The 288,358-nt window shown below is 32.8% G+C and overlaps 15 protein-coding genes, 3 long non-coding RNA genes and 2 pseudogenes across 26 annotated transcripts in view; 10 read left to right on the forward strand and 10 right to left on the reverse strand.

The window, feature by feature from the left end:
• Nucleotides 1-13,590: 13,590 nt before the first annotated feature.
• Nucleotides 13,591-27,058, reverse strand: LOC128160148 (ribitol-5-phosphate xylosyltransferase 1-like). The gene is made up of 6 exons (XM_052823422.1): nucleotides 26,910-27,058; nucleotides 24,177-24,344; nucleotides 17,892-17,991; nucleotides 17,177-17,482; nucleotides 16,492-16,662; nucleotides 13,591-16,067 (listed from the first exon to the last, which is right to left on the reverse strand). Exons 1-6 carry the CDS (start codon nucleotides 27,046-27,048, stop codon nucleotides 15,641-15,643), a joined length of 1,311 nt encoding a protein of 436 aa, XP_052679382.1. The 5' UTR covers nucleotides 27,049-27,058; the 3' UTR covers nucleotides 13,591-15,640.
• A 235-nt stretch (nucleotides 27,059-27,293) lies between these two features.
• LOC128160147 (tRNA (guanine(6)-N2)-methyltransferase THUMP3-like) lies at nucleotides 27,294-34,802 on the forward strand. Its single transcript, XM_052823421.1, has 9 exons — nucleotides 27,294-27,488; nucleotides 28,716-28,793; nucleotides 29,657-30,435; nucleotides 30,788-30,857; nucleotides 31,520-31,620; nucleotides 32,150-32,234; nucleotides 32,792-32,805; nucleotides 32,984-33,107; nucleotides 34,549-34,802. Exons 1-9 carry the CDS (start codon nucleotides 27,315-27,317, stop codon nucleotides 34,750-34,752), a joined length of 1,629 nt encoding a protein of 542 aa, XP_052679381.1. The 5' UTR covers nucleotides 27,294-27,314; the 3' UTR covers nucleotides 34,753-34,802.
• Nucleotides 34,803-40,787: 5,985 nt separating this feature from the next.
• LOC128159755 (uncharacterized) lies at nucleotides 40,788-43,287 on the reverse strand. The gene is made up of 3 exons (XR_008240179.1): nucleotides 43,133-43,287; nucleotides 42,851-42,938; nucleotides 40,788-42,687 (listed from the first exon to the last, which is right to left on the reverse strand). It is a non-coding gene; the product is annotated as an uncharacterized LOC128159755 (long non-coding RNA).
• Nucleotides 43,177-61,761, forward strand: LOC128159754 (DNA repair protein complementing XP-C cells-like). Of its 2 annotated transcripts, none has more exons than XM_052822938.1 (22): nucleotides 43,177-43,297; nucleotides 45,741-46,991; nucleotides 47,374-47,458; nucleotides 47,826-47,910; nucleotides 48,158-48,373; nucleotides 49,359-49,421; nucleotides 50,005-50,091; nucleotides 50,641-51,044; nucleotides 51,521-51,657; nucleotides 51,829-51,879; nucleotides 52,768-52,860; nucleotides 53,285-53,431; nucleotides 53,772-53,829; nucleotides 54,667-54,778; nucleotides 54,911-54,955; nucleotides 55,607-55,651; nucleotides 55,982-56,071; nucleotides 56,812-56,893; nucleotides 57,365-57,458; nucleotides 59,263-59,356; nucleotides 60,427-60,522; nucleotides 60,855-61,761. In XM_052822938.1, the coding sequence occupies exons 2-22, from the start codon at nucleotides 45,767-45,769 to the stop codon at nucleotides 60,972-60,974; spliced, it is 3,429 nt and encodes a 1,142-aa protein (XP_052678898.1). In that variant the 5' UTR covers nucleotides 43,177-43,297; nucleotides 45,741-45,766; the 3' UTR covers nucleotides 60,975-61,761. The 2 variants fall into 2 exon arrangements, with proteins under 2 accessions (XP_052678898.1, XP_052678897.1); XM_052822937.1 differs by lacking the exon at nucleotides 43,177-43,297 and adding an exon at nucleotides 45,397-45,484.
• A 2,237-nt stretch (nucleotides 61,762-63,998) lies between these two features.
• On the reverse strand, nucleotides 63,999-70,502 carry LOC128159896 (uncharacterized). Its single transcript, XM_052823114.1, has 9 exons — nucleotides 70,472-70,502; nucleotides 70,105-70,178; nucleotides 69,722-69,799; nucleotides 69,100-69,274; nucleotides 68,784-68,853; nucleotides 68,520-68,652; nucleotides 67,840-67,922; nucleotides 67,369-67,445; nucleotides 63,999-67,007 (listed from the first exon to the last, which is right to left on the reverse strand). Exons 2-9 carry the CDS (start codon nucleotides 70,164-70,166, stop codon nucleotides 65,766-65,768), a joined length of 1,920 nt encoding a protein of 639 aa, XP_052679074.1. The 5' UTR covers nucleotides 70,167-70,178; nucleotides 70,472-70,502; the 3' UTR covers nucleotides 63,999-65,765.
• A 177-nt stretch (nucleotides 70,503-70,679) lies between these two features.
• Nucleotides 70,680-75,432, forward strand: LOC128159897 (uncharacterized). The gene is made up of 5 exons (XR_008240208.1): nucleotides 70,680-70,930; nucleotides 72,164-72,294; nucleotides 73,723-73,841; nucleotides 74,225-74,743; nucleotides 75,418-75,432. It is a non-coding gene; the product is annotated as an uncharacterized LOC128159897 (long non-coding RNA).
• Nucleotides 75,433-77,821: 2,389 nt separating this feature from the next.
• Nucleotides 77,822-84,698, reverse strand: LOC128159665 (sentrin-specific protease 8-like). Its single transcript, XM_052822838.1, has 6 exons — nucleotides 84,532-84,698; nucleotides 83,283-83,371; nucleotides 81,203-81,311; nucleotides 80,470-80,585; nucleotides 80,157-80,210; nucleotides 77,822-79,986 (listed from the first exon to the last, which is right to left on the reverse strand). Exons 1-6 carry the CDS (start codon nucleotides 84,657-84,659, stop codon nucleotides 79,814-79,816), a joined length of 669 nt encoding a protein of 222 aa, XP_052678798.1. The 5' UTR covers nucleotides 84,660-84,698; the 3' UTR covers nucleotides 77,822-79,813.
• A 394-nt stretch (nucleotides 84,699-85,092) lies between these two features.
• On the forward strand, nucleotides 85,093-91,067 carry LOC128159664 (protein FAM185A-like). The gene is made up of 7 exons (XM_052822837.1): nucleotides 85,093-85,709; nucleotides 86,863-86,990; nucleotides 87,395-87,487; nucleotides 88,080-88,260; nucleotides 88,635-88,730; nucleotides 89,905-90,036; nucleotides 90,941-91,067. The coding sequence occupies exons 1-7, from the start codon at nucleotides 85,226-85,228 to the stop codon at nucleotides 91,051-91,053; spliced, it is 1,227 nt and encodes a 408-aa protein (XP_052678797.1). The 5' UTR covers nucleotides 85,093-85,225; the 3' UTR covers nucleotides 91,054-91,067.
• A 9,021-nt stretch (nucleotides 91,068-100,088) lies between these two features.
• Nucleotides 100,089-122,706, forward strand: LOC128159672 (uncharacterized). The gene is made up of 20 exons (XM_052822842.1): nucleotides 100,089-100,989; nucleotides 107,568-107,850; nucleotides 108,070-108,205; nucleotides 108,601-108,766; nucleotides 108,923-109,049; nucleotides 109,222-109,340; nucleotides 110,152-110,373; nucleotides 110,565-110,858; nucleotides 111,121-111,330; nucleotides 111,421-111,697; nucleotides 112,001-112,171; nucleotides 112,261-112,464; nucleotides 113,015-113,597; nucleotides 115,823-115,934; nucleotides 117,178-117,320; nucleotides 118,154-118,271; nucleotides 118,524-118,705; nucleotides 118,926-119,044; nucleotides 119,199-122,453; nucleotides 122,555-122,706. Exons 1-20 carry the CDS (start codon nucleotides 100,828-100,830, stop codon nucleotides 122,704-122,706), a joined length of 7,035 nt encoding a protein of 2,344 aa, XP_052678802.1. The 5' UTR covers nucleotides 100,089-100,827.
• A 1,624-nt stretch (nucleotides 122,707-124,330) lies between these two features.
• LOC128159839 (uncharacterized) lies at nucleotides 124,331-135,868 on the forward strand. Of its 6 annotated transcripts, none has more exons than XM_052823045.1 (6): nucleotides 124,331-124,533; nucleotides 133,360-133,421; nucleotides 133,855-134,082; nucleotides 134,406-134,616; nucleotides 134,831-134,936; nucleotides 135,330-135,868. In XM_052823045.1, the coding sequence occupies exons 2-6, from the start codon at nucleotides 133,391-133,393 to the stop codon at nucleotides 135,639-135,641; spliced, it is 888 nt and encodes a 295-aa protein (XP_052679005.1). In that variant the 5' UTR covers nucleotides 124,331-124,533; nucleotides 133,360-133,390; the 3' UTR covers nucleotides 135,642-135,868. The 6 variants fall into 6 exon arrangements, with proteins under 6 accessions (XP_052679005.1, XP_052679006.1, XP_052679003.1 ...); XM_052823046.1 differs by having other exon boundaries at nucleotides 133,363-133,421; XM_052823043.1 differs by lacking the exon at nucleotides 124,331-124,533 and adding an exon at nucleotides 124,613-124,801 and having other exon boundaries at nucleotides 133,363-133,421.
• Nucleotides 135,869-137,632: 1,764 nt separating this feature from the next.
• LOC128158045 (uncharacterized) lies at nucleotides 137,633-144,149 on the forward strand. Its single transcript, XM_052820720.1, has 2 exons — nucleotides 137,633-137,715; nucleotides 140,772-144,149. The coding sequence occupies exon 2, from the start codon at nucleotides 140,791-140,793 to the stop codon at nucleotides 143,293-143,295; it is 2,505 nt and encodes an 834-aa protein (XP_052676680.1). The 5' UTR covers nucleotides 137,633-137,715; nucleotides 140,772-140,790; the 3' UTR covers nucleotides 143,296-144,149.
• A 6,936-nt stretch (nucleotides 144,150-151,085) lies between these two features.
• Nucleotides 151,086-157,341, forward strand: LOC128161808 (uncharacterized). Of its 3 annotated transcripts, XM_052825216.1 has the most exons (3): nucleotides 152,035-152,103; nucleotides 152,705-152,768; nucleotides 153,244-157,341. In XM_052825216.1, the coding sequence occupies exon 3, from the start codon at nucleotides 153,249-153,251 to the stop codon at nucleotides 155,886-155,888; it is 2,640 nt and encodes an 879-aa protein (XP_052681176.1). In that variant the 5' UTR covers nucleotides 152,035-152,103; nucleotides 152,705-152,768; nucleotides 153,244-153,248; the 3' UTR covers nucleotides 155,889-157,341. The 3 variants fall into 3 exon arrangements, with proteins under 3 accessions (XP_052681177.1, XP_052681175.1, XP_052681176.1); XM_052825217.1 differs by lacking the exons at nucleotides 152,035-152,103; nucleotides 152,705-152,768 and adding an exon at nucleotides 151,086-151,140; XM_052825215.1 differs by lacking the exon at nucleotides 152,705-152,768 and having other exon boundaries at nucleotides 152,033-152,103.
• A 15,352-nt stretch (nucleotides 157,342-172,693) lies between these two features.
• LOC128157725 (cytochrome P450 2B2-like) lies at nucleotides 172,694-179,668 on the reverse strand (annotated as a pseudogene).
• Nucleotides 179,669-182,212: 2,544 nt separating this feature from the next.
• Nucleotides 182,213-188,810, reverse strand: LOC128157955 (cytochrome P450 2J2-like). The gene is made up of 6 exons (XM_052820630.1): nucleotides 188,700-188,810; nucleotides 187,796-187,895; nucleotides 187,444-187,610; nucleotides 185,519-186,043; nucleotides 183,723-184,163; nucleotides 182,213-183,124 (listed from the first exon to the last, which is right to left on the reverse strand). Exons 2-6 carry the CDS (start codon nucleotides 187,891-187,893, stop codon nucleotides 182,943-182,945), a joined length of 1,413 nt encoding a protein of 470 aa, XP_052676590.1. The 5' UTR covers nucleotides 187,894-187,895; nucleotides 188,700-188,810; the 3' UTR covers nucleotides 182,213-182,942.
• Nucleotides 188,811-203,745: 14,935 nt separating this feature from the next.
• LOC128160511 (uncharacterized) lies at nucleotides 203,746-206,586 on the reverse strand. The gene is made up of 2 exons (XR_008240296.1): nucleotides 206,373-206,586; nucleotides 203,746-205,416 (listed from the first exon to the last, which is right to left on the reverse strand). It is a non-coding gene; the product is annotated as an uncharacterized LOC128160511 (long non-coding RNA).
• Nucleotides 206,587-213,635: 7,049 nt separating this feature from the next.
• On the reverse strand, nucleotides 213,636-224,284 carry LOC128159753 (deleted in malignant brain tumors 1 protein-like; annotated as a pseudogene).
• Nucleotides 224,285-230,062: 5,778 nt separating this feature from the next.
• LOC128160096 (cytochrome P450 2B10-like) lies at nucleotides 230,063-243,828 on the reverse strand. The gene is made up of 6 exons (XM_052823362.1): nucleotides 243,697-243,828; nucleotides 233,042-233,141; nucleotides 232,777-232,943; nucleotides 232,124-232,648; nucleotides 230,893-231,333; nucleotides 230,063-230,793 (listed from the first exon to the last, which is right to left on the reverse strand). Exons 2-6 carry the CDS (start codon nucleotides 233,137-233,139, stop codon nucleotides 230,612-230,614), a joined length of 1,413 nt encoding a protein of 470 aa, XP_052679322.1. The 5' UTR covers nucleotides 233,140-233,141; nucleotides 243,697-243,828; the 3' UTR covers nucleotides 230,063-230,611.
• LOC128160097 (interferon-induced protein 44-like) lies at nucleotides 232,606-277,950 on the forward strand. Its single transcript, XM_052823363.1, has 8 exons — nucleotides 232,606-232,666; nucleotides 263,429-263,567; nucleotides 271,791-271,862; nucleotides 272,010-272,090; nucleotides 273,162-273,356; nucleotides 273,509-273,655; nucleotides 276,898-277,069; nucleotides 277,423-277,950. The coding sequence occupies exons 2-8, from the start codon at nucleotides 263,526-263,528 to the stop codon at nucleotides 277,728-277,730; spliced, it is 1,017 nt and encodes a 338-aa protein (XP_052679323.1). The 5' UTR covers nucleotides 232,606-232,666; nucleotides 263,429-263,525; the 3' UTR covers nucleotides 277,731-277,950.
• LOC128160098 (collagen alpha-2(VIII) chain-like) lies at nucleotides 251,643-253,544 on the reverse strand. Its single transcript, XM_052823365.1, has 3 exons — nucleotides 253,509-253,544; nucleotides 252,432-252,647; nucleotides 251,643-252,100 (listed from the first exon to the last, which is right to left on the reverse strand). The coding sequence occupies exons 2-3, from the start codon at nucleotides 252,613-252,615 to the stop codon at nucleotides 251,694-251,696; spliced, it is 591 nt and encodes a 196-aa protein (XP_052679325.1). The 5' UTR covers nucleotides 252,616-252,647; nucleotides 253,509-253,544; the 3' UTR covers nucleotides 251,643-251,693.
• Nucleotides 277,951-286,198: 8,248 nt separating the features above from the next.
• LOC128161782 (uncharacterized) overlaps nucleotides 286,199-288,358 on the forward strand; it is a 5,035-nt gene continuing 2,875 nt past the window's right edge. The window contains exons 1-3 of the mRNA XM_052825173.1: nucleotides 286,199-286,596; nucleotides 286,977-287,282; nucleotides 287,377-288,358. The exon at nucleotides 287,377-288,358 is cut by the window's right edge and continues 2,875 nt beyond it. Coding sequence (XP_052681133.1) covers nucleotides 286,985-287,282; nucleotides 287,377-288,358 — 1,280 coding nt within the window. The 5' untranslated portion in view covers nucleotides 286,199-286,596; nucleotides 286,977-286,984. The remainder of the gene's footprint in view (nucleotides 286,597-286,976; nucleotides 287,283-287,376) is intronic.

A 288,358-nucleotide genomic window follows, 5' to 3' on the forward strand; every position in this document is an offset into this window, starting at 1 on the left:
ATTATATTTTTAAAAATCCTTGTCTGGAGTATATCTTCTCTCCCTTTGCTCCATTTAGCCTCATACTTTACCCACATGATGCCTTTGTTCAAAATATATGCAATGACCTCGGATGATATTTGTAGATGAAGAGGCAAGGTCATATCAGATCACACAAAAATCCATATTTTAAGAGCATAGATATACTCTCCTTTTAGCCCCTATTTGGCTAATATTTTACCTTTACAGAGTTTATTGGTTAATGGCGTGCAGTGACCTTGAACCAAGTCTGTCAATGTGAAGGTCATAGCAGATCTTTTTAAAATTAGTTTTAAATAGTAGATTATTTTCCAAATATGCTTAATCTTGGTCAGATTGAACAAAAATGCATGTATGTTAGGGGGAATGAAATTGAATTAAAAGTTCTATGCCAGCTGGAAAAATTTCAAGTTATAGGTCAAGGTCAAAGCAGAATTCTCTGAAATAACATAAGCGGGGCCCTTTGAAATGTTCACCATTTCAATGTTGTCTGGTTCATAGTAATTTTACATAGAAAATATTCACAGAAGTACACAGTAAAGTAAACTTAACATCGATAAGTTTCTGACAGTTAATGACGCAACGAGCACACAGTACGAAAGGTCAACCTTTTGAAAAGCAGTGAAGAGGAAAAGTTGCTCAGAATTATGTTTTAAACAAAATTGATTTTTTACATAAATTTTAATTTTGCATTCTGGGTTAAGAAAAAAGATGTTACTTCAAGGTAAAGTAAACTTGTACCTAAAATGAAGTCAAATTTGTTAAGTCGTACTTAAACACATTGGTTTTTTTGTTAAGTCAAAAACATTCGGATCATGTTAAGTTGTAGCAAGAATCATTCGATTTTTTTTTATCTTTTTGTACTTAGGTTTCTTTGTTACTAGATTAAGAACTCTGCTTCTTAGACGTACTTCTAGCGTTGCTTTCGACATTAGCGGAAAACCCACTCGTTGCTTTGCAACGAGCTTTGCTCTAGTTCTTATTTTTCTTTTCTTTTTTTTCTTCCTAGACGCGAACTTTGTGGCTTCATATCGTGCTCATTTCTGAACGGTTTTTGCTCAAATTTTCAGGGCTAATGGACTTTACAAAACACTATCTTCATCAATTCATAAAAGTTAGAATTCCCTTTCCGTTAACGAGTTATTCCCCTTTTAAATTTTTTGAGGGCCTTTGGTTTCCAGACAAAGGCTCCGAGACTATGATAGCAGGGAATGGGAATCCATCGAATTTGAATAACAAAGACATTGAAGTTGTATACATCGGTTTTTGTTTTTGGATTACGTTCCTTATTTAGGAAAAGGTAGGGGGTCAAAAAACAGGATTCCAAAAAGTGCAAAAATTTAGACATATTTTCCTTTATATCTTTTTAACGAAAAATATTTTATTAAGACATGTAGAATAAAAGTTGTGCAGAATATCAAGGGCTTTCATTTGACACCAATAAAAAAGGGCTGGCCCCTTAAATTAAGGACCAATAGCCCCTAAAAGTGTTTGCTTAATAACTCAAAAACGGTTAGGATTTTGATATGGATGTCGCTGGAAAAGTTGTTTGTTGGGATCTCATAAAGGTCGTAACAATATTATTTTGTAAATGATTTGTGTAGTATGAGTGTTAAAAGCTTTACATGTTGACATGTACCTGTTTTCATTTGACAAGTAAACGAAAGTCTTTGTGCGTACAACTGGCATAAAGTTGCCGCAGAAAGTATGCTGGTTTATACAGGAGGCATTAATTTATAAGAATTTTTGTTGTTGTTGGAGTACATGCTTTTTTTTAGGAGTTTAAGTCATTGTTGTTAAGTTCTTATGGTGCACAATCATTAAAAACGGCAATTGGAAAACAAAACATTCTTTTTCTTTTCTATTTAACCACAAAAAATGGAATTAAAAAACTCTATGCATTACATTTTATTTATTAACTCCATGCATTTAAAATCTACCTTGAATCAGAGCTGTGTGTGTGTGTGTGTACCATTACGTACGCTCTCCCTCGCCCGCGGCCGAGAAAATCGGTCACCATGCTCGCGGCTGTAGCGGTCAGCGGTTATCTAATACACGAGAGCTGTGTCTCTCATATACATGTATGAGTTTATTTAGCCGCGAACTCGATAATTGGTTTCGTTTTGATTACACATAATTTTTTATGGATTAAACGATTGGGTGTCAATTAAGAAATCGTTCAGTATATTAATAAAAGCAATGTCATTCTCAATCTAAAGCAATAACAGACACAGATCAATTGTGGGTTTTAAGTTTAAAATAAATAACTTCTATTTGATAGAGTATAGTCATTATACTGCAAACTTTTCAAATCTTCCTGGGTTCTGAACTGTGCCTGTCTGTGCGTTGTACATGTACCTTTACGTAATATATCCTTCGCCAACCGCCGATTTTTTTCTTCCTAGACGCGAACTTTGTGGCTTCATATCGTGCTCATTTCTGAACGGTTTTTGCTCAAATTTTCAGGGCTAATGGACTTTACAAAACACTATCTTCATCAATTCATAAAAGTTAGAATTCCCTTTCCGTTAACGAGTTATTCCCCTTTTAAATTTTTTGAGGGCCTTTGGTTTCCAGACAAAGGCTCCGAGACTATGATAGCAGGGAATGGGAATCCATCGAATTTGAATAACAAAGACATTGAAGTTGTATACATCGGTTTTTGTTTTTGGATTACGTTCCTTATTTAGGAAAAGGTAGGGGGTCAAAAAACAGGATTCCAAAAAGTGCAAAAATTTAGACATATTTTCCTTTATATCTTTTTAACGAAAAATATTTTATTAAGACATGTAGAATAAAAGTTGTGCAGAATATCAAGGGCTTTCATTTGACACCAATAAAAAAGGGCTGGCCCCTTAAATTAAGGACCAATAGCCCCTAAAAGTGTTTGCTTAATAACTCAAAAACGGTTAGGATTTTGATATGGATGTCGCTGGAAAAGTTGTTTGTTGGGATCTCATAAAGGTCGTAACAATATTATTTTGTAAATGATTTGTGTAGTATGAGTGTTAAAAGCTTTACATGTTGACATGTACCTGTTTTCATTTGACAAGTAAACGAAAGTCTTTGTGCGTACAACTGGCATAAAGTTGCCGCAGAAAGTATGCTGGTTTATACAGGAGGCATTAATTTATAAGAATTTTTGTTGTTGTTGGAGTACATGCTTTTTTTTAGGAGTTTAAGTCATTGTTGTTAAGTTCTTATGGTGCACAATCATTAAAAACGGCAATTGGAAAACAAAACATTCTTTTTCTTTTCTATTTAACCACAAAAAATGGAATTAAAAAACTCTATGCATTACATTTTATTTATTAACTCCATGCATTTAAAATCTACCTTGAATCAGAGCTGTGTGTGTGTGTGTGTACCATTACGTACGCTCTCCCTCGCCCGCGGCCGAGAAAATCGGTCACCATGCTCGCGGCTGTAGCGGTCAGCGGTTATCTAATACACGAGAGCTGTGTCTCTCATATACATGTATGAGTTTATTTAGCCGCGAACTCGATAATTGGTTTCGTTTTGATTACACATAATTTTTTATGGATTAAACGATTGGGTGTCAATTAAGAAATCGTTCAGTATATTAATAAAAGCAATGTCATTCTCAATCTAAAGCAATAACAGACACAGATCAATTGTGGGTTTTAAGTTTAAAATAAATAACTTCTATTTGATAGAGTATAGTCATTATACTGCAAACTTTTCAAATCTTCCTGGGTTCTGAACTGTGCCTGTCTGTGCGTTGTACATGTACCTTTACGTAATATATCCTTCGCCAACCGCCGATGAGATCAGCCACGGCTGCACTACCTAGCGGTAATTAAGCAGGTATTTAATACACAAGATTCTCACACCGCGACGCACACTTACATGCATATGAACGTGTTTGAGTTAATATAGCCGTAAAAACAGGAACTGTTTTAATTTAATCCTATAAAAGTTTGTCCATCTCGTATTTATTCAATTGAACATTTGAGTGTAAATGAATATTAATGAGCGATATTACTCCAAATCGTAAACATCGTACATGTAAGACATAAATTAATGGTTAGTTTGTTTATGTAAAATATTTTAGAAACTGCACAAATAATGTTTTAAATCAACCCCCCCCCCCCATGCCACACACACACACACAAAAAGTAAACCTTTAAATGATGATCATCCCTCGCACATGGCTGAGGAGAACCGGCGCGAGTGGACAAGTAATCGGTTCGTGTTCTTTTACATGTACCTTATCGCGCGTTCATGTTTCATATTTTGCACGGACACAACTATATTTTATTATGTTTTCAACTATTATATTCGTTTAAGATGAAAAGATAAATTCATTAAACTTGTACAGTTGATTAAGCATTGATTTATAGATAGCATACAAGGTAGTTTAAAAATCAAATTATAATCAAATTTCCATGTAACATGTTTGAAGTAGGTGCTAGCACGATAAAAAATGTCCTGAATTGAGGCATTCGATGATTTAAAAAAAAAAATTCTCATGAATTTTAAACAACTTTAGATTAGATTCTATCGGTCACATATTAATCACTTCTGTAGTTTTTCTACATGGTCGTTCGTTTCTTTGTAGAAGCGAACTCATTGCTGCCCCCTCCCGCCCCGCTGACAGGAGCTCGCGCTTGACTTTTTTAATTGTCAAAACGATATCAAGATCTATCGAAAATCATTTTTGGTGGCTTCTTCTCATGTGTAACATTTTGTTTCACTTTCCCACCCATTTGTTTATTCGGTCAGTCTGTGTAAATTCAATCGCCACATGCGACCGAGAATCTTGTGTCGCCTCAGCGCACACAGCTCGGAACATATATAGCCCCAGGTCATCAATTGTTATATAATTGAGTAACTGTTGGAATGGTGCTTTTACATAAAATAATAAATAATAAAATCATCCAGAAAAAAAGTTACCGTAACTCAATAGTGAATACCAAAAATAAAATCCGTATGATTGTAACTGAAATCGGTTTTTCAGTATTCGGCGGGATTTGATTTTTCTGCTAACATTAGTATTTTTATTGGTTTCAGAGATTACGATGTAAAAACACAAACAGTAAATACACCTGATATTATTTACATTGATAATGTTGAAAAATATTTAAAATTAAATTAGTCACATTCGTAAGATAAAAATGTTCTACGAACAACCGATTATTTTTTTCCTATGTCGTATCATTCACGCGTAAATAAGTATGTTCTGTACATATATATACATGAACCCAGAAAAAATTCAAATGATTACACAAAAAAGAAAGTTGTAATTAGTATTTCGGAATTTTTTTCTGATAGTAATTTCACATTGCATTGAAAAGAACAAGTAATAAAAATGATTAAAGTTTTTGACTCAATATTCGTATATATTACCGGCGCTTCGTACATGTGTAACGGCGTAGTGTATAGATTATTATAATCTGTTCGAATTAAGTACCATGCGTATAGATTCCCATAATAATTACTAGTAATTGCATGACTGTGTATATTGTAGGCAAATCCCTGTGTGTTAATTACTTCTAAGACTCTTTGTTTTCCATTAACAGTGGTTTAAATAAATTTCAGATAATTAATAAAATTTTTGTCATTTGAATTGTATGCTTCATCAAATACTGATTCCGATTACCTTGAAGTCATTTTCCATTGGCTATTGACAAAATAAAGAGACGCTTGACCATCCAATGAAAACAAATACACAGAGGTTGATTGACAGGTTCAGCCAGGTGCAGGAGACACCCGATGTCCGAGGTTATGTGTGCTGCTTGTACAAAGTCGAATGGTCTCAGTAAGAGTTATCGATGTAAATAAATAAAAAAATATATATGCTTATCAAAACATGATCGTTTAAGTTACAGCGAAGTACACTGAAGCGTTTAATAGGGGTTTACTCCAGAAAAGTTTCTACCTAATGGTTTCACTGACCTTTGTCCAATCAGATCGTAGCTGGGCGGAGTTAAGACATTGCCGCTCGTGACTTGAATGAGAGAAAGAAAAGAGAGAGAGAGAGTTGAGTAAATTATAAGTGGTGCCGATAAAGGAATAATCATTAGTTATAAACTTGCAAACAAATTAATTAAGGTCTGTATATAAAAATTACATGTATATCCTATATTGTATAACTTTAAAGCTTTTTAAAGAACGATTGTGAAAATTTCTTTGGCCGCGCGCCGTCGACAACATGCACATGAATAAGAATGACGTAGCTTATATTCAACTAAATTTCCTAGCATGGAGTCCGAGAATACGGACATTAAATATTTTAAAATGCGAACGAATAATCACTTATGAACATGATGAATTTAGATGTAGTGTAAAGGAAAGGCAACGAAGGCGGATGCTTAGTGGAAAAGTAAAACGTCTAAGGTAAAGAATGTTTCACACTGAGTAACCATGAAGAAAGTTTTAATACAAAGTAAATTTACAACCTATGTTTAATTCCAGGAAGATTCGGCAAACTTTGATTTAATTATTAACGGTTACACTTGTAATAAAAACAGTTTATTAAATATTCGTACAGTCTTCGATGTTTGAAATTACCTTATCCTATTACTGATCTATATATAGACATCGTTGTTCCCTGGTTAAAGAATTTCAAAACACTTCAAAGTTTCATAAATTTATAAGATATACTATGTCCCGAGTTTTTTCTTCCACCACTTTTTGCTTGATATTTCAATAATAGTAAATACCTTAACTTTGTGCTCAAACTACGTTCATCCACTTATATGAAAAATGTCCAGATTATATGTGTTGAAACGCCCCCTCTACCGCTTCAGGCTTCAATACACATCCCAATATTGAAAGTCTACGGGGATTTTGCATTGCATCAGCCATTAATAAGCCCGGATGATAACGTTTAAAAATTGCGCGAGGTATTCCGAGTACTTCCGAATGGAGAAAAGATGTAAACATTCCCCATTATAAATCTCCGTAAGAAAATTGTTTTCGTTCCTGTGAAATTTTATGAGTGAAAATTGTTCAATGAAGATATATCTTGGATATATTCCCTTTCATCAATTGAAAGTGAATTGAAGTGTCAGTGAGTTCCGAATGAAATCTGATGAATGTTTCACGCGGTTCTCGCACGCTTTGCCCGAAACGATTTACACGCTTTGCCCGAAACGCTAAACGGTTTACACGAAACGCTTCACAATCACACGAAACGCTAAACGGTTTACACGAAACGTTTCTTGCACGTAAGTCGCACGTTTTTTGGTGTAGTAGTACGTTGCAGGGTCTGTAAATTTTGTCATCACGCAAAAATTCTAAACTTGCACATAATTTTCAAAAATTTAGAAATTTTTTAATAAAGAAGTTATCTTAGAGAAAAGGTTACGTGTTTTGTAGGCGGGTTCGGTTTTTAAATCAAAGTACTGATGTACTGACGAGAGTTGATTTTATCGAATATTATTTATTTTAAAATCAACGATATGCTAGTTTGCTTGGCAAGTAGTTTATAATCTGCATTTGAATTATGCACATTTTTATGATATGAATTCTCTGACTTTTCCGACTAGAATTTCGAGAAAACCTCTAATGAATCATGTTGTGTAATATAGACTGATTCTCTACTTGCCGGAGATGTAAGGAGACAGTCGATGGTTGAACGAGACTATATATTGAACTCTGGCGTAGGAATACACACGACTAAAAAAAACTTCAAATTGGTCGTACCATTTAAAATCTGACTATTTCCAAGGTATTTATAAAAAAGTGTCCTTTAAAAAAATGCTTCATTATTTTCAAGAACTAAGTCTTGTCAGCAGCGATGATTTGTGCTATGGTGCAAACACAGTTTCAGTTTCGGTATGCTAGAGTAACTGCATAGGAGAGTTGATTAAAATGAACTCCCCAAAAACACAATTCCTCACATGAATCATGAGTACATGTAACAATGCTTGCTACCCTCTGAAAATTTAACTCGCCATTAAACATCTCATTTTTTAAAGAATGTTTGAAACGATTACATAAACTGTGTTCGACAGATAGTTTTCCTAAAACATTTTCTTTCTTTCTTTTTCAAAACACGTTTTATATACAGGCTTTTAATCACAACACATTTTTATAACAAAAGCAGAACTGAAAGTTTAGTCATTATAAATTATTGACACCGTATCACATACATTTTCAACTCGCAGCAACAACGGAAGACCTACTCGTGGCTTTGCCACGAGCTCTGCTCTAGTTTTTCCCTCTTATTCCTTAATACAAAAATCAATCATTTAAAAAATCCCACCGGCTCAAACGAGTTCAAATACAGCATACCTATAGAATGACACTAGTCCAACAACATATCCAAACTACAGGAAAATCAATCGAGAGGGGACTGAGATATGTGGTAGCTCAAGGAACCAGGCAAGCCCAGGTTTATCTGAATCGGGACCGGGATTCCATGCCATATGCACATCTCACAGGGGCTTGGTTGTTGGATAGTGAAGATCTTAATTATTTGTTCCCGAAGAAAAAAATTGATTAAGATTGGTAATCTTAGATGGATTTCTGTGTATTACATTAAATAAATACACTGAAAACCCCCGTTTCAGTCATGTTAAAAAAGTGTATTCAATGTACATTAAAAAAGTACTTTTTTAAATAAATCCATCTAAGATTACCAATCTTAATCAATTTTTTTCTTCGGGAACAAATAATTAAGAACTTCACTATCCAACAACTAAGCCCATGTGGAACATCTAAGTTCAAAGGCGCTGTATTTGTAAAGTTGTCGGTAAACATTACAGAAACAAAGTATTCCTTTTAAAGAAATGATCGGCATGTGATAAACTGTCAGTATTATGAAATAAGGTAATGTTGTGCCGAAACTACAGCATGCATCAAATAGCATAATTTATAATGTTTTGTTGTTTTCCGAATACACATGTAGCTAAACTTTACTTTTATAGAAGGCGAGGCTAGAGTACTTCCCGATTAAAATTATTTAAGTATGATTGAATGTGACTGTATATAATAGATGATTGAATAATTATGTCACTGTATAAAAGTTTAAATCTCAAGAAAGATGCATCAAAATATGAAATTGATTTACACATTTATAGTATAGCTGTCACTGCATAACGTAGTTATATGTAACAAAGAAGAGTGAAGCGTAATGTGTGCACAAATAATAGAATTCGCCGAATGCATGATACTATACATGCAATCTTCATTAATATAGATCATAATTATTTTAGAAGTATGAACCCTTTAAATTCTGAGATTAAAAGTAAACAATACATATATATACGTAATACAACGTACAAATTTAGTGGTTAAAAGCAGGGGGCTAGAGTCGGTGAAATCTGTGATAATTTCAAGGCTTTCACGTTTTCGTTGGAAACACATGCAAATGGTCCACGTATTGCAGTTCTTTTTTAAAGGACAGCAACTTGTAGTCAAATACAAGCTTATCTTTTAAAATGATTGGTGAGCTAGCGCTGCAGCCATCATCAAACACAAAAGGAGATTTCTAAAACATTGGTTTAAATTTTTGAATCGACTAATTAACAATAGGAAGGCATTGTACTGGTGTACTTGAATTGTGCTGGAGTGGGTTCTCAATTTAGAATTGTGAATCTACAATTATGGGCTTTACATCGGCAATGGCATAGCTCATTGACTGTGCCTTAATCATTGTGTATCTACTGTTATTTCACTTTCGAGGTGAAACTCTTCCAAGAATCATCGGTACTGTTTTGAAGCAATCGTACCTTCTCGGCCCTTTCCGGCAAGCTCGGAAAACATATCCGAGGTTGTTTTCCGAACTTGGAAGTAATTTATAATAAGATAAAGCTAGCTATTTATCATAATTATTAAAATAACTTTGCATTATATGACCCGATACTGTTACTTTTTGACATTTACAATAAAAACAAAAACGAAATTCAAATGGTACATTTTATCCACAGTAGTATAGTAGTCCCAGAATCCCCTACTATGGAGTCGAGCATGCGTATTCCAGTGAAAAAGACGCTTGAGAGCGCTACCAATAAAATCTAGAGTTCTACAAATAAATATGACAATAGAATATATGGTTTTTTCTGATGTTGCAACAATTAACATGCTTAGTAGCGATTCCCCTAAGGATTAATTTTCGATCAGTGCCTGACCTAGTAATAGCATCAATAGTGAAACAGAGTTTACTATTTTATGCAGAATGTGTTCTTTGAAAATGGCTCGATATACTAAGTTTTTATACACAACAAACACATTCTTTAAAAAAAGCATGGTATTGCACACCAGAAGCATCAAACGTGGCCATGATTTTATAAAGCAACCTAATGCTTATATTTTTAACCACGTGTGGAGTGGTTGAACACGAACGATATCTCTGTTCTAAATATCATCGTTTAGTTTTAATAACCGCTAGATGATGAAATTAGACATATATCTCCATAGATTTTCAAGTTTTAACATAAATCAAAGTAGGATATGATATGAAAACCGACCAGTACTTACGTATTTTGAGAATATAATCAGAACACTTAATACTTCCGCTCGACAGGAACTAAACAAATCCCGGGGAAGTCTCGTGAACTTTCATTCGAGCACATCTGGATTCATTAAATTCTTAGCAACGATAAAGAAAACATTCCGAACACACTCGCAGGGGTGTAGTGTAAACAATAGAGTTCACACTTTGCTTGATCGCCATTGCCACCGCCGCTCCAATGAACACAGATCGCCATTAAAAAAAATTATTCTTATCTTAACTTTTTTTTTAATTGGCAAAATTATTGGGGTGAAGGCCGCCGCCCTTGCCGCCCCTATTCCGACGCCCTAGACTAAAGAAAAAATCATTAGGGGAAGCGTTTTACACTTAACGAGGCTGGGGGGTGGCTGCCATATTAAAGCGTTTTTATCTTTACACAAAAAAGATTTTCACTGTAAAGTTCTATAACTCTTACACTGTACTGAAATTTTCTTTTGAAAAAATGGTTATGATTGTATTGAAGCATTATTTAAAGAGTCAGTTGATGGTAACCAAGTGATACAAGATGCCAAAAAAACCTTTTAGTTGTTTTTCAGCACCTTTTTAACTTTTCAAAGGGAGGTAACTTGTAAAACTTCAAATATTTGGTTCATATACATAAACTGTATTTTCTTTCTTTCCTTTTTTTTTTAATTTCACCATCAAATTTTTTTTTTAAAGCTCAATCTTTATTAAACATGTATTGATTATTATGTTAAAATTTTAAAATAATCTTGTGGCTACTTTTTTTTTCTTTGCGTATTTGCATTTGTGTGAAAAATATATTTTTGGTAAAATTGTGAAATTTTTCTTTATAACAAATAATGCTAAACTTTTGTTATCCTGTTAATTTTTTCTGATGTTATTGGTATGTTTTTTGCTTTTATTTATATTCCATATATTTTTCATAATTCTTTTTTTTTACATAATGTGCAATTTTTTTCAGATGCAATCAATGATAAAATTAAAGATGATTGTGATGTGGTCTTTCACATCAAAATGTTAATTAAGATTATATTAAACATTTCTGCAAATTTGGTGAATTTAGGATAAATTTGTTTTTGACCCTCCAGCCTCCTTAATTTATTTTTAGACTATCGTGAATCCATGACGCCAGGATATTTGATTAAAAGCATGAATTTCTAAAGCTACAATTTCATTCTTTCTCTGCGAGATCGTTCTCAAAATATTTGTGATGCAAGAGTTGAGTATAATGTTTGTGGCATTCAATTGATGCCGGCTTTAATCAGTTTTGCCCATCCTATGAATATTGGTAACCTATTGGTATTATATAGTTCAAAGTATATGGCTATTTCATGTTCAGAAATTCATTTAAAAAACAGCTTTACCCCCAACTCATAAGAATTCTTAAAAGACAAAAAACATTATTTTTTTCTCTTTTTATTTCTTTTCAGATAAACAAAACTAACAAAAAATAAACCTTTCGCGTTTTTATTTCAAATCACAACCTAAAATTATCTACATGCAGCTGTAAATAAAGGCCAGAATAAAAATTAAAGTGAGTTTCCAATTCCTACTTGAAAATAAAATATGGGATCATGAAGATTGGGAGAACATTATATCATTTAAATATTAATTATTTTTTAAAATGGCCAGTCAGATGGTCCCTCAGAAAACATCCCAAAGATACTTAATTTCAGATCAGATGGTAAGAGTATTTCCTTGATTTACACGGAAAAGACAAAGATGAGAGTGAACACAATATGATTCTTTAAGGGAAACAGTTGATAAAAATAGTTTGACAGAAATTATATTTCAGGATTTGTAGAGAAACTAAGAAACAAAACTGCTTGTCTATTTAGGCCTAGTTGATCAATAGCATCATAGAAGAGAACATATTTTAACTAAAAATAAAATAAACTATTCATTCATTCACATATGTATACTTCTATGAAGTGTATATAAATATAAATTTTTTGTGTTTGATAGATATGCTAAATACAGGAAATCTATCATGAGAATAAACATAAATTGGTCCACACAAAAATCAAGTAGACTGAATCAAAATTATTAGAAAGTTTTCTAAATTTGTTTATGCATGATTGATTTGTTAAACACAAATGATAACCAGTAACAGTCACCATTTTCTATGAGACATTTCATATCACATACATACAACTGTAAATTTATCTTGTATCCCCCCCCCAAAAAAAAAAAAAAAATCTTGCTGAACTTTACAACCTTACCTGGTCCTTTCTCTTAAAATGAAGGCAGTGATTTGATATGATATAAAATGTTCAAACAGTACTTAGCCAACATTACAACAATTTCACAATGATTTGGTAGAGCATGATTCTGTATAGATCATAATTACTATTTCACAATATTTAATGGAAAAAAAAGGCTCTCATTTTATTTAACACACAGAACTTGTTTCAAACTGTCAGTGTGATACAAAACTCAGAGTAATACCAGTGCAGCACAGTAGTTAAACTTCCTAGAAGTCAAAATGTATAACATGAAGTAAAATATAAGGAAAAAAAACATTGAACACATCCCATTTCACATTGTACAACTTTTAAACCAAAAGTATATAAATAATCACCGTAAAATCATACTTCTTCAGCTAGCTTTTCAAAATACTTATCAGAAATAAAGCATATGACAAATTGGAACAAAAATTCACAATCTGTTGTACCACTATCAATATATCATGTAAACCCACAACCAAACTCAGTAACCACCACTAAAACTCCCTAAAAAAATATGTACCATTGCTGAAACTACACGTATGAAATCTATCATCTATGAAAAGCATTCAAAAATAAAGAGAAACTGCAAAGGGTTGAACATGCAGATGTTAAATGTCTTGATGAGAAAATTTTCTAACTTTTTAATTCAACAAATGACAAGTAGAAATGAGAGATATAAGCACTTAACTCTAGAATTTGAAAAAGGAAAGTTGTTTCTCCACACTTAACATGGAGATGTTTTGGCAAAGGAATCTCATTATCTTTCGCCAAGCTGTATTCCCATTACCCGGCAATATCTGTTCCTACATGAGGCCCTGCATATACAAGTACTTGGATATCAAGCTATCTAATAGTATCAGAGGTGCAATAAAATACAGTACTAGTAAACTTCCTAAAACCCTAGCTCTATAAAAGAGAACTAACTAAACTCTATACCAAGCTCTGTATCAGCTAAAGTACTAAACCAAACCAAATGCACATTCCTAAATATATGTTGCCAAATTGAAGGCAAAATTAAGTTGTGTGCAACATGGGAAAGGAATGAAATTTGTTGTTCTGCATGCTAATATGCATCACATGTAATTATGTCTCAACAAGAGGATGTCTACATTTAATAAGTTTGTGCCCCTTGCATTTACCTGCAACCAATTAAAAATATGCACACATCACATTTACTTACATGCCAAATTAATGAATTAAAGCTATGAACGATTCAACAAGGTTAAACTTTTTTCTTTGTCAGCTGCCTTTGAATCATAAGATCACTACTTGACTTCACAATCTCACACATATACATGTAACAACAAAAGACTTGATCATTAAATATAGTGGAATAACCATTGAGTTGGAACATTAGTATAGTGTATGGCCAACAAAAACTCAATCACAGTTGTGTGTAAAATGTACAGTCAAACTTTGTTGTCTTGACAATGATATCTCGATTACAGTGGATATGTCGAAGTGATTTTCAAGTCCAAACCACTTATTTTTTCAAGTATTTTACCCTCGATATCTTGAATACTCTGATATCTATAAGATATTAAACAGTCCCATCTAGTTCGAGACAACAAAGTTTGATTGTATATGTACAATCAGTGTTTACTAGACTCACTAATTATAACATTATGAATATGTCTTTTTGAGACAATTGTAGAAAAATAAAATATATATACATGTACCTCTAAAAACATGGAACTGTCAAACAATTCAACTCAACTCCTGGTCAAGTTTTCAATAACAATATTTCTCAGTATCTCAAAGTTAAACGTTCCCCATCGCTCAATTATTTTTGTTGGCTTTCTTAATAATTAACTTTCAAGTTCAAATCTAAATTGAAATTTAATCTGTTAAGATGCATACAATTCCACCATGTGATTTACAGGAAAAAAACTGGGTAGAATGCATTCAACTGCCAAAAAATTTATTTAACAGCAAAAACTATTAAAGATTCCACAGTTTCCCAGGTTATTTCAAATGCTGTGTAATTAATCAATTTTACTGCCATACGACACTCAAGAAAATTTGCCAAAAGAAATCAAAACAAAACTCCTTTCTGTCATACTACACAAAACATCTTAAAATAACGATTTATAAAATTATCATTTTTCTTTGGCCAAACTTGACCATAATAGTTCAACCCAGTAAGGGTTATTTCTCTTACCCAAAATACAATGTACCTTAATTCACGTATATTTTAGAAATGTAAACTTAACTGTCTATATTAAACTTATACCAGATCGATAACAAACTGAGATCTAACAAAACTTGTCCAAGTCAGGTTAAACCTTGTTCACTACAGTTTAATATTGATTTCAATATAACACATGCTCTGAAGTTTCAAGAGCAACACTTGAAGTGAAATTCACTGCTACAACACAGATAAATGAATAGGTAATAAACATGTATGATGTCTATCATTTAATCACAAAAAGAAATGATATCTTATCTGCTCAGCTCAAAATTGACAGCATTCACTGTTTAAACTTTGTAAAATTAATCACTGTTAATGATTATACTGAATACCATATTGCACACATTGCCAGACTGCCAGTTAACAAATTGAAGAAAATTCATAATATTTATTTAAAGATATTTTGTTATCTTTTTAAAATATATTGTATGGTGCCTGGTTAGCATTAAAAATTCTGCTGTTATCCAAGTGTGAAAACAAATTGAATCTTATGGTGTACAAAAATATGTTATATACGGGACAAACACTTTTACAAATGAAGACTGTTACTACATTTTTCTACATTTAAAAAGTCAAATACAAGAGAGCAATTTTTAACTGAAGTAAGCTAACCTTTTGGACACAATGGTCATAAATATAGTTAAGTACAACCATGTACTAGTACAAGTACTAGCATCAATGATATCTAACAAATATATGGTTCTTATAAAGGACCAAGTAAAAATGGTTCAAAAATATTTTTAAAAAATAAGAAGATCAGACAAACGGATGAACACCAAAAAACTTCTCCTGAATCACAGACACAAAGCGTTTCCTCATTTTGGCTTTAAAATTCTCGTACCACAACAGCACATCTTTCCTGCGTTTGGACTTCTGCTCCAAGGTCATTTTGGCCTCTTTATCAAGAATGGTGGGTAGTTCCTTTTGCCAGTCCTTGATAAATATCACAGGGGCTTTCTCTGATTTCAGTAGTCTATGTGGGGCACTTACGGAGAATCCTGATGAATTCCCACAATTCCCTGGCGTGAGGACGTCCTCTATCACTGGGATGGAGCCGTAAGATAAGGCTTCGTAAATGCGGTAACATTCGGGATTCATCCCCACGGGATTAAGTGTGAGATCACTGTGAGCTAATACTTTAAGGTAGTTGTCTCTTGAGTGCTCCGACTCCTCTGGTAACCATCTGAATGGGTAGAAAAGTAGAAGCTAAGTGAAAAGACAATTATTGTAACAGTCCAATGTTAAAATGATGCTGAAATTACTAAATTAGTAAAAACAAAAGAGTAGAAGAAATCTGTTTTGTGTACTCATATCATTGGTATATTATCAATAACAAAGAAATAAAGACATGTATACATTAAAGTTACAAAGCCTATACAATGTTAATGTATATAAATTATAAAGAACAGGCCAAGACCAGTATCGAAAAATAACAATTTGAAATTTGGCAGGCTGATGTTGAAAAATGTACCCTAAATATAACTTTACTTGTAACTGTTAGAATCATGGTAGAATTAAGATTTTTCATCTTTTTTTCATGCATAAAATATGTTTTATTTGTAAATAAAACTATTCAAAAGTAACACACATTCAAAAGCTAAACTTACTCGTGACGAACTTTGACGTAGCATCTATCCTTCATCTCCGGAGTTGACAACAAATCAAGGAGCGCCTGTCTGGAGGAGTTGACATATATTGTACCCATGTAGTTACACATGTGCTTTCTCTGAATTGACGTAGGAATAAAGGCACTTTTCACTTTGGGGAAATTTCTATACCTACAGAACAGGAATAATGAGATAAGGTTAAACTGTGGTTCTGAATACATGTATAAATCAATGGTAATTCCAGATTAATCAGTTATGTCATTGAATACGATAATATTCAATACCTGGTCTTAGCATTACAATCAAAGAAAGTTAAATGAGATACATGTATTCCCATAAGCTTTTCATTTTGGTTTAATCTGACAACCAAGTTAATGAGAATACCGGCACTCTTAAAGAAGTCATTTCTGCAGGGTACTATTTTTTCATAAATTTAAAATTTTGTGGTTTCATCTCATTGGAAAAAAAACTCAATCACAAAAATACTGTTCATAAGGCATAAATTCAAAATTGCAAAAGATAAATGTACCAATTTTTGTAACATAACATAAAAGTATGCATCCTCATGAAAACCAGTTTCTTACACCATACTCAAACATTTGGCATTCGGAATGGATGCAAATGTTAGACCTGTGAGAATGATAGAAAAAAGTCTAAACAATGACAAAAAACCCTCAAATCTTACGTTGCAACACCCAGTGGCCACTGATAAAAGATATTGTTGTCTACATCAGGGCTGTCGTACACAACAAACACGAATTTTACGCTGCCATTATTGACAGCCAAATACGACTTGATCCATTCGTTGTCACACTGTTCGTTGCCCAGCAGAAGCACGGCGACATTCTTGAGCTGCGGGAAGCCAGCAAGGGCATCCAGCCAGGCTTTGGCAGTGTCGATCTTTGTAAAGTCACGGACATTCAGAGACAGAACAAGGTTCTGGGTGTCTTTTGGCACTTTAGAGGGAGTTACACCAGGTCCTGTTCTGTATCTACGGAGAGAGAAAACATCCTTAACAGTTAATATCAAGTCAAAAGTCTTAAATTTTTAATATCAGGACAAAAAACTGAATACATTAATGATATCAAGTGTCAGAACTGTTACATTGTAACTGTTACACTGTTAATTTAAGATGAAAAATCTTACAATATGATATCCAGCAAAAAATCTTACTCTGCTAACATAAGGACATTGGCCAAAAAAAAATTTGTACCGATAAATTTTCAAAGTTCAATGCGATAATAATGAATTAACATGAATAATTATTATATTATAGCAAATACATGTACAACACACAAAAATATAGATAGTAACTCAGGTGACCTAAATTTAATAAGTTTGATATTAACTGGGAAGATAACTTGTACACACTTTGCTTGAGATATTCTTAAACAACTTACCTAAACTCTATATTTTGGAATCTTTTCGTCCCATAACTCCATACACCTCCCATGCGTGGTCCTAGATCTGCATCGAAGATATGTTGCCACAGATACAGGCCTACAAGTAAGACAAGTTATAATTGGTAAAATATGTGGGCAATTGCGCAAAAGTAGCTGCTGAATACAAGCGATCACTTTGCTGGAAGGTAAATGTAATTGGCAAACTTTGACATAATTAGCATCATTTAATATTTCACCTCATAAACTTGAATTGTTTCTTAAGGAGTTTATAATTTGAATCACATCAAATTATAATGATTCGCATAAAACATTATCTGCAGGTGTCAGCTCCCTAAATTATATATGGTGTATTATGTATTTTACTACATGTATTTCCAAATTTTTCCAACCTCAAATACCAGCTCAAATTCATTAAAACAAAATTAAGCATGTTGAAGTACTGGACTAAGTAATGAAAAAACTATAAAGTGCTTCAATCTCTGGCAAAATATTTATTGCACAAATTCTCATAAGATTGCCTCTTTCCATGTAATAGGAAATAACATATGCAATACACTGATATTACTGAGTATAATTCATGTAATAAAGATCTTTTTAAAGCAGTTTATACCCATCAATTTCCTTGAACAAAAGAACCTTTATGACGTATCATCAATGCTTTATGTTCATGCATACCTCACATAATATTGTTACTACTAAATTAGAGAGCAAACCAGTTAAAAATTCTCATTAACAACAGGTTTTTATCAAAACTGTACTTTTATTCCCAACCTGTTCAAAGAGATACACTATTAGACCATGTAATAAATCAGGCAGCCTTTGTGCTAGATTAGAGACTGCAGTTATCTAAAGGAAACACCCTGAATGTTGCAACACGAAACCAAAGTGCTCTCCACTGCATAGATTCGTATAACTGAGGGAAAAAAACCCAGCTCCCAATTAAAACAAACACCTCCCCCCAAAAAAAATAAAAGAAAAAAATGAAGAGATTGCACAGAATAAAAGCTAAACATCTTAATCACCAGGGATGGAAATGAAAAGTTATTGTCCAAGTAACAGCAGTTACATGTATCGTCATTGTGAAGTCAATTTATATTCGACATCATTTTAGTCTGAAAATATGATAAAGTTCAAGTGTCTATTTTACTGCAAGAAAGCTGTATGTAATTTTTCTAGGTATACTATTTTTAATCTGAAGTCTTTCTAAATTACTAAAATACACTATAGTGAATATCAAATAGGGAATATATTGTGTTAACAATCTCCGATCCTCAGCAATGTTCAATAACTCTAAGTTACCCAGTATTTTTTTTATCTGTACCATAAATCTGCCTTTTATATACAAAAATTAAATTATCTTGAAGTGTTAATAATTTACTGAGCCATTCAATGAACTGCTTGGCTTAGTGGTTCCACAGAGATCCAATACCAAGGGGTAAAGGGTTTCGAACAATCGTTGCACCAGTACAACCTTTTTTTCTATTAATTTGATCTCAACTTGTATCTTTATTTATTAAGTTATATTCATCATGGCCAAAATTGCAATAACTTTGTTAAATGCATGGATACCATTAAAAAATTCTTTTTAATTTATTTCATTTATAACGACTAGTTTGAAGGATGAATAACATTTTCAGGATAAAAAAAAAATACTTTGGGGCTGAGGATTGGAAAACCTTAGAGCAATTAATACTGCATTTTTGGTTTTTATACACTTTCAGCATTATTGAGAGCAAGAATGCAGATTTTATTATGTTTTTTGGGAAGACACACTGTTGATCTAATGTTGAGTTCAGTTTATGCTGTAGTGTGAAGGCACAATGAATCTCAAAAAACTGCCCCTTCTGACAGATCTACAGTGCAGCATATGTACTACAGTAATTTACAGAAAGCTCAATCAACCTTTTCCTTGGTTCTCTGATAAATTTTCAGTGGGAGTCTGATGAAACCAATATTGACCCAGCGGGTGCCTAAAAAAATAATGGCCTCAGTGACAGGTGCCCTCTCATTAGGGCCAATATGGCAGATCTCTCCATCATACAGAAAAGTCCATATCTCTGACAAAAATCTGAGAATTTACTCCCAAAGAAAATAATCATCTCACTTCTGGATAAATAAATAACAATATCCATGTCAGCACTTCATCAGTGGTCAATGGAGCATCCACACTGATTTAACAGAAAAGAGACGCAAGAATCGGTGTCATACCGAGTTCTTCCAATATTGTTTTGGATTGGGTAATGAAAAAACATAGTTTAATGTCTGTCTGTCCATATATTATCTCATTACAGGCGTTAGATGAGAAATTTCTAATTTGATGTGCTGATTTATGGGCAATACCCATGCACCCTTGTTCGTAGAGCTTTTATGTTTGTACTTTAGCAGTTTCAGCAAATCTTGTTGAACATTCATTACATAACTACTGGTATTTGAAATACCAGCAGCAAACAACTATTAAGTACTGCAAATTATGAGAAAATTAATATGTATGGGAATAAAACTTTTAACATACAAAGTAAATCTTATAAGAATTATCTGTCATCTTATGAGTCTTCAGTCAAAACTGTTACATAGCACGTAGAGTATAAATACATATAATTCTAAATTCTGCACATAATTGAAAACCATGATTATTATGTAAACTACAGCTTCCATGCATGAAATTAGATTCATTGTGATTCTAAAAAATTAAAAATCTTGAAATGATAAATTGTTACTTAAGATTCCTTATTTTTCTTTCTTTTCTGAAAAAAAAAGATGATCTACCACTTTCCTTAAAAGTCTAAAATATTTTTTCCAAAACAGAGCATTTGAACAGTGTTTAAAAGCTTTGGACCATATACTTGTCTAATCTTTTGCCTTTTTGGCAAAAGCAAATAATCGCCACATCTTTTTTTTAACAGCTCATCCATATTTCAGCAGGCCCCACTGATCCAAGCCTTTGATTGCATTAGGGATCCATTATATCTTTACAGACTCTTTCTACCTCCTCATTTTAGAGAGTCTTACATCTACCATCACACTTCTAAATCAAATTTAGCCACTTCATCATGGAAAAAGATGGAAAATCTATCAACCATTACTGGCACCTAATTCCGAGTGTCTTAAACTCGTCAACATGCTAATTTGCACACATATCAAAAGCAGTACCATGCCTCTATCTTTCGCCTTGATTAATTTCGGCAAGAAAAAAAGGTCCTAATTGGTCCAATAAAAAAACTATACTGGGATGCCAATTTGCTTTCCCCGAAACAACTGAACAATATTTTCTTTGTATCCTATTTCTTAACTTCTCTTTATTGCCTGAGAAGATAAAAAACTTTCTGTCTTTAACATTAATAAGAGACAGATACGTTAGGATTTGGTTTATTTGTATAACTTTCTCTGAAATTGTGAATGTAGTATATATTCAGTTGGGCAGAAAATGAACCAAAAAATACCAAGTAGTTACTTGATGTATTATATATATGATACTGTTAACTGATGAAGTGAGTTCTATTTGTGGTTACAATTTGCAAAATAAAACTAGCATAGAAACATATTACCAGTAATCATTGAAAGCCCATGCATAATTCATTGCAACAGAATTTTCTTTAATAATAACGGAATTAGGACTAATAGTGGAATAATTGCCCACAATTGCACGCTAATCCCTAAATCAAATAAAATGCATAAGGAATTACAGACACCAATCACGGATTCATTATCATTCCCAAATACGTCAAAACAAAATGATTGACCAATTGTAATGGTGAACTGCTGTGACAACCCAGTATAGAGAGGGTACATCTTACAGACGGAATTAGGAATTACGGAATTATGTCTCGGAATTACGTCTCTCGACAGACAGACCAATCATCGGGGACATTTGTGTGGCGGACAAATTTGAGACTGCTAAATTGCACGGGCCCAATAATTGCACATCTTAATGGATACAAGATTATCTTATCTGAATTGAACAGAATTACCGCCATGGTGTGGTCGGTCATACTACAGGCATTGAACCTGTGTACCCAATGAACACGTTAATTCATGGGCCATCATGCTTGTCAGACGACAGATTATTCATCTATTAGTGAGCACATGCAAAACATTTGGCTTTAGATAAGTAAGCTCACTGATAGTTCTATGATACAGAGCAAAACATTTTAATTTTTTATGGTGAGAGATGTTGATACATTGTATTGTGTCCACTGATCTTATGAATAAAATTTGTAAGTGATGAAGATGTCAAGTTTACTGTTCTAATCTCCCGTTATAAGAGTAGTATTCTGAATCAATACAATGTTCGTACATGTATATATGCATATCCAGTTAGACAGGATTACAAGAACACCCATATCATTGACAATTCACAAGCTAGTACATGTCAACTAAAGCTAAGCAAACAATATATTGGAGCATTATTACTAAGCAAATTTAAGGTACATAGCGACTAGCTGATTTTTGAGGTGCTTTTTCTTTTAACATTTTCAGTAGAAAATACGGTACTCTCTTGACTTAAAAGTATAAATTTATCTAATATAAATGCCATTTCCAAGAGAACAATCTGATAGTGCTAGTTAATAAAACAGTCTCTGGATAATTGTTGTAATTGCAAGATCAAATCCCCAAAGTGGATTGCAGCTAGCTATGCCCTTCAATATTTTACCGACAATTGAAAAAATAAAAACCGGGTGACAACACATCTGATTGACAAACAACACAACACAATGATTTTTCTTGAACATCTAGGAGCCTCATTTTCAGAAAGTAGGTTGAAAGGTCACTCCTACTCAAGCCTTTTGTATTCCTATGAGAAATCTTCTATCTTCCTTATACAAATTTCTTTCTCAAGTCAGAAGTGTTGACGTCTGTATCCAAAGAGAATTCTTGGTGTAGTTTTTATGGGTTTTTTTCTTTCATCACTTGTTATTACCCTGTAGCCTTGGTCAAATTAGGATCGGTAATCTATAGCACACAAAGTAACTTGTCTGAGAAAAGTTGGCCGTAATTAATGGACCAGTTGTAATAATTCCTAAGGTGCCAATGTTAAGGAGAAAGCCAAGTGATTGGATGGAAATTGAACAAAGCCTTGATGTCAAATGGAACATAGCAGCAAAAAAGCCAAGACATTTTTATTACAAAAAAGGTGTGAAGCAATGATAAAAAAAGGCCAGCCATCCTTGTGGAAATCAACAAGTTTGACCAAACTCTGCCAAAATAAAACTTTATCAGCCATATATAAATCATGACCCCGTTTTGTCAGATTCACACTTATTCATCCACATCAATGAATCACCTAATGGTATATTCTTCTTTAGATAAGAAACCTGAAGAGTTGGATGGCCCAGTTACTGTAGTAACCACTTGACACCTTCCATTACTAAAAAAGCAAATTGAAATGAAGCATTCATCTAACAAAAGGACTGCACCAGACTCTATAATCTGGGGGTGCCTGAGGTGATGTTAGCAATTTAAATTGACTATAAATGTATCCGATCCCAAAGAATCTATGCATATGCACATTTTTCCACCTGAAAGGCACTTGAAATTTAAAATGTAAGATGATATTTATCATCCATTGAAAAAAAATCATCCTCAAATTCAAAGCGTTTGAATTTGTAGTTTAAAATATCATGACTGTCCTGTAGATCTTGCAACAATAAAAAGGGGGGTGGGGGTGGGTCATCAATTAAGATCTTTGACAACTGCATATTTCCGCAGAATGAAACAAATAGAGGGGATAATAAGACAGTCAATAGGATGAATATGTATACAGATTTTGGTCTTGTGTGAGCGTGCTGCGATCAATGGACTGGTTCCTCTCATCACTGGTACCAGTCCATTATATTCTGTCAGAGGAAGATAAACATGTTTGTCTGACCCAGGAGATAAAATCTGACAAGGCGAAAAGATCCCTTATAAACCTATAAATCACGGGAACAGGGAATATGCTAATTTCAATAATGTACTTTATTCATCAAAGCTGGCAAGAGAGTAGAAATTTTATGTACATTTACGAAATTACTTATATGTACGTGTATCACAAATATTAAATGCAAATGTTATAATAATTTATGGATCTATGTGCAAATATAATAGATGTATTGCATGTACAATTACAAACAAAGGCAAGTTTTATTTGCTGACATATCTTTTTAATACGATTAATGCATACTATAGATGCCATGCAGTTTGCTGAAAGTGGCATCATCATACTTGGCATCAATACAATTATAATGCATGCTCCCTACAGAAAACAATTATAATGCATGCTCCCTACAGAAAAAAATAACTCACTTATGGCAGCTTTCCCCCATATTTCCACGACAAACTCCGGTTTGGTATGGTTTCCCATGGCAACCAGGCCCTGATCATCCTCCAGATTCCAGAGAATTCTGGGATACTGATGCCGATACTGGAGTTGTTCCCCTTGTCTGCCTGGGTTCCCAGTATCATCTGAAACTTCTGAAAACCAACAGATATTACACACAATTAAAATACAGCAAGTTCTTCTACAACTTATTTTTTCAATATATATGCTGTCAAGTTACCTCTGTATTGTCAATATTTGTTGATTGTCAATTGTTTGAAAGTTTGTACAGATGAAACTTCGGCACTTGTTTCTGTGTATATTAAACAAAGACTTTGTTTTCATTATTTGTTGGGGGATTTGTATTCATTAGTATGGAGTAATTACCAAAATATATGAAAATAGAGCCCCCACAATTATTCAATTGGGTGATTTCCTAGTATAATTCTTCACTCATTCCTTTTCACTGTCATGTTTAAAATTTTCAGAACTAAATGTCCTTGAGGAAATTAGACACATCTGGTTTATTCATTGAAGAATTGCATTGCCACACAACAAAAAAAAATGTGTACTAACATAAGGATTAATGGAGTATATGACTATTGACAGAGAATAAACTTTAGGCAAAAATTCAATTAAAATCAATATATATTTTATACCGTATATGCTTTTAATAATTAAAAGAAATTCCTGCTGTGTGTTTGAACGGAGCAACCTTTAATAAATAATTACTTGCACGGGCAGATCAAAATACCAAAAAGATTTTTTTTTTTAACTAAGTCTGTCCTGGTCCTCAAAAGCCTGGTTCTACCATTAATTCATGTACATACCAGTCAAGTTTACAAAGTATACAACCCAAAATTCTTTTTATCTTGTCCGTCTCTCGTTGACAACCTCGGTAACCAAACATCGTATAGATTTGCTAACAGGCATTTGACAAGGCAGATCCGTTAAATTTTATTGCCATTAAAATGTTTTACTATAAACCACACTAATCAATGCCATCAACTCAGACCATACAAACTCCATGCAAACTTAATTGAGATTTACACCTGCATTTTACAATTGGGTAAATCTTTTGCTTTAACCATGATAAATATAATTTACTTGCCATTGACAAAACCCAAAGTCAACAAAATGTTTATCAAATAATAAAGAATATGTAACAATTTACAATGACGTCGACATTGTACAGACTAGGAAATAGAAATCCTGTTATGGCAAAGAATAGGAAATATGTTTCTACAAAAATGTTATGGTGACGCATACCGCAATTATCACCAGCAGTGCACCTTACGTAACTTTTAAATAAAAAATGTCAAAACATCAGTGTGTAATTTCAGACAATGCAGCTGTACCAAGCAGTGTTATCAGGGGCTGCAATTTAGCTTTTTATTCTGTAAGACTAATATTACATTAGCTTTACAATACTTTTATATTGTATACAATTCCCAAATGAATTATATTGATGACAAAATTACTTTATAGTACCAATAAATGCAATACCAAAACAAATGACAGGTCATAACATAAATATACCTGGTTTTTCAGGAGTATTAATAATATTTTTTATAATACATGTACATACTTGTCAGGGGAAAAATATATTCGTATAAAAAAAATAAAACTACCATAGTACGTATATTGGATTGTCCGATGCCTCCCCTCATCTTAAAATTTCAATTTTATGCAGGGTACCCATTTCACTACTCACTAGATTTTTATTTCTTTTTTTTTTTTCATTCATGTCTTTCCCAGTAATGGGTATTGGGTACGGGAATTTCTAAAAAGGAAAAAAGAGAAGCTATATTGGTTAATTTCTTCTCTTTTTAAATTTTTTTACAGAATTCTTGAATTTAAATTTATAAAAAATTAACTGATATATTACTGAGTTTATCAATAATTGTAGATTCCTAATTCCTTGATCATGATCATAAATTTGCAATTATACTGGGTAGTTTAAGCTGGGATCAATGATCAATTATGAAATAAAAAAGTTTCTCTTTTTATTAATTCTACATCAGTTAATTACTCATTAATGCTATACTTAAAAAAGATTTTTGTAAATTCAAAGCACCGGCCATATACTAACATGGAATTTATATAATTAATCTACAGATAACTGTATATAATAAATAAAATTCTGAGGGAACCGTATTTAGAAATAAGACCCAGAGATTTTAGACTTAATTTAGTCACTTCACAATGACTTTCATAATCTTGCAGTGGCCAGTTTAAATACTGGCAAACCGACCTTAGTGGACAAAGGTTTGGTGACATAATGGGATTGAGCTGGGGGTATATACAGATCAGCTTTATCTTATTGATTCTTACACCCAAGGCATCTAGCCAAGGTGAAGTCTAAAATGAACAATGCATTGAATATTGACCAAAGGGTGATCTGATATCTAACCCATGAATTACTTAATTTTTCACTTGTAACCTACACCCTCTGCATTCCTCAGTATGAATTATATCTTTTGAAAGTACAAAATCAGTACAAAAGCGGATAAGATAAATTAATTACCCATGTATTAAAAAATGATGTTTTCTTCAATTGAGATGTTGAACTATTGCTTAAATGCGTCCTTTTAATAAATGTCTCGTTATCTTTTTGTTACGTAAGTGATAAGAAATCATTGATGGTCAACCCCCCCCCCCCCCCCTCCCCACTTTAATTTTTGAGACGAATCAATGTGATTTTTATGAATGAAAAGTACCTGTCAGTGCTTGGATCCGTTGATTTTCATATGTCGCAAGAGCCCTGCGTCTTTGAATCAACAGAAAGCCAGTGTAACAAGAGATCACGAAGTAAGACACCAAAATCAGGAAAGCGACCCTCCGACAATTCACTCTCATGTCTCGCGATCGCGGAATGTATTGAGGTTTCAGTGCGTCACTTCTCCGCAGACGATTCCAAACTTTACCAAATTCATCCTCAAAGCTTTGTAAACAAGTGATCTTAAGTTTTTTGCCCCGATCGGAGTTATTTATATATATACCTGAGAGCCATTGATCGTTTCTCGATCTCGCACCGTGTCTCTGCGACTGTCTACATAGCGGGATTCCCCCGGAAGTGAAAGGTGAACCAAAACATAGTCATGTGATCGCGTGCGTGTTTCAAAATGTCTGCGCCCATAGAAAACATGCAGGAGAATGAGTTTTGTGAAATAGAAGCAACAGTTGCGTCAGGGTTTGAAAATGTGGTGAAAGAAGATGCCGAAGAAAAATTTAATGTACCAGTTGATGCTAAACGTGGCCGAATTGCATTCAAGGTTCCGATGAAAGATGTCAAAAAGGTTATTAATTATTATAAAACTTTCATTGATGTTTATTATGATATTATTGTTTTAGCCGATTGAAGTAATATTTGACACTAATGCAAAGTTTTTATCGGCTCCCAAACCATGCTTTTACACAATAAAACAAAATTTACGCCGAACTTGCCTATCACCACGCATACACTTGGGCTTATGGGACACACCGCAGCTAAGCACTTGTGTCTGTGATAAAGTTTGCTCATGGTATAATAATAACACAGAGTATCTATAAAATTAACTTCCATGGAGCATCCCTTCTGTGAATTGCAATTATTTTGTTTTGATATGTTTTACGGTGTGACCGTTGGGTCATGCATGCTCAGAAGGAATTTAAATTATGATTGTGAAGTTTGTACATATGTATTATGTTTAGTAGGAGCGTCACCATAATAAATATATAATAAATGAAAGTGAAACAAAACCCGTTTGTTACATACATATCTCTTATCATTGATAAATGCAATCCGTGGACTTGTCCCAACCTAAAACTTTAGCTTTGTCTCATAAACTTTTACCACCGCTATCAATCATTTATTCCAATTGTCACATCCTAGGCTGATATACTTAAACAATCTACCACTAAGCTAAATGTAAAACAGACATATTAATATATTTTAATAAATACAAAGCCATTTGAGGGTTTTTTTAATTGCAAATTAATACAATCATGTTTTATCATTTCTTTACTTTTCAATAAATGATTTAACAGTAAACAATAAATTTCGCATCTGTGTTATTTCTCATTTTGGTCCTTGTTGTTATCTGTGTTTTAATTATTTTCCTCTGTAACATCAATTTTGTTTTTAAATTTTTTGTATGCTATATATGGGTTGTAGACATGTGCCCTCCCCCTTTTTTAGTGTGTGATATCCAATATTATTTATAGGTTTGACCATATATGCAACTAACAAATAGATATTTTAACAGCAATCTAATCAAAATTAGATCTTTGATCCGCTCCTAATAGATCGCTACACAAAGTGATCTATTAGGAGCGGATCAAAGATCTAATTTTAATTAGATTGGATTTTAATTAGATTGCATGTGTGAGGCACTGTTACTCTATGGCATGTCATCCCAATTTTCTCATAGAGCCACAGTTCTGAGGCTAACTTGATATAGATATAGATGACCATGAACGATGATTTAATGAAGGGAGTGAAGAAATGAAGAGATTTAATAAAATGTTACTGCTCTGTTCTGCAGGTACTGGACCTCGGAGGAATTGATAACTGCTTTGTTGTAATGTCCAGATTTTCAAACGTCAACTTTCCAGAAGATGAGGTAACGTGATTAAAATAATCAAGAGCATACTGAATATATATACTTTTTTTTAAAAAGATTCCTATTCATATCCATTATCCACTGACAAATCCTAAAATTGTTAGCGGAATATTGTATGGACATTGGTTCAAATAACTCAAATAACTCTCTCTATACTTCAACATTCTCTCTCTCTCTCTCTCTCTCTCTCTCTCTCTCTCTCTCTCTCTCTCTCTCTCTCTCTGATTGACCATTAAAGGGGCATGGTCACAATTTTTTTCTTCAAATTTTACTTTTCCAATTTTAATACTTACAATGCCTAAAAATTTTACCGTCATTTGTCAAGTTATAAGCAAAATACATGTACAAAGCTCACATTATTTGTTATGTAAACAAAGGCTCCTGTCATGTTTTTTGTTTACATGTACTAGGTTACTGTAAATAAAAATACCTTACCTAGAAAAAAAAATCAGTGCAAATTCTAAAACTGCTAAATTACCAGTACATTAATAATAAACTTGCAGATAGGGTAATCAATGCAATGTGAGCTCTGTGTCTCTCTTATAACTGCAAATGGTAGTAAATCTTTGGATGACCATTAGACTGTAATACCTTATCAATAATAAAAAAATATTAAAACTATATAAGAATGGAAAAGTAAATTTTGAAGAAAAAAAATGTGATTATGCCCCTTTAAAGACAACCAAGAATTACCAGTTAAATCTGTGTAAAGGAGTATAAAAAGTAAATTTTAAGGGTTATTGATTACAAATATCTTTGATTGAAAAGTAAAGGACTCCAAACCAGGTTTCTTTATTTCTTTGGAAAACTTTTCAGAGGCTTCTTATCCTAGTAAGGTTTTTAACCTTTAATTTGTTTTACAGCTGGAATGTATGGCACTTCTTCGAAAAATAGTGTATAATGTGAACTGGAAGAATGGCCTTGATGCATGGAGTAAAATCTTTTCGTTTCATCATCCCATTGCCAGCTGTCCAGAAACTGTGCCTGTGGATTTAGGTGCTCCAACTCTGTCATCTAGATTTCATCAGCCTAAGAACCCCTCTGAAGAAAAGAAACCTAAGTTATCCAAATCGGAGAGAAGAAAGCTTCGAAAACAACAAGCTAGAGAAAAATTTGCAGCACAAAATGTTCAAAAGGCAAAGGAAGGGGAGAAAATGGAAAAGGCTGAAGATCTCGAAACTGTGTCTACTACAGAGACCGGACAACACGATGATGAAAACTCGAATGAGAATACAAATAACTCTCAGAATGTGTCAGAAAAAGCTGTGTCAGATAGTACATGTACTGTTGAAAAGAGTGCTCAGAAAGAAACATTGGAAAAGGAGCAAGCACCTGCTCCTAAGAAACCAAAGACAACGGATCAGGACCCCACAAAGCCGGCGTTCAGAGTGACCTGTAACCGTAATGGCCAGGGACATCCATTCGATTCCATGGGGGCGGCCTCTAATTTTGGGGGCGCTGTGTACAATTATTTCCACTGGAACGTGTCTATGAAGCAGTTTGACATTGAGGTGATTTTGAACATTGAGGGTAATGAAGTGTCCGTGTGCCTGGCTTTAACACGCGAGAGTCTGCATCGCCGGTACATCACTGCATTCGGACCAACTGCCCTCAGGGCCACTCATGCATACAACATGTTAAGGTAAGTAGTAAGTATGTATTAGCAGTACTCTGCATTTAATTCAACAATTAAATAAATTACCAATGCCTGAGTCGAACCAATCTTCAGTTACCTTACCTACTGAATACTGCATGATACCATACAGGTACCTGTATTTATCAGAACAGTATTTCATAACTTCTCCATTAAATATTTGTTTCCAGGAAATGTGAATTTTTTTAATATTTGAATCAAACTTAACAATTAATAAACAAATTCAAGAATTATATACTTATATAAACTTATCAAAATAATCACTGTGACATTAATTTAATTGAAACTTTTCCATGTGGCTGGCTACAGAAATCTGAATGTGTTGATGATTTTTTTTTAGGCTTTGTAAACTTCAACCAGGTGAGATCATATGTGACCCAATGTGTGGGGGAGGAAGTATACCTTTACAGGTATGTCAGGATGTCAGGTGTCGCACATGTTGCTTATTACCTTGGTCAGACCTCCTCTTAATCTGTTAATGTTAATCTGATATAGTACATTTCTCGATGTTCATATTTAACTACAGTAATTATTTATTTATCCTTCCCTCTTGTCCTTAGTCTTTAGCAAAAGAGCATTAAAGTCGTTGTAGTCAATTGTTTGCAATTAAAAACACTTCTTTCCATGCATGTTTTATTTAATACACAGTGCATGCATTTAGATGTTTACATATTAAGTCTTCTTTTAGTGTGCATGAAATATTGATTAATTAAAGAAAATTTCAAAACGCAACAGGATTTAAGATAAGCTCTATTAATAAAAACAAACCAATGTCTCTTCCTTATACATGAAATTTGAATACTGTAAAAGCAGGAATATTCGTTGAGGATTTTATTTTTGTTATTTTCGTTGCCAGTATAAATCAATGAAATTAAATCCATGACAAATTTTCAACCCAAGTATTAATAAATACATAGCTGATACGTGATACATTTTCAAGAATACAGTATGACGAAATTAAATGCCAATGAAATTGTATTTGGTTTAAAAACAACAAAATTTTAACCCAACGAAAGTATGTGTTTCTACAGTAGATAGCATTATGATGTTTTTTTTCTTTTGGTTTTTTTAGTCAGCAGTGTCCTGGAACAAGTGTGTCTCCATTTGTGGTGATATAATAAACAACGCCTTGAAAAGAACCAAAGAAAACATCAACTATGTGGCTCAGTCACAGTAAGAAATAAGTCGACCAAATCGTAGTCTTATCAAATCCAAAATGAGTCAAGTTTTCTACTTCTGTTATTAAGATATATACTTTGATGGAAATGGTAATGAATGTATGCATACATTTGAGCTTTTGAAACAACATTTTAAGTTGCTAATATGATGAAATTGTTTACTTATATGACTGAAAAAGATGATGGATTAGTATGTAATAGCAACAGTTGTTTTGTGCTGTTTATATATGTATATTTACATTTTCCAGTGTCTTTGCCTGTGATAACACTACCTATTGATTTTGTACTATATAACCCATAACTTCAAATTGGGGCGCCAGCAGTGTTTCCTTATTTATATTTAAATATTAAATCGTACAATGGCTTAAAATTATATAAGTAATAAGGAATCATTCTTTGAATATTATGAGGTGATAATTTCGCTCGGCATGATCAAATCTATCATAGATTTGATGCGCAATGCATTTTAAAAATTAGAATACAGCCCTGTTTAGACTGTACCATATTTATTAATCCATTTCCAGACCTATTTCACTAGACGTGGTCAGATGGGACGTAACAAATTTACCTCTGAGAACGGAGAGCATGGATGTCTGCATCACGGATCTGGTGAGATGAATTATTCAATACAACTCCAGCATGGGACAATTTTTAAAACACTTTAATTACTGTAATTAATTAGACAGAGTCTTAGAGATATCCATATTAAATACTAGAACTGTCCAACCAACAATAGGGGAAGGGAATATATGCATGTATGCTCTTAGTACAAACATTTCTTCTTTATTGGTACATCATGGATAAAATTCAAATAGTTGAGGTTGTCTGGATACAATATGACATAAACTGATGACAATACTAACGCAAAAGAGACTGGGATTAAATTGAATACTGTAATTGCATCACATTTGGCTAGCATTCTTTGCAGGAAGCTGCCTCTGATTAATTAAGTACACAGCTATATGCATGCTCTCCATATTTGTATAAAAATAGGCACTAATAGAAATCCATGCTTGTCGAAAATCTTTTTCCGCAAATATCGAACAAACTAAATACAATTCATTAACAGTAGGTTTTTCATAAAGATATTTGAATACATAAAGTGTTCCAGGTTTTTTCCTTGTTTTTATGTTTTTAATATCTAAAACTTTTTTTTTTAATTATAGCCCTTTGGTATACGGTAAGAAATTTCATATTTCTGTAATACATATTAAATAACGGTTAGCTCATTCCATGAACTTTGAAAGATAAAGCACAATTAATAATTAATTTTAAAATTCATAATTATTCATGAATATTTTAACATACCAAGGCTGCATTGTACACAAAATAATGGGTAAATTTCTGATTTTGTTTAGAGTTGGATCCAAAATGAACAACTGGAAGCTATACCCTGGAGCCTTAATGGAAATGGCCAGGGTCACTCGAGTAGAAAAAGGTCGAGCATGCTTACTGACCCAGGACAAGAAATGCATCAACAAGGTCGGCTTTGTTGTAATTTCATAAGTATTTTAAACACTCAATTTTCGCAAAAAAACTTAAAAGTTATATTAAAGTCTATTTTTTATTGCTATCAAATGAAGAATATCTTTTCTTACAAAATGAATACATTTATTCATGTTTTCATCAGAAATGCATGATTTTTGTTAATATTCATTCAGAAGATTACTTTATCATAGGAATTACTGTAACTTTATCGTTAACTTAATGCAGAAAGGAACTCGATAACTGCAGAATTTATATTCATATAAACTGGATTGGACTGTTTATTCTTTATAATCCAATTTGAAAGTGGTTTATGAAAAAGATTGTTAACTGTTCCAACCCAGTTTATATAAGTATATTCTTTAGTGATTCAATTCATTCCTTTTAATTCAATTCTATTTTATTTAGTGTAGAACAGATTAATTGTAATGGTCCTCACAAATAACAATAAATTGTACAAAATTACATGTACATGTAACATCATCACCATATACAACCCCTAATGCGGGGAGTCGCCAAAAAGTATGGGGAGTCACCTCCAATATATGGCGGAGTTGATTTTCTCCGCTTCTGAGACGAGAAAATTGATGTATAAATTTAATACATATGTATAATAACGACTGTGAAACCTGTATTACTTTTATACAACATATTATAGGCTCATGTGGTTGATCTTATATCTGGACAGAACAGTGCACTACAATATTTACTGTTAAGTGGGCTTCTGCTGCCATTAGAGGTTTATACAAGAGCAGTTTATTTAGAAATGGGCAAATGATATAAATAAGTCATCAAAGAGTCAAATATATAAAGTTTATAAACAAAACTTTGGATTTGAATACTTAAGCATTCTTACAAAAAAAATTTGGAAACCATTAATTACAATACATTCAGAACATCAAATCACTGTTTACCAATTGAAACTGGTAGATGGTATGGAATTCCTGTAAATGACAGAAATTGTACACTCTGTAATACTTGTATTTCACTTTATTCTAGAGTCTAAAATCCCTTTCAACTTTACAAAAACAATTTCTACCTACCAGGTACTGTCACAAAGCAAGTACAATAAAATTTCACCGTATGAAAATGGGCTGCCGACATGTACCGTATTATGCAAATGATGGGTCGGTCAAGGTCACTGACAGCATAAAAATAATTTGAATGCTGTATTAATTGTTTTCATCTTCGCTAGCCAAGTGTCCGATTCGTTTTTCTCATCTCAGGGAGATGAGAAACACGAATCGGACACTTGGCTTGCGAAGATGAGAAAAACGAATCGGACACTTGGCTAGAAAAACGAATCGGACACTTGGCTAGCGAAGATGAGAAAAACGAATCGGACACTTGGCTAGCGAAGATGTATTGTTTTAAAAATACCAGGTATGCAAAGAATGCATGGTTAAGACTCAAATTGTACTTTTATTTTCTCTTTCAGGCCTTATCAGTGACAGCCAAGTATTGGAAGTGTCGAAACATGGTGGGTTTGAATATGGGTGGACTGGCAGCTTGTGTTTACGTACTCCATAGAACTGTGGAAAAGTATAATGCTGAGGATGCTGCACAAATGCTGAGCACAGCATTGGAACATGCCAAGCAGAAAGAAGGGGGATCACCCACCAAAACAGACACTAATCAATAGAATCTCTAAAACTAAAGGCTGTACATGTATATAACATATTTTGTACTGGGTCTGCAGACCAGTCTAATTAAAATTAATGTTTTATCTTTTCTTTTTTTTCTTTTTTTTGGTGGTGGTGGTGGTGGTGGGGGTTACGTTTCAATTCTTCTATCAAAATAACATTTTTGGCCAAACTTATGAGAAATAAAAGGTTATAGTTGAGGGAATTTCCTTCAAATTGTTTCTTAACATGATTACAGCCTTCCTTCACTTCCATTTATTTGGTTCACTCAAGTCTTGCTTTCCTTTGTTGATCGTCATCGTGGGTTATCCATCATGCATTACTATTTAACATTTTCAGCCTCTTAGAAAATGTTGTTCCGTTTCAATTCTCGAAACTCGCATATTAATGACCATAAATCTATAACTGTGTAATCATTTAAATTCGTAAGGGCCAATTTCCATGGATTGTGTGTTTTTGCTTATTCGTGGGGATGTAATTTCATGGATGCATCTATTTTCTGTTTCAGTAAGAAAAGAAATTCTTTCATAATTTGTTTTCGTCAAAGATGTAAATTCGTGGGTGAGGGCAACCCACGAATACCACGAAAATTGGGCCACTGCGAATTCTAATGATTCCACAGTAATTGTGAGCAATATTTCAGTAAATGCTTTAGAACGGACTTGCGTTCTTTTTTTGGGGGTTATGACGTAGTTACATCAATATGAGTGACACTAGTGGGTGACGGAGAACTCCAACTTTTTAGCTCACCTGAGCCAAAGGCTCAAGTGAGCTTTTCTGATCACAATTTGTCCGTTGTCTGTCGTCGTTAACTTTTCACATTTTCATCATCTTCTCAAGAACCACTGGGCAGATTTCAACCACATTTGGCATTAAGCACCACTAGGTGAATGGGATTCAAGTTTGTTCAAATGAAGGGCCACGCCCTCTTTAAAGGGGAGATAATTGAGAATTATTGAAAATTTGTTGGCATTTTTCAAAAATCTTCTTCTCAAAAACTATTTGGCCTGAAAAGCTAAAACTTGTGTGGAGGCATCCTCAGGTAGTGTAGATTCAAGTTTGTTCAAATCATGGTCCCCGGGGGTAGGGAGGGGCCACAAGAAGGGGATCAAGTTATACATAGGAATATATAGAGAAAATCTATAAAAATCTTCTTCTCAAAAACTATTAGGCCAGAACAGATCAAATTAAAATGGAAGCATCCTCAGGTAGTGTAGATTCAAGTTTGTTCAAATCATAGTCCCTGGGGGTAGGACGGGGCCACAATTGGGGGATGAATTTTTAAATAGGAATATATAGAGAAAATCTTAAAAAATCTTCTTCTCAAAAACTATTAGGCCAGAAAAGCTCAATTTAAATTGGAAGCATCCTCAGTTAGTGTAGATTCAAGTTTGTTCAAATCATGGTCCCCGGGGGTAGGGTGGGGCCACAAATGGGGGATCAAGTTTTACATAGGAATATATAGAGAAAATCTTCTTCTCAAAAACTATTTGACCAAGAAAGCTCAAATTGGCGGGTAACCATCCTCAGATAATGTAGATTCAAGTTTGTTCAAATCAAGGTCCCCGGGGGTAGGGAGGGGCCACAAGAAGGGGATCAAGTTTTACATAGGAATATATAGAGAAAATCTATAAAAATCTTCTTCTCAAAAACTGTTAGGCCAGAAAAGATCAAATTAAAATGGAAGCATCCTCAGGTAGTGTAGTTTCAAGTTTGTTCAAATCATAGTTCCTGGGGGTAGGGTGGGGCCACAATGGGGGGATCAAGTTTTACATAGGAATATATATTAACAATCTTCTTCTCAAAAACTATTAGGCCAGGAAAGCTCAAATTTGATTGGAAGCATCCTTAGGTAGTGTAGATTCAAGTTTGTTCAAATTATGGTCCCTGGGGGTAGGGTGGGGCCACAAATGGGGGATCAAGTTTTACATAGGAATATATAGAGAAAATCTTTAAAAATCTTCTTCTCAAAAACTATTTGACCAAGAAAGCTCAAATTGGCGGGTATCCATCCTCAGATAATGTAGATTCAAGTTTGTTCAAATCATGGTCCCTGGGGGTAGGGCGGGGCCACAATGGGGGATACATTTTTATATAGAGAGAAAATCTTAAAAAATCTTCTTCTCAAAAACTATTAGGCCAGAAAAGCTCAATTTAAATTGGAAGCATCCTCAGGTAGTTTAGATTCAAATTTGTTCAAATCATAGTCCCCCGGGGTAGGGTGGGGCCACAATGGGGGATCAAGTTTTACATAGGAATATATAGAGATAATCTTCTTCTCAAAAACTATTAGGCCATGCAGGAATGCTCAAATTTGAGTGGAAGCATCCACAGGTAGTGTAGATTCAAATTTATTCAAATCATGGTCCCTGGGGGTAAGGTGCAGCCACAATTTGGGGATCAAGTTTTACATAGGAATATATAGAGAAAATCTTTAAAAATCTTCTTCTCAAAAACTATTTGACCAAGAAAGCTCAAATTGGCGGGTAACCATCCTCAGATAATGTACCGGTAGATTCAAGTTTGTTCAAATCATGGTCCCTGGGGGTAGGGCGGGGCCACAATGGGGGATACATTTTTATACATAGAGAAAATCTCTAAAAAATCAGGAAAGACCAAATCTGAGTGGAAGCATTTCCAAATCGTATAGATTCAAGTTAATTAAAATAATAGTCCAGTGGTATCGTGAGGCCACAGTGGGGGAGGAATTTTTACATAGGAATATATAGAGAAAATCTTTAAAAATCTTCTTTTTAAAGACCATTTGGCCAGAAAAGCTTTAACTTGTGTAGAGACATCCTCGGGTAGTGTAAATTTAAAATCACAGTCCCTAGTGGTAAGGCTCGGCCGTGATGGCACTTTGAATTTTTACATAGGAATATATAGAGAAAATCTTTAAAAATATTTTGGAAAGTTTTTCAGTCCAAAACTCAGTACTTAGTGTGAAAGCACAGGTTATGCAGATATAAGTTTGATGAAACCATGATACCCTAGAGAAAAGTGGGGCAACAAAATGGGGGGGGGGGGGTAAATAGGAATAGAGAAAAATCATCTTACAGGTACAACAACAAAAGGGGCTTGGTATTTACCAAAAGAAAGAGGTGGATAAAAATTGGCAGATTTTCAATTTTTTTAGCAAGATCTACTGTACTTAGTTGTCAAGATATTTTGATACTGTAATGCTAATTTGATCAGAATTAAGGCAATTGTTGTTCAGGTGAGCTATGTGGCCCCTGGGCCTCTTGTTATTATTGCGTGCATCCTGAAACTACTTCTAACAAGTAATAGCTTTCCAAAAAGCGTACCCGGCTTAAAAAAAATATTCAATGAAAGCAATCATGTATCAATTATATTAGGCTATCTTATTAGAAATGAAATTTAATTTTCGCTGCGGATCTTAAATTCATAAACGGAACTTGCAGATTTTTAAGAAGATATTTCAGTCTTTTATTCGATCTAGTGCTTGTGCATTTATATTACTTGAAATTAAATTATTTCATTTATTCAAATTATTTTAGGAACGTACAAACATGTATTTATAAAATTGCTTGTAAGCTTGAATGGGGAAGATAAAACAGTCAAGATGGGTGAATAAGGCGGGTAAAATGCCCATACACGATCGGACAGGCTACTGAAAAATTAAAGTAACAATAAATCTGATGGTTTTTTTTTATAAAATCATTTAAAACAATATAAATTTAACGAATCATTGATTTTTAACCTATAGGTACATGTATGTTCAATACTTGGAATATGTTGACTCAAACAGGCGTGTACGTATCAAAACCTGCAAATACTGTCATTTTTTAAAACTTGCAATTCAAACCATCATCTCATGGTGGAGACTGGCAGATGGAACAATATTTCTCTATACCAAAGAGTGTATAAAGTTACTGTGTAATTCAGGTGAAATTGCTGGCGAATTTCATTATATTCTTGAATGTAAAGATCGAGTTATTGTTGATTAGACGTATACCTTGAGGATAAATACTGTTCAGCGCCAAATACTGTAGTAAAGTAATTATATATGTATATACCGGTATAATTATGACTTGTACTAATGGCACAACTCTGAAAAAAATATGTTATTTTATTATTAAATTATACTGTATGATAAAATAATGTGTCCTCCACAGCTGTACTTTTTCCCTTTCCTCATTGTATATTGCGGGGGTCAAAATATTGCATGACGCCGGGATCCGCTATCACTACTCAAAGGATCCAATTGAAAACATCGTCATTAGTTTGACTGGTATGAGTACTAGTGTAATAAAAATTATGATAATTTTGTACCTGATTTAATAATGTAATTCATTTTTGAGTGACAAAAGCCTACTTTTGAAAATTTACGTTAAGCTGTTCCGACCCGTATAACGTACCTGGATACATAGATGTGATTGAGAGGTGATTTCTCTCAGTGGTTATTAAAATGAACACCTTTTTCTAATTGTTCATAATATATGTTCAAAATTTCTGGCAGGTTTTATTTATCATCTTTGAAAGTGTTCACATATTTACCCGGTAACCGAGTCAGGCACGTAGCATCATTATTTTTTATTTTTAAAGAAGAGAGAGCAGATCTACCTCGATCAACATCTCGAGGCGGCTGGTATTGTAAAATTTATCTGTTGATAAAGAGGAAGAGACAGATATCTAAAAATATAATATTTCAAAAATGTAAATATAAGAAAACAGTCTTTCCAAAAACAATGGGGTGGGGGGGGGGGGGGGGTCTTATTAAGATGGTGGGAGAGTGGAAGGGAGAGAAACAATAGTAATTCAAAATAATCCCATTCCTACTTTCTGAAAATTTTATCTATATATTGATCTAACTTCATTCCCAATATTTTTTGCACTGTATAAAAAAGTGAAGAGACTATAGTTCTTTACAAATAAATTAACTACATGATTACATGTATAAGAAAACAGTCTATTTCCCATCTTCGCCAGACAAGGTCTTCTGATCAGCACCGCTTCTTACAAACGTGAGGAGCGGTGCAGATCAGAATACCTTAGCAAAGCGAAGATGTCTCTTTCCCTAAAAAGTGGAATACAGGGGCATTATTCAATCTTATATTTTCAAAGCTCTGGCAGATTTGATTAATTAACCTTAATAGTCTTGCATTTTTCTCACCCTGACCTTCCATATGACCTTGACCTTAGTACAAATAGTTTAGATTCTTTGCCATTTAGGTCATCATTTTTTTCATCAAACATAAAAGTGATATATGGGTGGAAGAAATTAAATTGTGTCATAATTTTCTTGACCTTTCCTATGACCTTGATATTGCTATTCCATGTTTTGCATCTAGGACAGCTTCCAAGACACAGTCGAAAACAATTTTTTTTGAAAGCAATTTTTTCTTTGTTTATATAATGAACATATCCTAATGACCCAGTGTGTACATGTATTCCTTATTTTGACTTACTTTATTGTCTCCATTTAAGATAAGGTTTGCTGCTTGCATTTTAGTTTTATTTATAGGAATTGTACCAAAGTTACATACCATTTTTTTCACTATACTAAAGTCTTTTCAAATTCAAATGGGATGGGGGGAGGGGGGGGGGGGGGGCATGTGGGTTGTTTCCATAGAATTCTGATATTGACCATTCATATGACCTTGATATCACTACAATTCCATATATAAATTTTCCAGGGGGGTGGGGGAGGTCTATACTCCCTTATAATATCCGCATATGCTTGGTTACTTTCATATGAATGATCAAACAGACCCTGAGATAGATTGGTTCCTTTTAAATGGGACTGTTGCTGGATTTTGATATCGAGATGGAATTATTGAACTAGAATGGCATAGATTGCAATATGACTAGTTTATTGACAAAAGCAGACAAACAAAATATACACAACTGTAAAAGAAAGTTATACGACACAGAATCTGTATGACAAGAGTAAATTCTACATTTGCAATCAAGCAATATGGCTATCATGGCCGTATATTGAAAATTAGCACCAGACATGATGGAAAACATAAACATGATATGGATCGATCCATATTGTATATACAAGTACATACAAAAGAACTTGATTTAAAACCATAATTTTGATTAAAAAATAATGTTTTTGTCATAATTAGGCTATATACACACAATGCTATATGTATAATTCTGGCTGTATATTGTACATAGCCTGTAAAATGCCCAAGATTGTAAGTAATATCTGTGCATAACAATCAGGAACATGTAAAATTAGACATATTTAGTAATTTCTTTCATGAAATTTTCATAAATATATATATTTGTAAAGGAAGTAATATTGCTACAAGAATCTAATTTCAACGTTAAACGTCAAACCAATATTAAATCAAGTATAATATTAACAATGTTATCTAAAGAATGCTCTCAAAGATGGGAAAAATGAAATTAAACAATTCAGCACATCAAACAACAACTAACTTTATAAATAAAAGTTAACAGAAAATGCATCTAACTATTGGATATAACATTTAAGGGGGGTGGGGGGGTGGGGGGTGGGGGTGGGGGGCCCGGGGCAACGAATTAACCATCAGATCTGCATTTAACTTTGACATATGATAATAATGCCCATAATCTAATATATAGGAAAGAAAGAATGCATGTATCTTTGTACAGAGCTCTTCTTCTCAAGGAGATTAGAGTCTAAAAATGGCCATGGCCATAATAGCCTTCTTAAGAGTATGACTTTCTTTTTACTTCGGTGTTTATAATTATTGCCAAATACAAATTTAATTTATACATTTAATTTCTATATCACAATATTGGATAGTAATACAATTTTCCTTTGTGCTTTTGAAATAGACCTTATGTGTAAACAACAGAGTGGGGGGGGGGGGGTGTGAAGCATGCAGGGTAGCACAATTTTACAAACAAATCTTTTGTAAAATAAATAACCAAATATAGACATGCAAATCAATAAAAAAAATTCTGCAAATTCGAATATCAACTTCAGTCTAAGGCCTAAAAAAAAAGTTGTGTGTTTCGGGTAACCCGACCTAACGTACAAAAATGGCCCGATCCTACCATTTTTAGATGCCTGATTTTATCCGACTGTGAATTTTATCTTATTTCCAATAAAAAATACATTTTTAAATATGAAACAAACAAACATTCTTAGGATTCAGGCAAAAAAAATAGATTAAATAAAAAAAAATCCCCACCTACCTAACCTAATTTTTTCATCAGTGTTACCCTAAACACACTATTTTTTTTTTTAGGCCTAAATATTGCGAAACTGGTATGTCTGTTACAGACCATTGAGTTTAAAAGGTTGCAAATTAGAACATCCCTTCAAAAACTTGTTTTATAAATAAACTGACAAATGTAAAATTCTGAATGCTGTAAGGGTATTTAATACATTGTTATGGCCAGAGAAAACTAATATTTATTTGCTCTACTTTTGATGCTAACCTACTTTTAAGTGACCAAAAAAACCCACTTTAAAATGAATAGTATTGTGTTATATGTACATTTCCATTTAACAGAAACTTGAAATATGATCAAACATTAAAATGAACTTTTGAACTCCAGGTTACATTAGAACTCAATTCAAACATATATTGTGCTTGAACAAGCAGATCTTTAAAAAATACAATAATAGTTGGATCAAAATAATTTTTTAACATTAATAAAACAATTGAAAAGAATTCATGATCAATCTTAAACCAGTCTAGAATTGTTTTTGTTTGACCTCTAAGGAAAAATTATATAATTAAAATAAAGATTTGCTTTGAATTTAAAAATATCTCAGTTTGATTTTTTTTTCAGGAAAAAGTAAAATACATGTTGATGACTTTTCTTTGGCACAAACTGTTGAAGTGGAAATCTGTAGGACTCCATATGTAAAAGTTGTACTGAGTTGTAAATCACTATCTCATCCAGACTTGTAGATGAAAGGTTTATGACTGAGATTCGGCATCATCCACAATTACGGATGCTATCTGATGACAATAAATTATGCATGAAATTGGGATTGTTCAAATAATATACTGCTGAGAGGAGAATCTATTAACGAGTTTGAACAGAAAGAGAGAGCCAGACAGAGAAAGAGAGGGGGTGAGGGGGCAGTTATACAATCATATCCTGTAGCGTAGATTTACTTACAATATTGTACATTTCCCCGACTTTTTACACCGACAACGTTCATCCGTAGGGACATCCTCCAAAACCAATTCTATGTGACGGCCACATCCTTAAAATATATTGTGCAATTTCTTTAAGTTAACATGGCCACTCCTTAACCAGATGAAAACAATATAGATTTGTGCCAAAATCACAGTTATAAGAATAAAGAATGGCTTGTTGACACTTAACATGCTTAACACGTGTGATAGACGGAAATGGTCCTACTTCGATATCATAAGCCTAATAGTATGGACACCTTACCTGTCCAAGTAAAACGCTGGCACTTTTTACATTTGACTTTGTAGCACATGTCATAGCAGAGCACCTTCCTCAGTTATAATGGCTGATCGTTGTTGACGTGAAATTAAAGAATCAACAGGTGAGAGAGTACCTAACTGGATCATTGATGTCGCCAATATATACCAGGTAAATTTCACCGGGTATACTACACACTGCTTTAATTTGGAACTTTCTCGATGTTTTTCACTCCCATTTATACTCAACAGCGTTGACATGAGGCGTGACTTCTTCAAAAACATTCTATTCACTGATTCCGTTAAACTTATCAAATGAAAGCTTCTATTATAAGCAAATAAATTATTTTTTTTATAAAATCTTTTAAAATGCAAAATCAATCATATAATTGTGAACAAGACTTGTGGTAAATTAACTATAGCAAAAAACCGTTACTCCAAGGAGCTTGGTATACATATGGTATTACTAACTATATAAAGGATGACAAACTTTGGTCTCGGGAAAATTAACATTATATCTTCATATTTTTTTAACCGGAAAATGTAAAAATTAAAGTCGTCAGTTTTTATAGGATAGTTTCTAAATTTTCATCATGCTATCATATTTATGCATAACTTTCTATTTATTGTGTTCGCACGTTTTGAAGCTTCTTAATATTGTAACACGTACCGGTCCATTTAATGGCGACATTCATACCATGCAATCTAGAGAGGGAAAATCCAATGTGGGTTGTTCGTATAGGTCGCATATCATTAATTTTAAGAATGAATCGCGGACACACTATGCATTATAATTATATATCAAAGTAAACTTAAATCAACTTAAAACAGGTTCAATTCTGGGTAACAGTCAATGCGACTAATGACGCCGTATATTTGTAAATGTGTTTCAACTTTTTAAAGCCTTTTTGAATAAATGTTTATTCATGTCTGAAATATCGCTTAATTTAATGATAGTTTTGACCACGCTCTGATTGAAATTATCACCCCATAATATTCAAAGAATGAATCCTTATTACTTATATGTATATTATTTCCAATTTGTACACTTTAAATCAACATTTTTTTTTAAACCGCTATTTTTATATATAGCAGATGCTAAATGTATAACTACGCGGCGCAGCCAATACCGTTTCTCGGTTATGCTATATAGACACGCCTATTTTGTGTCACTCATGTTTTTATGATGTTATTGAGTTTTAGGGTTCAAAATTCATTCGTAATGTTATCACAGACAAAGACAGTTGAAAATATAAATATTTAGATATTAAATCGTACGATGGCTCAAATTACATAAATATAAATAATAAGGAACCATTCTTTGAATATTATGAAGTGATAATTCGGTAGGGGCGTGATCAAATATATCATAAAGCCCTTCGGCCTTTATTGGATTTGATCTCGCCCCGGCCAAAATTATCACCTCAAAATACTCAAATCCAGCAGAGCAACTATGCTCAGAACACTGAAAAAGCATTGTTGGTGGGGTCGATCCACCACAGTCTGTTCCCTAGAGTTAACGTTACTAGATGAGTCTGCGATTTCCTATAAATGATTGGTGGGGGTGATTAGTTTAAAGGGTGTTTGAATTTCTTCATTTTATTACTCAATAATTCCACTTTAGTTTTTAATAAATTTTAGAGTTTTTTGTGTATTCTGGATTTATTTTCTGGTGACTTTTCAACAACTGAGAAAGATGCGATACATTACGCCATTGGCTGGTAAAATAACCGAACCCAGGCATTGTTGACGATTCGAGCAGCGTCACCAAATAAATGTCTTTCCCAAAAGACCATATACACACAAAAAAGCATCTTCCTAAAATGTTAGCTATAATATAAAATTATTGTGCCAATTTTAGAGTCTCTGGTCCTTTTGGAAAGACATTATTAATGATTATATAAATGGCGCGTTTATTAACCGCTTTTCAAAAGAATGTTAAGGGGGCTGGGGGGTGGCTGCCATTTTAGACAATATTGATCTCCTTTAAAAGAAGAGCTCCATATAAAGATAATAGAAAATGATAAAATTTTATATTAAAATATATGAAATTTTTCTTTATCAAGTAGTAGTTGATAGCTTCAGAAAAATCGCCTATAAAATTTTCAAATAAATCTGATGGTTTTATATTATATCATCTATTTTTGGAAAGTCGCTAAATCATCTTCCTAAGTCAAGTCCAGTGTTTTTGATCGCTCCGCTTCTCATTGTGAGAAGTGGAGCGAATCAGAAACACTGGGTGTCGCTAAATGTGTATTATGTCCGAAACAACAAATGTACGAGTTATCCAACAAGTCAGAGGTTGCATAACTTAAAATAAATAAACAAACGCACGTGGATATGTTTTCCTGGTTTTAAGGCAAGTGTTTTTGTATTAGGATATTGCAGCATTAAAATTATTAATTTTTTACATAAAATGTGCTAGTAAGGTAAATAAAGTGCAATTACATAAAAGGGTGGATCGTTAGATGGTACAGGGCTGTTATACAAGAACTCGCGCCTCCGTGCTGCGCTATCTGTATAGCCCATTAATACGGCAAACAGACGGCGAACACATGCATTTTCCTCATATATTTATATTTTCAGAGTTAACGTATTTGTTTACATTCTTCTAGTTATTGGAAATATATTTACAAGAGTTATGCCACCCCGAAAAGGTAGTAAACAGAAAACTGAGAAACGAACGAAAAGTACTCAAGGTAACGCCATCAACAATGAAAATGACATTAAACAGGTCAAATTATCTAAGGATCGAGCAGCAGATTATGGCGTAAATAGCGAAAGGAGGAATGATTCACAAACTGTACAGAAGCCAGCAAAGAGAAAAAGAGGTGATGACAAGAAGGGTAATCCAGTTCCGAAGGGAGAAACAGAATTGTCTAGGGATAATAAAGGTAATATTAATGTGTCAAAAACACCTGGAGGTGAAACTTCAGAGCACAATGAGGAAACTAACAAAAAGGGGAGGAAGCGGATCACACAATCTTCTGGAAAAAGTAAGGATGAACCGAAAGCAAAAAAAGGGAGAAGAAAGCAAGCTGAAACTGTTGAAATTCAGAGATCTGCAAAGAGGACAAGAACAAAGAGAACATTAGACAAAGTTGCTGATGAGAGTACAATTAAAAGCAAGATCAAGAAAGAAGAACAAACAGAGACTACTGGTAATGTAAAAACTGAAGCTGTCCCAGAGAACGACACGAAGAATTTGTCAGTGAGTGCAAAGAACAACACGAAAAATTTGTCAGTTACGATTAACAATGACAATGATGTTGATGATGTGGGTGTGATGTCATCAACTGATGATGATGATGTTGATGATGTTGGTGTGATGTCATCAACTGATGATGCTGATGATTTTGAACCAGTAACGAAAAAGTTAAAGGTCCCATTACAAACAAATAGAGTTGAAAGAAGATCAGCAAAAGACCAAAAAAGCATTGTAAAAGAGTCTCTGCCAATCATTCAAAATGTCACTGAGAAGACCAAGAAAAAGCCTGTTGGCAAAGCACAAAAAAAATCAAAAGACAATGTGAATTTGGGTACCAAAATTAAAAATACTCGTCAAAGTAAAACTTCCTCATCAAAAAAAGAGAAAACGAATAAACACTCCCATGATTCTGCCACTGAATCTCAAACTCCTGTCATCACTAAAACTTGCCCAACCAAGAGTGTTCATTCAGAAAAAGCCACTAACTGCCATGGAAGTGCACAGAAAATTGACCAATCAGATGTAATGTCTGTTCTTCTTCACATGGAGGGGGGAAGTGACATGGCTGGTCCATCTGTGCCGTGTTCAAGGGATTCAGGGAGTGAGGAGGGTAGTGTGGAGGACAGCGAGGAAGACTCAGACTGGGAAGAGGTCAAAGGTTAGTTGTAATGTCAACGATTTTTAAAATTTTTACTTTGCTTAGTGGAGCTTAGTCTAACAATTGTTATACACAGTGGTTAAATGTAATGCACATGTAGTTACATTGTTGATAAAAACCCTATATTTTTTTTGCGCTAAATTTCTTACCCAGAGGATTCTGACAATGCATTGTATACAGATTTCATTATGCAGATTACATTTATGTTCCACTTATCAATGCATTGTGTACAGATTTCATTATAATGTTACATTTATGTCACACTTATCAATGCATTGTATACAGATTTCATTATAATGTTCCATTTATGTGACACTTATCAATGCATTGTATACAGATTTCATTATATTGTTACATTTACCGGTATGTCACACTTTTCTAGATCTTGGAGGCAGCCCTCAGAAATCCCAAATTCCAAAAGACCCGGTGGAAGTAATTCTGGAGGCTCCAAACTTCCTCAAGAAAAGGTGAATACATTATATATATGCTATCATGGTTAAAAATCAAAGAACCAAAAGGCACTGACATTCACATAGTTGTGAACTTTCAGTGAAATACTGTTATGACACCTTCATGTAGTCATTTCATTCAGTATTTCATATAAAGTACAACGATGGGGTTTTGGAAGCTAGGGGATATAGATTTGGCCTTTTTAATTTTTTAGGTTTTATGAAGATAAACCAAAATAAAAAAGTATAGAGTATTTAATTTTCATAATTGTTCATATACCTTTTTGATGCATACACACATACAATTTTTTGACATTTCTTATAAATAATTGGATGCATGCATGATCATGAGAGATTACAACATGTATTATTTCTTCTGTTGTAGAAAAAAGAAAGGGTTTGACTGGAAGGCGTACGTTCAGAGACAAATTAATCGATTCAACAAAGAGCTGACAGAAGATATTCATAAGGTGGGTGTACTTATTTATAGGCAGAGTATTAGCGTTTTTCAACAAGGAGCTCACAGATGATATCTTCGTAGTTATCGCTCTTATCCATTGCGCTATGCAATTTGGTAACAATTTTGGGAAAGAACGAAATTACACGATTATACTTGATTTTATTGTTTATTTGATAGGAGATAAGTCACAATATGGAGATGTCTTATACCACCTTAAATGACATTTCCTCTTAAAATGATAGTCTTTTTTTCTGTAGGTACATCTGATGTGTTTGTTAATGAGGGGTCGATACCTGAACCAGGTGTGTAACAATCCAGTCCTGAGGGGTGTTGCGTTGTCTCTTGTGCCCTCTGAAATGTCCAAGGTCACAGTCAAAAAGTTTGATGTCTCAGCCCACACCCGCTTAATGAACTGGTTCAGGGAGGCAGTCAGTATTGATCTCCAACTAGCAGAAGATGCCCAGTCCAACCTGGTAAGTTTTATTATGCTTATCATGTCAGCAATGTTGTTTGACAATTTACATAACACTAAGCTGTAGGTCTGTAGATCCCGGTCTGAAAAAATTCAGATGGACGGCTTGAGAGCTACAGTGCCTCCCAAAGTAAAAATCTGCAATTTATGGTGCACAAAAAAAGAATGCCTGTAGCTAAGTAAGGGGTAATTAGCTTGAATCAAAGTTCTATGCCTCCTGGAAAATGTATAAGTCATAGGTTAAATAAGGTCAAAGTAAATTCCTTTGTAATGATTTTCATCCTATTTTTCACTATTTAATAAATACCGGTAAGCGGGGCCCTTTGAGATGGTCACCATCTCAATGTTGTCTATAGTTTATCTTTTCTGACTTACAATTTAAGGTATTTTGAATTTATAAAAATCATTGTTGTCATATTGTTATCAATAAGCAGATAACAGTATTCCATGTCTGTTGAAATAATATATATGTATTGGTCTTATGAGTTGCATGGCTTGTTTTATTCAAATGTATCTTGTAAGTTGAACTTATATTTCATTATTTGACAAACCAAAATTGATTTCTTTTTTTCATGAAGAAAATATAAATCAACCATAAACAGTGACAGTGTAATTAATCTTGCATAGATAGTTAAATGTGCCTGACAGTCGAGAAATTACATGTACATTCACATACTCTCAAACCCACCTGATGCAACATACTGTAGATTCCTTATTTTACATGAGTACTTAATTCCACGGTTCAACCTTTTTGCATAAAATCGCGAATGCCAAGTTTTTATCATAGTTTCATTTAGTTTTTTTTTCTGTCCAAAAAATAAAAGAAAGGTTTTAAAATGTACAAGATGTGCCTATCACGATTTTACGCGGATAATAATTCCTCGCATTTAATGAGGTATCTACTGTACAGTACTTCTAGCCATAATAAGTACAACTAATGTTACTATATCAGTATAATATGTTGATTTCTTTTTGTATCAAATTAGGTCCAAAGTCTTATAAAAGGAATGGAGACAAGAAAAGTTGCCAGCCCACTGGAATATGTTCTGGTAACTCTATTATCAGTCTATATTTATTGAATTAGAATTTTCGATTTTAATTTGTTTCTTGAATTTTTTAATAAAGATCAGTGATATATCTGATATACCATTGATCTGGATGTCTTTCCCATTTAAAGTGATGCCAGGTATATACTGGTACATGTAAAGTTTTCTGACATTGGTGTTTATTTTATCTGGATGTTTCATAATATAGAGCTATAATTATAAGGTGTCTGCATGGGTCTCCGAGAATCCACTCAGAACTATATACATGTATTCTAAACGTTAAGCTAGCACGATGCTTTATGCCTTCATACATGATTTGCACTGCACCATTGAGCAGTAATCCCGTCTCATATCTACGATCAAAATAAAGGCATGCCTGTTGCATCATATTTTAAAATTTTGCTGAGAAATTACTGACAAATTTTATTTTTAGCCTACTTGTTGCTGTCGTTGAAAAATCCAGGGTCAGTGTTGCTTCCCTTACCTTAGATACATGTATGAGAAGTGAGACCAGCCCTAGGTTTCAGACGATGACTTGTTGCAACATGACTAGTATATATTTGTACCTTGTTGTTATATTTGACAGGTATACCTCATCATGTTACGGTGCCTAGGTGTGAGGGCTAGACTGGTGACCTCATTGCAGCCCCTCCCCCTTAAAAACACCAAAAAAGTGAGTTAAAATAAAAAATTGATACATGTTTTTATATCAATTTTTTTTTTAATTGGCATTACAATACATGTACTGTATATTCCTTTTGTTACGCAAGTATGTAATTCCATGATCTTGCTGGTTTGTATCGAATTGAGAGACTAATAAACCGCAAACTTGGAACTTTTTTCTCTATTTCTTATGGTTCTCAACTCACAGAAAATAATTGCGAGATTTTAAAATCCGCAAAGGGTGCTTCTCGCGATTTTACGCAGATATAAATTCCTCGCATTTTATTAGGAATCTACAGTAGTGTTCATAATAATAAGACATAATTATGTTATTGTTCGATGTGATATGTTGATAAATTCTGTCTTAGAGATATTTTTTTCCAATTCTTGAGTACCGGTATATTGTTACACTTTCTTTATCATGTTTTATAACATGTTTAATAGTAAAACTTTTTAATTTGTTCATTGTTGAACAAATAACCAACATCTGTGTTCAGATTCAGTTGACTTCACAACATTTCTTACTTATGCAGTATGTCCTGATACATGTATCTGATAGGTAGAAAATACAAAGAAAATTAACATCAAAGGCAACCCTGCCACAATCAAGAAGCCCATCAAATCAAAGTCAGATTCAAAAGCTGAAGGAAAGTTGGACACAAAATCAAAGAAAAAAGGAACTGCAGGCAAGAAAACAGAGAAACAGAGAAAGAAACAAAAGGCAAGCAAACCAGATAGTGTGTCACATGCCTCAAGTACTCTCAAAACCAAAAACAAAAATCTCAGGAAGCGTGGCTCCAAAGTGAGGCCAGACAGTTACCATGACAAGAGTGATGTTGATGACTCAGATGAGGACTTTGAGCCAGAAAATGTTAGTGAGAGCGAACCAGAGGTTGATGATAGCAGAAAAAGAAAGAAAAAATCTTTAAGCAACTCTGTCAAGTCAAGCCAATCACCTGGCAGGTAAGCATGGCCAATCACCTGGCAGGTAAGCATGGCTGCTTTATATCAATCTCTTTTGTATGACATTATCCTTTTTCCCAAAGCGCACTTGCAAATTGCAATAACTTGTAAATATATTTGAATCGTGTATATAAAGTAAAGTTTGCAATGCTCATGTTGCCAATAATTCCATGATTTCGATCGAAATGCATGTATCCAGTAAAGGTCGTCTTTTTCAAGTTTCTATTTAGAGACAATTCAAAAGGTGGAAAATGGAGTATTAAAGTGATTTTTTTTTTCGAATTTGATTTGTTAAAGACTTATCATAGGTATTCTGTTATCACATGATGAATGATATTATAAAATGCAAAATGTAAACCCTCTGACAGGCAATCTTAACTGATTTTCTCAAATGTGTTGAGCAAGTACTGTATCATGATATCTGCAAAATAATGAAAAACGAATGCCCAAATTTTTTCTACTTTCATAACAATCAGATCTGATGAGGATTCTGATTTTATGGAGGAGATGGTACAATTCAGGAGCCCAGTCAGAAAACCTCAGTCGGGGGAGAAAAAGAACAGGAAAGTCTTATCATCTGACTCAGAGAGTGAATCCACTGCATCGAATCATGGTACCATATCAAAATGATGTGTATTTAATGCATACTCTGGCTGCCATTCATTATGTATGGTACATTGTATTGTCAAGTAAGGGGGGAGTGGGGGTATGTGAGCTTGCTCATTTTTTCTTTATTCTTTTTTTTTGTGGAATTATGCTATGAAATGTATATCATTTGTTATAGGTTGTGATGAATGGGTGGAAGTTTTTATTGAAGCAGAAAAATCTTGGATTTGTAAGTACATGTACATGCACATATAGTTTATGTTTCTGTACTATTAATATTACCTACCCATACTATCACCGTGCTTTTAAATGCATTTGACCTTGTAATACAATTAACGATATAGAAACATTGTGATCAAGTGGTCTTGAATTGTTTAAGAGATTGGAATGCCAACAAAGCACTTGTATGGTAAACCAACTATGATTCGCAACATCTTTCTTTCAAGATTTACCTGAGATGAACTGGTAAGCAGTTACTAATTTTCGTGACCAAGCCTTATCCATCCCTACTTTTTTATTGTAACTGTATGGCAAATACTGGTCTGCAGCAAGAAAAATTCGGTTCAATGAGGCTCTTGCGAATATCGCAAAAAATTTCATGCATGGGAATAAAAGTTGGTTTACAGTGAAGTTTTAACAAGAAATCAGGACATATTTAATACTGTAAATGTATTACATTAAGCATTTGCAATAATACATGGAAATTGATTTTTCAACAATTTGCATGGATTTGAATCATGTACATGTATGTATACCTATTCTTATACGTACATGTATGTATGCCTATTCTTATACGTACATGTATGTATACCTATTCTTATACATACATGTATGTATACCTATTCTTATACATACATGTATGTATACCTATCTTATACATACATGAATGTATACCTATTCTTATACATACATGCATGACATTTCGTTATGCACCTGATATAGTGAAAGCCAGCTAATCTTCAGCAAAAACGCTAAATATAATACACAGCCTATTATTGAAATTTGTTTACAGTATGGTAAATTATATTTGTAACTCGGAGAAGAGCACTTCAAAATCAAATAAATGATAACCTATCAATCCTTATATCAGAGATTTGACGTGTGTCTTTGTTTCCAGGCATTGACTGCATACGAGGACACGTCAATCGACCTTATCGTATAGAGAGTGCAGCCACTCAGCCTGTTCATTATGTGGTGGCCTACAATGAAGGTATGGGACAACAGAATCCTTATTTACTGCAATCTGTTATAAACATGTCCCATTCATTGTGATTTATTAAAAAAAACATCACACAGTTATTGCAATTTGTCCAATGCATTAATTCCACATTTACATGAAATAACTACCGGTACATGTATATTCCTGACTATTGTACCAGTATTCTGTTAATCTGTGGTGATTTTAAGAAACTTGCTTTTGAGCAAGATAAATTTATCTTACTCTTTTAACTTATTTGCTATATATTATTACGGTACTCAATACCCTTGTAATAGCAACTGTTAAAGGCTTTCGGCATTTTGTGTAGGGTTAAGCTTACTGACAAGTGGTAATAGAGAATATTGTCTGCGAAGTCCATTCTCTTGTGTTGACTGGTGATTGTTATGCTTCGTTATTTTATACATTAATGTTACAGAGGGTGAATGGAAAGATGTGACAGCGAGATATGCCTCTAAGTGGATGACAGAGACCAGAAAGCTACGGGTGGATCCAGAGTGGTGGAGCGAGACCCTTGGTGTGTTCAGGTGTGAGGAGGACAGCACGGAGGATGAGGAGATCAAAGGTCTGGATTGATTGACTGATTGAATGACTGACTGACGGATGGATGGATGGACAGATTGACAGATGGATTGATTTGATTGATTAATGGGCTTCATTATTGTGAAAACTGATAAAATATTTTTGTTGTGTAACTTGTTTAACAAACTTCAAAACCACATGAAATGAATAACAGAAGTCATTTGTTACATGATATAAATCTTGACTCTTTCATAAAATAAAGGGTAACTAGTGAAAATCTTAGTTATCCCCCTGTAGCTGCAAACCAAACCTTTAACATTTCCTTGTTTTCTATTCATGGATAAGTAGTGTATTGATTACAATTCTAATGGTTTGATTGACAGCTAACCTGATGAAGCGCCCTCTACCCACCAGTGTTTCAGCATACAAGAGTCACCCATTGTGAGTTCTGTACCTCAATTCTGTAACAGAAAACTTCATACGGTAGTATAAAGTTTATGTAACTAGCATTTTCTTTAATGCTAATTGTTAAATATAGCATAAACAATACTGTAACACTTCTTTAACAGAAAACTGCATTTTTGAAGTACTTCAGTATAAACAGGTGGTAATTAAAGGATTTGTAAAAAATTAAATCAAACACTTATACATTACATGCATGCATAGTTAAACCTGTTGACATTATCTTAGGGAGACACAATTTCTGAGTTAATTAAAAAACAGTAGAAAATAATTTTACAGAAAAAGTTACCAAAATTTGATTTTATTATATTGAAAGAAAACTTGAGTAGTGTTGTATGAATTGATTGCAACATTTAATTTTTAATTAGCACTTTTAACTCCATAACCATGATATGACATGCTTTGCCATGCAGTCCTACATATAATTGTCTTTCACTTTTCTGTGGGCCAGCTCATTTATATTATCATAGCTTCGTAAATATTCATGACCTCTAATCCACCAGTGAAATCTTCATTAATTTGCAAAATAAAGTGAATCTTTTAGGTTTTGGAGGTACTGTAGGTGTATGGTGAAGATCATTATATAACATCATTACTTTAGTAACAAAATATATTTGTACTAGTAATTTGTGTTAAACTGTTTATGTGATTGGTAAGAATCCTAAACGAGTTTAAACTGTAAAAGGGTTTGAATTCTTCATGGAACTATAGTCCACAATCTATGAGCAAATACAAGAATGATAGCTAAGTGTGTCTGATAAAGCATATTCCCATATAATGCAGAATTAAACCAAATCACACATCTTTTTTTAACAGATATGCACTTAGGAGACATTTATTGAAGTATGAAGCCATTTACCCAGAAACGGCAGCACCTCTCGGTTACATAAGGGGAGAACCAGTCTATGCCAGAGAATGTGTGCACGAGGTATGATATAACGCTATTGATTTATGCAGTATTCAGTTTCTTTTCTTTATCTTGCATGAATCTACTTAAAGGAGAGTCTGTCCTCTGTTTAAATGAGATCAAACTGTACACCTGTAAATTTTGTCTCTGCAGTTACATTCACGTGAAAACTGGTTGAAAGAAGGAAGAGCTGTTAGGGTAAGACTTTGAATATGAAGTGCTCTTGTTAATATGTCAAGTAATTTCTTTCTTAGTAAATTTATATCAGACATAATTGCAAGAGGGATGTTTAAACAAACTATTATTTGAGGAGACTTTTTATTCATGATATACCAGTGATTTAACTGGTTCAAATAACAGCAAATAATTCTCACAACAGAGCCTATATATTAGATAAACTTACACTTAATTATAATGGTTCATGGCAAGTAGTACAGTAAAACACGGTTATAGTGAACATGTTTATAATGAATTGATGCTTCAAGCAAAGTGATTTTCATTCCCTTTGACTTTATTACATGTTGTAAACTTGACTGATGTAAAGAATTACGCTTATACCAAAGCAAAATAGCTCGTCCCTGGCACTTAGTTATAAGCTCGTTTTACTGTATTTGTGAGTAGGACTCAAGAGATTCCATAATGTATCAGATTAATTAATAGTTAATGTATCTCATAATCTTCTCCCATTGTTGCATCAGCTTGCTGTTCCCTCATTGTTATTTCAACTTTCTATTTCATTGCGCATTCACCATTCCCCATTTTAAATTCTCTTGCTATATTGGCTGATAGTAATTTATTTTTCCCTCTCTTTATTAACTGTCATGTCAGGATTTCTTTTAAAATTTTCAGATTGGGGAAGAAGCCTATAAAATGGTGAAATCAAGAGCAAAATGGGTATGTCATCTTGTTTTTCTTAATATTCTTTTGAATTTGCTTTTAAGAATTTATACACACCGGTACATATTGTATGCAAGGAATATTTGCCCATGTTTAATTTTTGCCCCATTTATCCTCATTGTCAGAGTACTAATTTTAAAAGGACAAATTTAAAATGATTGTGTTTTAAATTTCTAAACACAGGACATTTTTATAATGGGGTAGTGTTTCACAAGTTTTATTTTTAAAACATTACCCAAGGTGAAAATCACCCATTGTGCAGTGCCTACATTTTCCATTTATTGGTTAATTGATATTTGTAATGTCAGCATATTGATTTTTCCCCAGAATAAGCCTAAAGTGGATCCCGAGGCATTGGATCTGGAACTGTTTGGATTGTGGCAGACAGAAGAGTATATTCCTCCACCTGCTGTAGATGTAAGTTAAGATGTCTTAACCTGTTCTTTTACCTAAGTAAGTAACTTACCTTGTCACCAAGATTCAGTGGAATTAAGTAATATGAAATATTATGCATGTATAATTATGTAAGAAAGTTATTTTGATGACATTGGTCTATACATAAACATTTAGTGTTGGGAATTTAGTGTGAAACCTATGAAGCTTTTATGAGCACATGTAATGGGATGAAACCTTAATGTGAATTTGTAGGTAGAACATTTCAGAGGATAGCAGTTTTATACCTGATGAAAAGAATGTTATTTGGCTTTAAAGACTCGGAATACAAAATTAATGGCACAAATTATCCTAAAATGACAGAAGTGTTTTTAAATGTCGTAAACTGTAGATTCCTTATTTCACATGAGTACTTAATTCCGTGATTCAACCTTTTTGCATTAATTAATTAGAATATATCGCTAATGCAGAATTTTTATCATCGTTTTTTTAATTCACATCTGTCGGAAAAATAAAAGCTAGAATTTAAATTTTGCAAGATATGCTTCTATCAATTTTACACTGATATTAATTCCTTGCGTTTAATTAGGAATCTACAGTACCGGTAATTGATTAAAAGCACATTTGTAATAGACAACAATATTTCTAAAAAAACCTTATTCGACCTGAAAGTTGAATCATGTATTCTTTAAGAAGTAAAAGGTGCACCAATTTCAATGTGTAGAATTTTGCTAACCTTTCTATGAAACTCTCACATTTTGTAGGGAAAGGTTCCCAGAAATGCCTATGGCAATATTGAACTCTTCAAGTCCTCTATGTTACCAGCTGGCACTGTGTATCTCAAAGGTAAACTTTTTCATATCACATGCCAAATACCACCTAATGATTGTAAGGAATTTTATTAACTGTGTTGCTTAATATCATAGCAATGTATACTGATGCTTAGTAATCATATATAAGAATTCTTCATTTGCCAGAAGAAATTTGATCAAAACTTTTTTTTCTATTAATAAATTAATGTAGCATATTCTTTCACTGCATGATGGCCCATTTATCAATGTGCTTCAGTATTGCATGCAATTAATGAAAAATAGATTTAACAGATTAACAGTACCTCATTGATATAATGTTCAAACAAGTGTGTTCATAAATGATGTTCATTTGAAACTTTCTGATTTTGATAGCTTGCTTTCAAGTGATGAAGTATGATTTAATTTTGGGCATGGAATATTAACATAAATTCAGTAGTTTTAGACATTTTACATGAATACATTATACATTCATTTGTGTTATATAAAATGTTGTGACACTTAACAGTTCCGGGCTTGAATAAGGTGGCCAAGAAGTTGAACATGGACTGTGTGCCGGCCATGGTGGGCTGGGATTCCCACTGTGGATTCTCCCATCCAGTGTGAGTACAATTCAATGTTATCCTTTTGGAGTGATCAGAATTCGTGGTGGCTTAATTTTCGTGTTATTCGTAGGTAGCCCTTCCCCACAAATTTACATCCTCGGCGAAAACAAATTTTAATAAAGTTAGTTTTCATACTAAAACTGAAAACTGCTACATCCACAAAATTACATCCCCACAAATAAGCAGAACTCCCTACACAAAAATTGGCCCCCACGAATTTCAATGATTCCACATTATACATATTTATCCGGTTATGAAATCAATTGACACAAAATAATTCATTAGGAATTTCCCTGTGGGATTGTAAAGACTCTTTTCATTAATATCTGATTTAAAACAGCAATATGACATACTCGTTGCTTTGCAATGAGCTTTGCTCTAGTTTTGGGGGCTACTTTCACTTTCCAAGTTTTTAAATGCGTCTGATCTTAATATATTTTTCAAATCTACATTTTTATGCTTGTTTACTATTAAACTTGTAAGGTCTAAATAAACTATAGACAGTAAGCTGTTGAGTTGTAGCTTTGTGTGAAGAAATTTACAGACCTAACCTTTTCTGAGATGTTCTACATTCTCTCATTCATAAACATGGTAATTACTGTATGATTTATTCACTGTATATTTATAACAATTTCAACAGCCTTAGAGGTTCAACTATAGAGCTGGTTTATAAAAAGTTTAACAACAATGATGACCGTCGGTTGTTGACATTACATTATTTTATACAGTATGGTTTTTCAATCCGAATTTTCTAGAAGAACACAACTACAGCTCGTAGATTGACTCATTGCCACTATATAATTTGTAATAGGTAAATGAAAACGCATTTTTATCTTATAAGTACAAGTTAAAATCCATCCTGCAGATTGATCTTCTGCCTCCGTGACGTAAAATATGACGTGTGTTTATGAACACTAAATTTAAAACTGATTCAGGCTTAAATCCGGATTTGTTAACGAAACACTTCATATGAAAAAATTGCATGGCTAATGTTGATTATATAATTTGTTTATACACGTATTCATTACTACATATGTAAAAATTTAAGCCAACAAACATGTTTAATCAATATAACGCAAATTGAAAACATATGCTGATCATATGTTTTAAACAAACATATGTTCAAAATATGTTAAACATACGTTGAACATATGATTACCACAAATATATGTTCAACATATGTTTTGAGTCTGTAATATGTTTAACGTATTTTTCAATTATATGTTAACAATATATTTCAAATATACCGGTATGTTCAACATACTGTGAAAAATTCATATGTTTAACGTATTTTCAACGTATGTTCAACATATGTTACTCGAAACATATGTTGAACATATGTTGCAATTTTACCTGTGTAATGTTTTATTGCTTTTAGTAATCAAACATTAACCTTTTGAGTTTCAACAAATAATTTTAAGTTGTTGCTGTTGACTACGATATTTTCACAATATTCTAAGGTTTGATAGTTCTTATTACCATTAATCCAGATGTCTGTGTAGATGAAACTTGTTATACTTGTAATTTATGCCACATTGAGATTCCCTTCTTTACAGATAGTCTTTCTGTTTACAGAAGACTTCCTGTAGATTACTTAATTCCGCTATTAAACCGTTTTGCATGAAATCACAAATGCCAAATTTTTATATAGTTTTACTTACTTTACATATGTCTGAAAATAAAAGCTAGATTTTTAAAATTCGCAAGATGAGCTTCTTGTGATTTAACGCGGATATTAATTCCATGCATTTAATATTTCAGTCTAGGAATTTACAGTAATAGCTGTGTTCTGTGTTTGTAGGTTGGAGGGGTTCGTGGTGTGTGAGGAACATAAAGACATTCTCCTGGCCGCCTGGGACGAGGAACAAGAAATCCAGAAACAGAAGGAGGCAGAGGTAACCTTATAATCAGTTCACGTAATGTTGTACAGAGAGGGAGGTAACCTTATAATCAGTTCACATAATGTTGTACAGAGAGGGAGGTAACCTTGTAATCAGTTCATGTAATGTTGTACAGAGAGGGAGGTAACCTTGTAATCAGTTCACATAATGTTGTACAGAGAGGGAGGTTACCTTGTAATCAGTTCACGTAATGTACAGAGAAGGAGGTAACCTTATAATCAGTTCACGTAATGTTGTACAGAGAGGGAGGTAACCTTATAATCAGTTCATGTATACCGGTAGTTGTACAGAGGCAGAGGTAACCTTAAAATCTTTAAGTTCATATATTGTTGTACAGAGTCATAATTACCTTTGCTAGTCAAAGGACATTATTTGGAAAGATGCTGCCAAAAACATCAAAAGCGTGGATGTATTTTATAGGAACAGCAGATTCAAAATCAAATATGTTAAATCATCTAAATTAAAAAAGTAATTCGGAAACAAGCAATTTACTGGACACTCAAAAACAACTAGCAATTACTGACTACATGTATGTTGATTCTTCTTGGTCACAACATGTATCAGGGGGGCTGGGAAAAGAAAACATAATGAGAGCCATGGTAAAAATTGTAATGACAACTAGATATATTAATATACCTGGTATATATTTTTATGAAAACTGAACTGAAAAATTATCCAAGTAACCAAATACTCACTGACAGTCGGAAAAGTAAGCAAGTAACCAATTACTAAAAGCTTTTCTTTTCCAGCAGGGGTGATTATCATTAACTCAAATGTTGTATATGCACTAGCTGGCAATTGTGTCTCATGAGAATTTAGCTTGGAAATAAGAAGTAATTAAATGCCTTGGTACTAATATTTAAGTTGGAAAAAAATTCCATGAAATTCATGAGTCAAAGTAGGCTTTTGTTGTGTTTATTGCAATGTAGCATGTCTTAAAGAATTTGTAAAAATCTATTTTGTGATCTTTCAGAATAACTTCAATTTAGATGTAGAATACATGTAATTTATTTACCTTCAGTTGTTTGATGTACTTCTTTATATTTGTTTATTTAAATGAACAGAAAAAAGAGAAGAGAGCAGTAGGAAACTGGAAACTGTTGATTAAGGGCCTGCTGATCAAAGAAAGAATTAAGAAGAGATTTAACCTGATGGAAAAGGTACTTTCACAGTCAGTTATATATTCAAGTCAATGAATCTCCCAATTGATATTCTTACCCTAAAATTCTAGGTGGCATTCATATGATCTGACAACAGTCCTGGTGTAGAATGATCATTTAAAAATTGCACAGCAAACAAAAATTATTATTTACATAGAGAGTTACTTCCTCTCTTAATTTAAATCACTTTCAGAGGATTTGGCCATTTTTAGACTATAATTATCTTCTTTAGTTGAGGAACCCTTTATAAAGATTTAGGATGTACTGATGAGTGTTTAATGATTATGAAATTTATTGACAACTGATGTAAAGTGTAAACTATTTTATTAAAGGATGAAGAACAAGACACTAAGCAAAAGCCAAAAGGCAAGATTGCAACTGATGCAGAAAAATCCTGGCCACGAAAACATCAGCAGTCCAAGAAGTTGTCACACAGTCAGGAAACCATGTAAAAAGTGTCTGTCAGGAAACCATGTAAAAAGTGTCCATCAGGAAACCATGTAAAAAGTGTCCATCAGGAAACCATGTAAAAAGTGTCTGTCAGGAAACCATGTAAAAAGTGTCTGTCAGGAAACCATGTAAAAAGTGTCCATCAGGAAACCATGTAAAAAGTGTCTGTCAGGAAACCATGTAAAAAGTGTCCATCAGGAAACCATGTAAAAAGTGTCTGTCAGGAAACCATGTACGGTAAAAATTGTCCGTCAGGAAACCATGTAAAAAGTTTCCATTAGGAAACCATGTACGGTAAAAAAGTGTCCGTCAAGAAACCATGCAAAAAGTGTCCGTCAGGAAACCATGTAAAAAGTGTCTGTCAGGAAACCATGTAAAAAATGTCCGTCAGAAAAACTCCCAGAAAAACTTGAGCAGAAAATCCTGGCCACAAAAACATCAGCAGTTGGAGAAGTTGTCGCAGATATAGAGTCAGGAAACCATATGAGAAGTGTCAGTGTCCGTCAGAAAAAACAAACAAACTTAAGCAATAGACTCAGGAATATGTTAAAAACCCTTACCTACAACTACTCAGGATGTTTGTTACACTACATTAAGTAGAAATTGCTAAATCTTCCAATTCATGCTTAAAAGAGCACAGGTAAAAAAATGGATGCATGGCTTCTGTAAATATTGACCATTTTACTCTCCAAGAAATGACAGCTATAGAATCATTGAAGTATGTGTTCATGGTTCCATGATTCTTTGAAAAACTTATGCAGTATGTTACAATAAAATATAATATTTTTATCTCTATGCCTCGAGTTTTTTATCTACTAAAACTGGTTATTAAGATATACTCCAAATAATACTGACATGCAACCAGTTTCGCCAGTACCATTTCTTGCCAGTGCATCGTTACATCAATTTTCTAAAATAATTTTATGTGTTGATAAAATAACATAACAGTGCACTTGTGAGAAATGGTATCTGGCGAGAATTGGCCAGATGCCAGTATAAATTTTGAAACTTCAATTAGGTATTTTGCTGTAATGCCAGGTAATTCCTGTTTGTTGTTCAGTGGTTAGTACGGTTACTTTTATTGTGCTATGTGTTTGCTAGGTAATTCTTCCTTGAATTGCAATTCGTACCAGTAGCTAGCAGAATTATTTTAGCTTGTATTTTAATGGTAAAGAAGAAGGTACAGTTTCTTTCAATATTTGCCCTAAAATTCAAAAGTTGTTTAAATCTTATAAAAATACACATGTACCATCTTGAACATGTATGCTTATAAAGTACCAAGTTATACACTTTTATCTTGTTTCAACAAATAGTTATGACTTAAACATTTTGGCATGTTTCTAAGATTTGGTAAAAAATGATGAAAAATGGCACATTTTCTCACAGTTGTTTGAAGAGGAAAACGTGTTCGCAGCCGTCGCCCACAACGAAATTAATATAATTTACGGTATGTGATATCACATGATAAAGTTATAATGTGAGTTTCATCGTGGGCGACAGCTGGGGACATATTTTTCTGTTCATAAAACCACTAAGGAATTGGTGTTTTCTGCTAAGTTTTATGAAAATTACGGGAAAATGCACTTTTGTGACGTCACAAATAAACTTGTGGAAGTCTAACTGGGTAACTATATATATAAATTCTTAATCTATGGGTATTCTTGTGTAAATAAACGTTGCATTTCAATTTCTTGTGATATCTTTAAAAATCACTCTAAAACAGGGCAAAATATGATTGAAACTGTACCTAGTTCTTTATGCAAGTAAAGCAATATGAGCTGCAATTTTCATGATCATGATTTTTTTTTTACAAAAATGACAAAAAAATTCATAGTTTTTAAATGTCTATTCACCAATTTTTTTTTGGAAAAGGCTGTTAAGAAGCCTTAATTGGAGCAAAATTGAATTATTGTCGTCGTGTAAAAAAATTGATTTGCTATATGTTCCTTAGAAGAGAAATCTTTCCTCTGAAAAAAATAAATGATTTTTTCTAACCTTATTTATCATAAAAGTTAAAATTATATGCAGACTTATCATACTAGCAGTTTTTTGCAGCAAATTAAAATTCTAAAAAATACAGCTCATATTGCTTTTTAAGAGTTTTATAAATTTCAAAAAAAAAGGATTATTTCAAAATTGCATTGTTTTTATAGACTTCAATCTTTTCCAAGTAATTATTTAGGTTAAAGTAGCACGCTGTTGAACCGCAAATCATGAGTTTGAATCTGCCTGGGGTTTTTGTTCACTTTTACTTAATTAAAATTTTGAAAATAAGATTTTTTATCCAAAATTGCAATTGTTTTTGCCTTTTTGAATTATAGACTTCTTATCCACCATGATACCCATCATAATCAAGTAATTTTCTAATGATTTGAGAAACTATTTCAAGGTGTAGTGAGCCACCATAAAGAGAGTAACTTGCACTGCCATAAGCTAAAATCCTCCCACCATATGCACCTTAAACTTCCTTGGGTAAAAACTGTGAAAATGCACATAACCTTTAAAATAACTTTAATATTTTCTCCAGTCTTCAGTGAGTTTATGATGATGATCACATCTTTTTAACATTAATAAGCAATCACAATTCTTTTTTCTAATATATCATTGATTAATATGGTATTCTTGAGATTGGTACATTCCTATATATATATGTTTCCTTATATGAACCTAAAGAATAGTGAAAATGTTCAATTCTGTATGACCTTTTTTATGACATCACAATGATCATAGCAAGCACTTATCGCTTGGATTATTGTAAACTTAAAATCTTGGTAATTTCAACAGTTCTGGACGATTTGCTTTTTTCAAACGTAAATATTAGTAATATACAACAATGTTAAAAAGTTCATCAGGATATGAAGTTGGTTGGTACGTGATCAAATCTACCAAGAAGCGAAGCCCTTTGGGCTTCACAGGATTTGATCACTTGACCAACCAACTTCATATCCCGGTGAACTTTTTAAATTACTGTTTATTTCTTAATTGTATTGGTTGAACTCCCTAAAACCTAATTAAAATGAACACAATTTTTCATCCATCATCTTTTTTCTTTAATTCTGACTTTCCATATCAAATGCATACATGTCATCTATGACTTAATAACTAAGCACTACAAAAGGTATATTCTTCAAACATTTCTATTTCTGAATTATAATGTGTATACATGTGTATATAAAATAATTTTGAAATAAGTGTATACATAATGATTAAGTATACAACATATAAATGCAATAAATTAAAATATATACTATGAGGTATAAAATTATGAACAGATTGCACTTGTGTATAAACAAAATCTGCAAGAACCAGTCAAAAAAGAGGGATAAAACAATAGTCAACAAACTCTTGGCCAATCAAATTCTAATATTTTGTCACATGATTATTTGTTGCTATCCTCAGTTTAAAATGTACATGTATATTATAAATATTGTTAAAATATTTCACATAAAATATTGTTTGAATCACATGTGCATTAAATTTTGTCAAAATTAAGAAGAGAAAATCAAATTCAATTAATACATATAAATACAACATCGACAAAAGATTTGAAATTAGTTAAACCTTAGTAAATTAACTGAGCAAAGAACAAAAAATTTCAAAATCCATATTATATAGACTGGCTATGCACACTAATGTTTAATTTCCATAATTATAATACGTGAGAAAGGATTAATTTTAAAAAAGGTATCATTACTGAGTTGATTGATGAATGATGATCAAGTTTGACCAATAATTAGATGACTAGTCTTGCTGTAATGTCCGATACATAACAATATAGTGAAAGATATGTTGTAAAAAAAAAAAACCCCAAAGAGATCATTACTGTGTTGCATACAATAAATAAATAATCAATTTTTATGAAGAACTAAAATTCACAACAAGTATATATATCTTTAAATATTAAATAATCCAGCAAGCAGCATATACATAAATATCATCTTAATGAACATATCAATTTAAATCTCACCACTGCAAGACAACAGAGCAATGAAGACATGGGTAACAACACAATGGTCAAGTTATACAAATCTTACGATTCTTTGATGATTTTCAACAACACAGCAGGCAGTGTTTTCCACTCAGATCAATATTTCTTTTCTCTTTCTGATACAAAACGATATTTTTTAAAACTATGGGATAGGGCTGGAATTTTATAATGTAGGAACACCATGCCTTATTACCAGAGGCAAATGACTTCAAAAAAGGAGTCAACTATCTGGCATACAGAACCTGTGATGTGACTAAAATACTGCTGATTCAGTAACTTGGATATCTACCGAAAACACAATGAACCAAAACAAGCGCTGATGGACCTGCTTTGAAAAACTTTCAAGCTTCTTTAATATCTAGTGCTCTACATTTACTTAATAGATGAATTTGAATATAAGAGATTATATGTTTTGTGCCATTTTTTAAAATCATTTTACTGCTAAACTTATTTTCATTCTAAAATACTATTATTGTACTACAGCATAGTCTAATTCTAGATGTACATTCATCTGTAAGAAGTGTACCACACAAAATAATCCAGTATTATTGAAATTGGCAGAATTTATATCACCTTACAATTTGTTTATCCTGCCTAAAACTGGAAGCCCAAAAAGAAAAAGCAGTAAAATGTGTTTTGCGCTTGTGACAGTTCATGCTGGCACAATATACTGTTAGTTTTATGCCCAGTTCCAAACTTTTGTATGTGTGTTCAAATTTTTCTGATGATTTCTATGCATTATGTACATTAGACTATTCTTCATCTCAGTACTTTAGAAAAGTCTTCCAAATACTTGTACTAATAATTACTTTGAATATGGACAAGTGGTATCAGTGGCAAAGTCTTTTGGCTCTGATTTAACTATGGGAAGTTGAGGAGGTGGGCTGCCAAGTGAGTGGGCGGGATTACAGCCATGATTGACAGGTGTCACAGACCCATGTGATGTCGGCAAGTCCTGTATGATATCAGGAATGTGAATTGGACTTTGGCTTGGGGGAAGAGGAACTTCATCAGGAATGTTCCCATGATTCATTTGTGAATTCCCACAATGCTTTGTTGTCTGAGACAGTCCATTTCCCTGAGGATAGCTTTGATTGCCATAGAAACTGTTGGGTAGGCCTTGAAGACAGTTGCCGTTAGATGGGAGCGGTGACTGAGATAATGTATAAGAGTTACTTGTACAGATTGGGGGACTGCTTGCATTGAGTCCTTGACTAAGATTCTCCAGCATTTGCAGTGGATTACTTGATTGTGTCTGTGAAGCATTACCCTGAGCTATTGGAGGATTGTACACTGGAATGTTGGAAGACCAGTCATGTGGCTCCTGCTTGACCTGAACCTGCCCTGTACCTGTCCATGACGATGACATTGACATCGCATACTGGCCATTCATTTGAAAGTTCTGAACTCCCTGATTAAAGTTCATTTGAGCTGACATTGCCATGGCTTGTTTATATGCCTGATTGGCTTGAAAGCCCTGTTGTCTGTAAGCTTCTGATTGGTAGTTACCTTGGAAACCTGGGCCCTGTACTTTACCCTGAGGCATAACTCCTGGCTGAGACATTTGCTGAGGCGAGTAGTTGGGTTGGGAGAACTGACCGTTAAACATTTGAGGAGAAGAAATGGGAGGACCTGCAAAGTTATTTTGAGCACAACCTGGCATTTGTCCACCATAGTCCTGAGGGGAGAATGCAGGCTCCTGCTTAATGCTAAGAAAATTTGGGTTGTTTGGGTGATAATTACTTTGACTGTTTGGATGAGGGTAGCTTCCCTGATCTATCTGCTGTGGAGCCATCATGGCACCATGTTGTTCTGCAAACAGTGGAGGACTAGCCTTAGTCTCCTCCTCAACTTTCTCTGGTTTGGGTTCTTTCTTAACAACCTTAAGCTCAACATCCGGGAAGCAAACCTCTGAGTCGTCCAGCTTTTCAAGATCGCCACGGAGGTAGTCCCGTAATTTCTTTAAAGCTGTGTAGAATGGGACTTTATCAATTGCTCGGGGAAGTTGTGAGCATCGGGCGGATGAGGACGGCATCACATACACCAACTAGAATAAAATAGTGACAATTTCTTATTATTCAAAATTATATCATCAATACTCGAGACATTCCACAATGCTGAACTGTAAACCAACTTTTATTCATGTGTGAGAAATTTTCATGAGGTTTGAGAATGTACCGCAGTCTGAATACTTCTTGCTATGAACCAGTTCTCAAATGTCCCTGGTATTTTATTTTTAAGATAATCCTCATCTTGATCTTGACAGTTGCAAAGAATCAGATTATCTCCAGTATATTGCGGAAGAAAATCAACGCCATAAGAGTTGGTTTACAGCATTGCATTATATAACAGTTTGCGACAAATTCTCATTCATATCATTGAAGGTACCGCTTCATAAAACTATTTACCGTTTCTGTTTCTGCAAATGGCTCCGGTTGTTTTCCAAAGGCAAAGTTCTTGTGACCCACAAATACTTCATATATTCCTGCATAAATATCAAAGAGATAACAGCTTTATACCAGTGATCAAAAAGTTAATTGAATACTTTAAATTTGTTTTCAATAGGTTGAGATCATAGTGGTTTTGAATTTATGTCTACTGTCTTTAATCTACAAGATTTGAAGCATCTTTTCACATTTCATTGTTGTTTGAATTTCGCAAAATTAACAAAAACTTGTACATTGTATACAGTGAAATGGAATCCGCAGTAATACAAATGTACATGTATTTTCAAAAAATCTACAATACTTTATTTTAAATTGTGCATTCATTTGAAACAATTTCATTGTTGGTCAGTTCTCACTTATCAATTTTGTAGTTCATGTATACCGGTAGTTAACAGGCATCTTTGGTTTTGATAAATTTAATGGTACACTTACCTTTGCCATTGAACACAGCTATTTTTGGTCTGTATTTCTTTACCTTCTCTGACAATATTGTGGCTCCTTCTTTTATTTCTTTCCTATAAAAATTAAAATCAACTAATTTCATGATTTGGCATTATTACAGACTTAGTACTAGATAAATTCAACATTAAAGACTTAACTGAGTTTACAAGCATTTTAATATGTATTCATATATGCTTATGCAATGAGCCCAGCTTAAGCAATGAGAAGATGTGAATTATCTATTACACTGTATTAATATTTTTTGGGCACAATAAAATTGTTCAGAGAAAAATATTAAACCCAGCTTGTAATACTGTAATACCTTAGATAACTAAGCAGTTCAGAGGAGCTTTTGATAAATACATGTAGATGAAAATTGTATTAAGAGATGAATTTTTCTTGACAATCATGGTATTTTTTCCTTTAAAAATACCATGACAATCAAACATTTGAGTAAAATCTTTTTACATGTAATTTCCAGGTCTCATAACTCTTGTGTTTACAAAATTTAAAAAATTTGTGGATAATTATTTTTCACAGTTGTACTCAAATATCAACAAAATTATTTTTTTCTTCTTTTCTCTGAGTAGCAACTTTTTCATTGTTGTCATGTTTTTTGAAGATTTTGCAAACTTTCAGTGTTTCCAAAGAAACAGTGATTACTGATATACCTTGTGAGATCAGCACTCCCTCGGGTTGTCCTGGCGACAATATTCGTGAAACCGATGCCATATTTGACAAGTTTGTAGTCGTCGTAAGCATTAAGCTGTTCTGGAATCAGTCCAGACAGGAACAAGCATTTCCCTGAAAATCAAGATATAGTACATGTACTGATATACCAATACTGAACTTGTGCATTTAGAAAAATACCTATAATTTCTTGATTATAAAGAGAAGAATTTGCATGTTGGTGTATTAACTGCTTGGAGACTTACAGAAATGGTTCCCTGGTCCAGCATAATGATGTCCTACATAGGCAGCACACAACCCTGGGTTTATACCAACCTACAGAGGCAGAAAGATAACTAAAAACCTCGGAAAACATCTGACACCAAGAACTGCATTTCATTTTAAAGAAGTACCAGTGATAACTAAGTTAATATCCTTATTTACTTTATATTTCATTGATTTCTGATTTTTTAAAAATATATATCAAAGTTCATACAACAAGTATAATATAAGTGTGTAATGTGTATTTCATAGATAAGCAGTAAGAATTCATGTCCCATGAATTTTTTTGGCAGTTCTTACAATAAGTATGTCAAGGTTCTCATGCAAGTGGTCAGGTAGCTCTCTTTTCATGACCTCGTCTTCACTCATTCCGTTGAACCTATCTCGTTTCTTCTTCTTTGTGGGCATGTGGTCTGTTATCTTCTCCTGACCCTCTTCCTTTTTCTTTCTTCCTCTCTTCTTCTTCTGTGGAATGCTGTTTTGGTTATAGAAAACAACTTCATTGAAAAAAGATAAATTATGAAAAATATCAAATGATTTGTGAAAAAATGAATTTATCTTTCCTTTATGACTTTCAGTTAAACTTATACAAAGAGTTTTGCAGTTACATTGCAAAATGTGAAATATATGGTGTAAATTTTAGAGGTGAATATTAAATAGAAAATGCTATTATACAACACTTAAACATGTTATAAATTATATTTCATGTTCATTCAATATCATGAAATGACTCAGATTTTATTTCATATTTTAATCGCAATGTGTAGAAATATACACGATTCAATTACATTGTATATCATTACGCTGAAAACATCCTCAAAAAGAAGAAAATTCGAGAATGCTAATGTCCGCATTAACAGACATTGAATTGACTTATTTTATAAATTTTGGCACATGCTGTGTTATTGTTTATGTTACACACCTCTCTCCTGGCTCTTGCTTTATTAGTCCGCCATCTGGTATAGTGAACCCTGGGGGGTACATCATGGGGCCTCCAGGCCTGCACAAAACACAAACACATGTGTTTACATGGAGGCAACAAACATGTCAACACATCTGGACATCTTGTGTAAAGTCATTGAAATGAGTCTGTCTTATTTGTAATCAGGTGTGAAAACAGGTATATAGTACAGTTATTGGATTATTAGCAGATTTATAGAACAGTCTTGCATGAATTTCTATTCTGGGAAAATGTACAAACACATTTTGCTATATGAACCATATGAACAACATAATAAGGTTCAGCATTTTACATGCATTTGGTTTCAGTTAACAAGACACTAGAAATGAGGTATCCTAACTTACATTTGGACTGTGTTGGGTGGAAATGTTGGTGTTTCCATCATAAAAAGGTCTGCATTGTTCATTGCTGGGTAGCACTATATTATACAAAATATTGATAGCATAAAATTTAATATATAGAGGTTCTAGCGGAAGCAAAATTTAAAAGAGAGAAAGAGAGAGTGAGAGAGAGAGAGAGAGTATCATATAACATTGTAGAGCACCCCCCTTTTTACATGCTAATATATACATGTATGAAAATCAATATCCTTTCGTCTTATTTTTGTTCAGTTTCATAAGATTCGTACATATTTTCATTATTATTGCTAAACAATTGATTTAAAACGTATCAAATTAGAGTATATTTACAAAAAATGAGTGTAAACATTACCTGCAGGTGCTCGACTCGGTGAAGCTTTGTTCTTTCTCTGTTCTCTCTTCTGATTGGTGGAATAGGGTCAAAGGTGAAATATTGACCAATGGGAGGGGAGTTAAGTAATCTAAAAATATTTCGGGACGAGTTGTCTTTTCTTGTTTTCATGTTCAAACATCTAGTTTGATTGGTTGACCTATTTCGCATTCAACAAATCAAATATTTGTTTACAAGTAAAAAGATTAACAAAATGGCAGCGCCCTTGAAGTGATGTTACCTATTGATGTCAGTTACACAACTTTGCAAAAAGCATGAGGAAATATGCCTCGGACACACTTTTTATAAACAAAGTGATTAATAGGTTCAAATATTTAAACAGAAAGTTGGGCAATCATCGATATTCGATTGTTGCATTTATTGCAGGAGGTTGTATCGAATTGTGCATGGTAAAGCTGCAAGCAAACGGTGCAAATTTTTGTAAGTATAAGTTTTTCACTGTTAGGGAACAATTAATGTTATAGGGTACATATTATCTTTTCTCTTATTCACATGCACACACAATGACACAAATTTTCCCCTTTTAAGATATTGTGCATCTCAGGAACATGTTTCTGCATTGAATTGTATCATATACTCTGTCCCAATTTTCTTTCCACCACTTTTTGCTCAGTATCTCAATCATTATAAACACTTTGGTGTCCAAGCTACATCGATCCATTCACTAGAATGAAAAAAAATCCAGATTATCTGTTCTGAAACGCCCCCTCTAACGCTTCAGGTTTCAATACACCACCAAGAAAAAGAAAGTCTACGGGGATTTTGCATTGCAAATTATATCAATGCCCTGGATAATAACTTTGAATTATTGTTTAAGGTGTCCCGAGTACATGTATTACTGAATGGAGAAAAGATGTATATATTTGAATTCCCAATTTGAATCTTTGTGGAGTTTGTATGATACAATGTATTTGTTTTCATTCATGTGAAATTTTCCTGGCATAAACAGATGATGTTTTGGGTCACCTATTTGTCGACTTCAATTAAACTTCATTGATAGGTATGTTTGTTTTAATTGAAAAGCATCAAAAAGTGACAGAAGCAATAACTTTGGACATACTACTGGTACAGCAAGGGACGGTCAAACATGTGTAATCACTGGTGCCAGTTGGTTAAACACCTGACTAGGTTCAATCCTGGTTTGGTCCATCACAATTTCTACCATTCCATTTGATGCCATGACCAAACTTTGGAACTGACAGGTTAACTCTTGCCAGGGGAAAAGATCATGAGATGTTGATATTTGAGGGCGAAGATCAACTTGGGGGGGGGGGGGGGGGCAGGGGATGTGATGTGATGTTCAGACTGCTCAATCACCATTACTGGCATTAGCCAGATACATGTACCGGTAGCTCAATTAGTAGAACTGTGAACATCTGCAAAATGATTCAGATGGCCAGGGTTTGAATCCTCATCTTGTTGGTCAATATTTTACCCATCCCATTTAAACTATTTTGCGTAATTTTGCAATTGGCAGCTAGTCTGTCAAAAATTTTATTATATCATCCAAGAAGTGAAAGAATTGATTGCAGAGGATCTCACCTCTCCAAAGTCCACTTGTACTGGATATTTTGTCTTTCCGTTGAATTTCATTCTGAAGTACCGTACATGTATATTTTTATGTCATTTAGGAACTTTTACCTGTATTTTCAGATAAGTCATTCATAGAGAAACAATCATTGATCGAAGCCGAGAGACGTTTCTTTAAAGAAAGAAATAAGGAAATTGTAGAGAAATTGATGAAAAATACACCAAAAGAAGAACTTGATTCTGTGGAGTTTAAAGTTAGTGTTACTGTTTATATATTTAGTGTACTATTCAAGACTATATGAAAATTTTGTGTCGCTTTGGGCTGACTCTACTGCTACCTGCCCAGACAAAAGCAGAAACTATATAATCATGCTTCATTGCTTATTTCGAAATTATATTTTGTTATCACACCAAAATGGAATTTATTATGGGCCGCCAGAAGGCGGTCCGTTATTTGATATACATTTAGATATTGTAACTGCGTTTCTGCGGGATAGTTGTTTTTTTTATAGAATTAATATAATGCTTATTTTTTAATGAATTTAAAGTAAATTTGCATGTAGAAATATGCTTTATTCCTTTAAAAAATATTACATATTTTTTGTTTTACTTGTAAATGTATAGTAGGTCATAGACTGTCGTGTTAGGTGCGTTTTTATCAAGACTATAATCTATTCGGAAAATTTCGGAGTTTTTCATTCTTTTCAAAACAATGCATCGGGATCGGTATAGGGGACACACTTAAAGACCTGAAATACTGAAGACCTGAATGACATGAAATTTTATATAAATGATATATTTGATTCATGAAATATCAATTATTTACGCAAAAATATGAAAAACCTGAAAATTTGAGCTGACCTTATTTTTAAAATACTTTTGAGAACCTCATGCAATTAATTACGCATGATTATCTTCATAAACTGAAGTGTAGATAAGATTTATAATTCCATATAGAAAAAAAATAATTATCCGGCTTAATTTTTACCCTTAAAATTGTGCAGTTTCTACCGGATGAGCATATGATGTTACACGTACCTTTAAAATAATCCATTTCTATTTTATTTGAAATCATATAACCTAATGCATATAGTTTTAATTCAATACAATGCAACAAAAAATAGAAATGATTTGAAATACATAACCTCTAAGAGAATAATAATGAGTTGAACTTTGTATTAGAATACATACAAATCAATGTGTTCTCCTATACTTCATACTATGGCAATGGTCATACAATTACCGTTAGAAATGCTAACGAACTCGATTCTTAATAATAATAGTAAAATGTTAAACTTAAAACGTGTTGCTGAAAATATATTAAAATTTACCATAAAGATTAGTAAACTAACTCATTATTTTCTTCTCTTTGATGTGTTTTTATGTAAACAATCAATGATGATTCATACAATAAATATTTTCTGCGGCCCATTTGACGCTTGCGTCAGTATATGCTTTCTTGTTTTGTTTTATACTTGTATGTTTTTGTGAAATCTGAAATTTTAAGCAAAGTGGTGTGTTATATAGGGTTGATATTAAATATCAATACTTAATATTAAATAATATAATATGAATCATTCTTGAAGGGACACTAGTACTTACAGTGCATTGGTTTTGGAGTTGTTTATATATTTGATAATACATATATACAGTACACTGACTGTACGCTTTTAATTTTACAGATATGATTCGCTTTTTAAAGGAGTACTTCACCAAACAGACTTTGAAATTTTATTTGCAAATGGGCTTTTGGATGCTAGTGGGAAATCAGTGTGTCCACATGTATTATAAACCTCTTGCAGTAAGTATAGACAGTTAATAGACTACAATTCAAGCAGAAGAGGAGATTTTTTACCCATCATTTCTGCCAATTACTTTTTGTATTGAGTGTATTTCATCTCCAACCAAAATCAGCCAATTAAATGAATCATGTAGTGGCACTGTTCTAATGTTAATAAAATCACCACATCACATATAAAAACCAATCAATAACACAGTTGACATCAAGATATTCTACTGTAAATTATTTATTTTTTATCTATAAATACTAATTAGCATAATGGTGCATTCATTTAACCTCACAGACCTTGTATAAAGATTGTGTATTGTTAAATCTGTTGTGTTTTACCTTGCTTTTGCCACAATATTAATCATTATCAACAACTTTCTTGATTCTTTTCAAAGAATTTTGAAGAAGAAGTTCAGAAACAGCTTAGGATTTTAGAAGAGAGAGCTGAGGAAGAAAAGGATAAATTGAAGGCTGGGAAGACGTGACTGTGAATATGTAATGACTAATAACAGACAGCTATTTCTCTCTTCATCTCATGAGACTTAGTTTGCCAAGATGTTTGTGAATACAGATTTGCATGTGATATTTTGTTAATATTTATAAATTAAAAATATTTTGTCCATATAAAATCCTGATTTTTTGTTCTTGTTCCATAGAAATTTTAAATAATTATGTATGGTTTCCATTCACACTGCTATAGAAGACTTTCTCATTAACAACCATCTTTCTAGAATAAAACAAAATGTCTGTCTGGGGTCTGCTTTTTAAAAATTTGCGTCTGCTCTGGGCCCACTCAGGGTCAGCTCAAAAGTGTGAAGCAGACCCGTCTTTTTTCTTACCGCCATAAGCCCGTTCCTTGTATATATCAAATACACATGTAGAGACATTTGGTCATTTCTCAGTAGTGATTTAAGGTAAGGTTTGCGGTTACAGGGAGATAACTCACAAATTTTCATTGTGACGTAACACCAACTACCCTTTATTTCAGTTATGACGTCAAAATTTATATGACGTCATAATTGATTTCAGTTTTTTTTTTTATTTCGCGGGTTTTTTTTAGTTTCAATGAAAAAATAAGAGGACACAAGCATTTTATCAATTTCCACGAAAACGAAATCCGCATCATGGTTTTTAATAGTGTTTTAGAAACATCAGATTACACATATTCTAAGATACATTTTTCCTGAAATCGGTGGACTTGGAAAGGTTTCAAATAAGATGTTTTCGTTTACATAATAGTTGTCCAAAATTAAGACTTTTGTTGCATTTCATTCTATTTTTAGATAGTTCATCAGAAATTAATAAAAGTGAATCATGATATTAAAAGTAGTATTATTTTCGAACATTTTAAGCATAAATAACCCCCCATAATAGTCACATATAAAATGTACATATTTTCACGAAATTGTTTACATTTCATCAAAATAAAAATTGGAAATCATGAACTTTGACCTTTTGTAGTTATAAAACAGGACGGGCAAAATTCATTTGAATTCCATGAGAGAAAAGACTTTAGTATAGTGAACAAAATGGTATATAACTTTGGTACAACCTCTAAAAAAATGCAAGCCGCAAACCTTACCTTAAGGGTCTGCTTCTGAAATCAGGGTCTGCTATCTATGTCCACTCTGGGTCTGCTTTGGTTCAGCTCTGGGTCCGCCGTAGTAGACCCGAAGCAGACCCTGAATAAACACAGAAAGCAGACCATGTGTTGGGTTGGGATCTGGTTGGTACTGTTTTTATTGGAACAAAAAAAGAATGACATCACAGTAGGGTTCTATAAAATTTTACTTACTTGGAAACAAAATTACAATTATAACTTTGATGTACATGTAGATTTGGTATAATATTTCAGTCAGCACTAAATTGTTGGTTTCCAAGTGGATGTTATCTCTTACACTTTCTGTTAAAATTTGAAGCAAAAATCCAATCAGAACTTTTCCAATGTTTCTGAATGATCTAATGCCAATGTTTACGATGGGAAAGGTTACTTTACATGACTGTTCTATAGATTAAGAAAGAAACTTTTTTCTCTGGATAAGTTTGCTAATGCACTTACAGAGGAAATACATGCATCAAGATTGTTAAGGTCTGGGATATAAACATAAATACTAATCGGTGTTTTTAAGTCAAGATTTACCAGTAACTGAGAAAAAAAATTACATACTTGGAGTTAAACCCTTAGACAGCAAAGGCATCGGAACGATGGGGGGGGGGGGGGCATAGCCACCCCACTTTTTTTGTTAAGTTAGACTTAACCATTTGGCACATAGCAGAATAGAGGGTTCAGCCTCTCGGTGTTAGTATTATGGAATCGCTCTCTTCCACATTATTATTTTGGTCAGTACTATATGAACCATCATAGATCCTTTGAGACACATAAAAATTATGTTTAACATTAGGAGGATACCCATATGCTTCCCCGAGTTCATTCTTTGACACATGTGCCACACTTGAGTATCAGCAACTCTCTTTCGAACACCTCCCTTTCCGCCATCTTGAAAGGATTTAAAACCCCAGAAACCGCACTCGAAGGTGGTTTTAGGTTTCCTGGAAACTTGTTTCAGTTTAAAGCCAATAAATACAAAAACTAAATTTAGTTTTAAACTTGTTCAAAACCATTTTTGCAAATAAATAGAAAGTTTGCAAAACCGAATTAAAACCTAAACTAGTTCTTGATCAATAAATTTGCCCTTTATTTACAGGTATCCAAGCATTTTTCTTATTGAAAACAAACTGACAGAAAATCATGAATTAATATTCATTTATTTGTTGTTGTTCTTTTTTTACATTTGATGTTGTGACTCAACAGGTTTATTTTCTTAGCAAAATCTGAAATGATGAGCATGTACAATCAGTCTGACATCAGAAGTTCCTTCTACATTCTATTATAATAGCATGTATAGCATTGTTGAGCAGATATAAATTATGTGAAGTAAAACATTCAAATAACTCTTGTGATTCTATGTAGATCAAAGGCACCATAGGTTCAGATTGTCAATTAAGACTAAAATCACACAAACCAATATACATTCATCACAAAATAATGAGAGAAAAAAAAGAATTTTTAAAATATCACAGGATAATTGAAATTTTTATTCAAATGATGACAGTTTTTTTTAAAAATTGTCCCCATAACTTCTTACAATTAGTTGAAGGGTACCAAAATAATCTGACATTAATCATTAAAAAATAAAACTCAGTCTGTATCTTGATAGACTATAATATCCATATACAGTTTGCTGAAATATTAGAGTAAACAATGTGAATATCTGACCAGCAGAAACCCCCTTGAAAAATCAAAACGTTATAACCTCACGGTTCAAGAATTAATATCTGGTAACAACTAACATGAATTAATTTTAAATGTCGTAATATCATATCTGAAAAAAAAATGTAACAACTAGCAAACTTCCTTCACATGCACCTAATTTTGAAAGTTAAAATCAAAATAAATGAGTCACAATAAACTTGATGATCTAAGAAAATAAAATTATCATCAATTAATATTTTTTTACATTGTAAATTAGGAGAGGTAACTCTCACAATAATCATATGACTTATTTACCGTTGAAAAATCCTATGCCATTAGCCAAATTCATCATATACATGCTATAACAACCAATCAAAAAAAGATGTCTTGTTGGGGACTTCATTTCAAGGCATGATTGAGAGTTTAAGTGGATTTATAAGAGCTGCCTAATGCACAACAATGATGGAATCTCATATATGGGGAAATCAAAGGAATGGACATTATACATGTTCATGTACATATGTTTCTTGAGCATTGTCAATTCAGTATTCTCTAATAATCAATCAATTTTCATTATGTACAATTTAAAAAGAGGATGAATTTGAGTTGTACAACTTCTATTACCATTTGACATTTCAAATGCAATTATTATTGCACTTCAATTAATTTATCAAAAACCTCTTTCATCATCAGAGTTTTGCATATACACTATAGACAAAAACAAGAAAAAAACTTTATAGTCAGAGTAGTTGACCCCCCCTTCCCCCTCCCCTAAATGGATCTGACACAGTTCATCACAATTTAATTCCTACCATACACGGGTATATGTACTATTTTTCAACTGGAAAGACTGTCACTGAGACAATGCAGATAAGGAGTGTTGTCCGATGATATAACCTATAAATGTCATTGACAATTACATATACGTGCAAATGGCAGGATTCGAATACCAAACCACACAAGTCATTTGATCCATGCTTATTTTGTTAACTATTAAACATGTGATTATGGTACAAACTAATAATGCCCCTGTATTAACCCACATTTATTATTTTATACTGCATATATACCCTACCCCATTACAGCATCAAAGCTGGTCATCGTTATATGGTTAGAGACTAACTGACAAATGGGTGAAAAACAATACTCCTTTAAATATGTGAACGTACTTTCACAGGCTGTGATTTTTGCAATTTAGTTAACAATGATCAAGAGAGGGTTTTCCATGCAGAATACAAGAATTAAAATACAGAATGACAACTTCATAGAAAGTGTTTGTGTGGTTGTTTTTTGTGTAAATCATTTATTTATTAATTATTCATCATAGAATTACATGTATCTACACCAGTACTGCTTTCCTCATCTTATAGTTAGACTGACTTCTTCAACAGGGTACCTGTAGAGAAAACACTGAGTGTATATTGAAAAACTCATGTGAAAGCTAAAAACGCCATGATTAAATGCAGGATGTACAAGAGGCCAAATGCCACATAGTTTAACTGAGAAAAAAAAATGATCACAATTGAATTTTTATATCCCTATCAAAAATTTTTGTTAATTATAAAAACAAGTAGAAAATGAAATCAGATTTTTACAATAACTTTACAGCTTGTTACTTGGTTACTTAGACAGCTAAAAATTTCATTCATTGCTCTCTGCCAAGTTTGGTTGAAATTGGCCTAGTGTTTCTAAAGAAGAAGTAAAATAAGATAAAAGTTTTAAATGGATGGAAAGACAGATGCATCTGTGGACATAGACAAACGGTGATCGGAAAGATACCGGTAATTTGAACTTAACTACTCAGGTGAGACTTAAAAAACCCTCAGCCTTGCCATAACAATCAGCAAGTTCAATTACCATGCATGCAGTAGGACATTTGTTTTCAAGCAGATTACTAGTAAATACATGTATGTGACAAATTCTTAGCAAATACAAGTATTTGTCAGTGGTTTCCCCTTCAAAATAAAAAATTTATGGATATACATGATACAACAGTACTGTAATTCCAATTTAAATAAATATTTAAATTCATTCTAGAATTTTAAGTACTTTTTTTTAACTAATTAGAGCCCAAACTGCATAACCCAAACTGCAGAACATAAACTGCAAACTCAAAATAATTAATTAAGCTATTCTGAGCATGTATTGGGATACACACAAACGACTTCAAAATATTCTATAAATCACAGAATGAAATGAGTTAACAAAGTAAAATGTATAATCTATTTCCTTCTTAGCTTTCTACAAAGTAAGAGTAAGAAAATGAGGTATATCTGCTTTCACTAACCTACACGTTCATTCCTAACTATTGACATGTACAATAATTTCTGTCAATTTTCTGTGAGCAGATTTATGCTTGTAATATAACATAGCTTATGCTTGAATAAGACATTAAATCATTATTTTCATCAACAGACCCTATTGGATGTCATAAGTTTCGATTTAAATCCAACAGTTAAAATAAAAAAATTGATGGAAACTGGGAAAAACATATCAAGAAACAAAAGTCACATGATTTTTTTCTCCAATCAAAACAGCCCTCTCTCACAAAAGTATAACAGTGTCTACTAGAATGTCTGTAGGCCATACAGATAAAAGCAAAATTCAAAATCACTCTGTACATTATAATAATAACGAAGCAACCCTATATAGCAGAGAACTGTTCCAGAAAACAACTCGTTTGGTGAAAACCAGAATCGGTAATTTATAATATCTAATCTGACAAAGGGACTCAACTCCCTGAATAGTCCTTTGCCGTTTGATAAATGAGGTCTTTGATTTTCCGCCGTGCTTCTGTGACTGTTTTCTGTGTCACCATTTCGATGAGGGGGATACTGTACCCCTCACAAAGTTCTTTACATAGATGTTCAGCTGTTGCTATGACAAACACTCCACAGTCGTATGCTACAAAAAAAGAAAGAAAAATATTGAAAAATTTAAAAGCAGTTTTTAACTCAATATTAAAACATGTTTATAATAGGTAACTATCGTGTGACTAACAAATCTTAATAATAACTGTAATTAAGATTAAACTATAGATTCCAAGAGTGAGTGGCATATGTACATGTACTTACAGTTGCTTTGCTGAGGACCTTCCATTTCCAGGAATTTCATACGGCCCATAGGTGCTAAACAAAAAGTTCAAAACGCTTCATTTACCAGTATAGTATGTGTAGATATAGGGTAATTTGAAAGCATACATGTACATTATATCACAATAACTTATTTTTTATTAAAGAGTCGAAGATAGACAAGATATTGTCTCAAGCATGTTCAACAGAGGAAGCGATTGCCAAAATTTGCTACACCAGCAACACAAATTTAAGCGAGCACTCGCAAGCGCTCTCTCTGCTGAACACGCCTCTGGTGTTTGTAGTTTCTAATTACCATTGACAAATGGCTGAAGTTTATAGGCGAGTTTCCTGGCAATCTCCTTGTTATTGTCCCTACTGGAATCATAATGACGAAATTCCTGCCGATTTCTTATGTATACCAAGAGACTCCTAAAATAATAAATCCATACACTGAGCAGGCTCATTGAGAGGAAACATATCAATTAGTTGTACGTTTGGAAAATTATTAATAATGTTTAACATAACCATTAAATATAAAATAAGAGGAGGAGAATTCTAATTGAAATAAAATTTCCTCAAAATTTTTTCACTTTTTACCACACAATTGTTTATCAGCAAATGCTCAGTATGTTTATAAAATAACAATTGCATTGTTGACTGACAGTAAAAGATGAAGCGACGAAAGTTGATTGAGAGTAAATGAAGAAGTGGTGACAGTTGATTGAGTGAATTGTAACAGTTGATTGACAGTGATTGAGTGAATAGTGACAATTGATTGACAGTGATTGAGCAAATAGTGACTGTTGGTTGACAGTAATTGGGAGAATGGTGACAGTTGATTGACAGTGATTGAGTGAATGGTGACAGTTGATTGACAGTGATTGGGGGGGATTTAGTGAATGGTGACAGTTGATTGACAGTGATTGAGTGAATAGTGACAGTTGATTGACAGTGATTTGGTGAATGGTGAAAGTTGATTGACAGTGATTGACTGAATGGTGACAGTTGATTGACTGATTGAGTGAATGATGACAGTTGACACACACCAGTGAGAGCCACCCGTCTGTTCACACTGCTCATTGTCGTTGACCGGGAGGAAGACATACTGCTTGGTGGGGAGATTCAGGGGGTCCAGGAATTCTCCTAGCTGCTCACCTACACAGTAAAGCACAGAGTATCAACATTGTACCCACATACAAAGAATTCAACTCATGCATTGCTAGGATAAAACACCAAGTATCAAATACAGTAAATAATGCTTACAGCAAAGTGCCATAGACAGCCAATTTTGATTAGTTACATTAGCAATAAGTTTACCATAAGTAAGGAATGAAATTGTCTTCATTGTAACAGTGAATTCATTATAACAGATTAATTAACAGTGCTGGCTGTAACCATGTTTTACTGTATTCAAAAATAGACTTTTTCTAAATGCAAAATTATAATGACATGTGAATGAGGAATTTTAAACAATTCATACAACATCCTCTTTAATTAAAACACAGGTACTATGAAAAAAAATGAAATAATTAAAGTAAAATATAATTAAAAGGAAAATCAATATGTGAAACCTGGCAGTACACGTGTTCACATTTTCTGTCTTAAAGACTGTCTTTATTAACAAAATAAAATATGATTTAAAGGAAAATCAATACGTGAAACCTGGCAGTACATGTGTTCACATTTTCCGTCTTGAAGGAAAAATATAGAAGTATATCAAGATACATGTATGGAGATTTTAGATTGTTTCCTACACTGCTCACTTAACATCATTTCAAAGCATATTTTCATTTCTAAATAATTTATTTGCAAAATAATTAGTGATGTTCTCCCAAGGACAAGTTTTGATCTTAAATCATGAAGACATAAGTAGTACATGTAATTTGATTGCTTTTAATACCCTGTATGCTTTTCCTTCATGCTCATTTAAGGGGGCATGTACCCGAGACACATGGTCTCTACCGAGCTGAATGCTGATAAGAATGATTTATATCCGTTTTTTTATCTTTCTCTAACAGAGCTCAAGAAATACCCACTTTCTTAGTTCAATACCTTATACTGACACTGTTTCACATGTAATAAAAGAAACCATAAACAGTTATTTCATTTCTTATAAGTAACATTGGATTTCAAGATATGTAACTTCTATGTTAACTTGTAATTATATATATGTAACATTCTGCATTATCTAGAAAACATAATTAAATGGTCACTTCAACATTTGTTCAAGAAAATTAACTTGCATTAATCCACATACAAATAACAAAAGGTAAAAGCAGCAGTAACCTGGCCAGTGTTTAACCACAGAAAAGAAAATTACTGTGGAATCATTAAAATTCTTGGGGTGCAATTTTTGTGGATTGCTTAAAATTTACATGTTTGTGAGGACGTAATTTCATCTATTTTATTTTACCTATAAAAGGAAATAGACTTTATGACCCTAGTTTATTAATTTGTGGATGATGTTAATTCATGGATGAGAGGTACCCCTGAATTCCACGAAAATTGAACCACAATGAAATCTAATGATTCCACTGTATACTGAATGTATCTCACAATATATGAGTTAACTGTTAAATTTCTAACACATTTTTGGGTATTCTGGCCAAGGAAACCTTATCTTTTCATCACACAAGAGAAGTCAGATTGATTGACTATGATTTCATCCTCTCAGAATATTTCAACACTTTAATATATTGCCAATTGCCAGTGATTCAAAATATGAACTTTTAACTGGTGCTAGCCTGCTAAGGGTATTGAAGAGTAGTAGATTTTTAACATCAGTCTTCTTGACAGGGTCTTACCAAAATAGCAGACACTTCAGTGCACTCAAAAAACCCCTGGATGGAAAGTTCAGTGAAAAATGGAATTATATATACTATACACAGGGAAATATTCGCCCCCATTTTATTTTCATTCGTTTCGCTCTTGTTGTCAGTGAGAAAATTTAAAACTGTGCAAAGTCAGCTATTTCAAATTATCTTTTTTAAACACAATTGTGTCTCGGCGAATTCATTTCAAGACAAGGTGAAAATAACACGGGCGAAAATAACACTGTATACAGTATACTAAATATTACGTAGAAAAAATTACAGTTTATAGATTTTAGATCCATGTTTTACTTACTAGGTAAAATTTTGATGCACTGTGCAACATCAGGGTTGATCAGGCAAAGTTTGTCAGCTGAGTGATTGAACTTTTCTCGTTCAAAATACCTACAACATATACAAAGGAAGAAAATTAAAATGAAACATTTCACAGACTCAGCATCAAAACATATGACACATACTTCACATTTCTAGCAGCTATATGAGGGCTGTTCACACAGCACACTTCCCTTTGTAACAGTACTTCTGATAAGTTGATTAACTGATTCAGCATAGAGCACAATCCACTGAGTATGCAGAGTGCCATAAACTTTAAGATCCTGAAGTAAAATTGAAAGTTCTGATGTAAGGTCTGTTCAAATCAATCAAAAGTAGGGATGTTCAACTAAGTTTAACATTTTACCCAGTTTTCATACAGACCACAATGGCACATCATTACTGAGTTTCAGTGAACTGGTGAAAAGAATTTTTTCTTACTGTTTAATCCCCCCCCAATTACATGTACAAGATAACTAAACCTCTAGCTATCTGTCAGTAACTCAATTAATGCCAATGTAAAGATTTTGATAAAGAAGAAGCTAAATATAAATTTCCAATTATCCATTTTTGTATTTATCCTTGCTGGAGGTTAGCTTTTTTGCTGACACAGTCATTATATAACTGCTGCACTGCTAGACACATGGAATGTAGACAAATAAAGTGCTGAGTGAGCACATGGACAGTTAATTGTCTCAGACTGCACTTAATTAATATAACACATATGTCATGTCACAGGTCAACTACACATCATTGCTTTTGCAGACAGCTGCTGCCTCATGGGCTGCAGGACACAAGCACTAATGTTAAATACCTGATGATGCAATATATCATCAGGTATGGAAAAACTACCACCTGGTCAAAAAGTCTTACAAGTTATTAACCCAAGTGAGATACCAGTATTAACTATAACGAGAAGGTGAAAATAAAATCATCAACGTTGTTCTTCCAAGGACATATAATGATATATCCCTGGTTCAACAAAAAATGAAACCTTTTTTTTGGAACGCACTTTTTAAAAACAACATCGCCAAATGGTCTGGTAAAATAAACATATTTCGCAACTTTATATAAACTTGTCACTAAAATTAAATTTTGTGTTGCCTGACATTTATGTAAAACATGTACCCCTTCATTCATAAATCGTGTCACGCTTGAATGAACGTCCACAAGCGGCAACTGTCTAGGTCACTTGGAAAAGTTGCCAAACGAAATACGCAATAGATACCTACTCAAAGCAGAACCCCAGCAATTTGTCATTCAGCCATCTCTGGTCGTCTAGTAAGCAAACATCAGCCTTATATAGCAGACTGTCGTGAAAATTTAAAACAACATCATTTGCTTCGTCGTCCATGGTCATCTAGCACACTCCATGTTCTGATTATTATTGTGCATCACTTCCGGGTCACCAGAAAAAACTAAGGACTTCCGAAAGGTGACAAATGGCGGGAAAATTTAAAATGAAACCGGCTTAAAAAGTTTTAATTTGAGTGGCTGTTCCTTTCATCAAAGCATCAACTGATCGAAGGGCATCTGGGAACAGGATTGATAAGGAGAAATTGGGGAATTTTTTGTTGTTGTTAGATTATGGGATAAATCATCTGCCCCATTTTGATGCTAACGCGTAACGTAAGTAAGAACATATCTATGTTGTGTCGGAGACAAACTTTCTCATTTAAGAACAGTGACACCTTAAAGTACGTGTTTTGCGTCTTTTGCTTTTCTAAATTAACTTTTGTAAAAACAACTTATACAATAATATTAAGTATATGCATTTATTTATTTTTTTTCAGATAAAAATTAATCGGGATCGACATTCAATCTTACGAAACAGAATCGCATGAAAGTCACAATTGCTGTAAGCTGAAGATTTATCCACATTTACTCTAGTTTGTAGATATCTAACTATATTTTGGAAGTGGAAACATGTCGAAGATATATAACAGAGTTCCGCTAATATCAAAAATTGTTTTGACAAACACTTTGAAGAAGTTTTTGAGGCGGGGAATACAGGCATGTTTCTGCAGCACCACATCTCAGTCATCTGACACAACAGAGGGCGAAACGGTCACTCACCGGTTTTCCATATCTAATACGAATCCAGGGTTCTTAGAAGGAAAGTTTATGGCCACGGAAAAGTTTGGGAAACTTCGTATAGATGTTCCGTTTGATATTTTTATTGAACCTCTGAATCCAGATAAGTACCCCGAAATGAACAAGATGTTTGTGAAGATTCTGTATGACATGCAGCCTGAAGAGACAGTGGATTCATCAGTCCTTGTGGCCCTTAGAGAGTGTTATGACTTTGATATGAACATTCAAGATAAGACGGAATTTACTGCGACAGGAAACTTTAAATCGAAGGTGGAATATCCTGTAAAATGTGTAGTGCAGCTTCCAATGAAGTTTGGTAAGTTCCAGTGTGTATTTATGTAAGAGAATTTTGTTGGTTTTCAAATGTATTACACTAGAAATAAAACTAAAGAATCAATTCAATTAATCTAGCACTTATAAGAGCCTGTAGAAAAACATTACAATCTGTAACAGGATGGGAGAGAAAATGATGGAGCAGACCAATATTCAAAACTGGGCCCCCTGAATTTCTACTCAGGTGCTCTACCAACTATCTGACCCTGGTGACCAAAATAGTTATTCTCTTTTGAGAAGTGGACAGGCATAGCCTACATCCCTATGCCCCTGTACTTCTCAAAAGAGAATACTAAATGGTCTGAAGCTGTCAAATTACTCCCGCTCATGATTTTCACCCTGAAAGATTCAACATCCTAGGTTTTCTCTAGCAAGAATTAACCTATCAGTTCCAGGGTTTTTAACTGCACCAAATGTAACAGGATTAGAGGAATAATGACGGATCACACTGGGATTCGAACCCAGGCCTCTTGAATCTCTAGTCAGGTGCTCTACCAGCTGAACTATCTGGCTCCAGCAATCAATCCCAAATGTAATGGGATGGGAGAAGTAGTGATGGATGAGACCTGGATTCAAACTAGGGACTGAATGGCCTTAATCTCTAGCTAGTCAGGTGCTCTACCAACTGAGCTTTTTGGCAGCACTGCAGTGTTTGAACCGGTCTAAGTCATCATGTCTCTTACCATGGTGAAACAACATATACTATGTATATGCATGTAGTATGGATAATATTGTTTACTGCTTTAAAATAGAGTGTTCTCTTAGGGATTCCCTGACAAGTACTAGGTTATTTACTTAATACCAGTAAATTTTGATAAATTTAATTTTGTGTTGTTGATCATCCTTCATGGATAGCAAACACTACATGTACAACACTGGCATATGAATATGTTCATGTACATGCATGAATTATACCCCCCCCCCTCCCATACACACACATTTAGAAGAGAATTCTTCCTTTGGCACACTCTCCTTTCCCCCTTTTTAATGTCTGTCTACAATACCTTGCATGGTCAGAAATGTAGGAAAAACATGGAAAGATGTTTTATAAAAGTAATTTTTATTTGAATGCATCATTTGCATAGTATACATGTAATTTGAATATAATTGCTGTGAGCATTTTTGATTTTCTGTAGATCTTGATATCACAGCCAGAGGATATAAAACCCACATTCAGAATATGGAAAGTCAGACCATTAATCTTCAAGTGAATTCCACCAGAAAGATGCAGGGGGAGACAACTTGTACTTTGAAGAGCATTAAGGTACAGCATGAAAAACGTTGATTAGCACTCAAATAAGGACAAAATTTTCATGTCAACATATATGTCATTGAGAGATAACCAAGATACATAAAGCGAAATTTGTAGTAGTAGGTACCAATAATGTAATTAATGGCTATTTCTTGTGATCTAATTGATACAAATTTTTGGTACAGACAAAGAGAACAGATACATGTAAAAGAGCTTGCTAGTTCGTGGGTGATTTACTTTAATGCTCTTTTTAATTAAGTAACAGTATTTGGTGTAAACTACCTCATGTGGAAATTTCCATGTTTACATTCCACACTGTATCAATGATTTTTAAAGAATTTGAATAGTGGAATAGATTTTTAATATGCTACAAAGATTTGCATGTGCTGGTACTTAGTGTACATACATTTTTGCAGTGTGGAAGAATTGAGGTGGATGGCAATGATTGTGATGTCACAGTGGAAAAACTTCTACAGGGGAACTCCAGGATTACAGTAACAGGAAATGGGGTATGTACAGACATTGGAAGATTCCTCAACAGCCATGTTATCTTGGTGTTATTCTGATAACAATACTGATGTTAAATTAAATAGGCTTATATTCTCCCTCACTACCTTCGTCCGGATATAAAACAATGAAGTGCTGAATAAATAAAACCAACAAGTACTACATAGGCCCGCAGTGCTGAATATATAAAGCCAACAAGTACTACATAGGCAAGCTGCTTGCTAGCGTTATTTTATTTACACAAAAACCCATATTAACAACCATATGTCAGCCCAAAATCAGTGCATTCCATATCAACTGCCATTTTATCTTACTTAAATCACAACTAGCGAGTGAGCTTAGCGTCCCACACCACTGCATGGTCCTACTATTTATATTACCTGATCACGTGACCCAAAACCTATTTGAGTACATATGAAAACCCATCATGCACAAAATTTTAAAGATTTACAATTAAATTGATACTTTCTTTCCATTTTGCCATATTTTATTTTTCTTCCATAAAATTATAAAGATTTTTCAACAAATTCAATATTCATGGCTTGCTTATTTTTCGACATCTTTGTTTATCATTGATTTCCTGTCTCTCTGTAGAACATTACCACAGATAGGTTACAGGGTGTGGACATTGAGTGTCAGACAGACAAAGGGGACATCTCCTCCACCTCAGTGTATGGCCAAAACAACAGTTTCCATAGCAACACAGGCAACATCAAGCTTAGCAACTGTCATGGGAAAACAGAGGTCAAGGTCAAATTTGGAGATCTTAAAATAGGTAAAACAATGCATGAAAATCTCGACCAGTGTCTCAACCTCTAAGAGCTACATGTATATTTATATCACTGAAGGCAACAAAGTTAATAAAACTTTTACACCATGCAGCTGTTCTTTAAGATATAGAAGTACCGTACTGGGTATTATTGTCATCCATACTTGATATCTGTAGAAATATATAAACTAAATATTCTACATGGTACACAAAGCCTGTATTATTTATCAAAGCTCAAGTTGTGTACAAAATAGTTATTGTAGCTCAACTGTTTATGACATGGTCAAATTCTTGATTAAGCATCTCCTGTTTTTGTAGATAGTATTAGTAGCTCCTATATTTATTGCGTGGTGAATTTCTGAAGTATACTTTTATTGTAGACAGTTTAGAAGGAGACTTGATTGGTTCCCTAGAGGAAGGAAACACAGATTTGTATGTCACTAAGCCAGAGAATGTCTCCATGACTACACAGAAAGGTAACCATGGTAACTAGTGAAACAGAAACTTCTTTGCTGCAGGTGATACAAGTTCAACTTGCATGCATATTTTAACCAGTTACTTTCCAGTTATCTCGGTTGCATTTTGGCACAGAGTAGATTTTCAAAGAAATTTTTCATGCAAAGTGGTGGGTTGCTCTAAACATTGGAAAATAAAATATTTCTTTCTGAAAACATTTTTAAAACATTGTTTACAATAATAATGATAGTACATGTTTTGAATTATTAAATCTTTGACAAATTCTACATGTACTGCATGCATATATTCAGTAAAATACTGGTTCAAAATTTTCAAGTAGCCTGTCATTAAAAGGGATTGAAAAAGACAACTCTGTCTGCTTTCTTTACATGCATCATGTCAGGGTGATATAAATATCAGTGACAATATACTTACACTGGGTCATTAACCCTAGCTGATAAAGCAATACCTTCACTATCACTTACATTAAAGTGAACCAAGTGAACGGTAGCATGATGGATAGCTATTACTGTTTACGATACACTCTTTCTGAATATTTTGTAAAGATTTTAAATTTGTCAAGGGTTTTTTTCTAAAATTCATTTCTTCTTTTAACACTTGGAAAGATGTATATTTCACTACCAGAACATCCATCATCATCACACATTTCAGTGTTGTATAAAAGAAAAAAATGTCACATGTTGGATCATAATTTTTGTGCTGATTTTGACCGATTGGGCTAGGCTAGGGCCTGGTTTGTACAAGGCGGGGCTACTTAACAGATCATAAATCGACGAAAAAAAGAAAGATCAAACATCACCGTGACAAACCATTTTTGTAAAACAACTTTAAAAAAAACCCCAAAAACGGTGATTTGTGAAGTGTAGCATGGAAAGCTTTAAAAGTCTTAAACTTTCATACATGAGACTTAAATTGTAAAGTAAAAATAACTGGACATTTACTCTGTCCTATTGTTAGTTTATTGTTCATTTGCAGTCAGGCTTTTCTAGATAATGATGAAATTATTATCTTCTAGTCCACCATTGATTTGTATGTACATGAAACTCAATATGTACATAAACTTAATCTCCACTAGACCCCCGGTTTTACTTGAATGGCACATCAAAGAGACAAAGAGGTCATAAAAAAGGTCATAGTATTATTTCATTTTAAAACCCCCATATTTTATTACAGGGGACATAAAACTGAAGGTTCAAGGAGACGTCAGTGCTTCTGTTGACCTACAGGGGTCGCATATTGAATATGACAGAACCCTCCCATTCAAGGATCTAAAGTTCACTGAGGATGACCCCACGTCTCTGCAAGGTATGTCCACGTTAACTCTCTGCCTCCCCCCTCCCCCCACGTTGACTCTCTGCCTCCCCCCTCCCCCCGCAATTCCTAACACGGACAATTAAATTTTACACTGATGTATATCTTTAACCTACCTAAAAAATTATTAGTTTTTTGCTTTTTGAAGTTGTTTGTTATTTAAAAACGGGATATTATGGTTCAGATTTTTTTCAAGCATAAATTGTACCTGAGATAAACGGCAGAAGGGTTGCTTTTTTTTCACACACTCCCCCATATTTTGTATTGAATACGAAATATAAAATTTTCATGAAGCTAGCTTCCATAATTGTCAAAGTACCAGACAATGGCAACCTATAATGTTGGGTTAAAGAAATCGATTTAGGATATAAAGTGTCAAAATTCTCACAAGTCGAAAAATTACCATGTCCACAGCCAAGATAGTTGCAGGTCTGTAGCTCCCCGTCTGAAAAAATTGAGATGGACGACCTACGAGCTACAGTGCCTCCCATAGTAAAACACTACAATTTAAGGAGCAAAAATTGCGCTAGAAATGGACAGCTTAATCTTATTTCCGAACACATTCTGTACAAGAATTGGATTGCCAGGTCGTCCATCCGAGTTTTTTTTTAGACCGGGAGCTACAGACATGCAACTACAGTCAATATTGCTGCTCATAAATTTTCACATGAGAATTATGGGAAGAGCTCTTGTATGCTTGTGTTTCAATTTCACTGTGGAAATTGTTAATTTCCTTATTTTCACTGCAATATTTTACATGCTCCCAAAAATGGTTGGGAATGGGCAACTCCATTATAATTAAAAGTGCCCCCCTCTCCAATGCTACGTGAAAGTCTATTCCGTTCAAAATTCAATTGTTCCCATAAGATGTCCTAACTTGCGTGATTTTGACTTTTAGGTACTCTTGGCGAGGTGGCCACCGGCAGAATCTCCGCAAGCACTGCATCAGGAAATATTTCTGTGGAAGCCTTTGATTGGTTGAAATCACTGAACTTAAGCGATAAAGAGTAAACATGAATGAAGTCTGTAGTTTGTGATTTTTTTTAAATAAACAAATAAGAAGTGATATACAGTTCATCTGTAAAGCCTGGGGCATGATGCATTGTTAACTTGCAAATAGACCCAAGTGCATATTGTTACCTAAATCACGTTAAACGTACGTGAGTTCACATGTGTATCACATATGTGTAACATATGTAGCACATTTTGCTTTGTTTAACATGTGTTGAAAAATCACATATTATACACATGAGTTAAACATATGTTTGATCTCAACATATGAGAAACATATATATGTGGCACATTTTGTTGTGTACATGAACTCCATGAAATCGCACAAATATTGTCGTTTTTGCCACCGTTTGTAAAAATAGATTAAGGGTAATGAATTAGATAATGAATAATAATGAATGAATAAGAGGTAAACTGTTTACTATATCACACAAAATATCACATTATCTTATAAGTATTTAATTACGTAAGTTTAAGGTTAACTGTGGGAGTCCAACTGTCATACTGTCATTCAGAAAAACCATCATGTGGGAAGCATGCAAACGGATGAATTCCTAAAAACGCATTCATCGAGTAATTATTGTATAATAATAAAAGAAAGCAACAAACCACTGAAATCTAATTATCTCACATCTTTAATATTAAACAAAGCTAATGTTACGTCACAGAACCTTCGTTATTGAGAATAAATGACTGCATATATAGTGCATTTCCTTCTAATGATAGCGAAAATAGGGGGGAAAGATGGGCCGTGACAGTCACCTGTACATTGCTATATAATGGTCAATAGAGGAACATTTTAATGATACTGTACATTGCCTTTTTCAATTTGTTACGATGCATGAATAAATTCAGTATACTAGTATATGAGAAAATGGCAACTTTTCCCTATAAACTAAATTTAGTATATAAATTGGCATTCTAACTTTCACACGTGTAACAGTTTATTATTCATAATTATATTATCATTATTTACAGAAGAAAATGATTCAAACAAAGTATTTGCAATTGTGACTTACGTGAACCTCACGCAATTTCACGTGAAAAAATCACATGGATTTCATGGTGAATTAGCGTGAAATTCGTGTATATGCTATAGTTTTTTTGCATGAATTTCATGCATATGTGAGGCACATTTGGTTAGATGTAATGTCCGAATGGAAAATGAAAACTTGAAAAATGTTCTGGTTAATTAAAAATTTATTATAATACATGTATAATTAACTACAAATATATATATATATATATATATATATATATATATATATATATATATATATATATATATATATATATATATATATATATATATATATATATATATATATATATATATATATATATATTAAATTTATTATAATACATGTATAATTAACTACAAATATATATATATATATATATATATATATATATATATATATATATATATATATATATATATATATATATATATATATATATATATATATATATATATATATACACACACACAATGTATATATAAATGATACACTATCTCCTTAAAAAAAATAGAACGGTAAGATATGAGCTAAAGTTTAATCATAATAAACATACGAGAATGTGCAGCATGATATTTTTTTTTATTAAAGATGACTTCCGATAAAAGGAAAACGTCATCAGCAAAATCGTTTGAGCTGAAGTAAAAAAGTTAAAGACAAAAACCCCGTCAAGAGCGAAAAGCTTTAGAACGTCAAATTGCTGACTCAAAATTTTCAGCGTTCCATAAATCAAATACAAAAGGTTAATTGTGGTTATGTAATGAAATGCAGTGATAAGTGAGTGATTCATTGGTTATGATAGTCTTTGAACGATTCCAGTTAGTTGTTGTAAATTGTAGCTTAGACCGGGAAGTTTGTACAGGTATAAGGAAGTCAGCAAACAGGTGGTGGAAAATTGTATAATTAATGTAACGTTAACAGAAAATGTGGATCGAAATACAACGTATTAATATTCTAACCACAGCTGATTGCAAAATAAATGAGAGGCAATTTCCTATTAATGTTATTTAAAATTAAACAAAATCCCCGAAAAAAAAATGAATGGATAAACGAAAAACATCGAAGAAGAAAACAATGCTAGAAAAAAAACCCTCAGGGAAACGCACAGTTGCTTGGGGACAGAAATATACATGCATGTAACACCAACCTCGTCTATATTATATATATATATATATATATATATATTTTCTTTTTTACATAAAAAAGCAGATCCGTCTAACTACCCCAAAGTATACACATGTACGCTGAAATCGGTGTTAAGTGTATATATTCATACAATGAATATACCTTCTCTGTTATGCATAGTTATACTTAGTGAGACTGTTCATGTGATACAAACACCCATCGTTGCATGTTTCATTGCAATAGCTGTTGACTTCGTCATCGTTGTGCGCCCGTGATAGTTACAAACATTACATATGTGGGCAATTTTACATTTACAGTTGCAACACCAGCTTTTAACACAATGGACCCGAATCATCATACTTACCGCTTACCGGTTCATTGTTTTCAATTTCTACATTTTATTATGAGGAAGGGTGATAAAATATACAATGATAATCTACATGAATTTAAGCATACTCGAGTGAAATACATGTGTCAGCTATTGTAGTAAAAAATGACAGATTACACAAGAAATGATATATGTAGCAACCGCCAGGTGAAACGCGTATTGAAATATATATGTAATTTATCATACACTCTCATCTGATTGATTTGTTGTGGCTGAATTTTTAAGTTTATATTGTCTTATTGTTTTAATGAATGATTTTATTAACAAGTGATGAAATATATATTTGCATCCATGCAAGCATGCATCATAGTAACTCACTTTAATTTGCGAGAACTTTATTTCAGCAAAACTTGCTGATTAAATGCTCACCAATTTTTTGTTTATAAATTTAAATGTTCTGTTTAACTATTTGCGAAACATCACAATTCCATTCAAAAACAAATACTTGCAAATTGAATGTTAGTACAATATACTAGTTCAGCTCACTAGTATCCACTAATATGTGTACAGTGTACATGTATACATAGATTGTAACACACTGTTAATGGAGTTCTTTGACCTTATACTAATGATACCAATTTGATGTGAGCAAACTTAAACAATTCTCTTTGATTGACTTTAAAAATATATTTTATGGTGGATAACACCCCCTTCCCCCCCCCCCCCAAAAAAAAAGAAAAAAGAAAAAGAAAGTTGTTTGCTGCGAGAAAGCCAATTGGAACACGTATTTTGACTTAAACTCGAGGTGAAAAGTTTAATTGAATTCTAATGAACTAAACAAATTTGATAAACCTTGCTCTTCAAGGCTATACATTTCCTTAATGACAGTTATAAGACAATAAATGTATTGGATAAACCGCAAGCTAACACAATAAAACATTATTGGTGCTGATGCGCCAGGGCGTGACATTGGACGATTCCAATCAAATCATGAGTAATATCGGAATAAGCTGAATTTAAGAAGAATTTCTTGGTGGAGAATTCCATTGTATCAATATCGGTTTTTGTTCCTTGTAAGTCACGATCCATCGCTATAAGATGACGCAGGGTTTTGATAGAATCGTTCAACCTTCCTAACATAATAGCTATTTGTTACCATTATTTGATATCATAGGGCGGAGTGACTTGCTTGCATTGCATCAATGCAACTGAGATCAAAAAAATATTTAAAACGACTTTCGGTTATGTTATTTGATACAAAGCAGGCCCGGATCTATATTCAAGCGGATATCTTTAAAATACCCGAAATATGTAATAGATAGAATTAAGCTAATGAAGACACCTTAAGTATACTATAGGTATACAGTGCAGGTGAAAAATAAGAGCAAGGTACGACATGACTCATATGATATACACGTTAATGAACACTTACAAAAATGAATTATATTGCGTGGGGAAATAGGTCAAAACGTGACATTGTAAAAATATACAATTGTACAGAAACTGTTTGGTGGTATGTTATGATTGCGTTTATCTATAGAGTTTTACAATAAGCTTAAGGATTGACCAGTTAAAATACCTTTCCTATGAATTAATTGTGAATTGTTCATCAACCAATCAATAAATCTCAAAACTAAATAAAAACATGTTTATATCAAATCTCTTGTGGAGATGATAACAGTGTAAAATCTCGTTGATGAAACTGCTATATAAAGAAAACTTTTCTTGAGATTCACGTCCGCATTTCTCATATTTTCTCAATAAAATCCGTATACTGAAAAAATAAAATAAATGTAAGGTGATATAAAAAAGCTGGTCTATGTTCATGTTTTAAAGTACAATAACATTCAACGAGGTCAAAATGCCAGACGAACTTAGATGGTATCTATTTCTGTTGCATGCGAATTTTGCATTACTTCCGGGAAATACTATTCGCTGGAATCGACTTAAGCCGAATATTACGTAGTATTATTAGGAGTACTGTGAGTTAACAGAATTTGATCTGAAATTGTCAGTATTTTTTTTTTGGTTCTGGTGGTGTACAGTTCTTCATTGTGATAATCCGTACTGTATATTCTTATTTTGGGGATGATCGAATTTTCGCTTTATTTTACATATGCATCACATTTAGATCGCAATATACTGTACGCAGATTGGTACTTTTGGAAAAACAAAATATTTAATCAGAAAAAAACCTGACGCAATCATAAAAGCTATACAATAATTCCATTTTTTCACAGTGACTTGAACCCCCCCCCCCCAAAAAAAAACAAAAACAAAAAACAACAAACAACAACAGCAAAATGGACAGCATACATGAATGCAGTACCAATACCATAAAATACGATCCCCAAATATTGCTTATGTTTTTATTCACCTTATTATCTACATCGGCGTCACCGGTTGGCGTCGGGACATTTTGATATTGTGGATCTTTTCGAAGACGTTTTCTGCAACCGCGACTGTTTTGTGGGATCGAGATCTTGACGCCTTACTTATTTATTTTTTTTTAATGGGGGGGGGGGGGGGGAGATAACATTTTTTAAAATCACAGGAAACCTTTACAACGCGCCAAAATTATCAGCTGAACTCACGATTCACACTGTGCTTATGATTTGCATATTAAACAATTAAAATTAAGAATGTTTAAAGCTTAAGGTTGAATTTAATCTCTTAAAAGGCAACGATTACTTCAGTTAAATCTTTTAAAAATGCTTATCAATAATTGTTGGTGAAGATCTGACACAAAATGTTATACATTGAGCTATCGAAAAATATTTTGTCTAGAACTTGAGAAGTAATGAAAAACATCAAAGTTGATAAAGGGAAGCGTTCACTTTCTTATAATGCATGTTTCTGTATTTCAACCCCCAGATCAGCATATAGGTTCCTACATATAAATAAAGATATGCGTAGTTTATGGATAGTTTTTTGTGTATGTGGGTTAACTATCGCATGGATTTGTACAGTATATGTCAAAATATTTCTTGTCAAATATGAAAAATGATCAACCAACACTAGCGTTGGTGGAATAATCAGGTGACATTTTAAACCAGGAACGTTATATATATCAGGGGTTTTATCGTAATTAATATCAAGCTTAATTCAGAAACCAGACACTTTTTATCACATATGAGCTGTAGAGTAAATTGTTTCAAAATCTCGTTTTCCACCTGTGGTTGTAACGTCTTCATATGTATACGTATAACGTTTCACCCATGTTTTGCAAGTAACGTTTTGACAAACTTTGCAGGCCACCAACATATTCAAAATTTATATCGACGATAAAATATAGTTAATGCGCAGATGCCTTTTTTTAAAAAACCTTTTCAAAAACATGTTAGTGTGTATAGTTACTTGAAAATTTATAACCTGGGTAATCTGATAAGATACAAATGTATATATAATATTTTTTGCAAAATTCTGGCTAGAGAATGATTTAGATATATCTATAGCAAATATGATTTTTCTACGCAGATAATTTAAAAAGGATGTGTGTCATTGTTTGGGAAAACATCTTTTGATATAAACCCGATCGTCGAAGCGTGTTAAAATCAGGGGAGTGTGAAGATTATATTGATTCACATCAGATAACCTAATTGCACTGTCCCTTATCTACTAGGTACTTATATAAATAACACCGCCGTACATCGCTATCATTCCTTGTTTTCTGGAGTCAAAATTTATAAGTCAGGAATAACTAAATATATCTATAAATGCACAGCAAGGCCAATTTACCGTGTGTAACGTCATGAAATCACGCGATATTGTTTTCAATTTTTTAGATTTTTAGAATTTTAGATTTTAGATTTAGATTTTTATACCTACTCCAATTAAGCTTTTGGCACCTCAGGGGATTCTTAGATTCCACAATAGGCTATATTTGAACTGAAAGGAATATATACGCATCAGGCTAGTTTACTTCTAATTGCCATTTGCATTCATTTTCATGAAGTACATCATTAAGAGACAACTATGATGTAATTAGTGCATCTATTGGTAACTGACGTTCATGAAGTTCGGCAGTTCATGAGATGATATGAACCAATGCATGGTTGGATGACTAATACTATTGTGTCCTATGTTTGCCCCAGACAGTCCTAGACATCCGGGGGAATTTCGTGAGCCGAGAATTTCATGATCTTACGTAACCATTTCAAAAGTCAGCAAAACAAAATAAAACTAATGAACATACTGTTTTTTGTGGAGTGTTTAACTAAGCACCGTAGCTTCTTTTTAAAGATTTTTAAAATTTCTCATGAAATGCTATGGGGGTGATACTGAACAATATTTTTACTTAACATAAAGATACCTCCATTCTGTACGTGCAAATCTTGTGTTAGTGAATATTTATGTTTTGCTTACATTTAACCTATACAATGGGATATGGAAATCACAAATACGATAAATTTGTTCGATATCACTATATAAGTTACACGCGTTAGTTTCAATATACACAGGTCACGTATACTAGAATTGACACCGATGTTGGGTTGTGAAAAACAGAAAACACACGAACCCCTCCCCGTATCTTATTCTGTAGATTCAAAATTATTTTAATTTTTTTATGCACGATGTTCTAATTTTACAACGCAACAATGGCAGATTTCTTGTATTTCAAATAAACATATACACCATTCAAATTATTTTGTCTACACATGCAGATGAAATAAAAAAGCTTGAATTACTCATAAAGAATTATTTGGCAAGAAAATCAGGTCTATATGTACTTAAGGTAGTTTGTCGATTAGATTGATGATGTTTCAAAATATCACAATGATCGAGAAATAAGTCGGACGATGATGATGAATGACAGCTATTGTCTGAAGTAACTCTGTACTCGCTGCCCCCTGTAATAGAAGATACCATTGATAAATGTTTGAGACCATTTATCATGACTTTCTGTTTATCTTAAATATATTTTGAAAAGAAAAAAAAGATTTGAAGAAAAAATTCAGATGTTTGATTGATTAAAGATGATTTCAAATTTGAATTTAAATAAAATTTTTAATGTGACAGGAATGTTAAATTATCGATGCGTTGGATTTATCTATTTTTAATGACACATTGCACATGCATTTCTGCTTTTGTAAAACGTTATATCAAGGGTGCATATTTATATACAATGTTTTAAATTTCAATAAAAAATTGGATTTTTATACAATGAAAATAAAAAATTAAATGTAAATTTTCAAAGTTCAATCTGAAAAAGGTATTTAATGTTTGATTTTCTTTGTTTTACCTGTAGCTATTCATTGACAGTTTTGCCAACAGTCTTCGGTCTCTATGAAATTTGTTGTGTTTTAGAATGCCTTATATCATTACATATATTTTAACTTTAGGGATTTGAATTATGCTTTTAACCATGAGACAAAGGTAAATGAAAATTGCAATCAATTACATGTATAAGATAAGAATATAAGATAAGTATTTTTCAAGAAAAGTTCTATTGTCTTTTCCCCTTCAAATGTAACAAAGCATGAAATTAACGTATGTGGTATTTGAAACGTGCAATTGATGTGATTTAGAGAATAAACAACAACTAAAAAAAATGAATATTTTCATATTTTTTTCACCAAAACATCTTGCGTCCTTGATCATAGATTACAATGTGAACAGATTTCATGTGATCTCTATACATATGTGTATTAATAACTTCTATGAATGATGCTGAGACATCAACGTTTTAAATTTGTTAGAGCAGCATTTTTTTTTACGAGGAAAGCACGAGTTACTTATGAAGTTTGCTAGAAAAAAAATCAATATGGAAATTGGAAATATTGTTGACATTTTCTGCACTGTTGCGTGGGCTTCAAATATTTCGTGGGATTTATGATTCACCGTTGATACGATATAATTAATAAATTAATAAAACATAAAGAACAAATTGTCAATCTTTGCATTTCGTTGAGGTAATGCGTAAAGATGAATTAAAAGACATTAAGATTAAAATTTTATTACACGTTAGAATTCAGCATTGAAATTTACAGCATATACGTATTATGTAACTATGTAAGTAAACAAAAATATGCCCCTTTAACGTCATTCACAGTCGGCACAAATTATAGCGTGTACATAGCTTTTTGGATACTGGGTGGTCAACAATTCAACCACCAGTACCCCCTTCAATATTTAGATACGACATCTTCAGCTTTTAACTATCATTTAATAAGAAAAAGTCATGTATTTCAGCATTGAAATTAAATGTTTTGTAATATATTTACACAAAGCTATTCTTTTTAAGGAGATTAATATAGTGTAAAAATGGTCATGACCATGGAACCCTCTTAATGCTCGCACGTGGTGGGTCAAATCTAATGAACAATCAAACAATCGAGCAAGCAAGCAAACAAGCAAACCATTTTCAAGCTCAACCTGCCCAGTTACTATAATTATATATTTTATTATCAAAAGCATCACGTAGGTACATGTATTATCATAATTATTAAAAACAGCATGAATTAAAAAATTATTTTTATTTACATCAAAACGTTGAATTTACAACATCAGTATTGGCAATTCATTCTTATTTAGTATTTACATGTAAAAATGGTTTGTTTCCCTAAAAGCGAATTCATTAAAATTCATTAACTCTCTGATACCTACAGTAGCAGTTTAACTTTCTGTTTTCAAAGAAAATCTAATTTTAGCACCAGAAACGAGTTTCTGATTGGAAGAGTTAGCACTCTCTCCGCCCTCCCAAAGAATACTTGATTCGGTGGCATCACGGAAGTGACTTAATTAAACACCTGGATGTTACCTGTATATATATAAAACAAAATTAAACGTATTTAATGTCGTTCTAATTCATGCGTTATCTATCAAACGTTAAACACCGTCACAAGCTTGCAGAATTATACATTCGGGTCATCATTTCACTGTTGTGTCGCCTTGTTTACTTTTTGCATTACTGGAATTTTGTATACACTCGAACTGCGGTGTATTATTAAGACTTTGAAGTCTATGTTTGTGTACACCCTTTAAAAATTAGGTCTACGACTAACAACAAATTTTAAATATTTGGATTTCGAAACAAAGACGTCTTTAGAGTTCACTTTAATCGCCACGCATTTTCTGTGGCAGTGCTTGTAAGGCAATCTGCGCCGAGATCTGCAATCTTACCCGGCCAGTGTTTCCTTTCAGCCTTCCGTGCTTTCGGTCACGGAGTTTTTCACCCACCTTTCATCCGCTTAAACACGAAATGGAAATATAACAAAAAATATTTTAATCGCTTTTTTATCCAAGGACGCCTCTTTGACCAAGGATCCTTCTTTCCCACTACAGACACGAAGGAATATAGTTATGTCGAAAACTGTCTCTTTTCTGTGTTGGTGCCTGCTTGGATGTGTACAGTGCTTTTTGCAGTCCAAAAGGATTCAGATTGATGGGAATGGATATACCGGAGTGACTGTGGTGATATCGAGTCAACTGACCCCCTCTGAAATCCAAATACAGAAACTTAAGGTTAGTGCACTGTAAGCCGAGTAGTATTATGTCTCCCCTTTCAAAGGGGAGACATATTGTTTTTGTCGACTTTCTTATTAAGGTCTTCCGTTTTCCAACGGAAGACCTTATTGTTTTCGTACGGTTTCTTTTTCCCTATTATTATTATTTTTCTTTTTTTTTCTTACAAATTTTGTGCCCGCGATATCTCAAAAGCGGCTCGGCCGATTTTCATGAAACTTTCAGATCTAATAGATATTGATCTAAACTCAATATACATTTTTTTATTTTGATGACGTCATTTCCGTTCTTAAGATAGTGACGTTTTAGCGATTTTCAGAGGGTCGGCTTGTCCAAGGACCTCCTCCTAAACGGTAAAAGATATTGAGTTCAAACTTTCAGGGATTGTAGACAATAGATTGTAGGTGTGCCATTTGGCATTCATATTTGTCATGCTCAAAAGGCGTTCAAGCTCGCCTGGTCCCGAAAATTTAGACTAAAAAAACGTCGTAATTTTTCATGGTTTATTTAGTTTATCTCTTTTCTAAAAAATATTTTGTAAAGACATGTAAAGCAAAAACAGTTTATAATTACAAGACCTTTCATTTGATATCAAGAAAAAAGGGGTGACCCCTAAAATTAGGGGACAAAAGGGCTTTAAAGTCTTTCATCTGTAGCCCTTTACTGAGGGATATTTTGTGAACGGTTATAGAAGCAAATATGTTTATCTTACAGTTATGTATCCAAGCAATGTAATGATTTTGTCATGTGTTACGTAATTAAGGGGTTTTAGGGGCCAAAAGTCCAGAATTTTGATCACCAATATCTCGGAAAGGAAAAATATTTTGAAAAGCAGTATAGAAGAAAAGATACTCAGAATGATGTACTAAATAATATGCAATTTTCAAAATTTCGTTAAACAGCCCCTATAAGGAGTTAAGGGATCAGCCCCTAAAACGTTCTTTCCCATATATCTCAAGAACGGTAACGAATTTCTAAACATTTGTTGAACAAAATGTGTTGAGATTTAAATGACCGTTTATTTGATATCAAGAAAAAGGGGCTGGCCCCTAAAATTAGGGGACCAAAGGGCTCTAAAGTCTTTTATCTGTAGCCCTTTACTGAGGGATATTTTGTGAACGGTTATAGAAGCAAATATGTTTATCTTACAGTTATGTATCCAAAGCAATATAATGATTTTGTCATGTGTTACGTAATTAGGGTTTTTTTAGGGGCCAAAAGTCCAGAATTTTGATCACCAATATCTCAGAAAGGAAAAATATTTTGAAAAGCAGTATAGAAGAAAAGATACGCAGAATGATGTACTAAATAATATGCAATTTTCAAAATTTCGTTAAACAGCCCCTATAAGGAGTTAAGGGATCAGCCCCTAAAACGTTCTTTCCGATATATCTCAAGAACGGTAACGAATTTCTAAACATTTGTTGAACAAAATGTGTTGAGATTTAAATGACCTTTTATTTGATATCAAGAAAAAGGGGCTGGCCCCTAAAATCAGGGGACCAAAGGGCTCTAACGTCCTTTATCTGTAGCCCTTTACTGAGGGATATTTTGTGAACGGTTATAGAAGCAAGTATGTTTATTTTACAGTTATGTATCCAGGCAATGTAATGATTTTATCATATGTTACGTAATTAGGTTTTTTAGGGGCAAAACGTCCAGAGTTTTGATCACCAATATCTCAGAAAGGAAAAATATTTTGAAATGCAGTATAGAAAAAAAGATACTCAGAATGATGTACTAAATAATATGCAATTTTCCAAATTTTTATTAAACAGTCCCTATAAGGAGTTAAGGGATCAGCCCCTAAAACGTTCTTTCTCATATATCTCAAGAACGGTAACAAATTTCTCAACAGCTGTTGAACAAAATCTGTTGAGAATTAAATGACCTTTTACTTGATATCAAGAAAAAAGGGGCTGGCCCCTCAAATTAGGGAACTAAAGGGTTCTTAAATCTTTCATCTGTAGCTCTTTACTGAGGGAAATTTAATGAAAGGCTATAGAAGTAAATATGTTTATCTTACAGTTATGTATCCAAGTAATGTAATGATTTATTCATGTGTTATGTAATAAGGATTTTTTAGGGGTCAAGAGTCCATAAACTATGACAACCTATATCTGAAAAAGGAAAATATTTTGAAATGCAGTATGGAAGAAAAGATGCTCAAAATGATGTACTTTACAAAATGCAACCTTCAAATTTTGGTTCAGCGGCTCCAATAAGGAGATAAGGGACTGGCCCCTAAAACTTTTCTTTTTCTCAGATATCTCAAGAACGGTGACGTATTTCTAAACACTTGTTGAACAAAGCTCTTATCCCTGAAACAAAATAGTATCTAGCCCTGAGAATGTAGACCCTGTTTTTCTATTCTAAATCATGTTAAGCTGTTAAATAGCAAAATCAAGATCGAACATATATTTCAAATTCTAAAATCAGACGGAAGACCTCCTCGTTGCTCGCAACGAGATCGTGTCTAGTTCTTCTTATTCTTATTCTTCTTCTTCTTATTCTTCTTCATCCATATTTGTCCAAGCCGTAACTTAAATACCCTTTGACATTAAGACTTCAAACTTGGAACATAGGTAGATGGTATTGAGAAGGAGTGCACGCCACCAAAAGTTTTGACCTTGACCTATTTTGTTCTTCAAGGTCAAGCATTTCATAAAAAATATTGTCTGGACCATAACACAAGACTCCTTTAACATACAGACTTTAAACTTGTATCATAGATAGATGGTATATAACCTAGTTGAACCTCACCAACATTTTTTACCTTGACCTATTTTTTTTATTTCAAGGTCATATTAGAAAAAACTTCATTGTTCAACTCCTGAATATACTTTGACAAAAGGACTTCAAACTTTAAACAAAGAACAATAATAATACACTTAGGTGTACTATTGAATAATATTTGACCTTGACCTTGTTTTACTGAAGGTCAAATTAAGAAAAAAAAATAAAAAATTGTCTGGGTCATAACTTTAATACCCTTTGACATTTAGACTTCAAACTTAGAACATAGGTAGATGGTATTGAGAAGGATTGCACACCACCATAAGTTTTGACCTTGACCTATTTTGTTCTTCAAGGTCAAGCTTTTCATAAAAAATATTGTTCGGACCATAACACAAGACTCCTTTAACACACAGACTTTAAACTTGTATCATAGATAGATGGTATATAAACTAGTTGAACCTTACCAAAATTGTTGACCTTGACCTTAAAATTTTTATTTCAAGGTCAAATTAGGAAAACCTTCATTGTTCAACTCCTGAATATACTTTGATAGAAGGACTTCAAACTTTGAACAAAGAACAATAATAATACACTTAGGAGTACTATTGAATAATATTTGACCTTGACCTTGTTTTACTCAAGGTCAAATTAAGAAAAAAGAAAAAAATAATAAAATTTTGTCTGGGTCATTACTTTAATACCCTTTGACATTTAGACTTCAAACTTAGAACATAGGTAGATGGTATTGAGAAGGATTGCACACCACCATAAGTTTTGACCTTGACCTATTTTGTTCTTCAAGGTCAAGCTTTTCATAAAAAATATTGTTCGGACCATAACACAAGACTCCTTTAACACACAGACTTTAAACTTGTATCATAGATAGATGGTATATAAACTAGTTGAACCTTACCAAAATTGTTGACCTTGACCTTAAAATTTTTATTTCAAGGTCAAATTAGGAAAACCTTCATTGTTCAACTCCTGAATATACTTTGATAGAAGGACTTCAAACTTTGAACAAAGAACAATAATAATACACTTAGGAGTACTATTGAATAATATTTGACCTTGACCTTGTTTTACTCAAGGTCAAATTAAGAAAAAAGAAAAAAATAATAAAATTTTGTCTGGGTCATTACTTTAATACCCTTTGACATTCAGACTTCAAACTTGGAACATAGGTAGATAGTATTGAGAAGGAGTGCATGCCACCAAAAGTTGACCTATTTTGTTCTTCAAGGTCAAGCTTTTCATAAAAAATATTGTCTGGACCATAACACAAGACTCCTTTAACATACAGACTTTTAATTTGTATCATAGATAGATGGTATATAACCTAGTTGAACCTTACCAAAATTTTTGACCTTGACCTTAAAATTTTTATTTCAAGGTCAAATTAGAAAAAACTTCATTGTTCAACTCCTGAATATACTTTGACAGAAGGACTTCAAACTTTAAACAAAGAACAATAATAATACACTTAGGTGTTTTATTGATTTATATATGACCTTGACCATGTTTTACTCAAGGTCAAATTAAGAAAAGGATGGGTCTGGGTAACATATAGCTGACATTATTCTTTTTCAATTGTTAAAATTGCCCCATATTACAATCCTTGGGGAGAAGGGGAGACATGTGTTTTTTTGTTAAAAAAACAATACCCACTAGTTTTAGTATAAAGTAGCATATCTTTATGAAAAAAAAAGTCAAATTAACCCTTCTAAAATTGAAACGGAGAAAAAACGGTGAAGAGATGTACTCTGTGTACTTCTGTATTTATAGTTTCGAATGATTTACTGCTTCTGAAATCTGTACATTACAACCTTGTATGCAGTAGTCATGATACTAAAATTCAGCAAACTTTACTAAATAAAAGCTATAACTAAAAATTAGGTTTATAATTCATATGTTCCAGCCCCGGTATAGAATGCAAGGACGCCTATAAATCTGATTCAAAACATAATTTCGTGATAACTATCTTGCATTATGTAATTATCTGAGGTTTGCATTCAAGAGTACCAAAATGGTATTTCCATTTGAATACTTCAAAGGGGATAAAGCAAATAACATGTCGAGGGTTTGAGGGAAAATTCTAAAGGAAATACGTTACGGAATCAAAAACGTGTGCACGCTATACACACCTTAAAAGCCAAGTTTCAGTTAATGTTTAAGAATTGTTTAGTTTGTAAAATGCAATTTATATCCGCTTAGGCCCTGCCGTCACCAACTTTCCTTAAGTCAATAGTCAGCTTAAAAGTCTGATTTTTTTTTTACCTCAGATATATGCACTTTTTGTAAATAAATTTGACTTGAAGACTAAGTTGAGTGATTTTAAAGTTTTGGTGACGGCAGGAGGTATGATAGTCTACAAAATTTTCATTTATAGGTTTGATCTGGATAGAAACTTTATGGCGGATTTCACTGCTACCAAGTCGTTGTTTGCTGATATATTCACTACGTTACTAATGTGAAAAAAATGCCTGCAATTTATCGATAAGGCCAACCAAAAATGCTTTAGAATCAATAATAGTAATTAAACTCTAAATCATATCATTTTAAAAGACCATGGAAGTGTTGACATACAAAACTGCCATGCGTGGCCTCATCAAATATTTTCAATTCATGAGTCATTTCATCTAGCTACCACGTTCATATGCACCAATATATTACACCGGAAACTTGGGTTTTTTTTGCAAACAAATACATTACTTGAAAAAGTTTCTTCCAGAAATGCAAAAGAGGTGCCCAAAATGATGAAGTTTAATATAAAGAATGAAATCGGCTTTTAAAAGTATTTTACATTCATCAGATGATTTCGGCTTTGGGAAAGATTGGAAAACTTTAAAAGTAAAAGCATTGAAAAATACACTGTTGCATTAACCGTGGCAATGGGTCTTTTTGTGTTACGGACAAAAAGTCTGAGTTCATGTGAACCAGGGATTTTTGTTCAGATTATGTAGAATTCTTTTCAATTCAATCTACTGCCACAATGTATAATTTATCCACATGTTATCTCCATTAAATGTAGATTAGACTTAAATTGAAATTAAGCATGAATTTCTCGCCCATACTCTTATAAATGGAGATTTCACACTTGAGTTGTTAACACCGTTTACTGTTTGATAATCCTAGCACCTATTTATTTTTTTTAGGAAAAAACCTTTTTTTGATTTACGTCTGATACTTCTCCTATGTGGTAAATTAAAACCTACAATTAGGTAGACATTCGCTGCTCTTAGATTAACAAGCACGTTTGAATAAATATGATAATAGATGTATTTATCAAACTGGTAAATAAGTTTTTTTTTTTTAAAAATCGTAAGTTTAGAAACAAAGCTGTAAAAAAGTATAACAGTCTTAAATTTAGGATGATATTTGTAAAAAACAATGGCTTTGTGAAAATTAAATGCTTCTGTGTTGCTTCAACTAGAATATATTTCTTTATTCGACCTCATAAAAATGACCAGAATATGAAATCGCCGATTGCTCACAAAAACAATCCTTCAGAAACTTTTTTCTTAATAATAAAAGCTATGGAGCAATGTGCATAAATCAGGTATCAAATATACAACATTTCTGGAATTGTGTTACAATTATTTGATGATATATATATATATATATATATATATATATATATATATATATATATATCCAAAGTCTCTTTTTCAATGAATAATAAAAAACTTTTAAAACACTGTACAGTGTTTTAAAAGTTTTTTATTATATATATATATATATATATATATATATATATATATATATATATATATATATATATATATATATATATATATATATATATAAGTCTTTTTTAGATGTTTATTCTTTGTATTCAGGATTTGTTCACTGCAGCCTCAGCCCAGCTTTACAAATCCACGAAATACCACCTCTACTTCAAAGATATAACAATCGTAATACCCAAATCATGGCCCAACAATTTCACCACCGACTTTGTCAGCGGATCCCAGGTCGAAACTGCGCATGTTCTTGTGGAAAAACCAAACCCACTGGTGGACAACAAGCCGTACGTATCAGGCATGACCGGATGCGGACAACCCGGAAAGCACATACATTTAGAACCAATAACGGTACAAGTTCTTCCGGCAGTCGGACTCGCAGGTATATTTTAAGATAGAAACAATATTTGATATTAAAGCCAGTTTAAGTTTTAAATAAAATCCAAGCTGCTTACAACCAGCTTTATCAACTTTTTGATTTCAGCTTAGCTCGACACAAATGGAATTGTAGACATATAAAAACAAATTATTATGCCTTGAAAACTCACGTTTTTCAAAAAAAATAATGTAAAACTTAAAAATGTACTTTTTCATTTGCCAGACAAAATCCTGGTGCACCACTGGGGACACTTCCGGTGGGGCCTGTTTGACGAGCACGGAGACAAAGAATCCCCTGTGATGGCGTCAACCAACAACCCATGGTTCTACTCTTCTGAGGGAACATTCAAACCTAACATGTACGCAACATGTATATTAAGATTACCCATTCACAACTATCCGCAATGCAAAATGGTTTAATATGCTGAATCTTAATTAGATGACAGTCTCTGCATACCAGGGAAATATAACAGCCATTTAAACTAAATATTACAAAAAAGTGAAATGACCTGGAATTTAATAAAAAAGGAATGATGAACAGAATGTTACTGTCCTGGTTCAGGCTATGGCAATTGGTTTTACCTTTCGGGATTTTGCAGGAGCAAGAAGGGTTATCTACAAGTCTTACTGTCATAACTGAAAGTTAACTTCCCCTGTCCCTTTTTGCAGCACGGAATAAAGGGCGATTGCAATAAGTGATTCTCTGATTAGAGCTACAATGTAGTAAATTTAACTCCTCGTCGTTTTTCTGTAGCTGCATGAAAGATATAAAGGGAGACAACCACAAGGATTACTGTCAGAGCTCGCAACAGTGCGTCCTTAACGACAACGGACTGCCGGAGCCCGGATGTAAGTTCTGTGTGGACGAGAGAGGAAACACCGATAAAGGATCTATCATGGGCAAACCAGAGATTTCTAGTGTAGGTAAACAATTCACACGTGTTTACAAATAGAATATTGGACTTTTTCGCTTTGAAACTTTCGTTTTATCGATACATATAGATCAAATTCTAATGTTTAATCAAATTATATAATATTATCATATTTAACAATTGTTTGTTTATTCATTTTTGTAGGTGCTGGAGTTTTGCGATCATGGCGATAGTGATGTACCACATAATATGGAGGCAGAAACTCCGCAGAATAAATTCTGCCGAGGAAAAAGTGCTTGGGAAGTGATGAGACTTCATCCAGATTTCAAAGGTAATTCTTTAAAAATACATATACATTATATATTTCTGATGTTATTTTTCTTGGTTTAAAATTTATGGAAGAAATCATTGCAAAGGTAAATAAAAGCGGATAATTTTAGAAAAACCGAAGATACAATGTAATAATCTTTTTATTTTCACTTTTCCTATTTTGTTGTCCATAGATACAACAACAGGAGCACCTGCACAGAACACTGCACCGACTTTTAAAGTAGTACAACAGCGGCGCGGACAGAACGTTGTCATGGTGCTGGACAAATCCGGAAGTATGAATACATATGACGTAAGCACCGACACCAATTTTAGTCACGAAATGTTAGAAACTTGAGAATTTACAATTTTTTATACCTTTTGATGTCAAAATTCCTTTACATCAAATATTATGTGAACATTTGATTTAGGAGACTAAAAGTACAAACCCAAGACAGACGGTATAATTCCATGAATAAATAGCATAGCCTGTTTTGCTTCTCTCACTTTTCTTCAGTAGCTTCAAATTTCTCCTTTTCTCTATATGATAACAAATTCAGCTTCATAATATTACAGTGTGGCAAATCTATATTTCATAACTTTTATTGCTCTAAACCTATAAGTTTTATTTCTGTAATTTTTGGTCTGCTTAAATCAGTGATAATTGGTAACATCATAAGATAATAAATGCAACGAAATCCTGTGAAAATGTACATGTTAGTCAAATTGTTTTTCTTCGCCGTACTTCAGCATAGCATGGCAGTGAACATTTTTCGGCAGGTTTAAATAAGCAATAGTAGCCGAATGGTTTCTGTATTAAAAAAAATCTCAGATACATGTATTTGATGTAACAACATAAAATAGACTTTTTGCTTAGTGCCTAAACCTGCTTTTCTCTTATTTACATCCAACATCGCTAGCTTCTTAATACTTTTAGAAATGATAAAATCGTAAAACAATAATAACTTTATCTTCAGTAAATTATAGATTTAAACACAGGTTTCTGAACGTTTTCTTCAAAGTCTTCAAAATTGTAACGTAAAATATTGCATGCATATAGACAAACTATTTAAAAAAACCGTGTTGAAATAATGAGTTACATGATATTTCACTTTCTATTTCAGAGAATAGATAAGTTAAAAGACATTTCATCAAACTACATCAGGAATTGGTCCCCAAACGCGACCTCCGTTGCTGTGGTTACCTTCAACGGAACTGCGGATGTTGTTGCTCCGCTGACTGCTGTGACCTCGGAACAAGAGAGACAGAATTTAGTGGCGCTAGTGGACGATATCGTAGCTAGAGGCGCCACTTCGATTGGAGCCGGAATACAGAAAGCGATAGAGGTACTCATTTATACCTCTAAATTCAGGAGTCTAAAGTCTGTTTGGACTATCTTTAATCTTCGTGGTTTACTTGATAGGTATAAAGATAATCGTTTCGATCAAATAGTTGCTTAACTGATTCCACAATGTTAATGTAGTAAATAAATAGATAGCAGACAAAGAAAATTTCACTTTTATTTTTTTATCCAAAGCTTTTAAAGGCAGACAACAACAATATACGCGGTAACGAGATTATTCTGGTCTCTGACGGCGCTAATACGGTGTCCCCCGGACCTGATGACGTCAGAGAGGAAGTGTTAAGAGAAGGCGTCATCATCCGGTCCGTGGCGATCGGAAGTGAGGCGGACAAAAAGATCGATAAACTTGCAAAGGACAGTGGTGGATTTAGCTTCTTTTATTCCGGAATTGACCAATCAACTGCTCTTGCGGATATTTTCCTGGGTATTGCAGCGTCATCGTCGGATAAAGAGGATAAAATATTCCAAGTAAGATACATTGTATATCCATTTTAGAACTTTCTTGCGATAAGAATCTTATCCGACTTTTTTATCTGTTAATTATTCCAATAAATCTCCAGTTTTGATTTGACTTCCAACGTTCTTAAAATGCAGTTTCCTTGATAAGTTGAATGGTGCATGTATATGATATATCATAGTCTAAAAGCTCAAACCATCTGCTGAGTCTAACAAGTATCCGTATTTTTCCTACGAAATGTATAACTATAAAGAATTTCTGATCTTATTTCAGATAGAGAGTAAATCTGTTAATTTAACAAAGGGACAGAATTATAGCACTACACTGACCATAGATTCTACAATAGGAAGAGAAACCACGATTCTCTTAATAGGATCTGGTGTTGATTTCTCAACCTTTACCGTTTCCGGACCAGGAAATAAGCTGTTTACTTCCGGAAAGTGTTCTAAGTCTTGTCGTTTAAAAATTGACGGACTTGCAGAGGTAACTCTCACAAAATTCTAAGCGTTGTGATTATTTTATTACTGTGTTTACAATCAAGCGGTTCGCTTACAATATGAATATTATTTACAGGTAGGAGATTACAATATAGAAATATCAACATCACTGGAAACGGATGTGATTCTGACAATGACGGCACAGTCCTATCCCAGGGATCCCTCTCAGGAAGTTTTCACTGCGACTGCGTGGACTTTAACTGAAGTGTTTGATTTTTCGCCGTCAACCCCAATAGTTATGTTTTCTTCAGTCATGAAAGGAAATTCTCCCGTTCTTGATGCTGACGTTAAAATGATAGTGGAAGATTCTAATGGTCACGAGATAAACGTTGACCTTCGCGATGATGGCCAAGGTATGCTCACATAAGTTGTTTGGTAGCATGATCAAAGCTAAAGTAGTGTTTGACATTCGGTATAAAGACTGTAAATTTGTATAAACTGCCACTGACGAAGTCAATTAATGTTATATGAATGTTGCAGCTTTCTAATGTTAACTGTATTCAAACTGATTAAATTGCGATTTTTAAACCAAAAAATAATTCGTTCAGTTCTCATTTCCAAACTGTTGTGTAAGGAAGGTTAGCTGATCGCTCAACCGTAAAATATAAAAGTCTGTATACGTATTTTTTGTAAATTCATCCTGCATTTTTTTGTAGGCATGGATATCGTACCGGGAGACGGACAATACACGGGGGTGGTTTTGCCCACCCAGATGAAGTCTGACGGGAGACACAGCCTGAAGCTGGTAGTAACTGGGAGGGACGGTCAAACCAAAATACTGATCCCTGAGACCAACAGAAGGAAACGGGCCACACAGGCAAATACTGGTACATATAATTTGTTTTAATGTTTTTTAAAAGAGCTATTTTTAAAATTAAATGAATTTATATTGAATCCCTTTTCAACGTCATTTAAGGACCTCTGACAGTCACAACGGAAAATGTGAGTGGTTTTAAGCGGGTGGCCTCAGGGGGTACATACACGGTACAGAACTACTCGACCGTGACCGGGGACCGAATGGCCCCGGCCAGGATCACCACGCTCAAGCTGATTAACTCGGACGGGAACGTGTTCAACTTGAGCTGGAACGCTGTCGGAGATGATGTCAATGTTGGCACTTGTGAGTTTCATATTTTGTCAAATAATTAGACAAGTTTTAATAAACCTATCTATCCCACATTTAACAAAATATGTATTTATTATCTTAAAACTGTTCGCCTGTTATTAAATCTTTGAATATATTTATTTAGGGGTTATAACGAACGTAATATTTAATAAAAATATAGACGAATTTAGAATTCCTTTATCAAGGAAATCTCGAATGAGCTAATAAATTATAGAAATATTCTTTCGAAAAAGTTAAAGTAAGAGTAGTTTGCAATCAAACTGATGCTAATTTAACTTTGAATAAACACCCCTTACAGAAATACCGGTACCAATCCCCTTAATTCTTTCCAATAAGAAACAGAACAGGGGGCTTATTATCAAGTTCTCTATTAGCCCCCACCCTTTTAAAAAAAAATATCAATCCATATTTTTTACATAAAAAATCCAGTAATTCCAAGATGGAATATGCATGATAGTTAGTTTTTTGTTTAACACATATCAAATAATTTGTGAACAATAAGAAATGCCTGTTACTAATATATCAGCTATTACATAATTTTCAGCTTCATCCTACAAGATCTTACTGTCAAAGAGCTATTCGACTTTACTAAACTCACCTGACACAATTACTCCCCTTACCGGAAACATCCCAACTCCGTCACCGCCAGGGGGCATTGAAGTGTTTTCATTAAGATTATCAGAAGTCGGTGTGAATTATTTTCTTGCCATTCAAACTGTAGATAATGTTGGCAATGTAGCAGAAGTGTCAAACATTGTCTCCCTTTCTGTACTATCAAACAATCAAATGTGGAAGCGGGCGGAAGTGAAGAAAATGACGTCATCACAATCATTTTCTTATGTAGGACTAATTATTTCCGCATGCGCTGCGGCGCTGCTAGTGTTCGGGGTAATTTTATGTGGGATATGTTTCTGCAAGAAAAAGAAAGATTCTGAGAGTAAAGCCAATCAGTTCAGCAATCTTGAAAACAGACTCGCAGGAAGAGCAATTCCAAGGAAGGGTGATTTTAGGCATAACTACTTTTTGCCCATGTATCAATCACCTTATGTGCATTTTCCGCCTCATAAAGGTTACGAGGCATATGGAAGAAACCCTCGTATGTACGGTTATATGGACGAATCACGCATGTACTATATTTCATAGTTCTTGCTCAACTGTACTTCGCCCAAAAATGTTCGCGTTTTCATTTAACTGTTTTCTTTTTCATTAGAAAGCGCATATCTGTGATTTTCATTTATTGAGTAAAAAGAGAAATTAAGTAAAAACAATTACTTAGGCTTTAAGACTTAAAGAGAGGAGTATATATTTAGTATTATCTCACTTTAATATCATTATTTTAATCTTTTCGGGATGTTTTCCTGACAAAAATCTTAGAATTGTTATTTATTCAGACAATTAAAAGAAAGAAAATTAATCATAGATCGTAGAAATCCGTTTGATATTGTCCCATGCGTTAAAAAGACGTTTCCTTTTCACTTTGTTTGAATGATTATTTATTTATTATGTGCAATGAACAATCAGATTCAGAGAACACTATTTTCTAACACTATTCCTTATTGAAATATTTTATTTCAACCATTGTAATATATGTCTTAAAATGCTCAGTATTTTATTAAACAATTGTGAACACATGTAATTGTAAATATATGTACATGTACCATTTTCATAGCAATAATAGATCCCTATTGTAAGTGCTTTTGGTGCATGTTTCATGTAAAGGTGCGCTTTTCTGTAAGTAATTGCATGTGTGAATGTAAAATTTACATTACACTTTTATTTGTTTGTATGATATACATGAATTATCAATCAGTTTTATATTTTTGTTTATAAAAAGAAATTAACATGCTAGTTTAACACGAAATAAAATATAAAAAAGGCAATAATATTTTTGTGTTTCAGTATTGCACAAGTTAATTTTCTTCTTAGTCTTTCAAAAAAAAAATGATACAGGAATTTAGTTATATGTGGTATGAACAATAAGTATGTATAATTGAAATGAATGGGCAGTGGTTAAAATGTGAATAGCTGCCATGACCTTTATTGCGAATATATCTATTTGGGAGAAATCCAGCAATGTTAGCCAAAATGTTCTCATACAACGGTAATGAAATGCTCTTTGATGAAATTTATATAAAACCATTTATGTACCATGTCTACCGAGAAAACATGTGATATATGATACATTTTTAACCAAATCAAAGCGGTTTACGAACGTAATATAATTTGATACAGACATAAGTGTTTCTCCCATTTACTATTTCTATTTTTTGGCTTTTAAAAAAGTTTTTGAAGTGTGTTTTTAAACCCCCCCTCCCCCCCCCCAAAAAAAAAACAACAAACAAAAAAACCACAAAAAAAAATCAACCCAAAAACCAAAACCAAAACAAACCAAATAACAAAAAGCCCACACTCTAATGCATTTCAAATATATACATACATGGTTGTTATGGAACCTTCTAAATTGTTTTGTCCATAAAGATATAAAAGCAAACAAAAAGCAAGTACATAATTTTTTAGAGACAGAATCTTAAATGTTGGCATTATTAGCGAGAATATTCAAAAGATGATAGTAATAGATAACTGAAAGCAAATTGGTCCGCTTGTAAAGTAAATATGTTTTTTAAAGGTGTTTTTATATGGATACTTTTATATCATACATGTAACCCCGCTAAAATTGCTATCCTCTGTATTATATGTGTATATGGAATTAAAATTTACATCTTGTTTAAATTTCGCGATACATAAATTAAAGTATTTAAAATTTTCGGTACAAATCAAAGAAATCATCTGTTAAATCGGTCAATGTGTATTTTGTGTATTACTTGGACATATTTATTTACTCTATCAGTTCTCTGATATTGTCATGCGAGATATTATCACAGTTTGATTTATGAACAATAATCACAGCCATTTTATTTTTATCAAATACATTTTAACAAATATAAGACATGGATAAAATGAAGTCAATTTAAGTATCACGAAAACTTGAAATATTAAAATATTTAAATTGATTTTGTGTATGTAACACACGTACGTGTTTACACGAAAGATCATCATATGATATGATACGCATAACATCTTATCAAGGGAAGCCAACATATCGCACACAGATCATGAAGGTCACTAGGCCAAGGGGAGACAATTCAAAAGGGTATGACCACTTGCCCAATGGTACTGACCTTCCACACAATGTCGCCGTCAGATAAACAGATATCTTTGTTTATCCTGTAATGTGCATTGATAACAGAAAGACGCAGAGATAAACTAACCCACAGATAACTCTGTCCCAAATATTGTACAAGAACCCTCAATCGAGGCCAGGTCAGGGAATTATCAATGAATTTGTTTACAGACTCCGTGTGATACACAGAAGTCGATTCTTCATCCGGGACATCGCAGGGCCTCTTTCCGTCATGGCGGGTCTCTTCCGAAATGTTCTGGTTTTGATAATGTGTTTATCACGGGTAAGTTTAAATAACCGGGCGGTTTCGGATGTTTGCTGAAGAAACTGTTTGGCCTTACTTATGTTTTACCATTAATCGTGCGAAAACGCTCTAATCATTGTATTCTTACTGTATCTTTATCGCACTATCTAAGAGATTGTGTAGAGTAACTTCATGAGTAAGTTTATTAATCGACGTAGCGTAAGATATGATACGCATATTTCATTGATACGTACGCTTACTACGTGTAAATATGTAACCTTTGTATATGTATCATGTTTTACAAACAAGCTTGAAATAAAATGTCGGATAATTATTTTTGTTATCACGTTTTAACAAATTTTGAATCGCATATAAAATAAGAATGTCTTGTTTAAAAAAAATCGCATTATACTAGATCCATGTCAATTCATTCCTTATCTACACGTATTATATTTTCCACCAAATTTTTTATAATATAATTGTATCTTTTCCATAACAAACGCGAATCAAATTACAATTGATTATATTGAGAAAAGTCAACTTTTTTGGTTGTTACTTTTCTTTCACAATCAGTCCTTAAAATGCGAATTTACTTTTGACACCCTTTAACTAAATTAAACGCTTTAGAACACCCTCTCCTCAGTTCCTTAGTTACAACGCATTTTGAAAAATTAAGCACATTAAAAAAAATGTCAAAGTGCGTTAATTTTGGGACCAAGTCAACATACTTCGAATTTTTTTTCAAAGTGCGTTGATATCGTCGATATTGAAAAAATGTGCAGGTTTTGGTCAAAATACTTGATACTTTTATATACAATAAATAATTGTCTTAACCTTTTTTTTTAATAGCTAAATGGGATATATTTTACAAGGGTATACATGGGTTTCTCAGCTATCTTATTAATTAAACAGTTTCTCGATTAAAATTTTTTCTCATGAGGTTAAGAACAACTAGTAGATTTGAATTATCCAGATATGACATAAACTAGATCGCTAAGCAACTGTCCGTCCTTTCTTTCATCATTTTACATTGTGTGTCCAGCAAATTCACTTATTTTAAATGATCTCTTATCTGGTACAAAACGTTGGGCTATACCAGAAACAAAAATGACTTACATGTATATAATGGAGATTTTCAAAGTGCGTGAACCTGGTCCCTCATAAATTTAACTAACTTTAAATTTTTTCCAATGTGCGTTGTCATAGTGCACAAACCAATTGATACATTGTGTTGTAAAGAAATATTTTGCACACTTAATGCGGATCGCCACTATACATTTAGATTGACGGAAAAATCACCGTCCTTTTCCATATTGACGAGGTAGGTAACTCGGGAAACCGGGTAAAGGGAGGCGACTGCTGCCAGGGCTTCACCGGAAGCTGCTCAGAGCTGTGTAAGCCAGTTCTCACTGTCTGCATCCTAAAGTAAGTGCATGAGTTATCTTTCTTTGTTCCTTGTATCAAAAGCTTTTCTTACTTGGTTTTGATTGCAGCTGACTTCGTATGGTATTGTCATATCCGTTGACAGTCAAACATGTGACATTATATAAATAGTGCCTGTTTGGGAGGGTAACAGTTGAAATTGACACCCCGAGAAAACCATTGTCAACCGACGCGAAGCGGAGGTTGACAATGGTTTTCGAGGGGTGTCAATTTCAACTGTTATCCTCCCAAACAGGCACTATTTATTTTGTTATACTGAATGTCTTTTTTAAAAATTTTAAGAAAATTTTACTGCTTTTATATTGGAATAACGTGAATTCTACAGCGAACCGTACGCGCATAATTTTCGTGCATGTAATATTTTTTAATGTTACCCGTTGCCAAGTGCGTTGCTAACGCTGAGGGTAATAGTAAATATTATTAACTGCGTCTTAACCAATCAGATTTCAGTATTTAACATGAAAGTATAACAATCGCTTTTATCTTTTTTTACGCGAGTTCACGATGCAAAAATCATTCTTCATTTTATTTTCAAAATTTATCAAGGAGGCTGGATGGTCAACATATTAAATATTAGATCTGCCTAAAATTTTAAGATATGATTTGTTAAGCCATAAACTATTATTTAGTAAAGAAAAACATATATTTACCTTTTAAATATAAGTATCTTCCTATAATATTATAGAGAGCTCTCCTTCTTAAAGAGATCAATTCAGTCTAAAAATAACCACGACTATCGAGCCCTCTTAATACAACGGTGCATGTAGTGTCATTATTGTTATACATGTATGTATACATGTCATCTTCTTGGACAGAGACAATGCCTGTGAAACGTCAGCTATTACAACGGTGAATCTTAAAACCAATGATCAGAAATTTGGCTCACATATTGGAAATATGTCGAATCCTTTATACCTAGAAATAGACTCTTGGGTATGTACGGCAACTTTGTCTACACATTTTGGATTAAACCATTAGCTTATCTGTTGTACAGTGTATTCTATGTTTAAAACTCGCACATGCACATATACATGTAATCTCATTTCTGAAACTTGAAATCAATGATTATAGGAACCTTCCTATGACTTCATAATTTATGACATTATTTACTTATTGCACGTGTATAAGACTCTGAAACCGGTAAATACCTTGCCCATAAATTACTATCTAACACGTCTTTTTCAGAATAAATACCGGGATAAGTTTCGGATATTTGTCCACGACTTGAGGCCGACTACAGACTCCCCTCTTGTTTTCGAGACTCTGTTTTCGGATTACAATGTTGAGGTTGGAGCTAACGAAGTCAGCGATGGATGGAGAGCCAAGACACTGCAATCCAGTTATATCTCCCACCGTAACGCCTTTAGGTAGAGACCTAATTGTTGAAAAAGCACGATAAACTGATTTTATACACGTGTATCACAATTTTTTTAACTGGAAGGAATAACGTTATTGTATCAGACAAACTGAGTTATTTTTCGTTTTCTAATGAAAATTGTCGGTGGTAGGAAAACACCCCAAGTTATCTCCTTTTTATTTAGATTTTACAAATTATCTTGTTTTTTAAATAAAATGATATTTTGATAGATTACACGTGACATACAAACTTTACTGTTCTCCGGGATTTTATGGGGCTGCTTGTAACATCACGTGTCCAGGAAACCCCAATAAGTGTGTACAAGATGGCAAGACCTACTGCAAAACAGGCAAGTATTGTCACATACACTCTACTGTAAGAAAAGTAAAAATTCTCAGAGAGGGTAGTACTTTTATAGAAGACTCAAGTTAAGTGTCATGTCAAACATATTACTGTTAAAAGGAAAATGTTGTCGCAAACTTGAAATCTTCTTTCAAATCTAGGATGGACAGGAGCAAACTGCGATCAAGACATCGTCGAGTGTAATGATCTCAACTTCTGTCATGGCGGACGTTGCACCAATCAGATAGGTGGTTTCTTTTGCGAGTGTCCACAAAGTCGGTCTGGTATACAGTGTAGAATGGACGAAGACGAATGTTTTTTCGAACCTTGCAATGGCGGCTTGTGTCTCAATACACTTGGTTCCTTTTCTTGTTCGTGCCCGGGCGGCACAACTGGGAAAACTTGTGACACCCTTATGACATCTCAGTGTTCCAACTCCACGTGTCATAATCATGGAGTCTGCAAGACATCGTCCGACGGTAACACCACCACCGTGAATTGTAACTGCGAGTTTGGATACATGGGAGCAGACTGTAGATTTCGAGACTACTGTAGCATTCATGGCTGCGTTAATGGTGGTACGTGTGTGAATACAGCCAATTCGTCCTTCTGTGTCTGTCAGGAAGGATTCTCTGGAAAAGACTGTGAACTACATGACTATTGTTCTAGCTCCCCTTGTAACCACTTGGGAAAGTGTTCAAATATCTACAATGGATTCCAATGCGACTGCACCCCAGGATACGCGGGAGTCACGTGCGATGTCCGAGATTTTTGCCAAAACCAGAAATGTAATGGACATGGGGAATGTTTCAATGGTCAAAATGGTTTCCATTGTGAGTGTGAAGCCGGCTTCATTGGCAAAGAATGTGAGCAGCCCGATTTCTGTTTCAACTTTACATGTCCTATTTCTCAGAAATGTGTCACTGAGAAAAGTGGACACTCCTGCGTCTGTCCAGGTGGGCTAACAGGGGAGAAATGTGACAAGTTAGACCGATGTTACTTTGACCCCTGCCATAGTCACGGTATGTGTACCAACACTGACTCTGGATATACTTGTAACTGTGACGGTGGGTGGAAAATGAATGACTGCAGCAAGAGGGATTATTGCTATGGGGATCCATGCACTCATGGACACTGTACGGATCTCTCCAATACATTTCAATGTTCCTGCGAGGTGGGATGGGTTGGTCAGCAATGTAACAACACTGACTACTGCTTGAGTGATCCGTGTTTTCAAAGTGGTACCTGTATGAATAACATAGATACATTCAGTTGTCTGTGTCCTCTGGGATGGACTGGGAAAAGATGCGAGCTTAAAGATACTTGTCTGAGTACTCCATGTCATAACAATGGCAGTTGTACTGTCGATAAGAAAGGGATAACATGTACTTGTGCATCAGGATGGACCGGTCCAACCTGCAATGAGGTTGACTACTGCTATGGAGACCCTTGTAGGAACAATGGTACCTGTGTGAATGGTCTGACTGGTTATTTTTGCCAGTGTCCATCACGTTTTACTGGATCGAATTGTGAGACTGATGCCTGTTTGAATCAGACATGTAGCGGACAGGGGACTTGCCGAGCTTCCCGAGATGGGTTTGTTTGCGATTGTTTCGACGACTTTGTAGGATTACTCTGTGAAAGCAAGAATCCTTGTAAAGCGTACTCTTGTTTCAACGGAGGGAATTGCACCGTAGTAAAACATGATGATTTGTCTATATCATATAACTATACTGCCGCATGTGTTTGTCCGAACACGTGGAAGGGAAGTAGGTGCGAAAACGATGTTGATGAATGTCATGTAAAATCAACATGTGGGAGACATGGACACTGCTCAAATAGTAAAGGAGATTTCACGTGCTTCTGTGATCCTGGATACGAAGGGAAACACTGTGAAAGCGACATCAACGAATGTGCCTCCATGCCGTGTAAAAATAATGGGACTTGTGAGAATCGGGTCGGGAACTTCCTCTGTCGATGCAGTCAGTACTGGACAGGGACCTACTGTGACCAAGACATAGACGAATGCAAATATCATCCATGTGAAAACCAGGGAACGTGTCAAAATCTTTTAGGAAACTACTCTTGTACCTGCGATAAATTTTGGACGGGAAGACACTGCGAAAAGCACATAGACGCATGTCATGCCCAGCCCTGCAAAAACGGTGCGACGTGCATAGATTTAGACACAACTTTCTATTGCAAATGTGATTCTCGATTTACAGGACGCCATTGTGATGTCGATGTTAACGAATGCCAATCACAACATCCATGTCGGAATGGTGGATCGTGTATAAATACGGAGGGAGGATTCCACTGCAACTGTACGTCATACTGGGAAGGAGAGCAATGTGAAAATGACGTGGATGAGTGTTCCTCCAATGTTTGTCCTAGCGGCACGGCGTGTGTGAATAAACAGCTCGGCTACGAATGTCAAGATTGTTCTCTGTATTCTTGTTATCACCATGGAACATGTATAGATTCCCCCACTTCAGGTCCAAAATGCATCTGTCCTAAAGACTGGACGGGAGATCACTGCGAACAGAGAGATTTCTGTCGCTTTGATCCGTGCGGTCCCTTGCAGCTCTGTAAGAATACAGAACACGCTTATATTTGTGACTACCATCCATGTCTGAGTTCACCGTGCCATAACAATGGAACATGTGTGGAAATCCGAAGTGATATTCGATGTGACTGTCCGAGAGGTTGGATGGGTGAATTGTGTCAGGTGCGAGATTACTGCGCAAGCAGCCCGTGTGACCACAATGGTACCTGTGTAAATCTTGCAGATGGTTTCAAGTGCACCTGTCAGCCTGATTGGCTCGGGCGCACCTGTTCGATCTTTGATTACTGCTATTCTAAACCATGTTTGAACGACGGAGTTTGCGCAAACAGACCTGACACATACCAGTGCTTGTGCCACCAGCAGTGGATGGGAAAAAGCTGTGAATTAAGAAATTATTGTAGTGAAATGCCTTGCGAAAATCGGGGTATTTGTACTAACACGAACTCCACGTACAACTGTCTGTGTTCAAATGAATGGATAAGTCAGAATTGCTCGGTTTATAACTATTGTTTTAACAATCCATGTACGAACGGTGCGACCTGCATCAACATGCAGTCTGACTTCAACTGCACTTGTCCTCTTGGCTATAAAGGGCGACACTGTGAAATCGCCATAGACTATTGTGCTTCGTCGCCATGTCAAAACAACGGAACATGTGTTAATTCACCTTACGGATACTTTTGCACATGCGCAGCGGGTTATGTTGGACACAACTGCGAAAGAGATTTAGATGAATGTAAGATCGACATGTGTCCCGCAAGGTCAACTTGTTTTAACTATGAAGGGGGGTACACGTGCATTTGGACTGCACAAAGGGCAAGAATGAAACGGGGATTGCTCAAAAATAAAGGTAACATTTAATGTTCACTATTTCGATATCACGATGATTGACTTTAAATTGAATAGAACAAAATTTGTTGACGGTTTTGTAAAAATATTTTTTTTCTTTAGATAATGCACTTTTAAAAGTCACAATTCCATCTATAAAGAACAAGGAAAGTTCTGAGAAGTTCATGAGCCTTTTGCAAAATATGTTCGATTTAAAAGTGTGCTCAAGAAAGTCAACAATCATTCCAGTTCTTTATGACGTGAATCACACGTAGGTTCTTTTAGTTTCAGAATTATAATATAATCCATTGTTTAAAAATCATAAAAAAATCATGTTGCTGTATTGTCGTCAGTCATTTAAATGAAATTAAATACATGCTACTCTCATTGAAACCACAAGTTCACTTTGCAATTGCAAACTAGCATATTACTCTCTTTGTTTTTCAGATCTGGGAAGATTGATTTTCTGTTTAAAGCTTTGTGTGAAAATGAAGATGTCAGAAAATTGGATTTTGAAAAGACATTAAGAAGCTATAATTTAATGATCACTTAAAAATTCTAAATAACTTATGAAAAAAGCCTATTTGATGGAGAGAGAGAGAGAGAGAGAGAGAGAGAGAGAGAGAGAGAGAGAGAGAGAATCAGATTGTAATTAAAAGAGAGATAATTCTTAACACTATGTTCACTTTTGTGATATTATCAACATTATCAATGTTGTTTGACTTGGGAACCCAGCGGCGAACCATGTCTTAAAAGATGTTTAAATTACATTGTAGATGACATGTATTTTCATATCGCGTAATCCATTCTGTTCGGGTTACTTTTAGGATTTTCGTTCGGAATACCTCTTATCTTTTCAGCTTCAATCCAAAAGACATTTTTTTGTGTTTGTTGACATTGAATTTGAATTCTCGCTACACATAATAAAATAATTTTTAAAAAAAATTATTAGTAGATTTTTCTTTTTTAACCAAATCCAAAACAATTTTTTTAAAAGACAGACACAGACAATGATTTTATAAAAAGGGAAGAGAATACATGTATGTACCGAAAGCCCGTAAAATAGATGGAAACGGAAAAAATTATACAAAAACAAACTTTTTTTCCAAATTGCGTGGAACTTTGTTTTGAAAGTTTTTCCATGTGATTAAATGCTTGCGAATCTGCGAGTAGTACCGTTATGACTCTATAAAAGTAAAGAAGATTTTGGAATTGGATGTTAAAACATATTCAGATTTCATTGATTAATAACTTAATATTGATCAGTTGATATTTAAAATATGCGATACGTGTGTGTCTTAATTTGTATCACATTTCGTTTCGTCTGCTCTCTAACTATCAGATCTTTGGCTGATATTGAATTTTAATTTCTTTGATATATAGTTTCGTATACATGTAAAAAATTTAACGGAATTTATGTAAAATTGTTCACATTCCTACGTTAGCTGTTATGCATGCACAATTTATCACTTGTTATTTTACAAAGTATTTGTAATTATAAGGATAAAAAGATATTTTGTTTAAATAATGAAAACAAATAAAAAAAATGGAAGTTTCTTCATTTCTGTGAATCATTCCCGAATTCTAATTGTTAATAAAAGATTCGAAAATAACAAGGAGAAGAGTAACACAATTTAAAAAAAATGACAAAAAAATTAACTAATTAATTAATACTCAACCTGCTAATTTATTCTCTATTATGCAATCTTCACACGTTCTTCCTTACTTTTTGAATAATCAAATTACAAAAAATCAGCAATTTATTTCTACTTATGAATAAATTTAGAATAAAACGTAGCGATGTGCACCTCATTTACATGAGATGAAAAAAAAATCCGCGGAAGTTTACAATTACTCATATCTAGTCATGCGGTGAAAGGGAAAAAATATAATAAATGCGTCAGTGTCATCAATAGGAATGGTTTGTTTGGTCTGCAGGAAACTTTGGATCATTTTATTTTATTGTTTATAACTCCAAAGCCGAAAACTTCATGCAAAAGACCCTTGACTGTACCAACACTCGATTGCACCAGAACGACTTAAGGCAGCACACACGCTAGCTAGATAGACGGGACAGCGGACAGTTAATCTACTATAGACAGGTATGTAACAGGTAGATTAGACGGAGGGGAGAGATGGAGAAGGATAAGGGAGAGTTTATATACCTTGGACAGGTAAATCATAGGTAGATGGCAACACAGGTGTTTCGGCGGCCCGTTATCTCCACAGAGTACATTCTATATTGACATCCAGAAGAAGCCATTTTGGTTCCGCTTGAGATGGGAAATTTCGACCTTTTTGTGTTCTGTGTGTATAATTGTAAATGAAGAATGGATCAGTTAATGAACCCTGCCAGTCTAAATTGGCCAGGTAAAACAAAACCTTTTTTCTCAAGTCGAAAAGAACCTTAAAGTTATTTTTTGTCAATTAAATGTTATGGATATAGAAATTTATTATCAATAGAAAAAACGTGTTCATTGAACATAAAAAAAAATCATCCTAAATCGGGATATTTTTATATAAATACACCCCACCGGCCCCTCCTAAAGTTCTTTTCATCAAAGGATACTAAAACTAATAACATTACAACAATAGAGATGTTCTTCCTGTAGTTTTTTTTATCATCGTTAAGTAACACCTCGACAATTTTAGAGTGATGTACGGATGTATCAGAAAAGAGGAAGTTTTTAGAGTTCTGTGCCAAACCGTTCACTATACCCTTGCTTTTAAATAGAACTTTAACTAATTAGCCCTTGAATCACAGGTGTGCATGAAATGATGCAGCGCTTCAACAGATCACTTATCCATTCATCTGACTGTATTAACATTTTAATCCGAATTTGATATAATTGGTCGATGTTTGATTAATTTATGAATGTGTGTAAATCTTTGCAATTCCATTTTATATTCTTGACTGACTTAGTCATTCTGGTGTCTACCAGTGAATAAACTTCATACCAATGAATAGTTTACACCAAGTTCCCACAGAGCGAGTAAATAACTACACAGTTATCACTCTACCATGATACATTGCTCCAAAGAAATTCGCCGTCTTGCATTTGGTCAGGGCATTATTCAAACTGATGGATAGATGTGAATTTAAAGTAACGAAATACAGCTAGTATCGTTTGTGTAATACAAGAACATTGTCAGCTTATTCAGAACACTCCTCAAAAAAGAAATGAGGTACATATCGGATAACAACAGAACGACTAGTAAACAGCAGAGAACAGGCGACTGTATTTAGACTCCATAGACCGTGTAAGGAGAATGATACGACACAAGTCCTTTATATACATAAACCCCCCTGTCATAAAACCTCTATTAAAAACAATGTACAAAACCACAAAGACATAGGCATTCTCCCTGTTTTTGAAAAACGTGGAAAGTGTTAAAAATGAAATAGGCGCACTAAGTATATAATTTCGCCATTAATATACCGCATTTGCAAACATCAGGTATTTTCAATATTATACAATATATATACACGACATCAGTTATATCTTCAGGTTTTGTGAAGGAAATCGATATACATGTATAGGAAAATAGTTAGTATGGAATGATAAGTTGTATATGTGACTATTTGAATCACTTTTAACCAAGAAATCTGAATAAAATTGTGTTTTACGGGTATATTAGTACATGTTTACATTAAATTAATTTTGGTTACCGTGAACATCGCGCTCAATGACTGACCTTTTTAATAATATCATGTATTTAGCTATATGTATATTAAAAAGACACCCCAGGAAAGTGTAAATGCGTTGCCTAGTGGTAACGCTTAGGTGTTTTTGATTTTGCGGTCACTGGGTCGACTCCAGCAAGAAGTTAATGATTTTTTTTAATTCATCTTAAGCATGATAAGAATAGAGAGTTTAATTTTTTTATTATATGTATCTTATCTGCTGGATTTATTTTCAAAAACTTTTGTTTAATTCTGAGTAAAATCACACCCAATAAAAACCGACCTTTTGACTAACACTTATCTCTATTACTTGGTTTCAAAATCATTGTGCGAAGGTATCTGTATCTTTTTTTTTAGTAACATGTACTTTCCGCTCAAACACGGGCGTAGGCGAAATAATGTTAAAAAAATCTTAATCAAAATTCTACTTAGTCTTACTTGAAATGGCACAATCCTGACAAAAATTGTAATATGCTTATCGTAATGAAGTATAATCAAATGATATGAGAGAGAGAGAGAGAGAGAGAGAGAGAGAGAGAGAGAGAGAGAGAGAGAGAGAGAGAGAGAAATATTTTGTGTGATGCACAAGAAAAGAATTGTATATACAGTTATAACCTTTTGGAATATTTCATGTTTTAGTAAGATTATCTCGAGTGTTCTGTTTATGAAAATCGATCCGAACTCCAACTGTAAATCCCCGAATATACACCTCTCAAGTTTCCAGTTTTAGGCAAATTCCGTTTTTGAGAGATTGGATTAACCAAAATACTTTATCACCATCAAAACTAAATTCCTTGTCCTATGTATTTTTATGAAATCGAAAATATTAACGAACTTTAAGTTTCCGTTTGTTTAAGACACCATAATAAAACATGTTTTTCTTTTCGAAAATTGATCTCCCCTAGGGTGATGTCTTACCTATCTTTGGATACATTGACGGTCTATTACGATTAATGAATTATGCAAAGACAAAGAGATAAAGTCATTGGTAAACTATTAAGTAATTTATTGCATTTTTTTTTATTTGTTAAAAAATGTTCTTGTACAACCAGAAATGGCCTGTACTGCAAACCTAATTGTATATACAGAACATAGTGACTGTTTTCTTTAATTAAAAGATGGGGGAATTAGATGGTGCAACTGCCCATTTTGTTTAGTCGTAAAATACAATTTCAAATTTAACATTTTTTCAATTAAATATATTTGATATGTTATAATACAAGTTTACAAAAGGGTAATTTCTAACTATTTTCAGTTTGAAATATCCCCCCCCCCCCCCCAAAAAAAAAAAAAATTAGAAAAAATTAAAAAATCATTAAGTTTTGGTGGTATCGAACCCACAACCTAAAAACCCAACCCAAGTTACCTAATGTCTGGTGCTCTAACCGCTGAGCCATTTCATTCACAACATTGTGCGTTGTTTAAATCCTATATGTGACATTGACCACGAATTTACGTACTTGTATTATTTTTCTAAAACGTTCAATTGTTGGGCTAGAAAATGACATTTTTAAAGTATAGTGGGTCATCTCTCCACATTTTTGTTGATTAAAATCGGTTTAAATTCCATTAAACCACATTTAGACTATGACAAAAATATGGAGCTCAGACCCACTCTATAAGAGAAAACGCATTGAAGTTATAAAAACGACACTATTTGTAGGTTTTGACACGCATAAGCCAGTTTAAATCGAACCATTAGAAGTATTTAAAATATTTAAGGGTTACAAACCGATGTTACGTTAAATATACACTGCATGTTTTTAATTATTTACTTTTTTTTATCAGATCTAATGATATTTTAATTTTGCAGTATCTAATCATTCCTCATATGGGCATTTTACACGCCTTATTCACCCATCTTCAAATTAATGTTTTTTTAATTAAAATGTAATTAGGTGAACAATAAAAACAGTGAATTCTCAGTATAACAGAATATTGATTTCAATGAAAAAAAAAATTGTTTTGATCAATATCCCCTAACAGAAGTATATTTAATTCTTATCCAACAGACATCCCTAGATATAAGTTGCTGTATGTTAAGCGACTTTGAATGGTTTTAATGCGTTGTTTGAAAAATAAGTGTATTTCATATACTGTTATATCTGACATAGTTTATTATAGCAAATAAAATATATACAACATGACTAATAGTAATGATGATTATCAGAAAGGACACTACCAAACGCTTCTTGTGTTGATATTCTGCTACATACTGTGTAACGATGTCGACTTCCAAAGGTGTTTTTGGTTATAACAACCATTAACACTTAAATCTTAAGGTGGTTTGGGACATCTGCCGATATTAATGTAAATTAAAGTACATTATAACAAAATACTTTTACCGGTTTAGAATTTTCTTTTCAAATTATACCATGTTTAAAGGATTAATACGTTTTAATAAAATTTGGAAAGGTTAAAAATTTTAAAATCCTCAGGAGGCTTCGAACTCATGACTCACAGAATCGTAGTGATTCCACTGCGCTGCGCTGATAGTTGACTATTTTGGGAATGGGAAAGAAACTATTGATAAAAGTACACTTGATTTATTTTTTATTTCGATAAATAGTAAGTCACAACATGGAGGTGTCCCATACCACCTTAAGATACCTGATACTCTTAAATGATTTGTTTTAGTCTTAACGATCTTAAAGCAGCACGGACAAATGTTCATGTACATGTAGCTTCTTCATAACCAGCGCCCTAAGGTACAGGGTAGTCTTAAGGAGGCTGTGTGGTGAACAAATTAATCATCAGATCTTCCTAAATTATTTAGATATGATGTCTTTATCTATAAACTATTTAGTATTATATAGTAATGAACAAGTTTAAATGTTTTACTTTTTATTTGAGCATTTTCCTCTGTTCTTATGTAGAGCTCTTCCTCAAAAGGAGATCATTACAGTCTAAAAATGGCCACGACCATCGAGCCTTCTTAAATCTTTTACCATTCTTCTAGAACCCGATCACTTTCACTCGTGTTGTGATTGTGGAAAAAACCACGTGACTGGGTGTTTCTTTCTAAAGGAGCAGGTGTATGTTGATTTTCATTTTCCAGACAATATGTCAGCAGTGATTGGGGTTGTTTTATTTTTGTTCAATCGATGTACTTAACATACTCTATTGGTCTTTTAGAGTATGTCTTCATTTTTGATGATGGTTTAAGTTATATTCTTTCATGCTTGGTATTACCGTAGGTTGATTATTCAGAAAGACAGTGATTTGCAGTTTACAACCCTCCAAAGGCAAGCATTTTTGTTCGGAGATGATTAGCCTTTACTATTGAATCTAAAAGGAAGGAGGACAATTTGTTTTGACTGGTGCCTGGTGACACTGGTGAAACGTTCATGTTATACTGTACAACTAATTATATATTCCTGGTTGATCAGCGTTAATTAATATGTAATGTTAGTGCATGGAATATGTTATCACTGTTATCTTCACATTTAAAACTTGTCTCAAAGTTGTCATTATTGTTAATTTTTAAAACCAAAATAGAATAGAATAGGAACGGAATGGAAAGTATTTAACAAGATATAGAATATTTCTTCCCCTGGATCCGAACTAATTCAATCAACGTAAGATATTCTGCATGGGTTCTACATAGACTTCAACTGACTTTTATTTTGTGAATAAGAATTTGAGTTTTTGGCTCTTTTAGTTATCTGATCCAAAGTAGCTCCAGATTCATGGAATCTGCCGGATGCATAACATATATGTATGGGCTTAATATCCAGTATACTTGGAAATAATTTTCATGTTTAAGTATCAATATGGAAGGGTGAAATGTGTCATAATAAATGACCTTTTTTTTCTTGAAGAGGTGCGTCCCTTTGCTATTAATCTGTAAAAATCAATTTCAAAAAAGTTTTATGGTATATAATTTATTTTCTTTAGTTTTTATATTCCGAATGATTAGCTACATATACATCTTTCCACTAAAGCATTTATTTATATTCTTAGTATTTACTTTTTATTTAAAAAAAATTTGCTTGTCTCAATAGACCTTAACGCAATTCTTATTAATTAATTACTGCATAGTTAATAATTTTTGTGAAAATTTCTCTCGGTAAATCTTTATCTACTCTAAAATCCTTTGATCTAATATCAGAGTATTAAATACTAGTAAAAGATGGATACTCACGGTAAAAAAATTGGGTCCTATTATGGATCTGATACCTTAAGTTTTGTTGTATAAAATTCATTCCTGATTAGAATTGATCCAACCATATGTTCGAAGACATAGACAAGAACTTTATCAAAAAAATCTAATACTTTCTTATTGGTTTTGAATTAGGTTATGTTTGTTTCTTCATTGTTAAAGTGGTCTATCAGACATTTCTTTGTTTTCCCCGTCTAGGTTGCACTCTGCGGGCAAGCAATCGGGTAGTTTATATCCAGAATGAACTTCACGTTCAAATAACTACTCAATATATTGCAATTTTATGATTTTAACGTTGTATATGGTAGTTCTGGTCGTTTTTCGTGCTCAGACAATATGCTTTTGCATGTGGAATTTTCAACACCGCCAACCAGAAGCCGCCATATACAAATCAAACAATAATAATATCTACGTCTGACACAAGTTATTCTAAATATGGAATTATTAACCAAAACAATTTGCAATGTAAGAACTATGCAGACATTACATTATTATGGGGTAATGTATCCGAAATTCCCAGTACATGTAGAAACATGGACATAGACTGAGCTTGTAAATAAGGTAGTTGTTCCCTCTGTATGCAGATGTTTGATTTGAGTGTGGTACTGGTAGTCCTGAAAACTGACCGTTATCTGACGATTTGATTCACCTGACATTACCTGGGTAGCGGTTCGTCTCTAGAGAGGAGGCCATTAGCGCGTGTAGAAGGTCAACACTGAGAGAGATAGATGAGAGTATTTTTCAGAAAGATTCCTCGCAGATCATCACAAGAAACTGCGTGTCGAAAACATTCGTGTATATTGCATGATACGTTTGCAATTTTGATTAAAAACTTGTTTTTGCATGGCAACGCAAGCTCCGAGGTTTGGAGCCACTAGTCGCGAGAGTTGACGTATCAGAGGATAATTCTCTGTTTTGGTGCGTTTTTCTTGACATCTAGATACATGGGGCATTCTTTCCTTATCAGAGAAACAGGCATGTTTTATGGAGTTTTGCATGAAATTCAAAAAACATTTGTGATTAAGCATTAAAGAATTCAAATATTCTGAGACAGAGAGAGAGAGAGAGAGAGAGAAAGAGAGAGAGAGAGTTGTTATTCAGTCCTTCAAAAAAATAGTGTTAATTGGCATATTAGTTAAAACACGTTCTTGTGTCTGAAATTAACGCATATATACCAGATGCGTTCTTGACATTAATTCTTTATTTGGATGAAATAACTTTCAATTTCAGCTTCTCTAAAATGTAAATTTGACCAGTAAATTTCTTACTTTCCCGGCGAATGTTTTTGGATAGCGTTCATATTGCAGTTTAACAATTTTAAATTTTAATCATCTCAATTCTACAAAATACAGCCCCATCTCGTTTATTGCCCATGTATGTTGAAAACCTCTCAAGATTTGTCATGAGGATAGAAAATTTCTTCTGCATGGGTATCAATCAAAATTTTATTCTTTAAGGGGAGGATGGTGAAAATTGATAATTTCTTACATTTCAAGTGCATTAGTAATGAAGATATGATTTCATCAAACACATTAAAGCTTCAGCAACAACTACAAACCCTGTAAACTCTTTTGAATAACTATCTGATTAGTATAGATTCCTTCTTTAGATATCTAGCATTGAGAAATACATTACTCACATTTTAAGATTTTATCAGATTCTATCTTAATTAACCTTACTTCGTCAAAACGAATACATTAACATTCATACTGTTTTGATTGCATGTTATTTAAAAACATTTGTGTGTATTTGTGTTCATCAGACTATATAGAATTTGATCTTCAAGAGAAAGGGCGTTTTGAGAACTCTGTACATTCACGTCAAATCAATGGCGTAGAGGTTTGTTTGTACAAAATATGCATTTTGTAAAACGAAGAGGAATGTTTAAATTTTAAAATGCTTTCAGTGCTATCGTAGATCCAAGAAATTCCAAAGTAGTAGCCTTTTGTTATTTGATGATAAAATAACTGAAAGGCAAACAGGAACACTTCAGTGTATCAAAAGTGCGTTTAGCATGGCGGACTTAATAAGGGTTGAGAGTTTGCATGAAATCTTACAACTTGCATGAAAACTTTCAAGTGAGATGAAAAACCCAATCAGCACAGTTTTGCTTACAAAGTGACGTCATATCCGCCTGGGATTATCGCATACTTTGTCAAAACTCTACGTTTGGCGATGATAAATATGCTTTGTGTTAATCTTATTCTGGTCAACGAATCCCTAAACATATTGCAGATCCAGAAAAATACATGCGATATCTAACGAATAAAATAATTAATCAAGTTTTCGAGAAGGGCACCGAACAACACTTAAATCGTAATGGGAAACGATGTTAAATAAACAGATAAATACGCTGCTAAGTGGGCACATTCTTTCTTCTTCTAGACATTATGATATTCATGGGATTATGAACAAATAACAGAGGTGCTTTTTATCATTGGTGATAAGGTAAATTGACAGGGCACGCACGTTCTGGGTTCAATTTTAACAAAACAAGGTTTACTGACCAGAAGAAGGTCGAAATGTTTATGGATAAAAATCAAGGACAAGGTAAAAAACAATTTTTTTGTTAAACATCGTTGCTCACAAATATTTTATCAAATATACAATTTGATAACATTTGCTTAGCTAATGGCAGGTTATTTGCACCGAAATCTTCAAACGACATCTTGAAATGATGATTTTTAAAATCAGATTCCCTAGTGATTTTGGTTTTAAATTAAAACACTCTCTATGTGGATACTTTCCAAGTCAGGTGCAAGACGTTGCATTTCTTGGTAAACAAGTGCAGCTGTGAAAATATTGCACATCATTTGAACATTTGTTTCATTTTGTCCCATCCGTACAAGGGATTGCGGGTACCGAATGGAAAACAGATAATACTGCATTGCTTCGTATCTGGCCAGTCGTCCCGGAGACCAAATATGCAAGCGTCAAAACTTTTCTTCAGAGGTTTATCTAGAGGGCTTACTGATGAAATTAATATTTTTATGTGTAAACAGATAAGTCTGTAGAGAAATGGTTTTTTGGTACACGCCCTGATTTGGGGTCTTGGTAATGGTATGTTTTTGTTTATCACAGCAGGGTCCTCGAGACGACCACGGACACAGAGATGATGTCTGATCCAGATTTATACATCACAGGTCTGTTGAACGTCTTTATTTCATTTTTTGTACTTTTCTTGGTTGAAAAAATAATTGATCGTTTGTTTTGCTTATAAGCAAGGTAATATCTACCAAAATATTTCCCGTATTATTGCTAAATATTAAGTATGTGTTTGCCAAAAACTTTTTCCATGAGATTTTTATCATATCGACCAGCCAAACTGCTTAGATGTGTAATTTGTACACTGAAAAAGAAAATTTAATAGTTTTCTACAAAATAAGTTACAATTTCAATCTCATTTACACTGAAACTCAAACAAAAACAGCCCGGTTTATAGCTTCTACCTATATAGAAATTCTTTCCAAATATATGCCACACCCTTCAACGAGATTGTACAAATACTGAATACCCCTCCTCCCCGCTTTATTACTTAATTTTACAATTACTTATTGATTTCCCTTACCGATTCAGATTCTTGTGAACCAATCCTATGGAATTGCACGGCACGCACTACCCTGATCGACCCGTGCTCCTGTTACAGATACTACGAGTGTCGTGGCCACGGGAACGGGATCGTTGAGCGCACCTGTCCCTCAGGGACCGCTTATGACCATGAGACAAAAACATGTCCGAATAGAGCATCGGTGGTGCCGTCACAATGCCTCCCCTCCCGGCCCTGGGAACGGTGTAATCTTAATGGTATACAAGTTCTTTATGCTAGATGTTTCATTTTTTAAGGGGAAAAACTGTTTTAAAATTTTAAATGCATTTTGCATGAAAATGATAAAAAAATATTTTGCTTTTAAAATTGAATTTGTATTAAATAATTGTATAAAACCTTCTACTAATTTCAAAGTTGATACACTATTCGTTTTTTCTACAATATGCACAGATTTTTTCTTTTTTAAAATCATCCTCCTTTCTCTATAACTTTCAAAGACTTTTGAACGAAAATGATATACTATGAAGCACCTTTAAGTTCACTGCTAACTGACTTATGTACATCATGGCTCCTCAAACAGTTGAACAAAGTCAGGCCCTCCTACACCGGTGCGAAAACAAGTCATTGTCCACCACAACCACCACCCTTAATCCCGTCACTCAGTCCGGGGAACAGGAAGTGAATGGTAACGAGGCTGGATTTATAATTGGAGCGGTGTTCGGCGGACTTTTTATCATAGTTGTAGCCATTGGAATAACTTTTCTATTTCGTCGTTATCTACAGAAAAACAAGTAAGAAACATGAAATACATGTTTTATACAATTGATATGCGTTTCTGATTATTTCAAAGGTATTATAATTCAGCAGTACTGTGAGACAATTAGCTTGAAGTGAAAAACTTTTGGATATATCCTTGAAGGAATGTAAAATATGAAATAAAAACATGTGGTTAAATAGTGATTATTTGCAATTCTTGATTTTAAGTTCCTATGCAAATATTTACAGAACAAAATTGACAAAAAAGCGATCCGTGCAGAACCCGGAGTACAATTTTCAGCCAGAGCCAGAAATAGACGTGGAGGAGACATACCACGAAATAGATGACAATATGGTACGTGTTCAGTTGACAAATGCATGTGGCAAAACGTTTCATGCCGTATGAAAACATATAGATGTTTATGTCGTCAATTATAAGATGTCGAAAACAGTTTCCTGTCGCAAATTCATAAACATGAATGTCATGATATAAAATGTCAGATGTCGCAAGTTAAAAAAAATAAATGTCGTTATCTCATTATTAGAATTACATCAATGTCATGAATATTCAAATACCAATATTATAAATAAATAACCTTCATTTGAATTACATTAAATCATACAGAAGAAATTAAGAATATCTATCTTTTTTTTGTTTTAAAAATTGAATATTTTTTAACAATTCAAGAGACAATTCTTTTCGGGAGAAAACTAGGTTAGACTTAATTCCTTATTTCTTTTATTGTAGAATGATCCAACATACTGCAGTGATTCAGGAAATTCTAAACCTCCATCTTTACCTATACGTGGTAACGATACAATGGGCGGATCAAAACAGGACATGGGTGTGAATAATAAAACTTCTTTGCATAATAGTGACACAGTGACTTCAAATGGACGGAGTGTTCAAAACGGTACACTAAACATATACGACAATGATAATGGCAGTACGGAGTACACAGAACACCAGCAAGAATCGAACTATATTGCAATATTCCCACAAAACACTAAAAGTGAAAGTACACGAGAGGGAGAAATACACACAGTAACGAGCTTATAAACGGTTGCGAGAGATCACGTGATACTTCCTCTCCAGACATGATACTGCCTTGATTGGAATATAAATTCCATTTTGTATTCGCTTGAAAATCATACTTGATATTTTTTTTCATTGTATTGTTGGTGCATATATGAGAGCTAGTGATCGAGAGATAAGGTGAGAATGGATTGTTTTAATGCAAATTACTGATACGTTTATTGTTTAATTATTAAACAAATTAAAACCTTGTTCTGATTTTGATTCTTTCCTGGAATTTCACACTGCACACACCAACAAAATACGATTTTAAATACGATATTCTCCGTAACCATCACCTTTTCTGGAGCTACATGTAGCTGCCTTGGATTAACAAGCATTTTTTCCATTCGTCATATTTTGTTTTGTAGGTAATAATACATTGAATCATTATTTTTTAAGATATAATTTCGTATACAGCAAGAGTGTGTGCACACAAATTTAGTAACGCAAAAATTCATTTGTTTTCACATACCGTTGCAGTTACATGAAAGTTTTACTACTGTGTTAATATTAAACATGTAACAGCATATATGAACTAATATCAAGTTTTATCTCATACGTATGGTGTATATTACCTGTGTGATAAACCTTCGCTTTATCAAACGAATGATGCTATATCAAATACTTCCGGTCCGAACTATTTTTGACACAGGCTTCAGTGACCTATTTTCGAACATTTGCTAGTACTTTCAACATAACTATATCTACTACCAAAAATTAATATAAAATCTTGATAAGATTTTGTCAAAGTTTTAAATTACAATTATGAAGGAAAACACATAACTGTATAGCATAGGCGTCGGAACCGGGGGGAGGGGGTGCTTAGCCCCCCCCCCCACACCTCTTTTTCTTTATTATACAAATCCGTAACCAATGACCCTTTTCTGTTTGTCAGGAATTATGATAATTTTAGCCCCCCTCCCACTTTCAATTTGCTTCTGACGCCACTGTGTAGTTTATAAAACTGCAAATCACGTCAGCTATCGAGGAGTTCATTCTAAAGAAGCGATGAAAACAGCACGCTTTGGTTATGTTTATATACAAGAACTTACCGAAATAATGTTTCTAAACACTTTTATTCAACCACCAGTAAGCATCCTTATTCAGTATAATCATTAGGCTAGTGTTTGTTTTATAAAACATCAACAACTGTTCCAAGAGAGGGATTAATATAAGCCATATGGCTTGTTTCCCGATCTTACAATTGTAATTATCATCATGTAAATGTATTTGAATCTATAATGAATAAATATTGTTTAAACTAACTGTTCCTCGTTCGAGATCGAGTCCATTCAAACTAACGAGCATTCGCAACTTTGTCTTTGTCAATAAACTGGATTATTCAATTCTTCTGATCAATATTTCCATTTAATCAGGTGATTAAGCTCTAAGAAAAATTATTTAGAGCTAAAGAATTATTTCAAGGTTTATATTCAGTGAAACTTTACATTAAAACACTTAGATTTATCTCCGAAATGACGTACTAAATTGTATTGCGTAAGGTCACAATAACCGCATAACACAGCGTTGCATCATCGTTTTTTATCTTTGAAAAAGAGACTGTCTCAAAAGCTTTATAATATAAATCAAATTGTATGAGATAAATAGAACATCTATAATTGTGTGATGTTATATTTGCTTTATCCAACTCGTTGAAATGGTTATATCGGCAAGCCTCGCGAATATATATACACCATTTCAACTCGTTGGATAAAGCAAATATAAAATCACACAATATAGATATCCTCTATATCGCCGTAAATAAAAGTAACCATCAAGTGAATAACTATTGGTTTATAAAGACAAACTATCTGCTAATAGTGAGAATATCATTGCGTTGTTTTAAATAATCATAGTTCTACAAGGTCTTTATTTCTTATACACTTCACAAAGAAATTATTAAGAATTTTCCATTCATAACAGTTAAGGCGCTCCATACAATCGGGACAGTGATAAATTACATACCTTTATCACTCCTTTATTGATTACATGAAACGAAAGCAGTTGAAAAAGAGGTATAAATTTGAGAACAAGCGTTTAAAAAGATTCTGTAATGGTAGGTCTTATTCTATAATTTTATAAATATTAAGGATTGCATTGATAACTAACCAAAAACACTTTAGAAGTGGCACTTTGGAAGAGGGAGTTCGAGTGCAATGCAATATTTTTTAAAGAGATGTAATAATTTTTATATGAATACTTATCTATTGAAAAATTGCAATGCTTGATATTGAAACATTAATACGTAATGTTAGAACATGTAGCCTTGTTTGTTATACGTTAGCCATTATTTTAAAATGACTGATGTCCTACGGACCCGGTTTAACGATAGAATTCGTCCCATATATTCACTTCGTAGCAAATAAAAAATTATATCGCGCTGTATCTCGCCTAAAATTTCATATGATTGGTCTCAAATACCTACAATGTTGCTCTTTAATAATCCCATTTTACCACATTAAATGTTTTGCAACAAAATCACTCCCATTTAAACATCACCTTTTGAAAATTCGCTGTTTACGGTCGTTATGTTAATGATAAAACCCGAGAAGTTCCGAGTGCGATTTCCGACAAAATGGCAGGCAAATTCAAACGTGCATATTAACAAAATGCCTTGGTACGACTTATTAAATGGATATTTTCTGGAATTAACTATATCTGCATGTTCAAAAAGGTTTGTAAAGTATAAACATGTGTTTTTCCCGTGCATATTTTTTTTAACAAACTTAAAATCAAAGCGAAGCAGATCCGCTTCGCGGCTGCAACATTGCAAGTATATGGGACGAATTCTTACTGTGACCTGAGCGTAGCCTGGTCATGGTAAGATTATTCTTTCTAGTTAGCCATGTATTAGCCGCTTTAGGTTTAATGAAACATTCTAGTTTAATCTATACCAAAATTTACTATTTCGAATGTTTTTGTGTCTCTGTCCCGAGAAAAGACTCTTGTTTAGCACTCGAGGCGATTATAACGTCAAAACTACGTGACATACTATGTAACCAAGGGTAATGCTTGTTACTTTGTATAGGTATGGAACGCACAAAGTGTCTTTACTAATAGTACACCAAATTGCAAAGTTTTTTTTCATAACAGTGTGTAATGGTGTTTAATAATTTGAAATAATCTTGTCATAATGTAAAAGTAGATAACCATCTGATGAATTTACATAATAAAAAGGATAAACGAATTCGTTATAAAGCTCTGTACTATAATAATGTTTCATTATATGTGTTTCTGATTGTTAAGGACAGTCTACAAAACTTGGCTATACCTATTTTAAAAAAAATAAAATTAATAGTAAAATTGATTTGAATGATACCTTTTATATGCTTTATACAGTGTAATTAAAACCACTTTTATAACACGCCTCCTTAACTTTATTATCACAGAAATTAAAACACAAATTAAAACGGGATTAAGTAGATATGAATCTATCATAGGACTTTAAATCATAGAGTCATATGACTAACTTTTAAAATTCAATCCGAATCTCATGATGGAAACTGATGCATGACATTATAGGCAAACAAGCAGTCAGATACAGTGTAACAGTGTTCCTTGAAGGGAATGGCGTTTTGACGTAATGAATGAATGCCTAAATGATTATCATTTATTCAGCAGTAATGGCTGATATAATTTGAATCTCAAAATTGGAACGTTTAAAGCTGCTTGGTCCGATTTTATATAAAATTTTATGCACGCTTTTAAACGATGGCTATGCTTAGTATATGTATAATAATAGACATTGCAGTAGTTTTACCCGTCCAATACATATGGGATAAAATGTGAAAATACGTACAAAATTTGCTAACAAAACAAACGACATTAAAAGGTACCGCGTTATTTCGCCTCATGTTAAATTTCACCCCTGACGACGAGACGGATATGGTTGTATTACGACTTTGACATCGCTTTAAATAAAGGTCGAAATGATCAGACAAATTACAAATAAACATGTGTACGTTTTGTTCGTTAATATTTCCAAAGTCTGCTATCTTTACCATCGATGCATAGCATGCGGGTTGAATAACCCCAATCATTCGGGGGACGAAACCAAGCGGTTTCCTTTTGTAAACATTCCCGTGATGCATTTTGGTTTGTTTTTTCGTTTGCCCAAAGAGAAATTATTTTTATTTACTTTGAATATTTCTAACTTTGAAAGGAGACTGATTCTGCTGGTGTAAATAGGAGAAAGCCCATAACTTTCTAAGATAAATGATTTGTATGGAAAAAATTTTGATAATGTAATTACAAAAAAATCGGACCAAGCAGCTTTAAAAACTGAATGTGTTACCTTGGACGTAAATATGAATCACTTTTTAAAGCAACTTGAAACAATCAAGGGTTGTTTTTTTTTGTAAATACATAAACTATCCCGTTATACATTTTTGACGGCAACTACTGTTCTCCTTTAAATCCATTCATTACTTTCCAAATGAAAGCTGAATACTATGATACTATATAGTAAATAACAACACATTGTGTGGAATTAGCAACGACACGCTACAGCTATTTAATATTTGGCATATTAAATGTACACACACATAATTATGGCATAAAGTTGGATTACATGATTTATTTATTTTAATAAAACAATTCGGAAAATTTAAACTTTTCCGCTGTACGTGTCGTCCTAAACTGGTATTTAACACCTGAGCAATTCTTTATATAGCCTTGCTAATAAACCGGTTCTTAAGAACAGAACAAGGTGACACAAACAGGTATTCGAATGAAAACCTTATATATCCGGATAATTAATTCATTATTATACCAAGTAGAAATTGATTTCTGTCTAATTCGTCCCTCAAACGAAAGAAATCACATTCTTCTCAACAAAATATACCTTCTAAATGTTGCAATGGTTCTGACACCCAACAAAATGCCGTGGTTAAATCAATTTAGTTAAAGCTGTGTTTTTCCGTCTTGTTTTATTTGACATATATTTAAAATCTTGAAAACAAACTATTTTCAAATTTGATTTTTCACTTAAATTCAAAAAAATAAAAAGAATAGAAATTTTGTTTTGAAATTATTTAAAACGCTTTTACAGGCATTTGTTTTGTCTTTGAACTATGCACTTCATTTGTGTCATATTGTACTTTCTTATCACAGACCTGACTTTAGTTAGACAATGGAGCATGAAGAAGAACAACAAATAAAGGACATCAGACAATCGTCTTCCTTTGTGTTAGATGACGTATTTCAAAGTAAAGAAGAAATGAAAGAAAAACTTCAAAAATTTCAAAATGATTTTGACGAAGAATTTGATGATATCGAAGAAAGGATTTTTGTTCAAAATATCATTTCGTATTTTCAATGGCGATTAAACCAAAGAGAAAATGCATTCAAATCTGTAAACATCATTGAAAATCTACAAAAGAAGCCGCATTTAATTACTCATTGCAACAAAATATTATTTTATAGAGAATCTGGAGATCATTATTTGTCCAAAAAACTTTTAAAAGATTTCAAAAATAGTGATTATTTTAAGCAAAATAAAACCAAATTAGAAGCAACTGCAGAAATTGGATATTGCTATTCCCGACTGGGTCCAAAATATCATGACAGAGCTGTTCAGCTACTGAAGGAAGCCATTGCAAATATAACACCTGAGAGAAATATACTATGGAAATATCGCCTTGCAGTAACTTTACGCAGGCAGACTCATATTTTTCAGATGACAACACCTGAAATCTTTAAACCTGATGAAACCAAGGAAGAAGCTGCCAAACTGTTGAATGAAATTTTGAAGTTTAAAAGTTATGATAAAAGTTCCTTAAGGATAAAAGCTAAGGCATGCTGTGATTTGGGCACACTTTTATTTAGACGTGAACATCTGTTCAAAATCATACACATCGACAAAGAAGAAACGGAAAAAATAACTGAATGTTGGTGCTTTGAAGAAGCAATGAGATTGTGCCCCAATCAATACTACGTTCTTCAGCATTATGGCAGGCATCTACGGTATACACAAAATCTAAAAGAATCAAAAAATATGTTAGAAAGAGCAATGCAATTAAAGGAAACAGTTTTTTCAAGACACCATTTAGCACTCACTCTAAAGAAAATTGTTGAAAAAGCGACCCCGAAACCACGTTTTAGGGACATATGTCAGTTTCCTTATTCTATTGTCGATAGAGATAAGCCAAAACACGACTCACGTGGTTTTGATGGACCTGAGTTTGATTCATTTTTCGTGAATGCAGGAAAGAATGCTGAGAATCCAATCCAAGATGAAAGTGATCCATGCAAATCAAGTTTAGCAAGTACCTTTGAAATATCATTGTTTCATAAAAAAAGAGAACATAAAAATCCTTATCATAGTAAGGCAGGTGTCACTACCCAGAGAGGCACCTTTATTTCAACAAAAAAATCACCAAGATATGTTTGTGTTTCTCCGAAGAATCCTATGCTATTAGAAGCTGTGGAACACCTTCGAAGGGCCATTGAAATGTCTAAAGAATTCGAGGGTACTCGATATGACTTAGGTTTAATATACCGGATGCTTGATAGATTGGATGATGCTCTGAAGTGCTTTTCTTTTATCACATCGAGCAATTGTGGAAACCCATCAGATTATCCAATGTACGTTATTAACGCATACGAACAGCAAGCATTCTGCAAACTCGATTTACTTGCTAGAGAAACTGATCCAGAAAAAAAGAATGAACTACGATATGATGCAGAGGAATGTGCTTGGAGGGCTCTAACTATTGTATCAGGGGTGATTGCGGCAATACCCATGTTGAAAAGAACAAACCAATGCTATCCAACACTGAAAGAATTACTGCAAAATGAAGACAATTCTTTGAAAACATTAAACAAGCTTGCGAAAATGAATAAACTGATGCATCACTACGAAGAATCTATAGAATTGTATAAAAAGATAATTAAAAAAGAAAAGCATGAAACATTTGTGAGAGAACTTGCAAAAGCATATATAGAGATGAAAGACTTTAAAAATGCTATATATACTTTGTCACTATTGCTAAGAACACCAGAAGCGAGTATATCCGATAAATCGTTATTTGTTACTACGTGCATTGAAGAAGCCCAACGTCTTTTGATTGAAAATAACGATTTAGAGATGGCAAAAATTAGATTTAGAGACGCATATAGAGCTATTTGTTCTCACCAACATGTATCCACACCAAGCAATAAAGAAGATGAATCTTCACTTGATATTCTCGTTCTGCATAGTTGTGGTGAAGATGACTGTTGGTACCAAAACTTTGTCACATCTACTTTGAAAACATTTGTGCAGTTAAGATTTGCTGAGAACGATGATGACTGCCTAGGATCTCATCGGAGACCTGAATACCTTGAAGACGTAATAGCCAGATCACGGTGTGTATTGATTATTCAACACGAAAGGATAAATTGTGCTGGTAATATAGACAAATTGATAGATGAAACAGTAGATGACGCGTGTGTATATCACAAAGCAAAAATACTTAAAATAAGAAAACAGGAGGTGAAACAACATGCACCAAGGTGTAAAGAAATAGTTTTGACATGTGGTCCCAGTGATATGGTAAAAAATGATAGAAGCGAAATCCTTTTCAAAGGCAAACTGTTTTCTAACATACTGGGCAATTTATCAGAAATGTTTCTGAGAAAATCTGTTGATTTATAAAATGACAATCGATATTAAAATCGCTAGTCGGTCTATTAAATGTTGTTTTGATCGATTATTTAACTGATTAATCGTTTAAAAATCCAAGCAATTGAATTCGTGATATATTGGTGTTAGTTTGTTTCATGTATATTTATAGGTTTGCTAAATAATCTGCCTAACAGTGTTATAAAATACTATACAATATTTGATTATTATATTTCTATTGTCATTATTTTCTTTCACAATAATTTCATAAAGTTATTCAATCCGGTTATATATATAAAGATAGAAAGCCAATGCAGCATGGTGGGCCACCAGTCATCTATACAGTCTATATTGCTTTCATACTAGCTAGTGACCACTTCTGGCATGTGGTCCTGATGGCAAATAATAAACCTGTACAAATTTTCTTTAAAAGTGTCTTAATTTGTTCATAATTATACGATTTATCGGCAATATATTGGTAGGTTTTCAAAGATGATTGCACACATGTATATAGAGTTTCCGTATCAGATTCCGAATTCGTTTATCTACATTTCATTTTGTATTTATAAATTTTCTTTGCAGTATATGAAATAAGTGTATTCATACTATTATTAAAATCTGAATTTTCATAAAATCCAATGACAATAACAATGTTTTTCCAACCAACAGCAAAACCAAAAATAGAGCTTATTTTTTGCCATATGAATGAAGAGTCATCATTACAATCGTATAACAAGGTTTAACATTTTCAATCCCTCCACACATTTCACAAGACATTTTTACATTTGGATTCCATTTACTCACACATTAGGTATTAGTCAAAACATTGTACAGTAATTTATAATCAAATTTAGCAATCTGCTTATCATGCATTTTGTGATTTTCTTGTAGACCATATATCTTAAGAAGTATTAAAGATTTTACCTAGAGCGTTTCTATTAAAGGCTTTGAAAATTTTATTTTAATATAACTAATAAATATAATTGCTTTAAGTTCGCATAGGAAATATATGTATTACCTTTCGAAAGAACATACTTGTTTTTTATATTGATAGGGTGCTTTTTCGCATTAGTACTGTTTTGCGTATTTGCAAAATACCGTCTTGAGAATAAGGTATTCACATAAAATATTGATTTTAAAGAGTTTTATCGTAAAAATATTCTAGTTGTCGCAATGATCCGTTCATGTCATACAAATCTTTTGTGCAAAGTATGCCTGATTTTATCCAGTGTTCAAAGTAAATTGGTTTATTTTTAAAAGTAAAAGAACTGTTTCTCCAGATTGGATTGGCACGGATAGGAATTCATTTGTGGAAGTCTTTGCTGATTTTTTTTAGTCTTTTTGGAACAATTAAAAACACAAATTGCTTCTTTATAGAAGGTGGGAAGATTGTTGAACTCTTTGTAGTCACATAATTATTCTAAGTATGTTTTTAATATATACTCTAGAGTAAGATTTTCTGCATATTTTAAATTTCCAATGAATCACAGTTTTAAAGGCATTTAAGCTGTTGGGGTGATTATAATTTTAATTCGCAAATCTCATAACAAGCTGCTTCACAAACGGGTAGTTTTGGCTTGTCTTCTTAAGTAAACATTCTAGACGCTACAGATGTTACAATTTCTTTGTGCGTGCGCTTCTGTATATCCGGTTTGTTTATAAGGTATAATATTCCTGATCAAAATGCATTTAAAGTCGTTTCTATCTCAGCTGCAAAAGCAAAATCTCATACACTGTCACAAGTAACTGTTCATCTAAAAAAGGCAGAATTTCACTGTATGACATTTATTCGTCAAACTGATGTACATATTAACTTGTCATTTGAAATTTATTTCTACAGCTGCTAAAGCTAAGATATTATGATATTGTTTACACATTTTAAGTAATGTTTATAAGCTATTTCTTTGTAATTTTATTTTCTAAAATCAGTACGAAATTATGATTCTGCTATTACTTTTTTTGTGCATTTCTTGTCCTTTTTCTTATTTGTTACATGTTTCAACCCAGAGTACCAAAATAAAACGAAGTAAGGTTTATCGTCGCAAAATGCTTTCATACAATGAAAAAGTATCAGTGCAAAAAGACAAAGTTTTATTATATTATTGAGTATCAGCAAGAAGTGTTAAAAAAGTCACCGTTTATAGAACAAATATCAGCATTTTAAAACGCACTGAAAAAAAATGCTTTGGGACCTATTCAACATACTTTGACAAAACTGTAGTTTTAATTCAAATTGCGTTAATATTGTCAAACAGGTTTTGGATTAAATACTTGATACTTTTAATCAGTGATACTTGTAGTAATTTTTAAAAGTGTTAAACTTAAAAGGGTATATTAAATAAAGTCTCTCAGCTAAGGACAAGAGCGTACAGAGCCTGACCAATTTCCAGTACCCAGGATTTTGAAATAACATATTAACATATAGAAAATCTTTACATTTGAAAGTGTGCATCAGTAGATGTACATGGATAATATAGAACTGCATTCTCCGACAAATAAATGATAAACATTAATCCATTTACTTGGTACCCATCTCATTTGTCTTTTTTGTTCCTTTCTAATCATTACAACATGATCTAAATATGTGCTGGCGCTATTTTTATCCGACATTGTGTGTACAGAACATGAATTAAATGAATTAAAAATAAAACGCCGTCCATACGACTTGAACACACTCTCCATCGAGAAGAATGGACCACGAGTGAGCATCTGTAACACATTAGAGCACAGGAGAGTAAATTTAGCTCTTTGACAATATTTAATAAAGTAAACGTTTGGCGAAAACCATGAATTTGACCAGTTATGTGTCTAGACTCCATCTTAATAAATCAATAATGAAAATAAATATAAACTTATTCTTAAAATAAAATTACTTGACGAATATAGTCGAGACCCATTCATACCTAAATTTTGCAATTTTAGAACAATGAATGATCCAAGATTTTGGCAGAAAAAGCGGTGCAGCTTAATTTGAAAACATATACCTGTCGTGTTTATAGAATGAAAGCACAATATTGACTTCCATCGTGAAATTTATACTAAAAGCAATGCATACAAATCAAGAATTAATATTCTAACTTTAATTGAAAATAGTTTGTATTCATTGCTACGAGTGTGGGATATACGAGGGTTGATCCAAAAGTAATGTCACAGATGCGATAGAATCGTGGAAAAAACCGCTTAAAGGGACTTGGACACGATTTGAGATAAAACATTTCATTTTTATTTTTTTATGTATAAAATGGTTTACTGGTGCATTTTAAATGATTGATCAAAATATTGAATGTTAAAGTCAAGTTACGAGAGAGATACAGAGGTAAGAATTGGTTGTTATGTAAACAAAGCTCGAGTCTTATAGTTGTTTACAAAAATGAAGAATTAGAGAATTACCATTTCTTAGACAAAATGACATGTAAAAACAATTTAAACTAATTCAGTATCTTCATAAATACTATTATCAACAAAAGAAAGATACATTTGATTGAAACTTACACCAATACAACACATATGTAAAAATGACATTATTTGAACTTTGTTTACAAAACAAAGAATTATGAACTCTGTAACTTGCTTATAACTTGATATTTGACTTTTAATTTTGATATAGCATCAAAACTTCTATATTTATCAGTATAAACATTGAAAATGGAAAAATAAAATTTGAAAATTTTAAGTCAAATCGTGTCCAAGTCCCTTTAAAGTGACAAAAATATCTACCTAATTTAATTCAGACCTGAAAAATTTAATGCATTGTGATTATTATTTCTGAAGATAATATATTTCGTAGAGCATGAAGTAACGATAGTCGCCGCACACTAGCGACGGCATTTCTAGATCTTTGACGTTCTGGTAGAATTTCGTAATTTAGTACTCTATATAAATTCGCCCCGATGGTCTATTTTTGGATCATATTTTTAAAAGAAAGTTTATTATATAACTAATTAATATATAAATAATTAATCTGTTGTAATCGATGAGGTAGTATATTAGATTATTCAATGTGCAATCAGTTTGTCAAGGTCTCTTCAAGAAGTCATGAACGTAGCTTTATGATATTGCCACTGACGTGAGAACCCAGCTTTAATTTTCCTTCAGAGCGTATATCTTCTATCCATCTAATTTATTTATTAACACGACATATGCTTTTATCAGGTATTAGAACCACTTTTAAGGTACCCTGTTCACTCATTCTCAATTTTAGGTTGATAAATCAATTCCAGTACATTTCTAGTAATTTCTATCCATCGAAGCAAGAAATGCATCATATCACTATTTGCATGTCCAGCCCTTATATCCCTTGATATAGAGGCAAAAGGCATTGGGTAGATATCCGAAATGGACAGTAAGGGTCCCAAATTTTTCAAAACAGTTAGAAAAAGTTAATAACATATCTGTTTTAAAATATTGTGTTGTTTGTGTCATTTTCAAATTTTGATGCATGTAATTTATTAATATATATACAAACCGTAAAAAAACCCCGTAAATTCATGACGCCGCGATGTCACGTATATATCATGCTCTAAACATCAATATCTTGTTAAGTGTTCAACAAAATTTCATAAAATTTGTAATTCGAATTTAATTAATAGGGAAAATTTTGATGTATCATTTTATACAATACAGCGCCAATGAGAAGCGCGGTGCATAGTATGACATTACTTTTGGATCAACCCTGTTCTTTACTGAATAGTTTCTCGATTTCAAAGTTTTTAAATAACCTCTCATCTCACACATTAACAAACAATTTGTATTATCCAATATGACATATCTTGCTTTGCTTAGCAGTTGCCTTTCCTCTAGGTCTCTTACATTTTTATATTGCGAAAACGTATACAACAGATTTACTTCTTTAAGATGATCTTTTATAAGTCTATGCTGAAAAGAAATATGGAGATTAAAATATAATATATATCAAATGACTTAAATTTATGTGCTTATGAACAAAAATGATGAAAAAAATATACCTTATTCATGAATATCAAACATAACACCGTTATGATCTTTTAGAATAAAAATGCAAAAACATACCCTTATGCCTACTTTTATTGCTATTATTTAATTTTTCACAAGATGTAAATTGGAATTTCAGAAGGAGGTTTATGTATAAATCCCATACAAATTTAAGATTTTTCAATGTAACAGAATTTGGAAAGAAACCCATCGGTTTATTCATTCTTTAACGTTTTCTCCAATTTGCTGAATATTTTATTTTGGAAGGAAAAACAAGAGGTAGGGGACCTTCCTGCAATCAACTTGAACAATATACATGTCATTAAAGTGTATCTTTGGTTGTTTTGTTTCTGTTCTCATCCACGGAGATACGCATTCATTTGTGTTAAAAAATCATCGAATATCAAATGCCAAAAGTTTTGATTTATACATATTATTTTAAAGTTCGTTAAGTTTCTCGATTATAAATATCTTAATGTACCCTCACAACGCAGTTTGAGATGTTCAAAGTGCATTTAATTGGTCTTAAGAACATTGTTTACTCAGGGTTTAAGTTCTCGAATTCGAACATTTATAAAATTAAATCTGTTCTTAGCACAAAATGTATTGATGAATTAAATGATTATTGACATAAAATTTGGTATCTGTACTATATATTATGTAATGAGGCAACTGGATTTGTTTAGCAAAATTCACATTAAATTAGAACTGAAATTTTTAGATTTTGTTTTTCAATGAAATTATTTAGGTAGTACTGTAATATTTAAAGTTTACATTTTATATTTAAGTCAACATAAGTTTGCAAATTTTCCGTTGGTTTTAACTTGCTTAAATCTAGCCCTAAATGATTGTATTAACCGTTAGGAATAAGAAGACAGACAAATCAGCTTGAAACATTTTTTACTCGTATTTTGGAGCCTGTATTTGCTTATAAATCTACGACTGAATCTTAAATTTCATGTGATCATTAAAGATGCATTCTTGAAGCATTGTAAGTAGTAAAATAGTAAAAGCAAAAAAAAAAAATATATTGACCAAAATCGTGACCATGCCCCTTTAAAACAATAAAGGCGCCATATCTCAAAGTTTTGACCATTGACCTAATACAAATTTTATGACAGCAGAGTAAGACCTGAGTACTTGGTTCAATACAATTATTGTTCAAGCATAATTGTGATATTTTGTCCTAGGGGTTCTATTGTTATGAGAAATTTCATGTAAATTTTAAAATGTGCTTATGGGTTTACATTAATAAATTCAACAATTGTTTTAAAATGAGATTTAGCATGTAAACGAGTTCACTGTGTATGTTAACATTTCTCTCCAAAGTTGTTAAGTTCATGAGTTCTATTATAAAGGATCTCTCTTAGCAATGTGTTTTCCGATCATTTTACTTGATAACTATTTTCTATTATAAATTTTGAATAAATTTTTTTACGAGTAAGATATAAAACCTAACTCTCAATAAAAAAAATGAAAAACGAGGGGTCATTTTTGACGTCGATTAATGACTTCTGATTTAGTTTTTATTTCCATTAATTTCACAAGATTACTATGGCACTAACACACTTTTAGAGAGACCAATATTTGAAACAGAAAACCGGCATTAACAAGTTAATCAGTATGTGTGTACAATAAAAATACCTCTACATTGTTGGAAATGTCTGACTTTGCATCAAAATAAAAATATCCTGTGATATTGATATACTAATGCAGTGACTTAGTTACTGCAATAACAAGGTTTTAGCATAATAACTTTTACTTGAAAATTGTTCGCTTTAAAATAATTAGAAGGGTGCAACAAAGTACTAAACGAAGCCAAAAAATAAACTTTTAAGACATCCAACTCAAACTTTTTTTGTGTCACTTTTTCAGCCATGGTGCATTATATTTGATTATTCATGTGTTGTTGATTCGTTACATGAATCATTTATAAAGAACGCTGACGTGATTCTGGATATGACATACGGTAATGGAGAGTTTAGGAAATTCCATGTATTTTAATGCGGGATATGTTTTTCTACATTGTAAAAAAAGATAAAAATGTCTCATTAATGACAGTGACTGAAAATACCTGATAATGAATAATAATCAAAATTTCTCCTGATCGGTAGGTCTGTAACAATGTTTAACAAAATGCTTTAACTATGGTTGCAGAATTACATTTATGTAAATTCATTTATAATAAAAATTACGCTCTGTAAAGGAGTTTACTGTCGAGCAGCTCCCATCCGCACGCTAAGCTACACGGACTGTTTTGCATAAAACTGATCCCAACTTATCCCACCCTAGTCAAATCGTATTAATGTACGATAAAGAATTGTGTTGGTCGTTTCTGCAAATCTGCAGCAGTTAGCAACACACAGCGACGATCTTTACAAATGTTTTAAAACGTGTTAAAAAGCTCATATACAGTGTACTGCTTACAGGATTTTTGTTTAACACACAGATAAGAAAAAAAAAGATATGAGCGCTTCTTTATATATAAAGGCATCACTCTTTAGTGTGAAAGTTTAAACAGTGAATGAAGTATCAACATATGTAAAAAAAAAAGACAATCAGAAATACGAAAAATTGTCAGCATAACATAACGATGAAGTAACGGCAAATAATGTCAAATTTATCTCTGTAAAATGAGTAAGTTTCAATGAAAACGGTCAGCAAAAAAAATAACACCAAAATATCATCTACTAATTAGAATACCAACACGTTAAATTAGAAATTTACAACATAGCTAGGTAATTAGATCATATATGGACAAACCTTTTGATTTTCTTGAAGAATTACCAGCATTTATGGAAACTCTCCATTGTGGCAGTTGAATTATTCCATAGAATAGCGAAAATGATAATTTATGCGCTACTTTTCTGACGCAGCATCCGAAAAATTGACATAAATTTTGAGAAGGATTTTAAAAGATATATAACGGTAGGTGTATTTTTTATCGCCTTATTGTGTGTTAAATATTAATCTTAGGGGTTTTAACAAATCAGTACTATGCATCAACAACAAGTGATGTAGATCAGCTAATATATCTGCGACGGTGCGCGGCAATGCTACATGTAGTTCAGAACGTTCATGACTATACCTGCACACAGATGTTAAAATATATATCAGAGCAATCCAGTCTTTATATAGTATTTTAAAACGATCTGATACATAACAGAAATCACATATCATGTATTATATCAAGAAAAAGTATGCCAAACTAAATTATATAATATGATGTAATGTACGGAACACCGTAAAAGCGAAACAGTAACATTTACTGTTAAGTTGTACCATTCATGGAAAAAAAAATAATTGTATGCATAAACCAATGATATGGATCTCGTTAAAAATTAACAAATGTACCGAGGTTTCAAGATTGAAATAAATTAAGGACTGCCTTAGATTAACATAATAATGTAGTAATGTGAAACCATGAAGACAGCAATAAAATTTACCGTTGAGGTCTTTACCTCAACGTATCCGGAAAAAAGTATAGATAAAAAGTTTACAGTGTATGTACGCCTCATTTAGGTTAAACACCCGAGTCGAGGCGATAAATTCAATACCGTACCTATGCATGATGAACAAAAGCTATAGAAGTACCTGTTTTTGTATTTAAGATCAGCATTCAAAATAAAGTAATTTGATTTTTTAATAAAATTACCAATGGATAGTTCTATCTAATGTACAATTTAACGGAAAAAAAATTAACATTATATAAAGGCAAACTTTCTTTCCGGGATGAAGCATCAACATATTTTTTAGTGATTTTTTTTTCATGGAAGGCAGTTGAATTGCTCCATACAATCCTAATTATCATAATGAATGTGCTGCGTATCTAACTCTGCATCCGAAGAAGATGTATGATTTTTGAGAAAGGCTTCTATGAGATATATGACGGTAGGTCTAAAGGTTAATAATAAATTTTCTGTTAGTGATTTATCTTTAGATTTACAGATCATTGCTAGACATTAGCAATTAGTGATGTGTATCAGTAAATATATCCACGACTGTTCTTGGCAATTCTAGTACAGTAATGGACAAATATGACCGTGTCTGCACACAAATGTTTAAAGGTTGAAATATCAGAGCTTAAGTTGACTTTTATTAATAATTTGTTAAGTATGATATACATTGAAGAAAGCAAATCTCATGTACATAAATATATCGAAAAAAATAGCAAGAAATTTTATAATCTAATTTAATGTATGGAACACCATAGATGCTAAGAGCTAATATTTACTGGTGTGGTGAATATTAGATAGGCCTAACACAATGTACATATTGGTAATTAATTGTATGGATCGGCATTATTGTTAATAAAAAACAAAATAGTTAAGTAACGCAGATATTGAAAATTTTAATAATACAATAAAGTCGAAAAGTGAAATCAATATACCAGTCAGTTACAGTCAAAAATGTTGTAAATCAGACAATTTAACGAAAAAAAATTAACATTATATAAAGGCAAGGTATTGTCTTAAATGTAATGTTTTTATAGACTAGAATACATACCAGGGGTACATGTACAGTCAGTCGTGGAGTGGTAATATCATGGATTTAAGGTACGTTATATATTCAGGACAGATTCATTCCTACATGTTGTTAATCAGAAACAGGTACAGTCTTGGACTGTCAGACACTGATGAAATCCTTGATTTAATGTATCTGATGTATTCAAGGCAGCTTCAGTCATAAATGTTGATAATCATTCTAAATTACACTTGCAAATGGTATCCCTTATTAACACTTTTTGCACAATCCGCAATTATTCATGCATTACATCAGCCTGGGTCAAGGGGTAAAAACAACGCATCAAAAACGCATTATATGGACATATTGGTTCAGACAGTCCTGTAAGTTAGAAATCTTTTGTATTAAATACAGGTAATGGCTTGTGTGCTGTGAATGAGGCTTATTTTTACTGTACACTAACTATTTCTAACAAAATAGATATTTGCTTTAGAACTATATGAATTGCATTTGTGTCAAATTATAGTTTCTAATTACAAAAATATATTAAGTGACATTCATTTACAGGGAAAATGGAAGAGGAGGAAGAAGTAGACGCGGAGGACATTAGAAGATCGTCCTCCTTTGTGTTAGACGATGTATTTCATCAGAGTAAAGAAGAAATGAGAGAAGAACTTGAAAAGTTTCAAAAGGATGTGGACGAAGAATTTGATGACATCGAAGAAAGAATGTTTGTTCAAAATATCATTTCATACATGCAATGGAGGTTGCAAGAAAGCGAAAATGCATTCAAATCTTTAGATATCGCGGAAAGGCTACAGAAAAAGCCGCATTTAATTACTCATTGCAACAAAATATTATTTTACACCGAATCTGGAAAACATTATCTTTCAAACAAACTATCAAAGGAACTGAAAAATAATGATCACTTTAAGCAAACTAGAACCAAGTCAGAAGCAACAGCAGAGATAGGATATTATTACTCTCGGCTAGGTCCAAAACATCATGACAGGGCAATAAAGCTACTCAAGGAAGCCACTGCAAATATAACCCCTGAAAGAAATATACTTTGGGAATTTCGCCTAGCAGTAACTTTACGCCGCCAAACTCATATGTTTCAGATGACAACACCTGAAATCTTTAATCCTACTGAAAAAAAGAAAGAAGCTGCACGTCTCTTGTATGGAGTTTTAAATTTCCCCACTCATGATTATCGTTATATAAAAGCAAGGACGTGGTGTGAATTAAGCAAACTGTTATCTAAACGTAACAATTTGTTCGAAATCATAGAGACTGACAGGGAAGAAACAGAGAAAATAACTGAATGTTGGTGTTTCAAAGAAGCAATAAAGTTGTGTCCCAATTATTTCTTCGTTCTTCGAGATTATGGAATCTATCTAAGGTACATAATGAATCTTGAAAAATCAAAAGAGATGCTAGAAAAAGCTGTTCAATTAAAGGACACAATTTGTTCGAGGCACCATTTAGCACTCACTCTAAAGAAAATTGTGCAGGAAACTATTCCAAGACCATGTTTCGGGAACAACATTCAATATCCGTATTCTATGGATGATAGAAATCAGTCAAAACGTGACTCATATGAAAATAAGTCAAAACATGATTCATATGATCTTGATGAATGTAATTTGGTTCAAAAGTTTGATTTACTTTCAGTCGATTCAGGCCTGAAGGTTGATAATTCAATAGAAGAGAGAAGGGATCAATTCAAATCAAGTTTAACAATTGTTTTGTATGAAAGAACCAAATCGACAGATTTTGTAAGGACATACAAGAAAGACTGGAAACAAATTGATAATATAGCAAAATCTTCTTCTAAATTTCGACCGCGTAAAACTTCACGAAAGAAAGATCAACCAATGTATCACCAGATAAGAGATCAAAGGAAGCCGCTTTGTCATGATCAGGCAGATGCTTCTGGCCTGAAAGGGACCTTCAATTCTGCGAAAAAATCGCCAAGATATGTGTGTATTTCTCCGGACAACCCTTTGCTAATAGAAGCTGTTGAACACCTTCAAAGAGCTATTGAAATGTCGAAAGAATATGACGGTACTCGATATGACTTAGGTTTAATATACCGGATGCTGGATAGATTGGATGATGCTCTGAAGTGTTTCTCTTCCATCACATCGGGTAATTGTGGAAACCCATCAGAATATCAAATGTACGTTATTAACGCTTATGAACAGCAAGCATGCTGCAAACTAGATTTACTTGCAAGGGAAAGTGATCCAGAAAAAAAGAATGAACTACGATATGATGTAAAGGAATGCGCATGGAAGGCTCTTACCATTGTATCAGGAGTGATTGCGGCAATACCCATGTTGAAAAGATCAAACCAATGTTATCAAACACTTAAAGTATTACTGCAACATGAACAGAATTCTTTTAGAACATTAAAGGAGCTTGCAAAACTACATGGTCTGTTAGATTACGACGAAGAATCGATAAAATACTACAAAGAAATAATTAAGGAAAAAATGGATACAACAACTGTGAGAGAACTTGCTCAAACGTATATAAAGATAAAAGACTTTACAAATGCAATATATACTTTGTCACTATTGCAAAGGACGTCAGAAATGAATATTTCTGATAAATCTTTGTTTGTAGAAACATGCATCAAAGGGGCTGAGCATTCGTTGAACGAAGACGATGATGTAGAGATGGCAAAAATTAGATTTACAGAAGCTTACAAAGCTATTGTTTCTCGCCAAAATGTATCCACACCCAAAAATGAAGAAGATGATACATCACTTGATATTCTTGTTTTAGATAGTTGTGGTATTGATGATTGTTGCTACCAAAACTTTGTCACTTCTTCATTGGAGACATTTGTGCAGTTGAAGTTTGTCGTGAACGCTTTTCCAGGGTGTCTTGTTTTAAAATACCTGGACAAAGCAATGGAGGAATCACACTGTATAATAATTCTTCAACATGAAAGTATGAGTAATGATGATGAGAAAGACAAATTGATAGATCTATCAATAGAAAGCGCGTTCCTGAATCACCAAGCGAAAATTCTCCAAGTCAGGAAAGAAGACGTGAGGCAGTACCTTCCATGTTGTAAAGAAATAGTTCTGACAAGTGATCCTAGTGATATTGTCAATACTGATAGCAGACCATATCTGCTGCTGAAAGGCAACCTGTTTGCACACATTCTGCACAAATTATCAGATATATTTTTGGGATAATCTGTTGATCGATTAACTGGCTGTGTTAAATATTATACAGATATTGATTTGGACTGAGGGTAACAATGAAAAGCTCATTTCGAAAATATCAGTTCGCATCAAACGGCCACTGGTGATATCCCGCTTCCCGTACAAACTGAGTTACAGAGAGTCTATCTGAATTTACTTCATTATATCTCGGAAATCCTTATATCCGTTTTGAAAGCAAACAGTCGCATTGCGCGTCCGTTGTTTACTTGCCTTGACTGATTGCCTTTTATGACATCACCTTTCTTGGAGTCGCAAAGAATTATTTACGTCACCGTTTACGAATCAACAAATCAGAAGCAGTCAATTGAAATAGAGGAAATATTCTCAAGATATTATTTCTAGTCGGTCATATCTAAAGTTTGTTGACCGGTCAATATTGGACAAACTTTTATTATAATTATTGACTATTCGTCTATATAGAGTTATACAGTGAGAAAATACTATTAAAAAAGCAAGATACAGCAATTGAGTGAGAGGAACCTAAAGGTTTAACAATTCATATGTTGCCTGAATCACAGTGAATAACTGTTTTGTCATACCCTTCACTAAATAATATGCCTTAAAAACCTGTGATGCAATCTTCCGATTTCAATCCAATTACATGAAATTGTTTTATTCTGATCGATACTTAATTAAAACTATAACGGACAAATAATCTACTATCTGTATTTCCATTCAGCTAAGCATTTTATAAAGGTCAATTCATGATTATAAACACCCAAATTAATGTAACGTTATATGAAAACATAATCTATAGTACATATTACCTGATTTTCATAAAACGTTTATAGAACGCTGAATGAGATGGTTGATTTCAATGATTTTGTAAACTTTGACTAAAAGCAGTACTTGTTGCTGTCGTCGATATTTGTTGTCGCCGTCGTGAGGTGGTATGTGACACCTTCATGTTGTGACGTATTATTTATCGAAATAAACAATAAAATCAAGTATATTTTGATAAATAGTTTCTTTTTCGTAATTGTCATCTAGCAGGATAGCGCAGTGGGCTAGAAGGATCACTACGGGGCTGTTAGTCATTAGTTCGCATCCCGCTGGGCATTTTCAAATTTTTACCTTTCCAAAATTTTTAAAACGTAGTTTTTTTTAATTATTGTAGAATTTGAAAACTCTAAAACTGTGAAAGTATTTTATTTATAATTCACTCTAATCAACATTAATATCGACAGATGTCCGATATTAGCATATTTTTATTGTTTTGCCAAACTGATTGTCCATACACACGTAATTAAAATTCATATCAAATACAATTGTCATAAATATTTCATGAAAATTCTTTTTATCCTTGAACATCCTACATCTTTATCTTTGTCAAAATATTACATTGTATCGTATATTAGAAAACGAAAATCGATAAGTAACAATGGGTTGTTAATAGCTGTAATAGTGTTTTCTGCTATCAATATTGTTTAAACTCATTTTATATATATATATATATATATATATATATATATATATATATATATATATATATATATATATATATATATATATATATATATATATATATATATATATATATATATATATATTGTTTGACGTTGAAATAATTGTTGTTGCTATTAATATTTTAAACTTATTTTTTAGATACTGTTGTTTTGACATTTATTATATTATTTGTTTTAGTTGCACATTAATAATGTTTGTTTGTTATTGACAAGAATAGTGAATACTTCACTGTGTATCATTGAATAAAGTATTATAAACCGGCTTCTATTTGCAATTTAATTTAGAAGAATTTGTTTGCGGCAACTAAATTTCGCTATCAAGTTTCATCTAATTAAACTCGTGATGTGATCACAACTGGTTAAAAAAAAGTTAGAGTTTAGAACTCTTAACAAAATATTTTGTTATTGATGCTATTATTATAAAATTATTAATAATGCTATTGTGCCAGTTTTAGATTGTTCAAGAACATACTGAAATTTTGAGGTAAATATACACACTGTTTTAATGCAATTTGTTGTATCTATATTTGCATTGTGATTGGGTTGTTTTTATAGTAAAAATATCTTTGTGTGAATAAAAAGTTTTGGTGAAGAGCACAAATTATTCATTGGCTGATCACAACTTAGTATTTTAGTTAGTTATACAAGTTTATCTTTGCAGATTTTTAACAACTGTTACCAACTATTCTCGTAAACAAATCGCCCAAATATACACAAAGGAGCTTATAGGTGCAAATAGAACCAATCTGAATATGCCACGCCTTATATTATTAGTTTGAAAATCATAACCATATCATTCTAAATATAAAAAGTTGTTAGCTATTATCATCAATGATCAATTAGTTATTTAAATAGAAAGATCAAATTAAATTTTACGTTACACAGTTTGATTAATGAACATATACATACATGTAGTCATCTATAACAAGAGGCTAAACAGTGCTTACATTCAATTAAACGGATATGGAATACTATTCAACATTGATTTTAACTTATTTCTATAATTTTATTTTCTATTGTTAATATACAACTACCACTTGATTTGGCATTATTTCATAAACTAAAACCATCCTCTTTCTAAATAATGTACAGCAATAAGCCAATTAAACATGCATAAAGAAAAGTTATCAATCACAAACATTTCATAGTGTTATGCAGTCCGGCTAAAACATACATCGTAGGTTTGGGAATGTGTTTTAATCCTATTATCCCCCAAACGATAGAAGTAGCTTTTCCGTCTAGTTTTGTATTTCGTGGCGCTGAACTAGTGACGTATAGACAGTAAAAGTTCCATTTTTGAGATAGATTCACCCATGGAATTTCGTCGTCCTAAACAAAGTACAAAACAAAACAAAATATATTTATTCAATCATTCATCAATGTTAATCTAAAGCTATTCTTCTGATCATTAGTACATGCATACTATTTTTGGTAATCTTTTTTTTAATTTATTTTTTGTTTATTTTTAAATTCATTTTTTTTAAATAATGGAGTTAAAAAAAAATAAGCACGTTATTGTAACTTTGAACATCTACAAATTACAATAGAAAAGCTTTAATGGTTTTTAGCTGTTATGTTCACCTTTATGGTAGTTTAGTTGTGACCCATTCAAAGTGAGCCAATTTTTCTGTCGTAGTCACGTGTGCCGATGGATGAGGACCTGACACCTGAATCGGTGTTTCGGGCACATTAAGGAGATATTTCAGGGTCTGTCACTCATCATAGGCACAATCCAGGTTTTTGTTTTAATTTTAAATACCGATCGGTATAAGAACTGAGAATAATGTTTTATGTATTATCAAGTAATACAACATGTTCATAAAAGGTTCTGTGAGTCAAAAGCTGTATACTTTTTACGAATTCAAGACAAGTTTTGTCTTAGAGAGATAATATTCTCTAATGTGCGAGCTAGTAGAGTATTTGCTAGTCTTGTTTTGTATCAGGAGTTGACCTGAGCAGCCTTTTTAAAGAACTGCCAGATGCAGGTGGGGCGATACGTCACATCAGCGCGAGGGAGTTAGCACTCTTGGATTATATGTTTGGTATGACGCTCCCTAATTTAAATGCCTAACGCCCCAATTGATTTGACTCTAAGCTGAGTTTAAGAGCTCGTTTAGATTTTTGTGTAGCTTAGTGCAAAAAAAAACACGACGGCATCCAGACATTTCTTAAACTTATTAGAACCCGACACTCTTAATGAAGCATTTGGTCAATTGCTTATATGTCACAACTAGTTAAAAGTGTTTTGTCGGTATTAATAGCATATGTCATTTCAAAATTGTGAAAAGGCCCGCCGCGTCAGGAGTTCACCTTATGCATAAAACAGTTAATTTCTTTGAACTTTATTTCGTTTTAATTTGGATCTAATGATCACCGATATTTTTTTGTTTACTGTATGCAAGCATGAGAAAGGTTGTGAATAATATTTTGCATACTTCGTCATGTTGTATGTTATTCCAGTATTTCATTAGTCGTTTCCTTAACCCTTTTATACATGGGTTAGATTTGGTCACCATCACGTTCGGTACAGCCTTTTTATTAGGGTCTTCCGTTTTCCAACGGAAGACCCTTTTGTTTTTCTTCGGTTTCTTTAGGGTCTTCCGTTTCCAACGGGAAGACCCTCTTGTTTTTCTTCGGTTTCTTTTTATTAGGGTCTTCCGTTTCCAACGGAAGACCCTCTTGTTTTTCTTCGGTTTCTTTTTATTATTATTTTATTTTTTATTTTTTTTCTGACTCCTTCTCGGCTTTATATCTCAAAAAGTTTTCATCCGATTTCAATGAAATTTTCAGAGCTTTTGTAAACTTACCGTGCCTCAAAGATGTTAAAGTTTCAGCATTTACGTCACTTCCGTTCAAATTTGGCGGCCATTTTTTAATTTAAAAAAAGTGATTTTGTCCGGAAGAGATCTCCGTTAACTTTAAAGATATCGCTTTGAATTTTTTACTGATAATAGATGTATCAATTCTATAATGTACTGGGGGGTTTAAAATTTTGTTCATCAATTTTGCTCAAAACCGGAAGCAGTTCCAATTTTTCGAAATTTTCATTTTTTTGAACAAAATAAGACAATACTACAGTCTTATAGAACTTGCCATGGTAAATTCAAATCTGAAATCCGTTTGAAAATCAAACAAAGCATTACAGAGATATCGGGGTTTAAAAATTGATTTTTCCGGAAATTTTGATTCCGCGTCCTTGGTTTAAAAAATAGCGTAATATTCAAAGTAAAATTAATTCGTACCAAAAATAATTGTTAAGTCGTGCTTGAACACATTCGGATTTTTTTTGTCAAGTCGTTCTTGAAATCAGAAAGGTTTTTGTTAATTCATACTTAAAATCATTCGGATTTTGTTAAGTCGTACCAGGAATAATTCGATTTTTTCATCTTTTTGTTTTAGTTACTCTTGTTGTTGATTTAAGAGCTCTGCTTCTTACAGGAACTTCCTGCTTTACTTCCGACATTACCGGAAGACCCACTCGTTGCTTTGCAACGAGCTTTGCTCTAGTTATTATTTTATTTTTTATTTTTTTTCTGACTCCTTCTCGGCTTTATATCTCAGAAAGTTTTCATCCGATTTCAATGAAATTTTCAGAGCTTTTGTAAAATTACCGTGCCTCAAAGATGTTAAAGTTTCAGCATTTACGTCACTTCCGTTCAAATTTGGCGGCCATTTTTAAATTAAAAAAAAGTGATTTTGTCCGGAAGGAATCTCTGTAAACTTTAAAGATATTGCTTTGAAATTTTTACTGATGATAGATGTATCGATTCTATAATGTACTGGGGGGTTAAAAATTTTGTTCATCAATTTTGCTCAAAATCGGAAGCAGTTCGAATTTTTGGAAATTTTCATTTTTTTTAACAAAATTAGACAATACCACAGTCTTATAGAACTTGCCATGGTGAATTCAAATATGAAATCCGTTTGAAAATCGGACGATGCGTTACAGAGATATCGGGGTTTAAAAATTGATTTTTCCGGAAATTTTGATTCCGCGTCCTTGGTTTAAAAAATAGCGTAATGTTCAAAGTGAAATTAATTCGTACCAAAAATAATTGCTAAGTCGTGCTTGAACACATTCGGATTTTTTTTGTCAAGTCGTTCTTGAAATCAGAAAGGTTTTTGTTAATTCGTACTTAAAATCATTCGGATTTTGTTAAGTCGTACCAGGAATAATTCGATTTTTTCATCTTTTTATTTTAGTTACTCTTGTTGTTGGTTTAAGAGCTCTGCTTCTTACAGGAAGTTCCGGCTTTACTTCGGACATTAACGGAAGACCCACTCGTTGCTTTGCAACGAGCTTTGCTCTAGTTTTATTATTATTATACTTTTTCTTTTTTTTCTGACTCCTTTTTTGCTTCATAACTCAAAAAGTTTTCAACCGATTTCAATGAAACTTCCAGAGATTTTAGCACGTTATCGTCCCTCAAAGATGTTAAAGTTTTAAAGACAACGTCACTTCCGTTTTGACGTGACGTCATTTTTAAAATTTTAAAAAAGTCATTTTGTCCGGGACTTTTCTCAAAAGCGCTTTAAGATAGAGGTTTGAAATTTTCAATGGTTATGATTTGGTCAATTTACCTCTGTAATGAAGCTATGTAATAAAAATCTGTCACTTCCGGTCGAAACTGGAGGCGAATCAATTTTTTTGAAAAAATGAATTTTTTGATCCAACAAAAAACGTATACGTATTTTGTAGAGCTTTTTAAGCTGAATCTAATGCTGAAAACCGTTTAAAATTCGGAGGATGCATTACAGAGATATCGGGGTTTAAAAACTGATTTTCCCGGAAATTTTGATGCCACGTTCTTGGTTTCAAAAATAGTGCAAAATTCACACTGAAAGTAACTTCTACTGTAACAATTCGTACTGATCATAAAACTTTCTAAAAAACATAAAATTATATGCATATTGTATAGTTTGCAAAGCTAATTACAAAACTTCCATTCGTTTTAAAATCGGATACTGCATTGCAGAGATATCGGGGTTTAAATATTGATTTTTCCGGAAATGTTGATTCCTCGTTATTGGTTTTAAAAATAGTGCAAAATTTACACTTAAAGTAACTCCTGCTGAAAAGATTTCGTACAGGTCATAAAACCGAACTCTTTTTTTATATAGTTAATCTGAGTGTTTATTGAAACAATTTCGTTAATTCGGTCGATAATTACGTTGTTAGTTTTTATTAGTCTTATTAGTTTTAATCGAAATAATTATCGTACGATTCACCATGTCAACTCGCCATGTTTTGACTGCGATCAACAGCTGATAGCGGTGTGTCAGAAGAATGGCCTGCAAGACGGCGATAGTGGAAATTTCAGCTCAACTAACGTATGACAGATTATAAAGGTATGTTTCAATACAGGATATGTCGTATTGACTTTTTCTTTTCAAACTGTTTGTGCACTTTTCAATCAAATCCGACATTCCTCTGACTCTAACCTCCGCTTTTGACGTGCGTAACAATATAAAAGCGGGCATTTGAGTCGGAGAAATCTCGGGATATTATCTGTCCAATGTATTTTCACGTGTATGTTTTGCACACTACTCTTTTGAATTTCTATTTATATGTATGTCTTATTTTGTATTGAACAACACACCACACACTGTAAAACAGTGCAATTAAAAGGGGTGGGGGTCCAAAGGCACACAAGAGTAGAATGTTGTAATTAGAGTGCATGTTTGCATGATGATAACTTTACCCTAAATATTTGAAAATAGCAGATCTTTACCAAATCACCTCCACTTAATTAATGAATTAAAGAACTCAGACAGGCTTGTGCTTAATTAAATAAATATATTTGACATGGTAAATATTCAGTCTAATTAAAATAAGAACTTTTGTCTGGCTCGCCGTCATATATGATTATCGCCTGTGAAAGAGCATGTAAAACAGAGTGCAAGATGAAAAGAACTTTAAGTTCAGATTTTAGGTTAATGTTCCCTGATATCTATAAAACATTCTTCTCAAGATTTGATTATTTCACAGAACATTGTAAATTCTTTGAGATTAGTTTATCCTTAATATATATTGAATTTTATTGATTCATTTTAGGTAAACTTTACATGCAGAACACATCTACATTGTAAACAATTTTTACAGTAAGACAAATGTATGTAATAATTTTTACTACATGTGCCTCAGATCTCTCTCTCTCTCTCTCTCTCTCTCTCTCTCTCTCTCTCTCTCTCATGCTTTTAATCTTGGCAAAGCCTCACAGAGCAACATCATTTTGTGCATATCTCTATCTAGGAAAAGAAATCAACAATGCTTTAAATTTCAAAATGAGCATGTATTATTGTGCAATCCCTCATTTTTTGATTGTGCAACTAAAATCCAAAGCTTTGTAAAATTGTTTATGGAATGTACATTTGACCTTGAAATAACATCTGCTATAATAATTACTTTCGAAATGATCAAGAAACAACAAATGTTTACCCTTTTATTGTATATATGCGTCAAAAATGTAGGAAAAACATAAATATGAACATTTATCATGGAATTCTCATCCGTCCCCAGGTACCCGGTTGTGTTTGAATTTCATTTTAATTAAGAGCAGACATCACACTGGTAGGTCTTACTATTTTAGCAAAGTTAAAAGGAGACTAGAAACAAGAATAAATAAGATATTCACTAAATATGATTATAAGCTTACTGTTTCATGAAAACAAGAAATCACATGAATGGCGGCATGTCTTTTTGTGAAAAAAAATGTTACATTTCATCCATTTCCCTTAGAGAAAAGAACTGGCTTTTTCCCATTGAAATTCCATTGAACTTTCATTGATTTTCCAGTTTTCATTGAAATACCATTGATTGTGCATTTATTTTTCTTGTGTCTTCATCTGACCAGTTTTATACCTACCAGTTAAATAGCAGTTTTCAGATAACTGCATTTTCAATGGCCTGCAACTCTCAGTGAAACACCAGTTTTCCATTTCACTTAAACTTCAATGTTACTGTTTCCCAGTAAAATACCATTTATTTTCAGGAGCAGTTAAATGGAATTCTTATACACATTTCTAGATTTACATTGTATTTCAAGCTGAGTTGCCAATCTGGGTCACTGGCCTCTACCAAATAAACTGACCACTAAGAATTAAGATTACTGCATAACAGGAAGTTAAGTTGCAAATTTTGAATGTTGAATCTTGGAGCCTAAATGTGATGTTCACTGTAAGGAAAATGTGTTATTGTTGGGCATCCTGCTCTTTTGTGGCATATTATAATATATTTATACAGTGAATTTATTGAACTTTTTCTGGGAATATATATTCTTGATCACTTGAGGTAATATTTTTAATATTAAATTCCTACACTTGTATGATTTGATACAAATTTGTGTAAAGACTAATTTAACATTTACACAGTATCATGTGATTTAAGTGTTGCAAGCAGTTAGTGCATGGATGTATTGAAAAAAAAAGAGTTATGTAATAGCTTCATGTCTACCATTTTACATTGTATTTGGAAGTCAATAAACTAGTAAATAATTTAATTTTGCATGTAAGTATGCATGAGAACATTTAGATAATATTTACCTTTTTATATAAATCACAATTAAGTTGTCCTTATTTATTGCTCAATGACATGATATGAATTTTGTACAGTTACATTATAACAAGCATTATGGGGAGATTTGAATTTTTCTCAGGGTCAGTATTCTGCAAAATGTTCAGGGTTATCTTATGATGCAACTTGATCTTGACCTACTTATCTTCTATAAAGCAATCAAATAATAATCAATAGAAAATCAATGGGTTTTCAATGCATTTGTGTAAACCATCCTTTTTCCATTAATTTAGCATTGAAAGATGACATCATTTAACTGGTGCAAACTAATTTGCATAAGTATTCATTTTCAATGGTGTTTCAATGGACTTTCACTGGGTTTTCACTGTGTTTTAACTGGAAACTGGAAATTCAATGGTTTTTCTTGGTAGACAATATATAATGCCATTTTATGTGACATCTTGGTAACTGGAAAAGCAATGGGGTTTCAATGGTCAGAAATAAACTGCAGATATAATGGAAATTCAATGGCATTCTTTTCTCTAAGGGTTACCAAGAAAAGATCAATTTTCAATATCAGTGATGGTTGTTTTTAAATATGTGTGAGAAATGACTTTAGGGAATTGCCACAAGTTTCATAATATTAGGTTAAAGTGTTCGAACTAATGCTTCTTAGGAAAATCAAAAAATAGGGGGAGGGTATACTTGTAAGGGTATTTCTAAGTGATGTGATGCTTTTGACATTATAATATCATGTGTATGTATGTAGTTTTGAATAAGGTTTCTTATTTAGGGAGGTTGAACAACAGTTGACCTCTATAAGATTAGGTAAAGATGCTTTATTTATGGAGAGCCCTATGAATCTGTGTTAAATAGAGGAAAGTGGAAATGCTGGGTTCACTTAACTGGCCATATTTTTCTTAATCCTCCATGGAATTGGCAAAATGAGGTATACTTTTTCTCAGAATAGCATACGCTTTGTAAGTTTAAGACAAGATGACTTTTCAGAGAATGTTATTGTAAGTTAAAGGTAGCAAGGGACAGTTTCGGATAAAGTACCCGTCAATATTTTTGTAAAATTGAGAGTTGCTGTACTTAAAGGCTTATGAGTGTTGCTAAAATTCATGAAATGATTTTTAATGATTATCATTACTTAGAAGGATGTCTCTTGTTGAAATTGATATTCAATATATAGGCCCCATATGTTAGGTACTAAAATGTGAAACCTGCGGCTATGACTGTTACAGACGGGAGGGTAAATAACACGAAAAAGTAGGTGGATGGGGCATTATAAACTATACACTGGTAAGTTTCTGACATGTGATGGTGCAACATGCACATGGTACGGAAGGTCAACCCTTTGCAGGGAATTGGCTGGGGGAGGTCTAAAAAGCTGAAAAATCATGAAAAATTAGCAAAATATGGAAGGGTCAAAATCTCATAAAAACCAGTATGTAGAAAATTTTACAGGTTTTGACTAGTAATTTTCTTCAGAAATTAGTGATTGGCCTTATAAAGAGTGAATTAAAGGTATTTGTGCTTAATGGGAACTGAGGAAATTCCAGTTACAGGGTTCTGAAAACACACGTCCCCAGGCTACTTATGAAATGTATCAAAAAAACTGTCCTGTGCCATCTAATGTCACGTATCGGGATATGTCATACTAATTACACTGCATGGTCAGTGTATTTTTTTCAGAAATACTATGCATATGTTAATGTAAACTTTATACCGGTACATGTATTAACACAGCTTATTGATTTTTTTGATTTCAGCTATTGGTGGCCACATGGTTTTTACCTGTTGATTCTTTTCAGCTCTTGAGGTTAACCTGCCACCTCTACCCACATGCATATTCCTTAATGTGTTCTACAGACTATTAACCAGTAAAAATTAAATCGGATAGTTCATGAACAGTTACTGTAATGGAACTTTAGGAAAGCATCATGCCTTGTTGTGGTTTGTGTTTGATAAGAAATAATAACAAACAAAATTATGGCTGTTTAAAGTAATTTACAATTGTTAGCTGTGAAAATTTGTTTTTCAATAAAAGTATGCAATTATGTTTCCTTTATTTTGTTTTTAGCTCACCTAAGCCAAAGGCTCAAGTGAGCTTTTCTGATCACAATTTGTCGTTGTTGTAAACTTTTCATATTTTCATCTTCTTCTCAAGAACCACTGGGCAGATTTCAACCAAATTTGGCACTAAGCACCACCACTAGGTGAAGGGGATTCAAGTTTGTTCAAATGAAGGGCCACGCCCTCTTTAAAGGGGAGATAATTGAGAATTATTGAAAATTTGTTTGTATTTTTCAAAAATCCTCTTCTCAAAAACTATTCGGCCTGAAAAGCTTAAACTTGTGTGGAGGCATCCTCAGGTAGTGTAGATTCAAGTTTGTTCAAATCATGGTCCCCGGGGGTAGGGAGGGGCCACAAGAGGGGGATCAAGTTTTACATAGGAATATATAGAGAAAATCTTTGAAAATCTTCTTCTCAGAAACTATTAGGCCAGAAAAGCACAAATTAAAGTGGAAGCATCCTCAGGTAGTGTAGATTCCAGTTTGTTCAAATCATAGTCCCAGGTAGTATGGTGGGGTCACAATAGGGGAATGGATTTTTACATAGAAATATATAGAGAAAATCTTTAAAAATCTTTTTCTCAGAAACTAATCAGCCAGGAAAGCTGAAACTTATGTGGAAGCATCCTCAGGTAGTGTAGATACAAAGTTGTGAAAATCATGACCCCGGGGATATGTTTGGGCCACAATGGGTGGGGGGGGGGGGGGGGGGTTGTCAAAGTTCAACATAGGAACATATAGAGTAAATATTTAAAAATCTTCCTCTCAGAAACTAATCAGCCTGATGATTCTTTATAATTGTTAAGACTTTGGCCCCAGGACAGTTCTTTGGCCTCACAAGAAGGTTCAGAGTTTGATGTAGGTTTATATCTCATATATAAACTATTGTTAAGGATCTTTTTGAGAACTGCAATACTCAATATGCGATATGACTATAAAATCAATATAAAATCATCCTTTTAGAAAAGGAACTAATGATTATAAACATAAGAATATTTAGAGGGGGGGGGGATGGATTTTGTTTATACAGGATCTACATGTATTATTGTACATCCAGGTAGTTTGCATTGTGACTCCATTAAGCTGATTTTATCATACCTATTATTCCTCAGGTGAGCGATGTGGCCCATTTGCGTCTTGTTTTAGTTTTTCATTGTTTTTCAATATTAAAAATAAAACATATGTAACCTACGGTAATTTTCATGATGAGTACAAAACTAAAATCCGTTTTTAAATCGGACGATGCATAACAGATATCGAGGTTTAAAAATTGATTTTTCAGAAATTTTGATTCTGCGTTTTTGGTTTCAAAAATAGCGTGAAGTTCAAACTCGTACCAAAAATAATTCGAATTTTGTTAAGTACTTTGACACCTTCGGAATTATTTTTTTGTTAAGTCGTTCTTAGAATCGTAAAGGTTTTTGTTAATTCGTACATAGTATTATTCGTATTTATTTTTATCGTTTACTTTAAGTTGCTCGTTATTGATTTAAACATTCTGCTTCTTGCAGGAACATCAAGCTTTACTCTTGACATTAACGGAAGACCCACTCGTTGCTTTGCAACGAGCTTTGCTCTAGTTGTTTTTCTTCTTTTGTTTATTCAGAAGATCATTCAGAAAGAGTTTCTTGCTTAATAAGTTCAATTTTTGATTGTTTGTAACCTCTTTTTGAGATAAGTTTTGAAATCTCTGAAAATATTCATTAGTACAGTTTCTAATAAGTTTAAGACATGTCTGGATGTTAGCATGACGTCGTTGTTTTCACTCGTTGCGCACGCGCTTCTGTATATCCGGATTGTGTAAAGATGTACAATATTTTCGATCGAAGTGCAGTTGAAATTGTCTCCATTCCTCCTGTAAAGAACTCGAGCTACGTCATAAGTGACTGTGTATCTTAAAAATGAATGAAAAAATACGCTCTTAAAATCATTTGTGAAAAGTAACTTCAAGTCAAGCTTACGAGAGTTAAAGTGTCTATTCGACATGAATAATTAGTTTCCACAGAAGAGGAGTCAAATATGATACCAGATAATTGGTCGCCAATTAGTTTGTACGATTTTGATTTTTCTATTGTAATTAAAAATAAAAGGTGTATTTTATTTTATAATAAAAAAGTAGAGGAGCCCACAGAATCCCCCTACCCTAATTCGCTATCTTTATTATATTGAAAAAATGCATACTAGTATGTGAATTGTCAAACTATGATACATTACACATTGCTTCAATGTTATTTTCCTCACAAGAATTGTTACCAAAGAAATATTTAATCAACAAAAACAAATTTCTTTCAACCTGAATTGATTTAACAACAATGCATAAATAACTTTTTTCACTATTATCTGTTGGACGTCGACATATATGTACTTTCTCTGAAAAATGTGTAAGAGTGTCCCGTTTCCAAATCATGACACATTTTGAATATATATGTCGAATATATAGTTTATGGCCTATTTAGAATGTGCTTTTTAATCCTTTTTTATGACACATTTTTTTTTTTATTTCTCTGTAAAGGTTACTCTCGCAATTCCAATCCATTTTGATGTCCCGATGACTCTTTCTGTAAAACTTTAAGTACAATTAAATTTACACTTGTATTCAGTCACAAAAGCACTCTCTTATAATATCATTTTTTCATTGTATTAATTATTTTCTCGTCTTTAAAGCATTTGATCACATACATTTATATAATATAAGAAATTCGACTAAAACGTCCTGCATAATCTTAACACTTTTTCTTTATACAATTCAAGATGTTTCTTTAATTAATCTTGTCTGAACGTTTTTTTAATTGAATCAACTATTTCGAAGTGACGTAATTTTACATTCTATTCTGAGTTTGTTTTCCAATTTTATTTTGACAAGCGAATATCTTAAACAGAAAAAATTAACCTTTCTCAGTGATTAAAATTTAAAATACATTTAATGTGCAATAGCATGAAAATATTACTAATCAACATTCCAAGACTTAACAAAAGTGTGTGTCTGGTACAGGGGACATATCTCATTCTTGCTTAAGACAAATAGAACACAAACACATTTTATAATGGATCACGTTATACAGAGTAAAATTCTTAGTATAAATTATATACTCCTGGAGGATTCGGTCGGGGCTTGACCAAATCTATCATAAATTCTTATATACTTTCATCTCAAATAAAACATAACATGAACACCCCATTTTTCTATAATATTTATCATATTATGCATTTACGTCCGATACAAGTAATCGCTCATTTAAAAAATCCTTTAATTCCAAAATACCATAACACACATTTTCATGAATCCAAGCCAACCATTCGCAAATCTTCACGAAGTTTTGCTACCTGACAAACACCTTGTCAGTAACACTAGAAATTGTGCATCATATATGCATCTTTGCAACATCTATTTGTTAAATATCTTTAGATTGAATATTTAAATCTTAAATAAAAAATCGACTTTCTCGTGCCGTCCGGAATCGTCAGAATGAATACTACTCAAACATACTCTATCCGTAATCACCTTTGAACCCCGCCTACCTCATGAATATTTATCATTACCACAACAGAAAATATTTTCAAGCTAAATCACTACATTCAAACGAAAGAAAATATGTGCTCTTCGGGCTTTATTGGACTTGATCACGTCCCGACCAAAATTATCAACTCATAATACAGTAAATGATTCAAGACTGTCTTTTTGGTGCTAGAATCATTATGACGTCATAATTGATTTGATCAATCTTTTCCCGTATTTTACGGTTATAAAGAAATTATGTAGAAAATAAGACAATATTTTGACCTTCTATATTTAATCACGGGAAAAGTAATCTTAGTACATATATTCCATTTTCATTTTAAAGAGGAGGTCTAGAGCTTAGTAAATGCCTTTTTCGGAGAGACTGTAGGCATTCTAGATACTAGACTGTGACCCGTGCGTGCACGGGTTGACATTGCATATCGGACATTTACGAAATAGGTACATCGACACTTCCTATTATTGACATTCACATAACAAAGCTATAAGCCTACAATTATGCTATTAATTTCACTACACTTTCCTCAGTTTGAATATTCTAACTTTGTCTCGGGAAAGGCCCTCACCACAGTTAGAATGCCTCCCATGTACCCGTATTGTAGCAGAAAATTGCAGAATCGCTCCGGAACGACTTTGGAGAAAGTTATGAAGTTGCCTTGAAAATATTTTTGAGACTGCAAATACCTTTCAACTAAAAAATTTTATCCATAGAATGGAAGAATTCAACACCTTTTCACCAACGTACACGTATTTTTTTTTGTAAAACTGGGTCCGTAAGACATTATTCATTCTTACGATAAAACATAGTCTATCTTCACTCTCCTAACAAATATAATGTAACTTTTTTGCATGTAATCAAATATTTTTGTCATCACGAAGACAAATGTAAGTACTTAGTTGAAATGTGTATTTGTTATTTTATACTTTCTATTATAAGAAATCATTAATATATATGGACAGAATATATAGCAAAAGTCCAATGAAAATTTACCCGTATTTGTATGATTATTTCTTCGTTTATTCATGCAGATGTGATAGTGTGGAAACATTAACTAAAGATCGTGTTAGCGTGTATGTATTGCGCAAGCGCAAGATTGTAAAATTTAAAAAATCCAGATGATTTCCGGGATTTTTTCAGGAATTTTCGTTGATTATTAATTAGCGAAGCTTAACTGAGAAAAAATAAAAACAAATTGGTAACCTTCAAGTACCAATGATGTTTAAAATATATAACACAAAAGACAGTATTCTTCCGATTTCTCGGTATTAAAGATCATAAATTCGAGTCTATTATTTTAATATAGTAGTATAGATATTTTATTAGTCAAAAATTGACAAAACTCCGAGATTTTTTATTTTTATCGTTCATATTTCATAGGAAATAGTTGTTTAAAACATGATTTTTCATTGTGTTTACAAAAAATTCAAGGCCCGGCACACCCTATGAAATAAAGGTATTGTTATGAAGCATCATTAAAAGAATTTATATCTTGAATTTCATAAACTTGTACGCACTATTCATTTACTAGATTTTGCCCTTAGATAAAAACCATGTCTATTTATATCAAGTATATCATACGAAATATGATATGCGAGATAAACCGCCGATATGACCTTTAATTGATAAAAATATAACTTTTTTGAAGAAACTGAAAATATTTATTAATGAATAAAATCTGTAGAGAAAAGTGTTTGTTTTAATTGATACATTATACACTGTATAATCAAATTAGAGAAATCAAGGTGATAATGGTTAGGTTTAACATTTCCTAAAAATCATAACATTTAAATGCAGACTATTTAGCTATGTGTAAATATTGCTTAAAAATAGATTTTTGGGGGGTAAGTTTCCGCTTAAATTGTGCCGATTAGGCGCATTTAAAATGAGACAAATGTCAACGTAAAATCATAATATGTAGACTTTACGCGTTTTACCCTTTGTTTGTCCGTAATAAAGTATTTTATTCACAGTTGTAGTCCAATCTTAGTTAACCATTGATTTCTTCTTTGACAAATCTCAAAGCTAAAAATAGCTGTTTCAAATTCTGTTTTTATGGTTTGCTACAACGCACTTTGAAAATTCCGCACTTTGTCGATATTAACGCACTATGAAAAAATTGTTTAGAGTTTAGTAAAATTAATTGATACTTTTATATTCAATAAATGATTGTTTTAACCTTCTTTAGCTCAATGTGATATATTTAAAAAGAACCCATGGAAAACGTAACTAACTTGATAAACAGTTTCAAGATTAAATTTTTTTTCTCAACTCAAAAGACAATATTGACAACTAACACATAAAGAACAATTGGGGAGACTTTAATTATTGTTTAATTGTTGTTTACCTTGTATCGACTCCATTGCTTAGCAATTGCATTTCATAATTCAATTTTAAGATATGTCCGTAAAATGTTGCACACGTTTCACATGTACATCTGACAATAACTTATATCTCTGATATCAACATTATTGAACCACACTATATCCAAGAATAAGAGCAAAATGTAAATAGATGATAAAATCAATTAATGTTTACCCTAAAGCAACCAATATCTGGTATACTTACCTAATGAAAAGGCCAGGTACGTACAGATATATGGCGAAAAATAGAAAGGGTGTTAAATGGTAATTTTGTGATAGTCATTCGTGTATGTGTCATTCTCAAGGTTTCCCTTCTCAAATTTTTGTTATATTCTATGCAATAAATAATTTACTCTTGAAGTTTGTACGGGTGCTATGTTGATATGCAGTTATTTATTGCAAAATAATCTTTCAGATCATAATTTGTAGCATCCTGTATATAAGCTTTAAAGTATGTGACGTTTCGTTTTCATCCACTTGATTTTTTAGTGGCTTTTACAATATGAGTAAATCTTTTTGGTGGAAAAATTATAATAGCAATATATCTTAAAGCTTAACATTTTTTTCAATGTTTAACAAAAAAAAAAATCAACAGAAGTCATAACTCGTTGCTGCAAATATTTTGTTTATCTTCACAACAAATATTCGAAACGAAAAAGATAGAATTTTTGCATTGCGTGAAAAATTGACTTACTGACATATGGAATATATTGTACACTTAAGCTTAAAATATATAATTATACACAGGTATATCTTGTAAAAATATGTAAAAATATAGGGGATCCAAATTGCAGATTTTTATCTTTCTTTTAATCGATGATGATTAATATAATATAATATTATATTATAGCAAAACAATGATTTCTAACAGCCAAAAACTTATCATTAAAAAAAATTCAGAGTATTATATACATGTCATAAAGCGCAACAAATTTCATTTTTTATTTTTAAAACTGTATATTCAAAGAACTATAAAATCAGATTCACTTCAAACCATACAAACTGTCTATATACATTGTCATTTTTTCATTAAATAATAAAACAATTAATGCAGCGATCAAATATATAACACGTTTAAGGTAAGACAAATATGGTATAGTCTACTACAGCATAACAGAGAACATGCATAAGAAACGTTACTGCCTCTCTTTAACAGTTCATACGTGTAGACATCTAGTCAATTCGACTTAAACAAATTTCATACTTCTTTGGACTGTAAGTTAATCCTTCAATCCCATCCAACGATGGAAGTGGCTTTCCCGCCTCTTTCTGTATTTCGTAGCGCTGAACTAGTGACGTCATGAACAAGAATAGTTCCATTTTTGCCATAGATTCACCCATGCAAACTCGACGTCCTAAAATAACAATCAAATGACAAATAAAAAACAGAAGATTTATATAAAATCAATATCAGTATTCATATTATAGTTTCTTATTGAATCATTTCTTATTTTATCTTCTACTACCAGGATTAACCAACATAATTAGTGTCATTCTTACAATTTAAAGATATACAATGGTAATTATAATCTTATGATGTTTGTAAGATAAGAATTGTAGAAAGACAGAAAGATTATTGCTTCATTATGTATGCAAAAACTAAATAACTAAATAAGCTAATTAAGATTTTACTCATCGTTCGATTTATTCCTTCGCTTCGATTGGCAAACAGTATCATATAATGTAGTATTCGGAAAAAGTTTACAAAGATATAAGTGCTCATGTACCTGCATCAGTTTTAAGATAATGTTTAAAATACCATGTAAAAATCTTTTTAAAAATTTTGTCTGGGAAGTAAATGCATAATATATTCTAGCTCATAGTCTATCCAAAGTTTTAATGAAATGTCCATGTCTATTATAAAGGTGCAATTTAAAACATTAAATGGGATAAAATTAAAGATTTCTTCATTGATCTCATCAATTTTCACTCAAAGAAACTCACAGGAACGGAAACTAATTTCTTACGGAAGTTTATAATTATAGGAAATGTTGATATCTTTTATTATCGGAAGTCTTTCGTACATGGTAACCCTTGCATAAATTTCAAACTTTATCTTCTGGATACTTTTCATGCCGCTTGTAACGCAAAAACCCCACATACTTTTTTTTTTTGTTTAGCTGTGTTTTGAAATCTGACACTCTAGAGGAGGCGTTTCAAAGGCTTGCGATTTTTTCATAGAATTATATGAACGTCGTTTGAAAACTGGGGTATTTAAAAATATCTAATTATTTAAAAAACGTGCTTCATAAATATATTAATTGGACCAGAGACATAAATAACAAAAATGTCTTAAACCGATGCACATTTTTTCATAAAAAACAATAAACTTTTGGTTTAAGATCATTATCTCAGATTACTAATATGTAGTTCTCAAAGTAAGGTTGGTCCCGTAACATTTTTCAACAACAAAACACACTAATGGCGGAGTTGCCGATTTCCTTTATATATATCTTTGATAAGGACAGATTATAGAGACCAATGTTTCCTTGAATTTCTCACCAGTTGAAAACGAGCCAATTTTCTCCGTCCCTGTCACTACTCCATCCTCCGACATAAAACGATCTGGATTAAATTTGAACGGATCAGGGAATAAATCAGGGTCCATATTTATTGAATCCAAATCAATGAAAAGAGTGGCATTCTTCGGAATCACGTACCCATTCATCGTGACGTCATCTTTCAGTGCATGCGGGCCTGTTGTTGGAGCAACGTTAGCAATTCGCAAAACTTCATAACAAACTGCCTCACAGAACGGAAGTTTGGGCTTGTCATCTAGCGATGGAAATCGTCCAGACGCTACAACGTTGTCTATTTCTTTACGCATGCGCTTCTGTGTATCCGGATTGTGTAAGAGGTACAGGATTCCCCATCGTATTGCCGTTGAAGTCGTCTCCATCCCGGCAGTAAAAAACTCCGACACTGTCACAAGTAACTGTTTATCTGTAAAACACCGGAAAACTTATAGAAGTTAAATTTAAAAAAAACCCCACAATTCCTCTTGATAACCTATACGTGTAACTTTAAAATAACTTCAAATAACTTTAAAGCAATTTTGTACGATTGATTCCTAGTCAAGCAATTATATGCTAATTTCATAACGTGTGTGATTGTTTCATTAAGATTTAGAACACTGTTGTTGGCTTTGTGTACCTGAATAGCTAATGTATAACAATTTTGATCTGGTGAATCTAAAATCTTATTCCTGTGTAAACGTACAAAGTCGTTAGAAAGGCATTCACATTTAAAAGATATACCTCTTTTGTATTTATTCATCTTCATGTGCATCTACATTTGCATTGTATCTCAAATGACTTAAAGTAAAACGGTGCAAATTGTGTTTGCAAATACAGTATTCAGAAAAATATTCGCCTTTTTTTATTCGCTTCTTCGCCCTCATTATCGGCGAGTGTATTTAAGACCGGGCGAATGCAAAGCAATTTTAGATAACTGTTTTAATAAGAAAGAGTGTCTATTTCTGTCCAGGCAAATCAAAGACGGGACGAACACGTTTGGAAGTGTAGAAGGACAAACACTAAATAATATAAAAACACAACGGGCGAAAAAACCCTGTACACTGTCACCCGATGATCTCCAAAATCTATAGTTTTCCATTAGCCTTTAATGCATGGTATCTCAAAGTTTTACATTTCGTTTGTACAGTTATGTTCTAGATTAATTAATATAAATTGGCATTGTCTTGTTTTTGCTCTATCTGTATTATTTACTGGTGATCTCTGGAAGTCGTTACTCTTTCAAGTACACGTAAATACACATTTATTATATTTAATTTCTAAGCAAGTGTGTTTCGGAACCTTTACATTTTCCCCAATTTTCATAACTTTTTCAGCTTATATTTGTTTGCGAGTCCTTTTCAGAGGCGGATCCAGCATTTTGATAACGGGGGGGGGGGGGGGGGGGGGGAGGTCCAATATGATGAAAATCAATTCGTGGAAAATTCATTATTTGTCAATAAACAATTCCATTTGAACGTTTTCCGTGCGTAAATTTAATAAACATTTATCTCGTCAATATCTATTTCACATCTTATTTAATAGCAGGGTGCACTGCATAATTGAGCGTTTTGGTTTAGGTAATGAATAATTAAAAACAAGTCTACAGCAATTAGAACGTGCGTCTATGCTATGCTTAATAGAAAGAAACACCAAGAAGCCAAAAATAATTCAGACTTATTACGACAAGCTATTATAAAAATGAATTTTTGGTAAACAAATTTATGTCTTTGATGTTTAAATTCTGAACTATTTATTGATTTTTATTTCTATCGATTGCCTTCTTAAATAAAGGTCTAAATTATATAATATGACAAAAATATAGTAATAGTTTATCTGCTGAATAGATGGAACATGTGTAATGCAACTGTACAATCAATAGTCGTTCCAGGGAACTTGATGTGACCCCTGTATAATGGATGCGCCACATCATTCAGCACTAGAACGGATGCGATCTTATTTAGGAAAGTTTTGAAAAGTTGTGCATTTTCATAATGGTTCACATATAAACCCCTTACACGGTATTTTGTAACAAAATTCCTCATTTTTGGAAACAAAACAAAAAAGGGTATTTCTTGTCTGTTTCATGTTGGTATGAAGGTACGGTATAGCTAGCATTCCAGAAAAATAGCAGAACTTGCTAAGCTGGTCGATGTTTCTTTGTACTTTTCGTATGAAACGAAGTAAAACTTTTCTATTATAATTATGATTAACTTAACAATACATTTGAAAGCAACTGGTCAAAGTAAAACGAATGCGCGTACTCGTACTTAAACGTCGTTTTACTCGATGGCTTATCAGTTCAAAACTGTATATACTATACTCGATTTTTTAAAGAAATCGAGCAAAAAATACATTGTAGGTGTTATTGTAAATCTGTGTTTTTAGCGACACTGCTAAGTTAATTTTAAAAAAAATTTCCACATGTGAACACCGGATGCTGATAGGGAGTAGCTTTTTCGATAAATAAAATCGTGAGGGTTTTTCATATAAGAAATACATACACATTGTACATGTAAATTACGGTACGTTGTAAAAAATTCTTTAAATTATCAATTTTTAAAGCATTTGTTTGAGATAATTACAGTAATTATATTATGAATGGGGAAAATTGTCTTTAAATAGGCATTACAAGTTTTCCAAAAAAATCATGTGTCCCAGAGAAAGGGAGGGGGGGGGGGGGTTCCGACCCCAGAACCCCCCCCCCCCCCTTTTCTGGATCCGCCAATGCTTTTAGAAACTATTAGCAGGAGCTGTTTGGTATAGATAAGTATTTACCAGTAAACGTGTGATCCTCAGATGCCTCATCCTTTTTCTTCTGTTCCAGAAGAAAACAGTCTATGTAATCTCTAATATTATTTTCGTCCAATGTCGACCGATGTTCATCTACTATTGATTGCATAACTTCAAAGATTCGATCAAAGTCTCGCTTCAACTTCTTAGAACCAAACAAGTCTCCTGGTAAATAGTTTAAAAATGGAAAGAAGTTAATTGATGACTGAAACGCTGTACTGGAGACAAACTCATTTAACAATGAACACATCTCCGCAGAAGTTCTGTCAGTGAGTTCAAAACGTTTCCCAAACACAAGCGCTGCTATGACGTTGGCAATGCTCTTTGAAATTAAGGGTTGAATATCAAACGGTTTTCCTTTGTAGCTGTCTACCTCAGCCAGGAAATAATCTATCTCTTCCATAATTCTTGTCTGTAAGGTTCTTTTTCCAAATCCAAAATTTCGAAGAGATGTAATTCAAAACGTTCTATGTTCTTTCCATAATTGTCCCGAACTAGCAAACACCCCTAAGTAACACAGTAATATAAAAATAATGTTTACACATAAGGTAATACATGATCAATCACCCACGCCTATAAAACAGCGATACTAAAGATAATATTTTATTGGTGTGAAAAAAATAATACATGTACCACGTTTTTTAAGGTCAATGTGAATATTTGTGTGTACATGACGATGTACATATTAATGTACGGTATGTGTCTGTGTCTACGTGCCTATGTTTGTAGTGATATGAATATATATATGTTTACACATGTATGGAATATGTGTATATTTAAACAATATTGATATTTTATCAACTTCTTGTCTCACATATCTTTGTTAACTGAATATTGTATTTTGTAGATTATACGGATAAAAATTCAAGAAAATGAAGATGTCAATGGGTTCCTTTTTCTCCAGTGTATCAAAATAGCACGCTTTTTTGTTACCCGCATTCTGAAATATCTCTGTTCCGATAAAGAAGTACGGTTTCCTGCCCAATACGTCGCCTCTCTTGACCAGTAACTCATTTGTTGATTTGGATCCGCCGACGAAAATCAAATGGTGATGGAAGAATCTTATGCTTACAAGGTCGCCGTACTGTTTGTGCAAAGCTCTGAAAACGGTTAAGAAAAAACAGCTATCTGCATATATGTGGTAAAACAATTTAAGTCCTTTAGATCACTTAGAATGTCATAGCAGTTGCTAGAGATGATTATTCAGTTAATTACCTTAATGTTGTTAACATAGATTCTGGCTTCAAATCATTGATGTTTCCAAGCAACGGTATCCCAGGGGGGCCTGGTGGAAAATTCTTCCGTTCACGTGACATAAATGTAATCACCAGTAAAATAGTCACAATCGCTAATAAAACTAGGAAAATATCCATCTCTACTCTACTCAAAAGCAATAGAATTAGATAATAAACAACGATCAATTATCTAAACATTTTCTATACCAAGAAGGACGTTTGAATATCCGTAACGCATGTAAAGTCATCCCCAAGTATATCTCAAAAGGACGACAGAATAAACATCGCGGTCAATGAATCCTTGACCTTTACATATATTTACCACTGTGTGCATGATGTCAACTGGGTCATGCTGATATAGAAAGAGCTACGTTTTAAAGGCCATTGAAATGACCACCGTATTTAAATTCCATCTTAATGTAGACTTATCTTACGAAACTTTTTTTGTTTTGTATTCTTTGTCAAGTCGAAGCATAGGCCAGTTTATATTACTGTTATCAATAATGTACATGTCCAGTATGTTTAGTTCATGTCCAATTTTAAGACGGAGGATGTATAGCAGCTTCCGAATATTGTGATTGTCTTGCCCGTTACGTCAAATAATGAGGAGTTTTCAAGCACCAGTTACCGGTGGACAAAATATGAGATTCAATAAACAATGAGTGTATCGTTGTCGTTAACGTATATCTCGATATCTCGCGCTTTATCAATTAATCATCCGTGGAGACTTCTCCCAAAAAAGTATCTTTCTATATAGCCCCCCCCCCCCCCCTCCCGTATGTATTGATTATTGTGCATATTCAACAACCACTGCAATTTTGTTATTATCTGTGAAATTGAATAATATAAATATAATTCCCCTAAGTACTATCAGCTGATCGTAGAAGTGCATGTTTTCGTTTACTAAACTGTTACGGTAATTTCCGTTTTGACTATAATCAGTAAAGTGATTTGGCAAGCATACTAGACCTACTTTAAAGAGAATGAAAGCTGTAGACATAAACAAATAATTTTTTTCAAAGTGCGTTGATTATGGTCGATATTAACGCACAATGAAAAAACTGTGCACGATGCAGTTGAATGTTAAGACCCTCAAATATAATAGATAATTGTTTTAACCTAGTTTAGCTTAAGTGGACACTGAAAAGAGAACCCATGATATTTCTTACTATCATGAACGGCGATTTCGCAATGAAAAGGCTTGTCGATAAGATCGTATAGTTTTTAGTTTAAGTAATTTACACATGAAGGAGAACAGTTCAAGAGTTTATTCAGATTTGTATAACAAAATCTCACACGTTTTGCATGCATCAATTAGCCGACAGCCATATTTCTAATTTTTAAAACATGTTTTGTCTACATCATGAATATTTACTCTTCAAAGGACAGACAAATTATCAAATTTATTGAAAACAATAGCTTACCTATATATGGCTTTTATAAGCTTGTCAGTATATCAAATGCAAGGAGTTTAATTTTATCTGTCCCAGTTTAAACTTGCATAAAAATTAGTAAGATTAATTTATCCAGAAGTGGTTTTAACATGTTCATAAAACAAAATGCTAAAAAAATTTCTTTATAGTTTTTCTGACACAATACTAGTTTGATATACATGTATTTTGAAAACTTATGCAACAAAGTGCCTATTTTTAGTTGATATTGCTTTAACGGTTGTGCATGTAGCTATCTTACTTTATACATTAATTTTGTACAGGTATAGGAATTTAAAGTAACTTATTTGGCTTGAATGTGAGAATTGGATTTATTTTTAGAAACCTGCAGATATGTGTTTATAAAATTGATATAATGTTTGGGAAGGAAATATACGGGTGCATTCTTGAAGTAATTATTACTAATCATTAATTGGAAATTGTACTGTGTCTTTGGTAGTCACCCCGCCATTTCCAATGTTTCTAGACTATATAAAACAGTGTTCACAAAAAAAATATACATTTAATATGATTAAACGAAATCAGTTAACAACGAAGAATGTGCTCTTAAATACTGTACAAAAACATCGCTATATTTTGCTTAGTGATTTTTTTTCTTTTTGTAAGATTACTTACAAAGAATAAGAAAAAGGTCAAAATAAACAGGCGAACACACGTGCCGCTAAAACTACAAATATATGAACATAGCTACATATTTTATATATAGACATTTTTTTGGCATTTAATTCTAAAAATATTTTAGTAAGTCTTAATAAGCACGTAGAAACGCCCCTCCCCATTTTCTAAAAAGGCTGACATTTTAAAAAATAAATACATAATAAAAATAATGAAAATGATTTTTAAAGATCAAGTCCTGGTCCGCTTTTGTGCAACAGTGTTAAAAATCATAAGAAGATTTTTAACAGATATATCAATTTATATATATATTTTTTAAAACCTGTGCCTCCCTCCCCGCAAAGAAAGGAGGTAAAACCTGTGCCTCCCTCCCCGCAAAGAAAGGAGGTAAAACCTGCGCCTCCCTTTCCAAAGATTAGGATTAGTGTCCTTTTTTCATTTGCTTGTGAAGATGCTAGGGTACGTAGGTCTTCTCCCCATAAGACCAAACTAAAGGCTTCCTTTTAGCATAAAAAGGACAAAAAGCTATGCCCCTAAGAACATACAGATGAGTTGACATTTATTCTGCGCAGTTGTTACTCACAAAAACTCTTCGCCAACCATAACACACGAGGCTCATGGGCAACATCACTCACCTGTACAACTATGTATCTTTAGCCAATGTTATTGTTTCCGTAGATAAGCCCACTTAGAATCTATCAAACTATTTTTGAATGAAACCAATTTCATTTAAAAAGACAACATTTTTGTAATGACGCTATACATGTTATTTATTTGACAAAAAGCATATTATATAACATGGTAATAAACAAACTATTTCTATACCAGTTAACATATACAGGAAATATTTCTATGGAGTACATACATGCATTTTACAAGGCGCAAATACAGATTAAACATTGTTCTTAATGATAAACAAAAGATAAACTGTAATCATGGCATGTGAAGATAAAAACTTAAAAATGCCTTTATTTACAACAATTCAAAATACGTTTCATTTCTCATCCAGCCACTCATTTAAGTTTATCCTATTTGTTAAATTTATATACAGTAGAACTTTAAACAAACATGGAGACTAATAAATGTTATTCAATTTTTGAATCGTAATTTTAGCAAGCGATTGTAAAGGGTAGGAATAGAAGTTAAATAAATCAAAGGACGCTTTCAATGTTGTTTTATGTCAACATGCAAGCATTTCTAATTAGATAAAATATAACAAATCTGCTAATCTGTTTAATTTTCTCTATTTATAGCCAGAAAATACCAAGAATTAATGTTCTTTTAAAACTATGTATGTACTAAACACAGATGCCTATTTGGGCCAAACATTTTTAAATTTACCTCTTTAATATAATCGTGAACAATTTTGTAAATTAATATAAACTATAAAAATCCTTTAGAGTCACTTAGATTCTTCATCAACTCTTCTAACTATTTCAATAACTCAAATCGGTTTGATGACCTAAAACATTGCATTCAGAATTACAATCTGTTTTTAAGACACAAATTGTAAGGACTAGGTATGTGGACCCCTTTGTAAATTCCCTCGAGGGATACTAAGGGGTTCCCTGGTTCGTTGTCGATATCGTATTTCTGTACAACGCTTGTTATGATAAGAAACATCTCTATCATGGCAAGACTTTGGCCCAGACATGTTCTTGGTCCTGAGAATGTGACAAAAATAAAACATTTACTTATAATCTAACATTTCTTACAAAAATAAAATTGATTTTTATAGTTTAACTAAAGATTTACTAAATAAATATCACAAACAATTTCGGTCAAATTTTATTTTCCCGCTTTTAATATCTACAATGCTTAAGAGAGAGGCATTTTTAATAGGCAACTGAAATTTGAGTGTCATTCGTTGAGTAATAAGCGAGTTACAGAGCTTGAAATTCTTCGCTATGTAAACAAAGCATTTGTTAATATTTTGAACGTTGAAACAAAAATTTCGGCTTTAAGCCTAAAACGAATGTGTTAAACGTTAGGAACCGTTTATCTATGCCTACAATAAAAAAAAAGATAGACAAATAAGCTGGAAAAAGTTTTTTACTGGTATATTGAACCTATGTAAACAAAAACAGGGCACGAGCTTTGTTTACATGACAAAGAATTGTGAGCCCTGTATATTGCTTAAAACTCAACGAATGACTCCTAAACTTTTTTTGATCACTCGAAATGCATTTCTAAAGCATTGTAAATAATAAAAAAAATAATAATATTTGACCAAAGTCGTGACCATGCCCCTTTAAATTTTACCTATAAAGAAAGAAGTGTAGACTTTTTCAAATCCGAAAAGTTGACCTTCATCATTAATAAATCGTCCAGGGTTGAACTTTTCTGGTTCTGTGTGAATAGAAGGATCCCAGTTAATTGTAGACAAACCCGGGATTAACCACGCATCCTTTGGAAGCGTGTACCCATTGACCTCTATATCAGCTGACAGAACGTGAGCAGGTGCACCAGAGCTCACTGAAGCCATACGGAGTACTTCGTAGATGACCGCTTGACAGTATGGAAGAGATGGTCGGTCTTCCATGGTTGGAAGGCGATTTTTGCCAATGATGTTGTCAATTTCCTTTTGCATATTTGAGACAACATCGGGATGATGCACGAGGTAAAGGAAGGACCACGCCAGTGCATGTGTGACAGGAATCCCCCCGAACAGAAAACCAAATCCAAACAAAATCATGTCACGGTCTGGTGAAAATAAAACAGATTTACTAAGTAATCAAGTTTAATTATATTTATGATTTAAATTCAAGATATATGATTCATATGATCAATCGTTGTAGGGGGCTCAAGTTTGCAAGTTTTGAACGCTAACTGTCTCCAAATGTAAACATTCATATAAAGTTTTAAAAAAATGTTTTGTATCTTATTATAAAACATGTTTACATCAAATTATGCAATTGAGTTATCTCCCTTTTAACATATGAATTCTGAATGTGTTCATATTTCTAATTCAACCTCCAAATCATGATTAAATTAGCATTAAATCCAGCTGTCTGCGTCTCGTTTGATCTGCAGATACGCGCCTGGCAACCCCTCGCGATATTCTAACGATGATCTCGTATATACGCGTTTCTGAAATGCGAGATAAATATGTTCACGTAAAAGATAGTTATGCCAACCTGCAACATGACTATATTGATATGCAAGAAAATAGCAATCAGATCAATATTATTTAATTTTTTTAAAAACATATCAAACATCGCCCACATGTGACTTCCAACATGCTAGGTGCTACTTATTTATGTTGACAACGGAGATGAATATAACACGCAACTTATTTTGTCCAAATATAACTTAGTGAAGTTGACAAGCTAAATAAATATGTTAACAAGTAACTTAGTCAACATGAATGAGTTGCATGTTGGCATAACTTAGATTCGTGTCAACATAAATAAATTGTATTTCGACATAAATAGGTTGCATGTAGACATAAATAAGGTGTATGTTGACATAAATAATTTGCATTTAAAAAAAACTAAGTTGAATGTCGACATAAATAAGTTGCATGTAGACATGTTTATCCATCGATATAGATATGTTGCATGTCGATATGAATAAGTGGCATGTAGGATATTGGAAGTCACATGTTGGCGGTGTTTGATATTTTTTTGAGATTATAAATAATTCTTGTCTGATTGAAATTTTCTTGCATGTCAACATAATTATGTTGCATGTTGACGTATCTATCCTGCATGTCAACATATGAATCTATATTAATCCTGCATGTCATTATATTTGAGATAATAATTAACAAGCACACTGGGGCCAAAATATGCCACCATGCTTGCAGGTTGATTAATCTATCAAGTTTTATCGAACATGTAGTGCTATTTATTGTGTGTAGGAGGTAGAACATAGAAATACATGTGAGAGATTTAGGGCTCGTTTCATGATAAGTCGTAACTTTACTATTGTCCGAGGGCAATTTGGGCGTATGCTGCATTTCACAGAACGGCGGAAGAATAGACGTATATAAGGGTTTGGCTATTGCATTAATCTTTGACAACGCAGCAGTCTTGAGGTTTCCAAATTGTTCATACCTGTGAATCCTTCCATGTCCTCACCAGCTTGCGTCATCTTTTCTTGTTCTTGCATGAAGCTGTAGATGAAGTCAGTAGCATCTGCATCGTGTGTCTTTTCCTTGTGTTTATCCGCAGACTCTTTTACTACTTTTTTGATTTCATCAACGAGATAGCGTAAGCGTTTAGCTTTGAATAGGTCTCCTGGCAAATACTTCAGCCACTCAAAAAATGAAAGCACCCCTGAATCGGACACAGCATACCCTGCTTCTTCTACCAAACCAGCAAGGCGACTCAGTGTTTCATCTCCATGCTCAAATTTTTCCCCAAAAAGTAAGGAAAAGATAATGTTACAGTGATTTGTATTAATTACTTTTTTCATTTCAATAGGCTGACCATTGGCAAGCTCCACATCTTTTAGAAAATCTACAACTACATCCGCTACATGTGACTCCTGGTTGGCGCTTCCTGAATCAATTTTTCTGAGGGTATCAATGACGAATTTCCTTTGTTTTTTCCAAACCTGCCCGAACGCACCAAGGATACCTAAAATTTTAAGAAACAAGTGTTTGTTGTCAGAAATTTTGAGAGAATCTAATTGGATACATACTGTGAAAATGCTCAATGGTGGAAAAATTGCATATTACATTTTTAGGGTGGTGGTATTTGTATTTAGAACATCAAAAGTACGAAATAGAATAGAAAATCTGTAAATATATTTGGTCAAAAGAATAAACAACAGGGTTTTTCAGTTTTTTCTTAAGTAAACGAAGAGACATGCGGTAAAAACATTAAAAACTTCGGGGAACTAACTTATGATACTTGAACAAATGTGAAGAAATTAGATGTCAAGTGATATAGTGCCAATTTCAATCGTGTCGTGAAAAGCCCACAAGACTCAGGGTAATAAAAAGATTGGATATTTCTATTAACTCTGCGTGTGTATTTTTTAACGTCTTGTTTTCAACGTTACCGTGCGCCGTGGTGACGAAACATGTTTTTTTTAAATCGGGTATCAAAAATACCTTTTCATCAAATGGAATAAAACTTAGTATATTAATGAAATAAATTAATTATGAAAAATATATGATAGACAGCCATATTGTCTTCGTATTGTTTGATTGACCCTCGTATAATTACGAAACCCAACTGTTTTCGAATCATTATACCAAAGTTACGACTGCATTAAAACAGTACCGAGCTCTGCGAGATGCAGGCGAGGCCCTGCTCGCGAAGCGAGGCTTAATTGTTACACGTGTATATACTAGTAGAAGAAAATCAGTGAAAACTGAGAGATGAATCAGAGGCATTCAGAGTAAAAGAAAAAATTCTTCCAGCCCTGGGCGCCGCCATACTGACCGCAGTTTTGTTTTGAAAAAGTTCGCTCGATCATCAAAAGACTTGCGCTTATCGATGTTTATTGCCCCTTATGTCAATTAAAAACTTTGCAAGGTTTCATTTTAAGTAATTCAAATTCAATTATATAACTATGCAAAGCAGATAAATATCAACAATGCTTCAATCAAGAAATAAGACTAGTTTTACGTATGTCTTTTTTTATTTTTTGGTGGAAAATGAAAACATTAACTCGAAGGTACCAGTCGATCTGACAATAAATGAAGTAGCAATATTTCCGATAAAACATGTTTTACGTGGTAATGTTAGACTGAGCATGCGCCGTTTAGTTTAACTTTAATTTATGATTTGAAAAAGACAACGAATTCTCTCTTGTACAAAAATCGAACAATAATGTCTCTGTTTTAAACAAACAACCCGCGCTTGGCCCAACGGAAACACCGTTTACTTGTTAGTTTTGTTTTGCTTTCTGGCAACAAAATTGAATTCTTGAATTGAGCGAAACTGGGGCTTGATTGCAAAAACAATGCATTAACCTTTAACGGTTAAAATTAAAACACAATATTCTTAAAAAGAAGACATACATGTACCTGAACATTCAAAATATTCTTTAAATCCGAAAACAAAAGGATGCTCATAAGTATTTTCGCCATTTTTTTCTAGCACTTCTGTAAGCGTTTTATGGCCGCAGACGACAATCATTGTTTGGCCAAATGTTACCAGGGTAATAAGGTCGCCATGTTTACGCCACAACTCTCTGAAACAGACCGGATAGTTTAATTTACACAAATCAAAACATACCAGTATGGTAAGCACAATAAAGGGGGTACCACTAATAAACGGATTTAATTTTTAATGTATCATTTGGATAGGAAATATAATCGGCTATGAAATACGTCGGATTGTTTAGTATCATTGAATATCAAACACATTTTTGCTTACAAATAAGTTGGAATCGTTGGTTTGAAATCATAATTCCCCACCAAAAAGGATCCGGGTTCTCGCGGAGGAAGAATTTTGGCACTGTTGTTCTTGGACATTTCTAAATAAACCATACAACTGTTGAGAATCACTTTTGTAAACAGTCGTCCATTCCACAAGTATATTTAAGCTTACAATTGTTTGAGAAAGAAATACAATTCATGCTTTTAATATAGAAATATCTTTGAGAGAAAATTTCTTCTTTCTGTTAATCTTTATGACTATAATATTCTAATTTAAATATATAACAGATTCTTTGGATGAACATTGAAGAAATTTGTACAAATTCACACCACAGAATTAATGCCGCCATCTTTTTTAAAAACACAAAGCAAAAAAAAATAATGTATATCTCAAATGTGATTGAGCTGCATAGCTCACTTGTAAAATGATTGACAAATTGAACCCCCCCCCCAAAAAAAAAAAGCTTTCTTATTGTCAACAGTATTAATTTTCATATTCATATTAATGATTCTAGAAAGAATTTTTACAATTTCGATTCAAGCGTTGTTATATACAATTGAATTAAATGATAGGTTTACTCTCGAGTTTTGTAAATGACGAGTATTCTTGTAATACTTAAAATAAATTAAAATTAAACACCACCTATAGAGATAAGCACCAAAGAGGAAACTTTACCCCAGCTTTTTATACGACCGAATACCGCAAGCATTAACATGGAATTGTGTTAGATGACCAAATAGAAATAATGAGGGGACGTAAGCAAATAAAATGTGTCATTATTTCAATATAAAGAATACTTTTAAATATATTTAAAGTGAAAGACTATTTTTCTTAAATTGTATCTTTAAACGATTTGTTTAACGACAAAAATATAATAATTAGACAAAAAATATATAAATACCTTCAAATTAATAAACTGGTCATCATAATATATATGTTTTACCTATTATATTGATTGCTCAGCATAGAGTATCGTATTTTTTAACGAAAAAATACCTACTGTTCTGTGTGGTGCTCCCTATGGTTGTGACGGGAAGGCTTATCTGGTATACATTTCCGGCGGCTTACGGATGCTCGTCAGTTGTTTTTTTTTTTGTGATGTAATTTTAAGGATGGAGAGGTTGTAAAAGTCAGTGTTACATGTATACATGAAATTATACAGCACATAGTTCAATATTGAGTCAACTTTATGCATCGTAGTTTTAACAAACGACCGACTTTTGTAGAAATGACTAGTTTTTGCCTTGGTGTATCTATACTCGAAAAAAAGGTTTTTGATTTTTTTTCAAAAACAGATAGATAGTTATTTGATGGACGATGATTAAAGTAATAAGAATGTGAAAATTCACTCGGCAAAACTCGACAAAAATTTTCATCTCTGTGTAACTGTTGACCATTATTTAAATAAAATTAAATCTATACTGCCTGAGGATGCTTCCATAGTTTCTGACCTAATAGCTTTTTTAATAGGATAGGGTTCTTCTCTGACGCTATTTTGCTGCTGTGCTGTTAATGATACATTAAAAATATGCCTGCCTTTAGAAAGTACTTTAGCTAACCATTATTCCTGCCTTGTTTTTTCTCATTTAAAAATAGCTTTAGCTTCAGCTAGGTCTGTAGCTCCTGTTCTGAATAAAATTCGGATGGACGACCTGGGAGCTACAGTTCCATACTTGTAGTTGTAGCTCCCAGGTCGTCCATCCCAATGTTTTTCAGACCAGGAGCTACAGACTTACAGCTAATTTTATAAAAAAAAGAAAGAATAGAAACAAGACTTTTGAATTTCGCCGTAAACATGCACTGTGTATAAAAGCTTTAAAAAAAACCCCCCAAAACCCCGCATTTTTATAATTGTTAAAATGAACGTTAATTTCCGGACCAATGAAACAAACCTTGAAATGTTCTAAAAGTTTATTAGTGCGTTAAATTTTTGTTAGATCACTGCTCTCTGAAATAATATTAAATTTTGCAATTGTGTTTTGACTGTGCATCAAATATTTTGATGGAGTCACATGATGTAGCTTGACAAAATATGTACAAACCACAAACTCTGGACTTTGTTTTCAGATAGAAGAAAGTAAGACCGAGTGTGTATCGTCATTGAGAACGAAAAGAAGACAAACAAAGATAGTATAGTTGGTACGCGGGCTTCGCGGGATTTGATCACGTGACCAACCAACTTCATATCCCAGTGAACTTTTAAACATGCCGTTTATTTCTTTAATGATACACGGAATATATATGTTTTTCACATGATTGGCTCAATATGCAGTTGATTTCACTCGTGTATTACTAATAAATGTCTAACGCAATGACATCATAATGGTTTTGCGTATTTTTTTAAAGGACGTTAGTGGTTTGATTCTGGTTTCATTAAAAAATCCTATGAAACAGTAAATATATTAAAACATGTGATGAAAAGAAGATGTCATTATTTGCGATAAGATACGATTTTTATCCAATTCACTGTATATACCCTATCCGATCGTCAAGGCTCGGGGTAGAAAATTACAAGTTGTTGGACATAAATCATAATTTTATACCATTATAAACAATGAGAGTTCCAACATGTATAATTCAATATATATGGCTGATGACCACACCTTTATCTATATCTTTAAGTGGATAATTCATATGCTGCGAAAACTTAATCTTTTTTATTTCAGTTTTGTTCAGAAAAACAAATAGTTTGCAGCCGCTCGTTTGACTTTTTGTTTTGTTCTCATTGTGCAAGAGTGATATAACTGTTTTTAAAAATGTCCTAAATGCCATAATGCTTGATGCAGGTATGGATCTACAAAAAAAACCCAATAACAACAATCTACCACCATTCAACTCATTTGATTTTTTGGGAAACAAATTCCATGGCAAAAGAGCATGCAACAGAAAAACAAATGTGATTAATGTTATATTTTTATTGTTTACGTAAAGAATTAAAATTATACAGCAAGAAAAAATTATAACGTCAAATTTGCGAATTTCTACGTAAGGTAAGCATTGAAACAATTGAATAATTCTTTTAAAATTAACTTTTTTCCTTTAGTCGTATTTTAAATGCTCCGTTTAAGAAAAAAAAAACCTTACCTTAAAGCTAAAAAAATCCCTATTAACTATATCATATCTGTTTTGTTGATTGTTCAGCAAAGAGCATCGAATTTGTTAACAAAAGATTACGTCTGATTCGATATGGACCTCCCTGTACTGTGGAATCACTAAGATTCGTGGGGGCCAATTTTCGTGGATTGCTTAAATTTTACAGGTTTGTGGGGACGTAATTTAATGTTTTCTTGTATACCTACAAAAGGAAATATGACTATATTGCCTTAATTTTTTCATTCGTGGAGGATGTTAATTTGCAGATAAGAGGTACCCACGAATTTTACGAAAACTGGCCCACCGCGAAATCTAATGATTCCACAGTAACTGTAATGTGTCATCTTATATGTTATACTATCCCACTAACTTGTGGAAGTCCGTGTCAGATTCTCTGATCTAGTTGGGTTTTTTTGCCATTAACGTTGAAGTAGTTGTCAAAGTTTTTGTTGTATAGTTATCAGACGGTGTTCAATATCGAGTCAGCTGGCTCTAATAAATGATTGCTTGGATAACCCTTCGTTCTAAACCCACAATAATTAAAGTAACGAGAGCACTTGCAACAAGTTTTATGTTTAGTGAACATTTATAACGAAAATACACTTTTGATTTAACTGTATGTTTTGATTTTTCTTTATGAATGACTTCTCTTCCCTGATAAAAAATACACATGTAATTTCTAGATTTTTTTCTCGCGTTTGAGGTAACCGAATATTATTGTTTAGGAGGAATGAGTTAGGTTTTGATATTGATTAATGTATACCAAAACCGCTGTTTGTAAGATTTCAAAATATGACCAAAGCGTGCATGCTTTTTAAAAATGCTTAAAGCTATACACGCTATAATTTGCGTCAATTTTGAATAAAGGGGAAAATGTATGTGTTTGATTACTAATAAAAGTTACCTTTATTCTGTTAATTATAATGCTCAATTCGATCACATAACAAATATATCAAATATTAAACAATAAAAAATATTTATTTTCCTGCCAGGAAAGTAATGCCTCCTCGTGAATATCAATCTATCACGTGATATCGACAGCTAAATTTAGCCTATCATACCAAAACTGGTGAAGGGTCAACATCTTCATAATTGTGATAGTTTCACAAAGGAAAGGATATTTTCAGTAAAGCATAAATTTGTCCGATATACGAGTACAAACAAAAGAAAAAAATACAAGCCTGTGAGTAGATATGAATACTTCCTTTAAAAAAATGACGTAGACCTGTGTTTTTCCCCAATGTACTATTTATAGATCCTATAAGTGTTAATGCAGAAGTAAGGGTATCGTGAATGGCAAGCGTATTTTACTCATTATACATGTATGTATTTCAAATTAACAACTGTTAGCATATTAAAAATCAAGTTGGATATTTAATTAGGCAAACAATAACGACCACCTAGTTCTCCGCGGACATGCGCAATGAGGTCGGTTTGCTCTTCCTTCATCAATATTCATGAAAAGGTATATTTTCCTGGCAGGAAAATAAACAATTAAAAATCTATATCTTTGAAACGAGATCGAATTCACCCTTGTAATTTACAGATTAAGGATAACTTTTATAAGTAGACAAACACATGCGTTTTCACTGTCATTCAAAATTGACGCAAATTATAGCGTGTATAGCTTTAAAGTAATTTATAAATTACAATTCATATTGGACTTACATTACCAAGCATTAAAGTCCAAGATATCTCTTTTTTATTCATTTAGTTATAATTGGGAAAATAATGTGTGGAATTTTGAGGCGATTGTAGGCAGCAGAAAGGCCTTATTAAGAGTTATCCTTTTTCTAGTGAAACAGTGGGAATTCGCAGTATAACGTTAAAGCGGTGAATAGGAACCGGAAGGACAGTAAAAAAAAAAAAAATCAAAATAACCCCTGTTTTGGCTTAAAATTTGGTTACATTGTATCTTTCAACGGTTTACTGTTCGTTTTACAACAAAAACATAAACCATGAAATATAAAATAAGATTATAACTTAAACGTTGTTTATCATAAAATATTGCCTATCTGGTTTATTGATTGTCTTTTATCAAAAATTTGTAAAAAAAAAAAAAAAAAAAAAAAAAAAAAAAAAAAAAAAAAGGTTTACATTAAAAGCTACCGACTTTCATGACCTTCCCTGTGGCTGTAATGTGTCAGCCTTTTAACGCAATCCCGGTAACTGCGGATGTACGGATTTTTGTGTGATGTAATTTTTGTCGCCTTTCAAGTATCATGCGTTGTCGGTCATTTTTGCATAATGTATCCATCATCATATCGAGTCGGCCGGATGTAACATGATTTTGAGAAGAACATGTAGCTGCTCTGTGCCAAAAATGATAAGACTTTTCCGGAAACTTGAATACACGTTTTTTTTTTGTTTTTTTTTTTTTTGTTTTTGTTTTTTCCATTTCAAGATAGATAGTTAATTAATATATGATTGATGTACTTGATACTGCTTATAAAAGTTCATAGAGTACTAAAAGCGCTACTTAAATGTGAACTATTTAATTTTAATATAAAAATAGTGAAATATCCTTATTTTATGTTGGGATTTCCTTTTTTAAACGAGGAAAACATATATGTTTTTAAGTAGTAAGTGTAATACTGTAATTAAATGAAAGTTGAAAATTGTACATTGTCATTTAACTTGATCAGTAGCTACATGTATAGTTTAGAAACTGTTTAGGAGTAAAAATATTCTCAAGGTACATGAACATTGTATCATACAAGGATCTAAATCTTGTCTTCTGGGTATGTAAGCAGTAGAGTTTAGTTATATTGGGTGAAAATTTGAGAAGTTGTAATGAAAAAAAAATCATGCTTAATACCCATTCCTTTATGGAAAATGTTCTGAAATATTTTAATAATAAAATGCGTCATTACTAGTTGTACAGAATAAGGAATCTTTATAACCTAACTTCTAAAAATGCCTAAATATATATATGTATGTTAAATTTATCTAGAAAAAGATGGATCGTAATGACTGCTATCCTAGAAACCGGTATTTTGTACATTATGAATTTCTTTGACTGATACATCTATATTGCACGCAGTGGTATTGTATGAAAATGGGATATTTGAGAGTAATGATTTAAATTAGACATTTTATCCTATTCCTTCGGCCAACCATAAAATACCCGTTCTGTTTAGAGATATATTAAAAGTGCACCTGTTAAACTTACATAAAGCAAATACATAAAGCAGATAAAATGCATAATAATTCGAATTTTCTCTACAAATTAAGCAATACAGTTTTTCCTGTCGTTTACAGATATTAAAACAAAAACCCCAATATCTGTTTTTCTAAATACTATGGTGGCATATCTCTGCCCCTTGTGTGCAAAATATTTTTCTATTAAATGTGTCAACATGCAAGATAAATATGTTGACATGCAAGATTGTCATGTCAACATGCAACATAACTATGTTGACATGCAAGAAAATTGCAATCAAATGAGAATTATTATAAGTCCCAAAAAATCTCAAATATCGCCCACATGTGACATCCAAGATGGTAGATGCTACTTATTTATATCGAAACACAACTTATTTATGTTAACATGTAAGATAAATATGCTGACATGCAACTTATTTATGTCGACATGCAACTTAGTTTTTTTTTATTACTTATAGAAACAAAAATTCCATATTATATGGTTGCATGAATTAAATTTGGCCGTGCGCCTTGGCCTCGTTTTTGCGATTTTGAACAGTTTTAAACAATTCTTATATATGTATGTAGGACTAATAAGTGTTTGCATATGATGCATGCATTTTAACTATTAGGAACAAAAAACGCGGATTTGAATATAAAGTTTGTTTTGAAAACATTTTTTTAAAAATTAACTTTGTCATTGATGTATAGCTTAACTTACTGGGTAAACTACTTTGAAGCTATCATTATACACATACCAATGAAAAACAATCATTCAAAAGCGCATGTAAATTTTGATATTATTAGATCAGACCAAACAGCTCCATCAGATTTAGAGATAATTTGAATTTTAGTAAAAAATGATTAGCCATAGCAAAACCCCTCTAATATTTTGCTTAGAATACACTTGAAGACTATTACTTCAGAAAGAAATATGTCAAGGTCAAGAGCCTGTGATTATATCATATCACCGATCGTTTTCTGGCGACCGATAACAACCGGCATATCCTTTTAACACTCGGGGACTCATTACCTACGAGATGAAAGATTATGCAATATCACATACAGGTTCCCGTGTCAACATGTAAATCTATATTATAACTAAAATAACTACTGTGCAAGAATTAATTATAAACATAGTGTCTGTTTGAGAGGGAAACAGTTGAAGTTAACTTTCCCGAGAAAACCATTGTCAACCGACGCGAAGCATGTAACAATTCGTTGTGTTACCCGTTGCTGAGCAATACTAATATATGCCACCCACCTAAAAAATAGAGATAAGGAGCCTGAGTCCCATGGGTAGAAAATTTTACAATTTGAGGACTTTGTTACGATGTATTTAATTCATTATTGAAACGACTGTAAAGTATGAAATAAAAGATAATAATTTAATTATGGTTGTAACGCGGCATTTGATTGGATAGAAAAATTTAGTTAAATTTGTATAACCTGGTTTGCACGTCACAAGACACGTCACAATGCACCAACGTACGAATTCACTTGACGTTACGTTTGAATTTTGAACAGATTTATATCATTTTTAAAAGTAAAACGGACTCAATTTGTACAGCAAATTCCAGAAAATTAAATTATAAGGAAGGAACTCAATATCTACCCAAGTTATACTCGTATAACCTGGGTTGGAGCAATTTACGCTTTTTTATAATCCGCTTCGCGGATTATAAAGCGTAAATTGCCCCAACCCAGGTTATACGAGTATAACTTGGGTAGACATTGAGTTCATTTCTTAAATATTTGCATATGCATTGTTCTTTCCAACTGTAAGTCCATACGGAGGAACTGCAATTATTTTTCTATAATCGCAATTGCTCCGTCTGTATACTATGACGTCATAAAGGTGTGACGTCATATACTTTTCAATGACGTTTTAGATTTAAACCACTACACGATACATGATGTGTTTTTCTCCAACTCCATAAAATTGATGCATTTTTAAATATTAAAACCTGTCTTATAATAACATTTTAAAAGAATTACTGTTATAACATATCATTGATTCTGTTAAAAATCTATGTGAATTAAAAAGATACATTACAGTCTGAATGATTAATTTTGATGCAATAGCTAGCAGTCAAGGTCTAGGCTAATACAGGGTATTTGCGAGTGGTAAAACGCAAATATAAGTAATAAACAACGATTAATTAGTGAACATGGCGTTATGAATAGCAACTGCTCTGTTGGCATATTTTCCATGATGCGCTAGCAACACTGTGCCGGATAATTATGCCAGTGCCAAGGTGGCATTTTTGCACCCGCTTAAGATGCAGTTTCGGAAAAATCCATGTATACCAAATGATAGACCATTGTCTGGAGAGTATAAAACCACTTATGTTTTTAGTGTGTTTTACCTGACAGGTGAGATATTTACCTTTAAAGATTAATATCCCATCGGAAAATGATGAATCCCATAGGAAAATTGACTCTCCTACAGGAAATATTGACAATCCTACAGGATTTTTTAAAAGTCCTGCAGGAATTATATTTCCTATAGGAGAATGGTAATTCCTGTAGGAATTTGATTCAGACATGTAGTTTTCCTATAGGACATGTAGTTTACCTATCGGATTTTATCAAATCCTATCGGAATTAAAATTCCTATAGGAAGTTCTTGTATTCCGATAGGAAATTTCAAATTACCTATAGGAATATCGATTTTCCTGTGGGAAAAATTATTTTCCTGTAGGAATTTATTTTTGAAAGGTAAATATCTTACCTGACAGGTGAGATACACTGATAACAAAGGTGGTTGTTAACTCTTTAAGCAATGGTCTATCATATGGCATATTTGAATGTTTCGATATATGCAGCTTAAGCGGGTGCAAAAATGCCACCTTGGCACTGGCATAATTATCCGGCACAGTGTTTAGCGCGCATCATGGAATATGCCAACAGAGCAATTGCTATTCATAACGTATTTTGTGAACATGGCGTTATGAATAGCAATTGCTCTGATGACATATTCCATGATGCGCGCTAGCGCATCATGGAAAATATGCCAGCAGAGCAGTTGCTATTCATAACGCCATGTTCACTAAATAATCGTTGTTTATTACTTATATTTGCATTTTACCACTCGCAAATGCCCTGTATTAGCCTAGACCTTCACAGTTAGCTATTGCATCAAAAATAAACATTCAGACTGTAATGTATTTTAATTCACATAGGTTTGTTAACAGAATCAATGATATGTTATAACAGTAAATTTTTTTAAAATGTTATAATTATAAGACAGGTTTTAATATTAAATACATCAATTTTATGGAGTTGGAGAAAAACACATGATGTATCGTATAGTGGAAAAGTTTATGACGTCACACCTTTATGACGTCATAGTATACAGACGGAGCAATTGCGATTATAGAAAAATAATTGCAGTTCCCCCCTATGGACTTACAGTGGGAAAGAACAATGCATATGCAAATATAACGCCATGTTAACTAAATAATCGTTGTTTATTACTTATATTTGCATTTTACCACTCGCAAATGCCCTGTATTAGCCTAGACCTTCACAGTTTGCTATTGCATCAAAAATAAACATTCAGACTGAAATGTATTTTAATTCACATAGGTATGTTAACAGAATCAATGATATGTTATAACAGTAATTTTTTTTTAAAATGTTATAATTATAAGACAGGTTTTAATATTAAATACATCAATTTTATGGAGTTGGAGAAAAACACATGATGTATCGTATAGTGGAATAGTTTATGACGTCACACCTTTATGACGTCATAGTATACAGACGGAGCAATTGCGATTATAGAAAAATAATTGCAGTTCCCCCCTATGGACATACAGTGGGAAAGAACAATGCATATGCAAATATAACGCCATGTTCACTAAATAACGTTGTTTATTTCTTAAATATAATTTTATACATTTTCACAATTTGGCCATACAAGCCCTACAAAAGGGCATGAACCGCTTACCAAGGGATTCATGACCGTCATGATCATGCGTTTAGTTTGTCTTAAAATATGTTTGAGCAGAAAAGATAATTTTTTTTAAAGATTTAATATATTTTTACAACATGCACCTTTTGGTTCCGCCATAGGATTGAACCCCTGTCCTAGCTAGGGTCCATGGATTTCATAATTTAAATAAAAAGTTTTATAAAGATCATAATCAAATATTTAGTTTTTCTCAAATTTATATGGGGGTACAGAGAAAGATTTTAAGATTTAATATATGTTTCCTGTATAGCCATATTGGCCCCGTCATGCAAAGGGCCTGAACCCCTGACCGAAAGGCCATACATTTCACCATTTTTGTAACTAAAGGGCTTTATGGACATTGCAATGATGCATGACTTTTATAGGCTAATTTATTTCTGTAATTGGCAGACAGCTCTTCAAAATGGACCTTTAAAAGATTGTTTCTGTTTTCCACAATGGGCTATCTCAAGTTAGACGTAATAAATGCAATAAGTTTCGTAAACTATATTAATATCATATCTACTCAGTCTCATTCATGGATCAATCAAGAAAGCAATCATTTTTATTCAGTTTAACTTTATAGAAAAAAAAAACAAGCAAAAAATTAATTCAATACTTTTTTTTTTTTTTTTTTTTTTTTTTTTTTTTTTTTTATAAAAATGTTAATTGATTACATATGACAGACCCATGGTATCCCAGCATTATACACAATGTTATATAGTGAAAGTTTCGCGTTAACTCGCGATAAAAATATTTCTTTTACCTACGAAAATGAGTTTGGTGGGCTTTCGTAAATTTGTAAGTTATGACTTTATGAAACTATTTGATAAAGAGGCGCAGCGTCGTTCATTTTTTTTGACAAACGACAACTTTTCGCAGAGTTGTAAATAAAATACTCAATAGTTCGTCTCATTCCTTTAAATGATTCTTTTTTCATTTGAATCGTGTCAAATTTTGCGAATTTGATTATTTTGTTAAAAGCTGACATGAGTTCATAAGAGTATTTGGTCGCCATGCTAGTTTCGATTGCTCATCAGATGAAACGGTTACGGTCGATTGCTTTCCGATCGAAGCATTCAAATTGAACGGATCTCTTAATGCATAAACTACATTTTTTTAGTTATATGTATATGTTTGAAAACAGAAAATAAAGACGCTATACTCAATAAAAAATAAAATAGAGTAACAAAATTTCTTTGAGAGAATTTCCAATGTATCCGCATTTTCTTGCACAGATAGTGCCTCCTTACTTCGGGTGCACACCGAACACGAGTTTTGTTCATGCAGAGTGCATAACGTCTACATCATAATGTGATTGCGCCCATGAGAAAAGGGTGCTTATGGCATTTTTTACAAAACAGAGAAATAGCGTCACAAACATATGACGTTACGTCATAACGTCGTCTGAAAAGCGTAAATTTTATAACGCGTCATTTTCATCGCGTTTAGTTTTTATACCTTTTTTAAAATCAAATTTTCACATCATTATAAATCAAAACTTATCATACTTCATTTGAACACAAATTTGATTAACTACATGCATTTCTGTTTTTCCCGATCTGAGCTTAATGCTCCAACTTGGCTATGATTTGGAGAAGAATTATAGAAATATTTTATCAATATTAGGTGCTTCACCTTTTTTTTTTTTTTTTTTTTTTTTTAGAGCGCATTGATATTAACATATTTACACCAATTACATCTAATTTAAAAAAAATCTTATTTCAAATATTCAGACCATGCACATACTGTTGATTCCTTCTTTTACGCAGGTTCTCAATTAATTCCGCAATTCAGCAGTTTTCCATCAAATCGCTAGAACATAAAATCGCGAATGCCGAATTTTTATCATAGTACACGTTTAATGTAGGTTAAAACATATGTCCAGAAATATAAACGAGATTGTACAATTCGCGAGATGCACTTCTCGCGATTTGACACGGATATTAATTCATCGTGTTTAAATAGGAATCTACGCTTAAAGTGCGTGGATTAAGAAAGCAAAAAAAAAATGAACCTAACAAATACATGCACTTGTATCGTCTTTATTCAGCAAGTACCGTTGCCGGTATTGTTTTAACGTAGCTGCAGTCCTGCAGCTAGTTTTAATGATGTATGACTTTTTAATGTATGCTGCATGTACAATAAACATATCTTCCTGATAGATTACACAAAAGCAGTAAGTAGAAAAATGTCTTGTTAAACCAGCTAGCTGAAAAATATCACAGTAAAAAAAACTATTTAGAAATAAGAGAGATTAAAGTCTGCAGTTCTGCACCCATCTCACCGATCCGGTAAACACTTGTATTGTTAAATTTGTCCTAAGTTTTGATAACATGTGTTTGTGTTTCCTTGCACATCCTAATGTTAGGAACGCTGCATTTACATGTACAAAATGAATCTGATATGCCCATAAAAAACTCAATTCATTGTTTTAATTCTTAACGAGACCAGGTCTAATTATCTCTACCCTATATATTTTTTCATGAAATTTCCTGCATGAAGTTTCACTGGTATATCAATTATCTTTAACAAAAAAAAAAATAGCGACCCCGATTTCCTTCAATGTTCCTTCAGTAGTCTTCAATGTTATCAATTTTCTTTAGAAGTCCCTATGGGAATTTGTTGAAAAGGCGCTAAATCTTATTTTCCCCTCATATTATTTGTATCTTTGCCCACGATTTTTTTCGACCGATTGATTTAATATCTAGAAGTAGATCGTGAGGATTTCATCTCTGTACGTTTCTATAGAGCTAAAAGTATGATTTACTCCTGGTTTTTTAATGAATTGAAGGGGCAAAAATTGGTGTGTGTAATAAGCGCGAATCAAACAATGAAATGTTTTCTCTGGTAAGTAATGCACGATGTGAAGATGGCAACATTGCAATAAATAAATAAATAAATAAATAAATAAATAAATAAATAAAAATTAACAAAACACGCCCTAGCGGGTTATGTAATTTTATTCTGTGATGATCGCTACCGTCATAACCCACATGAATCATTAATGAAAGTATTTTATTGTTTATATTTACATCCTTCTTTCTACAGATTAATGAATTGGTCGTAAGGAAAAGTAGAATTAACTTTATTATTGTTAATGTACATCAATACGTTAAATAAACGGAACCGCTACGTCATCTTAAATGGGAGGTTGAGTCTAAAATCATCATGAATCTTTCGTGTAGTCGAGGATTTTTCTAAAGCTAGTCGATTAATGTTTTGACCAATCGATAAACGAATGTAGATTTCAGTCCTGTCAGTTTCTACAGAGATTTGAATTACAATGAATTTTCTTCAGAAATAGAAGGAATCATACTTGGTGGATGTAAATAAAAACAGAGAAGTTAACTCAATGTACAACTTAATCAAAACACCACTTAATGTTCCTATCGGCCGTGTTTTTTGTTAAAAAGGACGTTTTAAACAGACGATTTCTTCTATTTTTTTTTATTGAAAATTGCTATGTTAATATTAAATTTTGCTTGTAATTCTGTCCTTATTACGTCGATTTTGTTTTTAATATTGTTGTATATGTTTAAAAGGTGTTAAACAGTCGAATGATTCAGAAATGAAGTAATCATACTCTTATCCTTTTCTGAAAATTAAAACTTCCTATTTCAAGTTATAAATTTAAATAAAGAGCCACAACAACAAAATAGTCATGACGTGACTCCTATTATATAATTCTAGGTTAACTCCAACCTAATTATACATTGACCTGATTTCTAAATAAAAATTAAAAAAAACCAAGATTCTTTACGACGACGCACGCAGTATGCTTAAAAAAGGGGGAAATGTTTTCTTGCCGGTACCTACGGTGAAACAAGAGTTCGGAATATTTTTCCAAACATGAGCATTTAGTGATAATTTATTGGCATCATAATTAAAACATATTTTTACTACCATATATAAAATTAACGACTCGCTCTTTTCTACTTTAATAGCGATAAATCATGATCGAAAATGTTTAATATTACAAACGTTGAACCTACCTCATGTTTTATATCGGAACTTATTTTTTAATTCAATTAGCATTAATAAATCAATAACTATGCAATCGTCAAGACAAATCTTAAAACTTGATGACGGACATTTTCTTCTGACCATTACTGAAGAACTTGAAAATTCAGACAGTTTCACGATCCCGTCCGAACCTGAGTTTTATTTTCACATTTATTTTAGTCGATGGAGTGGATTCATAAAATTATTTTACTGATTTAATTGTGTAAGATTTACAAATGATTTTGGAATGTAGGATACTTAGAGACTAATTACAGCGCACTGACGGTGTATTTAAATGCATGCATAAGCTGTGGGTTTTGGGTAATGAACGGTTGAGAGTTATCTAAAACTAAAGGTGAAATATACATGTGTACATTCAAAACACGGAATCAATCTCTGCAAACTGCATGTTTTCTCTATAATACTAAACCTACATATTTGCCGTGGAAAAGTAAGTGTCCGGATGTTGATTTTCATGTGTGGGCACGCCCGAAATGTGTAAGCACGGAGGGGGGGGGGGGGCTTAACTGTTGTAGAAAAACAATCACGGTAGTTTGAAAAAATGTGTCTAGAAGTGATCGAATCGAAAGTAAAAATATTCCACATACACACAAAACCATTTTGTATTATGTGAAATTTATCAGTATTGGAAGGGGGTGAATACCATCCGATCCAGGGAAAGGGCACTCTTTTCCATAAATTCTGCATAAAGTCGAATGGAAAAATCTTTTGAACAGAAAAGGTGGTGTAAAGGGCATGATCCCGGCGGTGGTCGATTAACTACTTTTTTAATTGTGTTTATCTGTGAATGCACAGGTTAAAGTCTAGTTACTTCTGAAACAATTTCTAAAACTTCAAAAGAATAGTTCAATGCTGCTACTACATGTATAATTGTACAATGGATCATGATTAAAACAATTGTACGATACGGGACTTCTGATATTGTTTTAAAAGTTCAAGTCTAAAAGATGACATATTTAATAATGTCACGAAAATCGTATATGTTGCAATTGTTTATTTAAAAAAACAAAAGCGACTAATCTGTGTTAGCTATTCATTGTTTATATGGAAACGACAGTGTTTATGTACATGAAATACGTTCACATATATTACTCCACTTAATGGTTTCTCGTTGATATCCCAAAAGAAACTGAAACTAAACAACCGCCGTTCCTTTTTTTCTTTTTTTTGAAAAATCGCTTTTCACTGGCAGACAACTACGCTGTCAGTAGAAACATTTTACTGGGGTATTTATGATTTAAAAAAAAACAATAAAAACAAACCTTTGTTTTTAAAATAAATGAATAACATAGATGCAAGAATATAACTATATGCAACAATGTGATAAGATTCTGATAACAAAGTGCTGTATTTTACGTTTATTAAATGACTAATTCACAGTAATGATTGATAACCTTTACTTAAAAAACTTTTGACGTTGCGTATGTGAAACACGACGTCGTGATTTTCCTTATGAAATAGCATCACTCTAATTGGAAAAAACTCTACTTAGAATTAGCGTATACACACCTCACAGCCTACTCAATATTCAGGGTCATGAACCCTGGGGAGCATTCATTATTGTCCCCAAGAGAGACAATTCTTGAAAACGTGCATTAACTATAGTCCATTTCTTAATCTTATTAAAATAAATAAATTGAGAAAAGTTTTCAAAGTATTTTAATTATAAATAATACATATAACAATGAGTAAAAGGCATGAAAAAGGCATGAAAGAAGTACATTTGTTTATCAAATATAGTAGGCTGGTACATGTACCTGGTGAATATTAAATGTATATTGCTTGTAGGTACATGTATAAATCTACACAACTACATTCAATTAATACACTGTGTTATGTAAACTGAAAAAAAATACCCAGGTTGTAAGAGATCTTTTTTTAAATGAATTTTCTTAAAATGAAAAATAAATTAATGAAATTGCATATATCATTCTAAAAAAAATCATAATACTAATAGACACGAAGTTCAACATAAATAAAGTGATAAATTAGATGGATAGGATAAAATGTGCAGCAATTTAAGATTTGGATGTCATTTTTCATATGAAAGATAATTAAAACTCCATACCATTTAAACAATGAAAAGGTTGCAGAAGGCCTATTTGTATCCAGTTGAATATAATGAAAATAAATTAATGACCTTGTATACATCATTTTAAGAAAAAAAAAGTAATAAACATGCTGTTCAAGAAACTAAAGTGATATATTATAGGAATCAATAGGATATACTGTACAGCAATTTTAATTATATATTGGATTTGTTTCCAAACATTGGAATAAAGGAAAAAAAAAACTTTTAAAACTATTTAGATTAAATAATATTCTTAAAAAATATTAATACTTGTATTTCATGGCTAAAACTGAATATTTTTCTGTCAATTTCTTCTGTTCATGAACAAGACCTATACTTTTATCAGACACTTTTATATATATTATGTCCGTTTCCCATTGTAACTAAGTATTTTTGTTCTGTTTGTATACAAAAGAGTATATTAAAGGGACTTAGACACGATTTGACCTTGAGCTTAAAATTCAAAATTTTATATTTCCATTTTCAATATTTAGAATGGTTGATATGGGTATTTTTAATACTTTGTCAAAATTTGAAAGTCAAATACTGAGTTAAAAGAAAGATAAAGAATTAAATATTCTTTGTTTTGTAAACAAAGCGCGAATTTGGTTATTATTTACATATGTGTTTTATTGGTGTAAGTTTCATTCAAATGTTGCTTTTTTCTATTAATAATATTATTTATGATCACATCGAATCAGTTTACCTTCTTTTCTATGAATCCTTTTCTCAAAGAAGTGGTAATTTCATACGTTATATTATTTGTAAACAAACATAAGACTCGAGCTTTTTTTACATAACAATAAATTCTTAACCCTGTATCTCTCTTATAACTTGACTTCTAACATTCAAATTATGGTCAATTATTCAAAATGTGCAAGTAAATCATTTTATGCATAAAGAAATTGAAAACAAAATTTTGATCTAAAATCGTGTCCAAGTCCCTTTAAATAAAAACTTGTATAAAATAGTAAGGCTAAATTCCAATTTAAAAAAAAATAGCTGTTTCCAAAAATGTTACATGTATATGAATATGTTATATAAAAACATATGTTAGATGGATGGGTAGGAAAAATACAAATTAAGTGCACTCGATAAAAAGTTTGCTGGTATTCATTATGTGAACACAATTCATCCAGTAACATTTAAAGTTATGCAACATAAATAAGAATGTCATGAATGATGTGTATAGAACAAATTCTTCTGTGGTTGGCTCCATAAATCTTGAAAAAGATGGTGTGAGTTGGTAAAAAGGCAGAATAAGGTTCCATTCTAATCCTCATGCATTCCATTCAAGAAATATTCATTAATGTCATGGTCTGGAAACTAAAATAGAATAAACATAAAGTGTTAAGAGAATTATATCTAATTTTTGCAAACATTGTGCAGTCATCAAATACTTACATGTATATATTCAATGAAGTTATGGAATGTGCAATTACTAACAATGTAATTTTTTCTAATATTGTACATACATGTATTACATCATTTTGCCACTAATTTTAAACCCAGCTGACAGTTTCTTTTTGTTATATATACAGCGTCAAAAGATAGTTGCATCATGTGCATGTACTTTCAGTAATTTTAAAAGCCATAAAAACATTTCAGTACTACAAAACACTTTAAATTTGTCAAATAATTTTACAAATGAAATATGTACTAATATACGAGTAAGTCACAAGTGATATATACTTTTTAAAGCAGTACAATGTATCACTTATATGACAACATCAGGAAACCTGGCTCAATCAATTCTGCACACACATGATAAATGTAATGAATGTGTAACTTCAATGGTGTAACTTCAAAGATATTTAGATATCCAGTGGACAGAAAGTTATTAAATATATTGAACAAAGATCAAAGTCATAAACACTTATGTAACTCTTGTGTAAAATATGATTGTCTGTATGAGTTTCAACTATCAACATTCTATGTACACCAAAATATGATTGCGTCAATAACAAAAACTAATCTGAAAAACGTATTTCCAGCATAAGAAATTCATGGGATTTCTGCAAATCCCATTTTTGTCAGAGAGTGTAAAACACATCTTAAAGTTTATAATATTTTCAAACTCCTGGTATTCCTTTCAGAGGTTCCCACCCCTTAAAATACAGATAATGAAGCAGATTTGCAACAAGATGCCCAGATAAACCTTTCCCTTTTACACAAGACATTGTAGCTATTTAGATGACCTTGCTTGGCTTTCAATCAGCTTAAACCAAATATATCTACATATGGAAAACAAGTCGTAAGTTTATTACATGACAAAGAAGTACCTTCTGGGATTCAGCAGACATGACTGGGTCATTAGCAATATCAAATTGACATTATTTTCTATATTCCCGATCTTCATATCATCTGGAAGCCGCAGGTAAATCTGTAGATTAGAAGAAAAAAGATACACTAGCTATCATTACAAAGCTAAATGCTGTCATTATCAAAACAAAAGGGTGTGTCCTAGATTACACTTTTTTATGGGCACATGCAGTATCTGAGAATGGTCAAAACATTACCATGATAACAGCTATAACAACTCATTAAGTGGGAAGTGACATATTACTATAAAATTTGTTATGGCTTTTCATACTCTCTCTCTCTCTCTCTCTCTCTCTCTCTCTCTCTCTCTCTCAACATCTTTGTCAGCAATATTTCTAGTGCAATGTGGCATTATTGAAATATATATATGGTTCATGGAAGCAAGGCAATCAATAACAATTACATGTACACTGTAATCACACACACACACACACACACACACACACACACACACACACACACACACACACACACACACACACACACACACACACACACACACACACACACACACACACACACACACACACACACACACTCTCTCTCTCTCTGAGTCTATCTCTCTCTCATACTCTCAATCGTATAATGTTATATTTACATAACAAATGCAGACCCTTGAATCATAAACACTCTCATCTGTAATAGATAAATAATACATAAAGTTAACAGTGCAGTTTGAATGAGATACAGATATCAAAACCACATGTACAGTGTACATTGTACGTGTCGAGGAAATTCTGTATGGAAATGACTGAAAGCATGATTGACACAAACTCAATATTCTAGGAAAAACATACAATATTTTTTTAACGTATGCTACGTAACAATATGTGTAAAAACTGACTATAATACACCTGCATACACATTTCATACTAAAACATGTCTTTTAAGTCACATTTCACAACGACCATTAATTATCGACATTTTTGTAACATGTGTACTAGACTTAATGCATTGTAGGCTTTTAAAAGAGTTTTTGAGTAGTTTAACAATGTAAGTAAGTATGTTCTTACCGACGAATGACTACTCCTTAGCACGTTTTAGATTGTTGACAAAATCGAGGATTGCTGTTCAGACTGTTTCATGCTGAACAAAATTAAACGAGATAAGGCTAATCACCCCAAACTTCGACTTCACATTAATAAACAATTGTTCTGCAACTTTAAATAATTTAAAAGCTTGCCAATATAAGAAACAAAAACTTTTATTTACTTTTTCCATTCAAACTCCTCTCTCGATTTTCACGACTATTAGACTGGTCTCGTTAAAATCCCGAGATATACGAAGTTTTGACTTTCTCGGGGTTTTTCATTCTTTCGTGAATGTAAAAACCAGAAAGGTTCCGATTATGCTAATAAGGCTGCGAGGTGTGGTATAGCCATAAAATTTTAGATTTGACAACTTTGAGATGTGCTTAATTCAATTTTGTAAATATCTTAAAATGTGGAAAAAATGCCATAAGCACCCTTTTCTTGTAAAGCCCGACTTACTAACAGCGTGGTCACTGGTGTCGTTTTCATCAGTGTCTACATTAAAAAACCTGTTTCTACAGTTTGTGGTTTGCGCGTATGCGATGACAAAACAGTATGACACGGGAAATGTTATACAATGGTCGAGTTGAATTTTAATATACAGTATGTGTATTTCGTTCAGTTTTGTTTCATTTTTCATTTAGTGTATCGTACCAGGGAAGTGTTTGTCTATAATTTCTTCAAAATGCAGTTTTCAAATTTATAAATTGTCCAGGCCAGTGCGACATGTTCGGATGAATAAAATTCCTGTATGCGGTGAAACATTAAAGGGACATGGTAACGATTTTGGTCAAATTCAAATGTTCTATTTTTATTATTAACAATGATTAAGAAATGCATTTCTAATGATCAAATGAAATTTGAGAGTCAGTCGTAGAGTTATAAACTAGATACAGGGCTAATAAATCTTTCTTAGTAACTTGTTTTATATTTACATAGGTTCAATATTAATATGCCTGTAAAAAATCTTTTTCAATCTGATTTCTTTATCTTCTAGAACAAATAGATATAAATAGAAAGTTCCCAACGTTCAACATATTCATTTCAGGTCTAAAACTGGAATTTTCACTTCAAAATTCAAAATGTAAACAAAAGCTTTGTTAACATAGCAAAGAATTGTAAGCTCAGTAACTCGCATATAACTCAACAAATGACACTCAAATTTTGGTTGCCTGTTAAAAATGCTTTACTGAAGCACTGTAAACATTAAAACCGGAAAGATGGTTTTTACCAAAATCGTGACCATGTCCCTTTAATGGAGCTCTCGGTCTTATACATATATAGGGGGTGTGTAGCAGCGAGCGAAACAATAGAAATCGAAAACTGTTATGGCGGTAGTCGGGAAAAAAGGTAAATTATCACGATAACTTATGAACTTACTCAGCTTTAAATGTTTAAAATTGAGCAAACTTTAACTGCCAAATTGTTGTTTTACCTGGCGTACTCGTATCTTGTTCCAAAGCTGTGAGACGCTCAATTACGTTTTTCATAAGAGATTTAAGAGCTTTTTTGTGATTCAAAGCGAGTGTGAGTTCATTTTCAATTTTATAGAACACTGCTACTACATTCATTTTACCCAGTTTCCGCATTTCAGCAGAGTTCAACTTATTTTTGCCATTCGTCAAAGATTTATTTTTTTCGTCGAATTAAAAAAAAATGATGTTTGATTGTCAACTGTCGATCGCATTTTGTCCAGTTTGTTTTTATTGTAAAGTATTTTTGATTTGAGTCACTTTTTGTATAAGGAAAACTAATAACACAATCCAAATCAATAAGGGAAAATCAAAATTCCTTTTTTTTCGACCCCGTTTTTCATATCTGCATCCATTTACACCCATTTTTGCCAAAAATAAGCCTTTACAAGTCAAAGTCCATGGTATTTTCCTGAATCATTGACATTTAAATGCATTACACAGACATTTAAAATGAGTAAAGTTCCTCTTATTCTTATAAAAACTTATGAAGCATCAGAGAAACCTTACTATTTACCTAAACTAAATCTCTATATTTCATCTGAGGAACGTTCCTCTTTTCACTTCAACAGAAATCTTCACAAAGAATTTGAGGAACGTTTCTCTTTTCACTTCAACAGAAATCTGGACAAGTCATCTGAAATCGTTCGATCCTCTTTTCACTACAACTGAAATCTAAATTGCATTGCATTTTTTTTGGATGGCGACAGATCTTAACACTTCACATCGAATCCCAAAGCTATTGTTATCGGGACCGTCATTCTTGTGAGTATGAGAATGGTTGACATGTCTAAATTATTTGTTTTAAGCCAGACAGCTGAGCAGATGGAATTTGCATCACTTAAATAAAGCAGGAATTATTAACCATGTCAAACAAGAAAGTTGTATAATTAAGATTCTGTTTTTCTAAAAGAAAACACTGCAAATAAATGCATCTTGGCTGATAGAAGAAGTGAGGATAAACTTTTTCCGACAAACTGTACATGTAACTGGTTTTGACAAGGTGTACCGAATTTGGGCTTTAATCTACATTTTCTTGGACGTACAGTGTAACTCAAAGTTGTCTGCCCCTTTCGTTGTTTTAGTGATTCCATTTATTACCAAGCATTGTCGGATTAAAACAAATTAAAGTCCAAACATTTGCTTGGCCTATTTATTCCGGAAAACAGATTATTTTTACGAATTCGAAAGTTTTGGTTCATATAACTGGTCATTTGGACAAAGTAAATTAATGTTTGCAGAATTAGGTACAGTATACGCATCACAATATGCACAATCATGGAGTCGAACACAAATCATCGGTTTCAGTTATGTATCTCTAACACAGAAATGTTGATCATTTCAAGCAACGCCATCTCAATGAAATATTTAATAAATTTAGAATGCACATTTTTGTTGGTAAATTTAAATGCATCTCAAAACTAGTACACATCTAGGGAAGAATAACTCATTTTAAATACTCACTTTGTTTTTTAAGCAATTCTTTTGTAAAACAACTGTAAGGTGTAAAATGCTTTTACTAAACTTTATATTACGATGAAACACGATGCAACCCATTTTTAAAAAACTAAAATATTGTATAGATTAACTTACCTTTATATTACGAAGCACTTGTAATATGTAAAGATGACGTTATCATTTTCTTACTTTTGAAAGCCAAAATAAAATGCGTTATTCAACTAGAGGCAAAAGTTCAAACGGGTTTACACCATACATTTTCATATACAACCACTGTCTATCACGGGTTTCGAACTCGGGTTGCAGCGGTGGGATGCAAATGATTGTCAACTGCGCTACATGGACATCCATTGAATGTTAACGAAAAAAAAATCATAAGTTTTATATTACATGACTGTTTGCTTTTACTCTTTTTACTCTTTTCGAAAGCATTGATATGTTGATGTTGATGTTATGTCGCACGAATCGAATATAAATTTAGTCATACAGATTTATTTTATTTTTCAAAAGAAACATTTTGTGCTTGATTGACTGGATAAAAAGGGAAAAATTGTATATAAAACGTATTGTTAACGATTATGGAAAGAACATATGTACAACAGAAATATTATAGAAGTTAGGCAGGAAAGTAATTGGATCTGCAAATGTAAAAAAATGACAAAAGTAAGAAAAATAGACTTGTTCTTAAAATTCCCAAAATTAAACTTTATCAATAAACGAAGAATACAAAATATTTTATTTTTACTAAATGATTGTATAGATTGTAAAGCTCAAAATTTAATTCACCAGTCTGATGGAAGTTATTCAAAAATTTGTCTCCCCAACCATAAATGTGTATATGCGCTTCGTTATTCCTTCGTTTATCATTAACATGTCAGTGTGTTACTCTTTACAAAAACTGGTAAACATCAAATCGTGCATGTGTCATTTGCAAGTTGAGATCACATTAAGTTTTTTTTTATTACGTATTCACATTTACTCAATAGCAGAATATTCATATAACCAAATATATTTTCATATAGACACTATGCCACAAAGTCATAAAATATTATAAAATGTGAATAACCAATTATTTAGGCATTAAATCATTATTTTTTGAAAAATGTGGTCTCATAACTGCAACGGTGTGTTCATACAAATTAAATAACGCGCACTAGCGTGTTATGATAAATTGTTTGCACACACCGTTGTAGTTATGAGACCACATCTTTCAAAAAATAATGATTCAATGCTTATATTTACGTTTTTAAACATTTATTTCTTTCCCGTAAATATGATTTGTTTTTTAAAAGCTCTGACTTATTTAACGAGTAATGCGAAATTAAGGTGGCTCTATACACCCACAGTTTATTCCAATTTTCAATAGAAGACCACAAAACATATACTTATCAAATATTAAAATGACGATAGGGATACTATAGGTATTTTTAAAGAATTTTTTAATGTTTTTTCGTGTTTTTGTAAAATATTTTTTTAAAAGACAGCTATCAACAAATTGAGAGAAATTATTTTGTCATATAATGGATATTTCCTTCGGACACATAAAAAAAAATATAACACTTCTTAACATTCAAAAATGTTATTATTGCAATTTTTTTTAGTATTTCCCCAAAACATATTTTATCATATTTTCTTACTCTGTAGACAAATCATCTGAAAAAGTTGCTTGATGTTATAAGAAAATGTATTTTAATAAATGTGAAATAAAAAATTGAATGAAAACAATTGCAAATAAACACAAAAAATATTTTAAATTTTATTTGGTATGAAAGTTCCTCATGTAAGGGTTATCGTTCCTAAGTCCCAAGGCCCAAACACCTTGGGGACTTTTCATTTCTGAGTTGAAGAAAATTTCCTAAATATAATGTTGGAATGATAAATACATGCATATTTCATTGTAGACTTTGCCCTGTATAAGTGAATATATTCGCTTTAGTGCAAAACTAAGTCAAATAAATAAAGGGGAACATTGACTAGGCTAATAGGATTTATGTATCCCAACCTGAGAGAAATTCAAAGCAACCCTCTCATCCCCGTTAGGTGTCGATATTAATGTGCATTAAAGTATATTATAATTGAAATATTTTCACCTGTTTAGAATTTTCTTTCACGGTATTCAACCAAAAAATACGTTTTAGAAATTTTTGGAAAGTTAAAAAATTTATTGTTCTCGATGGGAATCGAACTCATGACCTACTGATTTGTAGTGAACCCACTAACCCACTGCGCTACGGTGTAACATTTCGATGATGCTAAAGAAACTCTTTAAAAATTTATACTTGATTTTATTGTTTATTTCGATAAATAATACCACACAACGTGAAGGTGTCACATACCACATTACTTGTAAGTAATGAATTTTCCAATTATCAAATTAAATCTATCCATTTAACAAATTTTTCAAAATAGCGGTTCCCATACAATTCACCTCAGTTTAAATCAGCCAGTACCGGAAATGCATGTTTCCAGATTTACTTTTTTGCGTACTGCGTCATCAAAAAGTGGTGTATAGAGCCACCTTAAGAGAAGAGCCATTGGAACAGCCAAATCATGCTGACAAAAATAGAATACATCGTTTTAAATTCTAATAACACAATATGTTCTTTTTTTCTGTGATTAAATAAATAAGAGTAACTTGATACACTTAGAAATTATTCACTTGAATTCATTTTAACCGTCAAAATATATTACATCAATGAAATATTAATCAGCGTTAGCATGACATCAGGCCGTGATCCGGTTTGAAGTCGCGAGAAAAGTCAGTTAATGTTCTTCGAGAAATACTGAATGAATTCTGAATGTATTCATACGCCCCAGATTTGGTGAATGGGTCTTCTGTGTTATGCGTAAATATTACTCAAATCAACCAATGCAATTTAATAGAGGGAAAGAAATATAATGAGAAGAAAAAATGGTAAACAGAATAACTTAATTACAGATGACATTTTTTCTACGTCACTTGTAAAGGTGCGCGAGCATAACAAACGTAAATTTCACATTCAGAAGATGACAGACCAAGGATCAACTGGATAATGTAAATGGGTAATGAGGACAGTAAACAATTAATATTGTATGGTTTTTTACATCATGATCGATGAATTTATCATATATACACACATAATAAAAATGCTGATGCGGTTCATATGTACTTTTATACAATCTGTTTGACAAAATAATTTTTTATTCATTAAATTTCATTTATTGATCAATATAATTTGACCGTTTGGCTAGCATTTTAAGGAGTTCTTTGGTAACTTTAAAGTCAATTGTGGCAGACAACACGTGCATCCTCTGCATGAGGACAGCCAGCATAACCAATATCGTGAAATCTTCTCCGGCACTGAGCAAGTGAGGTTTCACTTCCATTACACTGTACGTCGTCCAACCAAATAACCCCATGTCCTCCAGTTGTTGGTGTCCCCTGAAGTCCCTGCGCAGACCTTTAAAGAGATGGGTGATGTTTTATCTAATATGTTTTATAGTGCTACCGTTGGGGCGAGCACAGCATGTGATCAAACAATGAATTATGATAAATCAATAAAAATAAAATTAAGGTAGCATACCTTAAGATGCATACCCCCTTCTTCGATCACATGATTCAACCAAAATCATTATTTGGCTCATATTAAAAAAAATATCAAAGCAAAACAAAGATTCAAATGTTTTAATTAATCATTAAATATGTAAGACAGTAATAACAAGTGTGATTATCATTATTTGATTGATTAGAATTGAATTTTAAAATGAAATGTTACAAAAATGCTATTTCAAAATTTTTACATAATTTCACATTTTTTAACTTATCTTAAAAAATTTATGGTTGAACACAATTTTTTAAACTTTAAAATATTAGATTTATGTCTACTGCAACTAAAAAGCAAAAAAAAAATATAGGACTTCACATGCTTCTCTTTTTCTACGACCTTTAGAACACGTATAACCCCTTATCAAATGCAGCTAAGAAAGTGACACGAACACAATTTAAAAATACATCAGGAAACAGCATTTCATTTCTTTGCTTTGATAAACCCTAAAATTCTTCTTTCAAAACTACATGTATTGAGTACAAATTAATTTTTTTGATAAACAGTACCTTTCCTTTGCATATATAGACACAAACGTACTAAAATCTCAGTACACAAATTCACGATTTCCAACTATTGGACTCAATAAGATCAAAACCTTTATATACTTGTAGACATTATTTACACTTGACTGCTTCTATCAAATTCAGAATTATCAATTAAGCATTAAAAATTAGGGCAAAAAACGATAAATCCGAACAAATATCGTTTTCGATTTTAAAGCTTATAATATCTGCTAAATTGATGACGCATCTGAGAAGGGACCCACCTTAACAACGTAAATGATTTTGATTGCAAAATAAAATAAAACGCATATTTTTCAGTAAATTTTCATTATTCATACTTTATAAGAGTGTCTATAATTTATTTATTTATAAGTAAAACAATAGTTTAATCTCAGATACAATGTTGTTGAATAATAAAAATTTTAATCTAAATGTTCATTGCACTGTATCACCTCTTTTAAAGTGATTGTAACGTCGGTTCATCCCCTTTTTTTGCAGTAGACATTTTTTTCTTAAACTTACATATAAAAATTGAATCATTATAGAGCATTCCGACCCCCCAATCCCCCCCCCCCCCCATGTAAAAAAAATAATATTGATTTTTTTTTTTCAATTTACACAAAGAAAATCGACTTATGGATTTGCCCCCTCCACTTTTAAAAAAAATGGAATTGCCTCCCCCCCCCCCCCCCTTGGGATTTGGAGCATGTTATAAATGGAAGTGAAAATAAAGAAACCATTGAACTGCCAAAGACCTGAAGGATTATAGTCTGTCCCAAGTTATTGCTTCCATCGCTTTTTGATGATTTTTAATAAAATTACACATACCTGTGAAAGGAATACAGTTGAAATCGTTAAAAGGGAATATATCCAAGATATTTTCATTGAACAATTATCCCTTTCCTCTCAGAAAAATTCACAGGAACGAAAACACATTCCTTACGGAGATTTATAATGGGGAATGTTTACATCTTTTCTCCATTCGGAATACACTCGGAATACATCGTGCAATTTTTTAACGTTATCATCCGGGCTTATTAATGGCTGTTGCAATGCAAAATCTCCGTAGACTTTCAATTTCGGGATGTGTATTGAAACCTGAAGCGGTAGAGGGGGCGTTTCAAAACAGATAATCCGGACATTTTTTATATTAGTGGATGAACGTAGTTTGAGCACAAAGTTATTTACTATTATTGAAATATCAAGCAAAAAGTGGTGGAAGCAAAAACTCGGGACAGAGTATAGAATTTTCATGATTTTTTTTTCTTTTTGCTTGTAAAAACTTTTTGGATGAGGCTGCCATTCACCCACCCACCCCATTTTTAAAAAAGGCGATATTACGTGTACATGCCAGAAAATTACCGTTATTATAGTGAATTTAATAAATGTGAGCATTCATCCAAATGAGTGCAAGTTGTTTCTGTTTCCTGTATCTGAAGAAATGTCCTCATTCTTTAGCTTTGCAAGATTTTGATAGGACTTTGGTAATTTCAGCAGATTTACCATAACTTCAATTAGAGTTATTTCCCCTTATTGTGAGGTCAAAGTTCACGGTTAAGTGTCGTCAGACTCTTTAAAACTCCCCTTAAGGAATGAATTCAATATTTATTTGTTTTATTCGATATAAAATGGTTTGGGACAGTTTACATATTGAATATTGAAATTCATATTAAAACCGCGAAGTTTATAAAAAAGCGTAAACTGTTTCAAATCATTTTATATCGTATAAAACTTATAAATATTGAATTCATTGCTTATAATTTAATTTTTTTACTCTTCATTGTAGAATATTTGCATATCCATTGTTCTTTACCACTGTAAGTCCATACAAAGGAATTGCAATTATTTTTCTATAATCGCGATTGCTGTCTGTATTCTATGACGTCATAAAGGTGTGACGTCATATACTTTTCCATGACATCATAGATTTAAACCACTTTACGGTACACCGTGGTTTTTTTTCCATAAAATTGATGTATTTAATTATAACATGTCTTATAATAACATTTTAAAGGAATAATTGTTATAACATAACATTGATACTGTTAACAAATCTATGTGAATTAAAGAGATACATTAATATGCCAACAGAGCAATTGCTATTCATAACGCCATGTTCACTAAATAACGTTGTTTATTTCTTAATAAAAACGGTCGTTTGACCTTTAAAATAACGTAAAATTGTACAAAATTCAAACGTAACGTCAGGCGTATTGATATGTTTTTGACGTCAGTCTTACTATGACGTAGGCAACGTTCTTCATACGATATAAAATAATTTTTCTAGCCAATCAGAAAGCGCGTTACAACCAGAATTAAATTATTGAGAAATAAAAGTACGCGAACTTCACTGTTTTATTTACTTAAAAAGTATGATGTTCTTAAAATAACACTTCTTTTATGCTTCTCAAAATTTTTACTTTAATTATCGAGAGAACGTTAGGTTGGAAACCATTGGTACTATGAATTGTATGTCGAAATTTACTAACGCCGAAAAAAAAATATCGGATCAATGTGTAAACTATTGTGACGTCACTCAGTTATTTTTGATTGAGAGTGTACTGAGGTGAACTATAGAGGCAACAGAGACTTTATGCATCGTTATTGTTCTATATTGTCTCGTGAGAGTGTGAAGTGATAAAAATTGCCATGATTACAGGGAACTACTGGGAATTTTCTATTCACACACGCCTTGCCGGTAGAGCTGCCCTCGTTACTAGATATCTCGCATATAAATTTTTAAATGCAAACTTGATTTGCTTTGATCAAGTATTCACTTAGTCTAATTTATAAACACAATCTAGAAAACACCTATTAAATATATACCATTTTAATATTGACGAGGCCGGGTCTAATTTCTTCTGCCCTAGATTTATGAATGAAATTTTTAACATGCATTTCTTCCTATATAATTATAATTTTAAGTTAAAAAAAATAAGACATTTACCACACCGTTTGTTTAGGAGGTCATCTCAAAGTTTGTTAGTTTTTAACATAGGACCCTATGGGATTTTGCTTGAAATGTATAAATTTTGCACATTTTTTACATTTTTTTAAACTTCTGCCCTAGGGATTTCTGCTAAAAGGTATCAAATGGTCAAATAAAAAAAACATTTTACCTTATCAAAGTTGTTTTTTGTATGCCCAATTTCCCAGATTTGTCAAATAATGGCTATTTTTTATTTGACAAAAGCTGAAATGGTGATCTTTATAGTATTATTGAAACATTTAGACGTATTTAAGTAATAGATAAATATATAACATCACATATTAAGGGTCATTAATATAAAATACATGGTAACTGTCTTGAAATATATGAATTAAGCTATATTTAGGCGGTGAAGAAGACGTGACAGAGGGCTAGGCTTGCTGAACCCTCTTCACGTTTTCGACCCAAGCCCAAATATAGCTTATACTTCGAGACATTTATGTTTATTCCACAACATAACATTAGTTTTACACATCAAACGAGCTATTTTTAACAAATTTCTATCACGCAACCATCACGCCATGGCGTCAACAAAGCAAAATGAAGACGTCACAATACAAATGAAACGCTGCGCAAAAGCGTGCGTACTCGTTCTGTACTCGGCCTCGTTAAATTGTACTACAATATAAGAGAAGCTAAAAGTTGTCATAAACATAAACAAGCACCGTTAAAAGGCATGGTCACGATTTGGGTCAAAAATAAAATTTTCCTATTTTAATATTAACAATGCTTTAAAAAGGCATTTATAATAGGAAGCCGGAATTTGATTGTCATTTGTTGAATTAAAAGCGAGTTACAGAGCTTGAAATTCTTCGCTATGTAAACAAAGCGCTTGTTTACATTTAGAAAAATTCCAGTTTTAAACCTGAAATGAATGTTTAAAACGTTAGGAACTGTTTATCTATGCTGAAAATAAATAAAAAGACAAATATGCTGGAATTTTTTTTCTGGTATAATGTGAGCCCTGTATCTTGCTTATAACTCTATGAACGATTCTCAAATTTTATTTGATCATTAGAAATGCATTTCTAAAGCATTGTAAATAATAAAAACATAAAAATTTGAAAAAAATCGTAAGCATGCCCCTTTAAATGACAACAGACACAAATGTAAATACCCTTGATATCCCAGCATTCTGCACACTACCCAACCATCGTCACACACAGTTCCCCATCCCTCTCCAAAGTTCACCTCGACTCTTCCATTCATCGGCGATGATCCACCAACCAAACGTACGTCCACTAAAAAGGTTTTATTGGCTTACTTTATAATACCTATGACTATATTTTCTATGTAAAATTACAACGAAAATATAAACATGCTATCATATCCTACCCTGAATTAGTTACCGTGCCATCTGTCCATAGTGAATAGTCTTCGAAACGTAACTGTTTCGAGGAACAATTAACTTGTGAATTAGTAAATAGGCAAATAACATACATATTTACTCAACATATGACTGACTCTCTCTCTCTCTCTCTCTCTTCACTCACTGCAAGCGACTCCAATATCATATTTGTGCTCATGTATCGGATGAGGATCATTATTAAAATGAGGACAATCGTAGAGTGTATTTTCATTCCCGCTACAACGCACACCGTACAAACTCATGTCGATACGTCCACTGCCTTTTCCAAAATATAAAGGGGAAGATTCGTGTATGGCTGCTGCATTTTCTCTGAAAATATACCTTCAAGTAAAGGTAATCCATCCATAACTGAGGTAAATTTAACAATTTTGATTAATCCACACTACATCAAATCCGAGATAAAAAGTCATATAAACGAGATTGTAGGGCCCCATATCTCAGAATCATAGGTGACTACATCCCCATTTAACACGGTTTTAGTGGTATACCAACTAGTAGATGACCTTGAAAATTAAAGCCCCCAGGATAGAGGCCCTCGATGTTTCCGAGCCCGATGTTTAAAACCCTATAGTATTGAATATAATGTTCTACAAGTGTGGGCCCAAATCTCAAAAAACTAGAGGTGCCCACATCACCATATTTTTACAGTGGTAGTGGTATACAACTTTTAGATTACCTTAAAAGAATTCAGCCCCCACGTAAAGAGTCCTCGATGTTTTTGATAGGTCCTAAATTGGCTTCCGTATACATGTATAACGGTATATATAAAGCGATATTTTGTAATAACGACTTTTTACCTCGTAATAAGACTTTTGAAAGTCGATAATGATCTTTTATATCGTTATAATGATTTTTTATCTCGTAAAAACTACTTTTTATCTCGTTCATACAGGTACGACTTTTAAAAGTCGTAATAACGACTTTTTATCTCTCTAATACTTCTTAAATGTTGTAATAACCACTCATGATAACTACATTTGAAAGTCGTAATAACGACGTTTTATATCGTAATAGCGACTTTTTATCTCGCTATAACGACTTTTTATCTCAAAATAACGACTTTTTATCTCGTTATAACGACCCTTTATCTCGTAATAACGACTTTTTTATTTTATTTTTTACATTTTAATTTGATCTCACTATTTAAAAGATGTGTAAAAGGGTACCTTTTTACAATTAATTGTTTACCCGATAAACTCAAACGGTTAAATGTTTGTAACAGAATGCACAGGTAGTTGACTACATAAAGTGAGATATCTGAGTAATTGTGTGGTAATATTATGCGGATGACTTGACAGAATGTTGATATTAGCATGTCTGGTATATATCTTCAATCTATATATTCAGCTACTTGAGATATATTGCCAAAACCGCCAAAAAAATAAAGATATTTGTAACAAAATGCACAAGTAGCTGAACACATAAAGAGAGATATCTGAGTAATTGTGTCGTAATATTATGCGGATGACTTGACAAAATGTTGATGTTAGCATGTATGGCATATATATCTTCAATCTATATATTCAGCTACTTGAGATATATTGACAAAACCGCCAAAAAATAAAGATATTTGTAACAAAATGCGCTAGTAGCTGACTACATAAAGAGAGATATCTGAGTAATTGTGTCGTAATATTATGCGGATGACTTGACAAAATGTTGATGTTAGCATGTATGGCATATATATCTTCAATCTATATATTCAGCTACTTGAGATATATTGACAAAACCGCCAAAAAATAAAGATATTTGTAACAAAATGCGCTAGTAGCTGACTACATAAAGAGAGATATCTGAGTAATTGTGTGGTAATATTATGTGGATGACTTGAAGGAATGTTGATATTAGCATGTCTGGTATATATCTTCAATCTATACATACAGCTACTTGAGATATATTGACAAAACTGCCAAAAAATAAAGATATTTGTAACAAAATGCACAAGTGGCTGAACACATAAAGAGAGATATCTTAGTAACTGTGTCGTAATATTATGCAGATGACTTTACAGAATGTTGATATTAGCATTGTTGGCATATATTTTCAATCTATTTTTTCAGCTACTTGAGATATATTGACAAAATCGCCGAAAAATAAAGATATTTGTAACAAAATGCACAAGTAGCTGACTACATAAAGAGAGATATCTTAGAAATTGTGTCGTAATATTTTGCGGATGACTTGACAGAATGTTGATATTAGCATGTCTGGCATATATCTTCAATCTATATATTCAGCTACTTGAGATATATTGCCAAAACCGCCAAAAAAATAAAGATATTTGTAACAAAATGCACAAGTAGCTGACTACATAAAGAGAGATATCTGAGAAATTGTGTGGTAATATTATGTGGATGACTTGAAGGAATGTTAATAATAGCATGTCTGGCATATATCTTAAATTCAAATATACAGCTACTTGAGATATATTGCAAAAACCGCCAAAAAATAAAGACATTTGTAACAAAATGCACAAGTAGCTGACTACATGAAGAGAGATATCTGAAAAATTGTGTTGTAATATTATGTAGATGACTTGAAAGAATATTAATAATAGCATGTCTGGCATATATCTTCAATTTAAATATACAGCTACTTGAGATATATTGACAAAACCGCCAAAATATAAAGATATTTGTAACAAAATGCACAAGTAGCTGACTACATGAAAAGAGATATCTGAGTAATTGTGTCGTAATATTACGTGGATGACTTGAAGGAATGTTGATAATAGCATGTCTGACATATATCTTCAATCTATACATACAGCTACTCGAGATATCTTGACAAAACCGCCAAAAAATAAAGATATTTGTAACAAAATGCACAAGTAGCTGACTACATAAAGAGAGATATCTGAGAAATTGTGTCGTAATATTATGTTGATGAGTTGAAAGAATGTTTATAATAGCATGTCTGGCATATATCTTCAATTGAAATATACAGCTACTTTGGATAAATTGACAATTGACAGTGATATAGTGCAATGTACATCTGAAGAGCACAAATAAAAATCTTAGGTATGTGTTCTCACATAGATAGTAACAAGTAACTAGAAGCCAAGTTTCTTTCATCTCGTAGCCAATTACTAGTAGCTAGCTTTTCTTACTTCTCGAAGCCAGTTACTAGTAGCCAGTTACGAGAAGCCAATTTTGATTTTATCTCGTAGCCAGTTACTAGTAGCTAGTTACTCGTAGCTAACTTTACCTATCTGGTATCTTGTTGCAATCGTGTTAATCGTAGAAAAGTTGGTTGTTGACTATCAAGAAATATTCTACGGTAACACTATCAAATTTTAATTGTAATTATTCTTAGAATTGTATCAGAACCCAATGCATCGTTGCCAAACGCAGCACGTTGAATTTAGTTATTGGTACTAATTGATTTAGATTAATTTTGAGGTCATAAACAACACGTCACGTTTTGTTTAGCTGCAATGTTTTAATATGGTCGGTTGGGTTGTATTAATAAATTGTCGGGCTTGAATCGTAGGTCAAATCGTTATCATCTTTCATCTTCATCGTAAAAAAGAATCGTTATATTACCGGTACCATGTCACATCGAAACGGAGCTCAAAGGTTCGTGATAAACGTATCGTACCGCATATATAGGAAAGTATATGCACGTACACAATTGTCCTATATCGGGAATCTTGTTGTTTCTATCTAATCTTCTATCTTATCTTCTCGGAGCCTATTTTATCGTATCTAAACGGGAAATGCGATTGTGGCAGATCGTGTTACCCGCATATCGGTTAGTGATGAACTTATTGTGAACGCATACAAAGTATCCGCACGTCCACAAGCGTCCATTGCCGGGGACTAGTGATGTTTGGATAAGATTTGGACCCTATCGAGAAATATTTCTGGTCATTCTGATAAAATCGCATTTTATCGAAATTAAATGGACAATGAGATTGTGGCCGATCGTGTCACCTAAAATATATATATCGTAACCTTACCGTATCAAAGCACAACAAATAGCAAGAGGCGTATCGATTCTCATCATATTGTACCTAATCCTAAATTTATATAGAAGTTCCACAGTTACTATTCCCCATCGTAATGTTTAAAACAGATCGCACGACATGGGGAATCTAGCATTACAGGCTTCCCAAGGGCCCCTTATATGAATTTTCCACATGTATGCAGTACAAAAATTATCAAAGATTTACGATCAGTAAGATAATATTTATTTACTAAGTGATTTGCAAAAGATTATGTAATTTCATTTCGACACACAACTTTGGCTGCCTTGTCGTCAAAGTTGACAGTACCGTACATTCTGCCCAATACTGTGGCCCAAGCTCCTTGATAAGACACCTCTACTCTTCCCATCCAGTGTGTGGGCCCGTTCACTAATCTGATTTTATCTGTTAATCCATATTAGCTTCATTCAAGCATAATACATCTACTTATTACTTTACATTTTATTTTTTTCATTTTCATCTTTTTTTCTTTTAAAAAGAAATTAAATTGTCAAACAAATTACAAAAGCTTTAGCTTGTTTAGAAGGTCTAGAAAAATAAATGACCTTTAATGACTCATAATAATTTGTCTACATATTACGTAAAAAAGGTAATCCACATGTCGCAGATTGTTCTCACAATCTGAGATTTCATTCCTATTAAATGTGGTGAAAATTTTGCCGAAGTTTGAACATCGTAATACGGTACGACATAAGCATTTCTAAAATGTTGATTTACCTGGTATAACCTTATCTTGTTCCAGTAAAGTGACACGTTGTGTTATGTAAACGACTGTAAAGCAGTTTCGTGGTTTGTGATATATGTCACCGATGAAGCTGAAAGACGCTGCTCCAAGGCGGCCATCTCTGATGATGAAACTTTTTGGTTCATGGCGATCGTGACAAGACGAACGCTATTTTCAAGGTTATGAAGTTTAGACAAGACTTCTGTCAAGTTAGTGCTGGTCAAAGTTTGGAAATGGTTAGCGAGTTCATTATCAACCGTGAATTTTAACACTGCTACTTCATTAGTCAATTTTCGTATTTCATCAGAGGTGTTCCTTCCGTTCATCAGCAATTCTAGTTCTTTCGTTAAATTGAAGAACGTTGACGATTGATTGGTCACTGTTGATCGAAGTTTGTCCAGTTCCTTTGTTTTCTCTTGTAGAATATTTTTGATTTGAATCACTTCTTGCATAAGGAAAATCAAAGCATCCTGATGGGAAGAGCTAGACGGCGTTGTTTTCTGTTGGTTGTTGATATTATTCAAGAGAAGACTATCGACCAAACACAAATGTAGAGTTAAGACTACAAAAACGAAGTAAGTGTTTGTCATTTTCTCAGTGGAATTATTTCAAATTCTTTAGTGTACCACTTTGACTCCGTCTTGATCCGTCAAATTGTGACTGGTTTTGACAAAGTGTACCAGTGTTGGAAATGGTTTTAATGCATATTATCGTCCATATTCACCCTACAACGTAACTCGACCCGAGAACACAGCGGTGTTTTGTATATCCGCCTTTAGCCGTTCCAGTAATACCATTTAAAACCAAGCATTGTCGGAATGCAACAGTCAAATAAATTCATTTATACAGATTAACCTATTTATTTTGGAAAACAGATAATATCTTCTTATCATACACAAAATGCGGAAGTTTAAGTTTGTATATTATTAAAAAGTATAATTTATTTTACTGGTCATTTGGTTAAAGTAAATGATTGCAGAATTACGTATGCGCAGAACAATATACACAATCATGAATCTTGAGCATAGAAAATCAGTTTTCAACGTTTTTAATTTCAAAAAATATTTTGATATTCGTTTGCGTTGTAATTATTTATTGCATCTCTAGCATAATAATGTTGACCAAATTAAGCAAATCCATCTTAAGGAAATGTTAATAACATGCAGGATGCTAACGCATCCAAAAACTATGCTCATAAGTTTAAAACGAACCATGCAAAATTAACACAGCAAAAGAAAATATAAAAAAATACATTAAAATTCTCACAATGTTTTTTTTAAGTCATTCTTTTGTAAAACAAGTGTAAAATGTTAAAAGATTTCAATGAAATTTTATATCACAACGTAACAGGATGAAAAAACTTTTTTAAAACTAAAATCTTGTTCAGCTTGTAATGTTCAATATAATTCATTTATCAGTCTGATATAAGTTAACTTTTGATGTCCCCAACTGAAAATGTTAACCTGTGTGTGCACTGCTTTATATTCTGAAAACAATCAAAAGCCAATGCGTTAAACCTTCACAAAAATGGTAAACAAACAAACATGCATTTAGTACGTGCACGTCGAGATGACATTTACGGGGTTTTTTCCCCACATATTTACATTTAATCAATATCAGGACTTTACATATTACATGGTTTATTTTATACACACCTTTATTAGACAGTCATGCTATAAGATAAATCGTAAGTAACCAATTATGATGAGAAGAGATATTGGTAGACAGGATACCTTACCGATTACATTTTCTCTTCATGTCACTTGTAAAAGATCCGCAAGCATTACAAACGTATGCAAATTTAACTTTCGAAGGTGGTCAAGAATTAACTTGGTAATGAGGGCAGTACAAAACCTATTATTCTATTCATTAGTATAATTATCATATATGTTATACAAAAACACTATGAAATACACTGAAGCTGTACAAATGAACTTTTAAATCATCCGTATGTTTATATTCTGTTATACATATTAAAAATTAATTTATTGAAGGGAACCGTTCGTACGGAATATAAAATAATTTATTGGTTTATTGGTGATTGTGCAATCAATTGCAAGGTGCATCTTCCGTGCATTCTCATTATGACCACATCCAGCGAAACCACATCTTCCACTTTGCTCCCCATAAACCCTTGGCGGATTTCATTGCGAAACTCGGTGACAAGCTCCGTTTTATGATTGGCTGCAGCTGCGAGTAGCAGATCTAATCGTAGTGCTGGTAAATGTTAACTTTAAAAGAAACCAAAGGTGTAATCTTTGGTTAAACATTCGGTGCTTTGAACAAGTTAAGACACAAGTTCATGAGTACAGTGACTCCCCAACGATGGTCTAACCAGATCGCTTTAACAAGAGGCCCAGGGGCCACATCGCTCACCTGAGCAATAATAGCCTTAACTCTGATCAAATTAGCATTACAGTATCAAAATCAAAATACCTTTACAACAAAGTACAGTAGATCTTGCTAAAAATATTAAATCTGCCAATTTTTATCCACTTAATTTTTTCTGGGTAAAAACTATTCCTATATACCCCCCCCCCCCCCCAATTTTGTGGCCCCACTTTTCTCTAGAGAATGATGGTCTCAACTTTAATGTGCACAACCTGTGCTTTCATACAAGTAACTGCTTTTTGGACTGAAAACTTTCCAAGAATATTTTTAAAGATTTTCTCTTTATACATTTATCATATATATACATATATATTTTCTCTATATATTCCTTTAAAAATTTATTCCCCCATTGTGGGACCGCCCTACCCCCGATGATCATTATTTAAACAAAACTTAAATCTACACTACCTGCGGATGCTTCCACGTCAATTTGAGTTTTTCTGGCCAAATAATTTTTGAGAAGAAGATTTTTAAAGATTATCTCTATATATTCCTATGTAAAAATCCATTCCCTCATTGTGCCCCCCCCCCCCCCCTGAGGGACTTTGATTGGAACAAACTAAAATCTACACTATCTAAGGATGCTTCCCCTTTAATTTGACCTTTTCTGGCCAAATAGTTTTTGACAAGGTTTTTAAAGAATTTTTCTATATATTCCTATGTAAAACTTGATCCCCCCAATGTGGCCCCACCCTACCCCCGGTGACAATGATTTGAACAAAACTTAAATATACACTACCTGAGGATGCTTCCATACAAGTTACAGCTTTTCTTGTCTAATAGTTTTTGAGAAGACGATTTTTGAAAAATACCAACAAATTTTCAATAATTCTAAATTTTCTCCCTTCATTTGAACAAACTTGAATCCCTTTCACCCAGTATTGCTTTGTGCCAAGTTTGGTTGAAATCTGACCGGTGGTTCTGTAGAGGAAGATGAAAATATGAAAAGTTTACATTGACAACGCCGCCAACGCAAACGACGACAGACAACGGACAAATTTTGATTAGAAAAGCTCACTTGAGCTTTCAGCGCAGGTGAGCTAAAAACCTGTATGTTTTACTGGAAATGAACATAGTTCTACAAACTTGTCAAGGCTCACGTGATAGCATGGGAAGTAAACATGGCGAATGAAAAAATTGCCCATCCCGTTAGTATATACGTTCTTGCTTATGGTTATTTCTTTTAAAGGTTCAATGCGCTTTGTTTTATTTAATTTCTTTGGTCTGCAATATTCACGACAACGATACCTGGTTTTATGGCATGAAAGCTTTCATCAATATAAATCGGCGACTTTTTCACTCCCGGTACAGGTCCTTACAAAACACTTTGAATAAAACTTTCCGTGCTTTCTCTAGGTTATAACTTAATTCGCATTTATTCTAATGATCAAATTAAATTTGTGAGTCATTCGTAGAGTTATAAGCAAGATATAGGGCTCACAATTCTTTGCCATGTAAACAAGGTTCGTGTCCTGTTTTTGTTTACACAGGTTTAACATACATGTACCAGTAAAAAATCTTTTTCCAGCTTATTTGTCTATCTTTTTATTTATTTTTAGCATAGAATAACAATTCCTAACGTTTAACCCATTCGTTTTAGGTTTAAAACTGAAATTTTAACTTCAACGTTCAAAATGTAAACAAGCGCTTTGTTTACATAGTGAAGAATTTCAAGCTCTGTAATTATAACTCACTTATAACTCAACAAATGACACTCAAATTTCGGTTGCCTTTTTTAAAATGCCTTTCTGAGGCATTGTAAATATTAAAATCGGAAAAATAATTTTTGACCACAATCTTGACCATGCCCTTTTAATGCCGCAGTATGTATATATATAACCCGTTGTTTAATTCGATTAAAATGTGAATATGCAAGGGACGCAACTCTAGTTGCTCGTTAGAAAGCGCCACCACATCACCGAGTTTTCGTAATGAAATCCGTCAAGGGTTGATTTACCAATCGGATTCTAAAATCTTACAGAAGTATGTTCAAATCCTAGCGAAAGTTAAATTTTAGATCTTTTTTTCCGGTAGGAAATTTGAAATATCCAATAGGATATTGGTTTTTCCTAGGAGAAAATCTTTTCTATAGGAGTTTATTTTTAAAGATAAATATCTCACCTGACAAGTATGATACATGAATAGCAAATATGGTTATAAACTCTTTAATTAATTTGTCTATCATACGGCATATTTGAATTTTTCGATACATTAAACTAAGACGGGTGCAAAAACGCTACCTTGGCACTGGCATAATTATGTTACATTAAAGTTTTAAAATTCAGAGAATTTAAAACTATCTATAACAATTTGTTATAGATAGTTTTAAATTCTCTGAATTTTAAAACTTTAATGTAACAGGTTATAATTTCTGAGTGTTAACTCAGCACAAGTTAATTTTTCTATTTTTAGCATTTTAGAGTTACAATTTTTATTTCAAAATCATTTAAATTTTACTTATTTTAAATGCTTTGTATTTTTTCTCACTGTTAAAAGTTTTTCTTTATTTCTTAATCGAGAAAATTTATTGGTAGCGTTTTACTTTTAATTGTATAACCATGGCATCTAAACAATTTGACACTTTTCTGGAAATTATTTAGTTACGACAGATTGTCGGACAATAAGTTAATTTGTTAAATAAACTGACAAATTCCTCGTTCAGGCAAACCTTTGAAGATAAATTCTTTATGTTATCAGAGCGACACTTTAGCGACTCGCGAAGATTATTCTATTTTCATTACGTCAGAAAACTTATTTACTCGTTTCGGCTTTACTTAATCTTCTCTTTGTTGACATACGTACATCGAAATTCATCTAATTGACTTTATCACCTTTTTGGCCTTTAGTAATCAGTGCCAGCTCATAGAAGAAATTCTGTGAAATTAGCCCGCTAGCATTTAAATCAAGTATCCTGATTGGTCAATGAGAGCAATTCCAAGTTAAGCCGGATGGTTGGTGAATTTACTTAATTCACTTTCCATCCGACGTTTAAAGAATAAAGAACTTGTTTTAATTTTACGGAATTGTTTCTCTTTTCCATTAGGTAAGCTTGAATGAAATGTTATCTATTTTCAGTAATTTAGATTTTCATTACAGTATTTTATTATATTTTTCTTTTGCTAATTTTGATAAATTTTAGTTTGTTTTGTTTAAAATACTTAAGAACAATGATTAACTATATATTTCTTATTATTCGGCGGAACTATGAATTTGTCATTCCAGAATTTTAGTTTTCATTTCTATAAAAGATATTTCGCGTCATTGTTTATTATGCCATGATACTTAATTTTGCTTCATTTCGTTTAAATGTGTGATTTTTATTATTGAATTTCTATGCTGTTAAATGCTGTTTTTATAAAGTTTGAATTCGCCGCGTAATTATTCTAAACCTGTAGTGAACTCTTCAGTGCGAGAAGGTGAATTTAAGAATCGGTAGAAATTCGTCAGCTAAGTAATATTTGTAAGTTATTTCCTCTTTAATTATTTAATGACAACAGTTTATATTTTGTTTTCTAGTTTTCTTGCATTTTATAAGCGTTATGCATTTTCATACTTATGCGGAATTATCGATCCTTAGATTATAAGCGTAAAAACGATCTCGCTTTCTCGCATTGCGGTGTTTTACTACAGGGTGTTTCGAAATATGTTTTTGTTTTAATGCACTTTCCATCCGACGTTTAAAGAATAAAGAACTTGTTTTAATTTTACGGAATTGTTTCTCTTTTCCATTAGCAACCAGTAGAAAGCCGAGTGGCATCCTACCAAGCTATTCCCCAACTTAATCATATTCACAAACAGAGAAAGTCTCTGTGTGAAAATTATCCACCTTAGTTCTTTTTTCTCCGATTACCGTCATATTACTTTGAGATTTTTATTGTAACGCTCATCTTTACCCCCCGCCCTCCGATTATAAGGCCGAATGCACCATTCATATTTCACCGCAGTCATACATAATTATTTCATTCACCCAAACATGTAACGTTTGATGTATTGGTTTGTAGAAACGCCTTATGAAAAAAATATATGAAAAAACCATAACTGAGGAGGAATATTAATTTAAAGACTTAGTTCTAAACACTGTAATTCCATGCGAAAATGCATTATTCAGTACATTTTGTCTTAGATGGAAAACAACCAATTAACGTAGGTTTTTATTATTTTAAGTCAATAAAAAGTTATAAATGTTCATTATGTCATAAAAGAGTGTTATCTTATTTGTATATTACATTATATACATTGTAGGTTACTATAACAATTGCCGTTGAATATACCCTTGATCATCTGTATAGGATATATAGAATACCACTGGTTATCATATTTACAAAAAATGGTTGTGCATGAGTCGTGTTGAAAAAAAAGTTATCTTCAATGTGAATTATGGCAACAACAATAAACAATATAATTAACTTGGTAGTTAAATGAAAAATAAGAGAGAACATAAAAAGAAATGTCTTCCATAACACTTAGACCGACGCTCGTGGACGCTGCCTAAATTTTGAGAAGTTAGCTTTTGATTTGTTGAACTTAATCGCAACAACTTCTCTTCCTGTCCTGTAAAGTTATACAATTTACCATCGTTGCGAATCCGTTCAACGTTTAATAATTTTGAAAAATCACTATCAACGGTTTACGACTATTAATAAAGATTTCTTAACATCTGTCATTGGTCTTTATGTGTCATTCATCTTTAAAATCTCTGTTTGAGACACACATTGTAGGGGTTAGGTATGTGCGCTCCTTTATACGTCCCTTCAAGAGATGGCATTGGTTTCCCCGGTTCGTTAGCTATGTTATACTTCTGTACTACGCTGGTTATAAACAAGAACATCTCTATCTCTGCAAGAGCTTGGGCAGCACATGATCTAGGTCCTGCAAAAGAAGAGGCAGAAATTGAAAATCAACCAACAGTCCATTGAAAATTGCGTGGCGACTTAAAGCTTTCTTTCACTATCTTAAACAAGTTGTTACCTAAAGAATAGGATGCGTAAACTTTTTCAAATCCAAAAAGCTGTCCGGAATCATTGATAAAGCGACCAGGGTTGAATTTTTCTGGTTCTGGAAAAATGGAAGAATCCCAATTCACTGTACACAATCCAAGAAGAACCCAAGCGCCTTTGGGAAGAGTGTATCCGTTGACCTGTATATTCTCTGTTAGAACGTGTGTTGGTGCAACAGGGATGGCTGAGGATATCCGAAGGATCTCGTATAAGACTGCCTGGCAGTACGGTAGTGATGGTTTATCTTTCCAGGTCGGAGAGCGGCTTTTTCCAATGGTATTGTCGATTTCCGTTTGCATGTTGCAGACGACATCTGGATGGTTTACCAGGTAAAGGAAAGACCACGAGAGGGCTTGGACAACAGAAACTCCACCGAAAAGAAGACCATATCCCATCAAAAGCATGTCCCGATCTGATGAAAATACGACAAGATGGTAGAGTATTAAATATTTGAAATATTTAACGAAATCCATACTTTACAAACTTTTGCACTATTTTTCAATTGCACCAGAACCCGATTAAATATAGTTAAACAAGTACACCTTTAAATGTGTAAGTAAGTGTTTGTCCTAATGAGTGTAAGAGGATGGTGAAACTTAATTTGACCTCAACAATATATATACAGTCAAACTTCGTTATCTCGAACTAGATGGGACTTTGAGATATCCGATTATTCGAGATATCGAGAGTAAAATACTTTACAAATAAGTAGTTGTGACTTACAAATCACTTCGACATATCCATTGTACATGTATTTGAGATTTCAGTGTTTAGGATATCAAAGTTCAACTGTATATATTTAAATGAATTTGATAACACAATTTTTAATGCTTCACAATGCTTTGATAAATGGATTTAAGAAATTAATTTAAAAAATTTCTATTGATCGACGTACCAAAGGAAAAATTGACCGGAAAACTTCATCGGTATCTGATGTATATCACTAAGAAACTTAGAATTGCCGTCCTTTAATATTTTTCATATTTTAGTAAAAATTTATCATTTTGGAATACATATTTAGTTTAGAGCCAAGCTAGTAAAGCTGTTAAACCATTCTATTTCTTATTCTTCCAACAAAAAGGTGAGATCCTGAATGGAAAAATACTGAAATCGTCTAAGAAATATTCAATTTTAAAATCATTAATTGGCTTTAGTACTTCGATGGATGATATAATTTAAAAGTAACTTCCAGAAGCTTATACCATTGAATCCTTCCATGTTCTCTCTAGCTTCCCGCATTCTTTCCTGCTCCTGCATAAAACTGTAGATGAAGTCGATCGAGTCTTTTTCATGTGCATTTTCCTTGTGTTCATCTACAAACTGTTGTACTATTTTCAGAATTTCATCGACAAGATGGCGTTGGCGTTTTACTTTGAATCTGTCACCAGGCAAATACTTCAGCCACTCAAACATTGAGAGGATGGCTTGGTCTGGTACTATATATGTTGCTTCATCTACCAACTCAACAAGGCGACTTAGTGTTTCATCCCCGGGTTTGAATTTTTCTCCAAAGAGTAAAGAAGAGACTATGTTATAGTGGTTAGTCTTTATCAGTTTAATGATGTCGATTGGACACCCATTTGCAAGATCCACATCTTTCAGAAAATCTACGACAACATCCGCAACACGTGACTCCTGGGAAGCGCTTCCGGAGTCAATTTTTCTGAAGGTATTAATGACGAACTTCCTTTGCTTTTTCCACACTTGCCCAAACGCACCGAGGAGACCTAAGATGTGTTTAGAAAGTAAGTAATCATTAAAAAAAATTGTGTGTTATTAAATTTGATTCCATAAACTACAGGAAACGCAAAAACTTACCAATTATACAACATTAATATCAGAACAAATTGCGTACCCGAGCTTTCAAAATACTCTGTATATCCAAAAACTACTGGATGTTCAACTGTAAAATCAGCTTTTCTCTCGAGCACTTCCGTGAGCGTTTGATGGCCGCAGACTACAATAACTTTTTGTCCAAATATGTTCAGGGTGACAAGGTCGCCATGTTTACGTCGAAGCTCTCTGGAATTGACAAAAAGGATACTTGAAGTCACACAGAATCTTTACAAGTGAGTCAATATATCTATTGTCTATTCCATTTTAATTATATCTCCACTTACAGTAAAACAGGAATTGTTGGTTCAAAATCGACATTTCCCACTAAAAACTTTCCTGGTTCGCGCGGAGGAAGAGTTGTGGCTTCGTTGTTTTCAGACATTGCTGAAATAAATCAATTAAATGTTCAAATATTTGTCTTCGCAAGGATATCTCGTACGGTTTTTAAAAGCTATATGGTCTTCATTTTTATGAGCCAGTTCTATAATAGTTTATTTTTTACATTTAAAAGCACTGTTTAATCATAAAATAAGATTGAATAACGTGATATTGTTTTTTTTTTCTTGTTTCTATTTACATATAATTTTTAAACTTTTTAAGAAATATAAGAAACTCGGTCTCAGGAAGTTTTAATAGTACCTACATACAAATAAGACATAGTTCTCCTTTCATGTCGAAAAGTGCTTTTTTATGGCACCAAACATTAGTCTTATCTGTATAATTTATTGATAAAAACTGCTATATTTCTGAAATTGGTATTTTACAAAAATTTTACAGAATCATTCGGATTTTGTTAACACGTACAAAGAATAATTTGATGTTTTGTTTTTTTGTTTTAGTAACTTATGTTTATTTGTTTAAGAACTCTGCTTCTTAGATGAACCTCCAGCTTTACTTTCGACATTAACGGAAGACCCACTCGTTGCTTTGCAACGAACTTTGCTCTAGTTTCATGATATTTTTCTACCACATTTCACATGAAAATATGATACATACACACACAAAGTCATTTTATTTGACGTAGCACATAGAAATTCAAAGATATCAGTTTTATAAAATTTTATGTCATTCAGGTCTTTGGTATTTCAGGTCTTTAGTATGTCCCGTTTACCGATCCGGATACAATGAAAAACTCCGAAATTTTCCGAATAGATAATAGTCTCGATAAAAAAGCGCCTAACAGGACAGTCTATGACAACTTTACATTTACGAGAAAAACAAAAAAAATATGCAATATTTTTTAAAAGGCATAACAAATATTTCTTAATGTAAATTTACTTTTAATTCATAAAAATAAGCATAAAATTAATTCAATCGCAACTTCTCAGGCCTTTCCGGCAAGTTTTTCCGAGCTTTCCGGAAAGGCCCGAGAAGTTGCGATTGAATATTAATTTTATTTTTAAAAAAACTATCCCGAAGAAACGCAGTTACAATATTTAAATCTATATCAAATAACGGACCATAATAATTTTCCATACAAGCTAATTATCTTAGAAAGTTATCAACTTTCGCCTATTTACACCAGCATAATCGGTCTCGTTGCAAAGTTACAAATATTCAAAGTAATAAATAAAAATAATATCTTAATAAGCAGGCAAAAAATGCATCATAGGAATATTTAGGAAAAGAAACCGTTCGGTTTCGTCCCCCGAATGTTTGAATTTATTCAACACGCATGTTATGCATCGATCGTAAACTTCAGAAATAATAGTGAACAAAATGTACACAGGTCCATTTTTTGATTTGCCAGCGCATTACACATTTTTGATCTCTATCAAAAACGATGTCAAAATACAATCACCCCCGCCTCGACGTCAGGTGCGTATTTTAATATAAGGCGAAATAACGCGATACCCTTTTTATGTCGTTTGTTTTGTAAAAATATATTTTTAACATCCGGTTTAATTGACCGGAAAAACTACTGCAATGTCTATTATTATACATATACACGAATACTTTATGCTTGACTCTGTACTAAGCATAGCATCGATTAAAAGCGTGCACAAAATTTGATAACAAACAATCGGACCAAGCAGCTTTTAAATATGTGTGATGCAACGATACTTCTCATTATCGCTCGTTATGCCAAAATTGCATAAAAAAACCCCATAAAGAATAATTGAAATAATTGGGGTGCAATTACAATTATTATAACAATTCATCATCTCTTGACTGCAGCGGCTATTATAATATGATTGATAAATAATCATTACTAGCTCTCTGATTGGCTGATATCCACCAATCATGTAAACTTGTAAATCCGAATATGCAATCATGTTGGTGTGCGAATCTGAGAATAAAAGTGTGTTATTCTGATCGTGTAACCTATAAAACTCGGACATAAACACATGTAAGATTTGACTCAGTTCCTTCGTATGATGCATATTTTGCAGCTTTGTTGTTTTTATTAGTTTATTAAACCTTCAACTTTGCACACTTTCAATACGGTATCTGCATTTGTATCTCCAGGCTCGGCAATAGCACATCTAACATGAAACAAGTTGACAAATGTAAAATCTACAAATTTGTTGAATTTTGACATGACCTTATATGGCAACTGCCTTGCTGCGGGAAAAGGCATGCCGTAATCGCCGGAATAGATGAAAAAAAAAAACCCATAATGTTCAGCTAAACTTTTGCAATAAGCTTTATATGAACGACACTTGTTCTATCGAAAATACAGGTATTATTTTTAGAAAAATTATTGAAACTGGACCAAAGAGGTTCATGTATGTAAAAATCATTGCCGATGTGACGAATGCGCTAATTTCTGTTATATAATTCTCATGGTATTATACGATAAGGGATAAACAGAAATGCTTAATATCTTATTTTTCTAAAATAATTTGACATGTAATTTAAACTGGAATATAAGTAAATGAGTACTCTTTTCTAGAAGTGAGACAGATCAAGAAATTTCCTAAGAGGGTGAATATATTTTCAGCGGCATGGGGTTCGGAGACTGCCTTAAGGTCCCACGGAGCTCCATTGCTTCTGAATTATAAGCATTTTGAGAGAGAATTTCTAAACGGGTTTTCCGGTTATTGAAATAGTGAAAATGGTGGGCGGGCGAGTGGCTGCCAAAAGGGTACAGTTATTGTACCGATAACTCCTCCCACAGTTTTCAAGATAGGTAGTTGTTCTTTTAAAGATAAATCTATCAGAGGTATGCAAATAGCTTTTATCAGAGGTATGCAATGGGTAGGATTTTTTATTTCTGCTGAAATTTGTCATTTTTTGGCAAAATATTGCGTATAAGGTACACCTATTGTACGGATAACTCCTCCTACAGTTTTCAAGATAGGAAGTTGTTCTTTTGCACATCAATTATAAACAGTGGGACGGACCAGAGATATGCAAATTGTTAAGATTTTGAATTCTGATAATTTTTGAAGAATATTACCAGCTGTTGAACTTATATTAGTCATTTTTTGGCAAAAATATTGCATATAGAGTACCCCATTTTTCTGAATAGGTAGTACATGTATTTATCAATTGGAGTATGGATACTGTTCACACGAAAGAAAACCCGGTTTGCTGTCACATTGACAGCTTTTCTCTTGTTATTTTTCAGAATTGAAATAATGAGAATTAAACGACTAAGAATAGCGGAAGAATATATGTAACTATACATGTATTAACACTTTTTTTAAATATCAAAATAATTTTGTTGTTCAAATGTAAGATAAATAATAAAACAATCTAAAACTGTTATAAAAAGAAGATTTTAAATCATTAATTAAAGCACAAAGTTTTGTTAAAAATTGAAGGGCTTTGAGGAAATAGTAAGGGTAAACTAGTATGATTATGTTTTTGTAATTATGCTTTTTCTTCGGAAATTGGATTTCTGAAATTAAGGAACGGGGTGGGTCAAATGAATTTGATTGTATATGAACTGGTAGAGTTTTAATTATAAAATATTTTACGATATATTCTGTATTGACGATGATTTACAAAATTAAGTAGCTGCTTTATGGTAAACAGTACATGTTCACAGGTGGCTGTAAAGCAGTATTATAAAAGCTCTCCGGATAATTTTTATCAACCAACTTCACTAAGTGAGTCTGTATTGAACGGTTTGAACCGACATTCAGGACGTCATACTCATATACCGTATTAATTGCTTGAAATAAAAAAAAAATTGCCAATTTTCACGTGCATGATAAGTGTCTTTCCCTATATATTGCCGACAATGCAAAAAAGAAACACTTTTAAAAATAATATGTACACATTTTAATTTCACGACTGTTAACATTATCTTTGGTAAATTTTTTTTGGAAAAATGGTGGGGGGGGGGGGGGGGGTGGTCACTTATACATGTAATATCTCTTATTAATCAAAATCTCAAAACCAATGTCTTTAAATAGTTTGTTTTTCTTAATGATAATTTTGCAACTCAGTTATTTAATTGATCAGCTGGCCGACCCCGTGTAAATTTTCGGGGGGGGGGGGGGGGTCTTACCCAGCTTTGCGGTAGCGATAAGGATGCTTTTGGAGATATTTTCTTTATTCAGCCGAACTCTAAACTTTAACAATCTGTTGCATGTTCTCTAATGAAAATGAGTGTATATCTACGTTCATGTCATTTTATGTAATTTTTTCTAGTTCTAGGAAGATATCTGAGCAGCATCTTTCTTCAGAGACATATAACAGTATATACGTCCCTGCTTTCATACATTCTCTTGATAAAATGTACACCAAGCTCATAATTTATTTTTCCGGATGGGAAATGTGTATTGTAGTGGCAGGTTACATGTAAATAACAAACAGCTTTTTACAGCTGCAATTATTCATCTGTACAACGAAGGCCTGCGGGGTCAACACTATAGTGTTTATGCCTAAGTTTTAAATGTTATGCTATAAAAATTACACTCATTCATACTCAGATTAACACACCAACACGATTGCATATTCGGATTTACAAGTTTACATATCTGGATTTTTGAACACGATTAGCCTCCATATTTCGCCGTGCAGGTGAAAATAAGGATGTAAAAACTCTACATGTACGTATACTGTATTTAAGCAGTATTTTATTATGCATCAATCACATAAACGGATGGGATTGGGATAACAGGCATTACTTTTATATTATATAAATCATACCGGACATACAAAGTCAAAGTCAAAGGATGTTGTGTTGTACAATACCCCCTTTGTATTGTTTCATGCCTCTGTCACATGCTGAATCGTTGATTAAATGCATTATATATACACTCAGTGTATATTTCCCCTTGTTTGCATCGGAAATCTGCGACGTTCAATTTTCTATGAATACACTTTGATGAATATCCCCAAAACCTCGAGGCTCAAGGATATGGAAAGAAGGCTTTTTGTAGTATTGTCCTACCCTATCTAGGCCATGGCCATTACCTTTAAACAACTTTTTAAAATAAAATTTTAAAGATGACTACCATGGAGCTCTTTGTGTATTTGATTCTAGTCGTTAAGGTTGTAAATCTTTTAATTCAAAATCATAGTGTCTGATTTTGCTTTTTTGATTACCTCTATTTTGATTAAGATTCATTGAATTTTGTTTCATGGTTTCGAACGGGTGGATGTCGTTAGTATTCCATGTTTTGAATATTTAATTTAAATATTGAGTCTCGAATCTCTTATTTCGAATCTCGAATGTACAGGTTGTCAAAACGTGTATGCGTGTTCTTGAATAAAATTTAACCCAGATCGACTGTATCTATTAATTTATTTTTATCTTTATAACATTTATTATAATTTTCTTTTGTAATTAGTAGTTTTATTTTTTTATAAATGGCTTTACTCATCCTTGTACACATTTGTTATAGGTACACTGTACATAAGTGCTTAACTGAAAACAACTTAGTTTCCTGATTAATGACAACTGCAATTACTAGTGCAACCTTATATTCTAGTTAACTACGGTACACATGTAACCGTGTACAAATCGATATACTGTCCCGCCAGGTATTAGTTATTTACGTATTTTCCATCAACGATCAAAGCATTGTAGGCAGCGCTACTTGTTCTCTCGCTTCGACAAACAGCGCTACCCATTTGAACGACTAGTTGTTATGATGTTTTCTGGACCATGTCCAGCGATGTTTATTGACAGTAAATAAATTTAAAATTTGTGTCAACATAACCCAAAGCAAATCGAGATCATGGGAAAATTAAAACCTTAGGTAATGATTATCTAAATTATCTAAAAACGCAATGAAAAGCTATATTAATTATTCTATCACCAATCTGAAAAAGATATGAAATATTTTCTCGTTTTATATAAGTTTAATATTTACTTTAAATATAAATATATAATACCAACAAAGGTGTAAGAGCAAGAAAGACAGAACAAATTATCAGGCATTAAGTGTTGCTTTTGTTACTGGGTGGGATAGACATTATTTCTGCTATAAAAACGTTAAAGTTAAGAAAAGCACCTGGAGACGATTTGATCACTAATGAACACATAATACACGGCGGTAAAACACTCGTTGGTTGTCTTTTAAAGCTATTTACTGCCATTGTTGTTCATGATTACATCCCGTTTTGTTGGAAATTTCCCACATGCGCAGCAACAAGGTTTTCAGAAAGAATTAGGCTGCTTGACAGCATTATTTAATCTTCAAGAAACTATTCTTCAAAATTTAGAGCAAAGAAGTAACGTATATGTATGTTTCCTCGATACCAGCAAAGCCTTCGTTACCGTCTGGAGACCTGGACTCATGGTCAAACTACACAAACTTGGCATAACTGGAAAATTATGGTCGCTAATTAACCAGTGTCACCAGGATACTGTGAGCTCAATAGTACTGAACCAGACCCGTTCAGGATGTTTTCCGACATATCAAGGCGTTAGACAGGGTGGTGTCGTGTCTACCTCTCTTTATTTTGTTTACATCGACGACCTTATTCAAGCGTTACAGTATGGTAGCCCAAACACAGGTATACTTAACATACCCAGCAGCTACCCCTCCTTAGCCAACGACTTGTCTTTAATTGCTGTCACTCCACTTGCGCTTCAAAAACTGTTAGACATCGCATTTAGATACGCTTGCAAATGGCGATTTACATTTAACGCATCCAAATCGTGCGTATTGCAGTTCCGTGCACAAGGAGCTAAACTAGACACATGCAACATGTCCTGGCATCTAGGTCCAGCGATTGTATCGTTCAACCGGTCTTACAACCATCTAGGTATAATTATAAATGAAAAATGTAAACTCTCTGACCGAATACAGGAGGCTTGTAACAAAGGACGGAAGTCATTTTTTGCACTATCTGACCTTGGTTCACCATTTCTTAATCCTAGAACACTGACTCATCTGTACAAAACAATTCTGCTACCATCAGTACTCTATGGGTGCGAACTCTGGAATAATTTGTCGTTTAGAGACAGAAACCAACTAAATACATTCCAACATTTTATTTGCAAAAACTCACTAAACTTACACAAATTAAGCAGATCAGATATGTGTGAATCGTATTTCGATGTACTCCCCATATGTGCAGAATTAGACGTTCGAAAGCTACTATTCCTAGGCCGACTATGTCGCCTCAACCCAAAAATGTTAACAAAGAACATTTTCCTCACAAGATTATTTTCTTATTTCACGATCTCTCGACAAACCAGTTGGGACTTATCCCTGATATTATAAGTATTCTACATTCATATGATCTTACTGATCATTTAATTGCGGACATTTCTGGACGATGGAGTTTTTCCCGAAAAACCTTCCTGGAGAAAAATTGTACGTGACAAAGTGACTGCATCACATGTTTCCCAGCGGCGAACATGTATGTCTCACGACCGTGACTTCACACTTTTCACAGAACTTTATATAAACTCAAATCCGTCCTCTATTTGGAAGATACCCGAACACTACCGAGAAATCGAACTATGCAAGTTTATCTGCAAACTCTGTACTACCACTCGTTTAAATGGAGATCTATATACATGTATTCTGTGTAATAATTCATTCTTCAACGTTTTTTAACATTCTTCATGTTACTGTTCGTCCACGGCGACGATTCGCGAAAACTGGTGGGACGTGATCGTAAAATGTTTCGATGTGCGGCTCTCTGCGGAATTGTGTGGGTTATCAGTAAACGACATATTCCTTGTACCGCTGGGGCGCCATACCATTCATGAATCCGATAATAAAGCATTTCGTATTCTTTACTTCAGACTAATACGAAGCGCGGCAGCAGAGTACTACAGATCAACTTCTGTTGTATTCCACACGTGAGAACTTGTGCATTTTTTGTGTATCTATCACCGTGTGAATGGGGATATGGTGATAACTAAATTCTTTAAACCTGAAATACAGGACAGGAGACAATGTAAAATTATATGTTTATTGGTTGATGTCCGTCGCAAAAGTGATCGGACAAAAACCCTATAGCGTCCCCTGTCCCGGTGTTGAATTATTCTTGCCATTAATTGTTCCAAAAAGTCGTGAGGGAAATTTAACTCATTCTCGACATCAAAGAAACGGATTGACATGAGGGCTTTGCATTACAATGACTATTACGTAATTAAAGCTGCTTGGTCCGATTTTATATCAAATTTTATGCACGCTTTTAAACGATGGCTATGCTTAGTATATGTATAATAATAGACATTGCAGTAGTTTTACCCGTGAGTTATGCCAAATTTCAATGAAGAAAAATACGTACAAAATTTGCTAACAAAACAAACGACATTAAAAGGTACCGCGTTATTTCGCCTCGTGTTAAATTTCACCCCTGACGACGAGACGGACGACTTTGACATCGCTTTAAATAAAGGTCGAAATGATCAGACAAATTACAAATAAACATGTGTATGTTTTGTTCGCTAATATTTCCACAGTCTGCTTTCTTTACAATCGATGCATATTATGCGGGTTGAATAACCCCAATCATTCGGGGGACGAAACCAAGCGGTTTCCTTTTCTAAACATTCCCGTGATGCATTTTGGTTTGTTTTTTCGTTTGCCCAAAGAGAAATTATTTTTATTTACTTTGAATATTTCTAACTTTGAAAGGAGACTGATTCTGCTGGTGTAAATAGGAGAAAGTCCATAACTTTCTAAGATAAATGATATGTATCGAAAAAAAATTAATACTGTAATTACAAAAAAATCGGACCAAGCAGCTTTAAGAAAACAGGAATCTTCGACAGATGAATCCAAATAACTTAGTTTTGATTACTTAAAATGGCACTAATTGATTTCACAACTTTTTACGAAAAGTACTGTCAAATGGCCTAAGGCCTTTTCTTTACCTAAATCCGCGTTGACACGATTTGCAAATAATATATCTAATCTGGTCAATATAATTAGAAATATAAAATATATTTTGAAATGAGCAAAAATAGAAAAATATATTTGAAGGTCAAAATGACACTATGATAATCCGAACAATCCGAAACCTAATTCCTCTCTCCCGACAATGTTGTATAACACAATATAAATAAGAATTGAAAACAATATAAATTAGCAATTAAGCACAAGTGACATATGTCATAGAGTAAAACTTCAATATGAGTGAGTCAATTAAATCAAATGTGAGGTGTAAGAATAAAATAATTAAGCAATTATAACTGAAGTGAATTATTGTCTTGTACAAAGGGAAAGGTCTATTTATGAATAGATAAGTTACTCAAATTTCACTCCATGATATATCTACAGCAAGACGAAAACTTGATTGTTTACCCCCCCCCCCCCCCCCCAAAAAAAAAAAAATACTTGTGTAAATGTATATATCTTTGATGTGACTCGTTAGAAAATTTATGTATGTGTTATGTTCAATCTCTATTTAGAGGGATAAAGAATGAATGAATGAAAGGTACTAGTTATTTACGTATTTTCCATCAACAATCAAACCACTGTAGGCAGCGCTACTTGTTCTCTCGCTTCGACAAACAGCGCTATCTATTTGAACGACTAGTTGTTATGATGTTTTCTGGACCATGTCCAGCGATGTTTATTGACAGTAAAAACATTTAAAATTTGTGTCAAAATAACCCAAAGCAAATCGAGATCATGGGAAAATTAAAACCTTATGTAATGATTATCTAAATTATCTAAAAACGCAATGAAAAACTATATTAATTATTCTATCACCAAAACTGAAAAAGATATGAAATATTTTCTCATTTTATATAAGTTCAATATTTACTTTAAATATAAATATATAATACCAACAAAGGTGTGAGAGCAAGACAGACAGAACAAATTATCTGGTATTAAAGTGTGGCTTCTGTTACTGGGTGGGATGGGCATACATATGGTGACAAAACCTATAATATGCTGTCATACCGTAATTTTGTTACAATTGGGAAATACAATATGTTGTTTTGTAGAACCTAGATAGTATGGAGCAGAAAAAAATGGCACCATGTTTTACGTTGCCTTAAGCATATGAAGCATGCGTGTTAAATAAGAGCGAATACTTTGTTTTTGTCACTGAACAAATTTAAATAATCAATTGAAATTTTTTTGCTGAAGATATTTTTATCTACAGCTGCATAAAATGTTGCAACATTATTCTGTTATATATGAATTATAGAATTTAATCATTGAAATAATTAACATTAAAAGTTATATCTTTAAAAAAATGGAACAAGAAATAAAATTTAACCTTGAATGATCATTGTTAACACCATCGACAAAATACGGTCAGTGATGTGAAAGAAACATAGATTATAAAAACCCAGCTATCGACTTACAAATATAAACATACCAAATATGTTTTATAAAACATTTAAATTCTTTAAGTTACCTTGACACAAAATCTATTAATACGCAGCTTGTATTCAATTGTTTTTCATGTTCTAAGCGGAACTTGCTGTGTAAAACTAAAAATCAGTAGACTTTAACTGCATAAAATTCACATATCAAATGCTTAGATCAGTTACAATGACCGTTTATGATACTTATTGCACTTAAAATTTCAAAATGAGTAAAAGATATCTTACTGTGCCTAATGAGTCACTGCGATCCTCCGTCTCACTGACTTCCTCAATCTGGAGTGTAAATAACATCTGTGACGCGTATTAAAGTCTTAATTACAGGACGCCAGGAGGCAGTGGGTTACTGTATTCACACAGTGTTTGCTATCACTGTTTATTAAATATGTCGGATGTTCATCAGCAGCATAGCTAAAATGAACAAATTTCAATAATGAATTATTCATTTTTTGAATGAAATAAACAGCATTATTAATGACTTATTGTTTGTTTGTTTTTATGAGATTTTTTTGTTTTTGTTTTGTTTGTTTGTTTTTCTTTCACAAAAGACGCATTCTCAAATATATTTTAAAAAGAGGCTCATGGGCCACATAGCTCACCTGAGCAACAATAGCCATAACTCTGATGAAATCAATATAAAAATACCAAATTCTAAATTTTCATATCTTGACAATCTCCAGCTGTTTTCCACATATTTAATTTTAGATTTCAAGCCCCTTTTGTTGTTTCGGTATTTGTGAGAATATTTTTATTCTATTTTCATTTTGTAACCCGCCCCCTCCTCTCCATTGCACTTAACCTTCTCCCGCCAATCATGATTTAACAAACTTTACTGTGCTGTAACATGAGCTTTAGCTTTTCTGGCTAAATGGTTTTCCAAAATATTTTAAAGGATTTTCTAAATATATTCCTAAATAAAAATTCAACCTCCACCCCGCCACTGCGTTTTTAATAATAATTTGAAAAAGAAAACTTTTACTTACACAAGCTACAACTTTTCTTGTCAATCTATTTTATGAAAAGAAGATGATTTTTAAAGATTTTTCTCTATATGAATAATTATATTTCTATTTAAAAATTAGACCCCACCCTCTCCCCAATCGTTTTTCCATCCTACCCTCCGGGGATCATGATTCGAACAAAAATGAATCTACACTATTTAAATACAAACACACAAGTTTCAGCGTTTCTTGTCGATTGGTTTTTGAAGAGATTTCGAAAGATTTTTCTGTATGTATTTCTACACCCCATTGTGGACCCACTCTACCCACTCATCATGATTTGAAAAAACTTGATTCTACACTACCTGGGGATTTTCTACGCAAGTTTAAAGGGACTTGGACACGATTTGACTTAAAATTTTCAAATGTTATTTTTCCATTTTCAATGTTTATACTGATAAATATAGAAGTTTATAATGCTATGTCAAAATTTGAAAGTCAAACATCAAGTTATAAGCACGATACTGTGTTTATAATTCTTTGTTTTGTAAACAAAGCTCTTAAATTGTCATTGTTTACATATGTGTTGCATTGGTGTAAGTTTCAATCAAATCTGTTTTTCTGTTGTTGATAATAGTATTTATGAAGATATTGAATTTGTTTAAGTTGTTTTTACATGCCATTTTGTCTAAGAAATGGTAATTCTCAGCATTAAATTTCTCGTTGAATCGAGCTTTGTTTACATAACAATCAATTCTTACCTCTGTATCTCGCTTGTAACTTGACTTTGATTTTCCATATTTTGGTCAATCATTTAAATTGCATCAGTAAACCATTTTATACATAAAAAATAAAAGTAAAGTTTTTGATCTCGAATCGTGTCCAAGTCCTATTAAGCTTTTCTGGCCAATTGGATTGTTTAAAGAAAATTTTAAAAAAGCAACAAGAAATTTTGAAAGATTAATGTTTTGTAGTAAGTTTGGTTGAAACGGAGCCAGTGGTTTTGGAGAAAAAAAATGAAAATTTCAAAAGTATACGACAACGACGACAACAGAGAAAACAACTTTGATCAGAAAAACTCACTTTCATTTACGCTCAGGCAAGCTTTAAATCAAATAAAACTAAACCAAAAAAATAGTGATAAGAAACGTTGTTACGAAACGAATGCGGGACCGCATATTCATAGTCTTAAAAACAGTCTGTCCTAAAAACACAATCGTATCATGCTTTCTTAGTTTTTAACAGGATTTATATTAATTGCATTTAAACGTTATATATTAAAATCTTTCGCATTTCTATCTTTTCTAAATTCATCTTCCAGCTCATTCTTTTGGAAAAATGAAAAGAATAGTGTAAATGCCAAGTATATGATATGAATGCATTAAATGGGTGTTTAATGTAGGAATATACTTGATGACCCTCTAAGAGGAGGTGCAGGTCTTACATGTACATGTATAATAGTATGAGGACTTTTGCAATATTTTTGGCTTTTCGGGAGAGCGAAAAAGAGATTGACAGTCAGTCAGGGGAGCATGGTTTGACACAATAACAGTTATACAAGACAATAAAATGGGAATATATGCCCTGATTCACTAAACGATGAACGACGGGGGTTTCCGACCCTCCCCCTGGAAAATTTAAACAAATCAAAGTCACATTGGGTGTGAACCAAAATAAACAAAGGGAAATTTAAAAGCAAAGTATTTGATATAATAATTTGACAGACTGTATCTATAAAATTCGAATATGGTGTACGCTAGGTTAACTGAAAAATCCTAAACAATTCTAAAACACATAATGTTGTTTATGTCCTCCATTTATCTTATGCTAAAATTTGTGGAAACCAGTTCCATCTTGGTCCTGCAGCTTTGTTAATTTTTTCTCCTTTAAACACTACAAGTCATGATTTGATGAATATTGTCATTTATTAATGACGAAGATAAACAACAAACTACTAGGGGGATCCCAGATAAACATAAAGAGACTTGTTAAGCACCTAATTTCAGACAGGCAGTGGGATCTCCCTAAAGACTAAATAAGACATAATTATCATTGATGAATACACATTTAGAAGATGGGAGATCCCAAGATAACATATATCCAAACTAGTCAACAAACAATGGCAGGGGGATCTCCCTGTCATATGAAAAACCAAAACATCGTAAAAATTAAGGTGGCATATACAAAACATTTTGCCAAAAAATCCAATGACAATTGGATTCCGCCACCCAAAGGACAAAAAGGGGAACTGGTAACTTATTAGACCATTTCGAAATATTAAAAAAAAAAATCATATATATTTGCCAGTACATGTTAGGTTTTAAATACAACTTTTAGTTTTAATTAAACAATATGTCAGGTGGCCAGCAACACAAAGAAAAATAAATGGTAAAACACATATCCTAGTATGATCATATTAGTATGTACAGTAGTTATTGATTACCAAATAGTGGGGTGGATAAAGACATAAAAACATGGGGAAGGGGTAGCAGACATAATCTGAACTAACCAAATTAGACGAAAGGGGGGGGGGGGGTCGGTAGCAGACATGATCTGAACATAATGTAGGTTGAGGGTGGTAGCAAACATAATCTGACCTATTGTGGGTTTAGGGTGGCAGCAGACACAATCTGACCTATTGTGGGTTTAGGGTGGCAGCAGACACAATCTGACCTATTGTGGGTTTAGGGTGGCAGCAGACAAAATCTGACTTACTTTGGGTTCATAGAAGAAGTTCATAGAAGTCACAGACATATCCTGAATAGTAAACTCAATGTGAAAAACGGTGTGGTAGCAGACATATATCTGAACTACCTGGTACTCTAGCATGACTAGGATTTAATAACATAATAAAACCGTCAAATCAAGACTTTTCAATAATTTTTAACAGAAAATGAACCTTGACAGCATCCGACTTCCCTCTACCCATGTTTTGAATAGCATTTTCTGAAAAACCCACAAAAAACATTTTTGTTTAAAAACTCTTATGAAAGTGAAATGTTATAAAGTTTGAAAATGAAAAACAGAAAAATCAAGAATGAAGTTTGTAGGACTTTTATTGGAATGCAAATTAATATGAAACTAAAATATTTAAAAATTCTTTTAATGCAAACTGCTGGATGAACTCCCACAAAAATCTGAAAATAAAAACAATATTCGTTGCTTAATAAGATGAAAAAAATAGATTGAATGAGATTGAAAAATTAAAAGAAATAGTCAAATATTGCAAAATGTTGGTTTTAAAGATCCTGTTTAGGAGTTGTCTTTCTTGATTTTACTTAATCTCAAAAATATATTGGGACCAATTTTCTAATTAATAAAAATCTCGAAGAAAAATTGGAAAGGGTACAAGTCTTTTCGCAAATGTAGGTATAAGGCTAGTAGTGCTTATGATAATGTTTGAATCTGAAAAATTTTAATTTTTGATGATGCATTGTATATTTTTAACTCTTGAAAACAAAATGTTAGTAGTTACATTGCCTTTTACTTTTTTTTTTATATACAATAGCAATTATAAACAACAACCATATGCATATTAATACATACATGTACATAACATGTCCATAGTGCTACACATGTACGTGTGGTAATAAAAACATGCTCTTTTTCAAGATTCTGTCGTTCCCTCATTTGGCTTGCAAATCCGGGTTTCCACTGCACCTTCAGAAGTGGTTTATAATATAACGCATAATAGTATGTGTGTACATAACACGGGAAATACAACTAGGAATACATTGCATCGCCGATAAGTAATAAGCGTCCTGTGTCAAGGCAAGAAACCATACACAGCAGGCGATTAGATGACGTAATGTGGAGAACTAAATGTGTATTGTGTAGAATAGAAAGGAACTTGTTAATAGTCAAGCCAGCAATTGAAGGTAACTGAATACACGTTGACCTTCTGAGTCCCCGGTAAAATTCTTGACACATCTTCGCAAATTTATGCGGTTATATCGAATTCGGATATAACGAATTTACGGACCTAGCGAACTGATTTTGCGCCTCCTACCGGTGAATAATAACGAAATTAGACATCTTTATAACGAGTTTCTAATCAGTTTAAAAAAAAAATGCAGTACCATTTAACACAGTAGTTTGAATGAATATATTTTCATATAATTTTTTAATTAAATTTTTAAATTATCAAAGCACTGTATTTTTATTCTAAGCCTCAATTAGCAAAAATTATAGTCTGGTGAAAGAAAATTGAATATAGTGAATTCGTTTTAGATATTATAACGAATTCGTTATACGGTTATAACGAATTACGGATATAACGAAGTAATCCCGTAGGTCCCTAGGACTTCGCTATAACCAAGTTTCAAACTACTAGGATTGTCATCAGTAAATTATCAGATCAAAAATACCAATTACCAATATCGCACTGATCATGAGAGTACAACTTCACACCGTATAAGATTGTCAAACCATGTCAATTTAACGTGTTAGTTTCAGTCAAAACGATGTGTATTGCCTCAAATGTTTATTTTTAGGAGATCAATGCTGCTGTTCCTAGGACCTCCCCAGCATACTTTCACTGCGTGTTTTTACATAAAATATATAACGTGTAGGAGTAATAATCGTATTAAATTTCTCTTAAAATATTAGGAATATGATTCAAAGATATTTCATAAAAGAGTGAAGAGCATTAAAAATCCAAAGAAAAATTCTGTTGTCTGCATGTGATTCCTTTGATCGATCCACATGTAAACTTTACTAACAAAACCGTTGAGGTTACACGGAACAGCCGTCTAAATGACCTAGATTGTTTTCTATAAGAGAAACGATCTGTTGAAATACCCTGGGCTGTTAGTAGAATAGAAATAAAGTTCTTGATATCGTGAATGTTGCACAATAACCATCTTTGCTAGCCAAGGGTTTTCGGTCCACTTTGCTACCCATAAACCTTTGGCGGATTTCATTACTAAAACTCGGCAACTGGAGTTGCGATCCATGCATATTTACATTTTAATCGAATTAAAAAACGGGTTATATACACACCATGGCATTAATACAACTTGAAAACATGCTGACTACCGAATATCGGAACATAATTCACGATGCTATTAAATACGAAATAGGGAAAGCACGGAATGTTTTATTCATAGTGTTTTGTAAGAACCTGTACCGGGAGTGAAAAAGCCGCCGATTTATATGAATGCTTTCATGCCATAAAACCAGGTATCGTTGTCGTGAATATTGCAGACTAAAGAAATTAAATAAAACACAGCTCATTTAACCCTTAAAACCAATAACCATACGCAGGACGTATATAGACTAACGGGATAGGCAACTTCAACATTCGCCATTTTTACTGCCCATGCTATCACGCGAGCCTTGACAAGTTTGTAGAACTATGTTCAATCCCAGTAAAATATATAGGTTTTGAAAGCGATCTGGTTAGACCATCGTTGGGGAGGCACTGTACTCGAAAACTTGTGTCTCAACTTGTTAAAAGCACCGAATGTTTTACCAAAGATCACAGATGTGTTTTCTTTTAAAGTTTATATTTACAAGCACTACGATTGGATCAGCTACTCGCAGCTGCAGCCAGTCATAAAACGGAGCTTGTCACCGAGTTTTCGTAATGAAATCCACCAAGGGTTTATGGGGAGTAAAGTGGACCGAAAACTCTGCCTAGCGAAGATGCAGGATAACCTCCTCGGTTTCGAACTGTTGTTTGAAATATAAAAGCCTCTGCTAACGTCTCGGCTTTTATATTTCAAAACAGCATTTCTCGACCTCGGAGGTTATTCTGCAACATCAACGAAAACTCGTACTTTATTTCTTAAACAATAATCATACTAGGGATAAGTTCCAGCAGTTATCAATGTAACGTAATATTCTTTTTTCACAGGTTTTTTTTCAAATTAGACAAAAATAACGACACTATATACTTTCAGGTTGTGCACTTCGTCAATGAAAAGCATACCTGAGGGACACATATTCCTTAAAAATAATCTAAATGTTCTTACAAAAATATTTATCTCGATCGGCTTTATTACAGACTGTTTTATTTTTAGAATATGTATATAATACAATTTGTACTTCATCTAAAGAAATCCTGCATAGTTTGTAGTGGTAGGCGAACAACGGTTTTTCAAAATTAAGAGACAATTTAGCTGTGAATATTTTGTCAAAAAACTTTAAAAGACGTAAGTAATTAAAGGAGGTCTATATCGTCGGTATCATCGCGTATTAAAAAAATTCAACGTCTCATTTCAAACATGAAGATAAACTGAAAACGTATTGCCGGTATTACATTTTAGTTAGAGTTCTGGTGTTCTTCTCAGCTCCCGTCAGATATCGTAAACGTTAGATATAAAACGTTAACAGGATTTTTATATATTTTTTTCAGTTCAATGTGTTTTAATATTTGTATACATTTTTAATTTCCGACAGTTTTGTAAGCCTAATGTAATAAGTTTGACTTGTATAATATAACCGCTCGTCTAAGATGCGCAATTCAATCTACAATTCAAAAACGGGAGCGTGAAAGTTTTATACATACGTCATCTAAAACAAGTATGATACTCATGATCAATTCCTCTTAAATACTGTTCTGCTCTGAGCATGCTCTGAACATAGATATAGACTGTTGTAACAAACAGTTTAGGTCTTCTTTAAATGTATCAGATTTCTTTTATACGTGTATTTATACAAGAACCGCATTTCATTTTAAGGTATAATATTTACATCTAACAAGCATAATTTCCTCTATTTCTTACGGAAACTTATAGTTAATTCATAGCTCTATAGAAACAGCCAGACTGAAATCTACACGCCCTATTTATCGATTGGTCGAAATCAACAGCGGCTGAAAGTGACAGGACTGAAATTGACACGCCCTGTTTATCGATTGTTATGAACCTACAGCGACCTTAATAAAATCCAGACTGCACGAAATAATCATGACGATGCCAGACTCAATGTCTCACAGAAGACGATTTGGCTGTTTCTGTTAGCTAACGTACTTTTGTACATCAACAGTAATTTAGTGAATTTTACTAACTTTTCATAATCAGTTTATTAATTAGTGAAAGAAAGATGTTAATATAAACAATAAAATGCTTTCTTTGATGATTCGTGCGGGTTATGAAGGTAGCGATCATTGCAGGAAAAATTTACATAAACCGCTTACGCGGGTATGTATTTTTCCTGCAATGTCGCTACCTTTATATCCCGAATGAATCACCAAAGAAAGCATTTTATTGTTTAAAGACACGCATGATCAAAATCAGAGTCTCAACACTAAATTTATTATTGCAGCCAGTTTATTGCTTTTTAACAACCAGATATTTTGTATCCAGACAGAAAGGTATAATTTCCGCTTAAATGCTGAACTGTTTGCAGGTATGTCTGTACCCAGAATTGACTTCCTTTCTTTAGTTTTATGACAAGGTTGCCCGTTTGGCTTTGCCATGTGTTTGCCTGTGTATACGTGCCTATATACGTTCTAATCGTCCCATCTACATATCCTCCAAGATAGGCGACAGAACCTTTGTTTGTATGATAGGTCCATGAAAACGAGTAGACGCCATCTACGGGCGCTGTGAATATACCGGTGGCCGGGTTATATCCACCTCCTTCGTTTACTTGAACCTTTTGAAATTTGATGATAGTGTTAATGGGCGTGTTTTTCACATCACTAGGAAGAATTGCATGGAAGGCAATGGTTTTCCCTTTACATTCTGCAAAATAGACGCTTAGTGCATGGATGAAACAACAAATATATGTATGCTATTTTAACAGACATGCAATTAATGCTTGTCATTAATACAGGTAAATACTTTTGAGTTCAGATTTTTTAAACATGAAACTAACAGTTTTAATCTTACAGAAAAGAATTATTGTTATAGATGAAATCAGTCCACTAAAATAATAATACAAAAATTTAAGTATTAAATATACAAAAATTAAAGAACTTTCTAATTTTTAAAACTTCATTATGAAGTAGTTGTTTTTTATACAATCATTCGCGCTTTTGAACAATTATGTAATCGGAGGAATAAAATGCATTACCGTTTATTGTATGTGGGCTACATTTGGGCTCCCAGCCTATTTTTCGGCAGATGTCTTGGTAGCTTGCATAGCTGCTGAGGAAACTCAAGTAGTTTCTACTTGAGTTCTGTTGTTCAGCAACTGTGTAACTGATCAAGATTACACAGAAAATAGCTGCATAGGAGACTGCTGTCTTTGAATCCATCGTTAAATCAAGTTAGTGTTGGAGAATGAAATCTTTAAAAAAAAAAACTCCATTGACGTATCTTAAGAACAGGGTAGATAATTTCAAGTTTTAAGGAGGCGATTTAGGGGGGGGGGGGTGAAGGTGGAAAAAATACAATTTTAGCAAAACTCTTTATTTTTAACCATATGTAGTTTACATCAATTCTATTTTATTTGTCAAGTTTCAAGAAAACAAACCATCTGATCTTTTAGGGGCCATCTCAAAATAAAGGTACATTTACTTAGGAATAGAATTATAGGAAATTGCCATTTCCCGCTTTTTTTATCATTTAAAAAACCACTGCATAGCTACTTTTCTCAAATTGTAATATGTGATTAGTAATATATCATTTTCTACGTTGAGACCTTGTAAGAAACACTAAATCTTTTCTTTTAGTTTTAAGTTGTGGCCGTCTCAATATGCACTAAATTTTGCTATTATAATATTTTTGTTTGGAGTATTACAAATGAGATAGATAGGCTACAACGGATTCATTCAAATATAAAAAAAATAACTCTGAGGATTGCATTATTCTGTGTATCAAATTTCAAAGAATTTTTACTTATTATTTTATTTTGTTTCTTATAACGTACTCCTCTAAAGATTCATTTTGTCATAGCGTCATAAAACACAAATGCAACACTCACCTACCATACAACAGAAAAATCGTTAAAACTAAAACTTTCCCAAGAGAAATTGATATTTTTATCTGTATTTTGTTTATTATGTTCAACTTATAATGACCCCGAAAAAATTAAACAAAGTATAAATACACTGTATTTCACTAGAATGCACCAAGACATGTGCAATAAAAACTAAAGTCGGCCTCCTAAAAACGACATGAGAATTTGCAAAAGTTTAGAGTACATTACCTTTAGGGGTTATGTTCGAATTTCCTACAATTAGAGAATAAGCATGTTTATATATATATATATATATATATATATATATATATATATATATATATATATATATATATATATATATATATATATATATATATATACAAAATCTATACCCAGTACGTATTAAAATTACATTAAAATGAAATTCTATATCATTGCGTGCCATTATTATTTTTAACGAGAATCGGACATTTTTGATAAAACCATTAATTTATGCGGAACAATTAATTTAAACATTTATAATGATATAAGTGTAAAATTTCACTAACTGCGCACCATAAGTTATTGGAGAATCTTGTTGACGTAAATATTGTCACATGTTAAATAATGTTTTCAATATAAGGTAGTATATATTTCTCTAATCCATGAATGAGTGGCAAAACATGACGGTCTGCTACGTGTTAACAATTCAACAGACACACGTGGTTTTTGTCGGTTTAATACACAATATTTCATTGCTTGCAGGAAAATTGGTACAACTTGTTTTTTGCTTTCAAACATAGAAAGGGGAAGATTACGTACCATAGACTTTGTTTAATGCCCACTTTGAAAAATACTGTTGTTTTAGTTTATCAGCTGTTGCTTCAAATAAAACCCAACAGTATCAAATGTCTGGCAAACAATACGCATACAATATAACATACGGCATAAAAACATCGTTGCATTAAAGGGAAGTGACTCTTCACATCGATCACCTTTTATGAATTACTGTGTATTTATATCTGGAAAAAGTGTAACAACAATGTGCATTACGTTCATCAGTAGCGTCTATAAAGACATTACAATATCATTTCAAATAATAAAATATTGTTAAAATGCCATTCTACGAGAATGCGCTCTATATATTTTAATGTACAGTTTACATGTATATACTCTACGTACTTGATGGTATTTTTGGTAAAGCATACGTATCAAATGCAAATTATCATAAAGTTTACATTTATAAGTATTTACAGCACTTATGTTCACAATAAAGGGAAAAACATTGAGCATATGTATGTTCACTTATTATTACCCATCAGAAAGCTTCTGTCTCACAATATCACTCATGCTTACTGTGCATGAGCTATAATTGTTTTAATATGGCAAACTTTTAAAATTTGCTGTCACGGATATATTAAACTATACTCCGTCCAAAGATATCCTCAATTCACTTCTTGCTTAATTATTTGATATTTATAAATACCTCAGGTATCAAAAAACGTTCATTCAAAAGTATGAAAAATTTCAAAGATGTCTGCTTTGACACGCCAATCTACATTGTAGCTTCTTAGGTTTCAATAATCGCTAAAACTAGAGACGTCTACGGGGATTTTACATTGCAACAAACCCTGATGTGACATTAAAGTGTTGCGAGGTATTCCAAGTGACTTTCGAATGGAGAATGATGTTCATATTTCCGATTGTGATATTTTCTTTTTCCGTATCTGTAAATTTTTCCGAGGGAAATGATAATATGTCAATAAAGTTGTCTTGGATTGTTTCCCTTTTATCTATTTTAATTGTACTTCTTTCACAGGTATGTGTGTTTTCATTAAAGTCATCCAAATGTGCTGCATAAAGATATTGAGACAAACTTTATATAGTATTAAAATAATTCGAATTTAAAATATTAACTTATCAAGAGGTAGAGTATGCAATAAATCTGCTAAACAGCAATTAGAAATGAACCCCACTCTCTTTGATGGAACAAAGTAATATTTAAAAAAAAAATTCCCAAGAATTTGGGTGGAAATCTCAACCATCTATATTGATAAAATCACAATGCACAAAACTAAAACCAACTGAACATCAAGACACATTACATCTTTGGCCACAACCTTAATAACGGTAATTTCTACCCTAAGGCAATTCGTGTCATGTTTAGGATACATGCACAATGTGGCTGCCTGTTCCATTTAATTGACCATGCCAGGGTATGAACTTAATAACAGATTTTATGAGCTACTTTTAAAGAATTATTTAAATTCAGTTATACAATAGTAACTACATGATTTTTAATGGAATTATCAATAAATCCATTACTTTGTTTTATGGATTTATTTATTATACCCGCACTTTCTAAAGAAAGTTCGGGTATATTGTTGTTACCCTGTTCCGTCCGTCCGTCCGTCTGTCACGTTTTACTTTCTCAAACTGCTCTTACATCTTATAAACCAGCAAACTGAACTCTCTTGGAGTTTGATTTGGGGTATCATTTTGTTTTGTAAAAAGGTTTCAAAAATTCTCTGTTAGTCCTGGGGGTCAAATAATTGGTAAAAAATGACGTTTTTTCACAAAAAACCTTCTTCCTCGAACTCCTCCTACATTTTCAACAGTAGACAAATCATCTTTTGGAATATGTTTTAGGGTATCCTATAGATGCGCAATAAGGTTTCGGAATTTTCAATTTTGTCCTGGGGGTCATTTAATGGCTGAAAAATGACGTTTTTTTTTACAAAAAAATGGTTTCAAAAACGTCTTTTTTTTTGGCAGTAGCCAAAAGATCTTCTAGAATATGATTGGGAGTGTCATATTGAGAAGTGATCAGGTTCCAGACTATTTTTTTATTAAGGGGATCAGTGGGCAACAAAAAATGACGGTTTTTTTCAAAAAAAATATGGTTCCCAGAACTCCTCTTACAACTTTTGGAGTAGCTACGTCATCTCTTGGGATATAATTGGGGCTGTCCTATAGATGTGCAATAAGGTTTTAAAAATTTAAATTTCATCCAGGGAGTCAAATAGTAGCAGAAAATTGACGTTTGTCACTAAAAAAAAAACCCATTGATCCCAGAACTCCTCTTATGATTTAATGGATAGACAATCATATCTTGGGATATGATAGGGACTGTTCTATAGATGTGCAGTAAGGTTTTAAAAATTTGAATTTCATCCAGGGAGTCAAAAAGTAGCAGAAAATTGACGTTTATCACTTCAAAAAAACATAGATCCTAGAACTCCTTTTATGATTTAATGGATAGACACATCATATATTGGGATATGATAGGAACTGTTCCATAGATGTGCATTATGGTTTTGAAAAATAAAATTTAACCCTGAGGCCCATTACCTACCGGTACATACCTTTTGATGCCCTTTAAGGATCAAGAATATATATGGTTAAGGGGTGGGGATCTCAACCGTTTTCGAGATATTCGTGCACTTCCTGTTCAAGGGGGGTCATGACCACCCCTGGGGCCCATGACCTACATACCGTTTGATGCCCCTCGACACAAGGAACAAGAATATATAGGGTTTAAGGGTGGGGATCTCAACTGTTTTGAAGATATATAGGGACTTGCTGTTTGAGGGGGTCAGGACCAACCACAGGGCCCATGACCTACATAACATTTGATGAATATATATGGTTTAGGGGTCATGATTATATCAGTTTCTGAGATATATGGTAATTTCAAATTACTGGGGTGGGGGGTGGGGTGGGGATGACCCCAGGGGTCAGATCTAATAAACCCTATATATTGCCAGTAACAGCCAATATATGATTATGACAACCCTATATTATTATCTTTGTCCGTTTTCAAGTTACCATTTACAATAGAGTCTACGATTCTTCCAACAAGGTTCAATGTTAGACCCCACACCCTTTTGACACCCCCCCCTCCCCCGAAAAGTGGTTGTCTAACCCAAAATGAGAAAAATCAAACCAGGGTGCACAACTAGATATGCAGGCCTATCATATCCTAGAGTTTTGTACAATTCTGTTCAGCCATCTCTGAGAAACAAGTTCAGAGCAGGAAAGAAGAAAAAGAAGATGAAGAATAATAATACATGTATTAAGAACCGTACAAAAACAATAAGTCTCCAAATTTCATTCGGGAGACTTAATAATAAAGATTATGTTGAGATAGGATCATCAAACATCAATAATTTAAAGATAATTGACAATTTCTGATTCTAAGGGGGTCAGGATGACCCCTTAGGGTCATGACTTACATGCCATAATGATCTGATGCACCTGCATGACCTAAGGAGGACTATTATCTTTGGATTAAGGTGGGGATTTCAATGGTTTTTATTTAATAATTTCGGGAAGAGCACTTGGGATCATGACCTACATATAATCTTAAATGCATTGAACAAAGAAACAATAATATAATATGTACATGATATATGATTCAATTTAAGAACCCAGATATAGATCAATCATCTGTTTTGTAATACTTCCTATGGAACCCAGATATAGATCAATCATCTGTTTTGTAATACTTCCTATGTATATACAATGTATACATGTACATGTATTAGTTTGTGTTTTGTTCTATACTCTACATGTTCATGACTGTAGTATGGCTTAGTCTTATTTTAAATTACATTAAAAAAATTGTCAAATATATGACTTGGAACCCCCACTCCCAAACAAACTCAAATATAAACTGTTCTCCCCCCCCCCCTTGTCGAATGATCTAATAAAATCAAAATATAATTTGGGTGTCTAAAAACTTCTATAAACTGGTAAAAAATGTTATTCTTAAAAAAATTATATTACACCTTGCATGATTGACAAATGATCTATTGATATATGATCAGAGGTCATATTTCTACCTTGGGATCAATAAGTAGTATATTCATTGACAAGTTAAAAATTAATAACAATAAATGATTCAAATTATAAATGTTTATACTCAACATTCACCCCCCCCCCCCCCCCCAATCTAACCTGGTTATAAAGATTCAGTCTTCTGAATACATTCTTACATGTGTACAGTAGCAAATTTTAAATCATTTCTTGATTGCTTTTTCTCTCGTGATTCACATTAACATTTTGTAAATTGCTTAATTCAATTTTTAAGATTTATAAACAAAATGTTATATGCATCACTTCCATGTGTATTCGCCTATTCGGGGCAATTGTAAAGTCTCCTAAACAAAGCAGTGACATCATTAGGCTAGGAATTACTCACATGGATCAAACACTACTGTATAACATATATGAATAAGATAAAATACATTATTATCTCTAGTTCTAAAGATGTCAGGGTGTCTCCAAGGGGGCATTATCTATATACAATTTTACGCGCAATGACACAAAGAGCAAAAATAAATTATATGGTTTAGGGATAAGGATCTCAGATCTCAGAAGTTAACAAAATATACATTGTATCATATCATTTCCTATTTCATAAAGGCAGGAGGGGGGGTTAAAGACAACACATGGGGGTCATTAATGTACTTTACACCATTTGATGCATCATAATGACATTAGAAGATATTTTGTATTTTCCTGTTTCGTGGGGTCAGAACAGTCCCATAAGGTCATGACCTACATTGTATTTGATGCATTATAATACATTAAGAAAGAAATACTCCATCCTTCCTATTATAACTCATATAAAAATGATAAGTGTCTACACCTACTTACATGTAATACACAAATTTAATAAGAAATTGTTTATACAGGGTCAATATGGGGTCAACTCAATAGTGCATGCAGTCTGAGAAATGAAAAAAAAAAATAACTTTTGCAACTAAAATGACAGAAACCTTAGAAATGCGATAGGATAGGTAACGATGATAAGCTTATTTTTAAAAATATTAAAAGATGATGATACAGTATGCTGTCAAAGGGAGATCACATTTAGAAAGTGAAAGTAGAACTTATATATGTATGCATAGACATATAACGTTATGCTGGCATCTCATTATATTCTGCTACTGCTGCTACATGTATTATGCTTACCTAAATTGGTCAACATCATAATGATAATCCAATTAAAACAAAATAATGAATTCCTTTAGCTGATCTTAACTAATCCTTTTCTGCATACGGAAAACACAGACATGTATGTATGGGTGTTGCTAAAACGCGGAACAGAAAACGGAACGGAAAGCGGAACGGAATGGAAAATATCATCACGTTTATCGCTGAAAAGGGTATAGACTGGCCAGAAACGATTTACTTTGTATCTTTTATTTATATCTAATGAATGATTATCAACATGTTGTTATCTTATTAATATTCATATGAATGTCTTTCAATTATAGCATTGTATTCATTCGGCTTTAGTTGAGTACGAAACGGAAAAATCAAATGTATACGAATTGTGAAACATTTACATGATTAAACGAGCAAATTAGCTATAACTTTTTACTTATTTTTCTTATACGGTATTGCTGGCATATCAGCGTAACGTACGCAGCTAGTGAAAGCGTTTTATGCGTGTTTTGAGTATTTTTATATTTCAAATATGATGTACATGTATATACTTACATCAAAATTGAATTTTCGGTGTTCTAGACGATCTTTTATCATACAGATGATACAGTATCATTGAGATGGAAGAAAAAAAAACCGTAGGACTGACGACATTAAAAATTAAAATACAGTAAACATTAAAATACCCGGTAATTTGTGAAACTAGTAATTTGTGAAACTAGTATTTTTAGAAATGCAATTTTGTTTGCGTTTTCATTACTATGCAGTTGTTTATTCCAGCAGCTATATACATATGATCCGAATAGAGAGCTCTAGACGTTGCCTGGTTTGATTTTCCGATTATATATTGGGACTATAGTCTGTCGATACCAAAATATTCATGCAGCACATTTGGCACATTTGGAAGTCACTCAGAAGACCTTGCACAATTTTTCAACACTATCATCCGGGTCTGTTGAAATGCAAAACCCCGTAGACTTCTTTATTTTTAGCCGTGTATTTATACCAGCTGATAAGCTAGAGAGGACGTTTTAAAGAAAGAATAATGAGAATGTTTAATGCTTCTAAAAGAGAATCGCTTGAACCCTGAGGTATTAATAAATATACAGCAAAAAGTGAATCGAGGATATTTTGGGACAGAATATAGTGGTAAATGCATGTACTGTTAATTTTGAGGAAATAAATATTCTTGAATAAATAATGTAATATTGCTAATCTTTAAAAAAAAATTAAAAAGGTACATAAAGTATATCGTTTTAGCATGATTAACAAATCTATGAGGTAAATAACATTAGATAAGATTTTCCGTTTTCCCTTCCGTTCCGCTTTCCATTCCGTTTTCCGTTCCGCGTTTTAGCAACACACGTGAACCCATCTAATCGAAGAGCTGGGTAAAACTAGTACCTGCTAATGAGACATGCAGACCTGTGTTGTGTACGTAACTTCAGACAAAGATCATTCATTTGTAAATGCATGTAACAGTGTTATTTAGGGGCAAACACATGGTGCAGGTATTACTGTCTAATGACAGCATCTAGTTTTATTATTATTATTAATCTGTAACTCCTACACATGGCTGGGAAAAGTGCGTAATAAATTGATATTTACCTTGCAACTGATTAACGCGTGGCGATGCAAGATGATCGAAATGCAAAACCCCGTAGACTTCTTTATTTTTAGCCGTTTATTTATACCAGCTGATAAGCTAGAGAGGACGTTTTAAAGAAAGAATAATGAGAATGTTTAATGCTTCTAAAAGAGAATCGCTTGAACCCTGAGGTATTAATAAATATACAGCAAAAAGTGAATCGAGGATATTTTGGGACAGAATATAGTGGTAAATGCATGTACTGTTAATTTTGAGGAAATAAATATTCTTGAATAGATAATGTAATATTGCTAATCTTTCAAAAAAAATTAAAAAGGTACATAAAGTATATCGTTTTAGCATGATTAACAAATCTATGAGGTAAATAACATTAGATAAGATTTTCCGTTTTCCCTTCCGTTCCGCTTTCCATTCCGTTTTCCGTTCCGCGTTTTAGCAACACACGTGTACCCATCTAATCGAAGAGCTGGGTAAAACTAGTACCTGCTAATGAGACATGCAGACCTGTGTTGTGTACGTAACTTCAGACAAAGATCATTCATTTGTAACATGCATGTAACAGTGTTATTTAGGGGCAAACACATGGTGCAGGTATTACTGTCTAATGACAGCATCTAGTTTTATTATTATTATTAATCTGTAACTCCTACACATGGCTGGGAAAAGTGCGTAATAAATTGATATTTACCTTGCAACTGATTAACGTGGCGATGCAAGATGATCGTCTACACAAGTGAGACTTCTACAAGAAAATGTTTGGATCTGTTTAAGGGGCATGGTCACCATTTGATTAAACTTTATTTTACAATGCTTTTGCAATGCATTTTTTATTATTAAACACGATTTGAGTGTCATATATGATAGAGTTATAAACAGGATAGAGCTCTCAATTGTTTGTAATATGTGAATAAGGACATGATTTTGTTACAGTACAATTTATTTTTAAATCTATTTTTTTATCTGCTTTATCACATTCTCATTATCACATTCATTTTGAATCTATACAACATTCAAAATTTAAACGAAAACGTCACATGAGCTTTGATATTGCAGTAGTTTAAGCTATATATGGACCTTGGATATTGGCCTGGGTAGGTCAGCAGTAGAGCTCCTGACTAAAGTTGCAGTTTCCCAGGTCCGATTCTCGGTCCAGCAATACAATTTCATTGTATATGTGTATGCTCCCTCTTCCTTTCCTATTACATTTACATAACACAGATATTGAGCTCTGTATCTCGCTTATTACACGAGGACACACTCATTTTGGTTGACTATTAAATATGCCTAACTGGAGCATTGAAAACGTTAAAAATTGACCAAAACCATCACCATGCCCCTATAAGACGTCTGCAGCTTCTTAAGGGATTGTACGGATAACTGCGACGAAAAGAATGCCTTTTACGAGTACTGATAATGTACATTATATATAAATTGCTTTAAAAACAATTTTAGACAGTGAATGAGCTTATTGTGGTAAACAATTGGAATAGCCATTTAAAATGAACACATTTAACTCCATCAAATTAGCAGTTTCAATTCAATTTAAAAAGAATGCAATATCAATTGTTCGTTGAATAATGCTGAGCCCTGTGAAATCAGTAGAATTCGTTAAGACTTAATGTTAGTTGGTTTCCTTCAATCAGGAATTACCATCCTATCAGATAAGTAGACCCAGTTGTTTATTATAAGTACACATTATTGTCTCTGTCGACTGCATCTTATCGTTTGGGTCAAGTTAAAAAGTAAGGCATTAGTTAGTATAATTGTAAAAACATTTTTACTTGAAAATGGTGCAAACTGCAGGGAAAAAATTAAATATCACGTTTTAAAAAAGTAAAGTATTACTTAATTGAAAAAAAAATATTGTTTTTTGTTAAAAATGTTACACAATTCAGAAAAAACCCATTGACCATCATGTTTATAATAGTAAAGCATTAGTTAATTGTAAAAGCATTGTTTCTTGTAAATATGGAAACAATTCAGGAAAGAAACATATTAATTGTAACGGTATTGTCTAGAAGACAAACAACCAATTAATTAAAAACAATTTTTGTAAGTATATGTTAAAGGATAGTTGAGTTTTATTGTGATTGCAAAATAATGTTTTTTTCCACAAATATAAGGTACAGTAAGAAGAATATCACGTACATTAAACATGGTCATATCGAACAAATGATTGATAATGTTGATGGTTGACGTGTTAAATAATTCATTTTTTGTTGATAAATCTGTTAAATTGTGTGGTTTTGCATTGCTTAATTTGTCTTGCTTAATTCCAAGACACTGAAACAATTAAAGGCAGACATTTTGAATTACCAGCCGGAAGGAAGCAGCGTATCTACAGCAAACATCCTCCTGGTTGGTCAGATTGGAGCGGGAAAATCCAGCTTTTTTAATTCTGTAAACTCAATTTTTCGCAAAAAAATCACGGGCAAAGCTCGAAGTGGAAGCTTTGAACACAGTCTTACAATTGCAGTAGGTACCAGTAAAATCTAACCCTAAAATGCATTTTAGTTGTGCTGATACCGGTATATAAGGAAAGTATTTCACTGTCTGAATATGTATGTTTGTAAATTACCATAATGATTTTCTGGTTTACAAATTAACATTTGTGTTTTTTAAGTTTTGGAAGATAAGCATAAAGGACTGGGAAGACACTGAAGATTCGTCTTTGTGATACTCGAGGTATAGAGGGAGACTTTGCTGTTGACACCCAAGAGATGACCCACATCCTAAACAACAACATACCAGACATTTACCAGGTAAGTTCTTTGGTACCATTGGACTATTAAAAACACTAAAAGAATGCAGCGTTTAATGGTCTTACAATGTATACATTTAAATCCTCTTAAATATTTTTTTTGTAAATACTAAGCTTGGAATATCTTTTGATTAATCTTGGGTGTAAGTGGTTTGGATAGGGGATACCCAATATTAAATTTTAAGAAGAGCTAATCTAATGCTGCATGTTCCGATTTTTAGGCTATTTCAGCCTATTTCCTAAATCGTTTCGGAGATATTCTGCAATTTTCTTCAACATTACGGGTATACGGGAGGCATTTTAACTATGGTGAAGGCCGTTCCGGAGACACAGTTAGATTATTTTAACAAAGCAGAATGTAGTGAAATTCATAGCATTATTGTAGGCTTAAAGCTTGGTTATGTAAATGTCAACGATACGGTGTGTCGATGTATCTATTTCATAAATGTCCGATATCATATGCAATGTCAACCCGTGCACGCGCGGGTCAAAGTCTAGTTTCATTAAAGATGTCAACTATTTTATTACATTTGTTTCAGATGGTTTATAGGATTTATAAGAGACAATTTAGCGATGGAATTTTTATCAAAACACTTTAAAATAATAGTTAAAGGAGGTCATTATCGCCGGTATCATCTGGATACGCAAATAGAGAAAGATTTAATATCTCATTTCAAACATATGTCAAACTGAAAACGTATTATTACATTTTAGTTAGCGTTCTGGCGGGCAGCGGATTCTGTTCAATCAAGTACATTGCTAAATGCCATTTCAACATCTATGAGAATAGAAAAATTCAGAAATACGCTAAATTTAAATCCACAATAACTTGTTTAAAAATCGTCATCGTCAGATATCGTACACGTTAAATATAAAACATTAACAGTATTTTATCTTTTTTTTAGTTCAGTGTGTTTTGATACTTACATACAGTTCAAATTTACGACAGATTTACAAACCTAACGTAATTTGAGTTCGACTTGAATAACCGCTTGTCTAAAATACGCTATTCAAGCTTCAATTTAAAAACGGGAGCATGAAAGTTTTATACATACGTCATATACAGTAAAATACGCCGATATCGAACACACTTTTAATGAATTGACCATCACAGCGAAGTGAATATCAGTCCCCAAGAGTTAATTACATGTTGTAAACTTGACGGATATAACGAATTGAGCTTATAACGAAGCAAAATTGCCCGTTCCTGAGACTTTGTTAAAAGTGTGTTTTACAGTAATTTAAGTTTTATACCCAGATTCTTCCTCTAAATCTGATATCGTGATTAAATTATTCATAATTAAGAATTCCTCTTAAATTAAAAACTGTTCTGCTCTGAGCATGCGTGTGCTGTCAGAAATAGAAGTAGACTGTTGTAACAAACAGTTTAGGTCTTCTTTAAATGTAACAGATTTCTTTTATACGTGTATTTATACAAGAACCGCATTTCATTTTAAGGTATAATATTTACATCTACCAAGCACAATTTTCTCTATTTCTTACAGAAACTTATAGTTAATTCATAGCTCTATAGAAACAGCCAGACTGAAATCTACACGCCCTATTTATCGATTGGTCGAAATCTACAGCGGCTGAAAGTGACAGGACTGAAATTGACACGCCCTGTTTATCGATTGTTTTGAACCTACAACGACCTGGAGTTTTGCTGTTCAGCAGCTGTGTAACTGATTACAATCACACAGAAAATAGCTGTATAGGAGATTGCTGTCTTGGAGACCATCTTTTAATCAAGCTGGTTTTGAAGGACGAAATCTTAAAATTAAAAAAATTCAAATCGATTGTTGTATTTAAGAACACTAGAAAATTTTAAGCTTTAAGATAAAGATCTAGTAATTGATCCCAGACTGTCTCTTTTGTGCTAGAACCATTATGACGTCATAACTGATTTGATGAATTTTTTAAAGTAATCCCAGTACCTATCTTCAGTTTGACATCATTCTAAAGAGTAGGTCAAGGGCTTATTTAATGACTGTAGGCATTCTAGATATATATATAATAGATAAAACTCTGATATTTGTTACTTTTATCCTTCATATTTCATAGAAAATGATTGTTTAAAACATGATTTTTCATTGTGTTTACCAAAAAATTAAGCCCCGGTATGAAACCAAAATATTGTTATGAAGCATCATTAAAAGAGTTTATATATTGAATTTCATAAACCTGTAGGCACCTTTCATTTACTAGATCTTGACCTTAAGGAGACCATTTGGATTTTTTCCCGGAAAACCACAATAGCAAAACTATTTAATTTTAAATCATATGCAATTTACACCCATTCTAATTTATTTGCGAAGTTTCAAGTAAATCTATCATTTGGTTCCTTTTAGGGGCCATTTCAAATTACAAGCACATTTACTATATAAATGAATATATACGAACTTGTCATTTTCCGCACTATTAATTACTTTAAAAACTGATACAATAGCTATTATACTCAAATTGTAATATATGATTAGTAACTATATAATTTTCTACCTTTAAATATGTAAGAAATACTATATTATATCGTCTGGTTATAATGGAGGCCGTCGCAAAATTAAAATACACTAATTATATTATGTTATATTTTTTGAGTATTTCCAAAAATGTAGATATATACAACGGATTCATTCATTAATTAGGAAAAAAAACTCTGAGGGTTGCATTATTCTGTGTATCAAATTTCAAAGAAGTACGGGTTTTGCTTTTTCTTTCATTTTATTTCTTATAACGTACTCTTACCAAGCTTCATTTTATCGTAACGTCATAAAAGTACAATAGCAATGCTCACCTACATGTACCATACAACAGCAACAATCGTTCAAAAATAACATTTTCATAATTTGTTTTTATATTTTTATTTGTATTTTGTCTATTGTGTTAAATTAGATAGATGATACAGTAAAACACAAATATACATTTTAGGTATAAATACAATGTATTTTACTAGAATGTGCAAAGACATGCAGAATGAAATATAAAGTCGGCCTCCTTAAAATGACATTAGAATTTGCAAAAGTGTAGAGTACATTACCTTCAAGGGGTTGTGTTAGAATTTCCAACAGTCTGAGATTGTGAATGTTTAATCGTATATATACAAAATCTATGTCCCGTACGTATAAAAAAAATTACATTTAAATGAAATTCTATACCATTGCGTGACATTATATCTCTCAATATATATGTAGACATACTTTTGTCCGCGTGGTATTAATTTACGCTATGAACGCGCGCACAAATTTTCCGCGGAATTTTTTCCCTGTACTTAAAGTGCATTTTGGAATGAAATTTTGAAATTGCATTACATGAATAAGGATAATCGGAAGTTACTACATTATATAACACTTGCATATAAGTGTACATAATGTATATAGTTTTTATCTATGCAAACTGTCAAACAAATTGAGAATTATTGAGAATTCACGTAATAAATAATTTAATCTCCTAAAGATTTGAATTTTCTGTAAATTTACTTGCATGAAACTTAAACTTCTCCCAGCTTGAGATAACGGCATGTGTCCGACGACGAATAGCCCCAAGCGGGTCTGTCTTTCAATGACCCAATTAACTACATGCTAAGACCCGTGTTTTTACTGCAATTTTTAGATCCCTTTGCCCTCTGACGTTTAATTGATAAAACTGATCAACTCATAATTTAAACGACATGTGAACCCATAAATTGACAGTTAATAAAAATTAAAATATTTATTTGCCTTTAAAAATACGACATGCATATAAACAGATAAAAAAGAAAAAGTTCATTGACAATCTTTAAAGTCCAAAGTTCGACAAATTCTACGTAATGAAAATCGCTCAAAACCAAATTTAATAATAATTGTTCAAATGATTTTTTTTCATTCAAAGAATCCGCATCAATTTTTACCTGCGGATTAAATTGATATTTTGATTCCGCGGTATTATGACCCCGTGGAAAAAAATACGTCTACAGTATATATATATATATATATATATATATATATATATATATATATATATATATATATATATATATATATATATATATATATATATATATATATATATATATATAATGTAGTGTATATTTTCTCCAATCAGGGTTGGGTTCATTTACTTTGAAATGTAATTCGTAACTTTCAAATACATCAACAATTTTGTCAATTACTTGCAATTACAATTACATTGATTTTTTCAGTGTAATTAATTACTTTCAATTGCTTTGACAAATGTAATTAGATAAATTTCAAAATTTATATCTTAAGAATAAATACAAGTATAAACAGCATTGACACACACAACATTTTTTATGGTAATGTCTTTAAAGATTTGCGTTCATTTTAATCATTATTTATAGATTTTGGTTTGAAATATTTTAAAATAACATATAAACATTATAATGGGTACTAAATCCCGTGTCATTTGGTTCATGTTTGGTTCTGAACAAGATTATTTAATACTAGTTTTTTATTCAATACATTTGTTTTTGGGTATGAGAAGGCTTCATACCCGAACAAAGTAGACCTTTTCTAGAGTGTCATGTTGTAGAAACACATCAAACATAATGAGACACTTAATTAGTGTATAAACACAAGCCCGTTTAAAACAGGTATGCAACCTAAACATTATTTTTAAATTTCTGTCTGCCACTCTCCTGTTAACCTTATATACCTGTACTTGCATATAATTGTTTACATTAACTTGTAAGATGTACTGCTTTAAAAAAAGCTTAAAGTTAATGAAGAACTGAATATGAATATGACACCTTTTTAAACTTTTAACTTGAAAAAAAAGTATCACTACGTATTACGATTCAACAAACACACATGGTTCTTGTCGCGATACTCAATATTTAATTGCCTGCCGGAAAATTAACTAAATCTGTGTAAAAAAGTATAAATTACAGATTATTTAAAAAATCGTTAGCTTTTGAGGAATATTTTTTGAATTTGCCAACAAAACTATGGAGGAAATACAGTATTTTTAGAACTGGTAACTCAAAACTACCTATTGAGACAGGAAGATGGTTCAATATTCCAAGAGAGAATATAACAAATTATGTACTTGTAATGAAATTGGAGATGAATTCCACTATTTGTTTAATTGTTCTGATCTTTGTATAACTGATGCTAGAAACATGTATTTACCAAAATATTATATATCAAACCCAAATGTTTTAAAATTTGAAGCATTGTTTAATGTATCAAACAAAAAACAACTTATCAAGATTTGTAAATTTATCAATACAATTATTGAGAGAGTTAGCTCTCTTGGTTAATGTACATGTACTAATCCTTCTTCACAATGTAATTTTTGTATATATCTTCTCTACACTGTAAACACGGTTTATTGAGAATAAAGTTCATTGTCATTGTCATTGTGAATTTACTTATTTCTTTTATTGAAATTCCTGAGCAGAATAGAATTAAAAGACAAATATATAACCCTCCTTCCCCAACCAGCCATTACCCTTGCCTTACATGCAAGTGACAAAATTAAAGATGACAGCTTAACTTTTTTTTCTAAATTTGCAGTCAGTTTTTATTCTGTGTCAGTAGACGTTTTTGGGAGTTGATTTTAATCAACTCTCCTATGCAGTCACTCAGACAAACCGAAAGTGAAACGGTGTTTGGACCTCAGCACAAATCATCGCTGCTGACAAGACTTAGTTCTTGAAAATGATTAATGAATTCGATGTAATGTATGCTAAAGCATTGTTTTTCAAGGAAACTTGTTTATAAATACCTTGAAAATAGTTTGATTTTAAATGGTACGAACAATTGAAATATTTTTTGTAGTCGTATGTATTCCTACGCCAGAGTTCAATATAGTCTCGTTTTACTCGACGCTCGGCTGTCTCCGTAAATGCTTGTCGGAGATTTACGGTGTCAGCCGAGCGTTTGGTTGAACTAGAGTAGAGTTCAACATTGCTTGGATCCATACAATTTTCAAGAAATATTTTGTATTACTGATACATAGTTTGATTGAATTTTTTTTACTCTAAATATTATTTACCATGATTAATATGGGGGTTTCTCGACATTCTTGTCGAAAAAGTCCAAAAATTCATATTAATATAAAAATGTGCGTAATTCAAATACAAATAAGAAACTACATGTACTTGTCATGCAAAATAACAGATCATTGATTTTAAGATAAACAAACATCGACAAAATCAACTCCCGTCAGTTCTTCAGTACTTTGATTTAAACATTATATACATTAACACTAAATGACAATTTGGCCACACCCTGCATTAAGATTAAGAACCCCTTCCTTATACACTGTATGAATGTTTCCCGCTCTAGATTAAAATTCCTACATCGGGAGACATGAAATTTTGATAGATGGCTTAATTTTCTTTCTTTATATGTAGGCAGTTTTTAATCACTATCAGCAAAAGTAAAGAAGATATTTCTTTTAAACATGAAATCAATAAACACTAATGATATGAATATTTTGACCCCGCCCTAGATTCAGAACTCCTACCTCGGGGAACATGATATTCATAATTTTGGTAGAGGGCTTCCTGATCTACAAAATTAAGAATGCAGTTTTCCTTACAGGTCTGTAAAGATAGAGAAGATAATTTTTTAACATTATTTGCATAAGCAGTATGCATCCATTTGGCCCTGCCCTAGAGTCAAAACCCATACTCCAGGGGACATGACATTAACAATTTTAGTGGAAGACTTCCTGGTAAACATAATTAAGAAGTCAATTTTTTCTTACAGATGTATGAGAATAGAGAAGAAGATTTTTCAAACAGTTTATGCATTAACACTATATGGCCTCAAGCCCTGTCTAAGTGTAATGAATTTCACAATTTAGAGAGATGAGCTCGTGGAAATCACAACGGTGCATTCAGTTTTATACAAATGTATATGGGAGTAGAGAAGAAGATTTTAGAAAATATTTTATACATTGTTAACTATATGACCATATTGGCCCCACCCTAGAGCCTAAATTCTTGGCACAGGGGCCATGTATTAACTATTTTGGTAGAGGGCTTCATGGACATCATAACTATGCATTTAGTTTTTTTTTCATATTTGGCCCCGCCTGTGGCGCCCCAGGAGTGTGGAGCCATGATATTCAAGATTTAGATTCCTCTTATCATAGAGATACTTCAAACCAAACATGCTACCAATCAAATGATGTTGAGCCCTTTGGTATCTGTAAAATTCGTGGGAACTCAATTTTAGTTGGTCACCACCCGATTGAATGGTTAAATACAGTCTTTTATCATAAGTACAAATAATATTACAATATCCATTTATATCCTTTATAAGAAGAGCTCAATACAGAATTGATATTGAAATGAAAATTTTAAGCTTTAAAATATATAATATATCGATTTTTCTTCACAAAATATTAGTTTAAAGTATTCGATATATAACGACCAAATTTTGTACCTAATAAATAAATGGTCCGATATTCTTAATCATGATATTATTTTGAAGGTGTTATCAAATAAAAATACTCCACCAAAGGAATTTTCAAAATAATATTTATGGTCCAACTACTAGTAATTACACCCTGAATTGTAAAAAGTAACTTAAAATTTGTAAAACTCTCTTGGTTAATACATGCATAAACTTTCTCTTTATTTAAATATAAAATAAAATGATTCATTTACCGCAGATATTTTGACGAAATTAAGATTTTCTTTTTTTTCAACAAGGGGAGATAAGTCTTTAAAAAAGGTGCAAAATGATTGGCTTCTTAAATGTTGTCAGTCATAAGAGTTTGGTTCATTTCACTTGCATTGTTATCTAGCAATACATATTTAACTGGTTTAAAATGATTCAAAATTGTTCATATCCCTTCATTTTACATTGAATACCTTAAAGCTAAACAAATCATAAAATTATATGCATGTCTAATTGTTGTTTGGATGATCGTCCAGCTTTTTTCAATCCATTCTTGCACAGCCTAATGACCTCCCCCCATGTTTTGTGCGCGTCTAAATAAAAGATGAGTTTCCGTGATTGCTCAGTATTACTTCCGTGTGAAGTATACACTGATTTCAGGTAAAATAAAATCAATAGCTAAATTGACAAATTAGATATATTATCAGCGGAATATTGAGCATGTTCTAAAATACAAACAAAGAAAGTTATGATTCATAACAAAGAATTCTGAATATATTCTTCCTTTAAAAATCACCAAAGAGGCATAAAAGATTTCTACGCTTCTCCGCATAAGATTTTAAGGTCATGGCCATGTAAAAAAAATTTTTTAGTTTTCAGAAAATTGTGAATTTAAAGGAAAAATGAATCAAAACCGTAGACTTTTGAACAGCGGTAGGAAGGGGGTAAGCACATTTTTTCTTTAATTACTTTTAAAAAATTGAAGAGATTGTCCCTTAAATTGTTGACAGGATAAATAAATGATGGCGCGTATTGTTACACAATATCATGATGTTTAAATTAGAAATTATAAACATACTCGGTTTTTTCAGACTAAACCTACAATAACAGAAATGTCTGATCCGGTGTACCTGGACAAGCCATGGAGAAAGTTTCCGGAGTTTGATGCAGAGGTTTAGTATGGAAACACAGAGTAATTTTCTTTTCTCTGTTGAACATTTGCTAGATTAGAATACATGTAATATATTACTCTCACCTAAATAAGTCGGATATGATCAGTTTTCTTTATTGATAAGTATATTAGTGTTTATCACAGTCCTGTTCGTAAAAAAGTGCTTTTTAAAAATATTACATGTACTGTACATCTAGATATATCTTGATTAACAGGGAAAAGATAGCTCAGTTGTTAAGTTACAAACAACAATATTGCCATTAGGGACGGCAACTGTTTTATTTTTTCCAAAGTAAGAATTGAGCCAGTTTGATGAAAATCCAATTAAATTGTATTCCATTCATGAAAACAATAAAGGCAAATAAAGATTATTGTTATTCTAGTCGACAATTTAGTTAATGATAAGTCTGTGCATTTCTTGATTAAAAATTTTCCATATCATTGTTGGTAGAACATTAGGACAGCTTATTTTTTTTTATTTTGCTTCTATAATTTCTTTTGATTACACCTCGGTTAATATTTTTATCTAGAAGTACAAAAAATAAACATGCTTTTTTATCTAACCGTGAAATAGTTTCCGTCCTAATTGCCCTCGGTGGATAGTCATTGAAACTGTTCACCGCGGCGGTTTTCGATTTTCTTCCTTTTTTTCTAGTTTAATTTTGTAGCGCTTTGTTTAATTTCAAGTCCGAAAACTACATGTACATGTTATTATTTTACTATCAAGAAAATCTGCATCGTTGACAAATAAAATACATATACAAAACAATAAAAACAAATAAAATACTGATTTATTGACTATTCGGACAATGGCCAGTTTATTGTCTCCCTCAACAGCGTCGTATCTTTGGGGTTCATGTTGCAAAAAAGTAAAGCATTAGTTAATTGTGAAGACATTGTTACTTTTGAAAATGATGCATAATTCAGGGGAAAAAAACAATTAAATATAATGATAATGTGTGGAAGATAGTTAATAGTTGACGTGTTAAATGCTTCATTTTTTGCTTATATGATACTTGAAATGTGTGGTTTTGCATTATTTTGTCTTTTGCTTTATTTCCTTTATTTCAAGACACTGAAACAATTAAAGGGAGACATTTTGAATTACCAGCCGGAAAGAAGCAGCGTATCTACAGCAAATATCCTCCTGGTTGGTCAGATTGGAGCGGGAAAATCCAGCTTTTTTAATTCTGTAAACTCAATTTTTCGCGGAAAAATCACGGGCAAAGCTCGAAGTGGAAGCTTTGAACACAGTCTTACAATTGCAGTAGGTACCAGTAAAATCTAACTCTAGAATGCATAGTAGTAATGGTGGTGTTATATAAGGAAAGATGTCGGTATTTCACTGTCTGAATGTGTATGTTTGTAAATTACCATAATGATTTTGTTGTTTAAAACACAACATTTGTATTTGTTAAGTTTCGGAAGTATAGCATAAAGGACTATAGTTCTGGGAAGACACTGAAGATTCGTCTTTGTGATACTCGGGGTATAGAGGAAGACTTTGCTGTAGACACCCAAGAGATGACCTACATCCTAAACGGCAACATACCAGACAGATACCAAGTAAGTTCTTTGGTACCATTGGAGTATTAAGAACACTTAAAGAATGCAGCGTTTAATAGTCGTATACATTTAAATCCTTTTAAATATGTTTTTCTTAAAAATATTAAGCTTGAAATATATACGTTTTGCTCAATCTAGGATCTAAGTGGTTTTGATAAGAGATAAGCTGGATGGTCAGATTTTTACTATTTTAGTATCCAATGATTTTCCATACAAACAAATTATCTTTGAAATTTATCGACATTTGCCTATTTACACCAATATAATGTGTCTCCTTTCAAAGTTAGAAATATTTAAAGTAAATGAAAATAATTTATTTATGTGCACACAAAACCCCCCAGGCAAACCAAATGCATCATATGAATGTTTAGAAAAGGGAACACAAAATTTGATGTAAAATCGGACCAATCAGCTTTAAAACTCCTTTTACGTATAATTGTGTGGTTATTATTAAGACCTTATAGATATAAATGTTTGTTGTTCTTTTTTCTTTCAATTGTTTCCGTGTAGACAAACTTATGATTACCTAACCGTTTTAGGATTACACATTGTAACATGTAATAATACGAGCTTTTTTTCATTTTTGTAAATGCCTCTTTCGTTTAATTCGTTACAATGTGACCATAATTACTGCTGTTTGATAATTCATATACTTATACATGTAAAGATACTTTTTGAAACCTCTGGTATTTAAAGGCACATAGTCACGATTTGGATATTTTCTATTTTTATATGTTATAATGCTTCAGTGAAGCATTTTTAAATAGACAATCAAAATTTGAGTATCATTCGTTGAGTTGTACGCAAGTAACAGAGCTTACAATTCTTTGCTATGTAAACAAAGTTTTTTTTCTTCACATTTTGAAATGTGAAAGTGAATATTCCAGTCTTAGACCTTAAATGAATGTGTTTAACCTTAGGTACTGTTTATGCCTAAAATGAATAAAACAATTGACAAATTAGCTTGAAAAAGATTCTTAAGCTTGAATAATACACCTGGAAAAAATCACTCAGATTAACAGTAACCTATTTAATTAGGAAAGATATGATAATAAACAAACTGTACCAATGTCAAATAAGCAAAAATTTGCAGATTGGGGATAAAAAATTAATATCTAAAAAATTAAATCAATAAGTAATAGCAAATACCCTTGCAGGATTCGAATTCGGGGTGTACGGATCACAAGCCCGACACGTCAACAACTCAGCTATGAAGTAAGTTACATCTTGCTTTCGATAAAATCCTTTAAATAAAATGAAATGTCGTTTCGATGAGAGGTCAGCCATTTTGTGACGATGCGTTATTCCACCTTAAGCAAAACAGAGCACGTTTACATGACAAAGAATTTTGAGTCTTGTATCTCGCTTATAACTCTTCGTCTGACATTTAAATTTTATGATCATTCCATCATTAGCATTCTTAAAATTTTGTAAATAATTTTTAAAAAAATGACCAAAATTGTGACCATGCCCCTTTAACCTTTTAGTTGTACCAGGTCAGTGCCGTAAAGGTTTTTTATCAGTACTTCGCGTTGTGTTTATTTTTGTTTTGTGACTGAATTTGACCTCTACATTACTAAACTTTACTAAATTATAAATAAGGTATGAAAACGACTTTACTCTCACTATAGATAAACCAGATATAATAAACCAAACCCAAAGTCAATGAAAACCAAGATTAACAACCCTTTATAAATTTATTATAACAAAATAAGAACACAAGGCAATAGCATATACTTAAAATCCCCCAACCCTAAAACCTAACTTTAACAGGGACCTTAAATAGACAGACGAGACGGGTCGGGACTCAGGAGAAAAGTAGCTAGCGAAACCAGCTGTCTCCCTCGTCAAATAAGGACTTACATGGGTTTATATATGGGACAGAACAATAGACAAATGTCATTAAAGTTATTGGTTATCGTATAAAGTGGGCGTTACCAAAGTAATAGAATAAATCACATCGGGATCGGAATAAAACCCAAAGAGTTATTCCCCTTAAGATACAAAAGACCATCTAATACATCAAGATTCTCCACTGTCCACATACTGCTCTAGCCTCTTCGTTAAGTGAACAAATTTCATCCCCTGGGGGTACTGTTCTCCCGTCTAATTTCCAAACCAAAATTTGCTTTATCCCTGGGTCTTTAATTGCATTTCTGAAATTTCTTCATTGTTCCAAGCATCTAACCAGTTTGGAATTTCCCTCTCCCAAGAACTTGCAATTTCTGAAGAAGCAGTGATAGTGTTTACATTAACATTAAAAGATATTTCAGGGGAGCTATGGCTTGAAGGTTTTAAACATGGGCTTTGAATCACAGAATCAATCACTGGGCTTTGATCAAAAGACTAATTGGGCACACATTGAGGACAGTCGGGCCTTTTACACTTTCTATCAGGGACTCTACTTAAAGCATCAGCGTTTTTGTGCTTAGAACCTGCCCTATATTTAAGTTCGAAATCATAGTTTTCCAAGATAGTGATCCATCTAGCATACATTCCCTCGGGATCTTTAAAGTTTTTTAACCAAAGTAAGGGGGCATGATCGGTTCTTAAGACAAATTTCCTGCCTATCAAATAATGGCGAAATAAGCGAACAAAATTGACTACAGCTAATAATTCCCTCTTTGTTGTGCAATAATTTTGCTGTGCTTTATTGAAAGTTTTGCTAGCATATGCTATTACTTTTTCCTCCCCATCCTGGATCTGGGACAAAACAGCGCCCATGCAAACCAAACCCAAAGTCAATGAAAACCAAGATTAACAACCCTTTATAAATTTATTATAACAAAATAAGAACACAAGGCAATAGCATATACTTAAAATCCCCCAACCCTAAAACCTAACTTTAACAGGGACCTTAAATAGACAGACGAGACGGGTCGGGACTCCCTCGTCAAATAAGGACTTACATGGGTTTATATATGGGACAGAACAATAGACAAATGTCATTAAAGTTATTGGTTATCGTATAAAGTGGGCGTTACCAAAGTAATAGAATAAATCACATCGGGATCGGAATACTAATAATAATAAATAGAAACGAAATCCCGATCTACCACATAGTAATAACATGTTCGTCTCGTTTTATAAGAACAAACATGTTTACCTTGTGTTGTATATTTCGATCTAGAATGCATGGTCTTGTACCTAGTATGTAGTCTAGATTATTTTAAGAAATAGTTTGCTATGCACAGAAAAAGGAGATGAATTGTTAGTCCTATTAGTACTTTGATTCATACTAGTTCAACCCAACCTTACCTTTCACACCAAAAACGCCTGGGTTCATAGAGAGTCCACAGCTCAAAGACAAGATTCACTGCGTGGCGTTTGTTGTTGACGGAAGCACCATTGAACTTATTCCCGAAAAGACCCGGGAACAGTTGAAAGATCTTCAGAGTCTCATGAACCGTAAAGGTCAGTAACCGTATTTTACATCGTTAACATTACCGATACAAGTCCAATACATATTGATACTGATACACATATGATTCATTCTATTTTAGGATTAGTAACTGGTTTTGATTGATTGCATAACGTTGCTAAAATTCCAATTTTTCTTTGATCGATATTGTAGTTCCACCATAATATTTTGCTTATATATACAGCCCAAAAGTGCTCTTTTATTGCTCATTGCTAAAACCATACCATGTATTTCTGATTCTTTCCCAGCATAACAGTGCCATTTTGTAGCTAGAAGATTGTTAATTTCATAATTTACGTCATTTTTTTGTCAAGTTGGTTTTCATAATACTTTTAAATGACGTCAGGTATTCCTCAGGTTGTGTATGTGACAAAGCTGGACAAAGTCTGTCCCGCCGTACACAAAGATCCCACCGGCATGTTTCACAGCAAAGCAGTCCATGACGCCGTGGAGAAAGCAGCTGTTGTCATGGGTCTGCCTCGTTGTTACGTCTATCCAATCATAAATTATGAGAGTGAGACCTCGTTGGAACCCAATTTTGATATTCTATTCCTGAATGCCCTGAAGCAGACGACTGATTTTGCCAACGATTACATAGAGGACGAGGATGACAAGATGGCGAAACCTACCTATCAGTACTGTTCTATACTGTAAGAATTGTCTTTCTTTCAGTTAGCTGTTTAAGCGGATGTTTTAGAAGTAAATTTACAACCGATTTCATGTTCACCTTATCTTTTCGTAATTAATTTCTCTAGAAAAAAAATACACTCATTTTAGTTTGTAAATGAGATATCATAATAATGATCATAATAATGAAAACTGCTGTTACATATGAGATTTGTGTACACTTGTATTTCATTAAATTACGTTTTAACTTTAAGATTTAATTTTTTTCCATAGTCATCTAGTTAAACGTTATAGTAAATTAAAGAAAAACCTTTTAGATACAGTTCCTCTATTTCAAAGATTTTTAGGCTACTATAGTATCATATAATTTTCCATACAAACCAATTATCTTCGTTATAGTTATAAATTTTTAAAAAAATTAATTTTGATATATTTATTCAAAAATATTTTCAACATTAATGATGTTACATAGACGAAAGCCAAGAATTCACATTTGGATTTAAATAAATTGGTGTTATATACGTTTGACATGAACCAGCATATCTCAGTTTTACTGGTATTCTATGTGTAGGGTTAGGCTATTTTGTTTGGTGTGATGATAGCGTGTAACTAAGAGCAATCTGTCATCGTTATCAACATCTAATTACCTCGTCCTTGAGTTAAAGAAGTTATAATTAATTCACTACAAGTATAAATACACCTTTATGGTGTTTCTACATGTATTATACTCTTAACTATTCTAGATTTCTGCTTCCACTACATCTTGCTTAATATTAGAAAAATAATAAATCTTTGTGCCACCCTACATTGGCTCTGTTGCATAGAGTGTAGAAACAGCTGGGTCAATATATATAAACCATAAACGGTTCAATAGGTAGATTTCAGATCTTCCATAACAAATGCTAGAAAATATATTATCTTTATACTTTCAGAGTATCAGATGTTGACGACTAGTAATTAATTTGCTTATTGATTTCTAGCTTCTGTATAGAAGAATACGATATTTCAGAGCCTGGTGATTAGATTTATTATATACCTTTAATGGGAGATACAATACGATCAGTGTAGCAAATAAATAAATGTTTCAAACAGTTTGTTTCTACATTCCCGCTCGAAGGAGAGAAGGTATACTGTTTTACCACTTTGATTTGTGTCTGTCTGTCCGTCCGTCTGTGTGTCCGCCTGCGGTTTGTCCGTAACAAAAATTTCTGTTGCATTTTTCTCGGAAATAATTTATCTCAGATGCTTGAAATGTTAACACACTCTTTGTATAAGCATGCCGTTTGACATTTTTCATACACCTCAACTCCTCTTTGAATGACGACTTTAGTTACTTTTAGCCTAAAGTTTGAAAAAAAATCATCAATAATTTCTCGGCAACTATTAATCACAGATGTTTGAAATTTTAACACAGTTTTTGTTTAGGCATGCTATTTGGTCGGATCTATTTTTGTACCAATCAAAAGTCAACTTCCTATTATATATCGACTTTGCCTATTTTGTATATGCAGATGCGATCAGTCATAAGGGTTTACTTACTCCTCCTAGGCATCTGATCCCATCGTATCTTTTTAGCGGTCGGTGTTTGCTCTGCATTGAAATTGTAATTCGCTGGTGGATTGATAGAGACAGTTTTTTAATTGTCTTTTTCATTTCATGTAGTCGTTTTTATACAAAATGAACACACTTATGTTCATGTATGTAACGTTTATTAGTTGAGATATTGCAACTTTATGAAATTGATAAGGTAAAAATGCTAAAATGGCGCAAGCGCGTCATCGTTTCCGAGTATTGTAAACTATGCAAAAAGCCATATGAAAAAGAAATGGTGACTAGTTTATTTGTTCGAGACGGTGAAGGGTTTAAAAATAAAGAACTTATTGACAGAGCATAAAAAGAAACATTTTAGTGCTTTTGTTAAAAATCAATTTTTATTAGCCAATAAATAACTCATTATGTCAATTGTGGACGGAAAAATTAACTCTGATATTAACTCTGGACCAAATCCAGAGGTAAACATTTTTTAATTGCACCATTTGGTGACTTTTTTACAATAGTATTTTTTTTTTATATCTAAAAGAAAAGAAATCCCTAGGACAGTAATACAAAAAAAGTTATAAAAAATAAGGGTAAAACGCTAAGATTTCACTTTCGCTTTTCAACAAATCAAGTCTGAGTTTTTTCTCAAATATTTGATTTTTTAAACTTTCCTCCATGGCAAACTTTAGGGGCGTGGTCACGATTTTGGTCAAAAATTCTTTTTTCGATTTTAATGTTTATAATGCTTTTAAAGGCATTTTTAATAGCCGACTTATATTTGAGTGTCATTTGTTGACTTATAAGCGAGTTACAGAGCTTACAATTCTTTGCAAGGTAAACAATGCTTTTGTTTACATTTTAAATGTTGAAGTGAAAAATCCAGTTGCAGACCGTAAATGAATGTGTTAAACCTTAGGAACCGTTTATTTATGTTATAAATGAATAAGAAGAAAATTCGCTTGAAAAAGATATTTTACTGGTATATTGAACATATGTAAACAAAAACAGGGCACTAGCCTTGTTTACATGGCAAAGAATTGCGAGCCTTGTGTTTTGCTTATCACTCAACGACTGTCTCTTAAATTTCATTTGATCAGTAGAAATGCATTATTAAAGCTTTGTAAATAATAAAAACAGAAAAAAAGAATTTGACCAAATTCGTAACCATGTCCCTTTAAAGACGACGGACCCAATTCAAGATTTTGCACCTCTGCGCAAAAATCCGCTCATATGCTATTAATATGACTGTCGTAATTACTTACATCAGAATAAGCGAAAACAATAAAATTTCTAATCTACTAAATATAATTTGTGATTCCGAAATATTTTTAAGTTGAGAAAAATGAAGAAAAATACAATTAGTCCGAATTTTCTCTGTTTGCAACAAGTCCGTTACATTTCCACGGTTTATAAATCCTGAAACGCACAAAGGAAGTTTACAGTGTTATTATCTGTTAGATATTGATTTCATATCTTAACCTAACAAGTAAATTTATGTATACAGCAGTTAATGTGATGCCAGGCAATAATTAATTTTAAATCCTTTTTAAATAATATTACTGAAGAAAAAAAAACCATTCAGTGAACTTTGACACAACCCCCCAAAACGTTTAAGTCGATGACCTGTATTTTTCCTGTTCATTTGTAAGGTAATCGACTTCTTAATATTATAATTAAGCTGGAGTAAAATATCTATTGCAAAATTTTCAAAATATCACTTTTTATACCACACCCCAGAAAATTCCCATTACTTTTTATTATATCTAAGGATTTTCGTACCCAAATTTTGAAACGCTCCAAGTAAAATAAGAAAGTCAATGATAATGTAAGTTTTTTAATTAATTTTCACTCGCCATTTACTGATTAACATTATATAAAAAATTTGAATAAAAAATCTATTGTGTTTTCCCGTATCCTTCGTATAAAGAAACATATCTCAGTTCGAAAGAAATATTTCATTTATAAACTATGGGTATTGGTTGTGTAATTTCAGATCTCAAATTATCGTTTAATTTGTTGGTTTTTTTTATGGTTTTCCCCTAAAACTTTTAATTCAATTCATAGATGGCACAATGTATACAAATGAATATAATCAATTTATCATATTTTTCAAAGCTTTAGCCTAGACGCTATAATCTGCGTCAATTTTGAATGACGGTGAAAACGGAAGTGTTTGTTTACTTATCTTATCTGTAAATAGCAATGCTGAATTCATTTTCTTTACAAAGATAAAGAATTTTAATTGTTTATTTTCCTGCTAGGAAAATAATGCCTTTTATGAATATTTGATGAAGAGCGATACCGACCTCATTGTACGTGTTTGCCGGAAATCAGGTGTATGACCGTTGTTGTTTGCTAAATAAAATACCCCTTGCGATTCAGATATGTTTAGCAGTTGCTAATTTGAAATACAATCTTGTATCATAAATGGCATTCACGATACCTTACTCTTGATCTACCACATGATCTATTGATATCTAAAAGGAGACATTACTTTCTTGGAATAAAAATTAATAATTTTTAGTATTATCTAAAATTTGATATCTTTATTATGTGTTCGAATTCAGCATTGTTATTTACAAAATTAAGATACATGTAACTTCTGTAAGGAAACAGATTCAAAGCATGCGGTTTTACCGTCATTCAAAATTGACGCATGCTATAGCGTCTATAGTCTTAAGAGTTTTTAAATCTGAAAAGCGTAAGTTTTCCCTCAGACAATAATCATCAGTTCTACGCAAATTATGTTCCAAATATGGATGTGGGAAGGCGTTTTCCACTAATTCATCTGGGAATTCGGAAATCAATTTTTGGGGAAAAAATATATTTTTTTCATTGGCTGTATATAGTTATATTTACACGTTTGATTCAGAGGGTTCGTAAATTGACCGCTGTCGAATAACACGTTTACCCGTGTGCTCCCATATTCTAGTAAATAATTGTAAGACTTTTTAAAGAAGACACAAATTGAAATTTATTTTTATTCTAACTAACAATAATGATGAATTTTCAAAATGCACATAAACATTTCAAAGGATTAAGATTAAAGTGTAAATTACAAACGTACTAAAGTGATTATTCTTATACAAAATACGTTATACAAAATAATAGTTTTGTGACATCATGCATTTAATAAAATGAAATACCCATCAAACAACACAGAAAGATACAGAAATACACATAGAAATTCATGATGCCCATGTTGGTACATGCGCTGTTTGTTGCATCAGTACCAGCAGGCACGATATTCATGTTTGGATTTTCCATCATGCAGGTTTGAATACTTTTTCCACTGTCTAGACAGCTTTGCAAGTCTCCTGGGTCGCCGGATATAGGCGTGGCATTTTCCATAACGGGGACTGGGTTTATATTTTGACTATAAGCTTGGAATGTAGAGGACACCAGCAGTAGCAAGAAAAAAGGTCCAAATGATGACATGTTCTGAAAATTTTGAGTTTGATTTAGATTGTGGTTTTTTGTTCAGAAATTTAGATCAAAATGAAGTATGATTATTTAAAGCTGGTCCATATCCACGAATGAAAATCATAAATTTCTGACAACATATCTCTCTTTACCCATATTGGTGAATGCAATAAGATAAAGAATATCTCTTGAGAAATTTTGAATCGGATTGTACTCCTTATATAAAACGATGATATGTGTCCGACAGATGTATAGGTACGTTGTAGGGCCTCGTTGCAAAGCGCAAAATAAATATTTAACTTTTGAAAATCAAATAAACATGAAATATCGGACAAAAATGTCCGAAGGCGAGGTCTTTATTTTATCAAAAAGTTTATTTATGATAACAAAACTATGGTGTTTTTCCCCAGGCACAAAAATAACACGGTACTTTCTTTTCTATTTCTGAAATAGTAGCTAAAAATATCTTTAAGACGTGTGAAGTTTAAATTTAAGTTTTCTGGCAAAATAATAAAATAATAATAAAATCTGAGTGGACACAAGAAACACCAACCAAAGAATATAATTTTGCGGACGTTTTATGAAAACAAAAATGATAAAAAAATGTTTTGTTTCATGTTTGACTGTTAAGCATCTTTTATATTTTAACAAAAAAGTTAAATTAACTCATATAACGAAGGATTTGTAAAATGTTTCTAAGAAAAATGATTACTTACTGCAGTTGCTTTGAGGACCAGAGTACTGTTCAGTTGCGTCTATCGACCACTGTGAAGACACACGTCGACGGGTGCCTTATAAACACAATTCACTTGGTAATGCTATACTGAAGTTAATTTATAAGCCTAATAGATGTACATTTGATACACCTATACATAAAGTCAGTTTTTGCGGATGTTCGGGTCTCAAATGAATCATTATCAAACCATGAGAATGAGAAAAAAATATGATGAGAGATAATACCTTTCATAACTTCTAAACTTGCAAGTATCATCTGTTCTCAATATAATTATTCCAACAGAGAAGTCATTAACATAGTGTATTTTGCATTTATTTAACATGAATTTTGCGAACTTGAAGAATATTACTCTGTCGTCAATCAATATAATTTCTAATGACACGTAGAGACGAGCGACCTCACCTGGAAGAAGAACACCATAATTTTCTTTCAATTTTATTATAAGTACTTTTTTCTCATCACTTTGAATTTTCTCTTCGGCTTCAGTAAACTGCATTGAAGTGTTATAAAGCTGTTCAGAATATGTTTTGTAATATTTATCATGATTTATTTAAAAGAGAGAGAGAGAGAGAGAGAGAGAGAGAGAGAGAGAGAGAAATTTTACAAATCTCTTTTTTTTATATTTGTTGGTTTTATGGAACATGGTCAATCTTGATAACTCAATCATATTTTTCTCATTAATGTTGTATAATTTACATCTGTGAAAGTCTATCATCTCTTCATATTCATTTTGAATTGAATTTTCTTGTTCCAATACCTCAGATTATCCGCTGTTACTGCCGACAATAAGACGTATTGGATATCATAGGTCGAGATAATGAAGAAAAAAAAAAGAAAGATATTATCATTTTCTGGAACATAATGGATCTCCTTACAAAGTGAAGCTAGCTTTAATCTATATGCATACAATTCATTTGAGAAGAAATGGTTTATGTCTATTTAAGACAACTGTTGTGAAACCAATGTTATGTGTTCAACGTTAAATGGTACATGTATAAAGCAATAAGCCTTACCCTAGGTTGAACAAACAAGGACATGCATTGTACATCACACAATGGCAAATAGAAGGTCAAGGTGGGAAAAACAGATGTTTACTGGTACAAGGAGAAAAAAAATACTGTGTGATAGTTAATTGCCATTTTGACTGGACGTGAAACAAAGCAAACTAAAAAAAAAACAGTCGAAAAGCAATTGCAATTTGGTGTTCAGATTATGGCTATTTGTTTAAAATTTATTTTGAAAAATGAGTTTTAGTATGCATTTGCAGAATTCAATTTACATTATAAAAAACTTCAAAATACAGGAACTAAGCTCTCCCAATACACAGGTGAGGGTGCAGTGGGTAGATTTCATAAAAGCAATATGAGCTGTATTTTTAGAATTTTATTTGCGGCAAAAACCTGCTAGTATGATAAGTCTGCGTGTAAATTAAACTCTTATGATGAATAAAATTTGAAAGAATCGTTAATTTTCGTCAGAAGAAAGATTTCTCTTCCAAGAAATATATAGCAGATCAGTTTTTGTACAGAACGACAATAATTCAATTTTGCTTCATTTAAGGCTTCTTTACGGCTTTTCCCGTGATATTTCAGTCATTTTAGTAGAAAATAACATTTTTCGTACAAAAAATTTCCGCACGAAAATTGCAGCTCATATTGCTTAAAACTCTACTTTTACAAGACACAATTATTACTCATGTTCATCAAATGTGACATTTATAACATCTGATTATTGCAAGAAAAAATAAACCCTGACATGGAATATTTTCTGTGCAATTTGAAATCATTATACTTATTTCAAGAGTTTAACATATAGTTATAAGGTGTCTATCAAATACAGTATATAAAACTGACGGCAGGAAATATAAGTAAAGGTTATAAAAAGCTAAGAGAAGTGTGGTCATATTGTACAGTAGTAGTGTAAAAGTACCCTTTCTGGGCCAGATACCTTACTATGGGCTCCTCAGGATCCTCTGAGGAGCCTCTGACGTCATCCATAACCATAGCAACACCAATGACGTCATCCATAACCATGGAAACCCCAACATCATCCGTTCCATATGTTAACCCCTACTATTGTTCACCCGATGACCTTTGTTCTATTGTTTATCCCCCACGTTCTATTTTATAACCCTACCTCTTTGACCTTCGTTCTTTTGTTCATCCCTATGAGCCTTTGTTAAAACAATTATCATTTAAATATGTCTTAATGCCACGTCATTGATAGATAATCAATGTAAAAAATAGAGTTGACCGCAAATTGTATAAAGGGGATTCTTTTAACCCCTAATGGGAGTTTTCCATGACGTGAGCTGTAATACCCTTTTTATCTAATCGATAAAAGGAGTGTACAACAAAAGGAACAAAATATCCCATTTAAGACAGCCGTAAAATATAAAAGGGATTCTGGTAGACCCTTAAAGGAGTTTTCCATGACGTAAACAGTGAAAATCATTTCGTCTATTTGATAATAGACGTATACTACAAAGAGAAGAAAAGATCACATTGAAGACACATTTCAATAGAGATTTACTCGACCGAAACATTACAAGTAAAAACATGTTTAAACCCATACCTAACAGCGGAAACATTACAGGTAGAGACATGTCTCAATGACCTTGGTCATTTAAATACCGTATGTATTCACACACCGTAAAACCTCACTCAGTTTATTAAAATCATGATGAATGATACGTCCAAGTGCCTTTAAATATCATCTCTAGGGAAGAAGTAAATGCAAATATGAAATATTTATAAGTTTTTTGATAATATCATTAAAAATTTTCTGTGCTATTAAATCATTAATAAAAAAAAAATCCACAAATATAAACAAGTAAAATGTTATGCAAGTATTCATATTAAACAATAATTATTTTATGTCTATTATTAAATCATATATTCATAGGCAAAATCAATAATCTATAAATAAATCTTGTGGGATTTCCGAATGGAAAATTACCATTTGTTATCCACAATTATTGTGATAATGACGACGGAATGACGTGATAATAAAGTAACCAATCAGATGAATTGCTATTCTAGAATCACCATAGAGATATATGCAGATATAAACTGAGAAACGTTTCACCTTAAATCACATTTACTGCAAATGTCGATGATGCCTCATCAAGGACTGTTTCAAAGAAGTTAGCATTGTGTTGTTACATTTTGGATTTTAGAATTCATCGCATAAAAGGTAAAATTATTTTAAGATTCTCTTTCAAAGAAAAAGGGCATAAACTCACTAAAAAATATCTTTATAAATTACGACACTGAAAACTAATACCATCGAACAGAAAACATCTCTCTACGATAGTTAAATGTTTGGGTTTTCCAGATGAATGATTTCATGTTGATTTCTATTCCTATAAGAGACGCTTAGGATCAAGATAATGAAATTTAAAGGTTTAAATTTCACGATCGAGTAAACAGTTTTACTACAATTTGTTATTCTATGATCACACTGTATTTCTTAGCTTAGATACACAAATTTACATACATAATATATATAAAATGCAATAGATGAAAGCGAATTTTTAAACTACTGCAAAATATAAATTATCAATTTTTTAACAGAGAAAAATATGGCTGCGGAAAACTTTTCATGTGAAGATTGTGGAAAAACTTTCACTCGACTATCCAATTTACATCGACATCATCGATCAGCGCATAGATCAAATTCATTTCGTTGTCAGACGTGTGGAAGATGCTTTAATAGACGAGATAATTATTTACGTCACACGAGAAATCATCCAGAAAATTCTGATAAAGAGTCATATGCATCTGTAAAGGTGACAAATTCAAAGAACTCTGACAATGGTGACAAAGAAAACATGTGCCCTAATCAGTCGGGGAGTGGAAAGTCGTCGAACGATATAAAAGGTAAGGTAATTTTTTTTTTTCGTTTGTTTTATATATATGTATAATATTATATGTTTTTAAATTTCATATTAGACATGTTTTTATTTCTTTACAGACAATGAAGCTGAAGAGGTCAAAGAAGATTGTATTTCAGAAGAAGAGGCTATAGAGGGTCATTTAAAAAAAGTTTTCATAGAAGCAACCGACAAAAGCAAGTACGATCCTCTGGCATTCCTGAAAATGAAGGAAGAAACCATTAGATCGATTTTAAGAAAGGAGCGTACCAAAAGGAAAAGAATTAAATTTTATATCACCCTACAAGTGCGATTCACGAAGACAAAAGGGGATCAAGTAGAAATTGCAGAACCTCATTTCCACGGACGTTGCCACATACTGTTAAACAATGAAGATATTGAGCCTACGTTGAGGGAGAGCATCATGAAAATATTTAACGCTTTTATTGAATATCAACGAGAAGGCAGTAACTGGGTACTGGACAAGGTTCTGGGAGTGACGGTTCATATCGTACAATATAACCCAATAAAAGGATCCAGTTATTTGTCACTACCAGCAAAACTCGCCAGCAAAAAAGCCATTGTCAACGTTCAGAATACCGATCAAAAATGTTTCATGTGGTCGGTTTTAGCTGCTCTTTACCCAGTCACAAATCATCCCGAACGAGTCGTGAATTATGTGCAACATATAGAAAAGCTAGACTTCTCAGACATTTCATTTCCCGTCTGGGTCGGAGACATTCCCAAATTCGAAAAGAGAAACGACATATCCATCAATGTATTTGGTTATGAAAAACGAGAATTATATCCTCTTCATCTGACAAGAGAAAGAGGATTAAAGCATGTAGATCTCCTCGTTCTTAACAGAGGAGATACCTCACACTACTGTTGGATAAAAAGCATCAACAGATTACTGAATGATGGGCAAAAAGGAAATCAACTGTATCACTGTCATTACTGTCTCCATGGATTTACTAAACAGCAGCTTTTAGAAAAACACGTTCCTTACTGTGAAGTACACGGTGCACAGCGGACCGAGATGCCAACTGAAGAAGATAAATGGCTAGAGTTCAGCGATGTCTC

Source organism: Crassostrea angulata, chromosome 8 (genome assembly GCF_025612915.1).
Source record: "Crassostrea angulata isolate pt1a10 chromosome 8, ASM2561291v2, whole genome shotgun sequence".
NCBI lineage: Eukaryota > Metazoa > Mollusca > Bivalvia > Ostreida > Ostreidae > Magallana > Magallana angulata.

Coding starts and splice junctions, on each gene's coding strand:
- LOC128160148 (XM_052823422.1), bottom strand. CDS start 27,048: ATGAGAGTGAATTGTCGGAGGGTCGCTTTCCTGATTTTGGTGTCTTAC. Junction 24,345..26,909: donor ACGGATCCAAGCACTGACAG/GTACTTTTCATT, acceptor GTTGGTTTTCAG/AAGTTTCAGATGATACTGGG. Junction 16,663..17,176: donor TGGCCACTGGGTGTTGCAAC/GTAAGATTTGAG, acceptor CCTGTTCTGTAG/GTATAGAAATTTCCCCAAAG.
- LOC128160147 (XM_052823421.1), top strand. CDS start 27,315: ATGTCTGCGCCCATAGAAAACATGCAGGAGAATGAGTTTTGTGAAATA. Junction 30,858..31,519: donor GAGGAAGTATACCTTTACAG/GTATGTCAGGAT, acceptor TGGTTTTTTTAG/TCAGCAGTGTCCTGGAACAA. Junction 31,621..32,149: donor AACTATGTGGCTCAGTCACA/GTAAGAAATAAG, acceptor ATCCATTTCCAG/ACCTATTTCACTAGACGTGG.
- LOC128159754 (XM_052822938.1), top strand. CDS start 45,767: ATGCCACCCCGAAAAGGTAGTAAACAGAAAACTGAGAAACGAACGAAA. Junction 46,992..47,373: donor AGACTGGGAAGAGGTCAAAG/GTTAGTTGTAAT, acceptor ACACTTTTCTAG/ATCTTGGAGGCAGCCCTCAG. Junction 53,432..53,771: donor GGAGGATGAGGAGATCAAAG/GTCTGGATTGAT, acceptor TTTGATTGACAG/CTAACCTGATGAAGCGCCCT.
- LOC128159896 (XM_052823114.1), bottom strand. CDS start 70,166: ATGAACAATGCAGACCTTTTTATGATGGAAACACCAACATTTCCACCC. Junction 69,800..70,104: donor CCACCCAACACAGTCCAAAT/GTAAGTTAGGAT, acceptor TGTTTTGTGCAG/GCCTGGAGGCCCCATGATGT. Junction 68,653..68,783: donor TGGACCAGGGAACCATTTCT/GTAAGTCTCCAA, acceptor CTTGATTTTCAG/GGAAATGCTTGTTCCTGTCT.
- LOC128159665 (XM_052822838.1), bottom strand. CDS start 84,659: ATGACCATGGACGACGAAGCAAATGATGTTGTTTTAAATTTTCACGAC. Junction 80,211..80,469: donor ACTTCAGCCATTTGTCAATG/GTAATTAGAAAC, acceptor CTTTTTGTTTAG/CACCTATGGGCCGTATGAAA. Junction 79,987..80,156: donor AGGTCCTCAGCAAAGCAACT/GTAAGTACATGT, acceptor CTTTTTTTGTAG/CATACGACTGTGGAGTGTTT.
- LOC128159664 (XM_052822837.1), top strand. CDS start 85,226: ATGTCGAAGATATATAACAGAGTTCCGCTAATATCAAAAATTGTTTTG. Junction 85,710..86,862: donor GCAGCTTCCAATGAAGTTTG/GTAAGTTCCAGT, acceptor GATTTTCTGTAG/ATCTTGATATCACAGCCAGA. Junction 88,731..89,904: donor CTCCATGACTACACAGAAAG/GTAACCATGGTA, acceptor ATTTTATTACAG/GGGACATAAAACTGAAGGTT.
- LOC128159672 (XM_052822842.1), top strand. CDS start 100,828: ATGTCGAAAACTGTCTCTTTTCTGTGTTGGTGCCTGCTTGGATGTGTA. Junction 111,698..112,000: donor CCTTCGCGATGATGGCCAAG/GTATGCTCACAT, acceptor ATTTTTTTGTAG/GCATGGATATCGTACCGGGA. Junction 112,465..113,014: donor TGATGTCAATGTTGGCACTT/GTGAGTTTCATA, acceptor CATAATTTTCAG/CTTCATCCTACAAGATCTTA.
- LOC128159839 (XM_052823042.1), top strand. CDS start 124,755: ATGAAGAATGGATCAGTTAATGAACCCTGCCAGTCTAAATTGGCCAG. Junction 134,083..134,405: donor GGAACGGTGTAATCTTAATG/GTATACAAGTTC, acceptor CTCCTCAAACAG/TTGAACAAAGTCAGGCCCTC. Junction 134,937..135,329: donor ACGAAATAGATGACAATATG/GTACGTGTTCAG, acceptor CTTTTATTGTAG/AATGATCCAACATACTGCAG.
- LOC128158045 (XM_052820720.1), top strand. CDS start 140,791: ATGGAGCATGAAGAAGAACAACAAATAAAGGACATCAGACAATCGTCT.
- LOC128161808 (XM_052825215.1), top strand. CDS start 152,067: ATGATTTTTGAGAAAGGCTTCTATGAGATATATGACG. Junction 152,104..153,243: donor CTTCTATGAGATATATGACG/GTAGGTCTAAAG, acceptor ATTCATTTACAG/GGAAAATGGAAGAGGAGGAA.
- LOC128157955 (XM_052820630.1), bottom strand. CDS start 187,893: ATGTCCAAGAACAACAGTGCCAAAATTCTTCCTCCGCGAGAACCCGGA. Junction 187,611..187,795: donor CCAACGATTCCAACTTATTT/GTAAGCAAAAAT, acceptor GGTCTGTTTCAG/AGAGTTGTGGCGTAAACATG. Junction 184,164..185,518: donor GGACATGGAAGGATTCACAG/GTATGAACAATT, acceptor TATTTTCACCAG/ACCGTGACATGATTTTGTTT.
- LOC128160096 (XM_052823362.1), bottom strand. CDS start 233,139: ATGTCTGAAAACAACGAAGCCACAACTCTTCCTCCGCGCGAACCAGGA. Junction 232,649..232,776: donor AGAGTATTTTGAAAGCTCGG/GTACGCAATTTG, acceptor AACACATCTTAG/GTCTCCTCGGTGCGTTTGGG. Junction 231,334..232,123: donor GAACATGGAAGGATTCAATG/GTATAAGCTTCT, acceptor TATTTTCATCAG/ATCGGGACATGCTTTTGATG.
- LOC128160098 (XM_052823365.1), bottom strand. CDS start 252,615: ATGGATTCAAAGACAGCAGTCTCCTATGCAGCTATTTTCTGTGTAATC. Junction 252,101..252,431: donor TAGCCCACATACAATAAACG/GTAATGCATTTT, acceptor TCTATTTTGCAG/AATGTAAAGGGAAAACCATT.
- LOC128160097 (XM_052823363.1), top strand. CDS start 263,526: ATGACCCACATCCTAAACAACAACATACCAGACATTTACCAG. Junction 272,091..273,161: donor TTCCGGAGTTTGATGCAGAG/GTTTAGTATGGA, acceptor CTTTATTTCAAG/ACACTGAAACAATTAAAGGG. Junction 277,070..277,422: donor GAGTCTCATGAACCGTAAAG/GTCAGTAACCGT, acceptor AAATGACGTCAG/GTATTCCTCAGGTTGTGTAT.